Source organism: Phacochoerus africanus, chromosome 2 (assembly GCF_016906955.1).
Source record: "Phacochoerus africanus isolate WHEZ1 chromosome 2, ROS_Pafr_v1, whole genome shotgun sequence".
Lineage (NCBI taxonomy): Eukaryota > Metazoa > Chordata > Mammalia > Artiodactyla > Suidae > Phacochoerus > Phacochoerus africanus.
In genome coordinates, this window is record NC_062545.1 from 262,385,802 (window position 1) to 262,620,899 (window position 235,098).

Sequence of the window (235,098 nt, forward strand, 5' to 3'; positions counted from 1 at the left end):
AAACCTGAGCCATGTGGCGGGGAAGTGGAGGGGGGTGTGCAGTGGAGGACTGGGGGGATCAGGGAAGCCTTCCTGGAGGAGGTGGTATCTAAGCCATTACCCAAAAGGTAAGGAGGCATCGGCTGAGGGAAGAGAGGAAGGAGAGCGGGCGAAGCAGAGGCCACGGGTGAGAAAAGGAGAAACTTAGTTGTGGAAACGGATGGAGGATGGAGCAGAGAAGGGGAGGGGTGGTCGGAAGAGAGGACATGGAGAAGGCCACCTGGACCCAAGGCCACAGATATCCTGCTGATGTGAGTGGACTTCCTCAAAGGAAAAGGGAAAAGTCATTCTCAGGGGTGCGTTTTAGAAAAATCCAGTGATGATAAAAAGACAAGCGGGAGGGGACTAAACTAAACTCAGGAAGACAGGGAGTGTATCCTAGGGACCAGGCACAGCCCTCAGCACCTTCCACGTTTATTAGCTAATTTCCTTCTCACCATAGCAATGGAGGAGGAACTGCTGTTACCCCACTTTGCAGATGAGAAAGTTGAGGCCCAGAGAGTTTAAGTAACTTGTCCCAAGACACAGAGCAGTAAGAATGCAGAGTAAAGGGTGAAGACCAAGGCCTTGAGGAACAGAGAGCAAGCATGCTGGGGCCTCAAGGCAGGCTGCTTGGGACCAGGGCTCCATGTGGCAAGGTTGGGGGTTGGGTCCCAAGAGCCCTGCCTCTGGAACCACAAGCCCTGAGAAGGTTTCCTGCTCTGCTCATTCAACTCCATGAGTTCAGACAACTGACGCTTCCTCTCAGCCTCCTTGGCTACAAGGAAGGCATGATGAGACCCACGAGAATGAGCAAGAGAAGGGGTGGGCACCCATGAGGGCACCCCTCCCACCTTTCCCCTGCAGGTGGCCCACCGAGACCCCACAGACCAAGAAGATGCATGGAGGATCCTGTCCATCACAGCAGGAAGAGGCCTTTCCCAGGAACAGGCTTCTCTGGGCAATGGCAAACAAGTTGTAGATGCTTGTTTCCCTCTTCGCTTTGGCTGCCAGGGAGCTCGGAGCCATGTATAAACCTGATCATCCAGGCCATCAGCTTTCTAGTCCTCACCAAGAAAAGCTAATTCAGAAGACCTTTCCACAGGTACAGATGACTCCCCAGTACACACTTGGGAGAACAAACATTCCCTTGGCTATATCTTATGTCGCTACCCTTATTTATTCCTAGTTCTCATTTCCTTATTTTTTTCCTCCAAAATAAAAATCATGATAATGTTCTTGTGAATACTTTGGTGAGCATTCTTCCTGACAGGCATGAAAATGAAAGTAGAATTTTATAAAAATGAGATTGTATAATTGACTCAACTATATGTCAAGGAAAGATTTTCATGTCAATGACTGTAAGTCCACATGACATATGGACTGCCATAATTTATTTAGCCAGATCCCTATTTCTGTGCATTTAGGTTATTCCTCATTTTGGCAATTACAAAGCAAGCTGCCATGGAAAGTCTGGTGCATCTCTCCCATTTCTGTGATATTCTTCTGATGAAAATTTCTCAGAAATGATCTCTTACTTTTGTATTCTTTGCATTTGCTGATTGGTAAATCTTTGGAAGAATAAAAAGAAAAAATTCTTACAAGATAAAATGTATGATGACATATTTACCCATTTATCAATATGATAGAATACTATTTAGCCATTAAAAGGAACAAAGCACTGACACACGCACTGACAGACCTTGCAAACGTTATGCCAAGTGAAAGAAGCCTGTCACCAAAGACCACATACTATGTGATTCCATTTATAGGAAAGGCCCCTAATAGGAAAATCTACAAAGATGGAATGTAGATTAGTGGTTACCTAGGGTAACAGCTAACAGGCAATGGACTTTTTTTAGAGATGAAAATATTCAAAAATGGGAGTTCCCTTCATGGCTCAGCAGGGACCAATCCAACTAGTATCCATGAGGACTCAGGTTCCATCCCTGGCCTCACTCAGTGGGTTAAGGAGCTAGCGTTGCCGTGAGCTGTGGTGTAGGTTGCAGACCTGGCTCGGATCCTGTGTTGCTGTGGTTGTGGCATAGGCCAGCAGCTGCAGCTCCAATTCAACCCCTAGCCTGGAAATTTCCATATGCTGCAGGTGATGCCCTAAAAAGAAAAAATGAAAATATTTGAAAATTGACAGGGTGAGGTTGCACAACTTGGAGAAGACCATTCAACTGTACCACTGAACTGTTCATTCTAAATGGGTAAATTGTATGGCATATATCTCAATAAATCTGTTACAAAAACCAAAATAAAATAAAATGAAATTTGTGAACAGATCCTCAGGAGTCAGAAGGGAGTTGAGAGGCCCGTTGGGGGACGGGGGACAAAAGATTTGCCATCAAGGGCCTCCCTGTCCCAAGGAAGAAACCAGGAGGCATCGCTTGGCCCCAGACCTGAGGCAGAGGCAGTGGTGACAGAAGACTCCCTCCGAGGTTTGGGGGGATACAGGAGACATTCCCAGGCCCGCAGGGCCTCCTGCCAGTCCAGCCCGTGTCCCTAAGCCCATAACCCCAAACAGCTGGCTCCCACCTGCTCAGAAGGCCAGGAAGGCAGGCAAAGCCTCTTCGGCCACCTGCTTGGTCAACGACAGAAGTTCGAAGCTCTCTGATTACCATCACCTTTTATCATTTCCCCAGCAAACCTATTCCCCTGAAATCGATAATAAAAGCCAAGCAGCAGGAAACTGAAAAGAGGAAGAGAGGAAGAGCATGCTGAGTTCCAGCAGCCAGGAGGGGAGGGAGGAGGAAGTGGTCCAATTAGGGCCCATTTCTCACCCCCATCTTTATTTACTGGATATTGGGGATCATCTGGGGAGGGCTCCCCCCAGGGGACTACCGGTAAAGCCCATAATCCCAGCATAGCTCCACCCTGGCATCAGCCTCCAAATGCCTGGCAGAGGAATGGGCTACAGGGGGTCTGGCACCGTATGCCATCAGAAGGGGCACTGGGAAGAGGGAGCTTGGCCACCACAAGCCAAGACATCCAGGAACATCGCTCCTTCCCTGTCACCTTCAGAAAGACCTTCCCCCCAGGCGAGCCCACCTGGGTGGCACACAGGCTTAGAGCCAGGCCAGGGCTTCCATCCCCTTTCCCAGCTCAAGATCCTGAGCAAGTGACTTCCTATCTCCCAGCCTCAGTTTCCACATCTGTGAAATGGGCAATGATAGCCACAGTCTACATTCTGCTCATTTCCCTGGGTGTTGTAAAGTTCAACCAAGCCACACTGGACAAAATAAAGGAAATTAGGACAACGGTTTCTGAATGCCAGACTGATCGTCCCAGCATCCCTGTGGACACCTATTAAAATACAGATTCCTGGGTCCCTCTCAAAAGAGGAATGGCTCCTTGGATAAGAGGTGGGGCCCGGGAAACTATATCTGGAAACACTCAGCACTTCTTTTATTGTTTGTTTTGGAGTTTTGTTTTTTGTGGGGTTTTGTGTTTTTGCCTTTTTAGAGCTGTATTCACAGTATATGGAAGTTGCCAGACTAGCGGTGGAATCAGAGTCACAGCAACACCAGATCCGCGCCGCCTCTGCGACCTACACCACAGCTCACAGCAAGGCTGGATCCTTAACCCACTGAGGGAGGCCAGGGATTGAAAACGCATCCTCATGGATACTAGTCAGGTTCTGAGTTCCCACTGAGCCACAATGGGAACTCCCCCACTCAGCTCTTCTGATGGGTACTTTACAAACCACCATGGCGTGGCCTCTCCTTGGGGGGGGCAGGGGTCCGACGGTCAATGCTGGGGGAACCACTCACTCTCACCCAGGCCAGCCAGTTACTTTCCTGCTCTGAGCCTCAGTTCCCTCACCTAGAAAATGGGGGTCCACCTTCCTTGCATGCAGGATGTGATGTACTCGGCACCAAATAAGTCCTCAGTAACTGGTCACTATCATTATTTTTATCTTTGTTTATTATTTTTAGTATTGTTACATGCTATTATCAATCACTCAAATAACTTAGAACCTCACAGCCATCACTTTTTATGTGCTTTGCCTAAAGTTTTTCCCTGATTGCTTTTTCTCTTTTGAAAAATGCAATACACTCTCAGTAATGCCTGTTTATGGTAAAAATCCAAGCCATCTAGAAGTATTAAATCCTACTCCTTGGGTTTGGAGCATAGTTTTCCAGACGCTTCTCTATAAATAGGGATAAACATTCAGCTGACATTTCAGACACACACACAGAAATGGCATTATACATTGTGCATGGTGCTGAAACTTTGTTTTCCACTCAACAGTGATGGACAGTTTTCTATGCTGATATATTGATCTACTGAATGAAAGGCTAAAAAGTGTTCCATTATATGAGTGTACCATGATTTATTTTCCTAGGCCCCGTCTGATGGGCATTTAGGTAGTTTCTGATTTCCCACACTTATAAACAGACCTGCAGTGCTCAGCTTTGTGCATTTATCCTTGAGCATTCAGGTGTAAGCAATCCTGGGCAGCCACCATACACCTGGTGCCAAAGACCTAAAATACATTTGTCTCATTTAAACCTCATCGCATCTCTGCCAGTTTGGACAGATGAAGAGACTAAGACAGCGTTTTAAGGCTCATTCCTCTGCTCACAGAGCTAATAAGTGGCAGAGCCAAGATGGAGCCCGTGGTAGGCTGACTGCCTTGCTGGCCCCAAGTTTTGCCGCTTCCCTGAAGCTCCCTGAGCACCCCTCCCCATGCAGCCCCCCCACACCTTTTGTAGGCCCCTCCCACACTAACTCTGGGCATGGCCATATTACTTACTTTAGCCAATGAGACAGTAGCAAACCAGATGCAAGCTGAAGCCTGAAAAACCATTTGCATGGTTTTGCTTCCTCCCTCAAACCCCTGTGCTGCCATGAGAACAAGCCCAGGCTAGTCAGCCAGAGAATGAGCAAATATATGAAGTATCACTTCCACAGCCATCCTAGACCAGTCAGCCCTGAGGCAACCAGCAGCTGACCCAAGATACATGAACAAGCCCAGCCAAGATTAACCAATCCAGCCCAAATCAGTAAAATAACATAGGTGACCTTCAGAGTCTTGAAAAATAATAAACAGTTTTTAAGTCACTATGTTTTGGGTATGTTTTATTATGCAGCAATAGCTAACTTATACAGAGCCAAACTCCAACTCAAAATCCCTACTATCTCCAAGACCACACTAGCCTTCATTAGGGGTCAAAGTCTGCTACATTGCCCTTATGTAACAGACACTGTGCTCACAGATCTAGAAGTTCAAAACTAAATAAGATATTGTCTTGCCACTGAGGAACTGACAGTCTAGTGAGTAAGAACCCCTAAGAAAAGGATCACCATTCACAGATAGGACCCTGGGGCTCAGAGGGGGCTCATGGCCATCATCATATAGCACTCAGGTGACAAAGAGAAGCCCTAAGCCTCCTGGCCCTATAGCCAGAGTTCCTGGGACCCTTTAAAACTTCGCATACCCTTGAAGGCTGATAAAGCTACATGCCTAGATCCCAGTGCCCCCAGAAAGAGCCTGTTTCCAATTTACTGAGTCAAGTCAAAGCTCCAGTTTCTGTCTAAGGGTATTAACTGCAAATTTATATTTGAGGCCCTGTGTGCAGTTTTTTATGCATCCTTAAATACCAAAACATAATTACCAATGTCAATACATAATGTTTATTTCTTTCAGAACCGACATTTTAATTTTCCTGAGCAGGCAGGGAAAATGATATGCATAAAAATAATGACAAATATTAAAAGTCTCCCAAATAAGGGACCGGGATCACCGCGTAATCCTAAATTTAAATGCATTCACGATCACAGCCATATTAAAGGTCTGATAAGCCAAATTAAGTTCCATGTAAGCATAATTAATCTTCTTTTTCAATGAAGATATTACAAGGGCGTTAATTTGAATCCCAAAGGCCTTTGGGAAATTGAATTATATAGATAAATCAAATATTTGACCTTTGGTGGATAATTACTATTTTTTGAAAAAAAAAAAATCACAATGCAAATGAACAGCAAGTAAACCTTGGGTGTCACCAGGCCTGCCAAAATGAAGTTCGTTATAAATATCCAGGTATTACAGGCTATCCAGCCTCCCAGCTTTTTCTTTCAAATTTGGAAGCATAAAACTCCAGCTGGGGGGTTTCCTGGTGTTTATTAACAAATAATTGAATGGAATTGGCCAGCGCTGATTATGTCAAACTTGCAAATTATCCAGTATCATTCATAGGAGGTTAAATTTCAAAAGACGCAAAGCCACGGAGCCATAGTGATGATCCAGGGCTGGTGTTAAATGACGCTGATGCTTATCCAGGTACATGACTCGCCAAAAGAATGGTGCTCCTGTCACCCCTGCGTCAAGTTCCCAGGTCCCCAGGCAAGGTGGGAGGGAGGGATGCCCATCAGCCCCACAACCCTTCTCCTTAAGCCACCTGGTGGCTTGGAAGAAAGAACAGGGTAGCCTAGGGGCAAATCCCAGTCCTGGAGCTCATGGACTGAGTGTCACCAGCTCACTGGAGGAGCAGAATCTAACAGCAGCCAGGACTCCTGGCTGAATATGAAATGAGGTCAAAGATGTGGCATGCCCCAGGCACTTTGAGGTTGGTTAACCTGTGCAGGCGTCCTGGTGGCAACCCCACCCCCATTGATGATCAGGTCTCCTGAGCTTCCCAATCTGCAAGATGGGTCTCCAATGCTATTGCGAGACCTCGAGGGTCTCATGAAGATTGTTACAAATGGGCTTCCAATGTGCTCTGTGGCGGGTAAGTGCTCCTTGAGGGTTGACTCTGTTTCAGAACCCCCCAGATCCAGAAAGCAGCCGTGTGCCTGGGTCCCCTCCTCAATCCCAGAGCACACCGCGTCTCTGGGCCCAAAGCAACACGGCTTGAACCCAGAATCCCACACATTTCCCTCCTGAAGATCGTTCCTGCAGCTTCTACCTCTCTGCAGAGAAAAATCCAAACATTGCCTACAGCTGAGGCCCACGTACTGAGCACTGGGCTGTGCGCTGTTCTGAGGACTTAACATGGAGATTCACTTAATCCTCTAGCATTCCTGCAAGAAAGGCCTGTTTTGACATTCCCATCTTACAGACGAGGAAACTGAGACCCGGAGAGCTAAGGCCGGTCCTGGGCTCACACTCTGTACCCCACTGGCGCTGCCACCCACCCCCAACAAGAGGCCAGGCCGGGGACCAGCCACATGCCATAGCCACCTGGGTCGGCTTTCCTGTCCTTTCTCAGAGGCCTGAACACAAGAGAGGAGCCCTACCCATCTCCGAAAGCCAAAGCCTTTACGTCCATCAGTCCACTCTAGCAGTTACCCTGGGGCCCTGGCTGGCCAGGCCTGCAGCCAGAGAGGAGCATGATCTCGAGACACAAAGGGGCTGGCCTGAGGATGTCCCTGGTCCCCCACATAGCTAGGGTTGTAGAACGAAGTCTGCCTCTTTCCTTCTAAGGCTGAGCTTGGCCCCTGCTAGAAGGGACAGAAATGGCCTGAGTTCAGATCTAACTAGCGCTTCCTTGAGAAAAGCAGATGCATAGGAAGAGAACAGTGATGCAGACCTATCATGGGACAGAGCAGAGGTGACCTGCTTTGCCTGGGGCCACTGATGGCTTGATCATCAGAGGAGACATTCTGAGCTGTCTCAGAAAGATGGGTAAGAGGTCAGCAGGAGCCAGAGAGAAGGGACATTGCTAGTGGAGGAAGTATGAGGACAAACAGAGGGCAGTCATGGAGCATGAGCTGGGGGCCAAGGCACCCTCCGCCAGTCCTATGTGATGCTTCTGGTCCCAGATTCCCCTCAGCCCAGAGCGCTGCCACCAGGTGCTCAGCCTCATCCCTGGACCCTCAGGGGGCTGGCAAGATGCAAAGCTGGGCCAGTTCAGAGCCAGGCAGAGGGATGAGTTCTTCCCATAATATACTTCACCATTATATTCCAAGCTCTGCCTGAAGCATCATTCGAAGGCTGTTCAGAAAAGAGGATATTGACATATCAAGATCAGAAAAGGAGGCCCCGCCAACCCCTGGCCCTTCCTATAGCCCCAGCAAGACAAGACCAGAGGCCTCAGCTCCCAGGAAGCGTCTGCCCTGGGAGAAACTTAAAGGGCCAGAAACTAAGTCATTTTTCCCCAGTCATTATTACACTGGCGTTTTCTCTGTCTCTGATAAGAGCAGAATTGAATCTGGCCGAGAAAAATTGAATTTGTACATTTCCCTAATCATACCATCTTCAAACACTGAACATTTTCATCCCAATTAGTCTTCCCTGATCTAGAAGGAGCAGGGAGACATCCTTATGGACCAGAGGGGAGCTATCAGTGATTGATCCCAAACAAAAGTCAGGGGCTTCCTGGGGTACCCAGAAGTGACCTCCTCTCTGGACATGGGATGGGCCTGGGGGAGGTCCACCTGCAGTGGGCAAGGACTGGGGGTGGTTCCAGAGCCTGCCCATCTGGCAGAAGTACTTTCACAGGACACATTGATCGTGGGTCAAGTAAAAGCTGGAACTTGACAGCCAGGTGGCCAAGAAGAGAACACATGTTAAACCTCGGGTTGGGCTCAGACTGTCCCCAGGACCCCCTCTGCCCATCCCATCACAACCATGGTCCTCCTCAACCTCCGCTTGCGCCAGACCGACCTGCTCAGGGGTATAATCTGCCCCCTCAGCCTACCGTCTCCACCCCAGACCTCAACCTTGAGCTCCAAACCCAGGGTTCAGTGACCCTCTGGACATCTGGGGATGTCCAAGAGGCCTCCAAATGGTGCCAGCGAAGTCGGCATCTTCATGTATTGAGAGCTACCAAGAGCACCAGGGCCAATCAGAACAAATGAAAATCTCAGAGCTGAGCACAGTTCGAAGTGTCCAAATCCGTGCCTATTTCATTTAGTTCTCTAGCAAACCCACAAGGAAGGACTGTTACTAACCCTGCCTTACAGATGCAGAAACAGTTTGCCTTTGTAGATGTAAGATCCCTGGAGTTCCTACTGTGGCTCAGTGGGCTACCAACCCAACTAGTATCCATGAGGATGTGAATTCTATCCCTGGCCCCACTCAGTGGGTTAAGGACCCAGCATTGCCAAGAGCTGCAGTGTAGGTCACAGATGTGGCTCAGATCCTGTGTTGCTGTGGCTGTGGTGTAGGCCAGAAGCTGCAGCTCCGATTCAACCCCTAGCCTGGGAACTTCCATATGCTGCAGGTATGGCCATAATAGAAGAAGAAAAAAAAAGAGAGAGAAAGAGAAAGATTCTTTGGAAGAATAGAAAATCACTGGGCCCTGACTCTGGACGGCAGGTCTGTTTCAGAGGAAGTCTGAAGCCACCCTGACTTGCTCCTTGCTGGGTCACTCCTCAGGGGTGTGGCTTTTTCCTGCCTCGATCCTTGCAAATTAGTTGCTCTGATCCTTTTCCTTGTCATTCGGCACACTACCCAAGGCCTGCCCAGTGTAGGTCTTCCCCTGGGTTGGCCAGGAAGCAGGGGACCCTTTGGATCTACACAGTCTGTCCTTAAATTCTGCCATGGTGCCACCTGTCCTGCTCTTGCCTCAAGAACCGCCATTGTACTGTTGTTGTCCCATCTCCTCTGTGGTTATCCTTTAATTCTGACTTCTAAGGGAGTCTCGGAAGATGGTCCTCCACGTCGCTGATTTGATTTTCCATCAAGTCGATTGGGCTGTTGATGCTTCCAGGGACACTGTAATGATTCTGTCGCCTTTTGAGTCCCTTGCAAATCTTCCTTATCTCATCCCTCTCTCTTCATATTTCATCTCATTTCATCTCAGCTTCCCCTACTGTAATTTCATAAAAGCCACCCTCTCCTTGCATTCACGGGAGAGTCCTCACAAGATTCTAAAATTTTCTTCTGGATGGAAAGAAAACAATTCCCAGAGACCTTGTCATCCTCTGAATTTTGAACAGTATTCTCATTCGCTTATTCAGCAATCTTCTTCAGAGGTCCCAAACCATTTCTTGAATATTTTTTTTTTCCTTTTAGGGCCACACCCACGGCACAGGGAATTTCCCAAGCTAGGGCTCCAATCAGAGCTGCAGATGCAGGCCTACACCACAGCCACAGCAACACCAGATCCAAGCTGCATCTGCGACCTATGCTGCAGTTTGCATCAATGCTGGTTCCTTAACCCACTGAGCAAGGCCAGGGATAGAACCTGCATCCTCACAGACATTATGTCCAGTTCTTAACCTACTGAGCCACAAGGGGAACTCCCTGTTTCCTGAAGATTTTAAAAGTACACTCATTTATTCACCAAATATTTCCCAAGCCTCTTTATATCCCAAGCACCGCAAAGAATGCCAGAGAGATCCATGCTACCTCCTGGGCCAGGTGGAAGCTCAGCCAGGGCAGGGGACAGAGCTGCCTAGCAGAGCCCTATGGGTGGGCCACTGGATCTGAACGGGGACGGAAAGTGTGACCCTTGCTGTCCTTTCTCAGGTCTGGATTGGTACAGCCAGTTTCCAAGAGAACATTTCATCTCCTTCATGATGGAGCCAGCTTTCTTTCCCAGCCCTCGCTTGGCCTGTTAAAACAGGGAAGCCTGGTTGGGCAGTGCAGAGTGGAGACAGAGCAGCCAGCTCCAGAATTAGGCTAAGGGGAGACCAAAGCAAGAGTGTCCAAAAACAGGAGGCTCCTGACTGCCCCGCCCAGGTCCTCCCTGCCCAAACCACCCCCCTTCCACCACACCGCTTAAACCACGCCCCCTGCTCTACACTCAACCCCCTCCAAACCAAGCCCCCTCCGACACTCTGGGACCGGGTGCTTGATGGCAGAATAAAAAAGAGCTGTGCCTGGAGAGAGGCAATCCAGAGAAAAGAGAGAGGTTTTGTGGGCTGCAAGAGAAGTAGTTTGGGGAGTTCCAGGTGTGGCACAGTGGTTAACGAATCCGACTAGGAACCATGAGGTTGCAGGTTTGATTCCCTGGCCTTGCTCAGTGGGTTAAGGATCTGGCGCTGCCGCGACCTGCGGTGTAGGTTGCAAGCTCGGCCGGGATCCAGCGTTGCTGTGGCCCTGGTGTAGGCCGGTGACTACATCTCCAATTAGACCCCTGGCCTGGGAACCTCAGGAGTAGGCCCAAGGAAATGACAAAAAAAAAAAAAGAGAGAGAGAAGTAGTTTGGTTCTTTTAGCAGCTGAATTCGGGTTTAAAAAGCCAAACACTCTCGACATAATCGACATAATCGACAGCAACATCTTCTCAGATCCACCTCTGACAATAATGACAATAAAAACAAAAATAAACAAATGGGACCTAATTAAACTTAAAAGTCTCTGCACAGCAAAGGAAATCCTAAACAAAACGAAAAGACAACCCACAGAGTGGCAGAAAATCTTTTCAAATGAATCGACTGACAAGGGATTAATCTCCAAAATTTATGAACACCTCCTCCCCTCAATACCAAAAAAACAAACAACCCCATCAAAAAATGGGCAGATCTAAACAGACAGTTCTCCAAAGAAGACATACGGATGGCCAAAAAACACATGAAAAGATGTTCAACATCACTCACTAGTAGAGAAATGCAAATCAAAACCACGATGAGGTACCACCTTACACCAGCCAGAATGGCCATCATCCAAAAGTCTACAAACAGTAAGTGCTGGAGCAGGTGTGGAGAAAAAGGAACCCTAGTACACTGTGGGTGGGATTGTAGATTGGTGCAGCCACTGTGGAAAACAGTATGGAGGTGCCTCAGAAAACTAAACATAGAATTACCATTGGATCCAGCAATCCCACTCCTGGGCATCTATCCAGAGAAAAGCATGACTTGCAAAGACACGTGTACTCCAGTGTTCATTGTAGCACTATTTTCGATAGCCAAGACATGGAAACAACCTAAATGGCCATCGACAGAGGAGTGGCTAAAGAAGATGTGATACATATACACAGTGAAATATAACTCAGCCATTAAAAGGAACAAAATACTGGCGTTTTTAGCAACATGGATGGACCTAGAAATTATCATGCTAAGTGAAGTCAGTCAGACAATGAGACACCAACATCAAATGCTATCACTTACATGTGGAATCTAAAAAAAGGACACAATGAACTTCTTTGCAGAACAGTTACTAAGTCACAGACTTTGAAAGACTTACCGGTACCAAATGGGACAGGTTGCCGGGTGGGGGGATGTACTGAGGGTTTGGGATGGACATGCTGTCAAATTTGGTTGTGATGATTGTTGTAGACCTATAAATGTAATAAAATAAAATTCATTAAATAATAAAAAAAATTTTTAAAAATTGCACCTATTTAATGCACACAATTTTAATGAGTTTGGAAGGATGCGTGCACCCATGATATGTCACCGTATTGAAGGTACTAAATAGATCTATCACCTCTAAAAGCCTTCTTGTGTCCCTTTTTTTTTTTTTTGACCCGTTTTTGGTGGTGTTTGTTTTTTTTTTGTGTGATCTCTAACCTCCTACATTTTTAAGTGCACAATACGGTATAGTTAACTACAGGATTTTTGTCATACAGGCGATTTCCAGAATTTATTTATCTTGCATGATTGAAACTTTATACTAGTGGAATGACAGACTCCCCACTTCACCCTCCCCCCAGTCCTTGGTAACCACCACTCTATTCTCAGCTTCTATGAACCTGTTTTAAACACATCATGTAAGTTGGAATCACAGGTACGTGTGTTCCTCTGTGACTGGCTTACTTCACTTAGCATAAGGTCCTCTAGGTTTAGCCATGTCGCCAACAGCAGGATTTCCTTTTCAAAGACTGAATAATATTACACTTTATGTATATGCTACATTTTCTTTTTCCATTCATTTGGGTTATTTCAGCATATTGGCTGCTGTGAATAGAATAATGTTGCTGGGTACATGGGAATGCAAATAAAGAGAGCAGAGAGAAGCAGTTCTTAATCTTCTCAGGTCAAGGGGAAGCTCCTGTGGGAGAAACGACGGGGGAAGATGCTCCTTCCAAGATTCAGAGGTGCCAGCCCCCACCCCAATTTAAGGAACATATATAATTCAGTAGAAGAAAAAGGACAGAACGACATGTAAACCAAGCAGATGCATGCGTGCACGTTTAATGATTTGAGAGGCACAAATTCTGTGGGTTTTAGCAGTGTGGACTAACTAAGGTAGTTGATGTCTGAGATTTGCCACTCAGGTGCAGCCCTGGGGATCAGCCGCTTTACCGGGAATTTAGAAATGCAAATTCTCAGGCCCCATCACAAACCTACTAAACCAGAATCTGAAATTTAACAAGATCCCCAGGTGACTTCTTAGCACATTAAATATTAAGAAACACTGATTTAAAAGGAAAACAGCACTGATTTAACAGAGACAGGGGAAAAAAGAGATAAGGGCGAGTGCAGCCAATAGAGAAAAAAGATTGATAACGCTGGAAACCAGATATGGACATGGGGCTGGGGGGGGGGGTCAAAAAAAAAAAAAAAGGGACACAAGGCTTTTAGAGGTGATAGATCTATTTAGTACCTTGTTGCACTATTTTCTACTTTTGTGTTTATTTGAAAATGTTTCAAGTAAAAACAAAAAACAATGCACCGATGGACTGACAGAGGAAACTGTGGTTGGAGACAGCAGTGGCCGCTGCAGGAGAGAAGTTCCAGGCTCCGTGTCACAAATGCAAATAGCCACAGCAGCCCCGGGGCACTGGAACATCACCAGGTGATATGTCCGGGGGCTGATACCAGGAGTGGCTACAGCCTCAAAGAACAGGGCGCACCCAGGCCACATAGGATGGATGAAAAAGACAGACACCGGCCACCTCCTGATGAGATTTCAGCACTCCTCAGACACGGAGAACATTTCAAAGGCTTCAGGGAGCAAAAGCACAGAGCCTACTGCTGTTAGCCACGCACTGCAGGCACAGGAGCCAGGCCTCTGTGTGAGCTTCCTGTGGCTGCCGTGACAAAGCGCCACCAACTCAGTGGTTTAAAACCACACAAGGGTCTTAGAGCTGGAGATTAGAAGTCCGAAATCAGTTTTACAAGGTAGAAATCAAGGTGTCTGCCTGGACACAGACACATTGCCCTCCTTTGAGCAGCCCTAGGGAAGAGCTGTTTCCTCCCCCAGCCTCTAGAGCCTCCCTCCTCACATCCCTTGGCTCTGGGACCCTTCCTTCAGCTTAAAAGCCAGCAGGTAGCATCTTCTTCAGTGGCCACACGGCCTTCTCCCTCTCTCTCTCTCTCTCTCTCTCTCTCTCTCTTTCTTTTTCTTTTTAGGGCCACACCTGCAGGATATGGAAATTCCCAGGCTAGGGGTCGAATCAGAGCTGCAGCTTCCCATCTGTGCCACAGCCACACTGGATCCGATGTGTATCTGCAAACTATACCGCAGCTAGTGACCACCAGATCCTCAACCCACTGAGTGAGGCCAGGGATCAAAACTGTATCCTCATGGACACTGTGTCGGGTTCCTAACTTTTCCTGAGGAAAAGTGAATTACAGTCTGTTAAGGAGTTGCTGGAGATGGGATTACGACGGCGGAATAGAAGGACTGGAGCTCAACTTCTCTCCTAAAAACAACAAAATTTACAACTAAATGCTGAGCAATCTTCAACCAAAAGGACCGGAAACCTTCAAAAAGATATCCTACTCCAGAAGACAAAGAGGAGGCCACAGCTAGAGGTAGGAGGGGTGATTTCTCGGTATAAACAACCCCATACCTCCCAGGTGGGAAGCCCCACAGACTGGAAAGTAACTGGTTCACAGAGACTCACCTACAGGAGTGAGAGTTCTGAGCCCCACATCAAACTGCCACGTGTGGGGATCTGGCACTAGGAGAAAGAGCCCCCGGAGCATCTGGCATTGAAGGCCAGTGGGGCTTGTGCACAGGAGCTCCACAGGACTGGGGGAAATGGAGACCCCATTCTTAAAAGGCACACACAGACTTTCACGTGCACTGGGTCCCAAGGCAAAGCAGAGGCTCCATAGGAACCTGGGTCAAACCTGACTGCAGTTCTTGGAGGACCTCCTGGGAAAACAAGGGGAATGTGGCTTGTTGAGGGGGAAGGACATTGGAAGCAAAGCTCTCAGGAATATTCAGCAACGTGCATTTCTCTGGAGGTGGCCATTTTGGGAAAATCTGGCCCCACCTGTCAGCGCTGAGAAGCCCCAGGGCAAACAACAATCCAGGTGGGATCACAGCCCCACCCCTCAGTAAACAAGCTGCCTAAAGACCCCTCAGGCACACAGCTGCCTCTAATCCCATCCAGAGACTAAGCCCCACCCACCAGAGGGATAGGAATCAGCCCCACCTACCAGTGGGCAGGCATCAGTCCCTCCCATCAGGAAGCCTACAGCAAGCCCCCATACCGACTTCAGCCACAAGGGGGGCAGACACCAGGAGTAAGAGAGGCTACAGCTCTATTATCTGTAAAAAGTCACCACACCAAAAACCTATAAAAATGAAAAGACAGAGAACTATAACTCAGATGAGGGTGAAAGAAAAAACCCCAGAAAATCAGCTAAGTGATCAGAAGATTCTCAGCCTCCAGGAAAAAGACTTTAGACTGTTGATGCCGAAGATGATGCAAGACATTGGAAATAAACTGGAGGCAAAGATGGATAACTTACAGGAAACACAGAGCAAAGAGATACAAGATATAAAACTTAAACAAGAAGAGATGAAAAATACAATAACTGAAATAAAAAGTGAATTTACCCCCAAGTGCTATACAAAGAGTGGAAGGCAAAATGAAGATATCTGATGATTCCCAAGAACCCAGAATTTTACCACTCTGCCCCAAAATTAAAAATATAGTGTGGATACAACATATTTATTTACTCATCCATTGATGGATATTTATAGCTTCGACAACAAAATACTTTAAAAAATATTTTCAACAACAGGAAGGCAAAAAACCCAATTTAAAAATGCACGCTTGAGAGTTCCTGTCATGGCTCAGTGGAAACAAATCTGACTAGTATCCATGAGGACGCAGGTTTGATCCCTGGCTCACTCAGTGGGTTAAGGATCCGGCATTGCCGTGAGCTGTGGTGTAGATCGGCTCTGATCTGGCATTGCTATGGCTGTGCTGTAGGCCAGCAGCTGGAGCTGCAATTCAACCCCTAGCCTGGAAACCTCCATATACTGAGGGTGCAGCCCTAAAAAAAAGACAAAAATGCACACTTGAATAGAGAACTACCCCAGAGAAGATACAAAGTGACCAATAAGCCCATGGGAACATGCTGGGTATCACTGATCGTTAGGGAAATGCAAATCAAAACCAGAGCCACCACCTCACACCAATCAGGATGGCTCAAATCAAAACCCAGAAAATAACAAATGTTGACATGGATAGAGGATGTCGGGAAATTGGAACCTTCATACATTGTGGGTGGGAATGCAAACCGGTGCAGCCACTGTGTAAAACATTTGGCAGTTCATCCTTAAATTAAACGTAGAATGAGCATATGACCCAGCAATTCCACTCCTGAGTCTACACCCAAAGAACTGAAAGCAGGGATTCAAACATATATTCTACACAAATGGTCATAGCAGCACTCTTCACAATAGGCAATAGGTGAAAACAACCCAAATATCCATCAACTGATGAGTAAATGAACAAATATGATGTATCCAGATGCTGAGATGTCATGCAGCCACAAACAAGGAATGAAGTCCTGTTCCATGCTGCAACATAGATGAACCTTTGAAAACATCATGTCAATGAAAGAAGCTAAATGCAAAAAGCTACATATTATATGATTCCAGTTATGTTTAATACACACAATAGGCAAATCCACAGACAGAGAATGAAGATGAGTAGTTGCCAGGGGTCAATGGGAGGGAGGCAGGAGGAGTGACGACCTAATGGGAAGAGTTCTGGAACTGGATAGTGGTGATGGATACAGGACAAGGTGAATGTATTTAATTGTACACTTTACAATTGTTAAAAGAGTAAATTGTATGTTAAAGAAACTTAGGGAAGAGAAAAAGGGTAAACATGGGAAACAGTGGCAGCTAACGATAAGTTAGGATCAACGCAAGTGCAAAGTAAACTACAGGAGAATCTGCTGGCCCCAGTGTTCAGGACATTCCTTTTGAGCAGCAAAGTTTTCAAGGCACCTTCTCATCTCTACAGAGCTAATCACATCACTTGGTTCTGCAGTGAATATTTCCATAGCCTAAAGTGTGTAAATGAGATTTTATTGGATTTAAAATTTTAGAACCAACCTACAGAGAAATCATGAAAGATCACGGCAACAGAGAGAATGGAAATGTTATGAGCCTTGACCAGGTAAGAATAGTTATTCAACAAGAGTTAGGCAGCACTCAGGACACATAGAAGAAAGTATAAATCTACCAACAAAACAAATGAATGATTTCTTTATTTTTCATAGTAGAGATCAATATGTATCATCCAAAAGGAATAAATCAAGAAATTGAGGAGTTCCCGTCATGGTGCAGGGGAAATGAATCTGACTAGGAACGCGGGTTTGAGCCCTGGCCTCGCTCAGTGGGTTAAGGATCTGTCGTTGTCATGAGCTGTGGTGTAGGTCACAGACTCGGCTCGGATCTGGCGTTGCTGTGGCTGTGGCGTAGACTGGCAGCTGCAGCTCCGATTCCACCCCTAGCCTGGGAACATCCTTATGCCATAGGTGCGGCCCTAAAAAGCAGAAGAAAAAAAAGAGAGAGAGAGAGAGACAAAGTAGGGTATTAAAAGTTACAGAGACAATCAGTAGAAGACCTTAGAATAATATAACTACAAAATTCGGTAAGGGAAAGGTGACATGAAAGATAGTAACTATGCTCAATCCCTTCTCTGTCTTAGTAGGGAGGAAACAGATATTGACTAAAGGAAGCTAAGTGCAAAAACAGAATTATAATACTTAAGACATCAGCTGTTGGCAGACATCTGCTTTTGTCTAATTTCAGATACCTAATTTCCTTGAGCATTGCCCACATGTGTGCTGAGGATGAGGGCTGACCTATCCTTTTGGACAGGATAATGGTCACGTGACTGGGCCCGGCCAGTCAAAACCTCCCCCTGGGACTTTGTGGCCAGCACTCTTGGGGAAGGTACTGCTTCTCAGCCAGGGTTATCAGGGTGGGGGAATGTGAATCTGGACTTGTCTATGTTTCATCTTCTTGCTCCTGGACGTACATCTGCACACGGGCTGAGCACATCGGGGCAAATGACATTAGTGAGTCCCAAGGTGTAATGAAGCTTATATCACCTTCAGATTTCTGTTACCCTACCCAGTGCATTCCCCTTCTGTTTAAAATAAACAAGCCTTTGGCTCGTGTGCTGTGCTGATGGGTGGTGCTGACCCAGGGAGCCTTCCAGGAGGAAGTGGAGTTCACCAGCATTGAAAAGGACCTAGAACAACAACCCATGGGATGACCTGGGGCTTTACCGTCATGCCCATCCTGTCATCCGGGAGCTGTGGAACTTGGATGCAATTCTCAACCACCCTGAACTCGGCTTTCCCACGTCCCCGGCACCCAAAGAGAGAATGATGATCTTCCACGGGGGTGTCTAGATGGGGAAACAATGGATGAAAAGGTGCTTTATAAACCACACCAGCTTTTCTTTTTTTATGATGACTGGTTTGGCCCCTGGATTGGTCAGTTAAACTTGTTCTGTTCTCTAACCACACCTGAACCCCTAATTCTACTCCGACCACCCCACAAAGGTGAGCCCTATTCCCAAGTGGTGAGGGTGAGACTGCACGAAGGAGTCATTGAGGGCCCCTTCCAACTGCTGGGAGGAAAAACTAAGCCAGCGATCATTAAGTCCCTCAACTGAAATTGTCATCATTTTCTCCTCCTGTCACTCCCTCCTCCTGCAGGGTACCTCAGCCTTCTGGCTAGTTTTTCTTCCTCCTCTTCTTCTTCCTCTCCTTCTCCTCCTCCTTCTTCTTTGGGGGTGTGTGGGAGGGGTTAATTTTTAAAATTTTTTAGTTGATTTACAGTGTGGTGTTAATTTCTGCTGTACAGCAAAGTGAGTCAGCTATACCTACACATATTCTTTTTCATGTTCTTTTCCATTATGGTTTGTCACAGGATACTGAATATAGTTCCCTGTGCTCTACAGTAGGACCTTGGTGTTTTTCCAGTCTATATATATACATCAGCCTGCATCTTCTCATCCCAAACTCCCAGTCCTTCCCTCCCCACTCTCCTCCCCCTTGGCAACCACAATTCTTGGCTTTGGCTAAAAGTTCTTCTTTTCACTCTACTGTGGCTTCATAAATGCCATCCTCATGAAAGGGCAAAGGGGACTTTTTAGGGTAGCAGAACATAATTCATGTGGCCTGTGCCTCTGGAGCCAGCAAGAAAAACCGCTGGAGGAGGACTTGTAATGGCTTCATACGGATATAGTGTCACTTACAAATTATGTGGTGTTGAGTTCCTTTTGTAAACTTTTCTGCTTTTTTGCTTATTCTAAAAATAATATTGTTTACTGCATTTTTCATTGTTAGTAATGTAGGTAATATTTTTTATTGCAGAAAGCATAGAAAGATAAAGAGGGAAATAAAAGTCACCCACAATCCCACAATCCAGATATAAACCCTGTTAACATTTTGGTGGACTTTCTTCCATGCTGTTTTACTAACAGCCCTGAAATCATGCTATGTACTGTACCCTGCTTTTTCCACTCAACATTATATTTTGAGTGTATCCCTATTTCATTAAAAATTTTTTTTCAAAAAAAAATTTTTACAAGCTCAATACTCCAGGGTACCAAAATCTCTGTAATCAAGCTCCCGTGATTGAAAAATTCAGATCTTCTAGTTTTTCACTACTGACTCAGCCTACCATTTTATCTGTTGATTTTTATGTGCTGTCATAACTGATGGGTTTAGCCTTGCAGCTCTCTTGGGTCACAACACCACATCCAGGAGGCTAAGTGGCAGGTCCTGAGGGCTGCCACCACCCACAGGACAGTCCCCCTCCTCAGAGGCAGCATTGTCTCACCAGCCTCACGTCCTCACCCACGGCCAAGCCAGCTCTCCCGGACTGACACCCCATGTTTGTATTTCTGGAAGCAGAGGTTCTCAGCTGTGTCCTTCTAGAAGGCTCTAGGCTTCTTATACAAATAAGTCCCTCCCTCTCAGCCCCCAGCCCCAGAAGGGGAGTGTGCAATTTTCAAAACCCCCAAAATAAAGGGCTGCCTTCTACTCTAACCCCCAAGCATCAGGTGCCTAGTGACCCTACATCTGCATGATTGAGGTCCCCATCTGTCCCCTTTGCAAGGGGAGGGGGCACAAGAGGAGACTCAAGGGCCAGAGAGAACCCACCAGAGAGATCCTGGACCAGCACCCATCCTACAAGCCAGGAAGTGGAGCTCATATGGGAGATGGGATAGCACTGCTCCGCATTCAAGACTTCCCTCACCGCCTGGAGGGACTTCAGGCATCACGGCCTCTCTCTAACGGGCAGACTGGATGAAGCCTCCCTTCAGTGACTTCCTGTTGCCTCAGGATATAGTCCACACTCCTGCACCTGTCATTCAAGGCCACCCTGCAGGCACCCTCTCCACCCACCCCCCGCGATCTCTTGAAGACCCCACCTCCAGACGTCACTTTCTAGCACCCCCTGGAGCACTAGCGTGCCGTTTCTCCCCCTGGTCTGCCCTACCCCTTCTTTGCCAGACACCCCCTCCTAATCCTCAAGGATTCTTTTCAGAAGTCACCTCCTCCCTGTCCCCCCAGCCCCAGCACAGCATGTAGCATGTGCTGAAGGGGAGTCTGCCTCCTCCATCTGACTGTGAGCTCAGCGACGGCAGAGGCTCTCTCCAATCCCCAGGGGGCACCAAGCACCCCAGCCCCTGACGCATGATGGGGGCAGAGACCCACGGCCGCTCCCCCAAAGCCACCACCCCCAATGTCAGAGCGGCACAGTCCAGAGTCAGTCTTGGGGTCCCAGACACTTGTCCCTAGAAATGGCCCCCCCTTGATGGGTCCTCAGGTCCTGGCAGAGCTTTGAGAGGGCCCCCAGGGGATTTCAGATCTTATAAAGGCACAATTTGTACTTCAGGCCATTAATGAATCCCAGGACAGAGGAATGAATTACAGTCTGTCAAAATTAGACTTCTCCCTTCCTTTGAGATGCATCTTCTTTTTATTCTTAATTAATTTTTAAAATTACGACGTCAGTGCGAAGTCTAATTTATTTTACTTTTAGCATTATTTCTCTGATAAGCAATTTCATTTCATGCCAGGCGCTCGCCTTGGCACCAATTTGTCACCTCAGCTCTCCCTCCGAGGGGCTGCGTCAGACACGAAGCTCAGGCACCAGGGGCCTCAAATGTGCGGCTCCCTTTCCTGGTCCCCACTCTCCCTGCTGAGGGATGAACGCACCCCATTCGCCCACTCCTGCGGGGTCCTTCCCTGCCCCACCACGAGCTTAACCCTCCCCCATCCCAGGATGGATGGAGGGGGCGACGCTGCAGCGCTGGCCTTGCAAAGGCACAGCCCTTGAGGGTTTAGGATACGCTTCCCTATACCCGTCTCACTGACCCTACAAAAGCCCTTTTGAGGCAGGGCCCACTATCCCATTTTACCGGTGAGAAAACTGAGGCTCACAGAGGAGCCATGGCTAGAACATGATTGGAAAAAAATAACCCCAATCCAGGCTCTGACTTCGACTCTGACAGTTCTTCCACGTTGCCCTGGAACCTAAAGGGGGCTGGTTCAGAATTCCCATCGTGGTGCAGATTTGGAAACAAATCTGACTAGGAACCATGAGGTTGCGGGTTCAATCCCTGGCCTCGCTCGGTGGGTTAAGGACCCAGCATTGCTCTAAGCTGTGGTGTAGATTGAAGGCGTGGCTCGGATCTGGCGTTGCTGTGGCTGTGGCGTAGGCAGGCGGCTGTAGCTCTGATTCGACCCCTAGCCTGGGAACCTCTATATGCCGTGGGTGTGGCCCTAAAAAGAAAAAAAAAAAAGAAAGAAAGAAAGAAAAAAAAGAAAAGAAACTCATGAAGTGCTTAAACGAACCGTGATTTGAGAAGGTGCTTATAGTCTAGGTAGCAAGAACTACACAAATAATTAGAACTGGGGGTGGTGGGTGACACGACATGGCTCTGTGGTGAGCAGGGGATAACTGGGTGGAATAAGCTAGGGGTGTCTCAGAGGTCTTGATTGAGCCAGGACTGGGGACACGTGTCTACTTAAAGCTGGCAGCGTGGGGAGCGTGACCATAGGTGCTAGAGGCTGCATGCGATTGATTCCTAGGGCCACTGAATTAAGATACCACCAACCAGAATGGTGAGAGAAATTCCTTCTCTCACCATTCTGGAGCTTAGATGTCCAAAATCAAGGCATCATTAGGACCAGGTTCCATCAATCTAGTCTCTGCCTCTGCTGTCACATTTTCTCTGTGCCTTCCAGCCCCAAGCCTTTCTTGCCTCTTCTTACAAGGTCACTAGTTACCTTGGGCTCAGGGCCCGGTCTCCTCCAGTACGACTTTGTCTTAACCAGTTACATCTGCAAGAACTCAATTCTCAATAAGGTCACAGGCTGAGTTACTGGGGTTTAGGACTTCAACATGTCTTTCTGGGGACATAGTTCAGCCCACACCGGAGGCCACACCTCCCAGGGACCCACATTGTGTGACCTGCGTTGTGCCAGTTCCCTCTCTGGGCCTCCACCTGTCCTCCTATAAGACAGAGGCTGGCGTGACTTCTCTTGGCTGCTGCTTGTGTTTCTCCAGGTCCTTTTGAAGAATCTGGTCCCCTCCCTTCTCTTCGGTGCCTCTGATCTCCAGCACGGTGGTGGTGGCGGCGGCAGCATCGGCGCATGGGGACAGGGGCTCAGATTATTCCAAACAGTATCTTCACCATAAAACAAATACTGTGAAAGGCCCTTTGATGTCACCCTAATGGATGGAGGAAGACACCCTCCAAGCCCCCGCCGCCCCACCCGTGCTCTAAATTTCGTACTTTTTGGCTATTTTTTTCTTCTCCTTTAAAGCTTATGTTTGCTTTCATGTTACACGTTATTTATTTAGTTGCTTGTCAATTAGCGTCTACTCTCTGAGCGACAAGCACATTAGCGGCCTCGGAGATCAGAATTAAAATGCACAGCCCAGCTACCTACACTGCACCTACCCGACTGAGAAAACGACACCTCTTTGTCATTTCAAAGGGTGACCTTCCTCTCATTCTCTCCGTTTCCTGGCTCCCGATTTAATTCCAGCTGACTCCTCCAGGGTCACTGCACGGACGTGAAGGCTTTGAAATGGAACTTTTTCAAATGCACAAAGGAAGATGCAGGCTCCTGTTAACGGTGGCCTTTGATGATGGTTAGTATAAAACAGGAGTCAGCTGGATTTGAATAACAGGCTCAGATGCCAGTCCGAGCTTCTAGCTCAGGCAGCCTAACACACCCCACCTCTGTTCAGCAGTTTAGCCAACCTTCCTGACTTGGTGGAAACAAACAGACTGGCTCCAGGATTGGCTCCTTGATTCACTGGGTATGTGAGCAAGTAGCAATAAAGCACACATTTATTTCCTCCTCAGCAAAATGGGGGGATTAAAACCAACTACGGATAGAAGTTATAAGAACTGAGATTATGTGTACAGAGCTTTGCAAAGTAAGCTTCAGCATCTGCTTCTTCCAGTGAATCTGAGGACTTTACTTGCAGGAGTTAACCACACACCCTGGAGGGCTTTGGTGAAGGGACTCCCCCAAGGCAGAGATAGAGGCCAGTCCAGGCTGGGATCTGACCGCTGTGCACCTCTAGGCTGCAGGCAGAGGTGGAGGGACCACGAGACCCCAGCCTCAGCAAGGTGGCTTCAGAGCCAATGACGAGGCAGATAACCAAGAAACTGGGAAACAACATTTTCTCTTTCTCCGTTCGCAACATGTTACTGCATAGATCCAGGCAATGCAGGAATTGGGACAACTTTTGCACATTTCAGGTGAGCTGGACAAACAACTGTTACCACCACCTTCTCCTTTGAAAGGTACCTTTCTCTGCCCTCAGACTCCTGGGAGCGGGAGAGGTTCCCTTGGCAGCTGCAATAGGAGGACATGATCTTCCCAAGAAAAAATGTGGCTGTGCGTGACTCTGCCCAGATCACACTATAGCCTGCCTTTTTTTTTTTTTTTTGCTCTTTTTTGCTTTTTTTTTCAGGCCTCGCTGGAGGCATATGGAAGTTCCCAGGCTAGGGGGTCGAATTGGAGCTGCAGCTGTCAGCCTACACCACAGCTACAGCAACGTGGGATTCAAGCTGCATCTGCGACCCACACCACAACGCACAGAAACGCCAGATCCTGAACCCTGGGACCTGCTGTGTGACCTCCGGCTGTTCTCCTCTCCTCTCAGAACGGTTTCTTCAAGTGCAAAATACAAGGAGATGAAGCTTAATTCACAGGACTACTGCTGGAAGATTCAACATGGAGATATTCTTAAAACACCTCAAAAATGCAGGCTCAGCCAACAAGGATGACAATAAGGACAATGATGGTAACAGTGACACACTGAAGGAAGAAGGGCAAATTCTGTCACCCAGCACACAGCAGGCAGGACACCAAGGGGGTCCCTTTTTCTCCAACATTCTCCCTGGGTGGCCACACCCTGGCAGTCTTGGAAAACCAGAGGGTCAGACCAGAGGTGGGTCCTGAGTCACTGGGCATGGCAGCCAGAGTGATGCTGCAAAAACCTAAGTCAGAACAGACCCTCCTCTGTCCCGGACCCTGCACTGCTGGGGCCAAGGCGGTCACAAGCCAGCCTTTTCTAGGGTCCCTGTGGTCCTCTGAGCTCATCTCCTGCCCTTTGGCCCTGGTTCCAACACCCCCTGCAGCTGGCCCCTGGTTGCTTCTAGGGCACCCCTGGCTGTTGCTCCAGCAGCCGTCCCCTTGACCTTACACTGATCTCCCTCTAGCCCTGAGCACAGGGGAGATCCTGGCGCTGCCCCTCCCTGGGCACATTCACCCTGGGACTGAAGGCGATGCCTTGCTCCTCTGTCCCGCTCCCTCGCTGCTAGAATCTAGGTGGGGGTCTTGGTTTTGTCCACTGGGCCCAGAACACTGAGCACTGAATGGCTGGGGCTGGGTTTCAATCTTTTTTTTTTTTTTAATATGATTTTTATTTTTTTCCATTATAGCTGGTTTACAGTGTTCTGTCAATTTTCTACTGTACAGCATGGTGACCCAGTTACACATACATGTATACATTCTTTTTTCTCACATTATCATGCTCCCTCATAAGTGACCAGACATAGTTCCCAGTCTACACAGCAGGATCTTATTGCTAATCCATTCCAAAGACAATAGTCTGCATCTATTGACCCCAAGCTCCCCATTCATCCCACTCCCTCCCCTTCCCCCATGTCAACCACAAGTCTATTCTCCAAGTCCATGATTTTCTTTTCTGTGGAAAGGCTCATTTGTGCCGTATATTAGATCCCAGATATAAGTGATATCATATACAGATAGCCAACAAGCACATGAAGAAATGCTCAACATCCCTGATTATTAGAGAAATGCAAATCAAAACTACCATGAGGTACCATCTCACACCAGTCAGAATGGCTGTCATTAATAAGTCCACAAATAGCAAATGCTGGAAGGGGTGTGGAGAAAAGGGAACCCTCCTGTGCTGTTGGTGGGAATGGAAGCTGGTACAACCACTATGGAAAACAGTATGGAGGTACCTTAGAAATCCATGCATAGAACTACCATAGGACCCAGCAATCCCACTCTTGGGCATATATCCAGACAAAACTTTCCTTGAAGAAGACACATGCACCACATGTTCATTGCAGCACTATTCACAATAGCCAAGACACGGAAACAACCCAAATGTCCATCGACAGATGATTGGATTAGGAAGATGTGGTATATATACACAATGGAATACTATTCAGCCATAAAAAAGAACAAAATAATGCCATTGGCAGCAACATGGATGGAACTAGAGACTCTCATACTGAGTGAAGTAAGTTGGAAAGAGAAAGACAAATACCATATGGGTTTCAATCTTGAAGAGCACGAGGCCTCCTTCAGGGCAGCCAGTTCTGGGCAGGGAGGAGGTGATGGGGAGGAAGCCGGCTTAACCCCCTCTGCAGAGCAGGGGCCTGAGATTCCTGCTTCTCTCCAAAGACCTCCCACAGCTCGACCCCTGGGACTGCCCCCCCGCCCCCAAATCTGGATAATCAGCAAGTGCCTGTGATTCCAAGCAGCCTGGGGTGAGAAGGGGGCTGAGCCCCAGTGAGGGGATGCCAGACACGAGTACTGATTCCAGCTCTGCCCAATTTGTGTTAAGATCTGGGGCAGGCACTTCCCTCTCTGGACCAAGAAGGTGGAGGCATGGGGGGTCGGGGGGGCACTGGTTTTCAAAGGGGTCCCTGAAGCAGCAGTATTTTGCAGAGGGGCCCTAGAGTAGGCATGGAAGTGTAATGGGCTCCCAAGGGATCAGGACTCTCAGTAGCCTGTCCCAGTTTCCCGCAGAGCTGACCCCTCTGTTGGCTTGTATATGAGATTCTTTTAGAAGTAAGGGTTCCAGTTCCTGAAGGTGTTGGGGACCACGGGGAGGATGGTGGCTGGGACTGCAGAGATGCGGGACTTTTTGTGGGTCACCTTACCCCTCCCCATCTGTCTGATGCGGGGTTGGACTGAAGGACCCCAAAGTGCCCTCCCAATGCAGAAACTTGGCTCTCTCCCAGTTCACGCAGTCAGGACCATCACAGAGGAAGCACGGAACCGGGTAAAGACAGGGAGATGCCTGCAGACGGACAATTATCATCACACAATATAACACTCTAATGGCAGAATCTTTTATATTAGACCAGACATTGTGGAGCTCAGCTCCATCAAATGAATATAATAGACTTGTTTTATATTACAATGCACACTGTAATTACACATTTCAATAATTCCTTCAACGCGTTACAGAGAAGCGTTCTGAAGTAATGGAGTCCTGTAACCGTATATAATAAATCCCTTAAGGGTAGGATGCTGTGGGGTGGTGACAAGGTGACAAAGAGCCTGGCAGCCGCCAGCAGGAAGAATCATCAGCTCCCCAGCCCGGGGCCACTTGGCTCTGACTCTGCTCTCTGGAGGCTCATCAGAGGGGCCTCTATCCAGGCACCTGCCTGTGTAGGCAGGAATCCCTTCTCTGACATCTGCACCCACACCTCCAGGGATGGGGCGCTCACCCCCAGGACACCCTGCTGTTAAGAAATTACACTACTGCAAGCACATGGCACACAGTGTGTCTAAGTGTATGTGATTGTAATTATAGCGAGTATTTAAGGCATTCTGATTGCTGCTATAACAAATCACCACAAAGTTCCCAGCTTTTTTTTTTTGCTTTTTAGGGCTCCACCCACCGCATATGGAGGTTCCCAGGCTAGGGGTCTAATTGGAGCTGTAGCTGCCAGCCTACACCAGAGCCACAGCAATGCGGGATCTGAGCTGCGTCTGCAACCTACACCACAGCTCACGGCAACGCCAGATCCTTAACGCATTGAATGAGGCCAGGGATTGAACCAGCAACTTCATGGTTCCTAGTTGGATTTGTTCCCGCTGCACCACGAAGGGAACTCCAGTTTCTGACTTAAAACAACACAAATGCATTGCTTTATGGGTGGGTCTGTAGATCAGGAGTCTGAGGTGGGTGCCCCTGGGCTAAAATCCAGGAGGTGGCAGGACGGTGCTCCTTGATGGAGTTTCTAGGAACACATCTGTTTGCTTGCCTTTTCCAGCTCCTCCAGGTAAGCCAGCATTCCTGGGCTCCTGGCCCCTTCCTCCATCTTCAAAGCCAGCCACTCTCTGACCCTTTTCCTCTTGTCATGTCTCCCTGACTGTGGCTGGGAAAAGCTCCCCTCTTTTAAGGACTCATGTGACTAGAGTGTCCCAACTGGATAAACCAGGATAACCTCCCTGTGCTTTTAATGTTAAGCACACCTGTGAATTCTCTTTTGTCATGTCTTATAAAGACTCGCAGGTTTGGGGCATTAGAGATGGGACACTTCTGGGTGACACTGTTGTGCCTCCATGGACATGATTTCATTATGAAATACCAGACTGGGAGTTCCTCTTCACCTGCCAATGGACATAAGAGTCTATAGGATTAAGTGTGACAATATATATGTAGAGTGTGGTATATACATGCTTGACAAATGGAAAATGAATTCAGTGAACCAGGGTGAAAGTATCAATGATATAATCCATTTTGTCCATATCCTCCAAAAGCAAGTCATAGGAAATGATCACAAGGCTCTCAGGGCAGAATGGCAAGCCCCCTCCCTTGTTTGGGCTCTATACCTTTATTAATGCAGCCAAGGTACTGTTAGCATTTGAGGTCCCTTCTTTGGTCTCAGTTAACTTAGCTGCTTGTAGTCGATTAAAATCCTAAGTCTGTCTCTAGTTCCAAGGGGCAAATAAGATCATGCCCATTTTATAGGGGGATAAACTGAGGCTTAAAGGATGGAGGCCCTGAAGTGACAGCTAAGATGAGTCTTTTTTTTTTTTTGTCTTTTTGTTGTTGTTGTTGCTATTTCTTGGGCCGCTCCTGCGGCATATGGAGGTTCCCAGGCTAGGGGTTGAATCAGAGCTGTAGCCACCGGCCTACGCCAGAGCCACAGCAACGCGGGATCCGAGCCGCGTCTGCAACCCACACCACAGCTCACGGCAACGCCGGATCCTTAACCCACTGAGCAAGGGCAGGGACCGAACCCGCAACCTCATGGTTCCTGGTCGGATTCATTAACCACTGCGCCACGACGGGAACTCCTAAGATGAGTCTTTAAAGATGAAGTGGAGCGAGTCAGGTTGAGGATGTGGGAGACACATGGGCAAAGTCCAGAGCTGCAGAGAACGGGAGGTGCCTTCAGGGCCTGTGAGAAGTGCAGTGATTCTGGCTCTCATAGGTGGGGGTGGGGGTGACTCCCAAGGATGAACCCAGAGAGATGGCAGATGAAGGCAGGGGTCAGTGCAGGCAGGGCTTCTATGCTAAGGAGGAAGGGGGGCTTGGTCTCAGGAGGGTGAATGCAAGCAGGGAGGGCAAAGACGGGGCTCGTGGCTGATGAGCTCCCGGACAGCCCGGGGCAGGAGGCAGCGAGACCCATGAGTGCCCAGGCCAGTGAGGTGGGAGGGGAGGAGATGGAGCTGCGGGAGGTCAAGGAAGGAAGCAGGTGAGAGGCAGTGAGGGGATATCCTTCCCTTAGAAGTGTTGGGGTCCAGGGAGTCGATGTCAAAGGCAGGGCACCTCTCGGGGGTGGGGGGACCTGGGGGAGGGGATGTATCATTACCCCCATCTTAAAGATGAGAAAGCTCTCAGGGTTCAGATGCCTCCCCGAGGTCAGGCAGCCAGGAGTTGTGGAGCTGAATCACAGCTTCGTGATCCAGCCACCATCACCAGGTCACTCTGGGTGAGTCCCAGCAGGTCCCCAAGAGGCCACCTCTAGGCAGATCTCCTCCTGCTGCCCCGGCACCGGCCTTCCTGCAGCAGCAGCAAGAAGAGGGCAGGATTCTTGTCCCCACAGCCATGGCTCCCCCGCTGGAGCTGACCTCAGCCCCCCATCCCCCGTCTTTGGCCTCACCTCCAGCCCTTCTCTTCCCGTCTGTCCCCCTCCTCCAGGCTTTCTCCTCCTCTCCCTGGAACAATGAGCACTGGTTCTCCGATGCTAAAAAGTAAAAGGCCCCCATGCTGGGTGCCTGGTGCACCACTTCATGCGTGACACCCTGGCCTCGCTTTCCCATCAAGGGTCCTTGGTGGCCTCTGTGCCTTTGCACAGGCTGTTCCCTCTGCCTGAAGTGCCTCTTCCCTACAGCCACCCCCCCAATAACATTCTGTCTAATCTGAAGACCACACTTCCCCGCTATCCTCTCTCCATGAACAAGGCCACACCACTGCCGAGCCAGACCCAGACTTCTCTCCCTCACCCTCAGCCCCATCACACACACACATGCCGCCCCCCACACCCCCACACAGGTCCCCAAGTCCTAAGAGTCTCAAAGCCACCTCACCACCCCGTCCTGGGCTCTGCCCAGGTCAGCTCACCCTGACCTGGAATCTCTCAGCAGCTTCACCTCGTCCCCCACAGCACCCACCCAGCGCTGTCCCTTCCCTGCCAGCCCGGCCTTTCCCCAATGCAGACCCCTTTCCTGATCCCCTCCTGGAAGTTCTGCCACCCCAACAACTCCCGCTGCTGTTGCTTACATCTGGGGCTCCCAGCCTCTTCAGCCTGTCTCTCCCCATTGCTGACTGGATTCTGAGGTCCAGCCGGGCCGGCGGGCTTTGCTGAGGGCCCCCTCCTCCCGCCACCAAAGCTCCTGGCTGCCCACCTGCAAAGCCTCCTGGGTGCTTGTTTTTATCACTTACAGGATGTAACATCATGGGGTGCTTGCCTTTCACTCACCAGGTCTGGCAGCTCTGGGCAAAGGTGCTGGTGAAGGTGCTGAATTTGATAAAAGAAACATCTCTGAAACCTGTCCTACGCTGAGCCTCCAGCCCTCCCAGTCTCTCCCTCCCCACCCCTCCCCCGCACGCACGCACGCACGCACGCACGCACGCGCACGCACGCGCACTCAGGCTCCTAGCCAAGGCACCTTGTGACCTGGCTCTCCACGTCTGTGATCCCCACCCAGTCATTCTGTGGAAGCACCAAGCGGCCATTCTCTTTCTTTGCTGTTGTCTGCCGGGCCGGCCTCCAGCACCACATGAGAGCCAGGGCCCCACGTCTCGTTCTGTTTGCAAGAAGAAAGTAGCATTAATACAAATAGAGGATGTTTTAAAAACTGAAAACTGGTAATTAAGCTCTCACGCCAACACCTGTTAACAACGACATGATTTTGGCATTTGAGAGAGGAGCGTCTGGAAAGGTGGCAGTCAGCGCTGCGGGGCTTTGTTAACATGGTCATGACGCAGGAGTGCGGCTCCGGCCTGGGGATGCCCCCTGGGGCCAGGCGGGGGGCAATGGCTTCCCCAAGGATGGGGTCAAACTGAAAAAGCTGAAAGGACCTTCGGAAATGGGGAGGGAGGCCTGGGGCGAGCTAGGGGCAGCTCCAGCTCCTTGTCTCTTGTTCAGGAGGGAGGCTGAGGCCAAGCCAGGGACAGGGCCCGGCTTGGGAGCTGGAGGCAGGGATCTTCTGGACACCCCACCAGTGTCACCTCCCACCCCCCAAGCCACATTGCGCTTCCTACACTGAACAGGGCTCGCACTCAGCACAGTGGTGGCAGCTGGTCTCTACAGCCTGCTGGTTGCTGCCTGAATCCAGCTCCACAGTCAGGCTGTGTGATCCTGGGCAGGTCACTCTGTGACCCAGTCAATCCCTTATCTAAGAAAAGTAGCGTCTCCACCATAGGGTTTCCCATGCCTGCCTATGGTACCATGACAACCACTGCCTGGCTCGCAGGACCCCCTGAATAAGCCTTCCCTATGGGCGTTACCACTAGTCTGATCTCCCCACCAGAATGAGTCCTTCCAGGAGGAGTTGGGAGCAGCTTTGAGGTTGTCTGTTGAGTGAATATATTTTCGGGCCTGTGGCGGGCACTGGGGCCAGAGAGGTGAGCACATCACATGGGGTCTGCACCTTCACGACAACCTCCCAGCTCGTGACGGGGGTAGGGGGAGTGTGGGGGATGGAGGTGGTAGTGGGGGAGGCATAACCAAAAAAACCACACTCACACAATGCACAGTCACACCAGTGGCCAAGTGCCAGTGACAGGGGATCAACTGTGACAGTGGCTCCTAATGGGAAACAATGTTCTGACTAGGCTCCGAGGCAACTCGCAAGAGAAACAAGAGAAGCCAGGGAAGGGGATGGAAGGGTGCTAGGCTGGGGCAGCATGTATAAAGGCCCCGTGGCTGGAGGGCAGAAAGCCCTGGGAAGCTGGAGCCTGGGAACTAAGCGGGCAGGCGGCAGGAGGGGAAGGAGGAAAGGGCAGGCCTCGGCACCAGGCGTCCACGGGTGATGCTAAGGGCAGTGAGAAGCACTCAGCATCTTAAACCAAGGAGATCCCAGGATAAGCTTGATACTTTGAAGAATGTTCTGGTTGTGGTTGGGGGACATTTGCAGACGGAAGGGGTGAATGCCAGGAGGCCAGTCGGGAAGGCATTGCAGCAAGTGGTCCAGATGAGAGACAATGGCCCAAAGTGGACCATCTGGTCCATCCAGAGATGAGAGAAAAATGGCCTTGGGCAACATAGGGGCTGTGGTTGTGTCTGGGACACGGGGAGAGGGAGAAGGCAACGTCAGGGATGACTCTGGCACACACTGCTGGCCAGAGGCAGGACCTTCCCCGAGATGAATGAACAAGCAAACCCCAGTGACTGGCCAAGGTGGGGGGCCTCCCAGTTCACCATTATAAACATTTATTCTTCTACGTCATCATCTTGCCACTGAGGGACCGGAAGCAGGTTCTATTAGGAGCCCTGAGGGCCACAGCAAGACCCCAGGCCTCTGGGCTCACCCTTGCCCACCCCACCTGGCGCAGGGAAGGAGCAAGAGGTAAACACGTCCGGCCCCTGAGGCAAAGTCCGGGCTTCTCTGGAGACAGGATGAGTTATTTTGATAATTGAATTTTTGAGCTAGACTTAAAATATGGCCAAGATTGAAGAGGCAATTTGGCAGGGTCGGGAGCCCCCAGGCAGTTTCTCTGCCTCCACAATGCTGAGAACTTATTAACAAGATCACTCTTTCTCCCATCCACAGGCCCGTGACAAGCAGCTCTCAGGGATGCTGTGTCGAGGAATTCAATTGAGTGTCTCTGGGCCCTGATCTGGTCACCCAGGAACGGCTCCTTGGAAAGGGCGCAGTGAGACCACTTGGGTAGTAATGCTGAGAAGGGTTGCAGTTTCTAAAATAGACGGCATTTCAGGCAGACACTGTATAACCCAGAGGACAGGGGCATTGCCAGAACAGGTCTCGACAGATTCTCACTTTCAAATTCTGGCTCCAGCACCTGCTCAGGTGACCGCCACCTCTGTTTTCTCGTTTGTAAAATGGGTAGGTTGTGTAGATGCATCAGTGAGGCTGCTGTTAATCAGAGGGCGCCAGCCTTGGCGGGGGGGGGGGGGGGGGGGGGGGGGGAGTGTCGCTGAGCAGGTCGGGTGGGCAGGAGGCTGTGGCTGGCGGGGTGGGTGGCACAGGAGGCCAGGAACTCTCTCCCCCTCCCTCCCTCCCTCTCTGCATTTAGCCCCTGCAGCTGCTTCTCTCAGGTGCAGCTCCTCAGGCACACATGGTGATTAATTTCACAGAGGGGGAAATTGACGCCTGTTCTGATTACAGCTTCAGAGCCTCCTGAATTCAGCTGCTGGTAAAATTAACTCACCAGGGACAATGGCGCTTTTTCCAAGGTCCAAATTGTCCTTATTTGCCGAGTTTGTTCTTGGCCCTCATCCAGCCCAAACAAACCCGGCTGCTCCTCCACCTCCCGGAGAAGGGAGGGCCCGTGCTCGCCCAAGGTTGGGAATATTTTACACAATTCTAAACTGGGGGATAAAAATATACTCTGCTTTGGATTACTGTGCTCCTGAAAAGCTGTGGGTGACTGAAGCGAATGGCCAGCTGGATTCCCAGAGGCCCCTGCTCTCAGGCGTCCTGGGTTCACCACTGAGTGGGAGCGGGGGCGGGGGGGGGGGACCGTGAGCTCCCCTCACAGCCTTTCCAGCTGCCACAGGCTGTGCACTAACCACACCCCAGGCAAGATACCCACAGGGAAGCAGGCACTCATTGTTCCCCTGCAGGTCCACCTGAATCCTGGTCTGGTCCCACTAACGCCACCCAAGCACCACCTCCACCCCTACCCCCCCACTTACATAAATGGGCCTGCATTTGTGCACATCAACCACAAGAACTAAAAACAGAGTTTCCAAATCTTGTGACAGGTCTGGGCTGAAGGGTAATTACCATTTTACAGGTGAAGTAACTGAGACCAAAAGCCTGCACCTGGGGACTAGAACCAGGCCTCCCGCTCCCTCCGAGAACCATGCTAAGCCATCTCGTCTGCAGATGGGAGTTTCCTTTTAGAAACTCAATTGTGTGACTTCTAGAAAAAGGAGCCGCCATTGTACGTTATACAGAAACCTGAGGTTTCCCACACTGGAGTGTCCTGAGGCACACGTATGCAGGTAATTCTCACTAGAGCAGAGACGAGAGGAAGCCAGGCAAAGACGGTCCTGGCTGACCACTTACCCACCCCTCACTTATGGGAAGCAGAGGTGAAGAGGTGGGGTCCCGGGAGGAGAGGCTCAGGCCCCAACTCCCAAGCTGGGCTTCTGGTGCCTCACTCCCCATTGCCTCTGATTGATCATGTCACCCCAAATCATCGCCATGTCCTGAGAGCCGCAGGGCAGCAGTGGAGATCACAGACTGGGGTTTGGGATGACAGGTGGGATCGAGGCCCGGCCCTACCACCCACAAGCTAAGGACCTGGAACATCTCACTCAGCTGTCCTGTGAAGACGCAGGTGGTCCTGGCCACCCCATGTCCCCAACTCCAGGAAGTCGCAGGGCCCACAAACTGTGCTGGGCTAGGCAATGGAGCCACACGGCTCGGCAGTCCCCAAGGTGGGGGCAGATTTCTGAAGGACCGCGGGAAGTTGGCTGGAAAGAGAAGTGGTGGGAGAGCATCTCAAAGACAGGGAGCAGCCCGGGTCAAGGCTGGGAGGGAAGTTTCCGCAGCTGAAGTCAGCGCAGTCTGCCTGCACGAGGACCAGGGAGCCAGAGGGAGAGGGGCGGGGCAGGACGGGGCACTTTCTCTCCGCCCCTCGTCTGCTGGTAAAGGAACCAAAGGCAAGAAAAGAGTCCGTGGATGGGGACGGAGGTGAAGGGAGCAGAGGGGAGGACCTCCAAGTGAGCAGGCTGAAGGACAGGGGGCAGAGGGCGAGATATCAGCAGGAGTGGGTGCACAGGGGTCACCCAAAGGGATGCTGAAGGCCCCAGGGTGATGGCAGGAAAGGGGACACAGAGGGAGACCAAGGTGGGATTCAAAATGCTCCTCAGTCATAGGCCGACAATCGAGGCCAACGCCGCCCGGCTGATGCCTGCTCGGTGGCTCTGAGGTGGTGCATGTGGGGCTGTGAGGCAGAGAGCACAGCGTCGCCTCAGAGCGTGCAGGTAGCCCCCTGGATCGGTGCCTCCCAGGGTGCCCAGGGCCAAGGCCTACCCTGTGCACATCTCGGGGACACTGTGAAGCTCAGGCAAGGACAGTGGGGAGCAAAGAGCAAGCACCTCCTCCATCGGGACACTGCGATGCCTAGTGCCCTCCCCGGGCCTGCTGGCTTTTCCCCATGCTGGGAAATGAACCGTTGCAGGGCACTGCTCCAGGTGCCCCAGCCACACCACGTGGTGTCGTTCCTCTCAGGATACTGAGCGGCCTCAGCACAGAGCTCGAGGGCGACATCAAGGGCCGGGCCAGTCTCCAGACCCCAGGCTGTCCCACTTGGGCATCTGGGGACCTGGGCTTTAGGCTCCACATGTAACTGCAGGTTGAAATGAGTCACTTAAGGAGCATTTAAGGCTGGCTGAGCACTAAGCAAATCGGGGCGGACTTGACCCCACCCCTGTGTCTACTTCTGTGCATGACAGTAACGCCTCAGCTCTGTGCAGACCCTGGAGGCGAGACACCGGGCACCTGGAAGCTGGAACCCTGTGACCACAACCTCACACCAACTTTAGGATAGAAAACATTAAAGGAAAATAGGTTTCTTCTGGCCAGGCAGCCCTTTTTCCCTCACTGAGCAGGAACTGCACTAGTAACAAAGAGACAGGACGAGCCTGGTGGGGAACCACAAGCTTTATTGGCTGAAGTTGTCCTCAGGAGCCTGGTCTGCTAGGACTGGATGTCCCAGGATGGACACTGCCGGGCCTAAGCTAGGAAAAGGGAGGGAAAAAAGGACAAGTTTAGGCCCCATGGCGGGTTTCTGAAGTAAGATCCCTGACAGAGTTAAAGGCAAGATTGCTCTTTCAAAGACATACGGTTTATCAGTAAATATTTAGAGCCAAATGATAATGACATCATTTATATTAATTCACTCAAGAAGCAGTTATTAAATGCCTATTATGTGCCAGGCACAGTTTGCTGTATTTCTCACAGGTTTAAAAAACAGCACACCAATGCTTAGAACCACGGAAAAGATAGCATGATTGAAAAAAAAAAAAAAACAAAAACGAAAAAAAACCTGCAAAGGCTGCTGGCAGAATATAGCCGACACAGGACTTGTGACAAGTTTCACCTTCAACTTCAATTTTCAAAAGAAGTCATTTCCAGCCCCACCCGCACTCCCCTCCCCAAAGGGGCATTACCTCCAGGTTTCCTCTGGCTTTCCGAAGGATTTTGTGGGTTACAACCACTAAGGGGAGAGCAAAGAAAAGGATGATTAGACACAGATGCCCATGTAGACAGTGTGAAAGCCAAGTGCAGGGAGGAGAAGCCCCCCAGCCGCCAAGGGGTCAGGTGTGCAGACAACCCTGCAACATTCAGGTAAGACCCGCCTGCCCCATCACACACCCCAGGACCAAATAACGTGGCCAAGAGACCCTTCTCAGGTCCAAGTGAAACCACAACCTCAGCCATATGAGAAGACAGCATGAGACGTCATAAATGAAACTAAGGCTGGGTGAGGCCAGCAGATGCCCAGGCCTCACCTCTGGGCTGGGGCCACGGTGCCAGGCAGCGAGAGGCCTACTCAGACCCCTAGTCACTGCGCTAACTAAGCTCATTCCCAAAAACTTTGTTCTTGCCCCCTAGGCTGCCTGCCAGAATCCAGCCCCCTTTTCTAACTCCTATTCATCCATCAAATCTGCCTCTCGGCTGTCTGGGATACACTCAGCACATCACGCCGCAGTTAATGTGTCTCCCCACTAAGCTAGTGCTCCTCACGGGGCCCACTCAGGACTCGCTCAGTGACTAAGCGTCTCATGTGCAGTTTGAACACCACCGGTCTCATGAGGTCTGTTTTCCAAGGTTCCTGGGGGGTGGCCGAGGAGAGGTCGCATCTGACAATAACCTCTGTTCTGTGCGGCTTGGAAAGGCTGGGCTTTGGTAAGAGAAGCAGAGGTGGGCAGCACCTCCAGAGAGGAAAGCGCTGCAGTCAGCAGTTCTCCTGAGTTGGGGATGCTAACAGGCTGCCCCAGGCTTGGCTGGCACTGAGCTGCCAAGAGGCTCGAAGGAACTCAGCCAGTCCCGCTCCTCTGCACACGCAGGGAGACCGGGCGCTAGGGACTGAAACTGGGGAGGTGGGGCTGCTCCCAACAACCTCTGAAGATCCCAGATCAGGGCTGGGGTGACCTTACAAATGTCATTTAACCTCTCTGACCTTGAGTTTCTGTGTCTGTCTCAAAAGTCGTTCTCAAATCTGTGCCCTCCCCCGGATCCCACTGGCCGTCTGAGACCGTCCTTCTCACCTGCCTGGCCCTGCCACCAACAAGCCTGATGACACTCTGCTCGGAACATGAGCCCCCCAGGCTTGCCACCAAGAACTCTCAGAACACAGTCCCAGTCCCCCAGACCCATCCCACCTCAACTTGCCACGTTGAGCTGCTGTTGCTTTTTCTCACACAAAAACTCACTCCTTGAGCCTCTGCCCACGTCGTCCTCTTTCCATCTGAGCAACACCTACTCCACCTTGAAGACTCAGCTTGGGTGTCACTCTGTCCAAGCCCACCCCCGGGACAGAGTGACCCCCCCATCCCACCTCAAGTGCTCCCCAAGCCCCTATACACATTCCTGTCACCGCACATGCCCGTCTCCCAGTGAGGTGACAGTCCCTGGCCCCAAGCGGCCCCTCCACAGAGGCCTGTTAAGTGAAGGCATTTGTCTGGGCGGGTCAGGAAGGGTGAAGCAAATACATCAAGAGGAGGCATGACGACAGCCCAGGCTGGGGCCTTAGTCCTCAGAGGCAGAAAGTGGTCAGACGCAGTGGCCAACCCCCAACCACTCACACTGATCGAAGATGGCTTTTTCCTGGTTCTTGCTCAGCTGCAAAAGCTTCATGGTGTTTTGCAGTTTCTTTTCTTGTTCAAACAGTTTTTTGTGTAGTTTGCTGATCTCTGCCTTCATTTCTCCAGTCTGAAGAGAAAGGGAATTAGAAAAATGAACAGAGGGGGTTCCCATCATGGCCCAGTGGTTAATGGCTCCGACTAGGAACCATGAAGTTGCGGGTTCGATCCCTGGCCTCACTCAGTGGGTTAAGGATATGGCATTGCCGTGAGCTGTGGTGTAGGTTGCAGACACGGATTGGATCCCACATTGCTGTGGCTCTGGCGTAGGCCAGTGGCTACAACTCCGATTAGACCCCTAGCCTGGGAATGTCCACATGTTGTGGGTGTGGCTCTAGAAAAAGACAAAAAAAAAAAAGAAAGAAAAATGAACAGAGACTATTAAGACGTCCGATTGCATAGAAAGAATTACAAAACCATATAAAAAGGGCTCAATCCTACTAACAAGGGTATTTGAAGAAAACCAGAAGCCCTGTTCTGCTGGCCAGATGGGCAAAGCCTGTGGCAGGGAGCATGCCCATGACCACACCAGGCAAGACCTAACAGACTACAGAATGCACTTAACCCTCCGACCCAGGGATTCTACACTCAGGCATTTACCCCTAGGAATAGGAATTTCAGGCACAAGATGTTCCCTCAGGATGTTCCCTCAGCACTATATGTAGCAGGAAAAATCAACAACCCGATTTGTTTCAATAGGAATTTAGATAACTCAATTACGGTACTTACATGCGATGGGATAATTTTCACAGCTATTAAAAACGATGTTGTAGAACTTCATTTATTGACATTGAAAGATGATCATAATTAGTGACAAAGAGAGCCCAGAACAGCTACTGTGTACCACGCATTCCTGTTTCATAAAATTGAACACATATATCTCCATTCACGGATGTGTGTATCAAGATGTCTAAACTACTTGATGACAGAGACATCATGAAAACGGTAATAGTATCTCTGAGAGAGAGGATTTGGAATATATATTTTTTTAATTTATCAGAATAGTTTTGAGGGTTTTTTTTTTCCCCAAAAAACTAGAATGCTGTTTTTCTTTTTTTTTTTTTAATTTGAATGCTTAAGCCTTAAAAAGAGAATATACAAGTACGCTTAGGAAGAGTATGACCTATTAGGAGAATCCGTTTTGGCTTTTCAGAGGAGAGGAGAGTATGGATGGGAGGCAAAACCAGAGTCCCCAAACCTCTAGAGTGAAATACGCACACACTCTCTTAACTAGTCTCCACCAAACTAGTCCCTGGGGTTAAGGACACTCCCGTGCTCATAAAAAAACCTGGACTCTAAGACACCCTGGCACAGGCCACCCTCTGCCACACCTCTGCTCCCAAGACGGGAGACACTGGGCTGTCAGCTTATGAAGAATCACTTTAGTTCTCCCCCAGACTTGTTGATGGCTGTTGTACTTGTGATCAGTTATATGATTTAATTAAGTATTAAGTAAACCCATGAAATTATGTGTATGAAAAGAGAGAACGGGTTGAATGAAAACTAACAGATGTTTCAGGAAAGACTTGATAAAGGCGAGTCACTGAAAAACACATTCCTGGCAAATTAGGTGTGGGTGAGCCAACTGGAAAAGAGGTGGGAGGAACGCAGTCTAGAAGAATCCTATATTCAAATTGCTCTGCGAGTGTCTAAGTTTGTTCTTCATCTTAAAGAAACAGAAATTGGAAGTGACAGACATACATTATGGATATAGTTTATGAAAGAAAGAAGATGTGGAACTTCAATCAGCAGACCCATATTCAAAGAAAAGGCGCTGGTCCTGGATCAAAAGAATGGCAAATGAATGTACATTGAACTGTTTTAAGTTAAACTGAAATGTTTAAGGTATGTATCATTTTTTGATTCCCTGCTTTAACCTACTTTTAAGATTAACCAGTCGTGTCAGCTACAAGGACTTCAACTGTGCTTCCGAAACAGATGCGGATTTAAACATGAGGTTTTCTTTGATTCTCTTCCTCGAGCTGAGGGCCCACAGAGACTGGTGTTGGTCGTGGCTTCGCAGGCCACACACCCTGCGACAGCGTCACAGAGCCTTTGTTCCGCATCGTTAAACAGGGATGACCCCGACGCCTCTCATCACCCTGCAGTCGAGTGATATGATTGCTCGCCTGGCCTGCTAACCTCTATCCCTCTTTCTAAAGCCAGGCATCACCTTCTCCAGGCAGCTCCCCCTGAGACACTCACCCACCAGGAGTCTAGGTTGGTTACTACTCCTGGGCGCCCGCTGAGCGCTCTGCCAATTAGATCTGGCCATTTACTCATTTGCTTCCCCTCCAGGATGCTAAGCTCCCTGAGGGCAGAACCTAATCCTTTTCCCTCGGACCCCCAGTGTCTGGCACAGAGTAGGTGCTGTGAGACCATCTGCCAACTGGTGGTTCACCTGCACTCTCAAAACACCCTGCACACCTTGAATTCCACACACCACTTAAGAGGAGGAATTGTAATTATTTATATGTCCGCTGTTCCTCTGAACGTCTCCATTTGTTACAGGACGAATATACCACGGTAAAAACAGAGCCCAGCCTGGCCACTTCTAGCTATTAAGATGATGAAGAAAGGGAGTTTTAGTTCTTACTTCCGGAAAATGGGGATAATTCTCCTTAACTCTCTGAAGGCTACTATAAGGGATCAAATGAGATGCTGAGTATACGGCAAGGTACTGACCCCCAACAGGAGCTCAGCAGAGCAACTCTTCCTCAGGGCCAGAGAGCTGGGCTCAGAGTCAGGGCTTGCTCAACAAGAGTGCTGCCTGACTTTTAGAATTGTTTTTTTGGTTATTTTTTTTGGGGGGGGGGTGCTGGTTGGTTTCTTTTTTTTAAATGAAAACTCTCAAACGTTTACAAAAGTAAAAAGAATAGGATAATGAACCACCAGGTACCCATCCAGCTTCAGCTACGATCTAATCACAGTCAGACTTGCTTCATCTATATCCCTGCCCGTCCTCACCCCAAAAATTATTTTAAAAAAATCAATCCTAGAAGCCAACCATATTTCATCCATAAAATACCTTAGTATATCACTCTAGAAGAAACTATCCTTTTAAAAAATCCACAATATCATTATCACATCTAAAACAGTGCCTGCTCAGTATCACCAAATAGATGTCAGCAGATATATTTCCCTGATTAAATCACAATTTTATTTTTTTTAAGTAACTGGCTTGATTCTGGCGTCCAGATAAACTCCATGTTTTGCATTTGACCGTTATGTCCCCAGTTCCTTTTTTTTTTTTTCCCCAGGGCCACACCTGTGGCATATGGAAGTTCCCAGGGTAGGGTTGAATGGGAGCTGCAGTTGCCAGCCTACACCCACAACCACAGCCATGTGGGATCTGAGGCGCATCTGCAACCTACACCCCAGCTCTCGGCAACACCAGATCCTTAACACACTGAGCGAGGCCAGGGATCAAAGCCACATTCTCATGGATACTAGTCCGATTCGTTTCGGCTCGCCACGAGCCGAACTCCCCCAGTTCCTTTTAATCCAGTGGGTCTCAGGGCTACTGAGGGGACTTATAAAAAGAGACCATGGAGGCCACTCCCAGACTTTCTGACTCAGTAGGTCTAGGGTGAGGCAAACAATTTTGCCTCTTCAGCAAGTTTTCAGTTGATACTGAGGATGCTGGTCCAGGGACCATAATCTGAGAACCACTGTAAATCTGCAAGTTTCACTCTCTCTTTTCTCTTTTTTTCCTTAGATGAAAAGATGTTCTAATCTCACATTGTACATTTCCTGCTCTAAACCTAGAATCAAGCCACTTTTCCAAGGAGACCAAGTTTTAGTTTTAAAAAAAAAAAAAAAAAGGTATTTAGAAACCACAATTTGGCACCAGAGGTGCTCACTGCTATTGGATTAGACATTTTTAGGGTCTTTTTCAGTAATAAGAATGAGCAAATTTTTTAAATAGAAAATACATCATGAGTCCATACTCAAGTATCAAATTCAAATTAGGGATTAGAAGATTTATACTTCTTTGATTTTTTAATTTATTTCTCTTCCGTGACAGTAAAAATGTCAATGTAATAAGTTATTTGTTTTATTCTGATAGAACATAATAATTTCAAAATATTAATACAAACATTATTGCTAACAATATGATCACTGAAAACAGTTAAAATTTTGTTTGCAGTTGTTTTCATCCTTTGAGTATTTCCACTAGGAAAACAGAGTCAAATTACTTTGTCTTAGTCATTGAAATGCTTCTTCTCTGTGGGATTATGCCTCCAACACCATACATATGAAAGTTGGTTTGTTTTAATCTTGTGAGGAATTTTTAGAAATTGCTTTCTCCCCATTTTTACTTGTAATCGTGTAAAGCAATTACACTATTTCAAAGTCAAATTTATGAAACAAGGTCGATTCAGAGACACCTACCTTCTATCCCTGCCCTTTCATCCTCTTCCTTCCCACCCCTACATGTCAACAGTTTTGTTATTTTTTATCCTCTCATTTAAAACCATTTTTATAAGTGAGTATGTATACATATTTGTATCTCTCCCCAAAACTTTCTTAGATAAACTGACATGTATGATACACAATTTCCAGAGTAGTCCTAGGAACTGTAGGAGATGCGAAAGGCAATTTAATGACACTCAGAGAAAACACCAGGTAGTAAAAAACCATTGGAATGGCTGGTGGAAACCTGGAAATCTGCTTTACGAAGATTTCACACCAAGAAAAAGGCACTGTATGAAACAGAGGCAGGGATGGAAAAGTGGCTAGAGGCAATTTAACACCACACAGGGGGTCTGTGGACACCAGCAACCATATCGGAGCATCTCCGAGGTCCTTTTTCTGGCTCTAAAATTGTGTGATGCTCAAGTGAGCATAATCAATTACCCAAGAAATCTTCGCAAATCATCAAGAGCATCAGCTACTCCCCGGACCAGTTTGCTAGTGGGGGAGACCAATGTGACTATGATTTGTATTTATATACGTGAACATATAATAGAAATAAGAACTGCATTCCATCTCTTTAGCAGACGTCACCATGTACGGAGGACAAAGACACCGCATCAAAGGTGAAAAGTTTACTTCAGACACATGCTTTCAACATCATATGAGCAAGTACTAGCCTGGGAGGATAAAAGGAAATCATTCATTCATTCATTCAAAGATATGGACAAAACAGACACGTCCCCTCATGGAAAATAGAGGGACACAGATATTAAACAAAAAAATGCATAATTATAACTTGTAATATGGGCTAAGATAAAACAGAAGAGGATACCATGCCTGAGTGACCTGGGAGCCCTCTCTGACCTTGAAGTAACATTTAAGCTGAGACCTGAGAGGTGAGAAGGAAGCAGTCGGCCAGGAGGGAGCATCGTGTCTTCTGGGCCAAGATGGACAAGACCTCGATGGCTTGGAAGGAAAAGCAAGGCCAGTGCAGGACTGGAACCCAGTACACCGCCTCCTCTCCAACATTCTGTGTTCCAGGCCAGGCCCCCAGCCCTGTACAATGGTCACGTGCTTCCCTGAGCTTAGTGCACCCAAACTCCCTCCCCAGGGCCCCGAGAGGGACGCTGAGGAGACTCGGCACAGCCTTCCGAGCTGAGACAGCGGCTTCTCTGGGACTTCCTGCCACACTGGGAGATGTGAGAGCTGTGAAAGGGGCTGGACTTGACAGTGATGACTGCCATGGACATTTCCCTCCTGCTGGCCTCTGGCTAACATTTGGGGACAGAAGGGGGAGACCACCAATGCCACCAAGCCAAGAGCACCAACTCGTCCTGAACTGGCAGGTGCCTTCTTTCAGGAGGTCTCTCTGATGACCACAGCGGTGTTTCCCTTGGCACAGCATGACATGCTTCCCACACACAAAAACCCGGGGACAGTGTCTGCTCTGCCTGATCCCTGATTCAAGCCATAAGAGATGCGGATGAGGATGGGGGTGGAAGCAACTGCTCTTAATTCAGTCACGTTCAAGTTACTGCAAAGTCAAGCTTTTAAGGGAAATTTCAATGGTTTTGTAATAAATGATTTTCATTGGTTAAAAAAAAAGTTTCTAAGTAGTTAAAACAGATCTACAGAACCCACTAAAATATGATGCTGAAAGCTACTGAAAGGAATTAGTCCAGAGACAGGCATCAGAACTGAAAGAGGTTTTGAGCAGAATGGAATGAGCTAGTCCCACGGGGACAACCTGGAGTTAAAGCTTATTAATAGAGTTTGTCCTTGGGATTGAGCACTTCACTTTCAAACCAGCTCTGTAACCGCTACTCTGGGCTTCCCTCCCCAAACCCCGGCTTCCTCAGGTGCAGAACATAGAGTTTTCCTCAACAAAGCTGTGCGAGGGGCTGAGGACATGGTGGGGTCCGGGCCACAGGCCAAGCTTGTGGGGCGCCAGGGGCCCAGGTAAGAAAGGCCTGGGGCTGCCAGCACGGGGTCTGACACGTCACTTTAACAATCACGCCACCCTCCCCGCCCTCGGACACATTCCCCACTCCGAGGGCACCTCTGCTGCGGGCCGGGTCCTGGCCTGGGTGTGGAGGAGACTGAGACCTAGGCCCCTGCGGCCCCAGCCTGCACATCCTCACGTCACCACCCACCTGTTCACAGTGGAGTGTGCACTGGCCGTCGGTGGGGAGCGAGACCCTCCAGAGAAGTGTCAGTAACCTCGCGGCTTCATCCAGGATCATTCTGGCTGCGCTCAAGTGGGGGATGAAGCTGCTCGGGGGTGCTGAGTGTAGACCCTGTGAGGGGGACAAGAAGGCTGTCACATGCAGTCTTGAAGGTTACGAACAAGCGGCTTTAACAGCAATATAAACCTCACATGCTGAGCAGGAGCCTGGCACCAGACAATACCAATTCATCGTTCTTAACGACAGCAAATAATAAATAATAATAATAATATGTCTTTTTAGGGCCGCACCCACAGCATATGGAGATTCCCAGGCTAGGGGTCAAATCAGAGCTGCAGCTATCAGCCTACACGACAGCCACAGCAATGCAAGATCTGAGCCACATCTGTGACCTACAGCACAGCTCACAGCAACACCTTAACCCACTGAGCGAGGCCAGGGATTGAACCTGCGTCCTCATGGATACTAGTTGGATTTGTTACCACTGAGCCACAACAGGAACTCCCAAGCCGGTGAACTGATTGTGGGAGCACCTCAGTGGCGATTCCAGCCTAGTCGATAACTATGGTTGACAACCACCCGAGTTCACTGGGTTCACTGCACCAACAAGAGGGTCCGTGGCCGGGCCCTTTGCACGGCTCTGCAGCCACGGAGCCTCGCTGGAAGGCAAACAACATGCTCCAAGTGCTTCTGTCCTTGGCACCCCGCTCCCCATGTGATCACGGGTCGCAATCATGTCTCCCTCACCCTCTGCTGGCAGAACCGCCACGGGGGATTCAACGGCAGGAGAAAGTAAAGAACGTGGCTCCCAGAGGGATTCTTTTTAAAGAAATTAAAAGAGCATTGTCTCCACAAGTAATAAAATAAATACAAGCTGAAAGGACACACCCATTTGAGCTCTCGAACTGGCCAGAAACCATCCGTAAATAAAAATACTCAGCGAAGACAAGGGTGCGGCAGATATTCTCACTTGTACGTGGAGATACACAATTTTGGAAAGTAATGCAGCAGCAGTTTATGGCCCAGGCCCCGGAAGGGCCCACACAACCTTTGAGCATGAAATTCCACTTCTAGGAATTTGCCCTTAATGAACGAATCAAAGCTATGACCAGAGATCTGTTTACAAGGAGGCTCATCACAGCTTAAATGTCCAACAAACGGGTGAAAGAGTTAAGTAAACGGTGGTACATCCACACATTAGCTTATTTTTTAAGCCATTAAAAGTCAAGTTCTAGAAAAATACTGAATGAGATAGAAAAAATGTTAATAGAACGTTAACTGGAAGCCAAATATGAAATTAATAAAACTGACTCGTACATATATGAAACTTTATGAATAAGCTAAAAGTATATCAACATTTTAAACACTGAGCACTACAAAGTATTCTTATAGAGGTTTTGTTTTTATGCTTTTCTATATAGTTTCTACATCCTGTAAAATAAAGATCATGATCAGAAAAGAACAATGCTCTTATTAACATTTACTAATTCATTCAGCAAACATTCACCCTTGCCTACTCAGTGGAGATACAACAGTGAGCAAAACAGACACCAGCCCTGCACTTCTGGAGCTTATTCTCTAAAGGATTAGAAAATGCAAAACTTTTACAATATTGTGAGACAAAATCAAGCAAAGAGGCAAAACAAAAACAAGTATCAAGAAGCAGGGGGCTCAAGTATCATCAATAAGGACCCAGAAGAAGGATCAGAGAATGTGAGAAGCTGGAAGGCTGAGGCCCATCTGGAGATGGTGGTGGGGGAGGACATTTGACCCCCAGCCTTGGAGGAAATGAAAGAGTAACTATGTCAAGCACCTGGCACATGAGCCCTCAACAAAAGGTAACTTAAAAGGAGGATACCAGTGGGATGAGGCAGGAAGAAGGGGGAAGTAAAAGGAGCTGAGGGGGCTTTTCAGCTGGAGGGAACTAGAGCCAGGGCTGAAGGCAGCATGCGGCAGGCGTGGGGTGGGGGTGGCGGTAGGAGGAGGCAGCAGGAGGGGATGGAGGGGTGGTGGCAGGAGGAGGCAGGGGGGTGGGGGTGGCAGGAGAAGGCAGAAGGAGGGTGCGGGGGTGGGTGGGCAGCAGGAGTGGGCAGCAGGGGGATGCAGCTCGTAGCCCACCTGACAGGAGCAAAGAGATGATGGCACGGGAAGGAGGCAGGAGCAGACCCAGAAATGAGAAAGGTGGAGGTGTCAACACAGGTCAGGGAGGTGACCAGCAACAAACTTCAAGAAGCAGGAAGACAGAGAAAAAGAGCACTTGGAGGACAGAGACCCAAGTTCAAATCTTGAGGGCTCTGAGTTACTTCACCGCAGTGTCTGGAAAGTAGGAAGGACACCACCCACTCTAAAGGCTGCTCTGGGATGAAGAAAATACGATACTAAAAGCTCCTCTGCAAGGAGAGCCGGCAGGTGCAGGACAGCTCAGGTCGGAAACACAGCACAAATGACAGCAGGGCTGACCTCGCACTGTGTGAGGATCAGGACCTCAGCCACCCTGTTCAGAGCAGCCCCAGAGCCTGGACACGGAGACCGGGGGGATGATGGGCAGGTGACTGGGAGGAGGAACAGATGGACACACTGCAGGACTCAAGGACAGAAGGACGGATGGGAGACTGGAGAGAGGCCATTGAGGGGCAGTGCAACAGAGCCCAGGGACGTGACAGCAGTAACACAGGTACCAACCCCCACAAGTGCCCCTCCCCAGAACAACAGCAAACAGCCCCCAGGCCAGATCTGACCTTGAGTTTCCTGGGCCCTCTTCCAAGGGCCTTACCGAGGACTCGTGTACCCCCGCCTCCTAGGGCCCTCGGCCAACCCTTCCGCACCCTGCTTCCATGTGCACCCCTCTCCCTCCGACTCCGGGCTCCAGTTACCTTTATCACCAGCTCTTGATCTGCAGGGCTGGGAGTCTCTTGGATCTGGATGTCCATTTCGGCGAGAAGCTTCTGGCCTTGGTCAATCTGCTCACACAAGGCGTAGTAGTCCTCGATCAGGCCCAGGACGTGGCAGCCACTCTCGCTGGCCCACAGGCGGTGGCCAGGGATCAGGCGGGATGTGGACGAGGTGATCATCGAGCCGCCACTGTCGCAGGAGAGGGTGTCCATGTCATTTCCAGAGAGCAGAGGGGTCTCTGAAGCTACAGAACAAGAGGGAAGCCGTCAGGGGTATGGGGCAGCACCCTCATTCCATGAGCCAACCAGGAGCACTGAGAGCCCTCAGGCCCAGACGCCCCCTGACACAGCCCAGCAGGCAAAGAGGCCTGGACCCAGGACCTCAGTCTGTGCGACCCATGCTGGGCTCATTCGCGAGAAGCTCATTTCAATTCCACCAACATTCATCAGGAACCTGCTCTGCAGAAGAGCCCTGAATTATACAGATGAATCAGGCCCAGGCCTGCACGCCAGGGGCCCCACAGTCTGATCAGAACACAGATGCTGAGTGGGAGGTGTAACAGCACGACCACAGAGCCGGAGTGCAGAGGACAAGATAACCAAGCCTCTGGGCAGGAAGGGAGGTCAGGGAAGGCTGCCAAGAAGGAGCGACACTGGCGCCGGGTTGAATGGGTAGCAAGAATTAGGCTCCCCAGGGGTAAAAGCCTGCGGCTTGTTACCTTTGGACCAACAGGAGCACAGATGGACAATTCTGACTGGGGACAGTTTGCTTTCATCATGAGTCTTGGGGAAGAAGCAGAATTTTCACTGGCAGAGAAAGGGGCCAAAGCGGTCTGGCAAGGGCAGGAGCCGTCCTGCACAGTCCCAGTGGGAGGAAGTGCGGGCCTGTCTGCAGCGTGGTGACCCGTCCATGTGGCCCCGTGAAGGGGGAGGGGTGCGGCTGGGCGGGCTCGCTGGGGCTGGCCCCTGCAGGGCCTTGAGAGCCATGCTAAGGTGGTCACACTTTAATCTAAAGCAACAGGTACCCAAACCAACAACATCCTTGAGGTTAGTGATACCTAGGAACGGGTTAACTGGCTTAGAGGACAAGATCGCCAGCTAGAAATGCTGACAACATGAAACCCCAAATCCTGCCAAACACCCTTCGAGCTGAAACCAGTGACCCCCCCTTTCTTCCAATTTGGAAGTCCCACTGCCAAACCCAACTGTGCTGTAGCTCCCCAGACTTGAGCTCTCTACCTGATCTTGGTGACACTGCTGGTGTAGAGTCAAACAGATCACATGAAATGTCAATTGCCACGGGACACTTGTCACCATCTACAAAATGCAAAATGAGAAAAATGAACTGTCAAAAGCTTTTGTTTTAGTGTCATCGGCACTGGAGAGAGAACTGACTGAGAGTACAAGTACCAGACATACACAGGCCTTCAACCAAACCTCAACGAGCATCTCTCCTGCCAGGCCCTGCGCAGGACACAGGATACAGAGTGGGTAGGCCTGCCCCCACCCACCCGAAGGACCCGCTTGTCCAGACAAGTGAAGGAGGCTCGGAGAGGGAAGCACAGGGCCCATGGGAGCTCAAGTGAAGGTGTACCCCTGGGAGGGAAGGAAGCGGGCAGAGGAAGGAGCACATGCCAAGGCACAGAGCTGGGCGCCCTCGTGACACGCTCAGGGAGAAGGAAGTGGGGAGCCACTCAAGGGCATTGGGTGGGGCGATGTCAGGCTGGGGTCTGTTTGGACTGCAGGAGTGAGTCTGGGGTCACGGCAATAACCCACACGAGAGCAAAGAGTGCCCTGAAGTAGGATTTGGGAGGTGATGCAGCTGAAACAACGGAGGGAGGAAACTCCCAATTCAAAGCTGTTCAAGATGATGAGTCACATTCTATCAGTTAGGGAAGTACTTTCACATCTCAACTCTCAGTAGCTCCTGGGCAGGACGGCCCTGTAATTCAGATTTCCTGGGAGAGGGGACCAATGGGCAGAGACAGGAAGTGATCTGCAGGGCATCACCCAGAGTGTCGGTGGCAGAGCGAGGACTGTGTCCAGGCCTTACAATGTCCCGCCTAGCTCCTTCCTACCCAGGCACCTCCCATTCTGGGGCCAAGGAGCCCGGGGTCAGCTCAGAAGAGCTGGCCTCTGAAAGGGATCGCTTTCTGCAAAAACCTCAGTCTTTAAAGCAGAACTCTCAAACGGCCACACCTAAAAATCTTTTGCAAAGGAAGAAATGCTGCTGTCTACAGTCTAATTCTAATCTTCACTTGCGGAACCTGGAGAATTCTGCAGAGGCAACGCTGTGAATTCTGAGCACTCTCTCCTGGAGGCACATGCAGGGCTGACCCAGGACAAATTTCAAAAACAGCCAAAGGCTGTTCAAGGGCCTCACTTCAACTGTCCCAAATCTCCTTCCTGGACATCCCAAGCACTGAATCTTTCTCCCTGCTCCAATCTCCCCATCCCAGCCCCACAATCGCCCTGGTCCTGTCTCCTCAAAGCCCTAACTAAGCAGGGCCAGGAGCAGAGCTACACTTAAAAAATGGCAAGGCCCACTGCTGATGGGTGCCCCAGGCAGAGGGCGTTAATGTGGCACCTTTCCAACCCTCTGGGGTTCGCCTTGCAGGATTTTATCCTAAGAATACTGTTTAACAGAAAAAGTGTATCAATACTGATGTTTATTAAAGCTCCAAATCAGAGACCACTTTCATAATCACCAGGGTAATGGTTTGGTGACTGACAATCATCTGAAAACAATAATTAGGAAGCTCGTGTGAAAGAAAGGGAAACATTTATGATGTAATATTGGGCAAAAACAAATGACACAATGGTACAAAATCAATGTGAACATTATAAATTCATGACTAATTTGATTACTAAATGAAGAGACATGGAAAAGTAAAAAAAAAATATTATGTAACCATGAAGGATTTTTTTTTTTTTAATATTGTCATATCTTTTTGGGTGAAATTTTAAAATCCTTACCAAGGAGAAACCCATGAGCCAATTACTGTAAGTTCTACAGCTGGGTAACTAGGTGCTCTTTTGAGAGATTTTAACTTTTTTTTTTTTTTTTTGGTCTTTTTGTCTTTTCTAGGGCTGCACCTGTGGCATATGGAGCCTCCCAGGCTAAGGGTCTAATAGGAGCTGTAGCCGCTGGCCTATGCCAGAGCCACAGCAACACGGGATCTGAACCGTGTCTGCGACCTACACCAGAGCTCACAGCAACGCCGGATCCCTAACCCACTGAGCAAGGCCAGGGATCGAACCCGCAACCTCATGGTTCCTAGTCGGATTCGTTAACCACTGAGCCACAACGGGAACTCCGATTTTAACTTTTTTCACTAAAGGCAACAAATGAGATTTCCAATCTTGGTAAAGCTAAGTCCAAACTTTTACACAACACTTGTTCATAAAGCACGCTGACACGCTGACATGCTTGTCCCCCTGGACGGGGGGCATTAGGACGATGATCCCCAGACACCTGAGGCCCCAGAAGGCAAGTGACGCTCCAGGAACACCACTGGACTTGGAGCTGGAGGTGATTTCTAGCTCCAGCTCTGCCTCCTACTTGCTGTGCCACGTTGGGCAAGTCCAGTACCCTCTCTGGGTCTTAGCTCCTTCATCCAAAGAGCAAAGAGGATGGCCGGGCTGATGGCTTTGAGCTGGAACACCTGCCAGTTTACAGCCAGCCTCAAGCAGGGAAAGGGGGCCGAGGAGGGATGGGAGCCCCATCTGTCCTCTTCCTGCTCCCCACATGGCCTCTGCAGGGCTAGACAAACAAACCCTCAAGCAAATGCCAGTTTTCAGCTTTTCAGATCCTGAGACATGGACAGGCAGAGGAAGATTTTCTTTTCAAGGTATAAAGGGACTAAAAAGAGTTTTCAGCAGTGGCGTGATGTGGACAAGACTAAGTGGATGGAGGGAGTGGGACTGGAGGCCGTGAGGGCAGCTGGAAGCCCAGACTCCAGCTCCCTGAGAATCAGCAGGCCCCAGACGGAGACAGCACTGTTTTGCCAAAGGTGACAGCTAATTAGTGGTCGGGTTCCAGGCTCCTAGGCTATGGCAGGTCTGCTGTCAGTGGGAAGACACCTCCATGGGGCAAGGCCAGGACTCAGAAGCTCACAGACACACAGGGCAGCATTTCCAACAGTGAGAAGGGGCAGGGCCGTACCGGGCTTGTTCTGCTGCAGGGGCCGCTCGGGGGCAGACAGGGTCTGGAGGCCCAGCGTGAGCACTGCTTCCTGGGCCTTCTGCCCACCCCTTGCCAGCTGCTCCTCCAGCTTGCTCTGCAGCGTGCTGTTGGTTTCGATGCTCCTTTCCAGCTGTGCCCGCAGAGCCTGGATCTCCATCAGGAGGCCGTGCAGGTCACCTAGAGGGTCCTGCCCCCTCCAGCCTTCTCCGGACGTCTCTGCCCTGGCCTCTGTGAACACGTGCAAAGGGAAACCTTGACCCTGTCCACTGCTAAAGGGTTGGCCATCAAAGCCAACTGGGTGCCTTGAACCTGTCTCCACCACCGCCCTCCCCTTCCTAGGAACTAGGTACAACTGAAAATAACAACTTGACTTTAAAAACAAAAATATTGGCAGACTTAATTGCTGCTATTCCACAGGCTAAATAAGAGCTGGAAATTAATTTTCACTTCTGACCATAAAAGCCTAGCAAATTGCACACCAAACCCTGGAATTATGTCTAGTAGTAATAAAATCTATTGGGGCTGGAATTATAGAATGAAAGGGGCTGATTTTAAGAGCCATGGTGTATTAAAAAGGCACAACAGCAAGAATAAGAACAGCAACTTGAAGAGAAAATGAAAGCTGAGAGGTGACCCTTTTCTAGAAAACTTTCAATAGGGAGAAACCAACTGGAAAATTAGTTTAAAAAAAAAAAAAAAAACCCGCCACACCTCCAAATTGATTCTAGAGCATTAGCGTCTATAGTCAAGTCACTCTGATCCGGGATCTCTCTCAGGATAGAGGGGACCAGGGCCACCACTATCTCCAGAGTGATGCACGGATTATCTGCTGAATGAATGGGCAAAAAGAAACATCACTAGCAGGAAAACTGTAATAAAAGTTATTTCTTGAGTGTCTACGACATGCCAGGTACTGTGCTAGGATGCTCTTAATACGTGACCTCATTTAATGCTCACGACCATACAGAACAGGTATTAGCAGACATGCTTTTATAGAAGAAGGAACAGGCCCAGGGCAGTGAGGCGACCTGTCGACCAGCCTGGACATGAGGCAGGGAGAACCCAGACAGACCTCGCCGGCCCGACTCCAGAGCCTACACCTTTCCGAGGAGACTGGGCCAGAGAGCTTGCCTCGAAATGGCCTACCCCACCCTGGAGGCAAGCTGGGGGTATCAGGACAGAAGGCCGGCCCGCCGTCCAGGTGAGCTCACGGGCCCCCGTACCTTGTGGTCTCCTGTGTTCTTCATCCAGCTTCTCGTACACCTTCAGCTCCACCCGGAGGGACTGCAGTAGCTTGTCGTTCTGTGACAGCTGCTGCTGCCTCAGCTTCGCCTCCTCCTGCATCCTGAAAAGGCCCCAGTGCCCAGGGTGGGGAGAGGTTGGCTCGCCGGCAGGGGCCTTACTGGAACCCCATAGGGCAGCCGGAGAGCGTGGGCAAGAGGGACAAGGCAGGGTGGAGAGTGCCTGTCCCGGCTGCTATTTTCTGGGGGCCCCTGTGGCCCAGCGCTGTACATAGGTCACCTCATACCATCTTCACAGACACCCTGGAAGGTGCGTGCTATCTAACCCTCAACTCACGGCTGTGAGGATGCGAAGCTCAGACAGGTTACATCTCACGCAGGGGGACACTGCTTAGGAGAGAAGCCAGGATTGTGTGATGGCAAAGACAGCAAACCTGCAAATCATTGCACCACCCTGGGGTACTGAGAGTGATATAGAAACTAAGAGTGTGGGGCATTCAGAGTTCCCGTCATGGCTCAGCAGTAATGAACCTGACTAATATCCATGAGGAAGTAGGTTCAATCCCTGGCCTCGCTCAGTGGGTTAAGGATCCGGCGTTGCCGTGAGCTGTGGTGTAGGTCGCAGACGCGGCTCAGATCTGGCATTGCTGTAGCTCTGATTCGACCCTTAGCCTGGGAACCTTCATACGCCATTGGGTGCAGCCCTAAAAAGCCAAAAAAAAAAAAAAGAGTGTGGGGGATTCAAGAGTGCCAACAGGAACCACTGAAAGCATGAGGGACAAGGCAGGGCCTAAGGAGGGAAGACAGAGGGTCAGACTCAAGTCATTCCTCTGCACTCAACCTCCAGCCACCCGGCCTCCCACTTCCAGCTGCACTGGCCTCCTGCTCGGCCCTGCACAGCCCCGGACACCAAGGAAAAGGATCTTCACTCAGGTACCTGCAGAGCTCCTGCCCTTGTGCCCCACAGGCCGCTGCTCCAGTGGCCTCTTTTCAGAGATGCCTGCCCTGAGCCCCTGGATGAGCAGAGCAGCCCACCCCCAGGCCCAGCCTCCTCACTCAGATGACTGCACTCCCTGTATTTCAGTCCCATGCGTGTCATGTGCCATCCCTGGGCACCATGGCAGGGCCAGGAGACCTGGGGGACCCTGACCACTACCTGCTCAGCTCGCTGCGGCCGTGGCTGATCTCCTGGAGCTGCCGCCGGTTCTGAGCCTCCTTCTCGTCCAGCTCCCTCTGCAGCCTCTCGTTCTCGCCCCTCACACAGGCGAACTCTCGCTGAAGGTGCTCCAGGCTCGCTGTCTTCCTGGAGAGGGACTCACGCAGCTTCTCGTTCTCCTTCTGTTTATCTGCCCGCACAAAAAAGCGCCACAGAGAAGAGACACCGTTTGTTTTTTCCAACCTTATTACGCAAATCCGGCACTTCAGCTGGAGCGCTCCCAGCATACAGAAGAGAACAAGATTTAATCTGGCATTTATGATTGGGCATTCCAATTATCTCATGCATTTTGGGCAGATAAATCTGTCAACATCAAGGCTGCAGATTAAACGTCACTGGGACGAAATGGGCCCATTTAATTTTCCATTAAATAATGCGCCGTGCAAACCTAGTTACTTCTCCTTCACAGGGCAAATGGTGGGTAGAAATTAGAGACAGAGGCGAGAAACAGGGCCCCCAATTGCTAGCAATTGATGTGGGGAAGTTGGAAAGCCTTCCAGGGAAGCCAGCAGGGCTGTGCAGAGGGCACCTTGGCTGTCACTGTCGCCTCTCCTGAAGGATGAGCAACACCCAGGCACAGAGACAAAGGGTCAGGGGCACGGCTGGGAGGCAGAGTGGCATGTTCCAGTGGGACCCTTCTGCTTACCGACCCCACGGCCTTAGGCCAGCCTCTTCCCTCTCTGTGCCTCGGTTCCTCACATGCGGCAGAGCAGAGCTGAGCTACTACACGTAAAGACTCCGCAGGGGCCTCATGGTCCTCTGAAGGCTGCCACTGCTCCCCGGCAGGTTGCTGGCCGTGCTGGAGGTGGTGATGGCTGGCGTGGCCACAGCGCTAACTGCAGGCCTTACCTGGCGACCTCCCCATAGATCATCTTACTCTGCTTAGCAAACCTCCTGGGAGAAACTTTTCTCTCCATTTTCCAGATAGGACGCAAAGGATCAAAGAGGCCAAGACTCCACCAAGGCCCCACAGCCAGTAAGCGGAGGAGCCAGGATTCAGACTCAGGCTTTTTTGTTTGTTTGTTTTTTGTCTTTCCAGGGCCACACCTGCAGCATATGGAGGTTCCCAGGCTAGGGATCAAATCAGAGCTGTAGCTGCCAGCCTATGCCACAGCAATGCCAGATCCAAGCTGCGTCTGCAACCTACACCACAGCTCCCGGCAACGCCGGATCCTTAACCCACTGAGAGAGGCCAGGGATCAAACCCACAACCTCATCGTTCCTAGTCAGATTTGTTTCCACTGCGCCATGACGGGAACTCCCAGACCCAGGCTTTCTAATTCCACTCTTAACCGTGACACGATCATCTCTGAGGAAGCTTCCTCCTCTTCCCTCAGACCACAGCCATGCCAAGCTTCAGTAACTACTGACTGCTCCCTACTCTCACTGCCTCTAACCCCTAGGCCTCTTTCTATTTAAAATGCCTGGCTCTTCCGAGAGTTCCCGTTGTGTCTTGGCAGTAATGAACTTAACTAGCATCCATGAGGTTATGGGTTCGATCCCTGGCCTTGCTCAGTGGGTTAAGGATCCGGCATTGCCAGGAGCTGTGGTGTAGGGTCAGAGATGCGGCTCAGATCACAAGTTGCTGTGGCTATGGTGTAGGCCGGCAGCTATAGCTCCGATTCGACCCCTAGCCTGGGAATCTCTATACGCTACAAGTGCGGCCCTAAAAAACAAAAGGCCTGGTTCTTTCAAACTTTAGGTACCTTGGCTAATCCCTACTCATATTCCAGACCCCGCTCTTGAAAACCAGCCTCCCCTGGGTCAGGATGCCTTCGCCAGGGTGCTGCAACCCCCAGCATTGATCATGGCTAATTCTCACCCTAGCCTGCCATGGGTTGCCTGACTGTCTTTCTCCTCAGACCATGAAAACCTGGGGGAAGGAACCAGGTCTCGTTCAATTCTACACCAGAAATCTACACAGGCTCTGATACAGAAGAGGAGCCAGGAAATGCTTGCCAAATGAATGATTTGCAGAAGCCCCAATTTCTTCTCTTAAGCTAATAATCAGTACCAGTATCCTCTAATGAAAGGGGGATAAGCTGCCCCAAGTTCCACCACAAGCCAATCAAGTCCTCAGGCCTCAGTTTCTTACCTATAAAATAGGACTAATTATAATGTCATTCCAGAAATTAAGCATTGAGAGAAAATATAAGTGAAAGCTCCTTAGGGGCTAAACTCCAAACAGAAGGAATTAAAAGAAGGGATCTTTAATAGAAATACTGGGAGTTCCCTGGTGGCTCAGAGGGTTAAGGAACTGGCATTGTCATTGCTGTGGCTCAGGTTCAACCCCTTGCCCTGGAACTTCTGTACACCTCGGACGCAGCCAAGAAAAAAAAAAGAAAGAAAGAAATACTAGAAAAACTTTCCTGCTGGTAGGAAATCTCTGAAATTTTGGCAGTGATATGATATCCAGCCCTTCTCACTTCAACTGTGAACGAAGATGAGTGAGAGGTAGATGTACAGAGGGGAGGGTGACAAAGAAAGCCTTTAATGGGGCACTGTGCTGTGGGCTTTATGGTGTTTAGTTGTAACAACAGTCCTCTGAGGTATTCCTGTTTGACAACTAAAAATACCAAGGTTCAGAGAGGTTAAGCAACTGGCCCAAAGACACAGAGCCATGGCATTTGAACATAGGTTGGTCGAACTCCAGTGCCTGCATTCTTTCCACACCAAGGAGGGCTGTGGGGCTCCAGGCAGCAAGCAGCTCTAGTTTTTACCTCTGGATCCTTTAGCAAGCATTGTATTGAGGGCCTGGTTCTGCTTCCTCAGGAAACGTATTTCTGATGTCAGAGAGTTGTGTAGCTCTGAACCAAAAGCAAACATGTTTGAAGAACCTATAAAAACACACATAAATGAAAATTTATAATCTGGAGGCCCATACAGAAGAATGGAACTTTCTAGAAAACAGTTTTAAATAATGAGAAAACACAACACACAATGAAAATTAATCCTGCGAATTATACAAGGCATTGTCAGAGTCCAAAGGGAAATGAGAGTGAGCTTGGAAGAGGAGGCAGGAGGCAACATCTTACCTGACCTCAGGATGCAAAAAGGAGGAGCTGAGCTGGCAAGAGAGTGAAGGTGAGTGGATGACAACATTAACCTCCATGGATTTCTCTCCTGGGGTCCCAACCCTCAAGGGACATCGCCACTGAGGCAGTGCCCAGCTCCTCTTCATCTTCCTTCCTTCCCCATCCAAGCCCGCCCTCCCTCCCATCTGTAGATGGTGCCACTACATCCCTAACCCGAGCTGGAAACCCAGGAGCCAGCCTAAATGCCTCTCTCTCCACCTGCCCAGTCAGGCAATCACGACTGAGGACTCCTCCTCCAAAGAGCCCTGGACGCTGGCCTAACACAGTCCCACTCAAGGTTTTTCTGCTCAAAAACATTTGATGGCTCCATCACTGCAAAAGACAACTAAACAAACCAAATACAAGGTCCACACTTCAGATCTTCATTATTTAGCTCCAATATCTTGGCTGACCCCACTCCCTCTCACCCTAGACCTTGGTGCCCTCAAATTCAACCAACCGGAGCCATTCTGTGCCCCAAACATCCCATGTGGTCACACATCTCTGCAAAATGACATGTTCCCTTTGCCTAGAATGCCTAGCACCTGCTTCACCAGTCCAAATCACATTCATCTTTCAACTCTTGGCTCAAACTCACTGCCCCTAAGTGTGTACTAAAAACATCAGGCTCAGAGTTCCCGTGGTGGCTCAGTGGTTAAAGAATCTGACTAAGAACCATGAGGTTGCGGGTTCGATCCCTGGCCTTGCTCAGTGGGTTAAGGATCCGGCATTGCCGGGAGCTGTGGTATAGTTCGCAGACACAGCTTGGATCCAGCGTTGCTGTGGCTCTGGCACAGGCCGGCAGCTACAGCTCCGATGAGACCCCTAGCCTGGGAACCTCCATATGCCGCGGGATTGGCCCTAGAAAAAGAAAAAATAAAATAAAAAGACAAAAAAAAACAAACCCAAAACAAAAAACATCGGGCTCTCAACTAGACAGACAGGGTCCGAGATCACTTACAAACTGTTTTCCTCATCCGTGACCACCTGCCCAGGCCATTGCCTATGTCCTGAAATCCCAGCCCCTTCCCCCTGCCGCCCCAGCTGGAGCTTCTGACCTCTGCCCACATGTAACGGTCATGGTCACTCGGCCCTCTGGAGAGCATCCGCCCTGGGCGAGGCGTTTCCCGCAGGTGGCAGGCAGATGCCTCACTCGTTGTCCTCACTGCGTCAGTCTCCTGCACTGCAGAGCCCAGGTGCCAGACACCTGCTCTCCCAGCCTCCTGGGCGGCGAGAACCCGGCCATGTGCCGCTTCTGGTCGATGAGACCTGACAGGAAGCCTGCAGGGAGCTTCCGGGAAAGATCTTCCACCCGGAAGAAAGGAGGACAGGGAGGAGCAGGGCCCACGCTCTTGGGGACTCTGTCCTGAGAGGCTGGGACGCTGATCATCACAGCAGCCACCCATCACTGGGACTAACCCCAAACCCGGCTACCAATCAGGCCGCCTCCTGACCTGCCTCTGGGGTTCCTGTTTTGTAAGAAAACAGAAACCCTCACGGTTTACACCAGTTTTTGCTCATATTCCGTTATCTGCAGCTGAAAGCAAACTGGTCCACAACTGATTTCCCTGTCAGCATCGTGTTGCCCAGAGGCCAGAGTCCATACTCTTTCCACTCTACAAGCACTGCCTTTTTCTCATACTAATGATGCACTTACCACAATGTCTTTTTTTAAAAAAGAATTCACGTAGGTCTCTCCCCACCTTTTTCCTCTACTCTCCCCTGTGAACCCTGGTGTCTCTCAGAGACACCTGGGTTTGAACGGTGGCTCTGGCTTCTCAGCTGCGTAACTTCCTAAGCCTCTATTAAGTCAGTAAAAATGATGGATGTTACTGCTACTGCCATCACCACTCGTATTACTATCATGACTGACGACAGGCTGGAGACGAAACAGGACCGAAGAGTGATCTAGATGAACAGGAAAAATTCTACAGGGGTCTACTATGACCACAGCTAAGGCGGTCACTTTTCAAAGGAATAATCAGGCCAAAGAACAGTTTCTGATAAAGCCCTGAGCTAGCAGGGTCCACTCTTGGCACTAAGAGGCCTGTCTTCCTCCTGAATGTCCTCACTATAAGCTCACATAACTGGTGACAAGCTGGAAGATCTAACACGTAAGATGACAGTTTTTAACAATATCCCACCTTAACATTACAAGGAGCCCTGCCTTTCTCAAACCTGCTCTGGAGATGAACATTTCACAGCAGGGGGCAGGCAGAACCGCTATTATTTCTTTGTCTTTTCAGGGATTGTGACAACATGGTGAGAACAGCATGTCTTTCCACCAGCATAAATACTTTATGAATGCCTTTTTGTAAACCTTCCCATCAGAGCGAATTACTCTCCAGAGCAATTGCCTGCTCCATTGTAGCTGGTGGCCATTTGAGCCCCCAAATAATTCTATAATTGGATTTGCCGGGGAAAATGTAAAACAGAATGAATCTAATTCAGGCATTACCAAGAGTGACGGCGATAGGCCCAGGCGTGTATTTCTTTCCTGTGTTTGATGTGACTAATAGCTCAGATTAATCAATTTCCCTGGGAGTGAGAGGGACAGGATGCGGGATGGGAGGGGGTTGGGGGGAGTGAGAGAGGGAGGGGGAGAGAAAGACAGGGAGGGGAAAAGAGAGGGAGAGAGAGAGAAGGCGAGAGGTGGGGGTTGGGGGGAAGCAGGGGAAGAGAGGGAGAGACAAAACCATTTTGTGTACCTTGCAAACCACAGCATACACAGTATGCTTGGAAGGATGTCCTAGACTGGTGGCTGTGATGGGCTAGAGCAATGAGTCTGGACTAGGAGTCTGGACACGCAGGTGCTGCCACTGACCACATCTTTTGAGAGGTCAGTTATCTCATCCCTAGAAACAGCAGTGCCATGCGTGCCCCCCCCCCCCCCCCCCCGGCAGAGCTGGGCAATGTTAAACTCACAGCATCACACAAAATAAAACTGGTAACAATGAAGAAAACCACCTTCTTTGAGTGAGGTGCTATTCATAACACTGCCTCGTTTACTCTCACGACAACTCTGTTTTACAGAAGAATGAAGCTTGGGAGGGGGCGGTGGCTTGCCCAAGTCACAAAACTAAAAATCAGAAGAGCTGGGTCCACACCCAGGCCAGTCCAGCTCCCAACAAACCTGGGCTTTTCCTGCTGCACAGAGCTGCCCTCAAGACACATTCGTCCTGGAGTGAGGGCGTTCTCTTTGGAGCAATTAGGAAAGATGCTCCAATCGGACTATTCAGTGGAAACGGGAAGAGAGGAGGGATAGAAAAGGTCCTACCTTTCGGGTGAGTGAAGGAGAGAATAAGAGCGTACATTTGTATTTGCAGTAAGACTGTGAGGATAGAGCAGAAAACAAACAAAAGTGGGAGGAGAGACGTGAACAGGATTAATGGGTACAGGATGGAGATATTAATTTTTGAACCATGTGAATGTCTTACTTGTAGAAAACACATGTATTGCGTTTTTCATGGAAGAATATTCCACGCAGAGCTAAGTGTGGTTATGGGGGAACACTGGCGACCTCGTGACTGGCATGTGCACGTTGCCAGATTGCTAAAGTGCCAACACTTTTCGAATCCGTTATTGACAGAAAGACAAAAACACTGCTTTGTTTTATGTTATCTATTTCACCACAGCTTCTAGAGTCAAATGAGGCACCAACCACAATTCAGGACGTCAGAGGCTGGGAGATTCCTCCAGTGACCAGAAACGAACATTTCTCGTGTACCTACTTTGTGCCAGGAGCTGTGGGGCCCCCCACTTAAATTAGAGCAGTTAATTCGAATCACCACAGAACAAAGTGGGAATTATTATCCCATTGACGAGATAAATGACAGTAGCTGAGAGTCAGCAGGGTAAGTGAGGTCACCTTGGAGAGAGGCAGCAAAGTCAGGATCTGAACTGAGACCCCTCCGGCCCCAAGTCCAGAGCTCTTCCCGAGACGCCGACCCAGGCCCAGGCCTGCCCCGCCCTTTGGGACGGTCCTCCTCACCTGGATCCAATTCAGGCCCTTGTCGCTCCAGCTGCCTCCGTAACTTCTCATTTGTTTTAATAGATTCTTCTAAGCGTTTCCTCAAACTTCGAATTTCTTGGATATGTTCCATTAGTAAGTCTACAGGAAGGAGGGCGTTTTTAATTTCAAGTCTGAAGCCCCCAACACAGTGAATAATTTATAGATTATGCAGTGATCTTGAAATTCTAGACAGTATGAGGAGAGTCCTTCCTAGGCGTGGGGAGGCTGGGCTATTGCCCACAGCCCCCAGACGGTCTGCAGCGATCTCTGAGCCCTCCTTGAAGAGGGTACTTTACATCACATGCAGAAATTATCTTCCATACAATTTTAATGCTAACTCCAACACAGCCTTTTATTCTTCTAAGTATCAAATATTGATTTAAAAATCCTCCTTATGGTAAAACTAATAAAAGATCACTTTCCAGTCCGCTTGAATTGCCTGAGAGTTGGTTAGGCCACCTTCATAACGAATTCAGATATTTTCGAGACTAATTCTTTGGAAGGAATATTTTATCCAGCTATCATTTACTAATTTAAGACTTAAAAACAAAGCAAAACAATAACCCCAATGCTAGGGAGAAAGGTAGGCAGGATACTCTCAGGAGCACATCCTGTTAGCCTGAGTATCAATGTGTATGACTTGGGGGGCTGCTTGTATCATTAGCCTTGGAAAGGTTCTTTCCAGTGTCTTTCACCAAAAAAATTCTACTTCTAGCAATCTACTTAAAGAGATCACTGGTAGTTCCCTGGTGGCTCAGCAGGGGAAGGATCTGGCATTGTCACTGCTGTGGCGTAGGTTTGATCCCTGGCCCAGGAACTTCCACACACTGCTGGTACAGCCAAAAAAAATTAAAAAAATAAAGGGATCACCAGAGATGATGACAGTCACTTGCCAAAATGCATGGAAATCACTTATTAGCACTATTTATAATAATCAGAACTGAAAATAACTCGATGTATTAAATTAACTATGTGACATCCATTATGATGCAGTATCACTTAGCTATTAAAATTATATTATGATGGCCATATAATATCATGGAAAAAAAGAGATGCAAAATGGGTTATTCAGCATAATCACTACTCTATTAAAAATCTGCAGAGAGGGAAGACACAGATACACAGAAGAAGGAAATGCACCTCGATATTAACAGAGGTTGCCTTGGGTGGTAGATCTCAGGCTTCTCAAAACTTTCATTACATCTTAACATAATGGACAAATTTTCTCTATTTTCTAAAATGAGCATGCATGATCTTCTCTGCCTCTGCCACATCTCCTTTAGCAAAGAAAGAAGGACGCGCATTTCCAATCCAGAGGTAGGTTTCTAGAATCAGTGTTTAAAGCATAATCATGTTAAGCATCCACAGGCAAAACTAATGTCTTTAATTCATCAATTAGGGTATACTCAGTATGTCTTGGTAATGTTTATTTTAAAACATTATACTAATGTTATGACCCAGTTTTAATTCCTCCAAAATGACTTTCATTTAAAAGTAGCACAATGTTACAGATCTCTTCCTAATTAAAGAGTAATTTTGCCATGAATTTGAATGTTTATGAGATGACTTAATTCCCAGATCTTCAGCTATCTCCTATTAATGCCAGAAGTGTGGCAAGTCATTTGGTGGCCTGAGGACCCTGCCTGATACACTGGCACCGCAGTCCCGCTCCCGCCTTGCAACCCTGTGAATTGCCCGGTGGCCGGGCAGGTCTGAGTGAGTCAGGGACTTATCTGCTCTGACTGCAGCCTTCCTTGCTGGTGTATCCACGCTACATGAGGCCGGCTTCTGGGGTACAGACGTTCAGCAGCCATCAGTACAACTCATCTCCTACTGAGGCTGCCCGGGAGCTGGAAGCATCACTTGGGCTTCAGGAAACATTCCCGGTTGAACTGGACACCACGTATTAATTATGCAGCCCTAACTGGGCAGAAGGAAACACTATGCTTGTCTTAATAACAAGGGAGAAAAATAGCTGTCTGCGTTATAATAATACCCTTCTGACAAATGCTGGCCCTTTAAAACCATAAACCCTGCAAGAAGCAACTGCCAAAAACAACAGTATACACATATTTTGCCTAGTAGTTCCAATGTATAGAATCTAGGTTAAGAAAATGCCCCGAAATGAGGGGAAAGCTTCATGTCCGAAGACCCCTGCAGCACTGTTCCCAACTGGGAAATTTTAGAAAATGACTTAAACTCTGAGCCACAGGGGAACATAAGGATAACTGCAGTTGAGCCATGCAGCGGACTGGTCTAAAGCCACTGCAAATGATGTTATGTAACAAGTCAGAAAACATATGATATAATGCTAAGCGAAATAAGGACAAGTACTAAATTCTCTCTCTAGTCAGATTAAAAATGTGACAAAAGGAAAAACAGATGCAGACCAAAAGCCTGAAGAGAAACAAACCTCCCAAAAGCTAACAGTGGGTTAATGAGAAAGGCCCAGGGCACTCTGTCCCCCTTCAGAAAAGTGCCTGGTAACCCCCTTGAGAAGCCCAAGGTCACGGATCCTCAGAGGAATAAGAAATAAAAGAGATGCCTACCTGGTTCTACACTAGAAACAAACCAAGGTTGGGGCGGAGAGTGAAAAAAAGGGGCAGGCTGGGGGCGGAAGAGGAAGTGCCTAGTGGTCCCAGTACCACAGCAGGAGGGATGGCAAATACTCCAGCCAATGCTCAGGCTCACTGCGTTGCAAGCCCCGCCCCCCTCCGGTCCCTGACACCCTCCGGCTACAAAGAGCAGTGGAAGGTGGCACCAGGGATGGGGAACCCATTCATGGTTGTCTCCTAAACTGGGAGAGGGCAGATCATTGAGTCAGAAACAACTGAGAGAAACACAGAAACCGCAGAGGGATAAGGCCAGAAATCCAAAGCAAGCACATCCAGGTGACTGGCTGCTGAGGAGCCCAAGTGATACCTGAGTTACTTCCAAGGAGTATCCTTCATGCTGAAGTATGTTTACAAACTGTGCTCCTCGGGGCCCTGAGTATCCTACAGGAACCTCCAGGGCCACCACTGGGAGAAAGGCTCCATGCCTTCGGAAAATGTATCTCCTTTATATATCTGCTATATCTTTTATAAATTCAGTTTCATCTGGAAAAAAAGGGCAGGGTTCTGTCGCTAAGAAAATACTTAAAATTTTGAAAACCCTTGTTCTATGTCATCAGGCGTCAACACAGGGCTTTTAACAGGAAGGTGTCTGATTTTTTTCTCTGGGTCCATCCCAGGTGCCTTGCAAACAACCCCCTGGGAGAAAGGAGAGACCAGAGAATGCCAGCTTTGGCTCAGAGTCTATACCAGAAGTCAGAAAACTCTGGCCCCTGGGTCAAATCTGCCTACCACCTATTCGGATAAACAAAGTTTTACGGGAACCTACTCACACTTGTTCGTTTATGTATTTTCTATGGCTGCTTTCTGCTGCAACAGCACGACTGAGTATCAGTTCCAACAAAGACCACATGCTCTGCAAAACCTAAAATAATACTAGCTGGAGTTCCCATCATGGATCAGTGGTTAATGGACCCGACTAGCATCCATGAGGACACAGGTTCGATCCCTGGCCTTGCTCAGAGGGTTAAGGATCCAGTGTTACCGTGAAATGTGGTGTAGGCTGCAGAAGCGGCTCGCATCCTGCATTGCTGTAGGCCAGTGGCTATAGCTCCGATTCAACCCCTAGCCTGGGAACCTCCATATGCTGCAGGTACAGCCCTAAAAAAGACAATAAATAAAATAATTTTACCTGGCCTTTTACTGGAAAACGTCTGCTTATCCCTGCTCTCCTGCTTTGGTCTGCACCATCCCTACCTAACTCGCCATGGGAGGTAATCAAGACTGCAGAATCAGAAGAAGAGGGAAAGGGGAACTCCAGGGCAGCTGCGGCCATGGGAGTCTGACTCTGCCAGCTGAGCCCGTGGCTTTATCAGAGGCAGGACAAGGGGCTGACCCAAAGGGTCATGGATCACACTAAAGAGAGACACAGCAGACACAGGGAATTCAAAATCTCCAAACAGGGGTTAGGTACTCCAAAGCCAGGATCTTCAAAGTGACACAGTCTTAGGAAGAGCTTGAAAGAAACAAGAGGAAACTGACCAGGCCCTGGCACTGATACACAAGCGCAGTGCTTTCCCACCTGTCGCTGCCAGATGAGCAAGGAAACAGCAAGTCACGTAACAAGCCATTGTGAAGAAATAAAAGTGACTTTCACCCACTCACCAACACTTTCAACAACCGCAGCTCTCCCTGGTCATAAATGATGCTCTGAGCGGCCCGCCTGGGCCCTCCCCGGATCTCCTCTCATCCGATAGCTATTCAAACGTCACCACACTCGGCTTCAGGGTAGTGACTAAGGCAAGATGGCAAATCACTGTTCAAACCAGGGGATCTCGGCTGCGTTTATGACGCTTAGTAAAGCCTGGCTTACCTTGAGAAAAGTTGCTGGCCAGGACCGAAATCTTCTCGATCTCACTGTCTGGCTTCTGGTCCCAGGAAAAGGAGGACTTCTCGGATATTTCCCAGTCAGATGGCGCATGAGAGGCTGAGGGCGCCGGAGACTCAGGGAGAGTGTGCTGGGAGCTTAAGTTGTCTTCCTCAGTCCTTGACCATTGGGATTGAAAGAGAGATCATTTTCCACACTAAGATCCCACACCAGGACCGTGACTTAAGAACACTTAGGATGAGTGGCCCTTTGTAATTTACCCAGATATGCAACACTCTTCTGGAGCCCTTTCCTTTCCCTAGAGCACTTCTTAGCAAGGACATCCTACAAACCAACCAAAAAGGGGGCTCAGTGAGCTTGAATGTGGGGCCAGTGAAGACAGAGGAGCTCTTTCTGGCTCAGGGGGGCGGGACCCCGAGAGAGGGAGTGAGTCAGCAGCAGCTGTTTACCAGATGGCTGCTCTGTCCCGGGCACTTTGCACACGCTCTCTGCCGTGGACCTCACACCCTCTGAAGCAGGGTGAACGGAAGCACATCATAACCTCACTCGCTGTCTTGCAGCTTGTACATGGCAGAGCGCACATCTAAATCCAGGTCTGTCTGCTGCCAAGGCCCCAGGAGTACATGGGGGGCCAACCCAGACCCATGAGGAGGACTTAGGGATTCAAAGATCTCGAAACCCTCATGGTCTTCAAGCAGGTCCTGATATCACCATTTAGGCGATCATCTGGTCATTAACCATATTTCCCAGGGGTCACCTAAGTCAGGAAGGCACCCTGAATTCCATGAAAAGCCTACGTGAATCTCCATTATAGATAAGCTCCTTAATTTAAGCTCCTTTTTCTCCAGCTTTTTCCTATTACTTCTTGTCTCATTATTCATGAGCTCAGACAAGAGCAAAGAACTCAAAAGCTGCAATGCATTCATTAACAGGTAAACACCAGATGCAACTTTGCTCAGACAGCGTGATGGATGCGCGGGCTTGCCGCCACCTTGCAAAAGTGCAGAATGGGCCAAGGGCACCCTTTAATTAGCTTAGGAGTGACCCGTGTGAATGCTAAGCCTACAGCTGAAAATGGTAGAACAGAAGGCAAAGAGACAAACCTGTCAGCAACTGGAAGGCTGACGCATGGCTGCGGAGGCTACCAGAGGCTCCCGCCTCTTTCCAGCTCATTCTCCAAGCAACCAGCTCATCTTCCAAACAGCAAATCTGATCATGTCTAGCCCCAGCTTACCCTCCTTCAAAGACCCCCCTCTTCCTGTAGAAAAGATGTGGGTTCTTAATGAAGCATCTGAGGACCAGCACAAGGCAGCCCTGCCCACCTCTCCAGCCTCATGTTCCTTGCACCAGCCACGCTGCTCAAAGGGGCCACATGTCCCTCACCTTGAGTGAGGACACTCTCCCAAAAAGACCACGTTGGAGCCTCACCCATCAGATCTCAGTTAAGACTATCTTGACCTGGGAGGCCCTTACCATCCTCTCTGCAGCCTGCCGATGGGATGGGATCCATTATTATCAGGATGGAGATGGAAGGCTGAACACGGAGGGATCTCTAAGAAAACCCTGGAGGGAGAGGAGTATTTCCTCTAAACCTACAAAAGCCCTGATTAAAATGTCCTCCCGTGAGCTGTGATACCTCCTGCCTGCTCACTCTAATGATGCCAATAAAATCGAAAACTCTACATCCCAGGCCGGGCTCTGTTTCTTTATTTTGTGCCCAGGAGCCCAAAGGGTCGCTTCTCCAAAGAAGGAAACGTCAATAGCACTAACAACGGTAAGAACCTTCAACTAGGTAACAGAGCAGGGCAAGACCCTGACGTTCCCAGTCGGCCACAGACCCAGGTGAAGAGTGTCAACAATCCACTTATTCCATGAACGTCTTTTACGTTCCAACCACATGTGGAACCGTTAGGGCTAGAATAGCCATACATTTATTAAAGACCATCTCTGCCCTCCAAAGGCAATGCAGAATAACACTGCCTAAGAGCCCAGGGGTTGGAGTTCAACCGATACAAGTTCAAGTCCCAGCTCTGCCTTTTGATGGTAAGTATGCAACTCTGACCCTCAGGCTCCTCATCGTAAACTGAGAATAATGCTCACCTTGGAGGGTCAGTAATAAAGGATGAGAGTGCCTAGGGCAGCAGCCGGCACACATTAACACCTAGTCAATGCTCTCTCCTTACCTCTTTCAAGGACTTCTGGGTGTGGAAGAGAAAGGTGGAAAAGATTGTAATCCCACGTGGTAAGCGTGGTAAGCGCTAGAGTGTAATTATGTGCCACGTGCTGCAGGAAGACCCACTGATCCCAGTGTCCGGGACAGATGGGGGAGGGTGTGTCAGGGAGAGTATGGTCCATTGCCATGCAAATGGACCCTGAGGAAGGATTTTTAAATTACAAGAGGAAGAAGGCAGAGGGCAGAGCTTGGGCACAGGCATGGTCTGGAGACCAATCAAAAATCAGTTAAGGCTGAAGTGCGAGGTACATGATGGAAAAGAAATGTGGGTCAGGCTCAGGCGTCTGGAATTCATCCTGCAGGTACCCAGACACCAGAGGAAAGTGTCATCTGGGTCAAATCACCCAACAGAAGGATGCCATGAGCAGCCTACAAAGACTGCAGGCCACAGAGCATGAACTCCAGGTTTGGTATGACCATGTCAGTTGCATAGGTGTTTTTGCTTTATATACAAGATGCAGGGAGCTAACAGAACAGTAGGGAGCCAGCAGACACACCCACCCGGCAAGGCCTTGTGACCAAATGCTACACACTCACCTCTCTCTCAGCTCCTTCTGGGTGTTCATTTCCACTTCACCAGATTTTCCTGGAAGCAGAAATAACATTAAGAAGGAAAACATTTTTTTTACAGCACTCCCTAATAATTTCTTGTTCATACATTTGCAGAGGCCCAATTCCACTTGTCTCACAGTCCCGGACGTTTAAAGCAGGATTACCAAGAACACTCAGACCACAGGCTTTCCTTTGTAACTGCTCTGGCGCTAGTTCCAGGACGGTGACAGCACTGAGTCCCAAAAGCAATCACAAAGGTGATGCTGGGTGTAGCTCTTCCTCCTCCTCTAAACCTATGATACTAACAGAATCCTGCTCATGACAGGAAACAGGCAAGAGAATCAAGGACAAGAGGATCCCATTGTCCACGGACCCAGCACAGACGTGTCACTGGCTCCTCTCTGTTCTTTCTCCGGTGCATCCTGACCTGACATGGGTGATGCTGTACCAGGATCTCATGTTTCACCCTGTATTTTACCATGTGCGTTCCTCTTACCATCCCGGCTTTAGAAGCATCATGTTTCGTGAGTACATAAATATTTCCTTGGAGGCGGACATGTACCGCTTTCTGCCAGTTCCCTGGCTGACATCTAGGCCACCCCCAATTTTTCACTTTTATAAAAAAAATAAACATCTTTGTGCATACAGCTTTATCTGCATTTAAATGATTTCCTTCCGAAAGGCTCTCAGAAGGGGGTTTACTAGGAAAAGGAGGCTATGAGTGCAGCTGGAAAAGTTGGCGTCCGCAGCAGGGGAATGACTACAAGAAATGACGAAAGAAAACGAAGCTCAGAATGCGGCCAGGGAAGACGCTCTGCTCCCTGCGAGTCACTGTGCGCTGGGTCAACGGAGCGCATGAGCCCAGATCTCAGAGAGATGAACAACTTTCTTTTCAAAATACCTTAGGACTCTGGAAATTGCAGACTGGGATGAGCTCTTTGAAGAAATGAACGTGTGGCTAAAGAAATAAAAACAAACCTTCTACAGCTGTACTGGAAAATTGAAACTATAATTAAACTGCCCTCACATGTACCATTTTCAAAATACTCCCAAAAGGAAAAGTTCTCAAACACACAGTGCAGAGGAAAAGATCCTGGGAGACAGGCACATTTGCTTTGTGTCTTGTGTTCCCACCCACAGACTCCCAAGGCCGCAGGGTAGCCGCCTCCTCACCCACCAGGCTGGCTGCTGGGCACCCAGGGCCTGTCAACACGACGAGAGCTGGGGAGTCACGGCCACTCAGGGCGCTGTGGGTTCCGGGCCCTGAGGGGGGTTCCTTGGGAGCCACAGCAGCCCTACGGGCACAGAGTCGGGATCTCCGTTTTGAGGGGAAGACGTGGAAACGCAGGAGGCTGCATGCTCCCACTCGGCTCAGTTCACACCCCACCTACCTGACTGCACCTGCGGGTAAGCCACAGACACGGAGACAGTCTCAGAGCTGCCCAACCACGAATCCACGTCCCCATCCTCTTACTTCCATCCTGACCTAGAACTGGCGTGATATTCTGCCTCCCCAAGAGGCAGGGAGAAGTGGACAGGCCCGCACCCCAGGGGATGCTCTGAGGGCTCTGCTCTCTGTCCTTGCATTCCTCCGCAAGGGGGGAGCTTCATCACGAACACCTGACTGGAAGCCCCAGACTGCGGACTGCCGTGGACAGGCTCAACAATCACCCTCCACTAGTCCCCCTCCCACCACAGAGCTCTTTAAACGCAAGTGACAAAATGTTCCTGTGGGATTCACAAGGAGATCGGCACAACTGGCGCACTGAATTTCTGGGTGGACTTTGCCTTCACACAGGTGATAGGGTACTTTGGTCAGGCTATTCCAGAAGCGTGGGAAGCACATCATGGAAACACTGCTCCCACCTCTCAAGCTAATCTTACTGATACGCCTGAGAGCTGGGGAGTATGCAGCAGGTGGTGGTGGGCTTCATCTTCCCACATGAAAAGACATCGGGGGAGTTCCCGTTGTGGCGCAGTGGTTAACGAATCCGACTAGGAACCATGAGGTTGCGGGTTCGATCCCTGCCCTTGCTCAGTGGGTTAAAGAACCAGCGTTGCCGTGAGCTGAGCTGTGGTGTAGGTCGCAGACGCAGCTTGGATCCTCCGTTGCTGTGGCTCTAGCCTAGGCTGGCAGCTACAGCTCTGATTCGATCCCTAGCCTGGGAACCTCCATATGCCACGCGGGAGCAGCCCAAGAAATGGCAAAAAAAAAAAAAAAAAAAAGGTCTTTGGAGTTCCCGTCGTGGCGCAGTGGTTAACGAATCCGACTAGGAACCATGAGGTTGCAGGTTCGGTCCCTGCCCTTGCTCAGTGGGTTAACGATCCGGCGTTGCCGTGAGCTGTGGTGTAGGTTGCAGACGCGGCTCGGATCCCGCGTTGCGGTGGCTCTGGCGTAGGCTGGCAGCTACAGCTCTGATCTGACCCCTAGCCTGGGAACCTCCATATGCTGCGGGAGCGGCCCAAGAAATAGCAACAACAACAACAACAAAAAAAGACATCGGATTACCCACTAACACATCTCAACAAGCAAGGGAACCATGATGCAGGGCAGCCTTGTTGCGGGTGGACCCCCCTTCAGTCTCCTCCCCACACTGACCCCTCTGTACGTGGCCACTGCGTGAGAAGTCTTTTTTGAAACACTGCGCCCTAGCTTGAAACCCATCAATCGTACAAAGTTAAGTTCAAGCACCAGAGCCAGACACCTCCTACCTGACCCAAGCGTCTCTTCCTTTCCATCTCACCGGTAATTCATGTTACATATTTACAGTTATCCTCCCAGGTGCCTGCGCCAGACGCAGCGACTACAGAGACGGATGAGGGGCCTGCCCCCAGTGAGTTCACAGCTGAGCGGGGACGGTGGGCAGTTACACAACAGCGCTGGGACAAGGGGAGCCTGGGTTACCGTGGGAGGACATGCGGAGGAAACAAGCACGACCCAGCCTGGACCGTTCAAGGATTCAGAGGAGGTGACAAGGGATCTGTATCTCTGAGGCAGGAAAGAACTGTCATAAAGGTAAGGAGGCTCTAAAGCCTGTGTGGGGGGCAGGCAGGTTCCAGGGCTACTTGGGCGAGAAAGTTGTCATTGTACTGGATAGCCGGGTTCACTAGGATGACCGTAGCTGGCATGCCCCATTCTGCCTCCTAAAATACCCTCCTCACCAACCATGAACCCTTCCGGTGCAGAACACTGAGCTCTGGTATCCTCCCCCACCCACCCACCCACCCCCGGGAGCTCCCCTTCAGAGTTCACAGGGGCCCCCCTCCCAGCTCAGCTGTGCCTGCCAGACAGAGGCAGAGGCCATTTAATCCCAGGGTGCCCCAGAAACCCCAGAATAGGGTCCATGCCACAAAAACTCTCAGCACTGTCACCAAATCCTGCCTGGGCACCACACGCCTGGCCCCTCCAAGGCTAGGACGCCAGGACAAGGCCCCCACCTTCCAGGAGCTTGTGCTCTGAAGAACTAAAATGTGCCTCCAAGAAATCAGAGCTGTCACCTCCCAAGCTCCCACTACTGGCCAGGCAGGACACCAGATGCTTTAGTCCTTGCCAATAACTCTGCCAGCCAGCTGCTACTGCCTCACAGAGGCCATCGGACCCTTAACTGAAGAGCTGGGATTTGAACTCCAGTCTCTTTGGCTCCAAAGGTTCTGGTCTCCCCATCCCGGCACGTGGCCTCCATCTCAAGGCCAGATGTGATGCCGCCTGCGAGCGCCCAACAAGCCAGACACAAAGAAAATGAACAGATTTGCTTTTACTTGGAGTGAACAAAGGCAGCTTCCTGGAGGACGGGTGGAATTCCCAGAAGCAGGGAGGGAGTAAAAGCCTTCCAGAAAAGGGCTGATTTGAACAGAGTCCCAGAAGTGAGGAAATGCAAGGCCAGGCCCGAGGACACGCTTGACCAACACACCCAACGAGACAGGAGTGTGAGGAGCAGGACAACAGAGGGGTCAGGAGGTGAGGCTGCGGAAACGAGCTGCCCGGGCTCAAATCCAGACTCAGCCACCTCCTGGGTGACCATGAGAAAGTAAATTAACCTCTCTGTTCCTCATTTAATAAATGAGACTATGAGGAATTCCCGTTGTGGGGCAGCAGAAACAAATCTGAGTAGGAACCATGAGGTTGTGAGTTCAATCCCCGGCCTCGCTCAGTGGGTTAAGGATCCGGCGTTGCTGTGAGCTGTGGTGTAGGTCACAGACACAGCTCAGATCCCGTGTTGCTGTGGTTGTGGTGTAGGCCGGCAGCTATAGCTCCAATTTGACCCCTAGCCTGGGAACTTCCCCATATACCACTGTGTGCCCCAAAAAAAAGGGAAAAAAATAAAAAATAAGTGAGGCTATGAAATAGTACCTCCTCATAGGCTGAGAACAATGCTGGGCACACACCAAGCCCTGAAGAAGACCAGTCTTCCTCATCGTTTCTCCTTCCCCACTGCCATCGCTGTCATTATTTTTCAAAGGTTACAGGGCTGGAAAAGGCAGACTGTGGGAGGCCTTGAAAGAAATGGATGCTTTAGATTCATCCCTGTAGGCAAAGGAGCGCTAAGGGACCGGGGCAGAGTCCTCACCGAGGAGAGGGACTCTCTTACACGCCTCCTCGGCGCTTACTCAAAAGAACCTAAAGACAGAACGCCGTCTTCCTGATTTACACCTCTGGTCTTGGGAGGTACCACGGAAGAGGGTATGGTAGAAAACCCGGGCCTCAACACCAGTCCTTGATCTGTGTGGGGGTCTCCACCCACTGTGAAAACCTAAAAGTTACAGACCCTCACCCCAGAAAAGCGCCCATACTCACAAACTCTCGTGGGGTTCCGGACCCCTAGTGAAACTGCCAGCTCTAATCCTTATAAGGATTTAGAAAGCACATCATCCTACTTCTTGCGTCCTACCAATTAAAGATTCTTCAGGAAATTGCAAGGATATGCACAAAGATTCCAATTCAGTCTTCCATAGAAGAGCCCCAAACTGGAACCAACGTAAACGTCCATCTAATGGGGAATGATTAATTATGGCACGTTCACACAAAGGAATGCTCCGCAGCCACTAAAACCTACACTGTAGACTAACATTTGTTCTCTATAATTGAACGAAGGGAGAGGCCGCAAATTGTCCTACTTCTACCAAAAATACACATGCCTATAAAAAAGGTCTGGAAAGTATAAACTCCAGGGTGTTCATGTTTTGCTGTATAAATGATGCAATTACGGGCGTGCTTTATCTGTTATTTCACAATAAATATGTACTGCTTTGTATTAATAAAAAAAAAAAAGGCTACATTTAAATTTTTTAAGAACTCACAGGGTGCAACTACCTCAAATATAAAACTACTTTATGGTAACCTCATCTCATAATTCAGGATCCAGACTCTTTAGACCGCATCCCAGAAAGACCCAGCTCTGTTAAAGACCCGGGGACTTTTATGCCGTTTGTAGAAGAAAATTAAGTTCTGTGTTTGTGTTGTCTGCTAGGTCTGAAACGCTTCTGCTTCCAAAGGCCACAGGAAGCAAGACGTGAGATCTCCGTGGACTTGTCCAGGTAAATAACTTAAAAAATAAATCGGGGGTGCAGCTGGGTGAGGGCGGGCATCTGATGCCAGAGGCCATCTCTCCCAGCCTCCCACTCCCAGGTTAAGGGCTTGTAGGAAGAAAAGAGACAGGAGGAAAATGCCTTGGACCAGGAAGACACAGCTCTACCTTGAGGACCCACTTACACCTCCAATAGTAAAATGGAAACTAGCTTATTTGGAAAACCTTAGCCGGAAGAAAGTGGATTTCATAAAGATGGAAAAAACTCAAGTGCTCCCGGGTCCTGGCCTTCAAGAGATCCCGGAGGCTGGTACTAGAAAATCACCCTGCAAGGTGCCTAAGCTGTTGGGCCTTTTAAAAAATGAAGAAAAAAACATGCCCTGGGCCCAGAAGGCCAAACTAGCCCCCGTTCTATCTCAGCATCACCCTGAACACATGTGGACCTTTGAGGACCATCTATGTGTATGTCTGAAGGCACAAAAACTGATGTCAAATCCTGGTTCTGTCAAGTCAGGTGTGACCTTGAACAGCTGAGCTCCCTCCGTTAAGCCCAAGTTCATCACATAAAACAAGCTGATCTGAGAATGAAACCTCCAGCTCACAACAAGTAGATACTAGTAAGCACTCAGGCTCAAGGGCAATGCAACCAGCACTGTGCCAAGGCCTCAGGTCCAGGATTTAACTCGACTCTGACAACTCGCTTTGATTTTGAGCATTGAAAGGTCATGACCTGACTTTTGTAAAGACCACTCAGACCATGTGGAAATGGACCACTGCGGGACAAAGGAGGAAGCACAGAGGCAAGAGGAGAGGACTGCAATCGGCCAGGTGAGGTGAAGGCAGCCACCTGGAGCCAGGGCGGCAGCGAGGTGCTGCAGGCCGCTCAGATTCGGAATATACGCCAAAGGCAGGGCTTCAGAGGGGCAGCCAGGGGGCCAGGAGGAAGAACTGACTCTGGGAAGAGTCTTTTTAGGAGCCAAGGGAGGAAGGGATTTCCCCAAGGAGCAGGGACCAACCACATCCACTCTCACAGGGTTAGGAGAGACTATAAATAATGTGTGTGTAGGTATGTGTGCATGTATCTATCTAGAAAGAGAGAATTACAAAGCAAATATGACAAAACCAATGAAGCGGATAGAGGGTATAAGGGAGCTCTTTGTTGTCTCAAAAACGGCAATTAATGCAAGAACATTTATTAAAGCACCGAGCACACAGTCAATGTTGAGCAAGGTTTTTCTTCATCCTGCCTTTGACCACCTCTGAGCTGTGAATATTTTTTTAAACCAATGAAAGCACACGGGTTTTCTTGTTTGCTTGTTACTGCCAACATTTAAAACCCATGAGTTTTCACCCCCCAAACCCTGGTTTCCATCTTCTCTTGAAAACTCAAAGGAACTGGCAACCATGTGGCAGTGTCTCACCAGTCCAGCCGCTCACGCATCTCCACTGGCGCCCAGGCTTGGAACAGTGCAGACCAACCACATGGAAGAAAACAGAGGCCAGAGCAGACGGGCAGAAGGTGAGGCCACGGAGTGAGCTCCTCCTGGGCCCCTGCATCAATTCCTCGCGTGTCTTAAGACTTACCCTTGAGAAACAGCTTTTCCAGTTGCTCGACCAGCTCTGCACATTGATTCAGCTGCTCCTGGAAACCCTCGGCCACGTAGCAATCCACGTCACTGGCCTGCAGCAGCTCCTCAAACGCCTTAATCATGGCGGTCATGTGCTGACGGTAAGCGACACAGATGCCATGGCTGTCCTTAATCTGCTGTCGCTGGACGGAGAGCTCCCTGGCTTGGGCCTGAACTAAGGAATCGTATCTGATGAAAGGGGGAGAAGAAAACGCTTGGACCATTTTAGAATTGAATTTCTGTGACCTTAACACTAATTGGAAAAATGACAGAGCACAATTTTGAAAAGCCTGCAGCTGTATAAGTATATACACTTCCAGAAAAAGCGAAACCGTACAAGGTCACTCCTCCTTTGATTTCAAAACAGCCAGCAAATGCTGGAACAAAGGTTCTTCTGCAATATTTTTAACCTTATGAAGCCCCCAATTAAAGGACAGATTGGCAAGGACTCAGGAGAACAATTAGTTTCCACACACTCTTCAAAAATACTACTGCGAACTGTAGAAACAAGAGCTTCAAGGGTCAGGGGACCCACCGCAAATTCTCATGAAGAACAAAAAAAGTCTAAGGCAGGAAAACAAAAACAGGACTCTCTCAACCCAAAGGTCAAACAATAATCATAACCCTGACTACCATTTACGGAGCGCCTGTGATCCGTCGGCCACCGACTTCAGCGTTTTTAAGAAGTTATTTGCTCCTCTCAGTCTCTTGACAAAGGGATGAGCATCCCTGTTTTCAGAGGAGAAAACTGACTCTCGGAGGTGGCAAAGCTGGTTCCATGGTGAAGATTTCTGACTCACACAGCTCTGCCTTCGCAGCCCAGCTCTGGCTACACCACATCCGTGAGCCCACAGGTATTAGGTGGCACCGAGAAAAACACATGTTCAGAGAAGCATGGCTCTGCCTTCCTTACCAACAGGGGCCACGGGAAGCTGGCCCCAGTGCCGCTGGGCAGAGTCCCTGACCCTTCAGTTCACCTTGCTCCCTGGGCCCTGAAACGATGGCCACCTTTGACCCCACGGAACATGGAGAGATCACGTGACAGCAGCACTGCAGGTGGGGCGCATTTGGTGGATGAGAAAGAGCACGAGCATCAGCTCTGCCAATCCTCCCGGGCCACCTTCTCAGGCACGGCAGCCTCACTGAGGCTCCATTTCCTCATCTGCAAACACCTCCTTCCCAGGTGATTGTGAGACTTAAGTAAGAAAAGCGCCTACAGCTGAGGGCCTGACACAACTGCCTTTCAATAAATACCAGCTGCCTGCAATCGCACTGTTTGGGAAATCCTGCAAAATGCACTCTGGCTCCTGACAATTTACAGCAATGTGTTTGTCTCAAATGAGTGACAAATGAAGGTCAGCTTTACAAATGATCCCATGTTTGTCATATCTCATGAAGCAAAACCGTATATATCTATGCCCATAAAACATATCTTCATCACCTAAGAATTCTCAACACAGGCTTATTTCTCTATGATGACCTTAAAAGGGTAAAGATATGGAAAATATTTATTTTCTTCCCACCCTGCCTAGGACATCAGTTTTGGTGCACCCCCTACCCCCACCCCACCCCGGCCCCAGCACATTAACAGCCAGTAACAGGGTTGGGAGTCAACACTGCCATTCAGCAAACGTACTATAACTCACCAAGTGACTGGTACAAAATCTTTACGCTGAGTCCCCAACCTGAGGAGGGCAAAATCTGCTCAGTCAATTTCAGAAGACACAAGACTACTACACGCACAGCCACTGTTCCTTGTGGTCTCACATGTCACCTCTCCACAGGGTGGAGCTGCCTTAACGGCACCACGAGCCACCCCAGCACAGGCCAGACTCCTCTGAGCTCATGGGCACCGACCTAGTGGCAACGTGGGGGAACCGCAAACTTAAACAGTGGGAGCTGGCAGAAGTGGGATTACCTTGAGGGTGAGAGGTCTCTGAACTTATTCTGCAGGTTGTGGATTTCACTGAAAAGTTCCATGTTCAAATTTTGCTCCTTCTGCAGCTCATATTCCTGGTCCACCAGCTGCTGCCTGAGGCTCTCCAGCGCCCTGCCGTCAATCGTCTCTGCGGCTAGCGGATGGAGGATTTTCGTGTGTTTCACATAACGTACTTGGCGCAAACTTGAAAAGGTCCTTTCCTCCTCATCATTACTGCCCCTGGACTTGTTCAAGCCATCCTGGGCCCCCTCTGTGCCACACAAAACTGTGATAATGGCCTCACTGAACTGGGAGTGCTTTTGAAGCTGCAACATGAAATTCCGGTAGCCCTCGAGCTCAGTTTCCAAGTCACAGATTTTCTGTTTCAAGTTTTCTTTATCATCTGAGGTATCAATGTTCTCCAACTGATTGGTCCCAACCACGATATCTGTAGTGGAAAACCGACTCTTAGAACTCAAGTATGTGGCTACGGAAGTGGGGCCTAGAAAATCTTCAGAAGGATTCTCTTCACGTGACAGCAAGACGGCAGGGTCATCAGGCTGGTCAGTTTCTGAGTCTGAAAACCAAACCGCATTTACTTCAGTATCTCCACTGCTGAAATCCATCCCCTCCATCCTTTCTAGCAGCCACCACGCCTGCAGGAAGCCCCCAACTAGCCCCTCTGGCTCTAGTCTTCCCTTCTTACCTCTCCATCCACCCTTCTTCATCTAAAAAGTGGATTCAGCCTTGATCCCACCTAAAACTCAGCAATACCTCCACATCTTAAGGATTAAATCCAAACTCCCTCTCACAGCATCTGACACCCTCCACGGTCTAGTTCCAGGTCACCTTTTCAGGAACCTTCCCTGGCACCACCTATGGAGATTCCCTCCTAATTTATCCATAATTACTGCCCACATGAGGCTGTTTATGCCTCTGTGCTTTTGCATGTGCTATTTCCCCTGCCCAGAATATATGCTTGGCTGCCTACTTTACTCCTCCTCAGTGAACTCCTATTCATCCTTCAACACCCGAATCTAAGTTTCCTTCCTCTGTGAGCCCATCTTCAAGTTAGGCACAACAGTCACTCCCCTCTGTGCTTGCACAGCACCTTATACATGACACTTGAGACAGACGAACCATGTACTGGGTGCCCGCACAGGAAATGCATTTGGCTTATTCATTTATTTACATCGCCATTGGTTATTTGGATTCCTCTCTCCCTCACTGGACTGCAAGTTCCTTCCCAGCAGGGACTGGCCTTTCGCCTTCACATTCTTGGTGCCTGGTCCAGTACCAGGCCCAGCCCAGACGTGAAAGAAGGGGTGACAAATACTGGGCAATGACTGAAGTAACATTAAAGACCAGTAATTCTAAAATAAATCCACAGCAGAAGTGTTGTCTTCTCATTTCCATGTCCACAAATCTCAGGGACATGCAGTGATGTCCCTGTAGCGAGCTGTTTCATAGTGAGCTGTTTCGCTGACTCACAATCATGCCAGGAAATATTTCCTTTACAGCTAGTTTAAACCCCCAGATATGCAGCCAAACTCCTTTGGGAGGCGAAGCGGTGCTGCAGAAAAAACATTCAGCTTTGAAGCCAGAGAAGAGGGCACAGCTGGCTTTGCTATTTGCTGGGTGCAGAGACTGAGGTAAGTCAGTCATTGTCCCAGAGCCTCAGCTGCCCCCCAAAGAGATGTCTAACAGGCTTGCTGTGAGGCTTCAAGTTCAGGCCTGAGTCTACAGCTGCAAGGCCTGTGTCCTTAACCACACAACACACTGCCTGCTGTCTAGGGAAAGCTCAGCTCAATACAAGATGTTGTCTGAACACTTAAGAGGCAGCAAAATCTAGTAGAAAAATTCATCTCTAAAATCCAACAGATCTGGTTTCAAACTCTGGCTCTGCCACTTACTAGCTGTACAACTTTAGGCAAATGATTCAGCCTCTCTGAGCCTCAGTAGTTTCACCAGTAAAATGGAAAGAATATTTTTTAATGCGAAGGCTTCTGTTTTTGTTCTTAGGATCAAATGGCACCGTATCTGCAAAAAGGCTAACAGTGCCTGGCACACAGTAGTGAAGGAAACCAACTAATCTGAACACCCTTTGCTTCCCTGAAACTGTTCAAAAGATGGAAGAGGATGCCTATCAGAGCAGGACCTGGGGAAAAACTGCAAAGGCAGCACCGTGGTTTGGAGGACATGACCTAGGAGACCCTCAGAAGGAAAAGCAGACACAAATCCTTGTCAGACTGTATATTCCAACTTCTGGCTTCCGCAGCTGTTCCTCGTGGCTTTAAGCCCATTCTTGTCTCTCTGCTCACGATGCAAATACCATAAAATAAACCTTTTTATTTTAGAAAAAGCCGCTGCTACATGACCTCAAGGAAGCAATTCTAATAGAGCATTTTTCCTGTACAAAATGTGTTAGAATCCCTCGTCTCAGAGGTCCTTCAGGGTGGAGGCCATGTCATTCAGCTGTTTCTCCAGTGTTGGCACAGGGCCCGGGGCGGAGAAGGTACTCCGTAAGTACCGCCAGCTGAATAAGTATAAGAGGGACAGAGGGAGGAATCTCAACAAGGCTTTTTTTCCCCAGGGACTCACCCTCCAAGACAAGGAAACACCTTTGCTCTAACAACCTCATGATAACAGAATTTCATGGCAAGGAGCGATGTCCACTTGTGGGGATAAAGATCAGGTCTGATGATTTTTGTTAAGTCATCGCGAGGCAAAGACAAGTGTAAGTTCCATACAAATGTCCGCCTGTGATATGGACTGTGGTCAGCTCTGATGTTTACACATGTGCACACCTCCTTACGGTGGGGACGGGTCATCCTCATGTTCACACTTAGAGCTCCACTTTAAACTCTGCTCCTCACAACACATGCAGACACGACGCTCATAATTTTGACTTCAGAGATGCCCCTAATCTACAGGAATTTGTGACTTCCCAGAGCAAGGATCGGATTTCTTAGGCTCCAACGCCAGTATATAGCAAATCTCACAGCACAGCATCAGCACAGCCATGGGGCTTCACAGTTTCTTCTCCGTAGCCCTTGTTAAGGACCAAAGGAGGATATTTTCATTTAAAAATCACTGCATAGGAGTTCCTGTCATGGCTCAGCGGAAACGAATCTAACTAGTATCCATGAGGATGCAGGTTCAATCCCTGGCCTCATTCAGTGGGTTAAGGATCTGGTGTCGCTGTAAGCTGTGGTGTAGGCCGGCAGCTGCAGCTCCATCTGACCCCTAGCCTGGGAACCTCCATATGCCAAGGGTACGGCCCTAAAAAGACAAAGAAAAAAAAAAAAAAGTCCCTGTACAGAGGGTATGAGAGACGGAGGATTATAAGCTGTAGTGTGTGGTGTGAACCTCAGGTTAACAAGGCGGCAGGATGTGTAACCTCGTGGTGGGACCAGCCCCAGCACCCAGCACCTCACCCACGTTCCATTTCATCGTCACAATGACCCTGTGAGGTGTCATTAGTGACCCCACTTTACAGAAGCGGAAATTGAGGCTCAGAGAAAAGAACTCTCTCAGGGTTCTGGATGAGGAAGCAGCAGAGCCCCCATCAAAGCCAGGCAGCCCCCCTCCAACACTCTGAACTCTGCCTCCTGGCATAGCCCTCCTGCACCCAGGGGCTCCTGTGTCGGGGGCACATGATAGAGGAGGGACACTCCTCAACCCTCAATGTGAAGGCCAATAACATCTGTGGAACCCCTGTCATTCGTTTCTCAAGTATCCATCCAGGAGCTGCTGGGGGAGACGTGGCGGGGAAGGCACCACACACAGACTGAGCCTCGCAGGGGGGCAGTCGCTGAGCAAGACGCTACAAGACCAAACCACGGCGGGCTCCCAGGAAGGTTCAGGAAGGCCGTCCCTGGAAAGCGACGTTTAAGCAAAGACCCAAAGGATGAAGTTTCTAAGGGGGGAAACCCAGGCAGAGGTAACAGCCTGTGCAACGTTCTAGAAGCACATAAAGGAAAACGAAATGATGGGGATTTGAGAGAAGGGAAGCTGCCCACCAGTCAGGAAGCCGTTAGTAATCACCTATGAACAAGAAGTCCGAAGACACTGCCGTTCTGGACCTTCCTACAATTCAGCTAAGGGGCACTTTATTACCTGGTGGGGTGGCTCTGTCCTCAAAGCTCAGAATCCTCAGAAGCCTGGGAACAAGTTTTATCTCCCCAGAGGCCAGCATTCTCAATGGTCCCTGACAAATTCAGGATTCCTGAAGGCAATGATTTCTTAGAGTGAATTAGGGCCACATTAATGGTGATTTTTTTTTTTTTAAATGAAGGGGGGGAAAGATCTGAAGTAAAAAGAAAAAAATGTAGGCATCTGTTCACAGTTGAATGGGATCACGAATGTTGTTGTGTTATCCTTTGTGCTTCTCTGTATGCTTGTGGTGCTTCCTCATTCTAAGAAGGATATGGCTTGCCTGGGGTCTTGCTCACGTGTCCATGCCTTTCCCACTGACTCACCCGAAAAACCCCACGAACCAGGGTCACAGCCAGAGGCCAACCACGCACACCCAACAACCACCAGCGCCGCACGGACGTGACAACGGCCGGCTGGTGGCGACGCCCCTAAGGGCGGGCGCCGTGTCCTTTGAGGCTGAGCCACCAGAGCGCAGCCAGCAGCCTGGTAGAAAAGTGTCAGACAAACGGACTGTAAGCTCCAGCGGGGTGGCCCTGGATCAATTCTTTTTAAAAACCTTAGCCTTCTCATGTGTTACTTGGGAATAATGACGATGCCCTAAGGTGGCTGTTGTAGGGCTTAGTGATAATTTTATATATGAAACACCCTGAGTAGTGCCCAGCACATGGTGGCTGTCCAATATGCATAGGGGGCTGAATTCTGACCGGTCTCATGGCGGGCTTGCTGATCGGTGGCCCCTTCCTTGTCTCTCCAGATGCAGGGTATGGCTTTGGGTCCTTCCTGCTCTCTGAGGCTATCCTGGTAGGCTGCTCCCACGAGGGGCTGGGCTACAGCATCTACAAAGAGAAAAAAAAATAAAACCATAGACTTGAAACTTAGCCAACAAATAAGAAGAACACAAAGATACAACAGGGAAAATAAAAACACTGGGGAGGCAAAATGCAATTTATAAGATAAAATTAATCTATCGAGCTGCCATAACAGGACATAAAAAGCATAAATATACTGCAGCTTGTCTAAAATGGTTTAAGTCCAGGCTCTCAAAAAACTATGAGTGAGAAAATGAATTCTATAGACTCCTGCCCACTTTTCCCGAGAAGCTCTAGGGCTTCCGGGCAGCTGCAGAAACAGCACCTGGTTGACGCACCCCAGGGTCTCAGCAAGGAATCAAAACATGGTTAAGTGCAAACGGCAAGCCCTGGGCAAGGTGCCAGGGCTTCTGTGCAGCTGAGTCACCTCTCTGCATCTTTCCTCTCCAAACTGCCCCCACTCCACCACAGTGGTGTGCTTAATTATCGGCCCCCGCCCCACTAGATGGGGAGCCCTGCAAAGGCAGAGACGGCCCCTCCCGCCTCCCTCTCTCTCCTACAGCCTGTGCGCGAGGCTAGCAACACAGCAGGGGCTCGGGGAATGTCTTCACTGAATGTGTAAAACCTGGATGGGTAGATGGATGGATGGAGGATGCTGGGGGAAAAGGAGGGAGGGACGGGCAACCCTACCCAAGGCCAGCCTGTCTTAAAAGCTCAAGTGTGGTAAACCCAAGAGAGAACCTACCATGAAACAGAAAACACCTCTGGCTACAGGTCATCATAACATCCAGCACACTCGCATACACGAGGCTCCATGAAACAGTATAGGGCAAAAGCAAAGGCTCTGAAATCAGGCAAGCGGGTTCTGATCTAGGCTGGGATGTCCAGCCACAGTGTGACTGTGGCCAAGTCACTTTACCTCTGAAACTGCTGCCTCACCGAGAAAATGGGAATGATTAGTGTACCTGCCTCAAAGGATTGCCGGGAGGATTCAATGAGATCAGGTATTTACGGTGGACAGTGGGGTTCACTAGGTAAGGGGCACTCGTTTTACTTTATTTTACCACCCGGGCAGGCCAAGGCTCCCAGTCACCTCCCAGCCCTGAACCACTCTGAAGCTCCCCCGCTCGGATGCTGTCGACTACCCTGGTCTCGAACCCTTCCCTGGCCTTGAACCCTTCCCTGGCAAACACGGCTGCTCTGCGGCACCCCCAAGGGTGGATGTTTCTTTCCTACATCCCTTGTCTGGAAATGTGTGAGCAGCTCTGCTCTGCACCAGCACTTCCCCAGACTTCTGTCTCTTCCCTAAGAACTCCAGCTGTGCAGCTCATGCTGTCAGACTCCACCACCGCTATCCCACCTGCCTGTAGACACCCATCGCCCCGATTCACAGATCCCTTGAGATTCAGGGACCACGTGGCTCCCAACTTCCCTGCTTCTCTACACCTCCCTGTGGCGAATCTCCCCCAAGGTGCCTGTTCTCGCTGTCTCCAATTCCCACCTCCATCCTCTCTCTGGAACCCGTGCCAATCAGCTCCGCCCATCCAGGGAAACTCCCTTCAAGGGCACCAGATGACTCCCCCATCGCTAACCCTCAAGGCCAACCTCCAATCCTTGTCTTACTTGTCTCACCAGCAATATTGGACATGGCCTATCCGATCTTCACTCAGCTTCTGAAGCCATGGGCTCTCTTGGGCCTTCCTCCCTCATTGGCTGTCCCCACCACCCAGGTCCTGTCTCAGTTCCCGGACCTACTCCCGCTGTCTGCCAGCCTCAGAGCCTCAAACACCAGCAACATGTTGATATGTCCTAAGCTTCTAGCTTTAGCTCCAACCTCTCCCCTTGACTCCAGACTTATCCATCTTCAACAGGCATGTCAATCGTCCCAAACCAAATACCTCCTGTCCCCCTAAGCCTGGCTCTCCTGTTCTTCCATCTCAGGGGCTGAAACGCCATCCTAGCAAAGGTTTACATCAAAACTGATCCTTTTGGAGTTCCTCTTGTGGCTCAGCGGAAACGAACCCACTAGTATCCATGAGGACACAGCTTCGATCCCTGGCCTCGCTCAGTGGGTTAAAGATCTGGCATTGCTGTGGCTGTGGCGTCGGCCAGCCGCTATAGCTCTGATTTGACCCCTAGCCTGGGAACCACCATATGCCACATGTGTGGCCCTATAAACATACACACAAAAAAACCAGCAAAACAAAACAAAACAATCCTTTCAAGCAGAGGTCAGCTCACTTTTCTTCAAAAGCCAAAAAATGAACATCTGAGACTTTGAATGCCACGGGGTCTCCATCCCAACTACTCAACCCTGCCACCAGAGCACAAATGCTCTCCGGGACAACATGCAAATGAATGTGATGAGTGTGCTCCCATAAACTTTACAAAAACCCACATCGAGCTTGGGCTAAAGCTCGTGCTTTAAAGCGTAAGTCAGGCAGGTCACTCCACTGCTCAAAGCCTTCCAGCTGTTTCCAGTCTTACCTGGAGTAAGAGACAAAGCCCTAGCCTGGCCTAGAGGGTCTGCCACCTCCCAGGCCCTTTCCCTCTCCCTGCCTCTCCCTTTACTGCAGCCACATAACTGGCCTCCTTTCTACTCACCCAACTTCTCACTCAAGTTCACAGCAACATCAGGGCCTTTGCCCTTGTTCCTTCTGCCAGGAAGCCACTTCCTAAGATAACGAGCCCACTCATTTCCTCCCGGTTTCAGCTCCAGTGTCGCCTCATTGAGGAGGTAGAGGCACCATCTAAGCTTCCATGTACCTTAGCAAACCGGACTCCTGTCCCACATGACCCGTGCCCCTCACCCGGCCTTCACTCTCAGCACTGATCATCTCGCACATGACACACGTGCTCATCAGCCACTGTCTTCCTTGCCCTGCGAGAATGTGAGCTTGGTGTCCTTTGTTCATTCTCCCCAGTGCCTGGCATACTGGAGGACCTGATGCACACTTTCCAAATACATTCCTAAAATACACCCTTCAGCAGAAGTTCAAAATCAAGAGTCAACCTAAGTGCTTCTGTGGATGCCCGAACCTCTGAAGATGACACACGGGCTAATAAGCACGTGCTCATCTGCATGGCTCTGTGAGGGCCTCAGCTTTCTCCAGATTCTTAAAGGGGCCAAATCCTAAGCACCTCTGTCTGATGAGGTGCTCCCTCCGAGTCTATGGGGTCCCAGCTTGACACTCTGTGCCATGACCGCTACTTGGGGAGCTCCCGGGAGAGGAGGGACAGCAGAGTCAAAGTGAGAAGGGATGCGGATCACTTCTAGAGGAGGTCCTAAGGTCAGAAGGGTTTGGAATTAGCCCTGAGGAATCCACACAAACATGGCCTGGACATCCAGAGAGCTCTGCAACGAGGATGGAGGCTTCCACCAATGGAGCCAGAAAGGTCCCAGATTCAAGTCGTGCCATGGTGGGGTGGGGACCCCAGATGATCCCAAGTGTGTGACTTTGCAGGACCTGGGAGCACAAGTCCCCCTTTTCCCCTTCAGAATAAAATGAAATCACTTTCCTTAGTGTGTTCCCTCGACTGTGGGCTCGTCAAGAGTCAAGATTAGTCACTGCAATTCATGAAATTTATACTCAATATATTGCAGTTCCAAACCAAGAATGAGGCTGATGTTTCAGGACGACCTATTGGGCCGTGCACCCAGCTCATGGAGGATACATTTTTCTTGCTGCTTACCTTTCGGGGGTGCTCTGTCTGGCACTGGCCTCTTCTCCATCATTGCTTCAGCCAGAATTAACTTCTGGTGAAGCTGCTTGTTGTGAATTTTAAATTCCTTCAGCTCCCCCTGCAGCTCCAGGATCCGGCCCTGTAGCTGGGCCACCACGTCCTGGGGGGCAGGGAGCCGGTACATGCTTCCTAGAGAACGTGATGGCTTTACTAGGATGGGCAGGCGGGACTTCTTAGCATCCTGAAAGCACACACAGGTGAACGGTGAATATACTTCTTCTGGTCGCATAGTGGCCATTCCGTGACGACCTCACACAACAGCATTCAAAGCGGCCATCCAGATAACGGCATCTCTGTTCACCCCCAGCCTACAGAGCCAAGTCTCAGCAGGCCCCTCCTCTGATGGGCAAGTGCCAGGCTTTTCCTCGTCAACACCCTCTCGGCCCTGACCCGCTATCTCCCTGCATGTTCCAGACGCTCTCTCCATGGCAGTCCTTTTCCCAGCACCGTCTTCCGGGAAACATTTTCTAGCTTCTTGTCTACTTCCTCACTTCCCACCTCAGCCTAAGTCAATCTGCCTCCCACCCTGCCAGGCCACCAGAACCACCCCTTCCTAAAGTTTTCAGGGGCTACTGGGTCACTAGTCCAGTGGCTATTTCTCAGGCTCAGAGCTCCCAACCTGCCTACCCTACACATTTCTGATGGCCCATGGGCACTCTCAAGTCAGCTGAAGGCTCGGTTCTCTCCTTTCATCACCTACGCCCCCACCCCGCAGCCACACCACTGCAACAACATCTGTCTTGGTGAATCACACCACCTTCCACTTACTGCAGAGCCCAAGCCTGGAGCCATTTTTAAACTTCCCTTTCATACACATCACCCATTTTCATCACTTGCCAGGTCTCTGAATTCTTTTGACTCTTCCTGTCCTCCCTGCCACCACCCAATTCCAAGATGCTGTGAGCTCTCTCGGGGGCCATAGCAACAGCCTCCTGAGGGATCTCCCCATACTCATTCTTGCCCTTGCTCTCCCCGTTGCCAGACTGCACCGAAACAGGCAAGCCTACCTCTCTCCTGCTTAAAACTACGTGAACTGTTCCCCAGTTCTCATATGACAAAGGTCAAAGTCAACAGCCCACACGTTGTGCATGACCGCAGCCTGAGTTACTGCCCCTCCCCCAGTCCCCTACTCTCCAGCCACAGAGACCTCCATCAGTTCCTCAAAATGGACCCTCCTTCCTTCCAGTTCAGGACCTTGGCATATGCCATCTCCTCTGCCTAGAACCCTCTTTCATGCCCACTCCCACCTCTCCCACCAAGCCCAATACACTCATCAGGACTCCAATCAAATGCGTGCCTTCCTCAGGAGAATGGGCCCTGATTTCCGTGTCACATACTCACTGTCCCCTGTAATTCTCCTTGGAAAACATTAGGACCATTATAACTAAATGCCTCTGCAGCTTCTTGTTCATTGTCTATCTTGTGTCCTGGCCTATAAGCTCCAAGGTTCATGGATCTGCACTTCTTACTCACACTCTATCCTCAGCTTCCAGCTCAAGAACTGGTATACAGCAGGTGCTCAACAACTATGTGTAGAATGAACATACAAACAACTTAAGAGGCCAAGTGGGGGTGTCTTTCAAGTCGGGGAATTTTGAACAGATCCAAAAGCTGAGGAGAAGGACTTGAATCTAGGATTTAAAAAAACAAAACCTATAACAACCCAAAAATAAAAACACAAATAACTCAATTAAAAGATAAGCAAAGGATCTGATACACATTTCTCAAAAGAAGAGAGACATATGGATAATAAACACATGAAAAGAGGCTCAAATCATTCATCACCAAGGAAATGCAACAAATCACAATGAAATGCCACCACCTGCTACCCATCAGGATGGTTAAAATCAAAACGATGACAACAACTGTTGGTGGGGACGTGGAGGAACTGGAACCCTCGTACATTGTTAGTGAAAACTTCCATAAACTAGCTGCAGCCACTTTAGAAAAGAGTCTGTTACTTCCTCAAAATATTGAACAGAGCTACTACATAACCAAGCAATTCCACTCCTAGATATAAACCCAAGAGAAATAAAACACATGGACACAAAAAAATTTGTACATGAATGTTCACAGCAACATTATATATTATTCAAAAAGCAGAAACTGCCCAAATGTCCATCAACTAATGAATGAATAAATAAAATGAAACACTGGTACATGCCATGGCATGAATGAACTCTGAAAACGCTATGCTAAGTGGAAGATGGCAGTCACCAATGAATGCATACACATGATTCCATTTATATGAAATATCTAAACCAGGCAAATCTATAAAGACAGGAAAAAGCTTAGTGGTTGCCTACAGCTAGGGGTGCATGGTGGGGAAACAAGAAGTGACTACTGATGGGTTTAGGGCTTCTGTCTGGGACAAGGATATGCGGCTAATGTTGACCACAGCTGGTAATGGCAAGGACCCTGGGAATGAGGCAATCAGCAAAGTCTCTCAAGAAGGAAAGAAAAGGCAGGAGCCCTTCTTGCATGTTCTAGAATATGAAACTCCTTCAAGAATGTTCTCCCATAATCCAGGTAAAGTCTGCAATCCTGGAGTTCACAAGGTAGAAGTCATGCCTATTTTCTGGACAGGGAACTAAGATGTCAAACAACCAGTCCAGTATGAAAATTAGAGAGATGAAGCCTAAATTAGCTCTTTGGTAGGAAAAGTGAGGCTCTTTCTGCCCTGAAATTCCAGGCAAGTGGAAAAAAGAACAGGTTCAAGGACAAGAACAGTCTGAGGTGGTGAGGGGACCATTTAGGAGGAGGTGGATGCCACATCAAAGAGGGCTGCAAAATAGCAGTCATTTGCTTGGTCCTCAGTCTCCACCAATCTTTATTCTTGGATCCAAATCTGTGTGTCATATGGCAGCAGAGAAGCTATCTGCAAGTGCACAAATGCCAAAGCCAATTTCAGGCTGGAAGACTGCCGTCAGTCACCCTGATGCCGCTTCTAAAATAACACAACACAAAATGCTACCTTCTGGACACTGAACAGAGGCCCACCTACCATCTTATTAAAGATGTCGTAATGGAACTTCTCCCTTGGGGATGGACGAGGGACAGGAACACCCACACACCAAGCTCCTACCGCTGACAAGGCAGGAGGCACTTGCCGCACACTGCCCCACTGAGCCAGCATGCCAGCCTCGGGTTCCAGGTCACACTGGCCCCAGTCGAGCCACTGAAAGTCAGGTGACTGACCCAAGGACTCAGCAGGTAAGCGGCCAGGCCCAGTGCAGCCACGGATTTATCTGTAAAGCCCCTCATCTCGCCTTGGTAACTAACCCAGAAGTCTCTCCCATCGTCCTGTTTTACCCCTGGGCTGCAAAGATGTTCTTTTTAACAGGATGCAAGAGCAAGCCTAAGCTCTAGGATTACTGACTCCTTGACTGACCAAAGACCACAAAGAAAACCGTAAAGTTTCGTTCTACTTTGCACAGACTGGAGGCCACGATGGGGATGAGAGGGCTCCTCCCTTCCTGAGAAAAGCGGGCTATGAATACCCCTGCCTGCCTCTGAAACCAGACTTCACACTATACCCCTACTCCTCCCAATGGCTGAATCACTCTGGACAATTTTCTGAACCTTTCAGAGCTTTTATTTCTTCATATGCAAAATGTAGGTAATACCTACCCAACTCAGATGCTCGTTGAGAAGGATAAACGCAATGATTTACGGATAGAAGCTAGCACAATCCTGGCATATATACCAGATGCTAAAAAATAAACACAGTAGCCTTCCTTTTGAAAATACTAATTCCAAATGAAAAAATTTTTTTCAATATATTTGGGGAAATTAAGTTCATTTTATTATCCAATTTCCCTGAACATAGGATGCTATCTCCCACACAAATGGGGAGAGAGGGGTTAACCACAGACACGTGTCCATGTACACGCACGCACGCGCACACACACACACACACACACACACACACACACGTGTGCACACACACACACACACACAGGCACAGGCACACACCCCATCTAGTTTTCCTAATACACAGGTACAAATTAAACTAGCTGGGGCAGATGAGAGCATTTCTATTCTAGCCAAATTGCACAAATTTGCATCTCGAGTACTGTTAATATAATGGCAGTCTTTTTTTTTTTCTCTTTCTTTTTTTGGTCTCTACTGATATCTTTAGAAAACCTTTTTCTAGAAATTACAGTTTGGGTACATAATTTAAAACAATCAAAAGCAATTTTGCTAATGATATATCTAACTCTCTTTGGTATGCACAAAAGCAGTAATTTAGTGGTCAGAAAATAAACTTAATTCTCTATTCTGATGCTATGAAGCAGTGCGTACAGTTGATTTCTCAGATACAAAACACTCATCAGAACCAAGAATACCCGCAGCCATTGCTGGCACTCTGTTACAAACATGACCTATCCCCCTCTACCAGAACACTCACGGCTCCCTGCTCAGGGGATCCTCCACACCGCCCCCACCCCTCCAAGAGGGTTTTAGTGAAAGGTCCAATCAAACACTGCCAGGAGATTCTGGCTTTTAATAATCTGGCATATCTGATGGCATCTGAAGCGATGCTCAGAGACAGCATCTTGGTAAAGCAGACCACAGACCCACCAAAACTGGACCCTGCCCCTTGGGCCAGCTCAGGCTGGAGAAGAGCCTGAGCCAGGGCAAGGGCAGGCACAGTGAGGGGCCCGCTCAGCCCCCCTAACAGCTGGCTGACTATGGGCACTCGGGACCTGGCTTTCTCGCCTCTGATGGAAGTTGTAAGGATAAGAGAATGGAGACAAAGCCCACAGAACAGTACCTCTCAGACACAAAGTCTGTACAAAAATAAAACCTAGGTTCTCATCCCTGCGCCTAAAGTCAGGGTATTACAATTTTACTGCAAATGTGCAAAAGTAAAGGTCCATCAAGAGGGAAAAATTACGGATGTGTTGGCACGTTCTCCACAATGGACTCTTACCAGGCATTACGAGAAAAGATGCTTCTGATGTCTAACATGAAAGAGAAAGCTACAGACAGATGTATAAACATGGCTCTGTTTTTATACTGAAAACATATAAATATCATGATATATAGATAAATATGAGAGGGCTATCATAGGCAAAACATTCTCTGACATAAATCATACCAATGTTTTCTTAGGCCAGTTTCCCAAGGCAGTATAAATAAAAACAAAAATAAATAAGTGGGACCTAATCAACTTACAAGTTTTTGCACAGCAAAGGAAACCATAAATAAAATGAAGAGAACCTACAGAACAGAAGGGAGAAGATATTTGCAAATGACACGAATGACAAGGGCTTAATCCCAAAATATACAAACAGCACATACAACTCAACAACAAAAAAACAAACAACCCAATCAGAAAAACAAACAACCCAATCAGGCAAAAGACCGAAAAAGGCGCCTCTCCAAAAAAGAAATGCTGATGGCCAATAGGCACATGAAAAGATGCTCGACATCATTATGAGAGAAATGCAAATCAAAACTACAATAAGGTGACCTTATTGTAGTTTTTTTAAACGTATATATGTGTACATTTATTCTGACCTCACAATGGTCAGAATGACATTAAAAATTCTAGAAATAACAAATGGTAGAGAGGGTGTAAAAAAAAAGGAACCCTCCTACATTGTCGGTGGGAGTGTAAATTGGTGCAGCATCTATGGAAAACATCATGGAGGTTCCTCAGAAAACAAAAAATGCAATTATCATATGATCCAGCAATCCTACTCCTGGGCGTATATCCAGACAAAACTCTAGTTCAAAAAGATACACACCCCTATGTTCATAGCAGCACTATTCACAATAGCCAGGACATGGAAACAACCTAAATGTTCACCTACAGATGAATGGATAAAGAAAATGTGGTACATATACACAATGGAATACTACTCAGCCATAAAAAAGAATAAAATAATGCCATCTGCAGCAACATGGATGGACCTAGTGATTATCATACTAAGTGAAGTAAGTCAGACAGAGAAAGACAAATACCATATGATATCACTTACATGTGGAATCTAAAAGAGGACACAAATGAACCTAGCTATGAAACAGAAACAGACTCACAGACAGAGAACAGACCTGTGGTTGCTGAGGGGAACTGGCGATTGGGGAGGGATGCAGTGGGAGGTTGGGGTTGGCAGATGTGAGCTATTATTGTACTTATGGTGGATGGACAATAGGTCCTGCTGTGCAGCGCAGGGAAATGTATTTGGTACCCTGTGATGAGCCATAATGGAAAGGAATATTTAAAAATGAAATGTACACATATATACGTTTAAAAAAAAAATAGGAGAGGGCTGGGATGGGGGAGGAGCGAGGGAGGGAGGAAATGTAGGTAACACTTTGGGGAAGGTTAGGATAGACACACACCTCTAGGCAAAGGCCTGAGTAAGCGTAGACAGAGAGAAACACCAGGCTTCAGATAAATTAAAAAAAAAAAGAAAGTAGTGGGGATTGGAGATGACTTTTAAGTTTTTTCTCTGTAGTTAGTAACTGAGAAAGTAATATGTGGGAAAACTTACTTTTCCGGTCCCCCTGGGGAAGCAAAGGGCAGCAGCCTGCCGCCCCGGTATCCCGCCCAAGTTCTCGGGCTGATGCTCGGTGCTGAAGACGGAATCTGTTGGCTTCTCCTCCCAGGTGTCTCTCTTGCTCTTGTGTCTGAATCTGAGCGTGTTGCCCTCCACGGCCTCCATGGCCTCTGTCTGCACAGAGGCATCTTTCTGCTCCACCCTGGATGCCTCAGCAGCCTCTGCTTGCTGGGCCCCCCAAGGCCACCTCAGTGCATCGCCTGGCTTCGAAGAGGAGTCGCCTTGGATAAAATGCTCGAGTTCACCTCTTAGTGGAACAGCCATCGGCTTAAGTGTCTTCTCTGTTTTACCATCAAGGTGTTCTCCTGAAGCTTCCTGCTCTGTCAAGCATGTCTGCTCCAGGAGCAGCTCATGGAGCACTTTAAGAAGGTCTGGCCTGTTTTTCCAAAAGGGAAGGAAATAAGAAAACTAAGCCTTCTGCTAGGGCCTTGTCCGCTGTCCAGTTTCTCCCACCCACTCTGTTTAAACACGGTGAGCACCTGCCACGTGCTGGAACCACCAGGTATTCTGTCCACGTCACTTCAGAACAACCACACCAGGCAGGTACCACCATGTTTCCTTCATGGATAAGACCAGAACTGTTCTGACACAGGTGCACGGCAAGGAAGGGGACCACGAAGCTACCTGGATGCAGGTTCAGCTTAGGGAGAGCAGTCATAAGGTGTCTGTGATAACTGCAAGGACCACCCCCACCCACCGCCGCCCCAGCCCCATCCCTACATCCAGGGGCAGGTATGGCTTTAGATGAAATCTGGCCAACCCAGCAGATCCGAGTGACCTGGTCCTTCAGGATGCACGATCCCTGCTCAGCAAATAGATGCTGAATGAAGAGATGCCGGAAACCGCTCTGGATAAAAAGAGCAGTGGCATTGAAATCAGACCAAATGGCTTCAGATTCTAACTCTGATTCTATGAAAGCACGGTGAGCCTTCCCTGATAGGACGCTGTGAGGATTAAACAAGAACATGTGGGGTAGCAGAGGCTTCTTATGCCCTGGGCCGTGGGCCTGGGCCACCTGGGGTTTCCACTCTGCTGTGTGGACAGCTTCCGGGACAGAGAGCCCCACCGCCAGCCCCCACGGCACCTCTCTGCCCTGAGCCTTCTCCCAGAGTCACCAGCGGGGCAATGGGCAAGTGTTTATAGCTGTGGGGGAAACCCTCAACCACTGAAGGAAGAGAGCCACTGGAAGTATGTCTGAGTCTCCCACCCTGTAGAGGGACAGCACTGACACAGAGTCTGCGCTGTCCCTCAAGGGGTGGCCGGCAGGACAGAGGCCCAGCTGCCCACAGCAGTGACCAGCTCACAAGGCAGCCTTCCTGGCTTGGCCTCCACTCCTACCTACCTCTCCCTCATCCCTTCCTTCCTGCTGCCTGGAGCCACATTCCAAATTAACCACTTGTCCCCAAGCCCTTAGCTCAAATGAAGTCAGCATGTAAAAGGCTGGAGCAGTTCCAGAAGAATCCCTGGTGAGTGTGTCTCTCGGGCCAGGCACTGTCACAGGCACTGGGGCTGCAGGCCAGCCAGCCTGCAGGGCCTGGGGCTGGAGGCAGATAGGTAAACAAACCGCTACCCCACAGGCTAAAAAGTGAAACACAGGAACTGTGGAGGTTTGGGAGGGTCACGGACCACCACTGCAATGTGTCTAAACTGGGGTGGCAGGAAGAATGTCAGGAAAGGGCCTCTAGAGATGATGAGAAGTGAGCTGGGGGGAGGAAATGGAACCTTCTAAGCATGGAAAACAACCCAAATGGAGTCAAGACACACAGCAGAGAACACGGAGGTGAGGCTGGAAAGTTAGGCGGGGAGAACTCAGCCGTGTTATGGAAAGGAGAGCAACGCTGAAGCTGTGTGTGACAGAGTGGCATGCCACGCCTGTGCTGGGGAGAGGGCACTCTGGCTGAGGGGAAGAAAATGAATGGATGGTGATAGGGGTACACACAGCAGCCCCTCCCATTCTGCTCTCAAGTATGTCAATGACAGCAAAACAGATAAGACAAAACAATGTTCAAGGAGCACCACAGGCCTCAAAGTCAAGTAGGATGTATCCCAAAGTCAGAAACAGAGGAGGAGCCCCGCAGCCATGATTATGCAGGCATCCACCAAAAGCAGAAATTTAAGTCTCATGGTTGGAAGATGAACCACGCACGTTTCATGCCCTGAAAGTAAGACCCAGAGAGACAAGCTGAGGCAACTTCACAACCACCAACCACACAGGGAGAAGCACAGGTGGGGGGCAGTGCAGGGCTGCTGACCCAGCAAACCATTCCTAAAAGCGAAATCCACTGTTATGAAAGACGGACACCAAGCTGACAGATGGGCTTTCCCACTCTAGAAAATAAAAATGATGGACCAATCTGAAGAAGATTTAAAATAAGCATGTTTCAATCGTCTAAAAAATAAAAGAGAAAAAGAGATTCAAAAAAAGAAAGGAAGGCGTTCCCTTCATGGCTTAGCAGTTAATGAATCCGACTAGGATCCAGGAGGATGCGGGTTTGATCCCTGGCCTCGCTTGGTAGGTTGGGGCTCCGGCATTGCCATGAGACGTGGTGTAGGTTGCAGGGGCGGCTCGGATCCCGAGTTGCTGTGGCTGTGGTGTAGGCTGGCAGCTGTAGCTTCAATTCATCTCCTAGCCTGGGAACTTCCATATGCAGTGGGTTTAGCCCTAAAAAGGCCAAAAAAAAAAAAGGAATGGAAATTATGAAATTGAAACCAAAAAATATGAAAAAATGCCTGTAGGGAGGCAAGTACTGAAAGAGGGGGCAGCGGGAAAGCTGCTGCTGTCTTCTGGAAGAAGAAGGTGCAGTCAGGCTGAGGTGGTGGAGTCAGGAGGGAGCGGGGACAGAAGAGGCCCTCGTCAGTGCCAGATCCTTCTCTCTGCGGTTTTCCCTGCCTGTCTTATTTCAGAAAATCTTGTGAGACAGACCCGAACTACCGACTCCCTTACCACACCTTGGCCTCCCCTTCCCTTGTGTCTGTGCTGCCACCAGAAGTACCCTCCTGTTACCTTCACACTGAGCGCCCCCAGGGCAGGGGTGGGTCCTTCCTCATTTCTGCATTCCTAACAGCCGGCTCTGGGGCAGAGCCCGTTCCATTCAAACTAAACAGCTACAGCACACTCGAATAGGCTAAAAACTAAAAGTATGAAAAACAAAATTAAAACGTGCTGCATTTTTCACTTCTAATATGGAATCACCTAGACTATACAAACCATCTTAAAATTGAGTATACCCGGACTTCAAAAATACTTCTCGTATTTCAAGGCACATTAAATTAAATTTTCCTTTCCTCTCCCTCCCTTAATATAGATTAAAAATAATGACAATTGCTATTGAGCTAGCCAAGGGAGGACCATTACTCACTACCCAACAACACACAATAAAACCCAGGAAAAAGACTTACAAGTGGGTAGTAAAAGGTGGTGAAGGAGGCCATTATAATATACTAAAGTGGTAATGCTATTAAAGAAAACATTTCAAGTGTTACTCTGCTAGAAATCTGAACAGCAGATTCATTAAGCTGTCACCACCATCAGGACCTTTTTAATGGTTCCGTTCAAGGGTCTTGTCAGAGGCCCAAACATTGTTTATATACCCTAAGCATCTTTGCCACAGACAAGGCCGAAGGGGAAGGAGCTGACAGTTACTAGCACTTACGGTGTGCCAGGTCCTTTAAATACACTCAGTTTAGTCCTCACAATAATACTGAGATGGGGACTGCTATGCACCCCATTTTACCAATGAGGAAATGAGGCTCCTGAAGATTTCCAGATCCCCTGAAAGCACAGCGGGGAGCAGAGGCTGCAGGCACAGACCTTTAAGACCCTAAAGAAGCACCGCACTCTTTCTAGTTTTCTAAACTTAACCCTTCTGCTGCGACGGTGAACTTTTAATTGTCCACACATCCATTCGAATATTTATTGAGCATCTCCTGTTTGTCAAGGAAGGCAGTGGAAATGCACGGTGAAAAAGAATCACGCGCTTACATTTTGGTACAGAGAGAGACACTCATCCAGGTCCTGCTGACTCAATAGGACAACGTGAGGCAAGATAAGTACAAGGAAGGAGGGAGGGCGGGCGCCAGTCCCGAGACAAAGAAGAGCAACAGGGATGCTTGTTGGACAGAGTGGTCAGGAAAGGCCTTGCTGCTGAGCTGATTTCTAGCTGTGACAGCACCAAGATCCCAGGAAAAGAGCATTTCAGGTACAGGGAACAGCTACTGCAAAGGCCCCGAGGTAAGAACAACTTGGATGACTGCGCACAGAGAGGCAGCCGATAAAGACAGAGCGACAGGCAGAGGCCACGTCAAGAAGCTCCGGTCCTACTCCAGATGCAGTGGAAATCCAGGGAGGCTGTAAGCAGGGAGGAAGCATAACCTCATCTAGGTTCTTCAGAGCCAGCTCTGGCTGCTCTGTGGAGAATGATAAAGAGGGGCAAACACGCAGGCAGAGACACAAGTTAGGAGGCTGTGCTGTTGGAGTCTGAGCACTAGGTGGTGGCAGTTTGGACTAAGAGGGCAGCAGGAGAACTGGATTAGGGACACACCTTAAGAGGTGGAATCAGGGACCTGCTGGTAGTTATGACACCTGTGCAAACTAGGCTCTGGCTACAGTAGCGCTATTAAGCAACAAGTGAAAGAAGAACAGAGAAGCTTGATGGAGCAGGGGGTTGGGTTTTAGATGGATCAGAAGTGAGGTGCAGCTGGCTATGATCTGGAGAGGGCCCTGGGCCACAGATGAAAATCCCAAAGGCACACCGCCTACTCTGAAGCCATGCAGAGCGGAGACCCCAAGAGGAAAGGGAGCTGAGAACAGAGCTGGGACCCTCCACCATCCAGCACCCAGCATCTGGCAGAGGAAGAGGAGCTGGCAACAAAGCCTGAGGAGAAGTCAGTGAGGGAGAAGGAGAATGAGAGGGGGCATGGACACAAGGCTGACACTGTCCACTGGGTTTCACAACTGGGAAACTGGTGCTGACCTTGATAAGTGAAGCAAAGGGTATAAGAGCTCTTGGACCAAGATAAAGAGGCCTAGATAATCCCTCATCCGTCAGAGCCGGCCCTTCCTTAACCTTGACTCAGTCAGGGACTCGGTCAGCAACTCATGCGACATGAAATCACAGGACAGGTCATAGTTTGTATTTATCACCACTCATTTCAAAACGAGCGCTTGGCCCTGCCCAGCACAAGACTACTGTGCAGCTTCTCTTATCCCTCCCTGGCTGATGACTTGCCCTTGTCAGGGGAGGGGAGCACAGAGCAGGCACCTTGGAGTGCTCATCTGGAGGGACCAGCACATCTGGAGGGACTGGCATGCGCCCAGACTCTGAGTCAAGGAGAACTGAAAGGGCAGCACGGCTGGAGCACAGAAAGCAGGGCGGGATCAGCGTGAACAGAGCTGAAGGAAGGTCGCAGGACTGTGAAGGGCTGAGCAGGCCACACTAAGGATCCTAATCCCCAGAAAAGTGGAGAGCCTCTAAGAGGGTTTTGGAGTGGGTTTTTTTGTTTTGTTTTGTTTTTGTCTTTTTGTCTTTTCAGGGCGGGACCCACAGCATATGTAGGTTCCCAGGCTAGGGGTCTAATCGGAGCTGTAGCCACTGGCCTACGCCAGAGCCACAGCAACGCGGGATCTGAGCCATGTCTGTGACCTCCATCACAGCTCGCCGGATCCTTAATCTCCTGAGAGAGGCCAGGGATTGAACCCGCAACCTCATGGTTCCTAGTCGGATTCGTTTCTGCTGCACTATGACAGGAACTCGTGTGTGTGTGTGTGTGTGTGTGTGTGTGTGTGTGTGTGTTTTCTGGTCTGTCGGATTCGTTTCTGCTGCACTATGACAGGAACTCGTTTGTGTGTGTGTGTGTGTGTGTGTGTGTGTGTGTGTGTGTGTGTGTGGTTTTTTTCTGGTCTGTCGGATTCGTTTCTGCTGCACTATGACAGGAACTCGTTTGTGTGTGTGTGTGGTTTTTTTCTGGCCGTTCCTGCAGCAGCCTGGGATGAAACCCAAGCCACAGCAGCAACCTGAGCCACCAGTGTGATAACACCAGATCCTTAACCTGCTCTGCTACAACAGAACTCTGAGGGGTTTTAAATAGAGGAGTGACTTCACTGCATTTTAAGTTATTGCTCTGGAAGCAGCATGGAAAGCAGGCTGGGAGGGGCAGGCGGGCTGCAGAGATGTGTAGTCTCCATGGTGAACACAGAGGCATGAATCACAGGCAGGCCAATGGACCCTGCATATGGTATGAATCTTACCTGAGGATGAAGGGAAAGGGGAGGAGTAAATGGCAGGGCCAACCGAAGCAATAATATCACCCAAACCCCGCCAAATACCAACCTGGATCTACACTTAATACCATTATTTTCTTTAATCCTCACAAGATCCCTACAGGGTAGTTAATGGATAAGTATCATCATTCCTCCCCACACACACACTTTACAGATGAGGAAGCCAAGATGAAGAGACAAGTCACAAGTCTAAACGGTAGAGCTGGACTAGAGCACAAGTCTGTCAGACTCCCATTCTCTGTGTTTTTTGGTGCATCAAACACCTACCTCCTAGAGCAAATTTCTGGGCAGGAAATTGATGTTTCCCTGACCAGTCAGAATCCTAGTTACCAAAGCAGTCTTTTTATTTTATTTTATTTTGGCCATGTCTACAGCATGTTGAAGCTCCCAGGCCATGGCAGTGACAAAGCTGAGTCCTTCTAGGCCACCAGGGAACTCCTCCAACAGTCTTTTGAAAAGACTGCACTCGGGCCTTCAGGCGGAGCTATGACTCCACGGTCTTGGGGCTCGGCAGTACACTGTGAAAGAAGGCTGTGCAGAGAGCAGGACTGGGGCAGCAGATCTGGGCCAGCATAAGAAAGTCTTTTCTAGGAGTTCTTGTCGTGGCTCAGCAGTTAGGGAACCCGACTAGCATCCATGAGGATGCAGGTTTGATCGCTGGCCTTGCTCAGTGGGTTAAGGATCTGGCATTGCCGTGAGCTATAGTATAGGTTGAAGACGTGGCTCAGATCTGGCATTGCTATGACTATGGCAAAGGCCAGCAGCTGTAGCTCCGATTAGACCCCTAGCCTGGGAACCTCCATATGATGTGGGTGCAGCCCTAAAAAGACAAAGAAAAAAGAAAGCCTCGTCTAACACTAGAACTGGCCCATAACGGCCTGGGAGCCAATGGAACAAACACCTATAGGGAACAGTGAACTGAATAGCACAAGCTTGCCTGCAGTGTAGGGCCATAAAACACTTTCTTTAAAAATATAGCAAAGCCTAAGTTTTCAAAAATCAGGAGATTGAGAATACAAAACTTGGGCTTCTACTGAAAGACTGGAAGCCCTGAACCCATGTGCCTGCATGACAACGACTGGGGGCTGAAAGCTCCTACCTGCCAGGAGGGGGCACACAGGTCCCCACTTGCCACACCCGCTGTACTTTCCCCAATCACATCACCTAAGTGCATTCGTAGCTGGCCCTCAGAGAGTGCGAGGTGCATCTTTTAACGTTTTTAACACATGGGCCACTGATGTTGAGGAACTCCTGTCTCTCAAGTGTCATCTCTGGTCCCCTAACTCCCTGTGATAATACACCATGAGCCCCTGGGCGTGTCCCCCAAGAGGGCTCGTGCTAGAAGACGTTAAACAGATGGCAGGGCTGGGGAAGGTGGCCCCCCTGAGCTCACCAAGACAGAACCCCACCATCCTCTCTCAGCTGAAGAAATGTCTATGAGGCTGAGTCCGCCAAGGATGTGAGAACGACCAGGCTCGGCTCCTGCCGAGCATCCTAGGCAAGGGTACCCGCTCCATTGCTCTCTCTGTCAGAGGACAAAAGCTTTCACTGCACACGCATCACATGCCAGCCATTCCCCTTGAAAGGCATGTTTTGCACTCCTCATAGCCACCCCGAGACATGGTCAGAAAAACAGAAGCACCAAGGGATGGAGGCATAGCTACCTCTGCTCCAAAGCCCAGAGCAGCTGCTACAGCGGACTGGAAAGAATGGGAAGGAAGGGAAATTTGTTCCTAAAGCACTAATTTTAAAAGCGCAAATGTACTGAGTATTTCTCCTTTTTTGTTTTAAGAAAAACACCCTGTAGTGTTTCCTCACATAGGCGTGACTCCCAGCAGATATAATGAGAAGGGAATTTCAGTTCAAGCTCAACATAAAACAGCAAAGTCACAACCACAATGGTAGTTTTTAAGCTGTTGTAGAAACTGGAAAGGATTTTGGGAGGGCTGACTCCTCGAACTGACAGCCAGGCCGCCCGTTCCGGGGCTCCCAGGAACAATTCTGAAGGCAGCTTTCTCTCTCCTCTATAAAGCACTTGCATGCGGCTTTGCTGAATGAAGTCCCCTCACAGCCAAGAGCACGCAGCCTAATTACTTAATTGCATGACTGGCAAGATTCCTTCCAAGCCATTTCGGGTGCTCTCTCAGGTAAATTACACGGCACCACCATCGAAACCCATTTAGCAAAATGAGTTTGTTCTCCCCTCCAACTAGAGACAAAACAGGGCCTGGGCCCCACATCTACCTGGATTCCAGTAACCACGTGGCCTTCTCGGTGAAAAGCGGGGCAAGCAGGCTCACGAGCTCGCCTTCTTCTAGATTCTGGTCTCCAGGGCAGCCAGGTCTGTGGGCTCCATCGTAGTCTAAAATATTGGAATTTGTGTGCTTTAAAAATCCATTTTTGCAGCTCCCTTGCGAATAGTCTTCCATAATCTGCAAATCAAAGTATTCAGTCAGATAACAGACCACGGAAGAGGGGAAGGGGGGTGACGTGGAGAGGACAAAGGATGGAGACAGGGAGTGATAAGCGAGAGAAAGGGTCGGGGTGGGGGGGGCACAGGCTCGTGGTCCACACACGCTCACCTGGCACGTCTCCCCACCCTCAGTTTCCTCATCTACAAATGGGGACAGTGACACCACCTCCCAAGGTGGCTACGGGAACAAAACGAGATGGTTGCTCCCCTTAAGTTCGTGGCACAGTGTCTGACCCACTGCAGGCATGTTCCCTCACCCCTATTTCCTATAAGTTCCTTCTAAGAAGGCTACGGAACATCGGAACATCGTTATTGGCCATTAACAATGCTTTGGACATTTATTATATACTTTTCGCAATGTATCCTCCTCATTATATATCAGACAGCCAGCCTCTTTACAGACACATCCTAATTAATGACTCTGATTTGTCTCATCAGGACCATGGAGAGTTCCTGATCCCCATGGAGAGGTGTTATTTACAGATCCACCTTCTTGGGTCATCTCAGGTCCCCAGCAAGTGGTACCAAGGAAACATCTAGTTAAAGCCTGTGTTGGGCATGTCTTGAGGTGCTGCAATTAACATTCTTTCTCCCCCTTTCCAAAGCTGTAAATTTCTTCTGCCAGTCTATAAATAACTCCTCTTAACTTCATTACTGCTGGTGATACACACACTAGCCAGCACACCCCTCTCTCCACATTGGTAAAATGCTTAAGATTTTTAAATGGAAGATAAGACCCACACAAATGAGCTGTTATTTATAGGGTCTTGTTTGCCACCAATCTAGTTATTAAATCCATCTTAATAAGCAACCTCCATAGAAGGAAGAGCCTAGAATATAATAACAAAAAGAGCAATTGCTATCATTTACTGAGTACTTAGTACATACTTTCTATTTTAGTATCACAACAATTCTAACAAGAGAGTATTATCATCCCCACTGACGGGGAAACTCTGGCTTCGGAGTTAAAAGGGTTAACTGAGGTAACAGAGATAGTGACCAAAACTTAAAACCAGATCTATCGAATTCTGAAACCCCTACTTCAATTGCTTTGGAATTATTCTCTCTCCAATAGTCTCTACATTTTAACGCTCTCTCATTCTTGGCTCCAGGAACTTGATCACCTTGAGGACCACAAATGTCAAATCTGCAGCCTCCCATCTCCCACCATGTCCCAGTCTTTGGGGCTCTTTCAACCTTGGCGAGTATCTGCTGCAAATGTGGAGTGTCACTGTGCCTGGAGGAGCAGCCTATGTGGACGGAGTGAAATTCTCAATAACGCCCTGACACAAAGCTGGGTTTCAGATCGGGAGATTTCAGAGGGACCCAGGGAAGGAACGTTTGGTTCTATCGGTGGCTCCTTACACGGCAAGTGAGTGATCTGGGAGTTCATAGTGGTCCACAGACAAGGGCTCTGGTCCCAAACCATCTCCCCGCCAGGCCTCAGTCTCCAGGGCATGAGATGAATGGGTTGGGTCAGAGCCCTAAGGAGCTGCCCAGATCCAACACCCAAGGCCTGCTGTTCCCCTATAACAGCCTCATTTTTATTTTCAACTCTATGCTTACTATCCTGTTTCATGACTGGTTCTACCACCCCATCCCTAACTTTGGAAAAGGCAGAGACCTCCTCTCTCTGCTCTCCACTGGCCCACAGCAGGCACTCCACGCAGGCAGAAGGAACAGCAAACTGGTGGGACGCATTCCAGACTGGAAGATCGGCTTGGCACCGAGCGGGGCAGATGTTCCTACCTTGTTACTCTGCTCCAGATGCTCATCACTCGGCAAGTTATTTTCGTCAACCTCTCCAGTTCTGGTGGAGTTCTCGTCATCCTTGCTAGCCAGAAGCTACATGGAGCACGGGATGGTGTGAAAATGCAACCCAAAAATGTGTACAGCATGAATATGTATGAGCAAGTTGGTGATGTCTTTTTAAAAAAATGCAAAACAAGAAACAAACCAAAAAAAGAGGCAGACACAAATGCCAAAGCCATGAAATAAAAATCAGCCAAAGTCAGAGTTACTTGTTCTGGCAAATCACACACAGCTGCCTGGGATCAGGCATCATTTAAGGACAAATTTCCTGAGAAAGAACTAAGGCCATTTCCCCCTGCATTTGCCTGGCCTTCTCTGAGCGACTGGAAATTGAATGTGCTGTCCGTTGTGCCACTGCCATCCCTGCTGTTGCTAAATTCACTTAGAGATTATATAAAAGTAACAAGATTTTGGAAAATAGCTATTGATGGAATTGAAATTATCAAATAGCAAGAAAGCACTAAATGAAATTTATGGTGTGCTGCATTTACGCATCACTTCTCCTATTAGGCGCAGGGTATAAACCTCTTTCTGGACCGTCACACATCTGAGATGGACAGTCCTGGTCACACTGCCACTTTGCTGACAAAAGGTCCTCATCATTAATGAGGAGAGTATCGAGCTTGCCTGGCAACACTTTCTGCTTTAGAAAGTGAAGGACAGTTATTTATAAAGACTGCATAAATCCCTAATGCTTTAAAGAAGTCTAAATCCCAAAGCTTCTACAGTCTGCATTCTACAGAATGGACAGTACAAGGTTCTCAACAGGGCCAGATCCCAGCTCTTGGGGAGAGTGTATTTCATAGTCATGAGATGCCTGGATTAACCAAATAAAAAGTGAGAGGGGAGGCAGCCACACCCAGGGAGGCAATTAGTCGACACTGTTTCAAAAATGATACCAATGAAGTAGTGAGCTCTGCACCAAAGGGTTAAAACCATGAGCTGAGTCCCAGCCACCTGCTGGCATGCTGCACATGAGGCAAGGTGCAGTCCTACCTCCATACTTTGATTTTATGAATTCCTACATTTAGTTGATTACCCCATAATTTTCCCAACCCGACTGAAAATTTTCTGATCTTCCTTCTCGAGGAAACCCTTGTTTTAGAAGAAGAAAGACAAAACAAAGCAAGCTGACTTCAGAAACTCATCTTGCAGAAAACATCCCAGGATCAGAACACATGCAACCCAACCACCCTAGTCAGGATCCAACAGCACTGATGAATCTGCGGCTCCGACAACACCATCAGGCGTTCACAGACTGACCATGCGTAAATGTTATTTCCTGAGGCATAAAACTTCCTAAATACGGATGAGGAACTTCTCTCCCTCTCTTGGTTTCTTACCTCACTGTTAAAACACTCTCCAATGACCAACTAGGACCACCAAACCAGACAGTGGGAATATAAAATGTTAAATTACTTTGGACGAAGCATTGGCAGTTTCTCATAAAACTAATAAACCTATGACCCAGGAATTCTCCTCCTAGGAATTCATCAAGAGAAATGAAAACATATGTCCATGTAAAGACCTGTATATAAATGTTCCTATCAGCCTTTATCATAATATCCAAAGACGGAAACAATCCAAGCACACGTCCATAGCAGAATGAATACAGAAACTGTAACAGATCCTACAATGGAATACTACAGAGCAATAAAAAGGAACAGATTGTGGATTCACGTACCAACATGGGGGAATTGCAAAGACATGCTGAGTGAAAGCAGCTTTACACAAAAAAAAAGATACTTTAAGATTCCACTTATGTGAAGGTCCAGCACAGGCAAAGCGGATGTGGAACAACATGAGAACAGTGGCTGGGGTGGGGGCGGGAACTGACTAGAAGGGATGTGAAGGTTCTTGACAGAAGTCTGGGTCACACAGGTACGTACATTTGTAAAACTTAGCAAATGGAGCCTTCGGCCTTCAATATTTCGTGTGTGCAAATTTAACCTTAAAAGAGAAAGTAACTATAAACATATACCAAAGTTAAACATGTTGACGTGTTTAGGGGGAAGCATACTGGTGTTTGTAATTTACACTGAAATTTATCAAAAAGGTAAGATGGAGGGACGATGGCTGTTGGGAATTGTTAATAGTAGAATCTAGGGAGTTCCCATCGTAGCTCAGTGGTTAACGAACCCTACTAGTATCCATGAGGACGCGGGTTTGATCCCTGGCCTCGCTCAGTGGGTTAAGTATCTGGCATTGCCACGAGCTATGGTATAGGTCACAGACATAGCTCGGATCCCACATTGCTGAGGCTGTGGCGTAGGCCGGCAGCTGTAGTTCCAATTCAACCCCTAGCCTGGGAACTTCCATATGCCTTGGGCGCAGCCCTAAAAAGATCCAAAAAAAAAAAAAAAGTAGACTCTAGGGGCTGAGGATCCGGACGGCCACTGTGAAATTCTTTCCCCTTTGCTAAGTTCGAATTTGTTCCTAATAAAATACTGGGGAAAACCTCTCTCAACTTACAAAGAGCAAAATAACAACACTTTCCCCTCTGATTCACCAACAGCTCTGGTCACTGAATGCTGTCTGCCTCTCACCAAGCTTCTTTTCAAGAACTCTCTCTCTTCACCTTCTGCAATGTGGCTTTTGCTACCAAAGATCTTCTAACGTAGATAGACGCCCCCCCTGGGAATAGGAGAAGGCAGAAAGGTGCTCCCCGCAACCCAGCAGAGCAGAGAAGGGTCTCCCTGAAGTTTGAGCAAAGTTTTGTTAACCCGTGTCATTCTAAGGTGAAAGAGCAAAAGCATTCAAGTTATTTATTCCTCATTTCCAGAACCACAACCACATGGTTACTCAATACACAGAAATACAAATTCACTTTCACTTCTCTTTATCTCTGCTGTCTTGGTTAAGATGAGAATTAGAGTCTCAATTTCCAGCAATGATCAAGAAATAAAATGTTGTGGACAGGGAGAAATATCCCGTATGCTATGTGTGACTTAACACTTTTCAATGACTTATAAGAAGATTCCAGAAAGACCTATGAGTCACTTGCAGGTGGGCTCGGCTTCCATTCCCTCCACCAACTGGAGAAGTGACCTACACGTCTCCAAGGGCTGATTGGCTCGACCTTCATCTCCTCACTGCTCTTCGATCAACTGCCACGTGGCCTCCGTCCCCGTCACTCTGCTGAAACTGCCTGGGTCACGAACGACTCCCTAGCCGCTTTTTCTCAGAGCACCTGACACCAGCAAGCAGCCCTCCCTCAACATGGCTCCGCAACCACTCAGTCCTGGTTCTCCCCCTGCCTCTGGGTTGTCTTCCCTGAGCCCTTGCAGGCTCCCCTTCTTCCTCCAGAAGACCCTCCCTTGACCTCAGGGAGGAGGCAGGACCTGTCTCCACGCCTGCTCTGGTGCCACCCCGCCCTCACCACACTCCGCTTCTCCACATCACACACTCCACGGGCCACGGATGTGTCTGCGTTCAGTTTTAACATCAGGGCCCAGTGTGCAACAAAACATTGCTAAAAGAAAAAAAATGAATGAATAAAGATAGTTTGCAAAATGAGAATCAAAAGCTTTCCAGGATTACCTCTGGTCCCGCTACCTCATGTGTGTTCTTTGGAGCAAAAGAAGCTTGTTAGAAATGCAGACTCTCAGGCCCCATGCCAGGCTCACTGAACCAGAATCTTCATTTTAACAAGGTCCCCAGGAAATTCACACTCACGCTAAACTTTAGAAGCACACTGCCCTTCGGTGTTGCTAAAACAACACTGAACAGAGCCAGCAGAGGGTTGCAGTTCCAACTCTGTCACCCGTTTACTAAAAAAGTAAAATTTAAATAGCTGCATTTTACATATTGAGTGCCTACTGCATGCCAGGCACTACGCCAAGGGTTTTATAAATCATTTACAACTTATGAAGTCAAATTGTTAGGATCTTCCTCCTTTTAATAAAATTCAACCTGCTTGTGACAAACCAAATTTTATTCTGATACTAACATAAGAATTTAACAAGTCCCTTCTCTATCTGACCTTTGTTCAGAAAAGTACCATTTCTGTCCTCTAGAGTCACACAAGATCTACTTCTGACTCAAAATGACAGCCTGGCATTATGCCCCTTAATCCATGTTTCCTCTCCGTGCCAAAAAACCCAAACTCAGTTTTCTAACCACTCCTAAAAATGACAACGTAAGTAAGTAATGACGGCGACGGACCCTTTCTGAGTCTCCTATATGTGCCCTGTCCCTCAGAGGTGGGACCATCACATAGCTCGTGGTTTGCAACACTCACCACACTGGCTGCAGTCTGCTCAGATTACTCCTGCACGTCCATTCGCAACCATATCTTTCTAGAATACATTAACTACAAGCAGTAAATAAATATAAAGAAATAGGAGCAGCCTCATTAGAGGTTTTTGGTTTTTTGTTTTTGCACTTTGGGAGAAAAGGATGCCTATGGTTTGCCTTGCGTTGGTTTGGCTGGTTTTTCGGTGAGCTACCTGCATGCAAGGAATAAGCACCATGTGCCCAGCGGGAGGGAGCCCACCCCAGGGCCGCCGTTTGGAAGACACACCTGCCAAACTGTACCAAGGGCCTCCTACTCTTCATAGCCTTGGTCAGACTACAAGCTGCAAGCGGGGGTTAATATGAAAATAAATTATATGCCTATTTTATACATCTATCTAACTGTATCTGTACTTTTGACCCAGGATTATTCATCAGGGAATATAGTCTTAGGGGGAAAAAAAAAAGCTTAAACCAGAAAATGATTTGTGTCCAAAGACACGCATCAGGTAACGCAAAATAGTGAATCACCGGAAATAATCTATACACCCAACAACATCGAGGCAGTTAGTTAACTCCAGGGCATCCTTAGGATGGAGTAAGAGGTTACAGCACAGCAGCCGCTGGCAAGAAACAGGAAACAGGACTGCGTTTGTACTGCGGGCCTGCACGCATTCTATACACAAATAGAGGAGGAGAATTCCAAAATGTTAATTAACTGTGAGTGTTACAAAGTGATAGGATTAGGGTCATTTCTATTTTCCAAGGTTTAGGCAATTCTGTGGGTTAATTAAATATTGGAGGGAAAAATACTGAATTTTAAACATACAAAATACATTTGGCCTCCTTTTTTTCCCCTTTTTTGATCTGCAGGCTGCTGGAGAGCGGAGCAGTGCCAGCCTCAACCCCGCAAGTGCTGCTGCTCAGAGAAGCCCGTGGACCATGTTAGCGGTTCCCGTTTGTTTCCACCTTGTTGCTCATCAAAGGAGGGCCTCGCAGGCTCCCAGGGAACGGAGCCTCCCAGGGAACGGAGCCTCCCCTCGCTGCCATCCCCCCCCACCCCTAACGTCTCTCCTTCCTCGGCTCAGGGTCACTCTCCTTCCCGTGCGGATCTTCACATCCCATTCCGGGCGCAGGCGGGACCATGAGACAAAGGACACGGCTATTCATAGGGAACATGAAATTGAAGTACAGACTGACAAATGACCCCAGTCAGAATTGGCTGGTGTTAAGATCTCAGAGGGGCAAGAGGAAAACCCCTCCGTTCTTCAAAGGACATCACACGACATTTAACACATTTCTTTCAAAGGGCAAATGAACAAACACCCTTGCCATATGTGACTCAAGTGAGGCAGGTGAAGAATGGGCTGTTTCTTAAAAACACTGCCTTGGAGGAGTTCCTGTCATGGCACAGTGGAAACAAATCTGACTAGGAACCATGAGGTTGCAGGTTCGATCCCTGGCCTCGATCAGTGGGTTAAGGATCCAGCGTTACCATGAGCTGTGGTTTAGGTCACAGACATGGCTCGGATCTGGAGTGGCTGTGGCTATGGCTGTAGTTCGGCAGCTGCAGCTCCTATTTGACCCCTAGCCTGGGAAACTCCATATGCCGCTGGTGCAGCCCTAGAGACAAAAGAAAAAAAAAATTTAAAAAAAAATGCTGCCTTGGAGAAAACAAACAGACCTATTTCTCCCTAAATGGACTGCAGATATTCTTGCTTTTCAAAATTATCTGGAGCCCTGGGGACTAAAATCAATAATATTCCCTCTCTCCAAGAGAAGAGATGGCCAGAGTGCAGCTTCAATACCTTTGAGCATTTCCTACTTTGAAGGTGAGTGGAGACGGCTTAAAGGCTGACAAATCTTTCCCCAGAAGCGACGCAGCAATGGGACCTCCATGAACCCGGCACGTCAGGCTGAGTTCAGGACAAACCAAACCAGGAAGGTACAAAAGGCCCTGGTGCACTGGAGGTGTGAACAGTTCCAGTCTTCTGAAACCAACTAGCACAACACAGACTTGGAGCAGGGCGTGTCCTGTGGGAGCAGGCGCTAAAAGGAGGAAACAAGCTCCTCCTCGCCGCAGGCACAGCATCAGGGCCTCCTACTGTGCCGAGAAAACTGGAGGCAGCACATCACAAAGATGAGCAGGCCAGAGCACCAGCCAAGGGGAGGCACTGGGGTGGGCTAACGGAACAGGCCAGACCCTCAGTGGGCACACACGCTCTTGAGTACAGACACCAGGGCTGGACCTTCTGTGGCCCTTTCAGACTTTCAAACGCTACCAGCGTTGAACTCCCATAGTCAGAAAGTTGGATGTGTGGGCTCCCAGGACCCCGACTGTTTACGTGGCAAAGCGCAGGAGTTCCTGAGGACATGTGGGAAGAAACAGCCCCCATCTGAGCAAATCCAGAAGCCAGAGGCTGTGGGAGTGAGAAGATGCATTCAGAGGATTAATACAAAAAGCAAATGAAAGGGGTGTTTGCGTGTTTGTTTCTCCAGAGTAATGCGTTCGACAACACTACCCAAGGCATCTGGGTGTTGCGGCAATGCGCCAGACCCCTCAGGACCACCCCAGTCATCCAGGTGTGCCATCTGAGGCATGGATCCCAGGACCAGACTTGCGGTCCAGGCATCACAAAATATCACGTGTGACCACACAGACACAACCCGAACTTGAAGCCTGTGGACAGACCTGCTGACCTAAGAGGGCCCTCAAACCTCATCCACAGCAAAAGCAGATTTCACTAGAGACCCCCTCCAGGACAGAGGCAGCCTTGAGAAAGGTGGGAGGTTGTCACTCTTTGTAACTGGCACACAACGACAACAAGAGCGTTCCTTCTTACCTCTGTTTGATCGCCTGACTCAGGCCTGTCATCTCCCGGGACACCCAGGCAGGAGAGATCAAAAATGGTTTTCTTCAGGTGCTGGTTGTCCGTATACAGCTCCTTCACTAGCTGGATGAGATCACTGACCTAGGAGATAAGAGCGCAGAGGCCGTTGCCCACATTTCACTGTCGCCGAGCATCAGGCGGCCTGACCCGAGTCTTCAGGCTACCCTGGGTACAGCGAGAAAGGTGCCAGCCTGTCTGTATTCTGGTCCCGGAGCCACCACTTCCAGGCCAAGAGGTCCTGGGCAAGTTGCCTGGTCTAAGCCACCTTTTCCATCTGCGGAATGGGCTACTGTGAGACCTGAGGTGATCGCAGTCACAGTGCACTAAGCCTCAGCACAGTCTACGTACACCAGCAGTGACAGCTAACATGACCTCTGTCGTGCACCTGAGACCCTCTAGAGGAAACCCCCCCCGCCCCCGAATCTGGGATTTCTGAGACTGCGCCTTATTTCACAGCACCTGCCTTCCTCTTTCCGTGCCTGACTAGCAATGTCTTAACAACAGCAGCCTTCAGTTATAAAGCAGTTTACAGCTACTAAAATCCTCCCACAAGCTTTAGTCAAGCATTCCTTACAAAAGCCCTGAGGAGGTGGACAGGTCGGCACGACTGTCCCTGTTTTACAAAGACAAGCCCGAGATACAAAGACGTTGGAGGCCCCAGAGCTGGGGTGCCTGGAGAATTAAGTGACATGTAACACCATCCAAATCCAGGTCGGGTGGGCAAGGGCAGCTGCTGCCACAGTGGCAGAGCTGGACCTGGAGCTGAGCACCCAGGACTCCCCGTCCAGCGCTCCTCAGGGCACAGGTCTCAAGAGGACAGGTACATAAGCAACCAAGCAGACACCACCTTCGTGCCCCATAAGCTTCAAATCCCAAGAGCCAGTGATCCTCCAAACACTTCTTAATGGGCTTATCATTAGCCCCTGACATAAAGTGGGAGATCCCACCTGACCACACACAGCAGGTGTACACTGCACCAGAACACGAACACAAATTGGACCTGACCCTCTAGAAGGTTATGGAGGGGAGAAAAAATACTCTGATTCTACTAACATTTACTAAATGCCAACCAAGTGAACCACCTCCTGCCTTCTCAGCCATAGGAGGTACTAGTAACAGCTATTATCAGCCCAATTTTCCTCATCTTCAAAACACTAACAGACACCTCAATGCTTGTTGTTCCACTCCTCCAAAAATACTGAAATTTTTATAGTTCTTCTTTTTATTTCTTCTGCACCTTTATCTCTCTCTACTGAGAAAAACTTCCAACAAACTCCTATTCATCCTTCAAAACCCACTGCAGGTCTTGTTTCTGCTGAGAAGCTTCCTTTAATCAAGTGAGTGCCTCCCAACCGCCAACAGTTAATCACCTCTCCTTTGTGACCTCTAAACCTTGACCTTTGCCTCTTACAGCCACTGTTACCCTCCATATCACCCTTCCTTGTTCACAGGTCTGTCCACTCCACCAGAATGGGAATTGTTCCAAGACAGAAACTGAACCTATCATACATGGATGATAATTTTGTAATACAACAACAGTGTCCTCTGAGCTCATGCTGCCTATTCCTATCAATGGCTCTTAGAACCTTGAAATACTGAACCACTCTAACCACACCAATGATCAACAGATTGCAAAACCCTTCCAGTTTTAGAAAGATGTATCGATAAAAGCTGAACGTTCATTCTTTCCAAAAGTGTCTGTTAACTGCTATGTGTGCCAGGCACTAGGAAATCAGAAACAAGTAAGATATACTCACTGACTTAAGGTGTTTACAGCCTAGTAGGGATATAGAAGAATAACCAGATAATTACAGATCAGTATGAGAAGGACATCGATGAAGTTAGGTACCAGAGGAGGAGCGAGTGACCAAGTGGAAGGTGGCTAATGCTCTGGGCGGGGGAGCTCTTCCTAGAGATGGAGCCTGGGCGGGGTCCTCAACCTAAGAAGGTGTGTGTCAGACACGGGGGAGGGCACTCTGGTAACGTACAGAAGGAAGGATGACAGGCAGCGAGAGAGGGAAGAGAGGAGGGGAGAAGGGCTTTCAGAATCTTACCTCTGATCGGGAACCCAAGAGACAACCAACAACCAACAAAGCACTGAAAGGTAATAGGTCAGTACCTTTTTCTTAAGCTCTTCTTGAGAAAAATGTTCTACTTGAAACCGACTGTGCTCTTCAAGGCAAATACTCAGATAAGATGTTTGATCACTATAAAATGAAAACGGTTCTTCTGCATGAAAGGAAAAAAAATGGGGAGGAGAAGAAAAAGAACATCAGAAGTAGATCCTTCCAAAACCAATCCCAGTGCAGTCCATCGGAGGCAATGGGAATGGGGTGGGGTGGGGGTGGAGGGGGCCTAAGTACATAGGGAGTTTGATGTACCACCTTTGGAGCAAAAGCAATTTTTCTCTTTCTCTACAGGCTGGTATCTCAGTGCGTGGTTTCATCACGGGCTGGAGGCTTTTGCTGGGGCCAATTCTGAATCATAATTTGCATGTCAAGTGTTGTACCGGGGGACCATTCTGAGTAGCACAAGAGAATGGTGCTTTCAGTTTAAATAAGAGAGAGATTCTGTTTAGGTGAAAATATAGGAAAATGAGATGTGACCCTCAAGGGTAGAACTCAAGGGAAATAAAAGCGCTTGATGTGTTTTTTACTGGCTCCAGAGCCCGCCACTGTAGCGAGCACACCAGGTGCAAAAACTGCCTGCGAGGGGGCCTGTGGTCACCACGGAGGGTCTGCTTCCTCTGCAGCAAAGGTCATTCTAACGGGGTGCAAAGGCAACAGAGAAGGGCCAGGCTATTACGAAGTGAAGCACATCCACAAGCTTGATCTCACTTACCACACGTCGGTAAGAGCTGACACGCTTCACATGCTGGAAAGAGCTAGACTTCAAGTGTCCTGGCTCAGCCCCCACCCCCACCTCAGTGTCTCCACCTGGAGGGCTAGGTCAATGCCTGCTCCACCCAACGGGAGGATGGTCGGAATCGGAGATGAGAAGGTACAGGCCCTGTGTGGTACCCTACACACAGTAGGTGCTTAAGAAATGGGGAAACAAATCTGACTAGGAAACATAAGGTTGTGGGTTTGATCCCTGGCCTCTCTCAGTGGGTTAGGGATCCGGCATTGCCGAGAGCTGTGGTGTAGGTTGCAGACACGGCTCGGATCCTGCCATGCTGTGGCTGTGGTGTAGACCTGCAGCTGTAGCTCTGATTCGACCCCTAGCTTGGGAGCCTCCATATGCCGCGGGTGTGGCCCTAAAAAGAAAAAAAAAAAGAAAAAGAAAAGAAATGTCGAACCTACCACCACGACTAATTTTTAGCATCCATGCCAGCACCAGCATATGGAAAGGAAGAAGATACCAACCCTGACTCTCAGGGGCTCAGGTTCTGACCAGGGAGAGGCCAAATACTGTTGGCAAGAGCACAGCAGGGCAGGCACCACAGGACCCTCCCTAACCAGGCCCATCGGAGGTCATGACAGTGCAAAAGTCGATGACTCCACAGGAAACAGCGGTGTGCAGCCAGGTTCTCTGCAGTGGGTGCCATGGTAGGCAGAGCCCAAATGTTCTGGGCAATGAGGGTCGTTGACCAGACAAAGGGACCTGGGAGGCCCTGAGGTCACATGGAGCTAGAAGAATCACAGGAAGCAGAAATGCAGAGGAGGCAGCAAGGAAGCAACCCTGCAGCAGGCCCTCTGCAGAATTAATACCACGCACTGGGCCCTTCTACTCCCAAAGCAGAAGCCAGACGGATACAGACTAGGAGAGCCAGCAGTGACACCATCACCGCAAACAGAGCACCCCCGCCCGGACGAAGTCCTGTGGCCGCCTCCTCTCCTACTAAAGTCTAGGCGCTCTCTGCAAGTCCAGCCCAGGCCCTCCCAGTGGGAAAAGCAAAGGGAAACACATACAAGAGAGCGCATACCTTCCCGCCTCCGGATTTCGCTGATCTGCTCCTCCAGGGCCTTCTGCAGATTCTGATACGAGAGCACATCCTGCTCCAGCCGCTTCCGCAGGGCGAAGATGCTGTTCAACTCAGCCTGCAGGTTGCTGAGGCTTGGTAAAACGAGGCACCAGAATTTTAAAACAGACCTACTTGTGCTTTCAGATGCAAAGCCCAGCAAGCCTTCCTCTGATTTTTATGTCATTCGTGGGGTTTTTTTTTTTTTTTTCCCATTATAAAAGTACATACATGTTTACAGAAAATTTTAAATATAAAAGCATTAAAACAGCAAAAATTACCATGACTCCACTACCAGTGAACACATGGCAGACTATCTCCTCCCAATCTTCTTCCCTGAGTGTTTCTAAAGGTTGAAATGATACTGGACACACAACACTAAACTGTGGGTTCCTCACTTAAATATTTCCCTACATTTTCAGAAATCATTGGCAAACATCATTTTTAATGACTATATAATATTAAATCAGGTCCCACCATTCACTTGAACTCATCCCCTATTTGTGGATATTTGGGTCATTTCCAAGATTTTGCTAAAGATGGAGCTGGGTGGAAATAATTCCCCAGAATGTCTCTCTGTTTGGAATAAGGCCTTGCACATGGGCTTGAGGATGGAAGGAAGGTCTCTCCACAGAAGAGAAGGTGACAGGGAGAATGTCTACTGTGTCACGCCCAAAAAGGTGGCACAGGTAAGGGTGGGGGGCAGGAGGAACGAGAAAAAAGAAAAGGAGAAGAGTGAGAGTTGATAACAGAAGGAAAAGAAGGACCAATTTAAGGGTCAGGGAATTCAAGTCTATAATTCAAGTCTACAGGGATGGGTTAGCCACTCACAAATGCAGGGCTGACTGGATTCTTTGAGGGGGTCAAGAACCACATCTGGTTCTTCCAGGGTGACATGGTGCCGACCAGTACAGAGGGCTTACATGAAACCCGCACCCAGAACTCAGAGAAGGCCGTGAAAAAGCACACCTCCCAGAATCTGCCTGAATTTTCGAGAGTACAGAATTTTCCCCAGTGATGGAGACGTTCCGTCTCTGTGCTGGAATAAGGCACCCATAGCTGAAGGTGCCTACTGCACATTTGAAATGTGGCTAACGTATCAAGGTGCTGAATGCTTGATTTTTTTTGGTTTAAATGTGTACAGTCACACAGCTGGTGGCCACTGAACTGGGCAGTGGGCAGTGCCGTTCCACAAGAAGGGCTCGGGACCTGCACAAGGCAGGCATCTGAACCAGCTCTCAGAGGAACTGAGGCTCCAGCAGACAACCGAATAACAGAAACAATGTGTCACTGAAAATCTCTGTGACTAAAGCCTTGTTTCACACTCAGGTTAGCGTCTTAAGATGGATTCCCAGAGGTGCAGTTACTGGGTCAAAGTATACGAACATTTCTTAAGACTACCAAACACCTTAACAAGCCAGAAAACCTTTTTTAAATACCAAGAAATACAGGACTCTGTCCAGCATCAGACCTCTTGTTCCCTGAGAGAGTCCATCAACACTTTGAAACTGTCTGAAAATATTTATGAACATGGGGATTTTTTTTTAAGGGAGAAGATCCATAAGCTTTCATCAGATTGTTGGAAAGGGGTCCAGAGCCCCCCACCCCCAACAGGAGTTACTGCTCTAAAAATACGTGTGCCACAGACTCAAGCCCACTTCTCCTTCAGAGATTTCTTCCAGCTCCATCCAACGAACTGCGCACATAAATCAACATATATTGGAAGGAAAATAAACCATTATGTCTAATCTTCTATGCTCACTGCTTTGAAGATGGGTTCATTGTGAAGCAGCCTCCTTGCAAGGGAAGGGGCCCTCCCAGCAACTCGTACCTAGTTCCATTTCAAGACAATCATAATGATCAATTTGTAAGGCTGATGGAAAACCTTACAGAGGTGTCACAGCACAGCACCCGCTCGGATGCGGTCGTGCTGCAGAGACATTTAACTGGGGGAGAAAAGGAGATTGTTTTAGCGAATCTCCTGCGATTAGGGCTGCAGAAAGCTGACTGTTTCACTCCCTCTGCCACTTTTTGACAGGGTGAAAAGTACACAGCTGCTGCTCCTGTGTCTGTCATTTATGTTTCCCCAACTCCAGGATCCCTGCAAGGTGTGAGGAGTCGGCGAAGCAAAAGGAGCTTCACTCAGAAAGACACGACAGCCTGGCATCTTCCTCTTGAGGGAGCGGAGGGCCCAAGTGCCCACGGCCTCCCCATGGCCACGACCTGGGCAGTCAGCCAAACTGCCAGAGTCCTGCCTGCCTCATCCCTAAAGTGGGGGCAATGCCTTTCCTTCAAGACTGTTTTGAGGATTGAACGAGATATTACAAAGGAAAGAGCTTAGCACAGTGCCTGGCACATACGAGATGCTCAATAAACCTCAATTCCTTCTGTCCACATATGCCAGCCACTCCCAAACAGAAGGTGTTTGTAAGCTAAACTTGCTGCTACTCAGAAGGTACAGCCATAGTTTTCATCTGGAGATGATCTGACCGGCCCTCATCCCCCAGGGCACATGTGGCACTAGCCAGACATGGCACAGCTGAGGCAGGGGAGGGTGCTACTGCCATGTGTAAAAGGCAGAGAAGTCACACATCTTACGATGCACAAGACAGCCCCTTGTGACAAAAAGCCACCTAGCCCCAAATCCCACCAGTGCCAAGGCTGAGAAAGCTCGAGCTATAGGCAAGTACAAACGGCCCCGGGTCAGCGTTCTCTCCGCCCTGACCCCCCCTTTCCAACGTCAGTTATAAGTATGGCATAGTCCCAGAATTGTCCAGCGAGTGAGCGGTGCTGGAGCTGCCCGGGGGGGCTCAGCCTGCCTTAGCACACACTTCTGCCCTCTGGCTGTAGCGCGGTCAGAGGACGCAAAATCCCCACAAGCTGAGTTTCTGTCCACTGGCACACTGAGGCATGTGGAAGCTTTTCGCATCGCTATTAGTCTTAATCAGCGTCACCATTTATTGAGTGCTTACTGTGTGCCAGGCCGAACGAGGACTTGACACACTATCATCTCATTTCGAACAGTCCTGTAAGGTAGGTAAGGAAAGAGGTAAACAGACAGGTGGGCAGGAGGTCGGTAGGCAGGCCCATCCCAATGGCCCAAATACATATCCTGAGGCTCAGGGTGAAAGCGACTTCCTCAAGAGCTCAGAGCTGCTGAATGCATTTCAACCCTGACGATGAACAGGAAACCTTTTAAGCAACCCTGTTAGTCACAGCCCTGACCTGCCTTGGTCCCATGCACATTTTTATTCACTAAGGAAGAGCCTATGACAATCAGAGCCGCCATCCAAGATGCTGAGGAGGCTTGGCAGCTGCCATATCCACCCACAGAGCCCTGTGGTGGCCGGAGTCAGAGCTGGCCCCCATCAGAGATTCAGAGATGCTGCAAATTAAACCCACTTTGCCCACTCCCCTTGGAGTTTCCCAGCACTACTCAGCGCCTCCCCAAGTGAAAATGACTAGCAGCTGAGGCTTCTCAACAGCACTCACTTTCAGAGCGATGCCTGCTCCAGAGTTTCATCAGCATGTTTTCATTCTCTTTAAACTCATTTAGATTAAAAATCCTGGAAATTATCTCATAGCTGAAAAGAATGGGGAGGGCAAGGGGGGGAACATTCACCACTGAGCCTACTCCATACCAGCTCCTGGGACAGACGCTGGGAAACACGGACAGCAAGACAGGACCCCTGCCCTGAGGGCTCACAGTCCAGGTGAGGAGCAAGTCACACCGTACAAGCAACAGGCAGCTAAGGGCAGTGGTGAGGGCAGAAAACCAGAGGTGGGAGTTCCCGTCCTGGCTCAGGGGGTTAGAACCAGTAACCATGAGGATGCGGATTCGATCCCTGGCCCACTCAGAGGGTTAAGGAACCGGTGTTGCAGTGAGCTACGGTGTAGGTCGTAGACACGGCTCAGATTCAGAGTTGCTGTGGCATAGGCCGGTGGCTACAGCTCCGATTAGACCCCTAGCCTGGGAACCGCCATATGCCTCGGGTGGAGCCATAAAAAGTTAAAAAAAAAAAGGGGGGGGGAAGGGAGGGAGGAAGGAAGGAGGGAAGGAAGGCAGAGGAAAACCAGAGGCGGAAGCTGTGCTGGGGGCCTCCTGACAAGGGTAACCCCCGAGGTGAATCCGAGAGGAGGACAGAGCAGGGCGTGGATGCGCGCTGCAGGCAGAGGCAGGAACACCCGGCCCGGGGAACAGTGAGGACGCCGCTCCAGTGAGAGTGAAGGGCAGAAGAGAAGGAGCAGTGAGGGTGGGTTTTCTTAACTTTTTATTACAGAAAATTTCAGACATACACAAATGAAGACAAATGATGTAATGAGCCCCCCCCACCCCCAAGCAGCAGGGAGCCACGGCCCATCCTGTCCCTGCTGCCACCTCCACTTCTGTGCAGTTTGAAAATGCACCCGTGACATCATATCCTTCCACCTGCAACCCCCTCAGTCTACAGAGAGGTGACCCCTCCGTGGGAGAAATCACGGAAGCCCACACAGTGTTGGACAAAGAGAGGCCCAAATGTGTCACTTGCCTGGGGACACAGAGCTCGACCTCTGTCCTCTAATCAGCTCTCCCACCACACCTCACTGCCACCAAATCATCTCAGCAATTCCGTCAAGACATAGGTCTCTCTAAGACAGAGAGATGTGTTTGAGCTTCAGGGTTCTGCCACTCAACACCTGTGTGACTTTGGACAAGTCATTTAGCCTCTCTCAGTTTTCACGGCCTCATGGAAAATGGGGATAATAATATTGCTTACCTCACAGAACAGCCGAGAAGATGATATAATACAAAGAGAGGCGATTTCTAAATCTCTAATAAAGCATTACAAAAATCTGAGTAATTACTATTATTATATTTTAATCCCACATTTGTTCCTCAAAAGTCAGACAATTCTTGCTAGAAAATAAGTATATCTGATTTAAATGAGGCAATCACCATCTAAGCACTTTAAGCTTCCCAAGCAAAGCGGGAGGGCTTTGCTGCCTCAGAAACTACCAGAATATATTAAAAATATGTGCATGTCTCTATGTATGTGACGTCCAAACAGAAACCCTTACCTGTCTGAGTCCTGCAGAGATTTCACCAGATGTGAATAGATGTCCTGCTCTTTCTTTAAGACCTGAATCAGCTCTTCGTAGCCTAATTGTTGCTTTTCCTGGAAATGACAATGGGCATCCGACATTAAGAGAAGAATTCTGAAAAAGCACATCCTTACATTATGCAAATATATGTGAATAGTTCTGGTTTCTAAATCCAAACAAAGGTGATCCCCTGTGCCAGGCTCCAGTTCAGGCCGCAGTCAGAGAGCACCACCTGCAGGGGGAGTGGGGAAGGACCGTCCATCACCCACCTTCCAGGAAAGCTGAGTGCCGTGCTCCCAACCCCAAAGAGCTGCGGTGGAAGACTCACCATTGTTACCCAAGTGGCCATCATGAACCGGCCACCCCGCAGAGCTGCTGGTCCTCGTTTTCACAACACTACAAAGAATGCCCTTCCCAAATTCTCCAAGGTAAAGAATTTCATAAATCAAAACCTGACAAGGATTAGGAATGAGAGATTTACGTTAAAATAGAAGAGGCCAAGTGAGTCAGGCTTTCAGGGCTCCCTGCCTGAAGAGAGTGATGATAAAGAGATCTGAGGAGTTCTCACCGTGGCACAAGCAGGTTAAGGATCTGGCATTGTCTCTGCAGCAGCTCGGGTCACTGCAAAGGCGTGGGTTCAATCCCAAGCCTGGCACAGTGGGTTAAGGACCTGGTGTTGCCGCAGCCGTGGCGTAGGTTGCAAATGCAGCTGGGGTTTGATCCCGGGTCCAGGAATGTCCACATGCCATGGGCATGGCCAAAAAAAAAAAAAAAAACCAGAGATCTGAGGTGGACCTCTGCCCCTTGCCAGCTATGTGACCTCAGCTAACTAGCTTAACGAACTTCTATGAGGTTCAGGCTCCGCATGTGTGAAGGAGGATGTAATTTTGTGAATATCAAAAAATGTGAAAATTATTTTATAGTTCAAATGTTGGCTCTGTCACTTACTTGTTCTGGGACCTCAACCTCAGCAAGTTATTTCCTGGCCTCTTAGTACTTCTGGCTATAAAATGGTGGACAAGAGCCACCACCTTCTGGAGTTATGGAGCAGGTAAAAGCTAAATTGTGTACTGCAAGGCATCAAAGATCTAGAGGGAAATGGCCAATTCCAGGACTGAGGCAAGGAAAATCAAAAACAATCCATGTCTATGGCACCCTGTCACGCCAGAAAATAAAGAAGTGCTGAAATAATGGAGTCTTGTCAAAAGGATACAGGAGCCAGTTTGAAAAGGCTAAATCTGAGACAATTTAAGCATCAAAATAAATAATGACAGTAACAGATTATAACCTACTGAGTAAAACAGAAATGCCTGACTCCACAGGACACGAGTAGATGAATACATGATTAGAAGAGTGGGCTTTCCTTTATAACTGAACAACTAATAAGTAGAAGGAACATTGGAATTAGAGGAAGCACCATTTGCTGACCATCATGGTAATAAATAATTCAGCCAAGAAACAGAGAAGGCTGACAAACCTAATGGGTGGAAGTTTGAAGATTGCAGTATTTACAGGCTTAAAATACCCCCCAGGAGTTCCCTGGTAGCCTAGTGGTTAAGGATTCGACATTGTCACTGCTCTGGCTCCATTTACTGCTGTGGCTCAGTCAGTTTGATCCCTGGCCCAGGAACTTCCTTCCGTACGCTATAGGCGGGGCCAAAAAAAATACCTCCCCCCACATACTCACTAACTACAAAGGGGAAAGAAAAGTAACTGCATCATCAGACACCAGACAGACACCACCCTCATAAAGTCACTGAAATCAGCACAGCCAGTGAAGGGACACATCTAAGCCATGTGCTGTCAAACAGCACACCCAGAGAACACAGCCTGGCTCCCGCGACACACCTGCCAAGAATGCCTCGCCTGAATCCAGTCACCAGGAGGCATCAGACAGACCAAACTGCTCCACAATATAACTGGCCCAGATGCTTCAAAGGTTTCAGGGCCGTGAAAGCCACTGAAGACCTAAGACTATCAAATGCGACACGTGTGCTGAGTTGGATCCTTCTGCTACAGAGGAAGTTATGGGACACCTGGGGAGGTGGTGACGGGTCTTTGCTAAGAGAAATGTCCTGATTACAGGAAGTACACACTCAGGTATTCAGAACTCATGGGGCTTCTTCACACAGGCAACTTCCTCTCAGTCGGCTCAGGACAAGTAAAATCCTTTATTCTTATAACTTGTCTAAATATTGTTCCCATTGTGGCTCAGCTGGTTATGAACCCAACTAGTACCCATAAGGGTGTGGGTTCGATCCCTGGCCTCGCTCAGTGGCCTAAGGATCCGCCGTTGCCATGAGCTGTGGTGTAGGTCGCAGATGCAGCTCAGAGCTGGCATTGCCCGGGCTGTGGCGTAGATCTGCAGCTGCAGCTCCGATGCGACCCCTAGTCTGGGAACTTCCATATGCTGTGGGTGCAGCCCTAAAAGGAAAGAGAGAGAGAGGGAGAGGGAGGGGAAAGGAAGGAAGAGAGAGAATGTTAAAGAAGTCAAGTTACAGTGTGCAGAATGCCTGGCACAGACTAGATGCTCCTTAAGGCTGGGGAGACAGTCAGTGGAGAAACGGGCTGCAGGCGGCCCTGTGATTCACATAGACTGTGGCTGTCTCCTGAAGTTAACTGCCCAGAGCAAAGCTTCTCACCTGATGAAAACTCAAATATGAACAAATATGAACAAGCCATGTCTTTATTTCTACTAACCTCTAGTTGAAATTTAGCATTTCACTCGATTGATTTGAAAGACATGCTATGCCATAGCAGTATTAGTGTTTTCCTGAGACTCTGGCATCAAAATATTACTTTGTGTGTGCTGCAAAATATTTATTCTCACCACTACTTCAAAACTACAGCAGTCACTCTGTTCTCCACCAGATCTTGTCACTTAATGCATTAGTAAAGAAGCACCATTTCTACAGCTGATTTTTTTTATATTTTGACAACCAAATATCAAAATAACTGGTTTCCTTCATAATTCTTTGCACATATTTTATGCACTTAAATACTCTTCCTGGGAAGAGGTTCCAGTAGACTACCAAAGGGATGCAGAGTTCTGAGCCCTGACCAAGGAGGACGCTGCTGTGCTTCGAGACCTGAACAAAACAAGGCAAAGATACCACCTGCCAATTAAGAGTTTTCAATGCTAAGCCACTGATTTGGTCATAAGAAGTTAGTTAGTTACCCGAGATGCTAGAATGTCAGGCCCTTTTGTAAGTCTCACACATGTCACTGGCACAAGGAGCTCCCACCTGCCTTTGCCGCACAGTCACAGTGTCAGCTCCCACCCATATACACATGCATGTGGACAGAGGGTCCCAGAGGAGCGCCTGGAAGGTTTTCAACAGATATCAAAGACAGAGGCTCCCATGTCCTCAGCAGGTCAGCTACGGTGCTAAGTGCTTTCCAGTATTTTCTCACTTAATCCTGACAACCAGTGAGCTCAGGCGTTATCACTCTCCCCATTTTGGCGATGAGGGTACAGGGCATGGAGGGCCAATGAGTAAACAAGGTCAGGGTGGTGAGGCAAGGTGTAGACCTACGAATGACCCAGGATGGATGCAAAGCACTGGGCACTTGACAAAGGTGACACAATCACTCTTAATCACATAAAGGCCAGAAAACAGTGATAATGAAAATCAGAAAACCTACTGCTTCTTGAGCATCTACTATGAGAGGCAGTGATAGTTCAGAATGCGTGATATGATTAGCTGTGTGATCTTGAACAAGTTCCTCAACCTCTCTGTGCTTCAATATCCTCACCTATACGAGTTCCTGTCATGGCTCAGTGGAAACGAATCTGACTAGTATCCATGAGGACAAAGGTCTGAACCCAGGCCTCGCTCTGTGGGGTTAAGGATCTGGCGCTGCCATGAGCTGTGGTTTAGGTTTCCTCGGATTCCTCCTTGCTGTGGCTGTGGCGTAGGCTTGGATGTGACCCCTGGCCTGGAAATCGCCATATGTCACGGATGTGGCCCTGAAAAGACATATATATATTCTCACCTATAGACAGAGGTGATAATTCTACCTAGCTCATTAGGTTATTAAAGAGATTAACTGGGCTAATCTATCCCAAATCCTCAGAACAATGCCCAGCATGGAGCAAACACCAGACGAGTGTCTCCCACAACCAGCACCCTATGCTCCAGTGCTCGCCTGGGCCCTTTACGTAAATCATCCACAGTTGCAACAACCACCCAACAAGGGATATTAATCTTGCCATTTTTCGATAAATAAACTGATTCTCTAAGAGGACAGGTAACTTAAAGTCCATTCAACTAATAATTGACCATCAGAATTTGTGCTTTGGTATATAACCAAGCCAACCAAGAAGCCAACCAAGAACGACTAAGAAAAAAAAGATGAACAAATATGGACCTTGGGTGGATGAGACAGACTCCAGGTGTGGGCTGTACTCGCCTGACCCTGGCGACCTATGTCTTAACTGGATCACCATGGGCCTGGCTTGAAGCCCTAGAGGACCAGCCCCTGCCGTGCAGGGGCTGGGTGCCTGGCAAAGCCCCACTCCTCTCCTTTGGGGCGGCTATTCAGGTTTTCCAGGTCACAGCTCACCTCAGCCCCCACCTTCCACCTGCCAGCCGGCCACAACTGTGCCTGCTTTCCTGCCCTTCCATCTCCGTGGAACCGGGAAACCTCTCCACCTGTACTCCACAGGGACAGTCCCTGCCCCCTCAGAGACCATGCTCCATCAGTCAGCCCTCTCCACTGACACACTCAGGGGCATGCACTCATGAGGATCACTGCAGGAAGCCCTCCCTCCTCCAGCCCCACAGCATCCTGGTTCCCCTTCACCTTCACCTTCACCTGGAGCTCATGTATCAACCCACTGCTTACAGGCCTGGGGACCCCTTGAGGGCAGCAGCATCCTGAGCCAGGCACAGTGCTTGGCACAGATCAAATGCTTGCTGGTATGATGATTAAAAAGGTAAGAGGGGATCACAGCGACCAAAATGAATCTTAAGAGCGGAGATTCCTGTGGATATTTTGCATAATGGAAGTCAGAGTGAGTCAACATCTTCCTAGAAGCAAACTGCTCGCCCATGTTAAATAAATGAACTCTTTGGAGCCATTTGGGTCCCATTTCATCAATCACCTATTCCCCTGCGTTGAAGCATGCCCCACTAGAATGAAGTCATCTGGCTCCCTCAGCAGAGCTGACAAACCGGGGGATCTCTTGGCACAGAGGTGGAGGGCCAGGCTGCCTGGAGGGGAGTCATGTGAAGCACCTGTTCAGTGGGAACAACCAATTCCTCAGGCTCCCACCCCCACCCTCCATCCTCACCCCCACCTGGCCCCTCCAAACAAGACAGAGCTCTAGAGTCTACCACCCCCGGCCTCTGTGGGACCCTCCAGTGCGTTCCCAATAAACCCTCCCTTTCACTGGTGTTTTGCTCAAACTACTCAATGTTGGGCCCTTGGCTTGCAATCAAAAGAACCTAATACATTATTTCTAATCCTCTCAGGAGGTAGGCATGTAATTCCTCATTTTATAGATTAGGAAGGGGAATTTCAGAGATATTAAGGGACTTGCCCAAGGTCACAGAGCTCATAAGCAGCAGAACTGACATTCTGACACCAAAACCCAGGCATTTTTCTACCCTACCACAGGTTCCTCAATAACTTGAAGGAAACTCATGGCAATGGGCAGACTGCAATCTGAAGAGGCAGCAGATCTGTAAAGAGAAAGCTTAATGGCTCACTCCTTGGTAATCAGGACAATTTAGTGGCCTAGCAGATAGATGGTGTCTATTTCAGGAGCTATGTTACAGCTCTGTAACAAAGACATTTATTTTAATACGCAGGAAATTCAGCCGCAATGTCCCAACCATGTCAACAGCCAAGCTATAAATCTTTGGCTGCAGCAAGTTAAATATGGTCAGTGTGTTTTACTCTCTGTTCCTCAACTCCCTGATCATTCAGCATTAATTCTCAGGATCACACATGATTAGAAGGAAAACAGACTGCTCAGAGAAAATGGAGACACCATCACAGCCTCAGGTTCTTCGGAGAAGTGGGCAGAAGATAAACCCTAACACATAATGGCCAAGGACACAGCATAAGAAAGCCATGTTTTCTACAAAGAAAGAACTACAATCAAATCTGAAAAGTATGCCTTGCCTGGGGTGGGGGTGGGGATACTGTAGGCTGCAACAGCTGGGGTTTCCTAAACTGACACCTAGAAATTTTCAATTCCTAAATGATCATTTGTAATCTTTTATCTACAATTTGCAATTACTCGTACAGAAGAGAATTAAAACCTCTGCTAAAACACATAGGGTTTTACACAGTCATCTAAACATCGTCAGGATCTAAAATATAACTGATAGACCCATGAAATGCCTTTATACTTGAAGTACAGGCATTGGACAGCATGAAAAACTAAAAACAGTGTGTGCACATGATCTAACTACTGAGATGAAATTTTAAAATACTCAGCTTGTTAAATAAATTTAGAAACATTTTGTTCAACATTTAGACACTTTTTACATGACTAAAACATGATTCAAAATAGTAAAGTTGAACAAAATGTATTCAAATTAGTGACGATCTATCCATCTAAAAAACCTCATAGGCTGCTATCTTGTTTCAAAACAGACTGTGCTTCATGAAAAGATGCCCGATATCACTGATTTATTAGAAAAATGCAAGTCAAACTACAATGAGTTATCCCCTCACACCAGTCAGAATGGCCATCATTAAAAAGCCGGAAAAGCAATACATGCTAGAAAGGGTGTGGAGAAATAATAATTCTCCTCAACTCCCTGATCATCCAGCATTAATTCTCAGGATCACATATGATTAGAAGGAAAACAGACTGCTCAGAGAAAATGGAGACACCATCACAGCCTCAGGTTCTTCGGAGAAGTGGGCAGAAGATAAACCCTAAGTCAACACATAATGGCCAAGGACACAGCATAAGAAAGCCATGTACTGCTGGCGGGAATGTAAATTGGTACAGCAGCCACTATGGAGAACAGTATGGAGGTTCCTTAAAAAACTCAAATAGAGTTACCATACCATTCTGCAACCCACTCCTGAGCCCGTGTCCAGACAAAACATGCACCCTTACGTTTATAGCAGCACTATTCACAGCAGCCAAGACATGAAAACAACCTAAATGTCCATCAACAGATACATGGATAAAGAAGATGTAGTACATATACAACAGTGGAATATTATTCAGCCATAAAAAAGAATTAAATAATTCCATTTGCAGCAACATGGATGGACCTAGAGATTATCATACTAAGTCAGAGAGAGAAAGACAAACATCATATGACATCACTTATATATAGAATCTTAAAAAATGACACAAAGAAACTTATTTACAAAATAGAAACAGACTCACAAACACAGGAAACAAACTTATGGTTACCAAAGAGGGAAGGAGGGAGGGGAGGGATAAATTAGGAATTTGGGATTAACAGATACACACTACTATATATAAAATAAACAACACAGACCTACTACTACAGCACAAAGAACTATACACAACATCTTAAACCTTAATGCAAAAGAATCTGAAAAAGTATAGGCATATATAACCAAATCACTTTGCTGTACACCTGAAACAGAACATGGTAAATTAATCATAATTCAATTTTTTTAAATGGTTAAAAAAAAAACAGATTGCACCTGAGTACAGGTTAATGTGTATCTTAATATCCAACTAAATTTGATCAAAGTCAAGTAACCATAAGCAAATTAGAATCACAGAATATTAGGCCTCCAAGATTTAGTTACCAGACTTGCCTAAGGTCACGCAAATGAAGTGACGGTACCAAGAGACAAATCCAGGCCTCCAGACCTTTGACCTGGCCCAAGAGTCAAATCTATGTGGACATTCTCTCTTTCTTTTTTTTTTTCTGGCCACACTCACAGCATATGGAAGTTCCCAGGCCAGGAATCAAATCCAAGCCACAGCTATAGCAATGCCAGGTCCTTAATCCACTATACCAGGCCAGGGCAACCAGCAATACCACAGAGACAAGCCGGAACATTAACCCACCGTGCCACATCGGGAACTCCCATGCAGACTTTTTTTTTTTTTTTTTTGGTCTTTTTGCCTTTTCTAGGGCCACACCTGCGGCATACGGAGATTCCCAGGCTAGGGGTCGAATCAGAGCTGTAGCTGCTGGCCAACGCCAGAGCCACACCAACTCGGGATCCAAGTTGTGTCTGTGACCTACACCACAGTTCACGGCAAAGCCAGATCCTTAACCCACTGAGCAAGGCCGAACCTGCAACCTCATGATTCCTAGACAGAGTCGTTAACCACTGAGCCACAACAGGAACTCTCAGACATTCTTATTCAAGAGAAAAATCCACAAATGATCAGAGTTGAGGAGTTCCCGCTGTTCAGGCAATGGTGCCCTCCAGAATCAAGGCTGATACTGAATAGATACACAGTACAATGGCTAGTACTGGTGCTAAAACAGTGAAATACTTAAGACACCAGCATATCTATCCACTCCAACCACCCCGGCCCCTCTCCAGGACCCAGTAACTACAGGGTTAGTGCCTGGCACAAGAACAGGCCTCCAGCCCCAACACCCGAGTCTGTTCTGAGGGCTGTGCCCGTGCTGCACTAGTTGTCAATTATTTTGAGAATCACCTTTCACAAAAACCACAAGTCATGATCAGAGTCATTCATCAGAGAACTAATTTATGTAAGAATTCTCTGCCTTCTGAATGTATGAACTTAATTAAAGCTAGGCTTAAAAAAAACCCTTGGCCTACAGTAAACTCCTTTCCTTTCCCATTTCTGTCTGCCTAGTTGCATTCCATGCAAGCTGCAGGCCAGAACAATCTGTATGCATCGCAACAGACCAATGAAATCATTCATTCACTCAACAAACATCCACTTAGCCAGGCACTGAGGGTAGGCGCTGGGATCCAGACACAGAAGCCAGTTTTCTGCCCCTGAGGTGCCTGCCCACGGTGCACAGGGCTCGAGGAAGGGGAAGCAGCAGAGCGGCTCTGTAACGTCAAACTGAGGACTAAGTGCCACGGGGGACGCGCATACAAAGCGCTGTGCACCACAGAGCACAAGGAGATGTCGCTCTCAGCAGGCCAGGGAAGGAGCCACAACGGTGGCACTGGAGTGACACCCCTAGTGGTGTTCAGGAACCAAGTCAACAGGGAGAAAAAGGTATTCCCGGCAGACGGAGAAGCATGTGCAAAGGCACGGACAGGGCTTCTTCGGGAATCTGCAAGAAGGAGCTGTTGTAAGAGATGACAGGGAATGAGAAAAACCGAGACTGGAAAGACAGCCTGGGGCCGGATCAGGAAGGGCCTGCTGTACCATTTCTTGTGTGCATGTCACCGGGAAAATGTTCTCACCTGGAGATTATAGGTAGGAACTTCATGAGAGGTGAACCCCAGGGGGGCAAATATGAGGCTCGTCTTTTAACGAGCTGTGATGTCTCAGTTTCCTGTGCAGCGCAAATCCTAACCCTCAACGGAAGGACATTTCACCTGTAAGGTGGAAAGACTGAGAACCCCCTCCTCTCACCTGCTGGAAGCTCAATTATCGGCCGGAAGGCAGGATCTTTAGATCAGAGGAGTTATCACATACGTGCCAGAGAAGAATATGAATTTGCATGTGAACGTCCAACTTCAGTCAAGCTTACCTCGGAGGAGATGATTTTGCTGCCTGGTGACGGAGAAGAGCACTTTTCTGTTATTAAGTCTTCACTCCTGAACTCAAGATCCTCTGCAGTCATTAAACAGCGGTTCTGCGGCAAAGCTTCCAAATCTTTGTCGCTGAATTTCTAAGGAAACAAAGCAAATCAAAAGGAAGTTTTCAACAGGGAAAAAAATAAATAAATAAATAGATGGTCCCACACCCTCTCAGGGAAGATTTACCGTTTTTTCCATAATGTGTCTATATCCTCTCAATGATTTCCATTATCTGCAAGTATTAGGCAACTGCAATCTCTAACGCAATCCATTTGTGTTACTATAACCAGGAGAGGAGCACGCCTGCACGGCGCCAAGAATGGCGCGGTCATTACAAACCTTCCCTCTCGCCACCACAGGGACGGTCTCCCAGCAGGTATGAAGACAAAGCCCAGGCTCCAGCCCCACAACCCAGGTTCCAATCCTGGGTCCCTCTTGGCCAGGGTGTAATTTTTGGGTCTGTTTCCCATCCTACAGGGTTACTGCAGTGATCTAGAAGAACTGCACAGAAGAATCCAACCAAGTCTAGGCTGTCTTGGAACATTACAGATTTGACAAAACTGGAACCATATCTACAAGGACATCTGACTTCCAGGAAGAAAAAGGCAAGACTGCAACCACTGGGAGTTCCAGCAGGCTATGAAACCAACTTGTATCCATGAGGATCCAGGTTCGATCCCTGGCCTCGCTCAGTGAGTTAAGGATCCGGTGTTGCTGTGAGCTGTGATGTAGGTTGGCAGCTGCAACTCTGATTCAACCCCTAGCTGGGGAACTTCCATATACTGAAAGTGTGGCCCTAAAAAGAAAAAAAAAAAAAACAAAACAAAACACTGCAACTACTGCCTTTGGGTCTAGTCACATGTGAAAGGCTCTTCCATCACGAGGAGGCACAATATAAGCTCCCCTCGCTGACCCCTTCGGAGAGCTGGCGTCTAACAACACAGAGGACTGCAAACCATCTTTTGGCCAAATTCAAGCATGGAACCTGTTCCTAACTGTTTAAAACCTGGTGACTCCTGAACTAGGTCTCTGTCTACTCTGGTCAGAAATTAAGGGTGAGACCTGCATCTTTTTCCTAAGCACCCATCAGAATTAACTCATCGTGTCAAACTTTTATAAAATAGGTGAACACAAACAAGAAAGAGGCAGAAGCAATTTTTTTTTTTTTTTTTGTAAAAACCCACTGAACTGTAACAGGAAGAACTAGGAAATAACCAACACTGAAATTCTAGAATTACCGCAATACGGTTCTGCCTGAGTTACACTTCTCATTTTTATTTCTTAAAAGTCCGACTACACCTACATGTTGTGACAAACAGTACCACCAGGCTCCACTTCTCACCTCTGGTCCCACTCCCAGAAATAAACAACTCTCCACTCCTCCTCCTCTCCCGTTTGTTAGTGACTTCCAGGTTGCTATGTTATGGTTTCACTTTCCCACATCTTGATTTCCTAAGGTTAGATTTCACCTCTTGGCTCCTATCACAGAGGTTTCAGGATGGAGCTCTCATTTCATCTGCCCCCCACGCCCATGCTTTTCCAAATTAGTTACATCACAATCTTGGTTAAAGCAACAGTCTGTGTTTACATGATTATGGCCACACAAATACTGTTCACAGCCCAGGGCTCCGTGATAACACTCCCTTTCGTGTTCAGTTCCTTGCTTTTCTTGGAATTAGGAATCCTGCCCTACCACACTTTGTTCGGTGTGCCTAGTTGATAAAACTAAATTATGTACTTAGTGTCAATTTATTGCCAAACTCATAAATTCATCTAGATAGAGTCAAGACACATCAGGTAAATGACGGGTTCTGGAGTTCCTGTCATGGCTCAGCGATTAACGAATCCGACTAGGAACCATGAGGTTTCGGGTTCAATCCCTGGCCTTGCTCAGTGGGTTAAGGATCCAGCGTTGCCATGAGCTGCGGTGTAGGTCGCAGAAGCAGCTTGGATCCCCTGTCACTGTGGCTGTGGTGTAGGCCAGCGGCTACAGCTCCGATTCAACCAACCCCTAGCCTGGGACCCTCCACATGCGGAGGGTGTGGGCCTAAAAAGACAAAAAAGAAAAAGAAAAGAAAAGAAAAAGAGGGTTCTGTTTCCGTTTCTGGAAGAAATCCCTCAGCAGCTCAAATCTGGGCTTCTCCCTAAGTGGCTGAGCTGTCTGCCTGGGGCCTCCTTTCACTGCATCCCAGGTGAACTCCCCACTTTCTGGATCCCACATCTCTCTCATGATCGGTTACTTTCTCATTTGGACAGAATTATCTTCCAGGAGTTTCCTGCAAAGAGGACATGGAGGCCGAAGATTTTAGGCACCGAATGTCTGAGCTGCCTTTACTCTGCCCCCACTCTTGCCGCCAGCCTGGCTGACTACAGAACATGGGACTGGAATCACTCTTCCTCCAAATTCTGAAAGCACCGCTCTCCTGTCTCCTGGCTTCTGGTGTTGTTTCTAAGAATTCTGATGTCACTTCCAGCCGTGGGTCCTTTGTATGCAACTGATTATTTTCCTCTCTCTGAAAGCCTTTCAGACCCTCTCTTTACCCCCTGCTTTCTCAAATTTCACATTGACCCGGCTCAGGACAGAGGTCTTTCTTCATTCACTGTGCTAGAAACAGAGCAGGCCCTTTCAATGTAGAGATGTCTGCCCTACCGCTGCGAAAATTTTTCTCATACAACTGGGAATTTTTCCTTCCCCCTGCTTTGTCTGTTCTATCTTCCTGGAACTTTTGCTAGTCATATATTGGAGCTCTTGAATCAAGCCTCTGATTTTCTTATCTTTTTTTTTTTTTTCTCTCTCTCTCTCTTTTTTTTTTTTTAGGGCTGCACCCGCAGCACATGGAAGTTCCCAGGCTAGGGGCCGAATCAGAGCTGCAGTTGCTGGTCTACACCACAGCCACAGCAACACAGGATCTGAGCCACAGCTTCGACCTACACTACAGCTTGTGGCAACACCAGATCCTTAACCCACTGAGCAAGGCCAGGGATGGAACCTGTATCTTCATGGATACTCGCTGAGCTTTTAACCCACTGAGAAACAATGGGAACTCCTCTCATCTTTTTGTTTCTTTTTTTAATTCTATTTTCTGGAAGACATACTCAACTTTCTCTTCCAATTTTTCTAATTCTTGTATATACAGACATAATGCTTTTTATATCTGTAATCATACTTCCAATAGGCCATTCTTTCCCAAATATCTTTTTTATCAAACTCTGATCTCATTTCATATCTAAAGATGGTATAGTGTTGATTTTTTTGAAAAGCTGTCTAGTTTTCTTCTCATCTTCCACTGTTTCTGATTCCTCTGTGTAGCTTTGCTGTGTCTTTGTCTTGCCTCTTAGATGCTTCTCAATCCCATTTGAAAACTCAGGCCACCCACCTATTTTTAAGGGAGAAGTGCCCAGAAGCTCTGTGAGTGTGGCCTCACTGTGAGACAATCAGACAGGGACCCAGCTGTTTTGCTGGAGGACCCCCACCTGTCAGCCTCTGTCAGTCTCTCTGTCCTCAGAGGACTCTCCATGCTGGCACGCATACCATTCCTCCTCATTAACAGACCCACTCGTGTTTCCGCTTGTTCCTGGTGACCCCAGGCCGGTGCTTCTCTGGTTTAAGGTCCCACAGAGTAAACCTTCAGTCTCCTTCTAGTGTCAACAAGGTCATCTGACTGCCCAGCACTCCAGCCACATCTCCTGCTGACAAAAGTACCAGGTACCCCCACTGCCTGCCGAGCTTGCTGGGTTCTGTCCAGTTAATCAGCTTGCTTCTTGTTGGCTTTTCATCCCCAAGGCATGTAACAGAGCGGGGAAAGTCAAATCCCATCTAGTTACCACTGCCCTGTCCACCTATCATCCAAATGGCAACTGCTCTAGCACCGTTCCCTTTCTCCTGGTCCTGTGGGCTTGCACCTTCTCACCCCTTCACTGTCAGGTTAACGAAGCGGCAGGAGGAAGCAGATGTTCACCCCATCATGGTTACCTGCAATCCTGAGCTGAATCAAAACTTCACTACACCATCAGTGAGAAGGGTATTCCACAACAAAAAGGAACAGTTAGAGGAAACGTGCAGAGGAGTGAGGGGACGCAGCACAGAGAAGGAGGAGCCAGCACCTCGGCAGAGGCAGGCTGGCCCCTGGGAGCCATTTACGAGTCACGTGACCCAGGGTAAGTCCCTTCCCTTCTCAGAGCTTCTGTTTCTCCAAACAGACCTCCTTGGTGGCCAAGGTCCAAAAGACACAGAGGAAGCTCTAAAGCGCCCTGATATAAAACAGTGAGGACTACAATCTTTGCTGCCACCCTGATTTTGATACAAACATTCCTGAAAAAGAGTTTAAAGCAAAAAACAAAAAAGACCCTATGATGAAGTACAAAAAGTAAATGCAAAAGAAAAAAAGTTATGATACCTGAAGCGACAAGTCCTTCTGGTTGGCACGTTCTGTTAGACTTCTGATCACTTGCTCTTGACTGTGCAATTTTTTATTATTTTCACTCAAAAGGCTCTTGTAACGATTCTCCACTGCTTTCTCTCTCTCATTCACCTCATTGCGTAATCTCTCGACTTCATTTCTAAGGTCCTACAAGAAGAAAAAGAACATGGAAAAAATGGAATTTACTTGACAGAAATTTCAAAGTAACAATCTTTCACCTTATTCCCTTACTGCTGTAAGAGAGCAAGCTAAATAGATGCATTTAACAAATGTGAACTTCCTTCCCATTTGAAGTGTTACGAAAACCAACTTTAAGAACAATGTAAATCTGCAAAAACTGTTATGCACGGATATTTATCACAAAATCATTCAAAATACTGAAAAACCGGGAAGAAAATGAATATCTACCATAAAGAATTAATTCTAAAAAGATATTTTTGAAAAATCACAATTATGAGTAAAAACAAAGCATGATACTATGTCATATAATGCTGATTGTTTTCCAAGTGTGTATGCAAAATACTGTTAAGGCTATGAAGGAACCTATTCACAAACAGAAACAGACTCCTCACAAATTCTGAAATCAAATTTATGGGAACCAAAGGGGAAACGTGGGGAGGAGGGGTAAATCAGGAGTCAGGGATTAACATACACACACCACTATATAGAAAACAGATAACTAACAGAGCCCAGTGTAGAACACAGGGAAATTGACTCAATACTCCATGGGAAAGGAATCTGAAAAAGAATGGCTGTATGATATGTATAACTGAATCACTTCGCTGTGCACCTGAAATGAGCACAACACTGTAAGTCAACTATACGCCAACAACACTCACTAATCCTAACCTCCACCTAACTAGAGGGATTATAGGGGATTTTCAATTGATTTTTATTTTTTTATTTTTCTGAGTTTCTAAAATCTCTAAGTAAATCTGTATCACTTCCAGAAAAGAAACTGTCCTAACAGAAAAATAACTGATAATCAGAAAAAAAAAAAATCTGTCTTAAATAACATTTAGAGTAACGTAGAAAATGCTCATATTATAATGTTAAAGGAAAAAAGACAGAAAAACAGTGTGGAGTGGGATTTTTAACTACTCCAAGAGACGTACTATTTCTAATATGGAAGCACTATTCACAGTGTAAAAGGCTGTAAATAACCCAAATATCCACCAATAGTGGAATAAACTATGCTGCCTTCTCAGAGTGGAGCACTCTGAAGCTATAAAGGGAAAGGAATGAGGGCTCTCTCTACAAATACACCTCCCTAAAGTAATTTTCAGAATACTGGGTACAGGTCGGGGTGCATGGTGGAGGGCGGTATGGACCCCAAGAGAAAAAAAAGTATGTATAGCACACTGCCATTTATTTAACCACAACACAAAGGGCTGCCAATGAAGAAAAGGAGAGAACAAAGTAGAGGAGAGAGTAGACTCAATTTTATGGATGTGATGGTGAAGCCATTTAAATGTTTAGATAACTATTCTTTTGTTTGTTTGTTTGTTTTGCTTTTTAGGGTTGCACTTGCCGCATATGGAAGTTCCCGGGGTAGAGGTAAAATCGGAGCTACAGCCATGGGCCTACGCCACAGCCACAGCAATGTGGGATCCGAGCTGAGTCCAAGACCTACACCACAGCTCACGGCAACGCCAGATCCCCAGCCCACTGAGCAAGGCCAGGGATGGAACCCGAATCCCCATGGATATTGGTTGGATTTGTTTCCGCTGAGCCATGATGGGAACTCCAATTATTCTTAAAATAAGAAAATAATCCATCCAAACTAAAAACAGCACAAAGAAACAGAAAAAGAATTTAACCGTGTATCAAGCTGATTGGTTAACCAAACAGAGAGGAATGATTTCAATAACGTAAAAGCAGGAGTAATTTGTACACCTCCTGATGAGATATTTCTCCAAGGACAAAGGGACTGCTGCAAAAATCTTGAACTGTTTTTGGCAATCATGTTGCATGAAATAATAGCTATACTGTTGTTTTCTGCAACTGTGTTTGTATAAATACACATTTATTAAATAAGTAATTATAACTATCATAAGAACCAAGCCTCAGAGAAAACAAACACAATCATAAAAGAAGTTACGACATGTAATTCTAAATTTCAATTAGAAATATCAATATGGGAGTTTCCACTGTGGCTCAGCAGTAATGAACCTGACTAGTATCCATGAGGACACGGGTTCAATTGCTGGCCTGGTTCAGTGGGTTAAGGATCCAGCGTTGCTGTGAGCTGTGGTGTAGGTCGCAGATGTGGCTTGGATCTGGTGTTGCTATCGCTGTGGTGTAGGCCGGCAACTGCAGCTCTGATTGGACCACTAGTCTGGGAACTTCCACATGCCACAGGTATGGCATTAATTAAAAAAAAAAAAAAAAGTATACAGCTATAAAAGAAGGAACAATGAAATTATAAGCACTTTGCAAACAATCATCAATGGCTACTAACAACACAAAAGCAGGGGCTATCAAATACTGTGCACCTCCTGTGGAAGTACAAATGACCACCTATGACGTACTCTCGCCAAAAAAATTCAACCCGAATTTGATCATGCACTTTATCTAACTACCAATTTACTAGAAATAAAGTCAGCAGAGAAACAAGTTGAATGGCATTACAAAAGTACTATCAGCAAAACCCAGAATGTGGAAAACAATAAAGGATAAATGACCTACCGTGTTCAACAAATAAGTTACAAAGAAAAAAAGAAGGGAGAACCCATGGATTAAATAATAATTAAGGAAGTTACAGAAGGCTAGTGTGAACTCACAAATCCATACTGATTCTACAGAGTTCATTCTAGTTTCCCTAACTTTCTTAATGCACACATGGGCACGCACGCGTGTGCATTCATAGTCGCTCACAGAGTTAGACACAGAAATATAGATGCGTTTTTGCCTGTGTCAGTATGCAAACATGTATTTCCAAGCCCTGTCTACAGCCAAGGCCTAGGCGTATTGACACCCTAGTAGTAATGAGGACATCTGTCACTGAGATCTTGGTTCCTAAATACCATTTTCCAATAAAAGAAACCAGGGATCCTTAAAGAAATGGTTGATTCTAGGATTGGGTTAGGGAAAATACAAGATGACCCTAACAAGTGAGGAAGTACTAAGAAATGTTGAAAAGACACAGGAATCAATTTGAAGGAGGTCTGAGTGGCCAAATCTGAGATAATCTGAATAAGAAAATAAATCGTGGAGTTCCCCTCGTGGCGCAACGGAAACAAATCCGACTAGGAACCATGGCCTCGCTCAGTGGGTTAAGGATCCCGAGTTGCCATGAGCTGTGGTGTAAGTCGCAGATACGGCTCGGATCCTGCGTTGCTGTGGCTCTGGTGTAGGCTGGCGGCTACAGCTCTGATTAGACCCCCTAGCCTGGGAATCTCCATATGCCGCAGGTGTGGCCCTAAAAGGAGAAAAAGAAAAAAAAAAGAAAATAAATCATGATAGTAATGGCTTAACAACCTACAGAATAAAACAAATATCCATGAGTCCATACTGATATAAACAACAAATAAATAATTTCAGGAGAAGCGTCAGCCCTCCCTTACAGTAGGATTACCACAAACGGGTATAGAAGGAATGACAGAAAAAGAAAATCACCGCTAAGCAACCACCACAGTGATAACTATTGTAGGTAAAAACCATCAATGAGATTCTTAAAAGTATGATGAGAAACAAGACATTTACATAGTCCCAAAGTACGTCCCCTAGAATATTTATCACAAATGGAAAACAGTAACTTTACTGTGGAGAAATCCAGGAGACCCCCACCTTAACCAAGTGACCTACACCAGCTTCATGAAAAATAAGACGAACTGACATTACACTCCTCGAGATATGACATATCTTGTCTGTGCTGTTCTTGCCGGAAATGTATAGCCTCAATCTAATCACAAGAGAAACATATGCCCAAGTTGAGCGACCATAACAAAATAACTTACCAGTACTCTTCAAAGGAGTCAGGGTCACAAAAGACAAAGACTTGAGCAGCTGTCCCATATCAGCTAAGATAAGGAGACAGGACAATTAAAGGCAATGTGGATCCTGGACCAGAAATGGGGCATTAATAGGAGAACCAGCAAAACTCAAATAGAGTCTGCAGATAACTGTATTGTGTCGGTGTTAATTTCCTGTTTCTGATGAGTGTTCTGTAGTTATGTAAGAGGTTAACAGTTATGTAAGAGGAAGCAGGACAAAGGATGGATAGGAATTCTGTTATTATTTTGAATCTTTCCTCTATGTCTAAAATTATTTCAAAATAAAACTTTTTTAAAAAGGATACTTATCAATTAATGCAATGTCTGGATCATGATTTGAACAAACTGTTTAAAACAATTTTTAAAGGAGTTCCCTTCACGGTTCAGTGGTAACGAACCCAACTAGGATCCATGAGGACTCGGGTTAGACCCCTGGCCTTGCTTACTGGATTAAGGATCCAGTGTTGCCATGGGCTGTGGTGTAGGTTACAGACATGGCTCGGATCCCACATTCCCATGGCTACAGCTCAGATTGACCCCTAGCCTGGGAACTTCCATATGTCGCAGGTGTGACCCTAAAAAAAAAAAGTTTAAATAAGACAAGGAAATCTAAATATTATTGGCTATTTGGTAATATTAAGAATTTATTAAGCTTTTGGAGGTGAAAATGGTACTTTTTTTTAAAATATACTGAAAAAAAATGATGAAATAATATGCCTGGGAATTGCTTAAAATACTTGAGTACTGGGGAGGTCCCTGGTGGCACAGGTCCCTGGGTCACAGTAGTGACCCAGTGTTGTCAGGTTGCTGTTGTGGTGCGAGTTAAGTCCCCGGCCTCAGAACGTACACATGCCATGGGTGTGGCCAAAAAAAAAAAAAATACTCAAGTGTTAAAAGACAAGGGGTCAGGAGGAGAATATATCTAAAACAGAGCTGGCCATGAGTTTATGATTGCTGAGCTGTGTGACAAGTTCCAGAGGGTCAATACACTATTCTCTCTACTTTTCTATGTATTTGAATTTTTCTTGAATAAGTAAGGTTTCTTTAAAACATCAATTAAAAACCTGAAAGAAATACCAAAACACATGATCATGGATGATATTTAAAATTTTTTTCTCAATTTTTAAAGTATTTCAATACTAAGTATAGATTACATTCATAATGAGTAACAAAGGATAAAATAAGCACTTTCTTTTTATTTATTTACTTATTTACTTATTTATTTATGGTTTTTTTTGCCTTTTCTAGGGCCGATCCCTCGGCATATGGAGATTCCCAGGCTAGGGGTCTAATCAGAGCTGTAGCCACCGGCCTACACCAGAGCCACAGCAACGCGGGATCTGAGCCACATCTGCGACCTACACCACAGCTCACGGCAATGCCAGATCCTTAACCAGCTGAGCGAGGCCAGGGATTGAACCTGCAACCTCATCGTTCCCAGTTGGATTCGTTAACCACTGCACCACGATAGGAACTCCAAGTAAGCACTTTCAAAGTAATATTTTTTAAAAAGAAAGAAACCACTTTAAAAATTAAACGCTATTTTTTTTTCTTGGGCAAACAGATGATGATAAGATTCTCCTAAACCTTTAATCCAAAACAACCGACCAAGAACCTACAATGAATTATAAATGTCAGTAAATAGAAATTCAATTCTAAAGGGACGAAAGAAGATTTTATTACACAACCATACCAAAACAATATTAACAGAATTCTAAAGATAAAGAATAAAAATATTCTCCCACAATTCAATTGTGCCAACAAATTAAACCATTTTCCTACTGCAGACATTCCTTTCAGTCCTTGTCCATCTATCTGTAGCCATAATTTCTATACAATTTTAACTTTGTTTTGGATTTTTTTCCCATTTTACTTTACTCCATTACACCACAACCTACAAAGAGCATACACCAGGAGTTCCCTGGTGGCACAGTGGGTTAAGGACCTGGCATTGTCACTGCTGTGGTGCACTTTCAATCCCTGGCCTGGGAGCTTCCAGATGCTGTGCGTGTGGCCAAAAAAAGCATACACCAATCAAATGATGATACATAAAGAACAATTAAAATTTTTAAAGTTTAAGAGTATAAAGTCGAGAAAATAGTTACCTTTAAAAACTACAAAGAGGGAGTTCGCATCATGGCTCAGCAGTAATGAACCCAACTAGGATCCATGAGGATGTGGGTTCGATCCCTGACCTCACTCAGTGGGTTGAGGATCCGGCACTGCTGTAGGCTGTCGTATAGGTCGCAGACATGGCTCAGATCCCATATTTCTGTGGCTGTGGTGTAGGCCAGCGGCTGTGATGTAGGCCAGCAGCTATGGCTCCGATTGGACCCCTAGCCCAGGAACTTCCATATGCCACAGGTACAGCGCTAAAAAGCAAAGATAAATAAATAAAAAGTACAAAGAGGAAATCCCATTGTGGTTCAGCAAGTTAAGGACCCAACTAGTATCCATGAGGATGCAGGTTCAATCCCTGGCCTCATTCAGTGGGTTAAGGATCCGGTGTTGCCACAGGCTACTGCATAGGTCCCAGATGAAGCTCAGATCTCGTGTTGCTGGGGCTGTGGTGTAGACCAGCAGCCACAGCCCTGATTTGACCTCTAGCCTGGGAACTTCCATACGCCATGGATGCAGCCCTAAAAAAAAAAGACAAAAAACAAGTACAAAGATCCACAGAACTACTGCACCTGAGCTTACAACTTGGCCCTCTTCCACTGGGGGGGAAAGGGGGGCCAGATGTGGTTACCAGGTGATGTTTAGTGAAAGATACCACATAACCTTCCTATTTAGCCTTTTTTTTTTTGTCTTTTCTAGGGCTGCACCCACGGCATATGGAGGTTCCCAGGCTAGGGGCCTACGCCACAGCCACAGCAATGCCAGATCCAAGCCATGTCTGCGACCTACACCACAGCTCACAGCAACGCCAGATCCTTAACCCACTGAGCGAGGCCAGGGATCGAACCCACAACCTCATGATTCCTAGTCGGATTTGTCAACCACTAAGCCACGACCAGAACTCCCTCCTCACCAGCACTGATGTTTTCTTAAATATTTGCTAATTTAATTGGTGTGAAATGGTTCTTCACATGAATCTGAATGTGTTTTTCGTTGATGACCACTGCATTTTAATAGATTTCACTACTGTTTGAATTTTCCCTTGTGCAAACTGTTTTTAGCCATTAATGAAAATATTTTCAAGGACAGTTCTAAGGAAAAGTCAATCTCTCAAGAATCACCTGAGGTGTTTAAACACAAGCGCACGTGTGCATGTGCACGCACAAGCATACACACACACTCTCTCTCACAGTTCCCCTCTATCAGAAAGGCCACCAGGACAACGTCCATCCGTCTAATGCTACTGAAAATGGGTAGATTACGAATGTTTCTTTTTTCTTTTTTTTTCTGTCTTCCTGACCACTTAGCAAGGTGTCTTAAGGATGAGGACATGCACCAGCACAGAGAAGCAGTCATGGCCATGGAGTGAGGAGAAGCGGGGACCACCCACACCTGGGTTCTGTTGGTAACAGAAGCCACCACGTCAAATGCCTACACTGTCCCAGGTACTTTCATGTTAACCCATGTCATCTTCCCAACCCACGCTGACCTAGGCTTTACTCTAATGGGACCCCCACAGACTTGCCGACCTGTTCCTCCCTGTTCTGCTCTGGCAACCCCGGCCCTCTGACACAGCACATACACTCCCAGCTCAAGACTTTCCTGTCTCCTGTTCTCTCTGCCTGGAAAATTCCTCAAGGCTGCTCCCTCCCTCACTTCCATCAAGTCTGAGCTCAAATGTCACCTTCTCAGGTCAGTCTTTCCAGCCCGCCCCACCTAAAGTAACCTAAAATAACCACCACTAGTCCCCCCACAACCTCACTCGTCATATTCCTTCCCTTCGTTATCCTTCCTCGCAGAATCTGCTATGCTGTGCTAATGAACTCGGCACTTAATTACATGTGCATTTGGGTTATAGCCTCCCTCTGCAGAATGTAAGCTCCATGAGGGCAAAGATTTTAATGTATTTTTTATTTATTTATTTTTTTATTTATTTATTTTTTTGTCTTTTTGCCATTTCTTGGGCCGCTCCTGCGGCATATGGAGTTTCCCAGGCTAGGGGTCGAATCGGAGCTGTAGCTGCCAGCCCATGCCAGAGCCACAGCAACGAGGGATCCAAGCCGCGTCTGCAACCTACACCACAGCTCACGGCAACGCTGGATTGTTAACCCACTGAGCAAGGGCAGGGACCGAACCCGCCACCTCATGGTTCCTACTCGGATTCGTTAACCACTGCGCCACGACGGGAACTCCTAATGTATTTTTTAAACTGCTGTACCTCCAGCACGTAGAATGGTTCCTGGCACTCATGGCAGATTTAAGATAACCATAAATTCTCTGACATTCTTATTAGAAGGTATGGAGTCTGTGTCCCCTCCTATTATTCTGGGCAGTGCAGTGACTACCGTAACCAAAAGAATATGGCAGAAGTGACACTATGCCAGTTTCTTAAAGTGTTAAGAAACTGGCAGCTTCCATGGAACACTCTCTCTAGGAGCTACCAGTCACCATCCAAAACGTATGGCTACCTTGGGAGTTCCCGTCATGGCTCAGTGGTTAACAAATCTGACTAGTATCCAAGAGGATGCAGGTTCAATCCCTGGCCTCATTTAGCGGATTAAGGAGCCATCGTTGCCATAAGCTATAGTGTAGGTTGCAGACTCAGCTCGGCTCCTGCGTTCCTTGGCTGAGGTGTAGGGCTCCAATTCAACCCCTAGCCTGGGAACCTCCATATGCCATGGATGTGGCCCTAAAAAACAAACAAACAAAAAAACTGAAAAAAAAAAAAAGCAAAAAGTATGCTACCCTACCTCAATGCTGCCATGCTGGAGAGGCCAAATGCAGGTGCCCCAGCTGACAATCCCAAGTGTGTTAGCATTCCAGTCACCCCCTCAACCCCCACCCCCCGCCCACCAAAAGGCAGCAGACATGTGAGTGAAGAGTCATGGACCCTCCGAACCAGCCCATCCACCATCTGAATACCATGAGTGACCTGTGCCACAGAGAGCAGAAAATTACCAAGCTGAGCCTGGCCCAAACCTTTAACCCACAAAATCATGAGCTATAATATAATGATAGTGTTTTAAGACACCAGGCTTAGGGGTAACTTGTTTTGTGGCAAGAGATAAGCAAAACAGCACTCAGTAGCCATCTGTTGGATGACTGAAAAAAATCAATCACCATAGATGGGGTTGCTCCCACTTTCCGAACGAGAAAACAGTTCCACACAACGACAAGGCTCTGGATGGCTTCTGTCCCACCCACAGATGCGATGATCCCAATCCACTTAACGGTCATCTGACACCTGCTTTTAGAAACCTCCGCCTGAAAACTGCTGACCATAAAATCTTCTGTTAAGCCATTTAGGAACATCTTTTAAATTCACAATAAATTCACCTGCCATCCTAGAAAGATCCTGCCTAACTTTTAATTTTAAAATATGTCTATATTATGCTAAGTAAAGAGAATACACTGTTCACACGCACAATAATTACAGGTCCCCTGACATCACTCCCAGATTCAGCTCCCTCCTTGATACAAACGCCTATCGGTGCTTTGATGTCCAGTTCAAGTTCTTATGTCAATATCCTATAATCATTTATTCCATTCTCCAGTTCATGTGCTTTTAAAATTTTAATTCCACTACCCAGGTTAACATGTTTCCTTACATGTTTTAAGTGATAAAAACTACTAACGTTGTAGCTTTTCTCCCTCATGTCCCCCAGCCAATCGGAGCGGACAGCCTGAAATGACCTACATGTTCCAGAATCCCACAAAGGAGATTCCTCCAAAGGGTTCTTAGCCTGAGGGCCACTGAATGGGCCCCTGGGAGCCCATGCAAATTTGTGCATTTGTACGTTTTAGGGGGTAAAGCGCCCTCAGCATAAATCAGGAGCTCGAGGAAAGTCAGGACACCAAGAGTGAAAACTATGTCTCTTATTATAAGCATTAGTAATAGAACTACTATTTACCAAGGCCAGGGCATTTTTACATAAAACATTTCTAACCGTTAAGACTGCCTATAGAGAAGTATTATTCATCCTATGATTACAGAAAGAATACTAAGGCTTGTGGAGGTTGAGCGATTTTCTCCAAGCTTTATAATTAGTTAAGTTCTTGGTGCTGAAATTCAAACCCAAGTCAGTTTGACCCCAAATTCCGTGTGCTCTTCCCACTCAAACGCACTCCTACTAAAACCAGAGAAAGGATGAAACCACTCTGTGACACAGGCTTCCACTAGTCAATAATCCACTACCCACAGCTAATTTTATAGTTTCTCAAGGACTCGGGATGGATGGAATATCCAGCCTGAGGCTGACGTTCCCCCGCCCCGCACCCCCCCACTAATGAATGAGGCAGAACCGAGGATCTTGGACCTCATATGAAGAGCAATCAGAGAAGGCTTGAAGTCAAAGGACCACTGCAGGGTGGGGAAAAATGTGTGCCAAGGTGGCCTTGAGGAGGAGCGGCTGCCATGGCAACACGGAGACAGCCGCCCGGCTCATGGGCTTGGCACTAGTGGAGTTATAATAAATGTTTAGGGGCGGCATGGAGACGGCATGTCTCGCCTAAGCAAAACAATCAGAACTGAAAATTGATAAACCTGGGTGGTTTCCCCAAACCTCCTTCAATATTCCTGGGCTACGAGGACAGGCAGACCTAGCCTAGAGTCCTGGCTCTAGTGCTAACTAGCTGTGTGGCCAGAGATAGATCACTTAAATCTTTATGACTGCTTCATTTCTGGTAAATGGAGATATGAACATAGATTCCTAGCATCCTTGGAGGGCTATGTGAGAGATGGGTGCGTGGCACAGAGGCAAGCGCACAGGAAATGACACTGTACCCCCTCGGCCTCCCCCAACACCCCTACCAGGCTGATCACTCCCCCCAGGCTTCCTGGCATGGGCACGGCATCACTATCTGAGGTTCCGCTCTCTCCCTCCCTCCCTCCCTTCCTCCTCATCCAGCAGGAAACCTAGGCTGAAGGTTGAGCACATCCTCCATACAGAGCCCATGAGAGATGAAGGGGGAGGGTCTGGTACTTTTACATGGCCACAATGCCCGAGTCCTGCCCTGCCAACCACTCCTGCCCCACCCCCCAGAGTTCTCAAAAGTGCCGAACATAAGAAGCAATCACAGACTGGGAAGCAAAGAACAAGTCTGGACAAAATCACAGCCAAAGCACGATTTCCTAATAAAAACTTAGGGCTGGTTTGTTTTTTTTGGGGGGGAGGGTAGGGAGGGAGGGGATATGCAGCTTAAGGGAGCCATCTAAGTTCTCTTACTCAAGCAGAGGCAGAAGTGGACAAAGAAGACTGAGGAAATGAGGATGTCAGCCAGCCCCACAAGGGCCAGGCCCAGCCAGGTCTGCAGGAGGAAAGCAGAAGAATTGAACCAGGCTGCTTAACTTCAGGTACAATAACCCACCCACGAGCAAGGCCGGCCCAACGCATACCCTGGACTCTGATGAACCAGATTAGTCCCTCCTCAGGGGAGGCATTAGAAAAAAGGAAGGTCAGAGGCTGAAGCTTGGGGAGTAGAGGGAGACTCAGACCCTTGCTCCCCCACCTCGGCCCCTCCCCGCCCTCACCCGGTCAAGTGCATCCACTGTCTAACTGCTCTCCCAGACTCCGGTTCACCCACCAAACCACATTCACACCTTTGATCACTACATCTCTGTCCAGAACCCTTCAGCAACTCCAAATTAACTGCAGAACAAAGCTACCCCAACAAGCATTCATTCCGTGCCCCCTCCAGTGGCTCCGGCTTACCTTTCAGCCTCATCTCACCCAACCGCTCCATCAACATGCCACAGGCCGCCCCCACCTGTCTCCATTGGGTCCCCTCCATCTGGAAACAAAATCATAAAATCTCCCCAATTCTGCCCGGAGACAACATGCCTATCTTGCAAGGGCCACCTCTTCCACAAAGCCCTCCCTGATTAGTCTGGCCCTCCGCAGTCGTCCACCCCAAGTACTTTTTTCTACAAACCTCCACAACATTTGGGAGAGGGCTGGGAGTGTCACACCCATCACCTCATCCAAATCTTACAACAGCCCTGCCAGCAGACATTCTGATTCTACCCATTTTTACCAATCAGGAAACTGCAATTCAAAGAGCTCAAGCAACCAAACCAAAGTAAAAAGTGGTGGAATCAGGATTTAAAACCAGGTCTATGTATGTCCCTTTTACTCAACTGGCGACATTTTTTTCCCTCCAAACCAAGCTTGCAAAGGCCTCAGATTAGCAATGGCCAAGGCTGGCTGGTGATCAGTGTCATCTAACGACACGTTCCCCAGGGCCTCCTCCAGAATTTTACCTGGTTGGCTGGGGAAAAGCATGGAAATTTTATTTGTTTTTTGTTGTTGTTTCCTTTTTAGGGCCGCACCCAAGGCATATGGAAGTTCCCAGGTTTGGGGTCAAATTGGAGCTGCAGCTGCTGGCCTACACCACAGCCTCAGCAACACCAGATCTTTAACCCACTGAGCGAAGCCAGGGATGAAACCCTTGTCCTCATGGATACTGGTTGGGTTCCTTACTGATGAGCCACAATGCAAACTCCCCATATTTGATTTTCATGCAGGAATTTGCAGAGCTCCCTTGGGTGCATCTGTTTATTTGCTACTGAACCAAGAAACAAAAGAAAACAGTTTGAAGACCCCCCCATCCTACACCAGATCACCACCTTGCTTTCAAGTGGGAGTGGCCCCAACAAGTCTGCATGGTGCCATCAATTGAGCGGCCTCCATTTCCACTCAAATGGGACAAATTCCTCTAAGGCTCCCAGGCACACTCTGGGCCAACACGGAGCCGAGCACTGCCTTTGCATACCAGGGTCTCTTAGAGCAGACTGCCTGATTAAAGGGGGAAAAAAAAAAAAGTGGATTATCTGAAAAATAAAATATTCCTATAATCTTAGAATCGCATTAGAAATGAAAAGCCAGGCCCTCACACCTCCTTCTCCAGGCAGCTAGTTTGTTTTATCTCCAGCCAGATGGAGAATGAGAAGGTTCTCATCCATCAAATTTCCATCTTATCAGGTTTCACTGTGAGGAAGCTTGTCAAAGTGCTCAGTGGTTACCTTTAAATATACAAAGGAAACTTCTCCGAAATCTTAATGAGGTATAGGAACTCAGTGATGTAAGAATTTCCAGAATTAGGAGGAGACAGCGATGTTCCGGCTACGTTCTGCAGGGCCTCGGGGCTCCAGGGGGCGGAGGCGGGAGTGGGACGCGGTCAGGGGACAGGGATGCAGCTCCCCCCGCCACCTCACCCCAGCAGCTGTGCTGCTGTATGTATTCTCTCCAGAGGAGTTCATTCCAACAAAGAACACACATGCTCAAAATAAACAAACAGAAACCACTGAAATGAGACAGTCCTCACCACAGGGAACCAACAACCCGGGCAGTACTGGCTGTAAGGACTGCAGCTCTGAGCATCGGGCTCAGCCCAGCTTCACCAGAAAGTCAGGGAAGAACAGACACAGGAGGTGAAGATCAACTCGGGCCGGGGTCAAGGCCCAGCTGTCAGGCACACGACCCACCTGAAGCAGGGGAGGACACAGCTGCTCTGGCCTTGGGCCCCCTCCCCTCCCCAGGCTCATTCTGGCCCACGCCCCCCCAGCCTTGGCACAGGCCTCCCGCACCTGTCCAACTCCAGTCCCCCCACCCCCTGGGCAAACAGCAACTTAGCCTTCAAGTCTCGGCTCAAACCCAGCCTCCCTCCCTCTCCTTTCCCCTCTCACACAGTTCCGTTCTCTGTGCCCCTAAAGCACTGGGCCATCCCGCTTTCAGCACTCATCAAACTACACTTTAATTAGCTCTTGGTCTGCATTCCTATTACATTCCTCCACCAGATGCCTTAGGAGTCAGTGTCTGATTGAGTCCATCCTGTACTCTCAGTGCCCAGGACATGGCCTGGCACAGAAAGTATAAAAGGAGAGGCGTTCCCGTCATGGCTCAGTGATAACGAACCCAACTAGTATCCATGAGGACTTGGGTTTGATCCCTGGCCTCGCTCAGTGGGTTAAGGGATCCAGCATTGCCGTGAGCTGTGGTGTAGGTCACAGACGTGGCTTGGATCCTGCGTTGCTGTGGCTGTGGTGTAGGCTGACAGCTGCAGCTCTGATTAGACCCCTAGTCTGGGAACCTCCATATGCTGCGGGTGCAGTGAAAGAGAAAGAAAGAGGGGAAGGAAGGATGGAAGGAAGGGAGGAAGGAAGGAAGGGAGAAAAGAAAGTATAAAGGGAGAAAGGGAAAGCGTCTCTGCACCCCAGAGAGACATGGAAAGCACAGGGAGCAGCCTTCTGCACCAGCTTCCACAGCAACCCCACGCAGGAGCCACTCGCACCTCAGGGTCTGCCACTCTAAAGGGTTCTGACCCCCTTCCTAGAGGGATCAAGCAGTTGGAAAGGAACAGACAAACACTTTTTCAGAGGAGAGGTGAGTGTTGATCAAGGAAGCAGCTCGCAGCTTTGCCATTCTGCCTGCTGAAAGGGCAGACCACATTTATTAGTGAGATGCAGTGTGCCGGGCTTTGCCACCCCTGGTCCTGAGCCAGCACCTGCCACAAAATTAAAATCAGAAAAAGAGGAAGGAAGAGAAGGAATCTAATATACTGAGCATCGACCTCTATGTGCCAGGAACCAGAGCAGGCATTTTCTCATGCATTAAATTTTATTATCCATTTATTTAATCCTAAATTAGGTATCATTAACCCCATTTTAGGGAAGAAAACATTAGTTCAGAAAATTGAGGAGTTCCCGTCGAGGCTAAGTGGTTAATGAATCCGACTAGGAACCAGGAGGTTGCAGGTTCAATCCCCGGCCTCACTCAGTGGGTTAAGGATCTGGCGTTGCCGTGAGCTGTGGTGTAGGTCACATACATGGCTCGGATCCCACGCTGCTGTGGCTCTGGCGTAGGCCAGCGGCTACAGCTCCAATTGGACCCCTAACCTGGGAACCTCCACATGCTTTGGGCACAGCCCTAGAAAAGACAAAAAGAAAAAAAAAGAAAAGAAAAGAAAATTGAAGTACCTGGCTTAGAGTTAAGCACCTGCAGAAGCTGAGATCCCAACCCAAGTCTGGCCCTGTTCTCCACTGTCCCAAAGATACCCACTAAACTGCTAAATTCCTAGCACCCAAGGCAGTGGCACCATCACCATCAACAAAACCACTACGACTTATTGATCACTTATCATGCCTCAAGTATCATGCTAAGTGCTGTGCCTTATCCCATACAATCCTACCCACTAACATCTGGTTATTTTCTGTTGTTGTTGTTTTTATGGCCACACCCACAGCATATGGAAGTTCCCAGGCTAGGGATTAAATGCAAGCTGCAGCTGTGGCAACACCAGATCCTTTAACCCACTGCTCCAGGCTGGGGATTAAACCCACACCTCTACAGCAGCCCCAGCCACTGCACTCAGATTCTTAACCCACTGAGCCACAGCGGGAATTCCTAACGTCTGTTTTTCCGACAAGATAGGGACACCACAGTCTGCAGAGGCCAGGTAGCTGCTTCCCAGTCCAACAGCTTCCAAGCAATGGAGCCAGGATTCAAATCCAATCTGACACCCAAGTCTCCGCATTCATCCTCTCTTAGGAGAAACTGGAATTTGCAAAGGCAAAACTTCTTCTAATACAGATCATTTAAACTGTACATTCTACAAGGATGCCAACTCAAAATGTTTACACCTGACCTTAAAAAGGCGGGGGGGCGGGGGGAGGCAAGGGGAGCTATGTCCTTGGGTAAAAATCACACTACCTCAGGTCCACGGTCTTAGCCCTGGCCAACCCGCCTACAGCCGACAGCCACTGTCTCCAAAGGCCATGTTTTGATCACGGCTCACCAAGAGATGCTGTGAATGCTGTCGCCATCTCATTTGGAGCTATCCATCAACAACCACACGTGAGAACCGGAGGGGTCAGGCTGAACTACCCTGAAATTAAACCTGCTCCTGTCAGCGCACACGGGATTAGCCAGCTGGGTGATGGGTACAACTTTAATTAGGTTTTTGGGCTTTTGCCAACAAATGCATCCCCACAGAGCTAAGTGCCCAGGTACTGAAGCACATACTTGTCAGAGTAGCGGATGACAGGCCTGGTAACAGATGAGAGCATCATGAGACAGTCTGGGGAACAGGCTGAACCAATGCCCAATAAACAGTGCTTGTAAAGGAGAGAAAAAGACTATGACTTGCTCCCCGCCCCCCAACCCACCAGAGCAGCACAAACAACACTGAGCCAGAGACAGCTAATCTAAAACAAGGATTTACTGGAGTTCCCGTCGTGGCTCAATGGTTAATGAATCCGACCAGGAACCATGAGGTTGTGGTTTCGATCCCTGGCCTTGCCCAGTGGGTTAAGGATCCAGCATTGCCCTGAGCTGTGGTGTTGGTCGCAGACTCGGCTCGGAGCTGGCGTGGCTGTGGCTCTGGCGTAGGCCGGCGGCTACAGCTCCGATTAGCCCCCTAGCCGGGGAACCTCCATATGCCACAGGAGCGGCCCTAGAAAAGGCAAAAAGACCAAAAATAAATAAATAAATAAAACAATGATTTACCTCTATCAGTCTCCATCTCTGGCTCCACCCCCATCTCTCTCTCTCTCTCTCTCTCTCTCTCTCTCTCACACACACACACACACACACACACACACACACACAACTTGAAGGAACACCTTGAGTCTCTGGAGCCAAACAAGGTTATCAAAAGCCAGAGATGTGAGGACATGCTGTGAGAATGCAAGCAGCATTCCCGTAACTGACGACGGAAGCTAGGACATTTTAAACATTACGGTTAAGACAGTGACTTGGGAATACTGGAGGGTTTTGTTTTTTGCAAAGGCCACCTCAATTTCTTTGAAGGGGATATGGGTCCCTCTGGTGGCGAGGCGGTATAATGCATTTAAGGGGATCTATCCACATGACCCTCATTTTTTTACCTTTTGTAAACAAGACTCCGAGGTAAAAACCAAAGCTTGGACTCACCAGAGTCTTCCAACAGTGCCTGTATCACCACAAGTACTCAATAAATGTCGCTTGGATAAACAAATGAACTAACTGCAAATTACAACACATGCTGAGTTGACTGGCGCTAGGTCACTGCAATCTCAGGCAATTAAAGCAAACAAACAAACGACGAACTGACTCTCGCCAAACTTCTCAGTGTTCATGCACCATCAGACACAGTGAATTCAGATGCTTGGGATCCAAGCTGCATTTTCAGACAGGCATTGTCTCCCTCCAAAATGCCTGAGAGCAGGCACAATGAAAGGACAATACATGTTTTTGGCAGGAGCACAGGATGGTTTGATCACATCCAAAGGAGACAGGCTTACCATCCAAAAAAATTCAGAGACTGCTACAAACACCCATGCTTCTTGACAGCAGACCACAGCAAAGGCTTTGAGGTGGGAGATCAACTCTAAAAAGGACCAGAGTATTTCCCACTGATTCTGTGGTTCTTGTCCAAAAAATGAGAATGATGGGAGACAACTAGACAGAGTCCTGGGGACTGAAATCCTTAACACTTACAAGCTTACCAACTTGGATGACACTGATCTGGCCTTGTGCAAAATTGCTTTTATTGAATGGTGTACTGGCAAAGACTGTACACTGCTCAGAGAACTCCTTATAAAAACCCGCCAGAGGCAATCCTTCCCTCAGGCCTCAGGGCCAGCCAAAGCCATCCTTTTATCTAACATGTTCATCTTCCAGACACTGGAGGCCTTGTAACTGAATTTCCCTTTTCACTTTTGCTGCCAGGAGCTACCAGCTGAATTTTAAGTCCTTTTAGTACTATGACGGGTATCACAACATGCTTTTCTACTCACTCCTCTGGTTCCATTTCACGTGTCACCCTCATTTTTCCGTAACATTAATGCCTTTAAACTCATTTAATTTTACGACTTCCATAAACCTCTGAAAAATGTTTTTGAAACACAGAAAGAAAGAAAGAAATCACATGTTTCAGAGCTTCAAATAACCAAAATACTTCAAATTGGGTAGTCTTGAGAACGGGTTATCGGGGTTCAGTGGAAAGCTGAAATCGTACCATCACATCTTAGGCAAAGTCCCGAAATTAAGAGTCCACAGACCTGGATCCATGTCAGATATTTATCACTTTCTTTTTGTGTGTGTGTGTGCCTTTTTTTTTTTTTAGGGCCTCAGCATATGGAAGATCCCAGGCTAGGGGTCGAATCGGAGCTACCACTGCTGGCCTACACCAGAGCCACAGCAACGGAGGATCCGAGCCGAGTCTGCAAACTACACCACAGCTCACGGCAACACCAGATCCTAAACCCACTGAGAGAGGTCAGGGATTGAACCCGAAACCTCATGGTTCCTAGTCGGATTCGTTTCCGCTGCGCCACAATGGGAACTCCTATATCACTTTCTATGTCATCATGATCAAGCCATTGAAATTCTGAAGCTCCAAGTATTCTGGAAAATGGGAATAACATTTTCTCTGCTCAGTCACAGGGTTGAAAGACAGGCAGGACTTTTACCAACTGTAAAGTACTCAAGAAATATACACCTTAGAAACCGTATCGGCTTTATTTCTATCACTCTAATAGCAATTTTCACGACCAAAGGGTGTGTTGACCACTGAGCTAAATGTGGACTGAGAACAAGACATTTTCTTACCAATGCTTTTTAGCCCATCCTTTAGTGGGATGTGGCCAAGTTCAGATAAATGCTGATTATTCAAGAGTGCTGGCGGGGGAAGTTTGAATATGCAGCCAGACGGCGGGGAAGCCATACCTGAGCATCTCCCTCGCAGAGGAGCAGGTTCTTTGTCTTTCTGCCTCGATTCCTGACCTCTCAGAGCCTGACTCACATGCCACGGGAGGCGTCTCCTCTTCTGCCTGCAGGCTCTCCCCCAGACAACCATCAGACCAGTCTCTCTAAACTGCAAACCTGATCCTATCTGTCCTCTGCTTAACTCCCCCTCCACAGGGGCCCCCCTGCCTACAGGTCAAGTCCACACTCCCGAACTGTACCCGGGGTCTCTCTACAATTCAGCTTCCCTCCAAGTTACAGCCACCCTTCAGGACAGCCCCAAACTCCTCTTCCCCCCATGACACACTCTCTCCCGCTGTGCGGCTTCACTTCTCCTGTAAGCCCCCACCCCTCTCTGCCCATCCAGGAACCTTTAACTCAAACTTGAGAACCAGTTCAAAGTTACTTTCCCCGGGAGCCTTCTCCCATCCTGCTCTACGCTCCCTTGGTGCTCTGCTCTTATTTCTGTAGCAGAACTGTCCCCAGGCCCAGCAGAGGGCCTGCACAAAGCGTCAATGCGGCTGAATGCACAAACGGAGTCCTTTCCTTTGCCAATTCAGAGACAGAGACCACCAAGAGGCCTGGGTTTTTGTTTCAATCCAAAAGTAACAGGAGCAGCAGCTGGTGAGTGGGAGGCTGTAGTTAATTAAGAGCCTAGTTACCGAGCTGATAAGCCATTCAAGGCCAGGTAATCACTTAACCTCTGTCTGCATCCTAGCACCAAGAGGCAAAATCACCCCTCAGCAGGCTTCCCCAGACCCCGAACAAGCCAGGGCCCCCAGGACTGCATATAAAACATACTTATGAGATGGAAAGCCACATTCTTAGGAGAAAACCAGAAGTAGAGATACCAATGCGATGCAATACATGTGCAAAAAGAAACCACAGCCAGATCGTTGTGTCAGAAACACACACGACATGCAGCGAAGCAGTCAAGACGAGCTGCTAAGAAGCTGTGAGTCTCAGGCACCCGCACCTGAGGTGAGTGTTCAGAAGCACAGCTGTTGTTTCTGGTGCCCACTGCCATCCCCCACCAAACATGTGGTTCTAGGAGACACTGCCAATGATGGTGTACAGGCTTAGCCTGGCACACGCACACACACACACACATACACATATGCGAGCTCCTGACAAAGAAGAATGAGCGTGACCCAAGCTGGGCCTCTCAGGACCTCACCCCTCGGACCACCCTGACCGGGAGACAGCAGGGGTGGTGGAGGAGGAAGAGTGCTCTTCCTCTCATGTAAGAAACTGGGGATGTGGTCCCAGCAGGGCTGGTGATGGGGGCTCCAGCCACTGAAAACTGGAGTAACTGGACACAAGAAAGAAGCCAACCCTCAGAGAGACAGAGACTCAGTCCCGGCTGGGTCCCAGTCACCCCTGTCCTTCCAGCCGTTTAGCTGCCCGAAGGCAACATACATCCCTTGTTGCCTAAGCCATGGAGAGCTGGGTTTCCCTCACCGGCAACCAAAACTCCTACCTCTCGTGGCTCCAAGCCCTCCCTCTGTCACATGCCCCTTCCAGTCCTTGCCAAACATTCTCTGCCTGCTTACAAAGAGGCAGACACCCCATTTAGGAATAAATCTTCTTATCAACAGCAGCCCCAAATTCTTACAAAAGCACCAGGGTTTTCATCAGTAAGTGAATTACAGAACCAACAATGTCTGACAGGAGAGGGATAGGCAAATAAATTACAGTGTATCCACTTGATGTAATGTTATACAGCCATTTCAAATGCTTACCGAGAATAAGATATAATGTAAAGAAACAAGTACATATTTTATATACCTCGGGCGGGGGGGGGCGTATCCTTTAAATCCAATTTCTACTGAATAAACATTTTTATAATTATAGTGCACGATAGAGGGCATAAACTTTTTTTTTTTTTTTTTTAGGGCTGCACCCGAGGTATATGGAAGTTCCCAGGTTAGGGGTCGAATCAGAGTTGTAGCTACCAGCCTACGCCACAGCCACAGCAACGCGAGATCCAAGCCTTGTCTGTGACCTACACCACAGCTCACGGTAACGCTGGATCCTTAACCCACTGAGCGAGCCAGGGATTGAACCTGAATTCTGCCGGACTGTAGCTGGGTTTGTCTCCTCTGTGCCACAGGAATTTCCCATTATTGATCTCTTGATGGTCATTAAAACTTCTGTTAAAATATACAAACATTTGTATTTAAATTCTCTCATCAGTGTCCGCATGACGATTGCAAACTATGGATTCTGACATCCCGTCCCTGCCAATGGCAGCCACCAGAGAACGAACTTCTGGTGCTAATGGGCCCTTTCCAGCTCTCTCCTCCAATGACTCTGCCTGCCCCAGGCTACTGTGCAGGAAATTCGTCGAACCTGAGGATCAATGATCACTCAGACCCTATCCCACCCCACTGAACCAATGCTTTGTATCTGGATATGAATCTCAGGATGCCAAAGACTTAAGTTTAAATACAATAGAAATTGTAAAAGGTACATTATTTTTTGCCTACGAAATTCAGAGATAATTTCTTAAGTACTAACACCCAATGCTAAATAGAACAGTCTTAAACAATGATCACTCAGGAGTTCCCACCGTGGCACAGTGGAAACAAATCTGACTAGGAACCATGAGGTTGTGGGTTCAATCCCTGGCCTCAGCGTTGCCATGAGCTGTGGTGTAGGTTGCAGATGTGGCTTGGATCTGGCATTGCTATGGCACAGGCCGGCTGCTGTAGCTCCAATTTGACCCCTGGCCTGGGAACCTCCATATGCTGCAGGTGTGGCCCTGAAAAGCAAAGACAAAAAAAAAAAAGATCACTCATATGTATAGGATAACACGATAAAGTCTTTCTGGAAAACAAGTTGGGTATATCTATAAAATAGTCTTTAACATATTCATACTCTTTAACCCCAGTAATTATACCTCTACCAGAAAATAATCAGTGGATAAATATTTATGTACAAGGACGTCTGCTGCAACACTTGCTATAAGGCAAAAAAAAAAAAAAGTAATGACCTAAATGTCCTACAGTAAAGACTAAACTATAGCACATCCAAATGATGAAATGTATTCACACACAAAAATACATGTTTTTGAAGAACATTCATGACATGGCAACACACCAAAGAGAGAACGCTGAGTAAAAACTAATCCAACAGTGCATTTTCAGCTTGATACCGGTAACACGAACAAACAAAAGGACTGGAACATCAAATGTCGAAGAATGGTTCTTTCCGGGTCATGGGACGATGAGTGAAATGTTTTCCATTTGGGGGGGGGGGGTTTCTAAGCTTTGGCAATGAATAATCTCCTGAAAACCAGAAACAGCCACACTGGCCCTGCCCAGCCCAAGTGCAGCGCCGGCTATTGAGGGGGCAGCGGGGCAGTGGGTGCACTCACGTGGATGGTGCGGTCACCCTTGCTCCTCTCTCGGTGGGCTGCCTCCAGGTCCCTCTCCAGTCTCTCCCTTTCCTGCTGCAGGTCGCTCAGCTCCTGGGTGACCTTCTTAATGCTCCTCCGAAGCCTGTGGTTCTCTGCACTCTTGGTGAGGTTTTCTGAGTGCATCTCAGCCAGAAGGGCTGCCTTTTCTAACAGAGCAGCCTCATCATCTTCAGATCCCTAGAGGAAGAGGAGGGGAAGGAAGCTGAGCTGACTTTTACTGCTCGTTAAACAAACCAAGAAGGAGGTGCTCCCTGTTTACCTGGGGCAGGGGGAGAGAGGGGGGAGGGAGGGGGGGTTAGAGGTAGGGCGTGGAAGATTAACAAAGAAAAACCTTTCAGGACCCAAAACACAACTAATGTAAAGGTTTGGAGATAACACAGGGTAATGTCATGATGTGATATTAAGGAGGAAAGGCCACAATCATTGTGTAAAAGAACTTTAAAGACTAGAAAGAGGAGTTCCCTTCATGGCTCAACGGTTAATGAACCCAACTAGGATCCACTAGGATTCGGGTTCAATCCCTGGCCTCGTTCAGTGGGTTTTAAGGATCCAGTGTTGCCGTGAGCTGTCGGGTAGGTTGCAGATATGGCTTGGATCCCACCTGGCTGTGGCTGTGGTATAGGCCAGCAGCTGTAGCTCCAATTCGACCCCTAGCCTGGGAACCTCCACATGCCGCCAGGGAGGCCCTAAAAAGCAAAAAAAAAAAAAAAAAAAAGACTAGAAAGAAAAGCACAGGTGTTCCCCGGTGGATCAGTGGGTTAAGGAGCTGGCATTGTCAGTGGCAAGGGTTCAATCACTGGCCATGGAACTTCTTCATGCTGTGGGTGCCACCAGAAAAAAAAAAAAAAAAGGCAAGCACAAAAGCATGAAATGTTAACAGCAATTGTCTTCAATGGGTGGGAATACAGATGATTTTTCTCCTTTACTTCTCACTCTGTATTGTCAAATGTTGTAAGGTTTGTGGGCATGTTATTTCTATAATGGCTTAAAAAGCAACTGTTATTTTTTTTAAAGGTAGAAAATACAGAGTTTCATTTGAGAAACAGAGATGGATTTGAGCAATGGCAACGTTCATCTCTGTTAGAATGGCTCAAACCCAGAGTCGTCAGGTAAAAAGAGGTAATCAGCCTGGTAAGATAGATAGCCCCTTCGAGAGGCTATAAACTCAGCAGAGTCAGGTCTACGTATGACAAGAAATGTTTATTTCATTAACACGGTTTATTAGAGAAAATAGATATGTGATTATCAAGCTTATGAAAAAATGTTGTAACTTACCAATAATCCAAAAGAGCAAATTAAAACAAGCTTTCATTTAATAAGTGAGATTATTTCAATGAGAATATCCAGTGCTGGCAAGCTTACTGTGAAATGGTACAATAAACATTTCAAGAGCCCCAGCATCTACATGCCAGGAAATACCCTGGCAGGAATTCCCTATGGACAGATTACATACATCAAGTATATCTGTAGCATATAAAGACATTCACAATCGCCCCGATAATTCCATTCCTAGATTCAATCTCAGGAGAAGAATCCAAAATATAAGGGGGAGAAAGCCTTATACACAAAGTATTCCTCCCAGAATTACTTAGAACAGTGAAAAAATAAGAACCTAATGTGCAAGAATACAAGTCAAGTATGACAAAGGCAACAATAAAATCTTAAAACTATATTTACATTACAAAGAGTTGATAATATAGGAATATTTCTAAGTCATGACATTACATTTAAAAAATAGATAATCAGGAGTTCCCGTCGTGGTTCAGTGGTAACAAACCCAACTAGGATCCATGAGGACTCAGGTTGGATCCCTGGCCTCGCTCAGCAGGTTAAGAATATGATATTACTGTGAGCTGTGGTGTAGGTCACAGACACAGCTAGGATCAGGTGTTGCTGTGGCTGTGGTGTAGGCCGGCAGCTACAGCTCCGCTTTGACCCCTAGCCTGGGAACCTCCATATGCCTTGGGTGTGGCCCTAAAAAAAAAAAAAAAAAAAAGACAAAAAAAAAGGATAATCAAATTGTAAAGGATCTAAAAAAATAAAATCTATGCATAGAAGAAAGCATCAAAGTGTCAAAAGTGTTTGGGTGATTTCCTGATTTCCCTATTTCTTCTTCTTTCTAATCTTCTGGGAGGAAAAAAAGCAAAAAAAAAAGCAAAATAATAATCGGGAGAAAATAAACTTCCTTTAAAAATCTGTTTTTTTAAATTAGATTGAGGACAAGATTTAAAAATTTAAAACCAAGGGACACTTGAACTGTCAATGTCATAACTCAAGACTGGAATAAAGGGACTGGCCCAGCTTCCTGACCTTTCAAGAAACTCCATCTCTGCCTCGATCGACAGTGAAGTCTGAGCTGCTCGTCAGGGGTGGGCTATGACCAGTTGATCTGTTCCTGAGCCCCTACAGCCCAGCCATCTGGTCCCATGTTTCCCCAACTATTATCTGGGACACAGCAACAGAGACGGAAGAAGAGCGCCATTCGAAATCCAAAGTAGGTTTTATAAGAGCATCTGTTTTAGTTTGCTTTAAAATTATAATAAATAGGTTTTCCTGTTGTGGTACAGAGGAAACAAATCCGACTAGGAACCATGAGGTTGTGGGTTCGATCCCTGGCCCTGCTCAGTGGGTTAAGGATGCAGCATTGCCGTGAGCTGTGGTGTAGGTCGCAGATGTGGCTCAGATCTGGTGTTGCCGCTGGCTGTGGTATAGGCCAGCGGCAACAGCTCCGATTAGACCCCTAGCCTGGGAACCTCCATATGCCACGGGTGTGGCCCTCAAAAAGACAAAGAGACAAAAATAAAATTATAATAAATAAAAAGAAATGGGAGGAGTTCCCTTCATGGCTCAGTGGTTAACGAATCTGACTAGCAGCCATGAGGACGCAGGTTTGATCCCTTGCCTCGCTCATTGGGTTAAGGATCCAGCATTGCTATGAGCTGTGGTGCAGGTCGCAGATGCAGCTCGGATCCCGCATTGCTGTGGCTGTGGTGTAGGCCAGCAACTACAGCTCCGATTTGATCCCTAGCCTGGGAACCTCCATATGCCGCAAGTGCGGCCCTAAAAAGCAAAAAAGCAAAAAAAAAGAAATGGGAAAACTAGGTCATGGGTCAAAAAAAAGGATCTGGCACAGTGTTTCTTTAAATTAAAAAAGAGGATAAACAGTGATTTGGAAAATGAACAATATTCATAGTTACCTTTTATTAAGCATTGATCACATATGAGGAGCTGCACCAGGCACTTTTATTCATACTATATCTCTACCTCTCATACCCCCCCAACAAAGTACAATTATCCCTATATAAGTAACTGAGGCTCAGAACTGTTAAATGACTAGCCTGTCATCAGACCATAAGTTATTAAATCTGGGATTCAAAGGACTCCAGAGCCTGTGCTCTTTCCAGGGCACTATTCTGCCTTGCCCATTCCAGGGACGATTCCAGTTAACCCAATAAACTACAAAAAATTAAAACAAGAAGACTGAATTCAAGAAGGGAAGGCTAGAGACAGGAACACCAGTTAGGATCTTGTTAAAGATACAAAGGCAAGAGTAGTTATTAAAATAATTGATATTATAAAGTGATCAAAATTCTGCAGGCTTATCACGTAAATCATGGCAAAGCCCCATTAAAAATCTAAGCTCAGGAAGTTCCCACTGTGCCTCAGTGGGTTAGGAACTCGACTAGTATCCATGAGGATGGGGGTTCGATCCCTGGCCTTGCTCAGTGGGTTAAGGATCCAGCGTTGCCATGAGCTGTGGTGTAGGTCGCAGATGCGGCTCAGATCCTGCATTGCTGTGCCTGTGGCACAGGCCAGCAGCTGTAGCTCCCACTGGACCTCTAGTCCAGGAACTTCCATATGCTGCAGGTATAGCCCTAAAAAGAAAAAAAAAAATCTAAGCTCAAAGAATTCAAATTCATAATATTCTATTTACTTCATATAAATACTTGCCATGTTAATTTTCCCTTAAATGTCCCTTTGGAAAACTTGTTTGGAGAGGTTTTTTTTTTTTTAACCTTATCCTGTATGACACCCAGGCTTTTGGATTCTATTTCATCAGCCAGATGCTTATAAACAGGTGGCAAATATTTGGCCCAGTTAGACATGGCGAGAAACTAAATAAAGCGGGGTTAAACAAACTGTTTCTCCCCGGAGTGTAGAAACAGGATGAGCTTGATAGGAAGAGAGTCAGAAGGCCCAAAGCTCAGGGGTCAGCTCTAGCTGCATGACCCAAGAGAAGGTGACTTCTCTGAAGTTCCACTTCCTCATCCGTGAGCGAGCGCTTTACTTCACAGGGTTGTTGTGAAGATAAAATATGATACATGAAGTACCATTTTAGCAGGTGCAGGATAAATAAAGCTTTTCCATCATTTACTCCATTATCTTTCCTTCCCAGTCTCCCAAGAGATAATACAGAGAGCTCCCTGAAACTACAAGCTTCCATACACCAGGGGTGCAGCCAAAAAATTTTTTAAAAATTAATCAATAAAAAGACTGTAAGCAAAGCACAGAGGTGTACACACACACACACACACACACAAATGACTGCCTGTCAAACTGCTGAAATCTAAGGTCAACAGATTGCACCAACATCCTGGCTGCAATACTGTCCTACAGTCACACAAAATGCTAACCTTGGGAGAACTAGGTAAAGAGAATACAGAAATTTACTGCATATGAATCAACGATTATCTCAATTTATTTTTTTAAAGATTGGGTACCTCTATATAAACTGCCATGGCAACAATGTTGAACAAAAAAAAAAGTTTATAGAGCATACATATTTATGATCCAATTTAATTTTTCAAAGGTTACCTGTGCATATGTATAAATATGCATTGAAAGAGTCAAGGCGTTAAGAGTGAACATTTTAGTCGTGAGTTTATTGGTGACTTTTATCAATCTCTACCTTTTTAAATATTTTATGGATTTCCTATAATGTGTAAATTTTACTTTTAAAAGCTGGGCAGGGGGGGGAGGAAGCATAACTCTATGTCCAATTTGAAAATTGCTCAAGGAGTTCCCATTGTAGCTCAGTAGTAACGAACCTGACCAGTATCCATGAGGACGAAGGTTTGATCCCTGGCCCTTGCTCAGGGGTAAGGGATCTGGCGTTGCTGTGAGCTATGGTGTAGGTCGCAGATGCAGCTCAGATCTGGCATTGCTGTGACTGTGGTGTAGGCCAGTAGCTACAGCTCCAATTCCACCCCTAGCCTGGGAACTTCCATATGCTCCAGGTACAGCCCTAAAAAGACAAAAAACAAACAAACAAACAAACAAAAAATGGCTCCAGACGTAGCATAGCCAGCTACAATGTAGCCTTTACTGAGTCATACCCGTGATTAGAATTTGATTCTCTGCTCTGGGGCAACCGCTCTGAGAGTCCAAACACCACTTGCTGCTGCTTCACTGTCAGGCTTGCTGCCAACCTATGAGCCTTGGCTCTTACACTCGTGCTGCAATTAGTTCAAGTCACGTGACCTCCCCAAAAGGTCCCAACACAGGAAAGACAGTGCATCTTCCTTCAAGTGTCTGTGCAAACTTCGCACTCTACATACCTCTTAATGAATGAGTCAGTATAAGCATCTGGTGTGTATTTACTCACACACATGATCAGAATAGTGGAAAGAACACAGACTTTGGAGTCAGACTTGAGTTCAAGTCCTGGCAACCTGTCAAAGAGGTAAGCACTCCACCTCTGTGGGGAGGATTAAATGAATGCTCTCTGAACACAACACGGCCCGAGGAACACGAGGAGTTTCAACAGCTCCCGATCTCCGTGTACCGCAAGACGAGAAACCCAGCCAACACTGTGAACTACAAGACTTCACAAATCACTCTGAAAGTCTTTCGACTAGGACTGAGGGCTGTGAAATTAATAAATGTATGTAATGTAATAAGTCTGGGTAACATTTAAATGTTTAAGACTCCTTTCTTTCCTTCAAGTAAAATATCACAACACTTACAAGGATATCTGGTCTCTCTGCTTACCAACTGCCAACATTTTTTTTTTCTCTCAAGGAATGGGATATATGGATGATTTTCCTAAGAATTCAGCTTTTAAAGCTTATTATTTTCTAAGCGGGGGCCGGGGGGGGGGGACTCAGTCGAAAGCGTAAAATGACAGCTCCATTTCATCAACCATCGTCAAAATGGTGGGGAAGGCAAATCTGAGAGTCTCAAAATAGAGATTTGTCTCCACTTCTAGGACACCATGATTTAAACCAAATTACTTCAATTACTCTTATTGTGAACAGAAGCTCTGCAAAAGATAAGGTGTGGGATATGAATCTTACAAATCAAACAGTCTTAAATTAGATTTAATGCCTAATTTCTACTTTACAACCAAAAACAACCAGGGTGGAAGAGGGGGAGGGGAGAGCTTTAAGGCAGTATGGGCGTCATCAGATGATGGACCTTTATTGATTCATTAGTTATTAGTAACAGATATACACTATATAGGAAAACTAGAAATGTGAGAAGAAAATGTTAAAATAATTGAAAACACAGGAGTTCCTGTTGTGGCTCAGCAGTAACGAATCCGACTGGTATCCATGAGGACGAGGGTTTGATCCCTGGCCTCTCACAATGGGTTAAGGATCCGGCATTGCTGTGAGCCGTGGTGTAGGTTGCAGACGCAGCTCAGATTCCACATGCTGTGGCTGTGGCATAGGCTGGCAGCTGCAGCTCTGATTTGACCGCTAGCCCCAGAACTTTCAGAGACCACAGGTGCAGCCTAAAGCTAAATTAATAAATAAATCACAAGACTAATATTAGCAAGAGCGCAGGATGATGAAGGAAATGACCAGTAGGAGTCCTTGCAGTACACGGCTAGAGGGAGGAAAAGCAAGAAGGCAGGTCAAATAACCAACACCTGTAACAGAAACCTGGCAGGGAACAGGCAAGGCTGGAGCCACCAGGAGAGGGGACATAGGGGGCCATAGGCTTGGGGGTGATACCGACTCTGGGGTCAAACTCTAGCTCTTTCACTTACCACTTCTGTGACCCTGTGCAAGCTCCCTGAATCACTGAACCTGGATTTCCTCAGCAAACAAGGATATTAACAGTGCCTACTTCATGGAGCTGGTGTACAGATTCACTGAGCTAATCCACAGAGAGCACTTGGCACAGGGCTTGGCACATAGTATGTGTTGAATAAATGCCAGCTGTTATTATTAGCAGTTACTACATTTAACCCTGCCACCTGCAAGCTATGTGACAATGAATAAGCTGCATAGCCTTCCTGAACTTAAAAAAAAAACCCACAAATACGGGGCGGGGGGGGGGTAGGGATTATCTTCCCCACAGGGTTGCAGAGCTTAAACAAAATAATCCACACATCTCACAGTCTACTTCTGGTGCAGTGTAGGCTCAGGTCTCACCATCACCGTCATACTGAGAAATGGCCGGAGAAGCCCCCAGAGCTGCTGGGGAGGCTCCTTTAATCAGACTGAAGACCACTCACAGCTCCCCTTGGTTCCCTTCCACCACAAAGCCCTCGCCAGGATCACAGAGAGAGCCAATGCTTACCTGGAATTTCTGGGTCTGGGCTTTCTGGGAGGCCTCTCTGGCTTTAGCAAAAGCAGCACCGAGCTCTTTGATTTCAGAGTTAAGTTCTTCAATCTGGATAAAAACAAGGAAGAGAAGCAGAGTATGCAACGGGGTTTTCCTCTCTGTGCACAGCCCACACGCTTTGCCTGCTGAATTGGGTAGGGCTTATAATCAAGGGCTTTGTAGTCGGAAGAGTGGGGTTTCTAGTTTCGCTGTTGACTAGCGGGCTGACTCCAGGGAGGCACATCACCTCTTTGAGACTTAATTCCCTCAACTCTAAAGTGAGGACATGACCACTCACCCAACTGCAGCATTGTTAGGCTTGAACAAGGAGAATGTGTACCGGAGCCAAAGTAATGCTGGGCTCATGCTCAACATTAGTTCTACTGTGCACCTAGCCTGGCTCCTGCCAGAACTCCGCATCCCACAGTGACCTTCTCCGACGGCCCATGAAGAGTTCCTCCACCACGGCTGGCCCCTGCAGCCTCTCCCGCTTCTTCTCTCGCCTCACTTAAGCTCTGCACTGATGCTCTGGCAGACTCACATGGGGCTCCTTCCTGACTTAATGCACTGCCAATGTTCGCCCCCTCAGCACAAAAGCCTCCTAAGCTCCGCCTCCCTTCCCAGCTAACTCCTAGTCCTCCTTTAAGATTCAGCTCAGGAGTTCTTGCTGTAGTACAATGGGTTAAGGATCTGTCATTGTCACTGCAGTAGTACAGGTTCGATCCCTGGCACAGCACAGTGGGTTAAGGACCTGGCGTTGCCACAGCTATGGTGTAGGTAGGTCGCAGCTGTGGCTTGGAATCCATCTCTGGCCCAGGAACTTCCATCTGCAGTGGGTATGGCCAAAGAAGGAAAAAAAAAAAAAAAAAACCCCAGTTCAGATACCTGCTCCTGGAAGAGGCAATTCCCCTCCCCACCCACGCCCTAACCTGGGCGAGCCCCTCCCCTCCACTTCCACAGCCCCCTGCACCTCCCTCGGTCACACACCTTCACACTGTCTTTTTTCCCCAGCAGACTTGAAAGCAGAGCTGCGTTTTCTTCTGTGTCTGTGCCGAGCAGTTACCAAGACAAGACAGACTGCTACAAAGAACCATCAGCCACTACCTCAGATCACAAAGGCAACAAGCCAGGTGGCAGAAGTCAAAGGCAGCTTCTGGGCTGACATGACTGCGAATATGACGGTGCCACCACCTCAGACAAGAGCCAAGATAAGGGAGGATGATGGTGGGATGTGGGCGACGGTGGCGATGAGTCTGTTTAGAAAGTACTGACTGAGGGGCCTTCGGACCAGCCAGGTGAGGTGTCACATCATGGCCTTGCCTTCCCAAACTCCTTTATCTCACTTTCCTGTTGTCTTTCAAAAGATTAGGCCCCCACTGTCCAACATGGTAGTCACAAACCACCTGTGGCTCCTGGGTCCTTGAAATGTGGTCTGTCTGACCTGAGATGTGCTGTAAGCACATCTGACTTCGAAGACAAAAGTCAGATTTTAAAAATGTTACATACCTCATTATAATTTTTGTCTCATTGATTACACGTTGAAATGATAACTGGTATATATGTATTATTAAAGCTAATTTCACTTCTTTCTTTTTACTTCTTTTAATGGCTACTAGGAAAAAAAAAATTTTTTTTTTGTTTGTTTTTTTAGGGCCATCCTAGCAGCATGTGGAGGTTCCCAGGCTAGGGGTCTAATCGGAGCTACAGCTGTTGGCCTACGCCACAGCCACAGCAACACAGGATCCGAGCCGCGTCTGCAAACTACACTTCAGCTCATGACAACGCCAGATTCTCAACCCACTGAGCAAGGCCAGGAATCGAACCTGCATCCTCATGGATGCTAGTGAGATTTGTTTCCGCTGAGCCACAAGGGGAACTGCAAAAAAAAAAAAAAAAATTTAAGGCTGCACCTGCAGCCTATGGAAATTCCTGAGCTAGGAGTTGAATTGGAGCTACAGCTGCAGCCCTATGCCACAGCCACAGCAACACCGGATCCTTAACCCACTTAGTGACGCCGGGGGTCAAACCCACATCATTACAGGAACAACCTTGGGACCCTGGCCCACCAAGCCACAGCAGGAACTCCAAAATTTTTAACTTAGCGATGTGACTCACATTATATTCATAATGGGCAGCACTGGATTAGACTCTCCAAGAGAATTTCTCATTGTCTAGGGATCCCTTTCCCCACTTTCTATACTCCTCTCAGCTCTCTTAGAACCTTTGCGCTAAAGCTAAAATTCAGGGTAAGACAAGCCAGTCACAGAAGCAAATAAAGAAAAATCTCACTTCAGGTCTATCAGACATACCTCTTTTTCCTTTGACTTTAATGCCATGGTTAGACCCTGAATGGCTTTATCCCGCTTTAAACTATTTTTCTTTTCTGTAGCAATTTCTCTTTCCTTCTCTCTCAGGTCCTCCTGAAGTGCCTAAATTAGATTAGAAAAAGATTCACTAAGTTGATGCGTTCTAACCAAAATGCACTGTAAATATATCTTTAAGAGCACACTCAAATGCAGTTATTCTATCTTATTCCTGTCAACCCGTGATTAATGTTTCCAAGTAGAGCTGAACGTCGTGGCATCAGCTCCAAGTTACTGTGTTACTGCTCTCGGCAACGGGGCTGGGTGTAGGAAAGGGATCAGATCAGTTAAGACGATGACAGCTATTCCTATGGGAAGGCCTCCAATGCCTTCTGGAATTTGAATACAGTCACAGCAGAGCCTTTGAAACCATACCAGGTTATTTGGGGGAAATAACAGATCATTAATTTCACTCCTTAATGCTACAAAAGCTAGCAGAGAATTTGGTTTGATGGAGACTGAATATATACATTTATAGTCTGAGTTCATTTCTAAAGATAATCACTGCTGCCTCCCTCCCAGGCTGTTGTGAGGCTCAAATGAGATAATGGACGTGAAAGCACTTTCTAAGCTGGCAGGCGCTACACAAATGGCGGTTGCTGCGACTTGGGGTCATGGAACAGGGGCTCTGCCATCAAACCGGCGGGTCTGAATCCTTGCTACGCCGCTTGCAAACTAAGTGACCTTGGGGACAGACCTCCCCTCCCTGAGCCTCACTCATTACTTCTGCAAAATGGGAACGCCTACTCCACAAAGTTATCACAGAGATTAAGCAAGGCTCTCTGGCGTGCCTGCAGCTTGACTGGCAGCCAGCAGCACTCAGAGAGTGACAGCTACTGTCACACAGAATTATCTACTGCACTCAGAAGAAAGAAAGAGGCAAGGATCGATCCTCAATAAATTTTTAAAAACTGTATCAACATACCTGGATCCGCTCTTCAAAGAGATTTCTCTCCTCCTGGTGCTCTGTTTGTGCAGCCTAAGAAAAGGTATTCATTGGTGCCCAGAAGGGACCCACAATCCAGTACCTTCCCCAGAACAACGAGAATGAGCGTCTCATTTACTTCTTGCTCCCCGCTGCTAAAGAACTTATGAAAACCAGCGTCTACTCCTCCATCTCACCCAGTGCCCACCCGAGTGAAGAAAAATGTAAAGACTAACAACCCACACTGGCTGACCACCAGCCCAAAGAGCAGGAACCAACGTGTGCAGGTCGCCACCAAAGCTCGGCACCCAGGGGGCGAGAAGGGTCAGAAGGAGGAGCAGACGAGGGCTCATTACAACCAAAAACTAAGTGGCCATGGCTGGGACAAAAGAGACCCTGCTCCATAAAGAGATGGAGACATTCCATGAGCATCGAAACATCCCCTGGTGTGAAAGGACCACATGCAGCAGCCACCAGGGTCCAACCAGAACCAGAAGAGCTCCACCAGATCTGGCTGCGCCTTCAGGCCTGGCCACCCGCTTCAAAACAGCTGGCCCTGGAGGCCAAGTGGAGGGTGGGGTCCAGGGAGGCTCTGGGCTCTGTACTGTGACCCACATCCTGGAGCCTGGGAAAACAGAACACCCCTGAGCGGGTTCCCATACTCGCTGAGAGGACCATGATCCACCTGGCAAGGCAGCCAGGGTTAACTGAGGCACACGCCGACCCCTGTCAAGTGCTGCCAGGCCCGATACAAGTCATGTCCCCTCCCCACTGCCCCGGCTGGCCCCAGGCCTGCTTCTAACCACAGAGGCCAGACAGGTTTGTGCCACAATTTCATCCTAAAAAAGCCCAGTGGATAAAATAAAGTGCCTGGGGAACAACAAATTAACACGTGGAAAAACAGAGGCGAGCGGGTATAGACTCTTTTTTTTTTTTTAACCAACTCTATATGAACCCGATGAGACCAGGGAGGCAAAAAACACGACAGGGCCCACAACAAAGGGGGTTTCTGCTAACTTCTCAACTGACGGGGAGCTCACGCGCGGAAGGCCACAGGGAGCGAACCCTGAATGCCCAGCCCCTCTCCCTCAGAGGAGTCTGGTCCGCCAATCAAAGCCCCGAGCCGGGCCGTCACCTCACCTTGGTCTCTCTCTCCTCGTCTCCCCGCAGAGCCGTGGAGAGTCCTCGCAGCTCTCCAGATGACACGTTTTCATCAGGAGATGCCATCTGAGATTTCTCCTCTTTAAGGCACTGAATTAAAGCTTCTTTGCTCTTCAAAGACAGCTTCAACTCCTCAATCAGTCTGAAAGAGAACAAAATTTAAATATTAATTCTAAGCTGTTCTCTTAGCTCGGTGGAGCAGGAGGAGGTGGGAAATGGGGCCAGACATCTTCAAAGTCGACGTGTCCAATGACTGAACATAAACGGAATTGCATCTTGCAGGTGGAGATTAAGAGTCCCAATTCGGGTGACATGAGCCGTCCCCTCGCCTCCAGCGCAGCCCCAGTCAACCTATCCTCTGAACAGCCAGACAGTCTGATCGAGTCACACTCCTGCTCAAACACTTTCAATAGCAGTGGGTTACCGATTTCCTTTTTTTTTTTTTTTTGGCCAAGACATCTTCTTTCCCAAAGAAATCTGGGAGTGAGACCAAACAAGCATGACCAATACAGCAGAACTGTTTCAGAGAGCGTGAAAAAACAGTCTCTCCAAGCCTTCTTAAGGCAGAGTCTAAAATAGACTGACGTTCAAGATAAAGGCCGAACTCCTCAGCAGGGCACGCGAGGCCTAGGTTTTAGGGTCTAGACCATCAGAAGCCCCGCTGATGGCTGCAGTTTCACTTCTCCACCGCCACTCAGAGCCTCCCTCCTGATCCTGGCCAGAAGCCGGGCTGTACTGGCCCCTAGGCCCCACCATAACCCTCACCCACCCACCCTGAATACCCTTCACAACTCGGTTCCCGCGGGCACCTGAACATCGCCCGTTTGTCCCGCCACCATGAGATGCTACCTTCCCTCGAGACCCTAGAAACCCCCTCAAGGGAGAACTGAGCACATCCTTCTCTAGTCCACCCAATCACCCCACACCAACTGCACCCTGACCACAGCCAAGTTATTTGACTTCTCTGAGCCTGCATTTCCTCAGCTATAAAATGGGGATAACTTGCTTATGTGGAATGGAGATAAGCTATTAAAACGCTGCACGGCCTACGGCAGAACTCAACACATAATGGTGGCTATAATTACGTTTGTTTTTTTTTTTTTTCTATTTCTTTGGGCCGCAGCTCTGAGTGGCGGTGGAGAAGTGAAACTGCAGCCATCAGCGGGGCTTCTGATGGTCTAGACCCTAAAACCTAGGCCTCGCGTGCCCTGCTGAGGAGTTCGGCCTTTATCTTGAACGTCAGCCGCGGCATATGGAGGTTCCCAGGCTAGGGGTTGAATCGGAGCTGTAGCCACCGGCCTACGCCAGAGCCACAGCAATGCGGGATCCGAGCCGCATCTGCAACCTACACCACAGCTCACGGCAACGCCGGATCGTTAACCCACTGAGCAAGGGCAGGGACCGAACCCGCAACCTCATGGTTCCTAGTCGGATTCGTTAACCACTGCGCCACGACGGGAACTCCCTAATTATGTTTTTTTAACATCCAGCAACTAGCATTTTGTCAGAGGACCCTCAGAAGAGTCTAGAAAGCCACTCAGGAGGACAGAAAGAGCAAAGTCTTGGAAGCCTGAGAGAGTGTCCTTGCTCCCAAGGCGAAGGAGAGGAGAGTGCTAAAAGAACTTAAAGCACCTAGCAGTGCGTATTTGAATACCTAAGCATCCACATCCACCCAAAATTCCTACACTGAAATCCAAAGGTGACGGGATTAGGCAGTGGGGCCTTTGGGAGGAGAGGAGGTCATGAGGGTGGAACCAGAAAGAGCCCTCGCCCCTCCTGCCATGTGGGATACAATGAAAAGTCTGCAACCTGGAAGACAGTCCTTGCCCAATCATGCTGGCACCCTGATCTTGGACTTCTAGCCTCCAGAACTGTAAGAAATGTGCTTCTATTGTTTACAAGCTAACCAATCTGTGCTGTTTCCTTATGGCACCCCAAGAAGACTAAGATAACTGGGTATAGACAGGTCTGGACAGCACCCCAAAACTTGGAAAGAGGAGTAAGACTGCCCTCTAGGGGTTCAACTCTGAAATCACACAATCAATTGGAGAGAGAAAAAGTCACCAAACTGTACAAAATGGGTGTGCTGTGCTATGCTGTATGTAACTTATACTTCGATAAAATTGATTTTAGTTCCCTTAAGGCAAATTCTAGAAAGGAATGGAAATGACCAGGGCAGGCCTGTGGGGACTGTGGCCAAGCTGGAGCACCAGCCCTCCTAAGGGATCAGCCTCAGTCCAGCAAACCATGGCTTGCTCCTGCCAAGCTGCCCAGGTTTTCAAGAGAAGCTGGAAATCTAGACTTTCACACGATATTAGATTTTTCTTTTTTTAAATATCATCAACAAATTCAAACTTTTCAAAGCACTGTGTGGGCCAAATAAAACATGTCTGCTGGCCATGTTTGACCTGCAGGGCTCCTCCATGGCAACTGCCTTTTTAAGATACCAACTAGATGGCAGGGCAGACTGAAGGGAATCAAGCAGCTAAGGCACATACCTTTGAAGAAGACAGTGGGAGCTCAGGAGGCCACGGGTGGTGTCTGTCCTAGGGAGGGCCCTGCTCAAGGGTGGTCGGTTTATGTGGCCAATCTGGATCCATCCAACCACCGCACGCACGGCAGCAGACCCCTGTTCCAATTCTGAGCTTTGCAACTCACCTTCTGGCCTCAATATAGCTTGCTGGGCAGGCCTGCCTTCAGGGAAGGAATACACTGATCCTAGTCCTGGGAGGGCCACACCCAAGCACCCAGCAGAAATCCTGAGCGGGGCATCTGGAGTGTGGCTGGGGCACCTCTGCCCTTGAGAGACCGGGCCTCCCCAGCCAGACCTCTAGGAGACCCCAGGGAGGTGCAGGCTTCTTGAGGCCCTAACCTGACCGCACACAGCCACGGAGACCCCTCTGCCCGCACCACACTGAGCACTCAATGGGCATTCGCCCTTCCCAAGAAGGGCTCCATCTTCCAAAAAGATGAGAAGCCAAGCTTCTAGAGCAAATGCTAACAGAGACTGCATTAAACCATGCCAGGCTTCAGGCCTTTGCATGCCTCGCCCCACCTCCCAGTCTCTCGCTGATAACCTGCCCTACCCCACTCCCACCCCCACCCACAGAGCTGACCCACCCTTGCTGATCACAGAGCTGATCACAGCCCAGACCCTGAACTCACCTCTAGCACCAATCTGGACTTTCTGTTTTTAACACCTGTCCCCTCCCCCGCAGCACAAGGAAAACCATGTCCTTCTCGGCATTCCCAGCGCCCAACCCAAGGCTCCCCCAGTAGATGGTTAAGGAAAGGCCCTGTATCTCCTTTAATTCAGGCCTTACTCCACCTGCCCAAGCATCTCCTGGGCTCTCCTCCTGGAGGCCTGCAATTCCTCAACCCAGCATGTCCCAACTGAAAGCTCATCTTCCCACCCCTCACCCCCCAGATCTCCTCTTTCTCCCTTTTTCCCACCAACTCGGAAAACTTGCCAACCATCCCATGGCTGCTCAGGCGCTGGACCTGGGTTGGGGGATCTCTGTGGCCTTTCCCCTCATCCCCAAACCCACCAGCCATCAAGCCCTCAGGCCATCATGCCAACTCTACGTTCCCAATAGCTCGGCCTGCTCTTCCCCGACCCTAGTTCTGTTGCTTCCAGGGGTCACCATCATCTCATCTGGACTTTTGCATCAGCGACTGCCAATCCATCCTCAAGGGGGCAGCCAGAGGAGTCTCTCTCTCTTTTTTTTTTTTGGTCTTTTTTTTTTTGCTATTTCTTGGGCCGCTCCTGCAGCATATGGAGGTTCCCAGGCTAGAGGTCAAATCGGAGCTGTAGCCACCGGCCTACGCCAGAGCCACAGCAACGTGGGATCCGAGCCGCGTCTGCAACCTACACCACAGCTCACGGCAACGCCGGATCGTTAACCCACTGAGCAAGGGCAGGGACCGAATCCGCAACCTCATGGTTCCTAGTCGGATTCGTTAACCACTGCGACACGACGGGAACTCCCAGAGGGGTCTCTCTTAATTTATTTTTGTCTTCTGTCTTTTTAGGGCTGCACCCACGGCATATGGAGGTTCCCAGGCCAGGGGTTGAAGCACAGCAACATGGGGGCTGAGCCATGTCTGAGACCTACACCACAACTCACGGCAACGCCAGATCCCCAACCCACTGAGCGAGGCCAGGGATTGAACCCCTGTCCTCATGGATGCTAGTTGGGTTCGTTAAACACTGAGCCATGATGGGAACTCCTGGGGGTCTCTAAATTTAAATCTGATCCTGCCACTACCCCCACCCCAACCCTCAGCTCCTCAGTGCCTTCTCACACACCCTGAGGACAAACCCAAACTCTATACTGCAGGGCCCACAGGACCCGCCCCAGGCTCCCTCTCCTTGGCTCCTCTTACTGCCCTTCCATTCATGACACTCTGCCAGGCTGTGCTTCTTTCTGTTCCTTGATCACGCTTTAGAACAATTTTTGTCAAATCCCAAACAAGCTTGGCTCTTCAGTGGACAGGGCGGGGTTAGCCAGGAGCTTCATTTATACTTAGTTAATTCAACCTTCCACTCAGGTACCACCAAAGCAAGGCAAGAGCATCAGCACAAGAGGTCTGTGCTAAAGAATAAAACCTCCACTCTCTCCTGACCAGTTCTGATTAAGAATTGGTTGCAAGACACAGTGGTTATTAAAGACTACCTAAAGGCAATATGGCCCATCCACGTCTCTGGCACACATTTTGTTTCTAAAGAGCTCTGTACTTGGTCTACATTGTCTTGGCCCCTTGCACTGTACCAATCTGGGTTCCCAGCCTGTATTAAAAGGTACAATAGGAGTTCCGTTGTGGCTCAGTTGTAATGAACCTAACAACAATGAGGACATGGGTTCGATCCTTGGCCTCACTCATTGGATTAAGGATCCAGTGGTGCTGTGAGCTGTGGTACAGGTCACAGACGCAGCTCGGACCCCATATGGCTGTGGCTGTGGCGTAGGCCGGCAGCTGCAGCTCCAATTCAACCCCTAGCCTGGGAATCTCCATATGCCACAGGTGCAGCCCTTAAAAGAAAACAAAAAAAAGGAGTTCCCGTCGTGGCGCAGTGGTTAACGAATCCGACTAGGAACCATGAGGTTGTGGGTTCGATCCCTGGCCTTGCTCAGTGGGTTAAGGATCCGGCGTTGCCATGAGCTGTGTGGTGTAGGTTGCAGATGTGGCTCAGATCCTGCGTTGCTATGGCTCTGGCGTAGGCCGGTGGCTACAGCTCCGATTTGACCCCTAGCCTGGGAACCTCCATATGCCATGGGAGCGGCCCTAGAAATAGCAAAAAGACAAAAAAAAAAAAAAGCAAAAAAATAAATAAAAGGTCGGATGGAAAACAGGTCACTATGATGGAAAAAATTCACTAGTATTTTATTGTGGGGTTGTAGTCACTTACCGTTATCTTTGGGAAAATCTACAAGAGAAATTTCCTCCTGACAATGACAAGTAAAACTGGGTTTCTCCTGAATCACTAATGTGTTATATCTTGTGAGCAATTTGAATCTTTCATCCACCAGGATTGTTTTTCCCTTTTTCCTTTGGCTACTAGGAAGCTTATGGCCAAAACCTGAATGTTGAATTTAGTATCTGAGTAGAACTTTTCAGCATGAATTTCTGTCCACGAATCCTAGTCCTTTTCCTTTCACCCTGATTTTATCCCTAGGTGTCTCACTGTGGGAACACATGGAAAGAGAAGGAGGGAAGGTAGGAAGGAAACGAGTCTTTCCCTTTTGTTGGATCCCCCAACCAGATAAATGAATGTCAAAGCATCACAGGGGTACAGGCCAGACCTGTCCTTCTGTTCCAGGGCCAGAGCCATCTCCAGGTCCGTCTCGTGGATCTTCTTCATCTCTGAAAGCTTGTTTTCCACGCTCAACCGAAGAGCCTTCTCTGTTTCTATCCCAGCAAAGGCCTTTTCCAGTTCTGCTTGGGCGGCTTTCACATTCTAGAGTTAAATTAAATGCATTTGATGCAATTTTTCAATACAATTGGGAACATTTTGAAAGGAAATTGGATTAAAATATAAATATTTATGACTTTTTCTCCGGCACATTTCCCCTCCCTGAATTGTACTATACATGGGGAGAATCACTAATAAATACATTCGCCAGCTATTTTTCCCTCTTGTATCCTGAAGAGTAATAGGCATTTCCAATGGAAAAGACTCAACTCTACAAGAATTGTATTTTTGGTTTTGAAAAATCAGATCAATATTTGCAGCTTCGGTGAGAACGAGGAGGAATGTTCCTCTCAATACCTAAACACACATAAATTCCTAAGAGTCACCTTAATCTCATACAGATTCATCTCACGCCCCACCGCCCCCTCACTCCTTTTTTTTTTTTTTTTAAGATAATGACTACACAATTCTAAAGTACATTTTCTATATCTCCAAGGTGATTCAGGTGGGGGGGGGGGACAAAAACCTCCATGTTTTTCCTGAGGCTCAGAGAAGCCACCAAGGACATTATCTGAATCACGCAGGCGGTGCCTGTGTTGGGGGAAAGGCCCTGGTTCTCAGGAAACTGACTACAGTAGTTATGAATCTCCAGGCCCTCACACCAACTGCCTCTGCATCACAAAGATGAAAGGCAAATTGAACTGGGCTCAAAACCCACTCCGCTCACTTATTATGGGTGACCCTGAATAGTCACTTTACCTCCCTGAGCCCCAGTTTCCCAACCCATAAGATGGGGATAATGGCTATCTCATCAAAGAGTTGCCTGCGGCTGACTAGAAGCTCACCAAACGCTGGCTTCCTCCTCCCTGCTCCTCCCTCCACAGTGCCGCCCCCACCACCGCCTCCCCGAGAGGGTGGCAGCCTGTCAATCTCAGTAATAGCTGGGAAAACCATTTCCCAATATGCTGAGAGAAAAAAAACAGCAAAATCTATTATTTACTGGGTGCCTACGAACGCCAGGTTTTGAGCAAGGAGCTTTATTTATACTACCTTTGATCCTCACTCGACTCTAAAAAGTTACACACTGCGAGACAGACTACAGCGTCTCAGGACGCAGGCTCTGCAGCCAGACCACCTGGCATTTGCTGCCTATGTCACCTTGGGCAAGTGACTTGGCCACTCTGTGCCTGTGTCATCATGTCTTTGTTTTTTTAAAGGGATAATAAAATACTGACCTCATGCGTTTACTGAAGGACTAACTAAATCAATGTATGAAAAGGCGAAGGGTGCCTCACATAGAGTAAGCCCTGCTTAATTGTTAGTTCACTGTTGTTATTACAATCACTACTAGAACAGATGCCACAGGCCACAGAGGAAGCAGCTGAGGCTCGAGGCTCCAGAAAGCAAACGTCTTTCTTATCCAAGGTGGCAAAGCCAGTAAATTTCAGAGCAGGGATTCGGCCTGGTACTGTCGTCACGCTGCTACCCTAAAACACGGGGAAGCACTTATTGGGAAAAATAAGATGATGAAACCAGTGGATTATTAAGTCTCTTCAAAGTCTCAGAATTATATTTTACCTAAAGTTCAGAATTTGGGCTCAGAAGACTCTCCTTTTAGTTTCAGCTCTACCACTTATGACCTAAGTTTCCAACCCCCCCCCCCTTTTTTTTGGTCTTTTTAGAGCCACAGCTGAGGCATGTGGACATTCCCAGGCTAAGGGTCAAACTGGAGCTACAACTGCCAGCCACAGCCACAGCCACAGCAACTCAGGATTCGAGCCACGTCTGTGACCTACAACCACAGCTCACGGTAACACCAGATCCTTTACCCACTGAGCGAGGCCAGGGATGGAACCCGCAACCTCATGGATACTAGTCGGGTTCGTTAACCACTGAGCCATGATGGGAACTCCTAAGTTTCCTACCCTCTATGAGTCTGTTTCTTTATCTGTATTTTGGACCTAATACCTACACACCCTCATGGGGATGATGTGAACAAGATGAATGCAAAAGACCATTACAAGCTGCAAAACACAGTACAAGGTATCTGCTTTTGGTATCCGGAAGTGCTTTGTGGTATCATTTCTCCTCTTACCTGCTAAGAAGAACCAGGGTTTCAGGTAGAGAAAGTGAGATGAAACAACAGACTTCAAAGATCAAGAATTAAGGAACTAGTTTGGAAGTCCTAGCCACAGCAATTAGACCAACAAAAGAAATAAAAGGCATCCATATAGGAAGAGAAGAGATAAAACTGTCACTGTATGCAGATGACATGATACTATACATAGAAAACCCTAAGGACTCAACCCCAAAACTCCTTGAACTGATTCATAAATTCAGCAAAGTAGCAGGATATAAGATTAACATTCAGAAGTCAGTTGGATTTCTGTATACCAGCAATGAAACATTAGGAAAGGAATACAAAAATACGATACCTTTTAAAATTGCACCTCACAAAATCAAATACCTCGAATACACCTGACCAAGGAGGTAAAGGACCTATATGCCGAGAACTATAAAACTTTCATCAAAGAAATCAAAGAAGATGTAAAGAAATGGAAAGATATTCCATGTTCCTGGATTGGGAAAATCAATATTGTAAAAATGGCCATACTACCCAAAGCAATCTACAGATTCAATGCAATCCCTATCAAATTACCCAGGACATTTTTCACAGAACTAGAACAAACAATCCAAACATTTATATGGAACAACAAAAGACCCAGAATCACCAAAGCAATCCTGAGAAACAAAAACCAAGCAGGAGGCATAACTCTCCCAGACTTCAAGAAATACTACAAAGCCACAGTCATCAAAACAGTGTGGTACTGGTATCAAAACAGACAGACAGACCAATGGAACAGAAGAGAGAATCCGGAAATAAACCCGGACACCTATGGTCAATTAATCTTTGACAAGGGAGGCAAGAACATACAATGGGAAAAAGAAAGTCTATTCAGCAAGCATTGCTGGGAAACCTGAGCAGCTGCATGCAAAGCAATGAAACTAGAACACACCCTCACACCATGCACAAAAATAAACTCCAAATGGCTGAAAGACTTAAATATACGACAGGACACCATCAAACTCCTAGAAGAAAACATAGGCAAAATACTCTCTGACATCAACATCATGAATATTTTCTCAGGTCAGTCTCCCAAAGCAATAGAAATGAGAGCAAAAATAAACCCATGGGACCTCATCAAACTGAAAAGCTTTTGCACAGCAAAGGAAACCAAAAAGAAAACAAAAAGACAACTTACAGAATGGGAGAAACAGTTTCAAATGATGCAACCGACAAGGGCTTAATCTCTAGAATATATAAACAACTTATACAACCCAGCAGCAAAAAAGCCAATCAATCAATGGAAAAATGGGCAAAAGACCTGAATAGACATTTCTCCAAAGAAGATATACAGAAGGCCAACAAACACATGAAAAAATGCTCAACATCGCTGATTATAAGAGAAATGCAAATCAAAACTACCATGAGATATCACCTCACACCAGTCAGAATGGTCATCATTAATAAATCCACAAATAACAAGTGCTGGAGGGGCTGTGGAGAAAAGGGAACCCTCCTACACTGTTGGTGGGAATGTCAACTGGTACAGCCACTATGGAGAACAATTTGGAGATACCTTAGAAATCTATACATAGAACTTCCATATGACCCCGCAATCCCACTCTTGGGCATCTATCCGGACAAAACTCTACTTAAAAGAGACACATGCACACACATGTTCATTGCAGCACTATTCACAATAGCCAAATGTCCATCGACAGATGATTGGATTCGGAAGATGTGGTATATATACGCAATGGAATACTACTCAGCCATAAAAAAGAATGACATAATGCCATTTGCAGCAACATGGATGGAACTAGAGAATCTCATACTGAGTGAAATGAGCCAGAAAGACAAAGACAAATACCATATGATATCACTTATAACTGGAATCTAACATCCAGCACAAATGAACATCTCCTTAGAAAAGAAAATCATGGACTTGGAGAAGAGACTGTGGCTGCCTGATGGGAGGGGGAGGGAGTGGGAGGGATCGGGAGCTTGGGCTTATCAGACACAACTTAGAATAGATTTACAAGGAGATCCTGCTGAATAGCATTGAGAACTTTGTCTAGATACTCATGTTGCAACAGAAGAAAGGGTGGGGGAAAAAATGTAATTGTAATGTATGCATGTAAGGATTACCTGACCCCCTTGCTGTACAGTGGGAAAATAAAAAAAATTATAAAAAAAAAAAAGAATTAAGGAACTAGGAGTTCCCATCGTGGCACAGTGGTTAACGAATCTGACTAGGAACCATGAGGTTTCGGGTTCGATCCCTGGTCTTGCTCAGTGGATTAATCATCTGGCATTGCCGTGAGCTGTGGTGTAGGTTGCAGATGAGGCTCGGATCCCGAGTTGCTGTGGCTCTGGCGTAGGCCGGTGGCTATGGCTCCGATTAGCGCCCTAGCCTGGGAATCTCCATATGCTGCGAGAGTGGCCCTGGAAAAGGCAAAAAGACGGGAAAAAAAAAAATGAAGGAAAACTTCTGAACATCTAGGAGATAAAATCTGGGGGCCAAGAAACATCCTGACCCCATCACAGTCACAGGACACACCTGAGAAAGAGGAGGAGGAGGAGCTACACATAGCAGCTCCCCAAGAAAAGGCATCCCCTGAGCACAGGGGATGGAGGGATGGAGGGATGGAGGCTGGTCTCCGGACAGGGGCTGCGTGGCCACACACAGCCTGACGAGTCAGGAAATGCCACTCCAGGTTTGGCTGTTAGGGGAGTTGCTTCCCCTCTCCTGGCCTGAGTTTCGTCCTCTATAAAATAAAGGGACTAGACTAGTTAAGAAGGGCAGTGTTGGAGCCAGAAAACAGGCTCGAAAATCAGCAGGTGTAAGCTTAAATCTGGGTTACACGGGCCTAGTTAGTTCCTCTGTCTGTACTTCCCTATCCTCAGCTAGAGGATGGAGACAATAAAGGCCAGGCTATAAATTCCATATGCAAAGTGCCTAGAACAGGGCTGGAGCCCAGGGGATGCTCAATAAGGGCAGGGGCTCTTGTTTCTGCTGAAACTCTGACAGTTGATGAAAAAAGGAACAGAATGCTGCCCACTGCATATGAACCCACTGTAAGTATACTCTCCTTGGAGCTTCCAGACTTGCCTCTTCCAAAAGCAGTATTCTCTTGGTTAGGAGCTCTTCGACCTGCCGCACCTTCTTCTGAGCATCTTCCTTCACCCGCTGAATTTCAGAGCCGCCCCCTTCAGCAAGGGTCTCAACCGCTTTGCTACAAAAAGAGGCACAGGTGGAAAATACACAAGAGTGACAATCAGAGGGTCATTCCAATCACCCCAAAGAGACAAAGAAGATTTGTTGATCACTTCTCCCAGTGGCCTGTGTTGGGCTTCTTTTTTAAAAAAATTAATTTTTTTGGCCACACCCACAGCATGTGGAAGTACCAGGGCCAGTGATTGAACCCACACCACGGCAGTGACAACGCTAGGCCATCAGAGAACTCCAAAAAATTAGTATTTGTCATTCAAAAGCACATTTAATGCAATACAGAAATGAATCAAATCATCCATGCAGTACACCTGACACACAATGTTATATGCCAATTATATCTCAATTAAAACACATATATATGAGATATATAAATACACACATTTATATAGAATAGTCATATACTATATATATATATATGACTACTATCCAATCCTTAGGGTCAATTCCTAGAAGGGGAACTACTAGGTTAAAGGATAAACACATTTTTAAAACATGTGCCAGCTATTGCCAAATCCCCCACCAAGAAACTTCTGATAAGGAAGTGGTATGGACTGGGAATTTGGGGTTAACAGATGCAAACTATTGCCTTTGGAATGGATAAGCAATGAGATGCTGCTGTATAGCACTGGGACCTACATCTAGTCACTTATGATGGAGCATAATGGAGGATAATATGAGAAAAAAATATATATATATATATGTTTGTGTGACTGGGTCACTTTGCTGTATAGTAGAAAATTGACAGAAGACTGTAAACCAGCTATAATGGAAAAAATGAAAATCATTTTTAAAAAAAGACAACACTGTAAATAAACCATACTTCAATAAAATTAAAAAAAAAAAGAAAGAAAAGAAAAGAAAGAAAGAAACTTCTGAGAAAGTACACCCCCTCCGGGGGCAGCAAAGGTGGAGAGTTAGTGTGGCCACCAACGTGCAACCAGAATAAACCTGAGGGTGAAGGTCTGTGTGCAGCATCTCCTGCGGCTGGAGGGGAAAGCGTTTCAAACACAGCATGACCACTCCGTGGGACCAGCGGCGACTGAGGGCCCGAGGAGAGGAGGTTATGCAAGCAGCCCACTCTCCGCGTTCCTCTACCATCTCTGACATCAAGTGCAGCCTTCACACTGCACGGCCTCGTGGAATACTCTCTTCGCCTGACCAGCAGTGGTGGGGCTGGCACGCCAAAACCAGACCCGGGACCGCGAGCACTGATGCCCTTCATTTTGGTTCTCAAAAAAGAAAAACAACGTCGGATATGAATTTACGCAACACAGACTCAGAGCTGTTCTCATCAGATTTCTAAAATGATTGCGGGTTTCCAGAAGGCAGAATTATAAAGGAAAGGGCTCCACCTAAAGCTAGTTTTTCAGAAAAACTGCAGAAGAATAAAGCTATTCACCACCAGCCTCCCATGCCCTACTTTAAGGGTATATAACATTTTTCCAACCAAGAGCCACGTGATGAGATGCTCACATGCAGAGGCCATGTGAATTTTTGACTGAGAACAATGGAAAGTCAAGAGGGCCACACTTGCTGTCCAAGTTTCAAACATGAGTCGCCTGCAAATAAAGACTTTATTCATATCTTGTTTCCTTTCACCAATAAGCCTTCAGAAGGCCCCAGTGTCATGATATCATTTTAAGGGAATTCAATGTGAACAATTGGAAAGAAAGAACAGGAGCTCTGAGGCTGAACAGATCTGCTTCCAAATTTTGACTCTATTATGTCCTCAGTGTGACTCTGGGTAAATGAGCTCTTACACCTCAGTTTCCTCATTTGAAAAATGAGATGATTACCTCTTAGAATTAATGTGCTAACACAAGTGGTGGCCGAACATAGCACGGTGCCCTTCCTCTCTGATCTGAAAGCTGCCTGCTAGCCTGTTGTACCCGAGGCCACCGCAGCGCTGGCCCCTGCTAAGATGTGGCGACAGGCCTCATTCTAGCCCTCTGCTGGCGTCTGAGCTGAGAATAGATCAGCTCTGGCCAGAAGGAAAGCCACCACTGCCACCTCTTGATCAATACCATCAAATGCCCTCGGCCCCCAATCCCTCATCTCATTTCCTGATCAGTCCTGTCAGGAATGCACAGTGATAAGTGACCATTTCTGTCACCCCTCAAGTGGCATCATCCACGGCTGAAAGATTTCTGTACCAGAAGCTTCTCCCTCCTGAGCACTGGATACAGGGCTTCTCCAGTCCTGAATTTCCCCCTGGCCACCACAAATGTTTCAGCCCTTGGGCTTTATACAGACTTCTCTAGAAAACAGCCCACTTGACCACCCCACCCAGTGAGCGCAAATACACTGACTCCCTCCTATTGGCCTTGTGTTGTTGGTTTTTTGTTTTTGTTTTGTTTTTGGTTTTTCATCTTTTTAGGGCCACACCCACAGCATATGAAGGTTCCCAGGCTAGGGGTCGAATCGGAGCTATAGCTGCCAGCCACAGAAACACCAGATCCGAACCACATCTGTGACCTACACCACAGCTCACGGCAACACCGATCCTTGACCCACTGAACGAGGCCAGGGATCGAACCCGTGTCCTCATGGATACTAGTTGGGTTCGTTACCACTGAGCCACAAGGGGAACTCCTCTGCCCAGCGTTTTGGCAGTCAGAATCATATACATTGTCATAAGGCTGACTACAGTTTTTAACAAGTACTGGTATTATTAAGTTTGGTTGCATTTTAGTTATACCAATAAAATATATTCCCAATAATAAATGTTCCAACTTTTCATTTATCATCGCTGTATTTTACAGTTACTGTAGCAATAAAATTTATACTCAGCAGTATGGTGCAATTTTCCCCTACTAATGGAATTATTATTTTCGTTTGTGTTTTAAAGCCACAGAGATAAAATTTACTCCCGACAATGTGTCTGCTTTTGTTTTTAATGTCCCCTTATTGTAACTGATAAATATAACAATGAGGAGCCAGCAAACATACATGTCTACTCCACAGCAAGGCAGAGCGACTCCCGACCAGACCAGTCCCAGTTCTGTTACCAACCTGGGCGAGTCCCCCTACCCATCGAGGCCTCAGTTTTCTCTTCACTCAAATGGGAACACTGGCTGCCTCAAATAGTTGTTGTAAAATCAAATGCGACAAAGCATGTCAAGTGCCAGGCCCAGGGTTTGGGGCAAAGCAGGATCTCCATAAATGCAAGTTCCCTCCTTCTACCCTTTCTTCCTTTACAGAACCTGGGACAACAGAAGAGAGAGACAGCAAGACCTAAGGAGACAGAAGGTTGACAGAAACTGGTCCCATTCAGCTTTTCACCCAGTACAAGAAAGAACTTTCTGGAAACACCACCCTCGCTACCATTTTTACTGTCAACATTTCCTCTTGATTCTTTCCATTCTAATTATAGTTCTTTAGGAGGAGCAGAGGCTTTTCCTGTGACAGGTCCCATATCTCCCAACAGCCCCCTCCTACAAAACTAACAACAACCATAAAACTGAAAAAAGGGAATTGAGGGCATTTATAAAGATATTTTTCCATCAACAAATATGCACCACACGTGCTGTGAGGTGCTGGGCAGTTTAGGGTAAAGAAGGGCACTCTGAGCAGAGAGTCAGCTACACAGTCAGCTGGCAGATCAGCTACACAAAGGCCCCATGAAGCAGAACAGCCGAGAAACCAAGGCTCAGGAGCCACAGGCCCACCTACTGGCAGGGCCAACCCGGAGCCCCTGTCCCTTCCACTGGCCCATCTCCACTAACATAGGAGAACAGGCTCCTGGCCTTGCAAGACATACAGTCATGATGGAGAAATGAGAATCACACAGGAAGATAAAGAACATGGAGCTCCTGTCATGGCGCAGCAGAAAAGAATCCGACTAGAACCATGAGGTTGCAGGTTCAATCCCTGGCATCACTCAGTGGGTTAAGGATCTGGCATTGCTGTGAGCTGTGGTGTAGGTCACAGATGCAGCTCAGATCCTGCATCGCTGTGGCTGTGGTGAGACCGGCAGCTGTAGCTCCAATTTGACCCCTAGCCTGGGAACCTCCATATGCTGCGGGTGCAACCCTGAAAAGAAAGGGAAGGAAGGTAGGAAGGAAGGACATGAAACCTACTGCTGGACTAGAAGCCAGGGACTTGAGCTCTGCTCTTTCTAAGTGGTTTTAGTCATGATCCTTCCCTTCTCCAAGCCTCAATCCCCTTCCATAGAATGAGGTTTTCTTCAGAAGCTGCCTAGCTCCTGGGACAATGATGTCGGGAAGTCTGTGAAGAGGCTGAGATGTGGCTATGGGCAGCCATGGAACTCAGCAGGAGCCTTTCTAAAGAGAAGGCGACAGGAAAGGCATCCAGGCCGGAGGGGATGGGAAGCAGAAGAGATGTGTCAGAGCAAAGCCAGAGCAGTGGGGGCAGAACATTTTAGTGTCTGTGAACTGTCAGGGATAAAGCACTGGGGGAGAGAACGCTGGAGCAGTGAAGTCAGGACCCCTCACCGAGCAGGCACCCTTCCCATCCACAGCCCAGGCCTGCTGGCTTTGCTTCCTTTTTTTTTTTTTTTTTTTTTTTTGTCGTTTTGCCATTTCTAGGGCCGCTCCCTTGGCATATGGAGGTTCCCAGGCTAGGGGTCTAGTCGGAGCTGTAGCCACCAGCCTACACCAGAGCCACAGCGATGCGGGATCCTAGCTGCGTCTGCAAACCTACACCACAGCTCACGGCTGGATCCTTAACCCACTGAGAGAGGCCAGAGATCGAACCCACAACCTCGTGGTTCCTAGTTAGGTTCATTAACCACTGAGCCATGACGGCAACTCCTGGTTTTGCTTCCTAAGTGCATTCCCCATCCCCCCTGTCCATCTTTACCATGAAGCTCTCACCTGAACTCTCAGACTGGCCCCCAACTCGCCTCCCCGCCTCCACCCAAGCTCCCTCCACAAAGCACGGCCCAGTCAGCATCCAGAGTGACCTTTGAAACAACAAAGCCCTGATTGTGTCAGCTCCTTAAAACCCAGGACTGCTTCCCACTGGCTCTCAGGAGAAAGACCAAAATCTCTGGTGTGGCCTCAAGAGCCTGTAAGACAAGACCGAGCCCCCGACCCAGACTTGTCCTATTTCCTCAGACCTGCACGTTCCCCTCTCACCAACACCTTCTCCACCCTTTCACCTGGTTAGTTCCTACTTACCCTGATCTCATCTCATCGCAAATGCTCCTTTCCCTATAGTTATGTATCTACTCCCGTTGCTATACACTCTTAGAGCTTCCTTTATTTTTCTCATAGCTCTTTTCCCAATTTGTATTTATACATCCTCGACTCCAAGTATTTTATCCCCATCACCCCTTCCAGAAGGTAGGCCCCCTGTGTCTGTTTGGATCACCACTGTATTCCCAGGAACTTAGTCCAGTGTCCCGCACAACTGCTTAATAAGTATTTTCTCCATCAATTCATAAAGCTGGTCAGACTTAAAAGGACTTTGAACACTAGTCTGGGCAGTTGGGAAATCTCTGCACACACGTCCACCAGCCCCCAAACTCTCAGCCCTGTGTTGGTACTAGGGAGTGAGTCTGGGCTTCCCCGTGAATGTGCCTGGCTAGGAAGAAGTCAAGGACACAGTCTGCAGCAGGCTGTGCGCTGAGGACGAAATTGACTGAATTACTACTGACTTCCAGGCTTGGTAAAGCAGATGTGACTTCCTGCCCCGAGAATGATGTGCTTCCAAACAACAACAAAAGCAACCTACGGCAACACAAACAGGTTAGTCTAGTTTATTCATTCATTCATTCACTCACTTGCTCATTCAGAAAATACCACGTGTGAAAAGTCAGCATAACACAGAGAGGCCTGGGTCAGGGAAGCTCCAATCTACTCCAAGTCAACAGCAGTCCATTTCAGTGGCTGGCCGTGTGACAATAAAAGGAACTGTATGGCCTGGCCCAGAGCAGGGCCACTGTGCCCTAAGCCCAAGACTCCACGCCTGTTGCCCAGTGTTCTTTTTTTTTTTTTGTCTTTTTGCCTTTTCTAGGGCCGCTCCCTCGGCATATGGAGGTTCCCAGGCTAGGGGTCGAATCGGAGCTGCAGCCGCCGGCCTATGCCAGAGCCACAGCAATGCGGGATCCGAGGTGCATCTGCGACCTACACCATAGCTCACGGCAAGGGGATCCTTAACCCACTGAGTGAGGCCAGGGATCGAACCCGAAACCTCATGGTTCCTAGTCGGATTCGTTAACCACTGAGCCACGACGGGAACTCCCCAGTATTCTGTATGGGCAGGAGCTTGGCCACAGTGACAGACAAAGCATTTCCATGTAAGCTCTCAGCCAGATCCGGGATAGGTCAGCTCTGGCAAATCTCAGTGCCCTCTCACCAAGCAAAACTCAGCACACTGTGCCCACAATCGCCCTCTGTCACTGTGCCTCCCTCACGCTCCATTTATAGGCATCTTTGACGAGCTCCTGAGCAAAGGGACATCTCTTCTCAAATCCTCTCGGTGTGCAGTACACTTATGGGAGATGTGTCCATGAATGAACGAATAAACAAGGGGCCACAGACTGTCTTCGCTGAGCTGTGCTGGTTATTCAACAAATATTTCAATTAATTAACTGACTGACTAATGAAAAATAATAGTTTTCAAAATTTTTTAAAACAGTAGAATCTCTCTTTTAAACAAAACACTTCGAGGGGCCCTGGTACATGAAACATACAAAAACGAGTTACACTGGTTGAAGCCACGCCCTCTGCGGGGGTCCCTCGGGACCCTGAGACCCCTAGGCCTTTCACAGCGATGAAAACAGCTGAGCTGCTGAGGTAATAACAACATGGACGGACCTCAGCCACTTCACTAGGGAAGAGGCCACAGACACAAAAGGCTGCATGCCCAGAGTATGATTCCATTTCCGTCAAGTTCACGAACAGGCAGAACCAAGCAGGGTGTACCCTAGTGTCAGCACAGTGGTTATCTAAGTGGGAGAAGGGGAAGGTCTGGGAGCACAGAGGAAACGTCGGCAGAGCTGCTGATGCTCTGGTTTCTGAGCCGGATGGTGGCCCCACAGGTGCGTTGGTGAAGGGTCATCAGGCTGTACACTTACAGTCGGTGCATTTTCCTATAAGTATGTTACATTTTGAAAGTTGGTTAAAAAATCAGTAAATAAAAATGAAAACCTCCTGGGGTTCCCCAGAGCACCACTGGAACTGGAGAACCCCTGGAAATACCAGCTTCTCCTTCACGGGCGCACCCAGCCTCTAGCACCGGGACCTGGGCGACCCGCAAGCTTTGCCGGGAGAGGAGACGGTACTCACGAGGCTTTGATGAGCAGCTGCTCTCTCTCTTGGAGCTCCCGCTTCAGACTCTCTACTTCCACCTTGAGCTCGATGTTCTTCCAGACAAGATCAGGAGAGAAAAGAAACAGCGTGAAACACACAGGACGTCCGAATGCCTCGAGTGGGGAACCAGCTTTCAGCAAGGGCTGGCTGGCTGGCTTCTCCAATAATAGGCAGATATTAGATTCACACCCTCATTAGCCTCGAGGCACGGGGAAAAGGGAATTATTAAACACTGGTGGTCCCCAAAGAAAGCCCTGGATTTCTCGAGGCTTGGAACAATTATGTAAATTTTCCAAGCTTCTAACAGCCAGAGCGTTCAAACATTGAGGCATAAATGTCATACAAGTGAGGCTGATTTAAAAATTGTTTGCCCTCTGCCAAGCAAATTTACAAGCAATTGTGCAGTTTGCTTTTACCATTCCAAGGCAATTACTTATGGTTGTTTACAATCATGCATGTGGTGGCTGTAGCAGTGGGAACATGTTACAGCTTCAGAAAAAAATAAAACATGTGGATGGGTACGTGGGAGGCTGCGTCACTGTCTGTCTCACTTCAGTGTTTAAGATTTCAGGGTACTCCCTTCCAAGAGAGCCACAACCACACGGGGCCAGCTGTCTAGAGGGGACATCACAGTGTTCTCCAACCATCTTCCCGTTAACTGACCGGAACAAAGGGAGCCACACATGGCCTTGGGCCTCTAATTCACGTGAAGATCCACGGACAGAATCTTTGGCAAACAGATCACAACGTGAGGCAGTGGAGCCACAATGGGCTTCACAAACCAGTCCACAAACGTATCCTAGACGGAATTCAGATGAATTCATGCACTAAATGGGGGGGGGGGGTCCTCTGCAGAGGACTGTGGTAAATCCAAGATTTCTCTAATTTGCTCCTATTTCATTTTCATAATTGATGCCAGCTTTACATTTTACTCCATAATACATGTGTACTACTTTTGTTTGTTTTTTGTTCATTTTTTGCTTTTTAGGGCCGCACCCATGGCATATGGAAATTCCCAGGCTAGGGGTCTAATCAGAGCTACAGCTGCCGGCCTACGCCACAACCACAGCAACACCAGATCCAAGCCTTGTCTGCAACCTACACCCCAGCTCACGGTAACGCCAGATCCTTTACCCACTGAGCGAGGCCAGGGATGGAACCGCAACCTCATGGTTCCTCAGGATCTCCTACATGTGTACTATTTTAAATAAAAAAACATTTCCAGGAGTTCTCCTGTGCACAGCAGGTTAAGGATCCAGCATCATCACTGTAGTGGCTGAGGTTGCTGCTGTGGCACAGGTTCAGTTCCTGGCATGGGAATCTCCACATGCCATGGGCATGGCCAAGAAAATTAAGCAGCATTTTCTGTAAAATTTACCAGAGGACATGCCTCCCTCCCTTCAGCCAAACAGCCCTGGTGGGGAGAGTACCTCGACTGAAAAGTCAGCTGGAATGGAAAGGCCACAGCCTTGAAGGACCTGGGTTCAAATTCTGCCTCCACTCTTCACTGGGAGGGAACCATGAAAAGTCAGTGGGTACTCATTCACTCATTCCTCCCCTTCACAGACCTACACCAACTCCTACGACAGGCCAAGCATGGGCTCAGCATGAGGCCACCCTGGTAACAAGGCGGACACAGGCCCTGCCTTCACGCTCACACAGAATAACAAGGCAAAAGTGCAAGCCTGTAATTGTCCTTAGAAACACAGACCGCGAGGAATGAAAACAAGCTTTCTCCTTTCAGAGGCCTCAAGTGTCACGTGAAAAACATAAAGCCCAGCTGACACAGTAGATTTGAGGAGTAAATGGACTAACAAATGAGAAGGGGCTAGGAGGCAGGGCTCAGAACGTGTTATTCTCTTCACCATCAAACAACAGAAACTAAAGAAGTCATCGCTGCAGCAGAACTTTTTCTAAAAGAAACTGATCTTCACATAAAGGACACTAAGTGACAGTATGCAGTGTCTTCCACTGGACTTTGTACAAACTGCAGAAACACCCTGCAAAGAGAAGACCTCTTTTCCAGCTCATCAGAGAACAGAGAGCTTCCATGTAATAGCTGATATCAACTGTTCTAAGTGCTTTGCTTTTTTAATTTTTTTTTTTTTTTGCTTTTTAGGGCCGCACCCCCGGCATATGGAGGTTCCCAGGCTAGAGGTCTAATTGGAGCTATAGCCACTGGCCTACACCACAGCCACAGCAACACCAGATCCTTAACCCACTGGTTGAGGCCAGGGATCTAACCTGCAACCTCATGGTTCCTAGTCAGATTTGTTTCCGCTGCGCCACAACGGGAACTCCGCAAGTGCTTTGCTTTCTTATGAACCAACTGGCACCCAGCTAGCTAATGTATCCTCTGGGCTATTTTTTGCAAGCCCAATACTTCACATTATAACTTACATACACAGAGACTGCAATTACTAAGCCAAAAAATCGAGACACCCTATACACATAAAATGGAATATCATTATAAGAAAGAATGAAGAAGCCTTAAACCATTATTAAGGAAAGATATTCCAGATACTGTTAAGGAAAAACATGAGGTATAAAGCAGAACGTGCTCACATTGACATAAAAAGAGAGTTTATAAACGCATACATATACACACATATCACGCCTGCTTGTATACACATAAAATTTCTCTGCCCGAGGAATTAATAGGAAACCGGGAGACCAGGGTGGAAGAAAAGTCTTTTCAATGTAAACCTTTTATCTTTTAGATTTTGAACCATGTACACCTGTCCAAAAAATTAAAATTTAAATAAAAGGGCAATCAAATCAGGCCATCTAACCAAACAATGGAAGAGAACAGCTGAAATAGCAGAGTACAAGGAGGGAGGCAGATTTGGGGGCAAAACCCGCCTCATAGAGCAGCTCCATGACTTCAAGTAAGTTACTGATCTTCCCTGAGCTTCAGTTTCCTCTCCTACAAGATGAGGCCCATCCCCACTGTACGGGACCATCTTGAGAATTAAAATAAGGTGAATGACTGTACAGATGTCTGACCCAGAGCCGGGAATTGACTCGTTTTGATTTCCTAACCCTCATATTCATTCTGAGATAAATGACCTTACATATAAAATATTTCAGGCTCTGGGGTTTCCTTCAAAATCTTGATTATACCACCACTTCCAGAAAAGGGGAGGTGAGCTCTTCATTGTCTCCTCCACAACGAAGAGAAAAAAAAAAATGTGTCTTGAGGGACAAGGGAGCTTTTCAATTCTTGAAAAGCCTCGGAAGTATAGTATAACCCCTCTTCAAGACAAGCCCATTTACGTCCATCCACTAAAACTCATGGAGGGTTCTTTTTCCTCCTTCCCCCAAGTTTCCACTGGTGCAAACTTCAGAAGAGAAAAAAAGGAGTTCCCGTTGTGGCGCAGTGGTTAACGAATCCGACTAAGAACCATGCGGTTGCGGGTTCAATCCCTGCCCTTGCTCAGTGGGTTAAGAATCCAGCATTGCCATGAGCTGTGATGTAGGCTGCAGACGCGGCTCGGATCCTGCGTTGCTGTGGCTCTGGAGTAGGCTGGCAGCTACAGCTCCGATTAGACCCCTAGCCTGGGAACCTCCATATGCCGCGGGAGCGGCCCAAGAAATGGCAAAAAGACAAAAAAAAAAAAAGAAGAGGAAAAAAAGTGGAATAATTCCCAGGCCAAGAGCTAATCTCCTGGAGAAAGTCAAGAAATGGGCACTGAAACACTGTTTGACTCACGTCTTTTCAAGAAAGCCAGGTGCTTTTTTTCAACTTTCAGAATCAAGGTTTGTTTTCAGGCAGCGATCTCCAGGTCAAGACTTCAGATAGGAAGAGACTTTTTTTTTTTTTGTCTTTTGTCTTTTTGTTGTTGTTGTTGTTGTTGTTGCTATTTCTTGGGCTGCTCCCGCGGCATATGGAGGTTCCCAGGCTAGGGGTCGAATCGGAGCTGCAGCCACTGGCCTACGCCAGAGCCACAGCAACGCGGGATCCAAGCCACGTCTGCAACCTACACCACAGCTCACGGCAACGCCGGATCGTTAACCCACTGAGCAAGGGCAGGGACTGAACCCGCAACCTCATGGTTCCTAGTCGGATTCGTTAACCACTGCGCCACGACGGGAACTCCAGAAGAGACTTTTTATCTGACAGTTATAAGGAAGCACACAAGGAATACCGAAGAGTCATATCACAGAAGACTGGCCCATCCTAACTTTGGGCTGCCAATGGAAGGCTCGGTGAGACAATGATGATCATTGTCAAGCAGGGCCTGGATGCTGAGGCTTGCATCTGTCAACTCACTTTAATCCACACAAATAACTCCAGGACAGGGGGATTATCACTTAACCCTGGAAGCTAGCCCAGAGAGCTGAAGTGACTTGCCTCTAGTTACACAAGTTAGTTGGTAATGACGGGATTCAATTCCAAAGACAGCTGACCATCTTACCATCTTTGTCTACGTTATACATAATGAGAAAAAGGCAATCGAGATACGGTAAATCAGAATTTTGATTTTAAGAAGAGAGAAAGACTCCCTTAACATTAATCTTGTATCTCTCTGCTTAATATTAAGGTCATCCTATTATCTTTATGCTCCCTGTAATCAATTCAAATAAAATGAAAGCAGCGCTATCTATTCATGCCAACTCTGAGAACAAAAACTAATCAAGTTTCTGCTTGGAATGACTATGAGAAAAGACACCGGGGACGACACCGGAGAAACGAGGCACTCACAGTTTTGTACAGGTGTTCAGTGGGGCCATCAAATTCCTGTTGCATTCTTTCCTCGAGGAAATAGATGCGGAGCTTTAGGTTAAAGTTTTCTTTCTTCAGTTCAGTGATTTGCTAGAATATAAGCACAGACAGGTTATCAAAAGTGAGGTCAACGCAACAATACCCTCATGGATCCTCACTGCTTCCAAAAACCACACAGCTGACCACAAACTGATGATTATTGCTTTATTTATTTTTTTATTTTTTGCCTTTGTTTTGGTGGGGAGGGAGCTGCACCCACAGCATATGGAAGTTCCCAGGCTAGAGGTCAAATTGGAGCTAAAGTTGCCAGCCTACACCACAGCCATAGCAAAGCAGGATCCAAGCTGAGTCTTTGACCTACACCACAGCTCATGGCAACACAGGATCCTTAACCCACTGAGCAAGGCCAGAGAATCTCAAACTTAAGTCCTCAGGGATACTAGTCAGATTTGTTTCCACTGAGCCACAACAGTAACTCCTGTTTTTGTTTTGTTTTGTTTTTTAGGGCTGCACCTGTGGCATATAGAAGTTCCCAGGCTAGGAGTCAAACTGGAGCTGGAGCTGCAGGCCTACACCATAGTCACAGCAACGCCAGAGCCAGATCTGAGTCATGTCTGCAACCTGCACCACAGCTCACAGCAACGCCGAATCCTTAACCCACCAAACAGGGACAGGAATCAAACCCTTTGTCCTCATGAATACTAGTCGGGTTCATTACCACTAAGCTACACCTGGAACTCCCAACAAGAATATTAAAAAGAAAAAAAAGGAGTTCCCGTCGTGGCGCAGTGGTTAACGAATCCGACTAGGAATCATGAGGTTGCGGGTTCGGTCCCTGGCCTTGCTCAGTGGGTTAACGATCCGGCGTTGCCGTGAGCTGTGGTGTAGGTTGCAGACGTGGCTTGGATCCCGCGTTGCTGTGGCTCTGGCGTAGGCCAGTGGCTACAGCTCCGATTCGACCCCTAGCCTGGGAACCTCCATATGCCGCGGGAGTGGCCCAAGAAATAGCAACAACAACAACAACAACAATAACAACAACAAAAAGACAAAAAAAAAAGAAAAAAAAGCTGAACAACACCATCAACTAACTAGATCTAATTTATATTTATAGGAGTTCCCATCTTGGCTCAGTGGTTAACGAACCTGACTAGTAACCATGAGGTTGCAGGTTCGATCCCTGGCCTCGCTCAGTGGGTTAAGGATCCGGCGTTGCCGTGAGCTGTGGTGTAGGTCGCAGATGTGGCTCAGATCCCACCTTGCTGTGGCTGTGGTGTAGGCCAGCAGCTACAGCTCTGACTGGATCCCTAGCCTGGGAACCTCCATATGCCTCGAGTGCAGCCCTAAAAAGACAAAAGACAAAAAAAAAATTTACATTTATAAAACACTCTGCCTAACAATTCAAGTGAACATGGAACAAGACATTATCAAAACATCCTGGATCATAAGACAAACTTTACCAAATTAAAATGAACTGAAATCAAACAATATTCTCTGACCATATGGACTTAAACTAGAAATCAATAACAGAAAGAAAACTGGAAAATTCCCAAATACTTGGAGATTAAATAGCACATTTCTAAACAATCCATAGGTAAAAGAAGTCTCAAGGGAAATCAAAAGATACTTTAACTGAAAATGAAAATACATCAAAATTTGTAGGATGCAGTTAGAGTAATACCAGTGGAAAATTTATACTATCGAATGCTTTAGAAAAGAAGAAATATAAAATCAATAACCTAAAATCAATAACCTAAGCTTCTACTTTAAGAAATCATGAAAAAAAAAAACACAAAGCAAAAAGAATTAAGATATATTAAATGTAAGAGCAGAAATCAATGAAATGGAAAAAAGAAAAACAACAGACAAAAATCAATTTTAAAAGAAGGCTCTTTTAAATGATCAATAAAATTGAAATATCTCTAGCAAGACTAGCAAAAATAACAAAAAGAGAAGACATAATTACAAATATCAAGAATGAAAAAGGGGTTATCATTACAGACCCCACAGTAATTAAAAGGATAATATACACAAATATATACAAATCTACATACATATACTAGAGAACTTAAAGATGAAATAACACAATTCCTTCGAAGGCAAAATTATCAAAATTCACCAAAGAAGAAAAAAGAGAAAGTGAATGGTCTTACAGCTATTTGAAAACTTAAATTTGTAACTAAAAACCTTCCAAAGAAGAAAATTCCAGATCAAGAAGATTTTGAGGAGCAATTTCTACCAAATATTTAAAGGGAAACAGCATCAATTATACACAATCTCTTCTAGAAAATACAAGATGGGGAATTTTCCAACTTCACTCTATGAGGACAGCATTACTCTCATAAAACCAAACAAAAACACTACAAGAAAACTACAGGCTAAATCCTTCATGAACCATAGACACAAAATCCTCAACTAAATTTTAACAAATTGAAAAAACATTAACACATCATGAGTGGGATTTATCCCAGGAATGTGAGGCTAATTCGATGCTCAAAAATCAATCCTGGTTGGAGTTCCTTTCATGGTGCAGCAGAAATGAATCCAACTAGGAACCATGAGGTTTCCAGTTCGTTCTCTGGCCTCACTCAGTGGGTTATGGATTTGGCGTTGCCGTGAGCTGTGATGTAGGTCAAAGACATGGCTCGGATCTGGCATTACTGTGGCTATGATGCAGGCCGGCAGCTATAGCTCCAGTTAGACCCCTAGTCTGGGAACCTCCATATGCTGAGGGTGGGGCTCTAAAAAGCAGAAAAAAAAAAAATCAATCCTTGTAATCCATCAAACTAAAAGACTAAAAAAGACAGGAAAAAAACAAATCACATCACTAGATGCAGAAAAGCATTTGAGAAAATCCAAAAGCCACAAGATAAAAACTGAGCAAACTAGGAATTAAAGGAAACATCCTTAATCTGCTAAAGGACATCTACCAAAAAACCCATATGTCTACCAAAAAAACCATATTTAATTAAAGATGGAAAAACTGAATGCCACTCCCCCAATGTCAAGAACAAGGAAAAGGAAAAGGAGTTCCCGCCATGGCTCAGCGGTTTTCGAATCTGACTAGTATCCATGAGGACACAGGTCTGATCCCTGGCCTCGCTCAGTGGGTTAAGGATCCGGAGTTGCCCTGAGCAGTGGTGTAGGCCGGAAGCTGCAGCTCCAATTTGACCCCTAGCCTGGGAACCTCTATGTGCCGCAGGAGCAGCCCTAAAAAGAAAAAAAACACAAAAAAAAAGAATAAGGAAAAGGAGTTCCCCATCATGGCTCAGTGGAAGCTAATCTGACTAGTATCCATGAGGACACAGGTTCAATCCCTAGTCTCGCTCAGTGGGTTAAGGATCCAGCATTGCCATGAGCTGTGGCGTTGGTTGCAGACATGGCTCAGATCCTGCATTGCTGTGGCTGTGGCATAGGCCAGCAGCTACAGCTCCTATTCGACCCCTAGCCTTGGGAACCTCCATATGCCACGGATGCGGCCCTAAAAAGACAAAAAAAAAGAAGAATAAGGAGAGGATATCCTCTCTCACAATTCCTATTCAACACTGTATTTGAAGTCTTAGACAGTGCAATAAGGCAAGGGAAAAAAAAATAAAAGGCATCCAGATTGGAAAGGAAGAAATAAAACCACCCTTATTTGTAGATAATATGATCACCTATATTTTAAAAATCCCACAGAATCTACAAAAAAAGCTCCCAGAATTCATAAGTGAGCAAAGCCAACATGCATGTATCAATCATATTTCAATATACTAGCAATGAACAATCAAAAACCCCCCCAAAAAATTGGGGGCTGCATCCAAAGCAAGGATCAAATCCACACCACAGCAGTGACAATACTGGATCCTTAACCTGCGGAGCTGCCAGGGAACTCCAAACATTTTTTAAACATAATTTATAATACCTTCCCCAAAGTTGAAATTTGTAAGTATAAATCTAGTAAGATATTACATATGCTTAAAAGCACAAATGAAATAAAATGCTGATGAAATCAAGAAGCAAAATAAGTGAGGAGACTTACGTACCAAATTCATGGAATGGAAAAACTCAATATAATGAAGATGTCAGTACACTCTAAACTGATCTATAGATTTAACACAATCCCCATCAAAATCCCTACAGGAGTTCCTGCAGCTAAAGACAAGCTGATTTGGAAATTTATTTGGAACAATAAAAGAGCTAGGTGAGCAAAATTAATTTTGAAAAAGAATCCAACGAAACAGAATACAGAAAAAGACCCATACAACTGTGGCCAATTGATTTTTGACAAAGGTGTAAAGACAATTCTATGGAGAAAGGGTAGTTTTTTTCATTGTCAACTCATGGTATTGGAACAATTGGATCTCTATTTACAAAAAAGTGAACCTTGACCTATCATACCTTAAACAAGAGTTAACTCAATCGAGATCACAAATTTAAATGTAAAACATAAAATTATATAACTTTTAAAAGAATAAATAGGGAAAAATCGTTGGGACCTAGAGCAAGGCAGTGTTCTTAGCTATAACACTAAAAACATAACCCATGTTTTTTTTTAAATCAGTGAAGTGAGCTTCATCAAAATTTAAAATGTTTGCTTTGGCAAACACAGTGTTAAGAGAATGAAAAGACAAGTTACATACAGAGAAAATATTTGCAAACCACAAATCCAACAGAGGAATTTATGTATCGAGAATACATAAATAACTCCCAAAATGTAATTGTAAAAAAAAAAAAAAAAAAAAAAAAACTCAATTAAAAACAAAAAAAAAAGGCAAAAGATTTGAAAAAAACAGAACATGGTAAATCAAGTATAATAAAAAAAAAATTTTAAGATTTGAAAAGAAACTTCACAGGAGCAAGATATACAGTTGACAAGCACAAGAAAATATTTTTAAATCTTCAGCCATTAGGAAAAAGTAAATTTAAAACGACTACACACCTATTAGAATAGCTAAAAAGTTTTTGTAATGTGTAATATAAAATGTTGATGAAGAAGGAGAACAAATGGAACTCTCATACTCTGCTGATGGGAATGCAAAATAGTACAAACAGTTTGGAAGTTCCTCACCAGAAAACTACCCTTACCACATGACTCAGTGATTCCAGTCCTCGGTCATTACCCTAGAGAAACAAAAACCTATGTCCACAAAAAAACTTATATACAAATGTTTACTGCAGCTTTATTAATAACCACCAAAATAACCGCCAAATGTTCTTCAAAGGGTGAATGAATAAAGCATACATCCTTACGATAGACTAACACGCTACCATGGTGATACAGACAATAGTATGAATGAATTTCAAAGATACTACAGTGAGGGAAAGAAGCGAGCCTCAAGAGATTACATCCTGTATGATTCCATTTATATGACATCTGGAAAAAGAAAATTATAGGAACTGAGAACAGGATTAGCTGCCAGAGGTTTGGGGTGAAGAGTCTGACCACAAAGAGTCAACACATGGGCATTTTTTGGCATTATGGAACTATTCTACATTCTGATCGCGGTGACAGTCACATGAGCCTAGAACTGTACACGCATATACCAAAAAAATTTTTTAATATATTCTTATTATGACAAAGCTTACAAAGGAGTATACATTTGTCAAAACTCAGCCAACACTTAAAAGTGGTGTCTTATTTTATGTAAATTATATCTCAATACAGCTGATTTAAAAATAAGCAAAATAAAATAGAGCAAAATATTAACAGTTGTACTTGAACACTAATACATCCTCCTAAATACAGGCTCACTGGGATGTTTTTCTGCATTTTTAAAAGTAATTGGCAATAGTACATAATACTCTCTTTAATAAACTTTTTAATACTTCTGACTGGATAAAAGAAAATGATAACCATATTCTCCATTAAGTATATTTCAAACTGGCTGCCCTTGGCCTCTTGTTAACACTTAAGGTTTCAATTTTGTGGCTAAGAACAGCACAAGAAACAATTGGTAGGTTCATTAAAGCCTCCTTTTAAATGTTTTAAGGAAACAGCATATAAAACATTCATTCAAACAAAAAAGCCAGATGCTTCCTATAAAGAGAAACCTTATTCTATTACTCGACTACCAATAAAATATTTATGGAGGTTGCTTAGAATGCCCACATTGTGTGCTGCTAAAATTCTTAGCAACACTTGAAAGAATATTTGTCCTATTTATAGGTAAAGAAGTTTTTTTAAAAATGAGAGAAAGGTAAATAAGCCTTCAGAAGGTCACTGCAAACGCCAGACAAACCCAGATGAATAAAATGAAATACAGGCACCATCTTTTCGGCAACAATGCCAGTCTCTCTCTCCATTTAATAACACTTCCTCATCAAGTTTCCGCTGACTACCCCACATCAGACTGGACTGGGGTCCTTCCAAATGTTCTACACACTCTCTGCTTTCTCCATCACTGAAATCCCACTGCCTTGTGCCAGCTGGGTTATTTGCCTTTCTACCCAACCCACCCTTCAGAGATGGGGAACCATGTCCTCTTGTGCATTCTAGTCTAAAACATAAGAGATGATCACTACATCCCCAATGGCCAGAAGGATGGAAACATTTAAGAATTTCCTGAAGGCAACGTGATGCAAGGCAAGACCCACAGCCTTCAGAGGCAGACAGACCTGGTTAACATCACTCCATCGTTTTGGGGGTTTTTTTCATTAGTCTTAGAATACAGCTTCCTGCCATGGCCACAGAAGTTGTGTGATCTGGCTCCACCTCATCATGTAGCACCCTCTCCGCTGCTCCCAATGTTCCAGCCTCCCTGGCCTCTCTCTGGTCATCAAATAAGCCAGGGCCCTGTCTACCTGCCCAGCAATTCCTGCAGCACTTGCCAGGGAGGCTTAGCCTGAGCCTTCCCATCTCAACATAAATGTCACGGCCCAGAGAGACCCTTCCTAACGACCCCATCTAAAGCAGGCCCCTTCTCTACCACCTCCAAGTCACTCTAACACGTAACTCTGACTTTCTCGCTAGAGATTGTCCAATCTGTAGTCATCTTATTTACTTACACATGTATTATTTATCATCATGCTTGTTATAAAAACATAACCCACTTCTTGAGGGCAAGACCATATAATCTATCTGCTCATGGCTGTTTCCCCTTGAGTTTTAGCACAGTGTCTGGTATACAACAGATGCTCAATCAACATTTGTTAAATGAGTGAGTAAACTAAAGAATGAATATAATCCAGACTACCTTACTAGATGTATGACCTTAGTCAAGTTCATTTTTCTGTGTGCCTCAGTTCCTTTATCTACAAAAAACTGGGATTTTAGGAGTTTCCTGGTAGCCCAGCTCAGGTTCCATCCCTGGCCCAGGAACTTCCACATGCTGTGGGCATGGCCAAAAAAGTGGGATTTTTTAATAATGCCTATTTCAGAAAGCTATTATAAGGATTAAAAGAAATTAATTGGGGAGTTCCCGTCGTGGCGCAGTGGTTAACGAATCCGACTAGGAACCATGAGGTTGCGGGTTCGGTCCCTGCCCTTGCTCAGTGGGTTAACGATCCAGCGTTGCCATGAGCTGTGGTGTAGGTTGCAGACGCGGCTCGGATCCCGCGTTGCTGTGGCTCTGGTGTAGGCCGGTGGCTACAGCTCCGATTCGACCCCTAGCCTGGGAACCTCCATATGCCGCGGGAGCGGCCCAAGAAATAGCAACAACAACAACAACAACAACAAAGACAAAAGACAAAAAAAAAAAAAGAAAATAATTGGGATGTTAATATTGTGCCTAGCACAGCATAAGAACTTAAAACATATTCTCTTCATCTGTACTTGAAATGAGTTTAAGAAATGAAAGAAAAAAAAAAACTTGAATGGAAAAACTGAAAACAGCTTACCATCAGCAGGAATAAATACCTCAAAATATAACCCCCTCCCAAAAAATACATAACATAGAACTCACCAAATATGACTTAGAAACATAATGCTCAGAAGTAACTTAATGCAAGAGCTGTACTTGCCACATTCCAGCCCTTGCAACTCCAGCGTGACTGTGGAAGTGCAGCCATCTGAAATGGGAACCGTCCAACAGGATCATGGGGTGGAGCTCTCAGGACCTGGAGCAGGTCCCCAGCTCAGCAGTGGGACAGAGTTTGAAGGAGCTGCTAGTCAGTCATTCTGGCTTCCTCCCACTCCCTCCCCCTCCCATTGCCACCCCGACACAAACCCCACCACAAACCCAACTCCTACTCCCTGGCTGAGAGCACCATTAAAAAGGGAAGAAAAACAAAAGCCAACAACATAAAAAGGAATCCAGGCCATTCCGACCAGGCTACCTCAAACTGACCTCCCAGCGAGGTGCCTCCCTCTGGAGGTCAGTGACCAGCCAGAGCCTGGGTCTCCAGAGCTGAAGCTCACCCACCAGATCACCTTTCAAGTCCAGGCAGCGAGAACTAAAAGCAAGGGCCCTGGGGGTCAGCGGCATCGGAGCTGGACTGACCTCCCAGTGCTGTCACTTATGAGCTGAGGAATCTTGGGAAAACTATTTAACATCTTTGAGCCACTGTCGGCTCAACTAGAAAATGAGGATAAAAGTCAGCGCCTCACAGGGGCGTTGTGACAACGCAGTGAGCTAAAGCACCTGGCAGAGTCTGACTGAGCAGGCAGTGTATACAGGATGATTTTCAAAAGAATCCATTTCTCGCTCAAACCCTCCACATGCAGATCTCCAGGCCACCACCAATTTTTTAATCCTCTTTGAAAGTCTAAAAGTTGTTAGACCACTCAACCTAGACATCATAAAAACCATGCACTCTTGCTGCCCAGAGTTCATCTCTGGTGAACAATCTAGCATATGAGATAAGTCAGCCAGCAGCAGCTAAGTGAGGTTAGTAAATGAGGAAGACACTCTGGAATTAGCTTCTGAGTCCAATACTCTCCCCAGCGTGCTCAACTCATCCAGAAAACTGTTACTAGGCAAACAACTACTTCCTAATAAACGATACTGGAGCAACGAGAGAAGTTTAAAACTGAACCCTAAACAACACTTGGATTATAACTACCTTTCAAACTCAACTCGTTTTATACTCTTTTTGGCCTTTGCTCACAAATACACTTTTTTTTTGTAAAATTGTAACATAAGTGAATTTGTATAATCCATTGCTTTCCCCAACAGATCTTAAATATTTTCATGTTGCTACAGAATTCACATAATTAGCACTTAAAATGACTGCACTAAATCCCACTGAATTGATTCAGAGTCAATTATTTAACCATTTCTCTCTGGAGCGTTTACAGATTCAGTGTGCTTTTGTGGAAAACCCAAGGGCTTTACAACCAGAAAGACAAGGTTTGCACTTTGCCTTCCAGTTTCTCAGTCACACTAAGCTCAAGGGCACGTCATTTAATCTCTCCAAACTCAGCTTCCTCATCTGTGAAACACCTTCGTCACAAGCTTGGTGCAACAAGCCAAAGAGATGACAAATAAAAAATATAATTTCCTTGTTTCTAATTTCTGATAATTATACACAATGTGGAAACACCTTCATGCAGAGAGCTTTTTCATTCCACTGGGTTGTTTCCTTAGAATAAATTCCCCAAAATGGACTACTGGGCTCAAGAGCAATATTATCTTTTTTTTTTCAGGGCTGCACCTGCAGCAAATGGAAGTTCCCAGTCTAGGGGTTGAATCAGAGCTGCAGCTGCCAACCTCCACCACAGCCACAGCAACACGGGATCCGAGCTGTGTCTGTGACCTACACTATTGTTCATGGCAACGCCAGATCCTTAACCCACTGATCGAGGCCAGGGATTGAACCTACATCTTCAAGGACATTAGCTGGGTCTGTCACCACTGAGCCACAATGGGAACTACAAGAGTAATAGTACCTTTATGACCATCAACTTCTCTTCCCAAATGGCTTTCACAAAGACTGTAAAAATTGCCACCGCCCAGCCCGCCATCTGGCCATTTCTTTAGAGGGCATGGCGGGGACATGCGGAGGTATGAGGCCTCAGGGCCTTCAGTCCAGCTTGCAGAAGGCCATCCTACCATACGAGTTAACCTCTGCACTTAACATGCAGCAGACGCCCCCACCAGGCAAAGGCCAAACTTGATTCCCAAGGCCCTTGGCACTGCCGGGCCCCCATCTCCTGCAAAGCCAGCACCACAGAGAGTGGCAGTAACACCCACTCCGCCAGCTCCAGACTTATCCTCAACCACTTCCACTGATCTGCACCCCACATGACTCCTGTTCTCCTACCTTGTTCTAAATGCACCTCTGTTCTCTTCCTCGGCCTTCCTTTGCCCTCATCACTGACCGCTCTCCTAAGATTCTGGGGGCCCGATATACTCCCACCCCGATTACAAGCTCTACCTCCCTCCAGCTACACTATCTCCAGCCACACTGTCTCCAGCTACTTGGTGAACAATAATAGCAGCCGCCAGCCCCATCTACTTAGGGCCTGCGATCCCAGGCATTGTCCTGGAGTATGTATTTAATTCTCACCACCACCCTAGGAGATTAACATTACTTTTCCCATTTCACACATAAGGCAACGAAAATTCGCAGGTTTCATATCTTATACAGGGTCACGCTTTCATTTTACACACAGGTATTTACTAAGTGTCTGTCTGTCATGTCATGCCAAGAATCATGTTGCTCAGCGGGGTGCTGAGTACTAGGGACAGAGTAGAGGAGACACATGTTAAGCAACCACACCAATAAAATACTAAAATATGCAACTACAAACGGTCAGAAGATCCATGGTGAGAGTTCCCAGATGGCCTAGCAGTTAAGGATCCAGCGTTGTCACTGCTATGGCTCAGGTCACTGCTGCAGCTTAGGTCACTGCTGTGGTGCAGGTTCAACCCCTGGCCCAGGAACTTCTGCATGCCACAGGCGAGGCCAAAAAAAAAAAAAAAAAATCCATGGTGGAAAACACTGGGTGCCACAGCAATGCCAGATCCAAGCCTCGTCTGTGACCTACACCACAGCTCACAGCAACACTGGATCCTTAACCCACTGAGCAAGGCCAGGGATCAAACCTGCATCCTCATGGATACTAGTCAGGTTTGTTACCGCTGAACCACAACAGGAACTCCTACAGGAGGTTCTAAAAGTGACCTAAACAAGGTCACAGGTCAGTGACAGGCCCATACCTAAAACTTGACTCTAGTCATTTCAAAGTACATCTTGTATCCATGTACCACAGAGCTTCTGAAGCTTCAGGGCCACATAAACAGGGCAGGGGTGAAGGTTAGGGGAGCTGTTCTCTGGTAATAAGTAACTCACCACATAGAGGTTACAGAGCAAATCTGAAGATGCGAACCTCCTAGCCAAACCACAGATAAAACATTAAATTTGACTATCTGACACAACACTGTAAATCGACTATACTTTAATTTAAAAAAAAAAAAAAAAACCTGGGGAGTTCCCATGGTGGCGCAGTGGTTAACGAATCTGACTGGGAACCATGAGGTTGCAGGTTCGGTCCCTGCCCTTGCTCAGTGGGTTAACGATCCGGCGTTGCTGTGAGCTGTGGTGTAGGTCGCAGACTCGGCTCAGATCCTGTGCTGCTGCGATTCGACCCCTAGCCTGGAAACCCCCATATGCCAAGGGAGCGGCCCAAGAAAAAGGCAAAAAGACAAAAAAAAAAAACTAAAAAGACTAAAAATAAAATAAATTTGGGAGTTCCCATTGTGGCTCAGCAATAACAAACCCAACTAGTATCCATGAGGACACAGGTTCGATCCCTGGCCTCGATCAGTGGGTTAAGAATCCGGTGTTGCCGTGAGCTGTGGTATAGGTTGCAGACGTGGCTTGGATTCCGCATTGCTGTGGCTGTGGTGTAGGCTGGTGGCTACAGCTCCAATTTGACCCCTAGCCTGGGAACTTCCATATGCCACAGGTACAGCCCTAAAAAGACAAAAAAATTTTTTGACCAACTGCCTCAGCTGAGACCAAGGCTTTTCAACAAAAGGAATAAGGACCTTGAAACAAGAACACCAGTGCCTTAGAGTAGGAAGCTTTGGATCAAGAGCAGTAGCATTTATCCCAAGAAAACAACCACATAACTGTACAAAGACACAGACACCAGGATGCTCATCACAGCTTTGTCTGTAACAGTGCAAAATTAAAAACGATCTGGAATGTCACACAGTAAGAGAAGAGGTAAATTATGGGTTCTTTTAATCCCTTTTAATACAGGTCTTTATGAACCATAGACAGTTATTAAAACATACGATGCACCTATGTAAACAGAGATGGACAGCTACCTGTGTCACTCTGTCAGGAAGGTCACAGTAAAAGCCAGAATTAAACGTTTCTATAAAGAGAGAAAGACAGCTACCTGGACTGGACGTGCTGAACCAGATTCTGGGTCTCCTCACTTACTCGAAATATTATGAGAGACTCACATTGAGAGAGAGAGAGAGAAGGAGGGAGGGAAAGGGGGTGGGGAGGGAGACAGAGAGAGAGACAAGGAGACAGAGGAGACGGGGGCGGGGGAGGAGACAGAGAGAGAGAGGGGGAGACAGAGCGAGAGAGAGGGGGAGACAGAAGGAAGGAGGAGGGAGGGGAAGAGGCTGTGGTCTCCAGAAGAGGTGACACTGGATGAGCACTGTCCTTTACCAAACATTGCCTCAGCCAGGCCTCCTCCAGTGGGGGAGCTCCCTACGGCATCATCATCCAGAAAGGACCAAAGAGACAGGCTCCCAGTGAAAATCAAACTGAGTTGCCAACCTCCTCCTGGAAGGCCTTCCGTACAGGTGATGATACCTCAGCAAATGAAGGTATTAGACGGTGGGTCACCAGTTTGAACCCACAAGAAGGTATGTGGTTTTCACCTGTTAGAAGAAGACCTGCACATCGTGTAAAAGAAAGACCTACTGTGCCAGAGGCCCAGGTTCAAAGCCCAGCTCAGGGCCTGAGTCCTCACGTGGCAAATGAAGGGCCTGGATGAGCCAACTCCGGGGGCTCCTCTAAGCTCCGCAGTTCTTTCTTCCCACCATCCCTGGATCTCAGTCCTCAGCTCAAGCATTGTCCTGTCCCCACACCCCCACACACACAGCCACCAACCCCGCTCCCTCCTGGCCATCGCCACCTTGGTTGATCTTTTGAAGCACGATTCCAGGCATTTTCCTCCTCAAATTAAAACCCATCACTGCCTCCCCTTCACCTTTGGGACAAAACTCAAACAAAGCAGTGTAACTAACATGCAAGAACCTGCAGAATCTGACCCCTGCCTGCTCCGTGGCCTCACTCTTAGCGCCGCGCCTCCAGCCTCCTTCCAGCCAAAGGGAACTTGCACTTCCCCACCCTCTGTGCACCCTGTCCTGCCTCTCTCTACACGTGACATGGTCTTTATGCCTGGGGCGCTCTCCCAGTCCTCTCACCCCGGCTAACCCTGACTTGTCCTGATGACCCAACTCAGGAACACCTCCTCCAGGGAGATTGCCCTGAGTCCCCCAGGCCAGGTTCAGGTCCCTCCTCTGTGCCCCTCAGCACCTGTACTTAACCTCTATCACTGCACTATTTTCCTATCCATCTCCCTAACTAGACTAAGTCTCTTTGACAGGGAAACTTACCAGGTCGTAATCTACTGCAAATTCCCTAGGCCCTGGCACAGCCTGGCACAGGGCATAAGTTTGAAAATGTCCACTGATAAGCAGGTAAACTCTAAGAAAAACCAAGAGGCCTGTATTTTGCTAGACCTTAGCTAATAGTCCCTGATGTTCAGATATCCATCATCCAAGACTAGAATAGGAGGAATCATGAGTTTCTCCTTTAAATCAAAAGTATTCTAGCCCCCTCTTTAACATCCACGCTGACTTTAAAATTAGCATTAGATGCCAATAACATTTCCTATAGGCATCCCATCACAGAAATCATGCATTTAGTAACTCAGGCCAGATGAAAATTTTCAGTGACTTATAAAGACCTGAAAGGGAGACACTGAGAACAGGGTGGTCATTTCAATTTCAACTGCAGAATTTGCTCTTGAAAATGATACAATAAAAAATATTAATGCCATAAAAACCTTACAGCAGCCAAAGGACCACAGTCACAAAGAAAAAACATAAATCCTAAAACATACTGGTAGAGATGGCTCTCCCTCTATTTTCAAGAAAATCAGCCTTTGGGTCATCAAGAACACATCTGAGCAAGGGAAAGCTGAATCATACAGCAGATTGGAGGGGAAAAAAAACAACAATAAACATCACAATAAGGAGAAATAGGTAACAACAGAATGAACACTGTGCCAGGCACACATGCCTCACATATACTCACTCAATCCTCACAACGGGCCTGTGAAATAGAAACCATTACCATGCCCACTTTAAGACAAAGAAAGTACAGAGAGTTAACTGACTAGCCCAAGGTCACCCTGCAGAAGTGGGCAAGCAGGCAGTCTGGATCCAGAGGTCCTTAGCAGCACAGACTGCCTCTGAGAACAGCTTTACTACATCACATTCCTTCGGCCTGCATTTCTGCTACCTATAAGAAAGAGGGCTAGAGGAGTTCCCTTGTGGCCAGCGGGCTAAAGATCTGGCATTGTCACTGCTGCGGCTCTGGTTATAGCTGTGGCATAGGTTTGATTAGCCTAGGAACTTCCATATGCCACAGGCTCAGCCAGAGAGAGAGAGAGAGAGAGAGAGAGAAAGAAAGAAGGAAGGGAAGAAAATTAGTTGGATTTAATTCTAAGATTTCTCCCAGTTCAAAAGGCAGACAAAAAAATGTGAAGCCAAAATTCTAAGATTCTGTTATATTTTTCCATCTAGAAATAAAATTCAAAACTGTGCCCTTCGAAATTTAAATAACTCTGTATCTTATAGAGCTGCTTGAATATTAAAGTAATATGTATGAAGAGCTTAACACTTAAAGTTCCCAGCTCAGAGCCAGAGCTCAATAAACAGTAGCTATTATTACTCTTATGATAAAACAGGAACAACCATTTAATAGTAGAGCACATTTTAATTATACACGATGTGAAATAATCAAATCTCATTTGTTTGAGGCCCCAGACCCCACAGCATAGATCAGGTTGTACAGCTGAAATTATAACAACTCAAAGCTCAGAAATTACTTGTTTCCATTAGAGATCTGACAAGTCATTTCTTCAATTGGTCACTGGTGGTTTGCAGATAACTATTAGCAGTAATGAGTATCCTAAATTAAATCCAGAGACAGCATCGTTCCATTCGAGAAAGACAACTGGGGAGAGAGAAACGTGATTGTGGAACGTCCTTCCCTCTACGTCTTCCGTCTTCTCGTCGATAAATATCTCCCCTGTCTGGCAGAGTATGGATTTCACAGGGGTACAAACAAAGAAGGGCCTAATTCTTCCCGTGACAAATGAGCAGGTAACTTGTTAAGGGGAACTGGAATTGGGAAAATAACCTTATTTTCCTGTTACTTGACAACAAACCCTGTCCACTAACAAATGAAAGACAGGAGACAGTAGGCATCAAAGCCAAGTCCATCACCAGCAATTCATGCTCAGACAGTTCCCGCGCAGTGCTGGGTACAGGCGCTCACATTTCATTCAACAGCAATAAAGACGCAGCCTGCAAAATGCAAGGAGGTGGCACAAAGCAGTGGAAAGAACAACAGCTTTGCGGTCAGTAAAAACCTGTCGCTCAAGTCCTATGCGACTGTAAGCAAGTCTCTCCCAGGCCTAAGATTCCCATCTGTAAAATGGAGCTGAGGATTCAATGGGGATCCTAGAGGACACATCTTACAGTCCAGGAAAGCCCCTGACAAACGCTAGAGCCTCTCAAGTGTGAACATGGTAATATCCTCATGTTCAGGATACCAGAAATACCCGCAAACTCCCCAAAGCTGGAAAGTGCCGATCCTGTCAGAACCCATAACTAGCTGGTGTATACGGAGCCGACCCTGTGGGATTTAACCACTGCAGAGAGTGCCCATGATCCCAGCATCCCTCCTAACTCTGGCACCATCCAGTGTGGACGCTTCTCGAGAAACCCAGCTCCCTCCTGGGTCTGGCTGGACAGTGGTCACAGATGTGACTTGTGAGGGGTGGTTATTTGGTTTCTGCACTTACATTTTCAAAGTCCTTCATGTTCCGTGCTCTGGTGGGAGACACCTTTTCTTCTGACACAGGCGGGAGCACTACAGAAAGGTAAAAACAGACACGGGAAACGTCATGGAACACAAACTGCACAGCATCTCTTTCAGGAAAGGAAGACAAAACGACTAGCTTCCACAGTATTTTCTATCTGCTGTGATTTACAGAAAGCCCTAAGCCATCATAGTTCAAATATTTACAAGTTACTAGCCAAATGTAACAAAGTAAATGGCCGAACATGAACCCAAAAAACACACGTGGTGGACTTCCCATCATGGCTCAACAGAAACGAATCTGACTAGTATCCAGGAGGATGAAGGTTCGATCCCTGGCCTCGCTCAGTGGGTTAAGGATCCGGCATTGCTGTGAGCTGTGGTGTAGGTCACAGATATGGCTCAGATCTGGCATTGCCATGGCTGTGGCGTAGGCTGGCAGCTGCAGCTCTAATTCGACCACAGCCTGGGAATCTCCGTATGCCACGATGCAGCCCTAAAAAGACAAAACACACACACACACACACACAAAACAAAACGCATGTGGCAAGGTGTCCTGATATGTACTTCCTTACTGCTCCCCGAGAAACTGCTCTGCTGAGGGTATCATCTTCACGTGTCAGCAATTAAAATTAAGCATGTCTAACTGACTTGACAACAGGGGTTGGCAAACTTTTTCTTCATATGCCAGACGATAAATATTTTAGGCTTTGCAGGCCATGCACAAAGCCTCAAATCTGTCACAACCACTCGACACAAAAACAGCCACAGACAATTCAAAAACAAAGAAGTTGTGTTCCAATAAAATTTTATTTTCAAAAGCAGGCAGTGGGTCGGAAACTGCCGACCCCTGCTTTAGAATGATTAAAGGCTTTGCCAATACCCACAGCTTTCCACAGAGGCCTTAATTCAACAGACATTTATTACACCCCAACTCGGGGCCAAGCACCACGTGAGGCGCTGGGAAAGCAAGGGTTGCAAGAGACACCGATCCTGCACCCAAGGGGCTCCCAATCCGGTGGACAAGACAAGCTGTTAACAAAGGGCCTCGGGCTGCACCAGCACTTGGGGCTGGTTGAGGAAACGTGTGCTGAGTGAATGAAGGAACTCGCTCTTCCAACAGGTACGCACTGAGGGCCTGCTCTCTGCGAGGCACCATTCTAGAAACAGAACAAACAGTCTTGAAAGAGGAGACAGACACGAAACCAAACAACAGGCAATTACAGAGTATGTTCAAAGGCAAGAAATGCTATGGAGAGAAACACAGTGGGTGAGGAAAGGCAGTATCAATACCCAGGGCAGGATGAGGACTGCAGCTTTGAATAAGGTGGTTCAGCTGAGAAAGGGCTCATGGCCGGGTGACCGCTGGGCAGGCCTGGAGAAGAACTGGGGGCGGGCCTGGTGGGTAGGAGCCCAGAGGCCAGTGGACAGGAGAGCAGTAACAAAGGGGAAGGCAGGACAGGGGGTGCATGAGGGGCCGGAAGGCAGACTGTGTGGGGCCTGGGAGGCCCTTCTCAGGATACCCAGGAGCCTCCAGAGGGCACCAAGCTAAGGAGTAACGGGATGGGACTTAGGTTTCCACAGGCTCCCTCTGGCTGCCTCGCTGAGAACAAATTAAAAGGTGCTTAAAGAGAAACCAAGAGACCACTTAGGAAAATGCTGGGAGAATCCAGGCCAGGGGTCCTAGCAGCTTCGACCAGGAAGGTGGGTAAGAAGTGGTCTGATGCTGGGTACTTGAAACGAGGTGAGATGAGATACCTAAGGTTCAGAGAGGAAAGTGCGCCTAAGACGCCTGGGGAGAGCCAAGAAGGCAGCGAGCTGGAGCTGAGCCTTGACGAGGAGCAGGCAGGCAGCAGGCAGATGCAGGCAAGAGGAGGAAGAAACATGCCCCTCGAAGCCCAGAGGAGGGAGCGGGCATGGCGCTCAGAAGCATTCAGCAAAAGAGACTCCAGACTTGGGCTTAACATATGCACACTGCTATATATAAAACAGGTAACTAACAAGGGCCAACTGTACAGCTCAGGGAAGTCTACTCAATACTATGTAATAGCCTATATGGGAAAAGAATCTGAAAAAGATGAATATATGCATATGTATAACTGATTCACTTTGCTGTAAAACTGAAACTAATGCAACACTGTAAGCCAACTATACTCCAATAAAATTTTTTTGGGTGGATGGCAAGAAGAAGGAAAGAAAAGAGGAGTTCCCATCATGGCGCAGCAGAACAAATCCAACTAGTATCCATGAGGACACAGGTTCGATCCCTGACCTTGCTCATCTGGTGTTGCTGTGAGCTGTGGTGTTGGGCGCAAACACGACTCGAATCTCACATTGCTGTGGCTGTGGTGTAGGCCGGCAGCTATAGCTCCGATTTGATCCCCGGCCTGGGAACTTCCATGTGCCACAGGTGCAGCCTTAAAAAGGAAAAAAAAAAAGGAAGGAAGGAAGGAGGCAGGCAGGCTCCAGAACCAGGCAGGGGCAGACTGTGCAGGGCCCTGTGCACCAGACCAAGGGCAAAGAGGTTTGCCTTCCTGTTTCTCAAACAGACCACGCCTGTTACCTGTGTTCATGTCCCCACCTAGGTCCTACTCATTCATTTTTTGGCTTCTTTTTTTTTAGGGCTACACCCAAGGCATATGGAGTTTCCCAGGCTAGGGGTCAAATCAGAGCTGTAGCTGCTGGCCTACACCACAGCCACAGCAATGCAAGATCTGAGCTGCGTCTGCGACCTACACCACAGCTCGCAGCAATGCCAGATCCTTAACCCACTGAGCAAGGCCAGGGATCAAACCCGTGTCCTCATGGATGCTATTCGGGTTCACTAACCACTGGGCCGCAACGGGAACTCTGGTCCTACTCTTCAGCCTCAGCTCCAATTCAGCCTCTTGGGAAACCCCTGCCTGCCCGCCCCACTTCCTTCACCTTCTCACCCTCACTCACCGCCCCTTTCACTTCCTCACTAGTAACACTGATCATATGAGCTATCCTGGTAATTCTCTGTTTAACTGTCTGCCTTCCAGGCTTGATCCTAACCATGGTCAAGGTTGAATCCCAGTGCTGAGCCCTGATCCTGGCACGGAGCAGATGTAAATAAAAGTTTAATTAAGGAGCAAGCCGATCGCTCTTCTGCTCCTAACTGCCTGTGGGCAGGAAGAAGAGAAACCAGAACTGCCGGATTTTGTGTTTAAAGTAAAAGTTGATGGGTTCAAAAGGAAAACCTGAAGGTGGTCTATAAGTGAGACTATTCTCCAGAAATAAACCTTGTGAAACATACATTGTTCTAGAAACTTCTTCCTGGAGTTCCCTCTGTGACACAGTGGGTTAAGGATCCAGCATTGCTATAGCTGTGGCATAGGCTGTAGCTGCGGCTCCAATTTGATCCCTGTCCCTGGAACTTCCACATGCTATGGGTGTGGCCAAAAAAATATAAAAAATAAAAACTTCCTTCTGCATATAATCTCATCACTTTGGAGAAGGAAAAAAAAACACACAAGTCAAAACATCTCTAAGATATTTCAACAAGGCAAATTATTAACACTTCCCACAGATACTTATGACAGCATCCTTTTTTTTTTTTTTTTCCAGAAGGTATGAAGCACGCTTAGCAAAAACCAAACTGCAAAACAGAAAGTCTCCTCATAATCCAGCTTCAACACAGCAGACTGCTTATTTACTCAGCGCCGGCTCCTGTGGTCTAACCAACTATTTGTCTCCAAAGGGCAGGCCCGTGTAGGAATGCTGGGCCTCAGCCGGCAAGTGGAATCCAGCAGCCTGCCAGGAAGGCCTTGGCACCCTCAAGTTTGGACAGCAGCCCTCCAGGGCCTCCAGCCACTAGGCAGCAGAAACCAGCAGATCCTCTGTACCTGCCCGAGTCACCAACTCAACATCCGGCCTCTACCTGGATGGGCAAACACCGGCTGAACCCCTACAAGGCTTGGTAATGAGAAATAAAACTCATGAAATACGGCCTAAAGGACGTGAATTCCTCTAGCCCAGTGTTTACTAAAGGAGGTCAAGGGCAGGTCAACACGTACATAAATCACTGAGCACCTCCTGGGAGCACCAAGCCCTTAAAGCTCTGGCCAAGCTCAAGGCCTCAAGGCGCTCAAGGCCTCAAGGCCCTCCCGGCCTATCATCTACTTCCCTTGGTCTTACTCAGCAGAATGCCTGGCTGTGTGCACTTACCGCCATTTCCCAAACCAACAGCCGGGCTGGTGCCATCCAGGTCATCTGGTAAACTGGGAACCAGGGCACTAGGAGAGAACATGTGTGATGAGAGGAGTCAGAGTTTGAACAGCAGAGACTATCAGGCTTCCTGGACTGCATAGGACGGTCACCAGGCCACGGCCAGCAAGGGACACTGCCCCTGGGAGGCATGCAGTGCAGGGGTTAAGAACTTGGGCCTTGAGGCTGAGTTCTCGCGCCAACACCTAACAGCTGAGTAAGGTGGGTCAGTCAGTCATTCAGTCATTCATCAAGTGTACTCTGTGCCACAGATGTGCTAGGCGCAGAGGCACCATGCCAAATATAAGCTTCTGAGTGTCACTTTCTTAATCCCTTACATGGGGGACACCACCCTCCACCTGTAAAGATCAAATGAGTTAATTAGATCATAAGTGCTCAATAAATGGCCTCTATTATTATCAATATCAATATGCCAATCACAACCAAAAATTAAGCTTCTAAGAATCAGGCACCAATTCAGATGCTTTAAGAATATCAAACAAAAATGCAAAATTTGGGAGTTCCCATCGTGGCTCAGTGGTTAACAAATCCAACTAGGAACCATGAGGTTGGGGGTTGGATCTCTGGCCTCGCTCAGTGGGTTAAGGATCTGGCATTGCCGTGAGCTGTGGTGTAGGTCAAAGATGCCGCATAGATTCCACATTGCTGTGGCGTAGGCCGGTGGCTACAGCTCCGATTAGAGCCCTAGCCTGGAAACCTCCTTATGCTGCAGGTATGGCCCTAGAAAAGACAAAAAGACAAAAAAAAATGTAAAATTCACTGATCCAAGAAGTTTTACGGGTTGGACTATAAAGATAGGTTTAGTGAGAATCTAGAGACATGGACAGAAAACTAAACCATCATAGGAGGTGTGGTGCAACACAAAACTCCCTTCCCAGGAGTCTGCCACATACCTCTCCCAGCCTTACTTCCTTCATCTGTAAAAGGAGAATGGCAGCTATTTCATAGAGTAATTGGCAATTAAACAAGACACCAAGTAGCCAGCAAGTACCTGGCATTATTGTGAGACTCCATAAATGGGAGCAAAATACACCTGTCACCTTGAAACATACAATACTCTAGAACTTACCAAAGATTTGTCATCCTGAGAACTGCCCGATTCCCTGAGGGTCTGTGCAGTTTTTCAAAGGAAGGCGCTAAGGCCCAGATAATTTCAGTGGCCAAGCCAGAGTCTCAGGGCAGTTAAGTAGAGAACCAAGTCCAGGATCCAAGCCTTTAATGTCTAACCCCCCAATAACACTTCCCATTCCCAAGCTGTAAACTAGGAGGTGACAGAAGCTCAGCTGGACTTCTTGGCAATTTGCCCTTTCCATTCCTCTAAATGTTAATCCCTTCTGCTCCGAGGACAACTTTGCAGTGGGAACAGTCCTTCGGGATCAGAACCAGGCAAAAAAACTGGATATCATAAAATTCCAACATTAGGAAGTTCCCACCATGGCTCAGCAGAAATGAATCTGACTAGCATCCATGAGGACACAGGTTCAATCCCTGGCCTCGCTCAATGGGTTAAGGATCCGGTGTCTCCATGAGTCATGGTATAGACTGCAGACATGGCTCGGATCTGGTGTTGCAGTGGCTGTGGTGTAGGCCAGCAGCTACAGCTCCAATTAGACCCCTAGCCAGGGAACCTCCATATGCCCTAAAAAGACAAAAAATAAAATAAAATAAAATTCCAACATCAAGAAAATGATTATATAAAATGTGTCTGCTCTGAGGATAACTAAAAATAAATAAATAAATAAATAAAAACCACTTAAGTAGAATATGTCCTCAATTGCGGAAAAAAAAACCCTGTACACTAAAGTCACCTCAAATCCTTCTTGGAAACTAGGTGGGCTACAAATATATATAATAAGACAAATGAAATATTAAAACTTATACTTTAAAGGGAAATGAAAGATATTTTCCTTTTTAATTTTCTACAATTCTCAATTTCTTCCACTAAGTATCACGACAAGGACAAACTCCATTTTCTAAACTGAATTTTAAAAATATTTAAATCGAGGGAGCTCCTGTTGTGACTCAGCATAACAAACCCAACTAGTATCCAATGAGGGTCCAGGTTCGAAACCTGGCCTCACTCAGTGGGTCATGGATCCGGCGTTGCTGTGAGCAGTGGTGTAGGTCAGACACGGCTCAGATCTGGCATTGCTGTGGCTGTGGTACAGGCTGGCAGCTGCAGCTCCAATTCGACTCCTAGCCCAAGAACTTCCACATGCCACAGGTGTGGCCCTAAAAAGCAAAAAAAAAAATTAAAATCAAGTTCAACCAGCACCCTTTGCAGATGCTGGCCCAGTGGCCCAAATCACACACCAGGTTACCAGTCAAGCTTAGCCTACAGTCTGTTCTCTACACTGCCAAGTCTGTGGTTCTCTCCACCACAGCCATTAACGTCCTACCGATTGGAGGAAATGGCCTGTCAATTACTCAAGCCAAGATCACAGTGGAAAACCACGTGGCAGGTAAAGCCAAAGAATTTAGTCTTAGACAAGTTTCCAACAGGCAAAGAGTGAAGTTTGAAAAATGATATTTGACGCCAAAACTCTTAGAATAAACCACAGTTTAATGTAGAAATTCCAGCCTAGTTCCCGCCAAATTTCCACTTGGGCTTTACATGCCCACTTTTTTTTTTTTTTTGCTTTTTTAGGGCCGCACCCACGGCATATGGAGGTTCCCAGGCTAGGGGTCAAATTGGACCTGCAGCCACTGGCCTACACCACAGCCAGAGCAACTCAGGATCTGAGCCATATCCTCAAACTACCCTGCAGCTCACAGCAACTCGGATCCTATAAGACACTGAGCAAAGCCAAGGAATGAACCTGCGTCCTCATGGATATTAGTCAGGTTCTTAACCCACCAGGCCACAATGGAAACTCCTGTTATATATTCTTAATGAGAGAAACATGTATGTAAATACAAAACAGACAGGCTTAAAGTTTCCTTGATTATTCCTCACTCCCATCTTGGTCTCTTTTTAAGAGGTACCTGCTCTTGTCAGCAAAACATTCCAGATCTTTCTCTCTGTATGTAACTGTAGATATGATTCTGCAGCATCTTTTCTTCCTTAACATGTCCTAAAGATGCTTTCATAGCAGTATAAATAGATCAACCTCAGTGTTTGTAACTCCTACAAAGCTTTCTACAGCAGTGTTTTTTTTTTTTTTTTCTTTTCAGGGCAACATCCGAGACACATGGAGGTTCCCAGGCTAGGGGTCCAATCAGAGCTACAGCTGCTGGCCTACACCGCAGCCACACAGGATCCTTAACCCACTGAGTGAGGCCAGGGATCAAACACAACCTCATGGTTCCTAGTCAGATTCATTTCCTCTTCGCCTCCATGGGAACCCCAAAAGCAGTGTTTTTCAATCTTTATTGACCCCCAGCTCCTCGAAGGAAATATGTTAACCTTCATTCTTGAAATCTTTCAATTCTATTCTATTTTTTCTTATTCTAGTTGCAACCTACTAAATTGAATTTTATGAGTTGCCATTGGGTCACGGTCTGAAAAATACTTGCAAAAGGATGTGTATTTACCAGATCCCTTGATGGTAATTCAATTTGTTTCCAAGTTGTTCCTTTTACAAACAATGCTGGATCTCCTTACACAGGTCTCAATGTGAGCATGCCTAAGGAATTCCCTAGATAGACAGATAATAAGAAGTAGAATTGCTGGGTCTAAACACATTCATATTTTTTGAATGGGCAAAGGATTTGAAAATATACAAATGGCTAATAAACACATGAAAAAATGTTTAACATCATTAGTCATTACGGAAACACAAATCAATATCACAATGAGATACCATGTCACATCCCCAAGGATGGCTATAATCAAAGACAGGCAATAAAAGGTACTGACAAGGCAATGGAGAAATAAGAACCCTCATACACTGCTGCTAAGAGTGTAAAATGATGCAGCTACTTTGGAAAAGAGCTGGGCAGTTCCTCAAAATGTTAAACACACAGAATTACCATAGAACCCAGCAACTCTACTCCCAGAGAAATGAAAATTTATGTCCACACCAAAACTTGTACACAAATAAATGTTTATAGCAACATTATTCACAACAGCCGAAACAGCAGGAACCCAGATGTCATCCACCAATGAATGAATAAACAAATGTGGGATGTGTATATAACAAACACTATTCAGCCACAAAAAGGAATGAAGTACTAATATATGCTACAACATAGATGTACCTCACCAAAGACCACATACTATAAAATCCCATCTATATGAAATGTCCAGAATAGGCAAATCTATAGACAACAAGGGGGACTGTGGTTGCCGAGGGCTGAGGGCAAGTAGCAGGAGGAGGAACAGGGAGTGCTGTAGATTGAATGTTTGAGTGCCTCTGGAATTCATACAATGAAACCCCATCTCCACCCCCAAGGGATGGTACTAGGAAGTGGGTAATTAAGGTCAGATGAGGTCAGGAGGGTGGAGTGCTCCTAATGGAATTAGTGCCCTTAAGGGTTACCAGGTACATGGCTTCCTCTCTCTGCTCTCCATCAAATGAAGAAACAATGAGAGGCAGGCAATTTGCAACCAGGAAGAGAGTCCTCACCAGAACCTGACCGTGCTGGCACCCTCATCTCTGACCTCCAGCCTCCAGAACTATAAGAAATAAATTCCTGTTGTCTATAATCACCCAGTCTACAGGGTTTTTTGTTACAGTGGCCCAAGCTAAGACAAGGAGTGACTGCTAACGTTAATGAGCACAGGGTTTCTTTTTTGGGTAATCAAAATGTTCTCAAATTAAATTATGGTGATGGTTATACAACTATGAAAATATACTTAAAAAAATCACTGAATAGTATATTTTAAATGGGTGAAATTTATATTTTGTAAATCTGCTAAAAAAAAACCCACAAGGCATATTTTTAATGCCAAACTGTGTTCCGAGACAACTGTACTAGCTGACACTCCGTTGTGCACTTTTTCACATGTAATTACAAAGCACTACTAGATCTGGAGCCTATACTCATGGCGTTTATCTTTTCAAACAGAGATTGAACAAAATTGATAAATTCAACAAATATGTGTTGAGCCTCTAGCACGTGCCAGAAACGGTTCTAGGTTAAAGACCCAGTGGGAAAGAAGCCAGACGTGCTCCCTGCCCTCACTGAACTCACACTGGCAACAGGGAGCACCTACTCAAACGTCAGAGCCTAGGAGGACCCCTGGTCCAAGGTCGGCCTTGGATTAAGTTTTCAAGCCTTCACCAGAAATTTCATTCCACCATCCTCTTTTTGGACCCCCTGCTACAAAATCCACAAAGGCACTCTTTGCCTGAGAAGGTACAAAGTGGGTACAAACTTATAGGAAACATTTTTCTTTGGTCTGCCCCTGACCAGACAGCACACAATTAATGGCCATGTGCTAGAGGAACCCACAGATGAACATGCCTGGGCCAGCCCTGAGGAAGCTCACAAGGAGAGGCAGAATTCTGGGCATGGAAACAAAGGGGTGAACCCAGGGCTGTGGGCACAGAGGACTTTGTCCGGGAAACAGTACAACATGGTAACAGTAAAACAAAAAGAGCTAGCGTTTAACATACTCCCCAGTCGGTGTTAGACATTTAATATACACATCCTTGCTCCATCCACAGTCACTCAATAAAACAGGTATTATCACTGAAGAGAACTGAGGATTAGAAGGGTTAGGGAAATTACTCAAGCAATCCAGCGAGGGACCAGTGGTTGCAGGATTCAGACGCAGGCGTACAAAGCCCAGGTTCTTTCAACACCATCAGGTGGGACCTAACGAAGGGCCTTAGGTCGGAGGAGGTTCCAGGGGCCTGGATCTGGGCCTCAACCTCACCAGGCTGGAGCGCTCTGGGGCACCCACAGGGGATCAGGTTTGGAGAGAATGACACACACTGACCTAATTCAACAAAAGTCCAAGGACAAATGCAACTGCAGTTTAGTCTCTAAAACTGGGGCTTGGAAATTAACGAGCAGAAGAGTGCTCATATCAGCATGAAAGAAATTTTATCCCAGGGATTTTTCTCTTCCACTATGACAACCCGATAAAAAAGCTGTCTCTCTCAGGACATTTCTGCCACTCTTTAAGGGCCAGTTCATGTACCAGCCACTCCATAAAATGCTCCCAGAATCCTCTCAGAACTGATTCAGAGAACTAGCTGGAAGGCAGGACAGGATGCTGAGAGCCAGGCTTTGGAATCTATAGGCCTAGCTCAACCGTTCACTTCACCTCTCTGAACCTCAGTGTCCTCACCTGTAAAGGGGAATAAAACTGTCACCTCACCAGATTACGGTTTACTCAGAGATTTAACATAGAGTTACTGAGCCCCTACTATGAGCCAGATACCAACCAGGCTTGGAACTCAGGTTACAAAGATAATCAAAACACAGCCCCTGCTCTCACATAGGTCATTGTCTAATCTGGCAGACAAACAAGTTAGCAGTGTTACCTGCAGTGGCCAATACTGCGCCACCAGCCACATGGACCTATAGAGCACCTGAAAAGTGGTTAATCCAATTGAGAAGGGCTATAAGCACAAAACACCTACTGGGCTTCAAAGACTTAGCAAGATAAAAAGGAATGTAAAATATATCATTAAGTTTTTGTTTCCAAGTTAGAATGATAATATACGGAAACAGTGTGTTAAATAAAACATGTTGTTAACATTAATGTCACCAGTTTCTTTTTACCTTTTTAATGTGGCTACGAGAAAATTTTAAACTAAATACACGGCTCAGGTTATATTCTGATTGGACAGCACTAGTCAATCAAATCCAGTGATGTCAACAGGGCTGTGTTGGGCGAGTGAGGGCGGGGCTAGAGGAGTAGAGAGGACCCAGGTGGGCGTGGGGGGATGTCAGTGAAGGCCTCCTGGCAGTGACATCTAAATTGAGAGCTGAAAAATAATAAGGCAAAGGGAAGGAGGGAGGGCAATCCAGGCCACAGAACAGCAAGTGGGCACAGGCTCAGCAGTGGGAAACGAACAAGGCAGAGTATTCATAACAGTCTGGCAGCCAAAAAGTGAAGAGCTTGGGGAGCAGACAGGGAAGGGAGAGGGAGGACAGGAGGGGTTAGTGACATAGATGGGGATAGATTAAAAAGGACCTCAGAAGGACTTCCCATTGTGGCTCAGTGGTAGCGAAATGACTGGTATCCATAAGGACATAGGTTTGATCCTTGGCCCTGTTCAGTGGGTTAAGGATCTGGTGTTGCCGTGAGCCATGGTGTAGGTCACAGATGAGGCTCAGATCTGGCGTTGCTGTGGCTGTGGTGTAGTCCGGCAGCTGCAGCTCCAATTCGACCCTAACCTGGGAACTTCCATATGCCGCAGGTGCAGCCCTAAAAAAAATAAAAAATAAAAATAAAAAAAGAAGGACCTGCAAAGCTAGATTAAAGCGCTTCCTCCCGAGGGCAGTGAGGAGCCAAGGAGGGTCGGATGCAGAGGAGTAAGAAATTAGTTACCAGGAGTGTATGCAGCACCTGGGTCCTGCAACAGCAGGGAGAGGAGGGAAGGGAGAATATCTGATGCTCTGCTGAGCTTCTGCTCTGAAGGAAACGCTGGGTGAAACCCTCTTAACTCACCCATTTTACACTTGAGGAAAACTGAGACTCACAGGTAAGTGCCTCACCTTAATGGCATTAAACACATAAAGCAGCAAATATAATCATCAGATTTGGAGTTTAAAAAAAGCTTTAAGGAGTTCTCTGATGGCTCAGCAAGTTAAGGATCCAGTATTGTCACTGCTGTGGCATGGGTTCAATCCCTGGCCTGGGAACTTCCATAGGCTTCCCTCCACATCACTCCCCCCCACCCCCACCCCTGCCACCCTGCAAAAAGAGCTTTCAAGCTGTGGTATAAAGGGCTATCAGTGGGGTGAATGAAATCAGGACAATCCAGGTGAAAGGTGGTACCCCAATATATTGGGCCAGTGTCAGGAAGATGAAGAGAAAGGAACATGACCTCAGAGCCCACTTAGCAGGAGCCACAAAGAAACTTGCTCTGTGCCTGATACACAGTAGGTTCTCCATAAACAAAGTAACCATTTGTCCAGGTTTGCCCAAGATAGGACCTGTTTATGCCAGCTTCCCAGGCATAAACATTCATTGTGCCCATTTTACTGTTAGAAGCATCCAGATCTACACAACACAGAACATGTCACCCTTTCAATTTGTCTCTGTTTACTAAAAGCAGCAGCCTGTCCCTAGCAGAGCTGGATAAACAACACAGATTCTCAGTTAGGCATCTCCTCCAGGTCCTTCTACCAACTCCTCAACCAGGAGCCCAGGACCACCAAAGGGCCCCAACCCTGGAGCAGGTAGCAGTGCTGGGTTCTGTCAGGCCTCTCTACCAGGAAAGACCCCTGCCCCACCAGCAATGTGGATACCCACTGCCTCTTGGGACAGGCCCACTGGGAGGCCACACTCAGGTATTATTCCTCAATTTGTATTACTGTCAATAATGATGATGATGATGACAATGACAAAAGAACCTCTTTTTTTTTTTTTGCCTTTTTGCCATTTCTTGGGCCGCTCCCACGGCACATGGAGCTTCCCAGGCTAGGGGTCCAATCGGAGTTGTAGCCACCAGCCTATGCCAGAGCCACAGCAATGCAGGATCCGAGCCACATCTGTGACCTACACCACAGCTCACGGCAGCGCCGGATCTTTTAACCCACTGAACAAGGTCAGGGATTGAACCCACAACCTCATGGTTCCTAAGTCGCATTCGCTAACCACTGAGCCACCACGGTAACTCCAAGAACTATTTTTTAAGCCCTGATTTTGTGCCAGGCACTACACTTGCCAAGCAAATTGCTGGGTGAGCATCTTCTCTTTTAATCTTCACCCCAGCTCTGTTGGATGGCTATCACTACCAGCAGCATTTTAGAGATGGCAAAGTAGGTGAAGCCACTTCACAAAGGTCATACACAGTTAGTTTAAAGAGCTGGATTTTAATTCAGTTCTTTTTCACTCCAACCAAGGTTCATAACCACTGCACTCCATACCAGAGTCTTGGTGGCCACTAGGTGACCCCGACAAACAAATTCTGGACAGACCAACTACACTTCCCATAACGAACGCAATACCCCAAAGAAAGAAAGAAACCATCAAATACCCTCAAGGTCCCCGCCCCTCAACCAACCCCACTAATGACACACTCCAAGAGGTCCCTCATCTCCTGCTCTTTGAAAGAACGCCGTATCTGCCCCCCACCTCCTCTTCAAAGTATGTTCCGAAATACGAGATGTGAGCGTGGGGCAGGTGGGGACCTCCAAGAACCGACACTCAGTATCAGTGGGCGGGGCCCCAAAGAGATCCTCTCCTCAAAAAATCCATCCCACACAATGCCCATGTCCGGAACCCTCCAACACCCTCTTCCTCAAGAACATGCCCCAAGTCTCAGATGGCGCGTACCCCATCAGCTGGAACCCCGCCCGACTGCCGAGAACCCCCAAAGCCCGGGCCGCACCTGCAGCCGCCGAGCGTCCCAGGGAGGGTGACGTCCTCTTCCAAAACCGAGTCCATCACGGACACAAAGGAGGTGGTGGCGTTGGTGTCTGGCGGCGGCGCCACTGATTCCCCCCGCAGTTGCTACCAGCCCGGCTCCCCAGGTCCCCGCCCCCTCCAACCTAGCTCTTGTTAGGACTCTGGCGGCGCCGCTGGAATTCAAACCGCAGCTGCCGCCATGTTTCCCGGCGCTTCTTCCTACGGAAAAGAGGCGGGGTGACCGAGGCGCCCGCTGTGAAGCCGACCGGCGGGGGCCCGAGGCCGGGCAGGGAAGGGCGGGCTGCCGCCATCTTAACTAAGGGCAGAGGGTCGGCACTTAGGCCAGCAAGACTCAAGGAAAGAGAGTTCGGTAACCATTTTTAGTGAGGGCTCTCGGGCCGAGACCAGGGCAAGCGCCATCTTTGTTGAGGGCTGAACAGTTCTTGGGCCGTTAATTTGAGCGGGAGATGGGAATCCAGTCTCTCAGGAACCCTCAGAGTTCCTAAATAGGTGCATATTTTTCTAGAGTAATGTCGCCGAACCTTAGGGTCTGGGCATTCCAAAGGCTTCCACCTTGACATGAAACTCAGATAATTGGGCACTGCCTCGCTTTAAAAAATCCTACCTGCAGAATCCCAACTCAAGCAGTAATTTGCACACTTAGTTTGAAACAAATGAGCTCATCCCTATAAGCCTAGTGGTCTGGGATACTCCCTCTCCAGTGTCTCACCTAGGGGTCCTTTATCACCTTTAGGGCTCAAATGCACTGAAGGTCAGTAAACTGAGGCCCACGGAGAGGAAAGACTAGGTCAAGCACCATAAATCTGTCAACTAAGCCAGATCTGCAGCTCCTGCTAACCATATCCGAGCTCTCTGCATAACCCTGCCTGCCTTTCTTAAAGCACTTAGCAATCACCAAACACATTGATAATTTTGGCAGAGCTTGGCTAACAAAATCAACTTTCCTCTATTCATCTCAGTGTTGCTACCTTCTGCTGCAGACCATCAGGAGACTCCTGGATGGAAAGTACTTGAAAAGATGGGAGAAGTGCCTTTCTCTGTAATTATGTAGGTGACTTCCCTCAGCCTCAGTTTCCTCATTCTTTCCAAAAGAGGCCTTCTTTAATCCTCTCATCTATATCAAGCCCTTTCTTGTATTCCTAGCTGTCTATATTCTTTCTTTATGGCACTCACCACGTCCTGTAATTCTATCCTTCCGTGTATAACTTTTTTAATGTCTTCCTTTTAGAGTAGACTGGAAGCTCCAGGAGAGCGGAGACTGTGTTCTGAGTTATTCACAGCTGTATCCGCAACACCTAGCACTGGGCCTGCCACCCAGCAGGTGTTTAAACATATGTGTTGAGTGAATGATTCAATCAGTATGGAAAATGGAGCTAACACCTATCCTGTTAGTTTTTTTTTTTTTATTGAAGTGTAACTGATTTACAATGTTTTGTTAGTTTCCGTTTTATGGCAAAGTGACTCGGTATATATATATATAAAAATAATTTTTTATATATATAATTATTTTTCATACTCTTTTCTACTATGGTTTCTCACAGAATATTGACTATGGTTCTCTGTGCGCTACAGTAGGATCTTGTTGTTTATCCAGTTTATATATAATAGTTTGTATCTTATCCTGCAAGGTTTTTGTGATAGTGTGGAGATGACCCGAGATACCTTTAGCACCTCAGCGAAAGGTAATCCCTTCTCCCCCAATGCACGTACACACACACACACACACAGCTTTAGTGAAGGCTACAAAGCACTGGGTCCTGCACCTGTCCCTCTTTTTTCCCCAGGTCTTCAACCAATCCCAGAATCAGCAATAAAGTAACAGCCTGAAAGAGCAGTCAGGAACCAGCTAGCACACCGGAAAGGGGCAGTCTGAGTCCCTGGAATCAACAATCTTTGCCAGTGTTAAGTTCAACCGTTGAGATGAGTGTGTCCAAAATCAGGAAAGCTGGTGTGTCAGGAATCCCGCCCTGATTCTGCCACCGACTCTCTGTGACCTTTCGCTCCTCTTCTCTGGGCCCCAATCTCTAGGTCTGTGAAATAAGAGAGTTGGACTGGATAGATGTCTCAGGACCTTACAGCTCTGGAGGAGATTTCTTTGTGTTGATTTCAAAGCTACTAACACACCTCTCTTGGTGAGGGAGGCAGGGTTCTAAATCATCCTATCCCAAGTGAAAGAACTAACTTTCATGCAACAGATAAAAGCTCCTGAGAATTGGAATTCCCGTCGTGGCACAATGGTTAACAAATCCAACTAGGAACCATGAGGTTGCAGGTTTGATCCATGGCCTTGCTCAGTGGGTTAAGGATCTGGCACTGCCGTGAGCTGTGGTGTAGGTCGCAGACGTAGCTGACATCCCACATTGCTGTGGCTGTGGTGTAGGCCAGCAGCTACAGCTCCTATTCGACCCCTAGCCTTGGGAAACTTCACATGCCACGGGTGTGGCCCTAGAAAAGGCAAAAAGATTTAAAAAAAAAAAAAAAAAAAAAAGCTCCTGGAGTTCCCGTCGTGGCGCAGTGATTAAGGAATCCAACTAGGAACCATGAGGTTGCAGGTTCGGTCCCTGCCCTTGCTCAGTGGGTTAACGATCCGGCGTTGCCGTGAGCTGTGGTGTAGGTTGCAGATGCGGCTCGGATCCCGCGTTGCTGTGGCTCTGGCGTAGGCCAGTGGCTACAGCTCCGATTCGACCCCTAGCCTGGGAACCTCCATATGCCGCGGGAGCGGCCCAAGAAATGGCAAAAAGACAAAAAAAAAAAAAGCTCCTGAGAATGGATTCAAAGAAGAGGATGTGCACTTTTTGATCTTTCTTATGTGACCCCTGTGCCAGCATATCACAGACACCACTGCACCTAACCCCCACTGCAATCCTCAGGATATGTGCTATTGTTAATCTCTGTTTCACTTACAGGTGGGGAGGCTGAGGCTGAAAGAGGTAAAAATAACTCTCCCTGCTGGTAAGTTACAGATCTGGAATTTGAGCCCATGTCTCTCTGAATCTCAAAAACCTAATTATTTCAGGAAGCCTATCTTCTCTATTTGCTTGTTTCTCTCCACTTTAGAATTTAGGATTGAGAGATGAGGTCTGCATTCAGACAACAGTATTTCAGGGATGTGTTCACCAGACTCTACTCCTTGAGCAAATATTTCAAGGTGTGACCACCAGATGAATCTGAATGTGGGCAATACGATTTTAGGACTGTAAGTCTGGGTGCCAGGATTCTGACTCTGGGAAGTCCTCTTGGGACCTGGAGTCCTTTCCCCTTGCTCTTCCTCAGTTTCCCATGTGTGAAATGGGACAGAAAAAGCTGAGGTCACACAGTTACATTAGATACTTTGGGAACTAAAAAGAGGAAAAAGCCAGGAAGGATATCTTATGATTAATCCATTGCCCATTCAGCAAATGGCCATGTTCCTGCCTCGTGTGCTAAACCTTTTAGTGAATCTGGAAACTGAAAATAGAATCAATTGCACAAAAGATGGGCTATTTGGGAAGTTGTTTTTCCTGTTTTCATGGTCAGAGACGAAGCCCTTTGCCCCGTCTCTGTCTCACCATGGCCTTTCTTTCTGCCAAGCCTGGAGGTGACGTCACTACCACCAGCTGTTTGGGCTATCTGGCGCCATCTCCTTGACGACAGCCACCCAGCCACAAAGCTGGCATTATTATTTCCTTGGTCAAGGTCATATCGAATGGCTGGGAGGAAGTAGTTACAGCCAGATGTTTCTCATTAGGGTAGAACCCTCAAGACACAGGAGCTGCCGTTACTAACAGCAAGAATAACTTTTTGTAGCATCAATACATTCACATTGCTTTGCACTTTTTTTTTTGTCTTTTTGCCATTTCTTGGGCCGCTCCTGTGGCATATGGAGGTTCCCAGGCTAGGGGTCGAATCGGAGCTGTAGCCACCGGCCTACGCCAGAGCCACAGCAACGCGGGATCTGAGCCGCGTCTGCTACCTGCACCACAGCTCAAGGCAACGCAGGTCGTTAACCCACTGAGCAAGGGCAGGGACCAAACCCGAAACCTCATGGTTCCTAGTCGGATTCGTTAACCACTGCGCCACGATGGGAACTCCTGCACTATTTCATTTTATCCTTACAACGCTGTGAAGTGGATTGGGAAGACTCAGAAAGGAGTTAGGAGACGAAGACTCTGGGAGAAGAAGAGATTTGCCAAAGGTCACACTTCCTTTCTCTGCCTCTCTCTCTTAGCTTTTCGTTTAGAAATAATTTCCAGCTTAGAAAGAAGTTGAAAAAGACTGCAAAGATTTCCCAGTATAGCCTTCATCCAGCTTCCTAAAATATTAGCACAATTTCGCTTATTTAAATTCAATCAACTTTCCTCATCAATGCCCTTTTTCTGGCCCAGGATCCATCCAGGATTCCACATTACACTTAGTTATACCATCTCCTCGTTCTCCTCCAATCTGTGACACTTCCTCTGTCCTTGTCTTTCATGATATTGACACGCTAGAAAAGTTCTTGCCAGTTATTTGATAGAACGTTCCTCAGTTTCAGCTCATGTGGGATTTCCTTAGGATAAAATGGAGGTTGTGCACTTTTGGCAAAAATGTCGCAAAAGTGCTGCTGTGCCTCGCTCAGGGTACCAGCAGGCAAATGATGTTACTATGTCTCAGTAATTGATGCTGTTAGCGCTAATCTCTTGGCTAAGGTGATATCTTCCAAGACTCTTCATGATAAAATGTCTATTTTTTTATAATTAATAAGGTAGTGACATTTGAGACCATGTGCATACCCTGTTTTTCATCAAATTTTCACCCCTGATTATAGCATCCATTGATAATTCTTACCAAAAACAATGATCACAGTGGTGTTTGTCAGTTGGTGATTTCCTGTTTGCATCACTCCTTCTATCTTTATTAATTGGAATTTTTCTCTGTGGAAGAACTTTCTCTTCTCTCCCATTTATTCAGTTGTTTATTTAAATCAGGATGGATTTGTGGCTACTTGCTTTACGTTGTGGGTTATGACTCATTATTATCATTGTTTCTTTTGTTACACAGATTTGGCCAAGTCACCCTTCAAATACATAAGTATACTAAGATTCATGCCCAGGTCTGTCCGGTTTCAAGGTCAACAATATTTCTTACATGTGACTCTGCCCCCTTGCTCACAGGAACTATTCCCATCCAACCCTCACCAACAGCAGCCCTTGACTAATTCCCATTTAGCAGCGATTGTCTTCCCCATAGCATGCTGGGTCACTACGTCAGTGATGCCTTCCAGGTCCAACATCTAGTCCCAGGCTGTGCACATAGCAGGGGCTCAATGCCCATGTCAGATTAACTCAAAGTCCTGACTTCTTCTCAAGATGGGAAGAGGAATGAGAAATACTCCATCTCAAGGGAACGGCATATAGATTCTTGGTCAAGAGAGGGTAACACAATCAACATGATATGACCTTGGACCCACCAGTTCTACTTTCTGGGCGTCTTATCTATGAACTCGGTACACGAGACTGTAGCATTGAGGCTCCCCTCAACTCTGACATTCCATGAATAACTGATATTTGTTACCATGTATTGAGTTCTTTCTGTGTGCCAGGCACTGTGTTAAAACTTTACATTCAGGAGTTTCCTTGTGGCACAGCAGGTTAAGAATCTGGCATTATCACTGCAGCCTCTCTGGTCATTGCCAAGGCACAGGTTTGATCCCTGGCCTGGGAACTTCCACAAGCCAAGGGCACAGCCAAAACAACAACAACAACAACAACAAAACAAAACACTTTACATTCAGTCCTCACAATAATCATATGAAACAAGGACTGATGATGCTCCAATTTTATAGTTGATGAAACTGAGGCTTAGAGAGGAGAGGGATTTGCTTGGCCACACAGCAGCTAAACAGTAGAACTGAGAGTGGAACTGAGATCTTATTCTGAAGCTGCAGACATGGCTCGGATCCCACCTTGTTGTGGTTATGGTGTAGTCCAGCAGCTGCAGCTCCAATTTGACCCCTAGCCTTGGAATCTCCATATGCCATAGGTGCAGCCCTAAAAAGACAAACAAACAAACAAACAAACAAAGTAAACAAACAAACAAAGGAAACCTGTACATGCCACACAGCCACCACCAGCTCACTTTTTTTTTTCTTTCTTTTTTTTTTTTTACTTTTATGGCCACATCTGCAGCATATGGAAGTTCCCAGGCCAGGGGTCAAATCAAGAGTTGCAGCTGTGGCCTACACCACAGCCACAGCAACAATGGATGTAAGCCATATCTGCAAGCTATGCTGCAGCTTGTAGCAACACTGGATCCTTAACCCACTGAAGGAAATCACACCCATATCCTCACAGAGACAAGGTTGGGTCCCTTAACAGGACCCAAACCACAACGGGAACTCCAGCAACTCACTTTTTAAAGCCAGCAGAAATAAAATCACTGTTTGATGCAGCTCCATTGATAATGGCCATGTCACTTTCCTTCATGTTCTCTCATCATGCAAGCAAGTTTGTTCCCCTTTATGAATAAGGAATTGAGTCTCAAAACACATGAACTCATATTTCCCACAGTCACACAGTAAGCTAGTGACAGAAAGAACATTGACCTCATTTTTCTGATTCCCAAAAGCTGGTGCTCCCCTTTTTTTTTTTTTTTTTTGAAACTTACAGAAGATGTAGCTACATCCCAAGTCAAGATCTCCTTGCCTAGATTGATCATGCTCAGTACCACGGCCAGATCCCCGTGTACCTAAACTCAAAGGCTGGCTCTTAGAGAGTCAAAGACTGAGAAAACTATCTTAAGGTACTAGGGAAATCTTTCAAGTACCCTTCCCAGCTGCACATTTGAATATGTAAAACAGCAACAGCTGTAGGCAAAGAAGCGTAATTGAATTAATCAATTGTCTGGACATTTTACAGATTAAAAGAATCTTGATGTCTTGATTGGGATTAAAGACCCTGAATTCTGAATAAGAGAACAGGTCAGGACCTAGGGGAGGAACCACAGGTAGGTGGCATGCCACAGCTGTTTCCTCAAAGGCAAAAAAAGCTCTTTGCCTTTGCATAGGCCTTCCCCGGTGTGGCCACTGGTGTATACACAGCACGGGTTTGCCCTGTTGAGGACACCCAGCCAAGGACAGGCAGAGGCTTGAGATCTAGTCCATACTCTGTTTGCCAGGCTGTGAGCTCTGTTTCCCAAGCTGAGTCCATTCCAAAGACAAGCATCTTTTCTTAACTCTCCAAAAAGAACTCTTTGTGCTAGTGGTTTTTAAGAGTCTAGAATATCTTTCCTTCCCCTTCTCTGCCTAATTCCCAGTTTGTCCCACCATAGTTTAAATAAGAGAATGGGAATTCCCATTGTGGTGCGGTGGAGACAAATCCAACCAGTATCCCATGAGGATGCCGGTTCGATCCATGAGGATCCAGCATTGCCCTGAGCTGTGGTGTAGTCACAGAGGCAGCTCAGATACGGTGTTGGTGTGGCTGTGGTGTAGGCCAACAGCTGTAGCTCCGATTCGACCCCTAGCTTAGTAACTTCCATGTGCCTTGGGTGTGGCCCTAAAAAGCAAAAAATAAGAAAAAAATAAATACGAGAATGTTCTGGGCCACAATCTATATAGATGCCCTACACTTCTGAACTTCCAAAACACCCTGGCTCTATCTCATCTACAGCACTTTTACTCAGCTCTGTAATTTTCCTTAACTTGCCTGTTTCTTCTATTCAACTGAGCTCATTGAGAGAAGAAATTCAACTCAGAAAAGTATCTCATTTCTTTCCAAATATACCCGAAACCCAGGCAATACTTCCTCCAATACTGGGCTATTCAGCAAACAAGCCACCTGGTACCACTCCATTAAAAAAAAAACAGTAACACTGGAGTTCTCTTGTGGTGAAGGAGGTTAAGGATCTGGTGGTGTCACTACAGCAGCTCCCGTCAATACTATGGCACAGATTTGATCCCTGGCTTGGGAAGTTCCACATGCTATGGACATGGCCAAAAATAATAATAATGCTACATTTGGTGGCGGGGGGTGAAGCTTTTATGGAAGACCTCTTAAATAAAAAAGGCAGAGCAAAGGACCTATCATTTATTATAGACATGGCATGTACTGGGGCACTTCACATATGATTTCATTTAACTCAGTGTGATGCTAAGAGGTCAGCATCATTATTCCTTCTACAGGTAAGGACAACAGGACCAAGAGCCATCTATTAACTTGTCCAAAATACTACAGTTGTGGAGCCTGCACTGGAATCCTCTCTGCTTCCAAAGCTGATGTTCTTTGTACTACAACCCATGGCATTTTAGAGCCCAGAGCTTTACTGTTGATATTTCAGGAGGCATCCTTTCACTAGTAATAGCCAAGTAATCTATGTTGTTGGTTGTTGGTTTCTGAGAAGCTCAGCTAAATTAGGTGTCAGCTGCTAATGTAGCCTTAGCCTCGCTTTGCTGGTGTACTTCTAATCTCCTCGTTGGCACACTAAACTGGTACTTTCTTCCGTAATTTAGTGGTTTAATGAACTCTGTCTTTTAATACAGAAAGGTGAGGTATAGATTACAAGTAAATGAAGTTAAATCTTTACCCAGGCCCCAATACTTGTTAACATTGCCCCCTTTTCATTCTAACAGAAGGAAATTCAAGATGTAACTGTTGCAAGATTCTGATTCTGGCTCTGGAATATAAAGGCCTCTACATTTCAGACAATTCCTTTGGGGACTAATGGCCCACTGGAGTCTATACCATTTGCTTAATTGCCCCCAAATTGCTATCTCAACTAAAACAGAATCTTAACAGACAACCTTTAATGTCTTTATCTGTGTCTGGAAGAATCTCATCTCTTGGCAAAAAATAGCCTCTTCCAAGGAAACTGGATGATCCCCTAGCTAGAGTGATTAGAGATAACAATGGCTCATTTAGGAAATGTTGGGGGCGGGGATTAAAAAGCCGAAATATAGTCTATTGGTTCTGCAAGCTACTGAAATTAAAGGCAGGAAGGGGAGGATACCAAAGGCATCCATCTATCAGACTAAATTTGCTTCCCACCCAGTCAGCACATGCCAAAATGTTTGAGGATATGTAGTCCAGTCTGTGGGGGAAGATTTCTCTCTGCTCTGAAGGAACAAGCTTCATCAGCATAATTCCACTGAAGGAAATTGTGTGCTGTTTGCTCCCAGGGTCAAAACCATCCCTATTTACAAGCGACTTGGTGCTGCTCAAAATAACAGAATCTTTTGTATTTGGTTTAGGCTGTTACTTCAAAGCCTACAAACTGCAGTATATTCACATGCCTTTATCATATTTATCAGTGTAAACACTGCAATCCAGCAGATTCCATCACCCATCATTCGCTAGCATTTCCTGAGCACTCGTTGATACCAGGGCTGTACGCAATAGGGCTACTGGGTTCTCTATTTATTTATTTTTGAGTGAGCTTTGGTAATCCATGTCTTTTAAGGAATCTGTGCATTTCACTAAGTCAGCAAATTTATTGGCATAAACTTCCCTTATTGTCCTTTTAGTGTCCATAGGTCTATAGTGACCTCCCTTCTCTCATTACTTTTTTGTGTGTCTTCTCTTGTTTTAAAATTTTCGTGATCATTCTGGCTGGAAGTTCATCAATTTTATTGAATTTCTCAGAGAACCAACTTTTCCATTTTTTTCCTGTTTTCCTTTATATTTATTTTGCCCTCATCTTTATTATTTCTTTATTATTATTACTATTTCTTATCGTTTGCTTATTTTGGGTTTATTTTGCTCCTCCTTTTCTAAGTCACTGATTCAAAATCTTTCCTCTTTTCTAATATAAACATTCAGTGCTCTTAATTTCCCTCTAAGCACCGCTTCAGCTGCATCACACAAATTTGAAATGTTTTTTCGTTTTAATTCAGTTCAAAATACTTTGACTTTGTTTTCATTTCTTTTGACCTGTGTGTTATTTACAGGCATAATAGTTTTTAAATATTTCTGAATTTTCCAGATATATTTCTACTACTAACTTTTAATTCCATGCAATCAGAGAACTTATTTTGCATGATTTGATATTTTAAAATTTAAGATTTGTTTTATGGCCCAGTGTGTAGTCTTAGTAAATGTCCCATGTGCAGTTGAAAGGAATGCACATCCTGCTATTGAGTGAGTGTTCTATGCCAATTAGTTCAAGTTGATGACAGTGTTTTAGTGTTCTATATCCTTACTGCTTTCCTGTCTGCTTGTTCTACATGTTGTTGAGAGAGGGGTTGCAATCTCCAAGTATAAATATGGTTTTACCTATTTCTCTTTTCAATCCTATCAGTTTTTGCTTCATATGTTCTGAAGTGCTCTCTTTTTTAATCTTTATGACTTCACTTTAGGCAATGGTTTCTTTTTTTTTTTTTTTTTTGCCCCACACCCTTTGCATGCAGAAGTTCCTGTGCCACAGCAGTGGGACTGAACCCATGCCACAGCAGCAACCTGAGCCACAGCAGTGACAATACCAGACCCTTAACCTGCTGATCCACCAGGGAACTCCTGAAGCTCTGTTCTTAAGTGCATAAACATTTAGGATTGTTATAGCCTCCTGATGAATTTAGTCTTTTACCATTATGAAATAAAGTATAGTAGATTTGTTTTGTTTCTTTAGTACAGATATCACCAAGTTATGATGGTTCCTTCTGAGCATTTTCTGTATGCATTTTTTCAACAGAGTTGAAATCTTGTTGTATGTATCCATTAGTTTTTATCCTCCTAAAAATCTTCCCTTGACATGTTACATACATATAATAGTATATGTGTGTGTATACAGTGTATAAAAAGAATACAATGAAAATCCATATACACATACACTACTTAAAGAATATTACCAATGTGTATCCCCTTTTCCCTTCTAAGGTTATCTTTACTTTTGTATTAATCATTCCCTTGTTTTTCTTTAAAGTTTTCCCACTTATTTTTTCTTTTCTTTTTAGGGACACACCCATGGCATATGGAAGTTCTCAGGCTAGGGGGTGAATAAGAGCTGTAGCCGCCAGCCTACACCACAGCCATAGCAACTTGGGATCTGAGCCATGTCTGTGACCTACACCACAGCTCACAGCAACACCGGATCCTTAACCCACTGAACAAGGCCAGGGATCGAACCTGCAACCTCATGGTTCCTAGTTGGATTCATTAACCACTGAGCCACGACGGGAACTCCACTACTCGAGTTCTTAACCCACTGAACCACAACTGGAACTCCCTCATCCATGTACTTTTAAACAATATATTCCATTTCCCATTTTTGGCCATTATATAGATTATACTGTATATAGTCTATGACTTGCTTTTTTCGCTTGACATTATGTTCTAAGATTTATCCACATTGGTATATATAGCTGTAATTCATTCATTTTTGATTGCTGTATAAAATTCTGTTCAAAGTATATGGAGAGACTACAACTTATCCATTCTTCTACTGACAAACAATTGGGATGTTTCCAATTATTTTGCTATAACGAATGATGCTGCACTGAAAAACTTGAAACATGGGTCTGGGTGTATATACATAAGAGCTTCTCTAACTATATACCAGAAGTAGAATTTCATGTGCGTCTTCAAAATTTTCTATTTTTTTCACTTAACTTTCTTTTTTTTGGTGTTTTTTTTTTTTTTTTAGGGCTGTACCCATGGCATATGGAGGTTCCCAGGCTAGAGGTTGAATTGGAACTGTAGTTGCTGGCCTACACCACAGCCACAGCAAGGTGGAATCCGAGCCGCATCTTCGACCTACACCACAGCATATGGCAATGCCGGATCCTTTACCCACTGAGTGAGGCCAGGGATCGAACCTGTGTCCTCACGGATGCTAGTCAGGTTCATTTCCCCGAGCCATGAGGAGAACTCCTGATTCTGTTTTTAATCCCTCTTTATTCTTAATAACCATGTGTTGATTCAATAGGTATATGCACAAAGCCATGTCTCTGTTATTGAACATCTAGAGTTCATCTCCTTTTTTTTGAACTTCATACAAAAAAAAAATTTTTTTTTTGCACAAAAGTCAGCTTTTTTGGTCATTTCCTTATGAAGGATTCCCCAGAGTGGATTTATTGAATCAAGGATGTACCAATTTATATTTGGTGGGGGAGGGGTTTATTGCTGAAATACACAAAGTAATCCCTGTCCAAGTAGTTGTTAATCCTTTGGGGTTCGTACTCCCTTTAGAGACTATGATTAAGGGTATGGACTCTTTCCATAAAAAAACCCACACAAATAAGCATGAAATTTCAAGAGTTTCTTAGACCCTCTGAACCCCAAATATTGACTTCTTTACTAAATAAGAAATATTGTCTTATCCACAGAATATAAGATTTCTTTCTTTCTTTCTTTTTTTTTTGTCTTTTCTAGGGCCGCTCCCACGGCATATGGAGGTTCCCAGGCTGGGGGTCTAATCGGAGCTGTAGCCGTCGGCCTACACCAGAGCCACAGCAACATGGAATCCGAGCCATGTCTGCGACCTACACCACAGCTCACGGCAACGCTGGATCCTTAACCCACTGAGCAAGGGCAGGGATCAAACCCACAACCTCATGGTTCCTAGTCGGATTCGTTAACCACTGTGCCACGACAAAAACTCCAGAATATAAGATTTCTTACAATATTTCACCAAAGAAGGCGCAAAGACCTGCTTTTTGTTTTAAACCACCACCATTTACTGAGTACCCATAATATGCCAGCACTATGCCAGATACTAGAGACTGAAGAATAATGCTCCTGGCTTCAAGGAATGCAGTCTATTGAGGAAGACATGATAACAAGTATTTATAAAAAAATATGTTCCATAAGAGGGCTTTTCATTAGGCAAATAGTGATATAAATTAAGGATTGATCAACCTTCTTTTATCAAGGGGTTGCAAAGAATGAATAAACATTCTCAAGGATGTTATAGACAGAAGAAATAGTACCAGCAAAGGGAAAAAGACATCATGTAACCTGGCATATATAGGAAATTGTACATGAATTTAATATGGTTGGGTCAGAATGGTAGTGAGCATAAGGAAGGGCTAAGACTCTTCCCTACTTGGGGCAGAGATTAAGAAAAGCCCACTGACATTTAAGACCTTAGCAGCTGGTCTGACAACACAAAGGAAACCACAAAAGAATATTCTCTCCCAAACACTTCCTTTATTACCTAAACCTACTCTGAGTACATACAAAGAAAACATTTTGCCTGTTTTTTTCCCCATCTGCTAAAAGTTCAATGTTCAACACACAAAATACGTATTCTACTTATTAATCTGAACAAGCAACACATTTAAAATTTAACATCGTCTGATGGCTTTAATTTTTTAAATGGGAAGTATTAGCCTATACAATAATTGTGACAACAATTTCTTCATTAAACTGACTTGAAAAACTAACTTATGGGTAAATCTGTGATTTATTTTATTTATAAAACTATGATTTATTTATTTATTTATTTTGCCCATAGCATGTGGAAATTCCAGGGCCAGGGATTGAATCTGTGCCATTACATGACAATGCCAGATCCTTAACCCACTGCACCACAAGGGAACTCCAAAACTTTTTTTTTTTTTTTGTCTTTTTAGGGCTGCACCCATGGCATATGGTAGTTCCCAGACTAGAGGTCAAATCAGAGCTGCAGCTGCCAGCCTACACCACAGCCACAGCATTGCTGGATCCTTAACCCACTGAGGGAGGCCAAGGATCAAACCCATATCCTCATGGATACTAGTCAGGTTCATTAACCACTGAGCCATGATGGGAACTCCCCAAAACTACTTTTTTTAACCATTCACTTAGAGTGTTGCTTTTCAGACTGTCGTCAGTTAACACTCCCAATACTATACTCCCATGAAAAACATTTTTTTTTATTTAGCTTCACTTTTAAAATATAACTAGGCACAACTGTTACTCTGAATTTACCGATATAATTATAGTGGAGCATGCTGAATTTTTAAAAATGCAAACATCTTATACGGCTAAGGAAAATGAATACAACCAGTTTTGATAATGCACTGTGGCAAATGTCTTTACTTGATAGATTTTCATCAAAAGTATAAAAACAATATTATAAAAGTGATGTTTTTGACAAGATTTCCTCTTGCTGTGGTAAATCTGTATTATATATTTACTTTCAAAATTCTCATTTGTTTAGATTTCTGCTCTGCTTATTGTTCTCTTAAACTAATACCAAATTCATATATAGAACTACATGTTCAGAAGAACCACATGTGTAATATTTAAGGTGGAATTATAAATAAAACTGTTCTTGTGTAACTAGAAAAGAAAGGAAAAACAGAGTTTTAAAATTTAAATATCAACCAACTGCAGTTGAATAATCAATCTCAGCACAAAGAAAAGGGCTGACTTATTTTTTCTTCTTTTTCAAAGTA

General features: G+C 47.2%; 1 protein-coding gene across 3 annotated transcripts; it reads right to left on the minus strand.

Annotated features, from left to right (window-relative positions):
• Positions 1-35,675: 35,675 nt before the first annotated feature.
• Positions 35,676-220,965, minus strand: CDK5RAP2 (CDK5 regulatory subunit associated protein 2). Of its 3 annotated transcripts, none has more exons than XM_047768274.1 (38): positions 220,732-220,965; positions 211,214-211,281; positions 207,009-207,076; positions 191,003-191,113; positions 186,274-186,350; positions 178,898-179,021; positions 173,611-173,765; positions 167,786-167,948; positions 166,646-166,699; positions 165,667-165,786; positions 163,334-163,426; positions 155,762-155,980; positions 133,524-133,694; positions 129,078-129,218; positions 119,407-119,504; positions 114,313-114,443; positions 112,507-112,616; positions 110,340-110,468; positions 103,201-103,296; positions 101,223-101,410; positions 92,633-93,074; positions 86,076-86,307; positions 82,278-82,409; positions 77,416-77,992; positions 75,454-75,686; positions 68,330-68,378; positions 65,545-65,717; positions 61,099-61,218; positions 56,754-56,870; positions 53,974-54,163; positions 52,800-52,921; positions 51,556-51,804; positions 48,630-48,707; positions 47,373-47,635; positions 44,467-44,610; positions 37,838-37,964; positions 36,200-36,246; positions 35,676-35,762 (listed from the first exon to the last, which is right to left on the minus strand). In XM_047768274.1, the coding sequence occupies exons 1-38, from the start codon at positions 220,785-220,787 to the stop codon at positions 35,727-35,729; spliced, it is 5,703 nt and encodes a 1,900-aa protein (XP_047624230.1). In that variant the 5' UTR covers positions 220,788-220,965; the 3' UTR covers positions 35,676-35,726. The 3 variants fall into 3 exon arrangements, with proteins under 3 accessions (XP_047624230.1, XP_047624229.1, XP_047624231.1); XM_047768273.1 differs by having other exon boundaries at positions 35,676-35,767; XM_047768275.1 differs by lacking the exon at positions 103,201-103,296 and having other exon boundaries at positions 35,676-35,767.
• Between the last annotated feature and the right edge of the window lie 14,133 nt (positions 220,966-235,098).

What these genes read in the sequence shown, in the direction of transcription:
- CDK5RAP2 (XM_047768273.1), bottom strand. Translation starts at nt 220,787, where the DNA reads ATGGACTCGGTTTTGGAAGAGGACGTCACCCTCCCTGGGACGCTCGGC. An exon ending in AGACAGAGCACCCCCGAAAG is followed by an intron (nt 82,410 to 86,075) that starts GTAAGCAGCAAG and finishes TTCTCTTTGTAG; the next exon opens with ATGCTGTAGCCCAGCCCCTC. An exon ending in AGGGCCTGAATTGGATCCAG is followed by an intron (nt 56,871 to 61,098) that starts GTGAGGAGGACC and finishes GTGTTTTTATAG; the next exon opens with GTTCTTCAAACATGTTTGCT.